Source organism: Schistocerca piceifrons, chromosome 7, assembly GCF_021461385.2.
Source record: "Schistocerca piceifrons isolate TAMUIC-IGC-003096 chromosome 7, iqSchPice1.1, whole genome shotgun sequence".
Lineage (NCBI taxonomy): Eukaryota > Metazoa > Arthropoda > Insecta > Orthoptera > Acrididae > Schistocerca > Schistocerca piceifrons.
The window spans coordinates 514,026,999-514,315,356 of record NC_060144.1 but is presented as its reverse complement, the minus strand read 5'-3'; the positions used below and the strand labels follow the sequence as shown (position 1 = coordinate 514,315,356).

At 43.4% G+C, this 288,358-nt stretch overlaps 1 protein-coding gene across 1 annotated transcript; it reads left to right on the top strand.

The window, feature by feature from the left end:
* Nucleotides 1-90,347: 90,347 nt before the first annotated feature.
* Nucleotides 90,348-278,020, top strand: LOC124709058. The gene is made up of 4 exons (XM_047240706.1): nt 90,348-90,450; nt 182,969-183,072; nt 199,500-199,639; nt 277,687-278,020. Exons 1-4 carry the CDS (start codon nt 90,348-90,350, stop codon nt 278,018-278,020), a joined length of 681 nt encoding a protein of 226 aa, XP_047096662.1.
* Nucleotides 278,021-288,358: the final 10,338 nt, after the last annotated feature.

Genomic DNA, 288,358 nt, shown 5'->3' with positions numbered 1-288,358 from the left:
AAGTGTCCAGGCGTCTCGGAGTGAACCAAAGCGCTGTTGTTCGGACGTGGAGGAAATACAGAGAGACAGGAACTGTCGATGACGTCCCTCGCTCAGGTAGCCCAAGTGCAGTGGATGACCGCTACCTACGGATTATGGCTCGGAGGAACTATTATACCAACTCCACCATGTTGAATAATGCTTTTCGTGCAGCCACAGGACGTCGTGTTACAACTCAAACTGTGCGCAATAGGCTGCATGATGCGCAACTTCACTCCCGACGTCCATGGCTAGATCCATCTTTGCAACCACGACACCACGTAGCGCAGTACAGATGGGCCCAACGACATGCCAAATGGACCGCTCAGGATTGACATCACGTCCTCTTCACCGATGAGTGTCGCATATGCCTACAGCCAGACAATCGTCGGAGACATGTTTGGAGGCCACTCGGTCAGGCTAAACGCCTTAGGTTCACTACTGTTTTTGGGCCCGACGTACACCGCTGGTGGTCATGAAAGGCGCTGTAACGGCTGTACGATACGTGAATGCCATCCTCCGACTGATAGTGCAACCATATCGGCAGCATATTGGCGAGGCATTCGTCTTCATGGACGACAATTCGCGCCCCCATCGTGCACATCTTGTGAATTACTTTCTTCAGGATAATAACATCGCTCGACTAGAGTGGCCAGCATGTTCTCCAGACATGAACCCTATCGAACATGCCTGGGATGGATTGAAAAGGGCTGTTTATGGACGACGTGACCCACCAACCACTCTGAGGGATCTACGCCGAATCGCCGTTGAGGAGTGGGGCAATCTGGACCAACAGTGCCTAAATGAACTTGTGGACAGTACGCCACGACGAATACAGGCATGCATCAATGCAAGAGGACGTGTTACTGGGTATTAGAGGTACAGGTGTGTGCAGCAATCTGGACCACCACCTCTGAAGGTCTCGCTGTATGATGGGACAACAGGCGAAGTGTGGTTTTCATGAGCAATGAGAAGTGCGGAAATGATGTTTATGTTGATTTCATTCCCAATTTTCTGTACAGGTTCCGGAACTCTCGGAACCGAGGCGATGCTAAACGTTTTTTGATGTTTGTATAAATCCATCTCTTGGTCAATAGTATTTTTCTCAAAATTCTGAAAACTTTTTGCTAGATAGCAGCAGCAAATAGACATTGGACGCAGCTGTCAAAACGTTAAGTACAATGTATTACATTAGTGGAAAGTGAAATTTGCCAACAACCATGAAAGGGTTAACAGTTCACGCTCGCACTTGTAGGTATTATCACAACTTTCACTGTGAGATTTGCCATTTTGCATTGTTTTCAATGGTTTTTCCAAAAACTAGGAATTAATTTGAAATATAATTTATTAGAAAGTATCTTTAGTTATTAACCACTGGCTATTGTTACCATCAATTATTTGAGTCACTAGTAATCAGAATAATTCCACCTTCAATAACTCTCTACAATAATCTTTTCACGAACATGATTAAATAATTTCATTTCCTTTCAACTTGTTTTAGGTTGATTCACTCAGCACTTATTTTAGTCTCAAATTTCATATCAATTATCACTTAGAAATGACTAACTCCACCCATATTAAACGACACATGCTCACTTTAAAAACTGACGTACCCTCGAGTGAAATGTAAAAGTCTATCGACATCACTACGCCCGACGATCGACCGTGTGGATTCCGTCGATCTCGGCCTAGTAGATTCGGTACGCTTACAAACTACGCAGTTCAAGAGAGTGTCAGGAACAGTCGGAACAGAAAATAAAATTCTCCGTGGTGCGATATAAGAAGGCACACGCGACAGTCTTCAGGTGGAGGACAGCGATGACAAACCTGAAAAATGCTTCACGGATTTTTTTTTCGGTGATCCAGATATAGGTAATAAGCATGTTAGAACTACTTGGCTTCTAAACGATTTTGTAAAGTCTGTGATGTATCAGAACTCACTGGCGATATATTAGTGCAAAACCCTTGCAGAAGAAATAGTGAGCAGAGTTTTTCTTATAGACGTTTTCGTGTTAATGTATTTAATGTACCTAAGTTTTGCTGTCACCGTTTTGTCGACATGAGCATGACGACTTAATTGAGCGAGCAAAAAATTCTTTTATGTGATATGGTACTAAGTAAGGAAAATAAGCAAGGTATACAATTACATTTTGTAGAGCAAATAACGGTTGATTGTTTCAGATGTTTCGAAAACGGTTTTTCTTTTCATTTACTTCTCAGAAGTGTGGAGAATTCACGAGACAAACTGTCTAGAACATCATTCATGAATTTTTGTTTGGCTTTTAATAATCTCTACAGTAGAAGAGTCAAGTACGCTCTGGATCCGAGGATGAGAGCAACAGCCACTCTGGACGAAAGTTGACCTTTGACTGTTGGATTGCTTACATGCAGGGGCCAACACATGACGACATCATGTCTCTCACTGTCCGCGTATATGCACTGCGAACTCAGTGACACGTTATATTGTCGTTCTGGTAGATGTCATTGCTCTGAGGAAGAACAAATTGCATGTAGCTGTGGACATGGTACCCGAGGATACACACTTGTGTTGATCCATTGCGCCTTCCATAATGACGAGATCACCAAGAAAATCCCACGAAAATATTTTCCAATCCATAAAGTTCCCTCCTCTGGCCTGGACCCTTCCGACGATTGTTGCAGAGCCATACACGCCAAAGGCCTTCTGTCCGATGGAGCATCAAACGTGGTTCATCTGGCCACTTGTCGTCACTCAGTAGCGGTACTGGCGTGCGAATTCCAGCCTTCGTGGCCGACGAACAGGAGTCAGCAAGGGTACGCGAACCAGGCGCCTGCTGTGGAGGCAGCAACGTTCGATGAACAGTCGCTGAGGAGACAATGTCAGTAGACCCTACTTGCCCATACACGTCTCCGCAGCCGTCATTAACCGCTGTCGATTATGGCCAGTCCTGCACCACAGTTACCTCGGAGCCAGTTTTCGATATCATCATTTTGCCATGAAGGGAATACTTTAACAGTGGTGGTACGCGGAAAGTTCAAAAACTTAATCGTTGCGGAAATGGTTCAAAATGGCTCTGAGCACTATGGGACTTAACATCTAAGGTCATCAGTCCCCTAGAACTTAGAACTACTTAAACCTAACTAACCTAAGGACATCACACACATCCATGCCCGAGGCAGGATTCGAACCTGCGACCGTAGCGGTCACGCGGTTCCAGACTGTAGCGCCTAGAACCGCACGGCCACTCCAGCCGGCCGTTTCGGAAATACTTCTATCCTTGGCCTGAAAGCCAATGATCATGCCCTTTCGAACGTCAAATAAATTGCTCTTATATACCCTCCATTCATAGTGCTGTCACCTGCTGCCCGTGAATGGTTATTGCACGTTGGGTACATTAATGTGACTGGCCCGTGTAAAACCTACGAGGGTAATCCCAAAAGTAAGGTTTCTCATATTTTTATAAATACATAGACCTGTTTATTTCTACAATGGTTTACATCATTTTACAGCTTGAACATTTAGCTATTTTTCGACATAATCACCATTTCTGTCGATGCATTTTTGTAGACGTTGTGGCAGTTTTTGTATGCCCATGTCATACCAGCTCGCCGCCCTGCTGTTCAGAAAGTTCACCTCGTCGTCGGAGCGGTATCGCTTTCCGGCCAAATGTTCTTTTAGCCTAGGGAACAGGAGATAGTCACTGGGCGCCATGTCAGGACTATAGGGTGGGTGGGTAATTAAGTTCCACTGAAACTGTTGCAGGAGAGCAACGGTTTGCCGAGCGATCTGTGAGCGAGCGTTGTCATCGAGGATGTGTACGCCCTTGCTTCCTCTTCTCCGGTTCTGAATTGCCCGTTTGAGTTTTTTTCTGAGTCTCACAGTACCTGTCAGCGTTAAATGGTTCAAATGGCTCTGAGCACTATGGGACTTAACAGCTGAGGTTATCAGTCCCCTAGAACTTAGAACTACGTAAACCTAACTAACCTAAGGACATCACACACATCCATGCCCGAGGCAGGATTCCAACCTGCGACCGTAGCGGTCGCGCAGTTCCAGACTGAAGCGCCTAGAACCACTCGGTCATTCCGGCCAGCCTGTCAGCGTTAATTGTGATCCCAGTGATTCAGCTCCGACGATGAGGTGAAAGAAGAGGTTCATAACTTTCTGAACAACATGGCGGCGAGCTGGTATGACACGAGCATACAAATACTGCCAAAGCGTCTACAAAAATGCATCTACAGAAATGGTAATAATGTTAAAAAATAGCTAAATGTACAAGCTGTAAACTGATGTAAACCATTGTAGAAATAAACAGGTCTATGTACTTATAAAAAAATAGGAGACCTTACTTTTGGGATTACCCTCGTAACAAGAGGGAGAGAAACTATTTACTTTATGAACGAATATTGTTGCTCAATCATTGGTTCTTAGAGACGTCGATTATAGGCGGTAGTCATATTACGTTACCGGACAGTGCATGAGTTGGCTAATTCCTGTTGTTACTGATTAATGTTATCGTAGCAGGTTTCAGTGGTTCCCGTTACGTATAAAACGTTCTCGGTATTCTTGCCGTGTCAGCTCTACATAAAATCTCGAGCTTTCGACGATTACCTCCATCGTCATCGTAAGGAGCTGACTGTCTCCACTGCTGCTATGGTAGCCTCTATATAGCCCGAAGATGGCATCTGATTGGTCGGCGATTACGTGCTGCTGTCTCAGACGGTGTCGCTGTGTGCGCCGGTGGCGCCACCACTTCCGTTTGAACGTAAACCTTGGAAGGAACGTCTCTGCTGCTTCTCTGCATCAAGCGCTCGTTTCCACTCACAGCTCAGATGGTATCCGCTATCGCGGTTAAAGTTCTTTCGGCTGTTGAAATAGGAATGAGCCAAAATAACTTTAACCGCGATAGCGGATACCATCTGAGCTGTGCTTGGAAATGAGCGCTTGGTGCAGAGAAGCAGCAGAGACGTTCCTTCCAAGGTTTACGTTCAAACGGAAGCGGTGGCGCCACCGGCGCACACAGTGACACCGTCTGAGACAGCAGCACGTAATCGCCGACCAATCATAAGCCGACCAAGCAGAAGCCATCTTCGGGCAATATACAGGGTGTTACAAAAAGGTACGGCCAAACTTTAAGGAAACATTCCTCACACACAAAGAAATAAAATATGTTTTGTGGACATGTGTCCGGAAACGCTTACTTTCCATGTTAGAGCTCATTTTATTACTTCTCTTCAAATCATATTAATCATGCAATGGAAACACACAGCAACACAAGGTACCAGCGTGACTTCAAACACTTTGTTACAGTAAATGTTCAAAATGTCCTCCGTTAGCGAGCATACATGCATCCACCCTCCGTCGCATGGAATTCCCGATGCGCTGATGCAGCCCTGAAGAATGGCGTATTGTTTCACAGCCGTCCACAATACTAGCACGAAGAGTCTCAACATTTGGTACCGGGGTTGCGTAGACAAGAGCTTTCAAATGCCACCATAAATGAAAGTCAAGAGGGTTGAGGTCAGGAGACCGTGGAGGCCATGGAATTGGTCCGCCTCTACCAATCCATCGGTCACCGAATCTGTTGTTGATAAGCGTACGAACACTTCGACTGAAATGTGCAGGAACTCCATCGTGCATGAACCACACGTTGTGTCGTACTTGTAAAGGTACATGTTCTAGCAGCACAGGTAGAGTATCCCGTATGAAACCATGATAACGTGCTCCATTGAGCGTAGGTGGAAGAACATGGGGCCCAATCAAGACATCACCAACAATGCCTGCCCAAATGTTCACAGAAAATCTGTGTTGATGACGTGTTTGCACAATTGCGTGCAGATTCTCGTTGATTGTGAAAATTTACAATTTGATCACGTTGTAATGAAGCCTCATCCGTAAAGAGAACATCTGCACTGAAATGAGGATTGACACATTGTTGGATGAACCATTCGCAGAAGTGTACCCGTGGAGGCCAATCAGCTGCTGATAGTGCCTGCACACGCTGTACATGGTACGGAAACAACTGGTTCTCCCGTACCACTCTCCATACAGTGACGTGGTCAACGTTACCTTGTACAGCAGCAACTTCTGTGACGCTGACATTAGGGTTATCGTCAACTGCACGGAGAATTGCCTAGTTCATTGCAGGTGTCCTCGTCGTTCTAGGTCTTCCCTAGTCGCGAGTCATAGGCTGGAATGTTCCGTGCTCCCTAAGACGCCCATAAATTGTTCCGAACGTCTTCCTGTCGGGACACGTAGCGCCCCACGGCTATTGACCTGTGCTAATCCATACATCAGATGGGCATCTGCCAACTCCGCATTTGTAAACATTGCACTGACTGCAAAACCACGCTCGTGATGAACACTAACCTGTTGATGCTACGTACTGATGTGTTTGATGCTAGTACTGTAGAGCAATGAGTCGCATGTCAACACAAGCACCGAAGTCAACATTACCTTCCTTCAATTGGGCCAACTGGCGGTGAATCGAGGAAGTACAGTACATACTGACGAAACTAAAATGAGCTCTAACATGGGAATTAACCGTTTCCTGACACATGTCCACATAACATATTTTCTTTATTTGTGTGTGAGGAATGTTTCCTGAAAGTTTGGCCGTACCTTTTTGCAACACCCTGTAGCGGCTACCATAGCAGTAGTGGAGACAGTCAGCTCCTGACGATGACGATGGAGGTAATCGTCGAAAGCTCGAGATTTTATGTAGAAGTGACGCGGCAAGAATACCGAGAATGTTTTATACATAAGCGCCGTCGCGAAAAACTTCGTTCCCATATGCTTCCCGTTACGTTTCGTTGACATTCAATGTTGACAGGCCTATAGTGAATTATTCCGTTGTGTGCCGGGCGCCCAAGCCGTGTCCTTGGAGAGAGGCCTGGAGCGACACGTGCAGACGTGGCGTGACCGTCTGCAGGGGGTGTGGAGCGCCGCTGCAGGCAAAGGCGCAGCCAAAGGCTCCCGCCAGGCGAGGGCGACGCTCGGTGATTTAGACGCGGGCGCCCGTAATTACGGGCCGGGCGGAAATTTACGGGGCTGCCTCAGGAGCGAGGAGCCGGTGCAGAAGAAGGGCGAGTGGAAAGAGGCGACAATAAACAAGCGGAAGAACACGGCGGCGATGCCAGGCGACAGGTCCGTCGCGAAACTCGCCTGTCAAGAGGTGCGAATACTTCGCTCCGGCAACGGAACAGTGGCAGCGCTAGAAGCAGATAGATTTCTCAGTGAATAAAGCAGGCACTTGTTAATCATTGTTTCAGCGGTGTTTTACAACTGGGTGTCGATGGGATGTAGAACATTAAAAAAAATTGTTTTATGGTTTCATGATTACGGAAAAGACACTGGCAAAAGGTTCTTTTAGTTATCAGGTAAGGATCACTGAGATGCTCATGCAGTTTCAGTGGCAGACGCTACAAAAGATAACGTTGTGCTTCAGGGTGTGGTCGCAGATACTGACTTATTTTATGACATTCTAATTCCTGCCATCCTTACATGACAGAAACAATTGCATGGGATCGATGAACAAAGTAAGAGCATATGCACTATCAGACCAATTGTGTGATTGGATTGAAGAGTTCCTAGATAACAGAACGCAGCATGTCATTCGCAATGGAGAGAAGTCTTCCGAAGTAAGAGTGATTTCAGGTGTGCCGCAGGGGAGTGTCGTAGACCGTTGCTACTCGCAATATATATAAATGACCTTGTGGATGACATCGGAAGTTGACTGAGGCTTCTTGCGGATGATGCTGTAGTATATCGAGAGGTTGTAATAATGGAAAATTGTACTGAAATGCAGGAGGATCTGCAACGAATTGACGCATGGTGCAGGGAATGGCAATTGAATCTCGATGTAGACAAGTGTAATGTGCTGCGAATACACAGAAAGAAAGATCCTTTATCATTTAGCTACAATATAGCAGGTCAGCAACTGGAAGCAGGTAATTCCATAAATTGTCTGGGAGTAGGCATTAGGAGTGATTTAAAATGGAATGATTGTATAAAGTTGATCGTCGGTAAAGCAGATGCCAGACTGAGATTCATTGGAAGTATCCTAAGAAAATGCAATCCGAAAACAAGGGAAGTAGGTTACAGTACACTTTTTCGCCCACTGCTTGAATATTGCTCAGCAGTGTGAGATCCGTACCAGATACGGTTGATAGAAGAGATAGAGGAGATCCAACGGAGAGCAGCGAGCTTCGTTACAGGATCATTTAGTAATCGTGAAAGCGTTACGGAGATGATAGATAAAATCCAGTGGAAGACTTTGCAGGAGAGACGCTCAGTAGCTCGGTGCGGGCTTTTGTTGAAGTTTCGAGAACATACCTTCACCGTGGAGTCAAGCAGTATATTGCTCCTTCCTACGTGTATCTCGCGAAGAGACCATGAGGATAAAATCAGAGAGATTAGAGATCACACAGAGTCATACCGACAGTCCTTGTTTCCACGAACAATACGAGACTGGAATAGAAGGGAGAACCGATAGAGGTACACAAAGTACCCTCCGCCACACATCGTCAGGTGGCTTGCGGAGTATGGATGTAGATGTAGAATAACTCCTTACAATATCCCATTTCCGTGTACATTAGACACGTCTGTATGCCGCAATGGATGAGCGGCGATAATCGTTCAAAAGGGTACATAGTTTCTCATGCGTGGATTCTACACGGTCCAGTCACATTACTGTGACCACCGCCTATGTTCGGTGTCAACGTTCAATAATCAGTCACAGGTTGTAGGTGGCACTAGTAGGAGTGGAGTATATATAAAGCGTGGCTGAGGGAGAGGGGGGGGGGGATGTGAGTAACAATGCAGTAGTTGTATTAATGCGGAAACTGAGAGATTTATCTGACGTCCGAAAGGGCATGATAAGTGACTTTCGCCGGCCGGAGTGGCCGAGCGGTTCTAGGCGCTACAGTCTGGAACCGCGAGACCGCTACGGTCGCAGGTTGGAATCCTGCCTCGGGCATGGATGTGTGTGATGTCCTTAGGTTAGTTAGGTTTAAGTAGTTCTAAGTTCTAGAGGACTGATGACCTCAGCAGTTAAGTCCCATAGTGCTCAGAGCCACTTTTGAAGTGACTTTCGGGCAAATATTGGAATCATTTCGGAAACGATTAAGTCTGTAAACCATTCGTGTGCCATCGTGATTAACGTATACAGTGCATGGAAAATTTATGCGCCTATGCCACTGTGATCCACTACGACCTATAGATGACAATGGTGAAAAATGGCTGCGGGGATGTGAACGGGCGAATAGACGCGCAACTGTTGACCATCATCCAGATGAACCAAGCGCTTGTCTACAGTGTCTCCTATCATTTCTACTCGTATAATACAATATAATAAAGCAATTGTTTTCGTCCCGTTGCCTCAGACAGTTTTCGTCAAAATCATTCCAAATGATATTTTTCGTTCTGTCTTGCTAGTTTTCCTTGCAGCCTAATCACCAATGTACGAGCATGTCCATTTCTTACGTTTGTCTTAGACGTTAATAAATATTTAGATGTCCCTTTGAGATGTAAATAACTTGTACAAGCCTTACTGCTGTTGTGATACTTATTGAGAAATATTATCTGATGCATCCTGGGGTTATAGTTCCCTTCACGTAGTTAGCCTCAGCAGCCAGCCCCCTATCGCAGTTACTGTTAAAATTCGGAAAGCATGCATTTGTAGAAGAGCGACCAGTACATTGTTTCCTCCGGATTCGATATCATATGGAGGCTTACCAACCATCGTCACTTACACTAACCATTCACAACTGAAACAGGAGACTAGGGAGGTGGCGGTGGTTCACAAAGTACCCTCGTCCACGCACCATAAGGTTGCTTGCGGCGTACAGTTGTAAACGCAGATAAAGGGTGACTTTTCGATACATACCGAAACCACCTCTGCAGAAACTAAAGACAAATTACATAAGAAAATTCTTCTTACATTTTTTTCTTTTTCTAGCGGTTTAGTGAGTAATTAACGCCAAAGTTTTCGGTTTACAGGAACGAAGTTCGGAAATTTTATATAGTCGTAACCAGGAGCCTCTTGTAAGACTTGGTATCTCGTTTTGACAATGCAAGTGAGTACCAGATGAGTTCCCTATAAGCCATCACAGCCTGTGGTGCTTATCACACTGTCTTCCTACAGAACGACTCGCAAACGTACATAAAAGGAAAGCCATATTCTCTCGACAACGTCTACGCAGCAGTACCGCAAACCCAAGCTCGGAGGAAGTGGAGTGTTTCCTAAATTACGAACCTCTTTTGCTCGGTTCACTGACTAACCTATCCACATTCTGCAGTAATTAACGATAAGTGTACCTAATTTTCTGTTATTTTCAGAAAAGGTATCACGTCTGGAGAATGAGTACCGACACAATGTTGATAAACGTACAACTGAAAACTGTAATGCCAAGGAAAGAGTTTTGCTAAATAACAATGGAAAACGAAAAAAAAATGTCAACTGTGTTGTTGGCTTTTAGTTAATTAATGGAAATTTTATTAATTATTAACTTAAATATAGCAAAACTGTAGTTGTTCATCAAATAATACGGTCAACATTCCGTTTCAGGACAACTGTTTGGGACTGTGTTGTTGTTGTGATCTTCAGTCCTGAGACTGGTTTGATTCAGCTCTCCATGCTACCCTATCTTGTACAAGCTTCTTCATCTCCCAGTACCTACTGCAGCCTACATCCTTCTGAATCTGCTTAGTGTATTCATCTCTTGGTCTCCCTCTACGATTTTTACCCTCCATGCAGCCCTCCAATGCTAAATTTTTGATCCCTTGATGCCTCAGAACATATCCTACCAACCGGTCCTTTCGTCTTGTCAATTCTATTCAATACCTCCTCATTAGTTATGTGATGTACACATCTAATCTTCAGCATTCTTCTGTAGCACCACATTTCGAAAGCTTCTATTCTCTTCTTGTCCAAACTATTTATCGTACATGATTCACTTCCATACATGGCTACACTCCATACAAATACTTTCAGAAACGACTTCCTGACACCTAAATCTATACTCGATGTAAACAAATTTCTCTTCTTCAGAAACGCTTTCCTTTCCATTGCCAATCTACATTTTATATCTTCTCTACTTCGACCATCGTCAGTTATTTTGCTCCCCAAATAGCAGAACTCCTTTACTACTTTAAGTGTCTCATTTCCTAATCTAATTCCCTCAGCATCACCCGACTTAATTCGACTACATTCCATTATCTTCGTTTTGCTTTTGTTGATGTTCATCTTATATCCTCCTTTCAAGACACTGTCCATTCCATTCAACTGCTCTTCCACGTCCTTTGCTGTCTCTGACAGAATTACAATGTCATCGTATTTCTTATCCATAGATTTTAATACCTACTCCGAATTTTTCTTTTGTTTCCTTTACTGCTTGCTCAATATACAGATTGAACAACATCGGGGAGAGGCTACATCCCTGTCTTACTCCCTTCCCAACCACTGCTTCCCTTTCATACCCCTCGACTCTTATAACTGCCATTTGGTTTCTGTACAAATTGTAAATACCCTTTCGCTCCCTGTATTTTACCCCTGCCACCTTTAGAATTTGAAAGAGAGTATTCCAGTCAACATTGTCAAAAGCTTTCTCTAAGTCTACAAATGCTAGAAACGTAGGTTTGCCTTTCCTTAATCTTTCTTCTATGATAAGTCGTAAGGTCAGTATTGCCTCACGTGTTCCAGTGTTTCTACGGAATCCAAACTGATCTTCCCCGAGGTTGGCTTCTACTAGTTTTTCCATTCGTCTGTAAAGAATTCGTGTTAGTATTTTGCAGCTGTGAGTTATTAAACTGATAGTTCGAAAAAATTGTTAATACTGTTGAATTATATTATGCACTGGTACTTTTACAGAAGAAACTATATATCGTAAGAACTAAGTTTCTTTCAAGAATGGCGAATATAGTTAAATTTGCAGAACTGAAATAATACTTTCAGTTAAATAGTAAAGTTTCTCTTTTCGCCGAAATAGAAAAAAATTAAATTTACTTTCTGGCATAATGAATACTTTCATGATATACATTATCTCTGTTTTTACGTGACACCCGTTTGTTATAATGGGAGGTAGAGGATCCTACTGTTGGTAGTAATGATGTAGTAAAATTATTAACACTGGGCAAGAATTAAAAACTCCAGTATCTGATTCTACTACACTGACATGTATTTTGCATTTCTAAGTTTCTGAAATGGCACCGTCTTACCTTGAGGTGGAGCTGCAATTGGCGAGACGTAATGATTCGATGACAACAGTTGTTAGGCAACGGCTCCTCTTCCGTATACGACCAAAATATAATATAATTGGCCGTACAGATCTCTTGAAACTCTTCTGAAATAAATATTGTACTGCGGCCCATTCCGTTCACTGTTATTTTCAGAATGCCTTGTATAACGTTTTACCACCACGAAGTTCCCACATACATGCATGTTAACCGTTACTCCTTTTTTTTCTATAGTACATGTGCCATCATCGTTGGTATCAGCGATGTTAGTGGAATGACAATATCTTTGGTTATAGATTGTTATTATCAGTGATCTCTGCACTATCTGGATATCAAGCTCAGCTATCTGAACGTTTTTTGCCTAACTGCAACGTGGCTGCCACGAAATATCATTTGAACAAAAAATGTAAATATTTCTCGTTTGGCCTCTCGCATCAGCCTATTACATCGCACATGAATGTAAATTTCAGAGCCATAAATAATTGAAGACTTCCTATCATATACAGACCAGATGAATTGTTTTTGCCTGACTATATATGGCGGGCTACGCAAATGGAAAGACTCTGAAAGCACGTCCAAATCCCATGCTCTGAGATCAGAGATCTACATTCAGAAAATATAGAGATCACTGATTATTATATACTGCAAAGGCTCTCCGCATCTGCGTATCTACTAATTACTTCCAATAGTGACTTTTAAATAGTTTGCAAAAAGTTTACTTCACAATTCTTCAATTAATTAATACTGACAAGAAAATAAAGAATATGTACATTTATAATCTGGAACTAACATAGAAAATACAAAAAAATCGTGTGATAATTATAAGGTACTGTGTTGTAGTGTTACAACTGCTGAATCTTTTCGTGCTTTTTGTGACCACCATGCTTTGAGGAGTCCCTATATTTTTTTTTTATTTCGGTAGTTTTATCGATTACGTTTAGCAATAATTGACAATACATTCAAAGACTATAAGAACACAAAAGTTTAATTGATTTAGTCAATATGCGCCCCGTATCGTGTGAACTGTATAAATACATTAGTTAATATCGTCTACACAGTGAACAGTGTGCTTTCCTTTTATTCACTGATGAGCTAAGACAATTCGCTTGTGCGATGGACACAAATCAGTGGATCACTGATGAAACAACGCGTGTGTAAGAATCATGTTCGCAAATTTTTAAGTCTGTGCTTCGATGTGAATAACCCTTGAACTGTGTTCTATTCGTTATTGAAATGAAACTGTTTCGCTGTGCTACGGAGTAGGAAAATGTATAGACGAATATACTTTCTAAATACGTCAGTGCCGCATATTTAGAATTGTACACACTCTGGAATCGCCACGCCACAACATCAAGCTCACGATGACAGCTGCAGTGGTACCGGAATCATATCACTACCTGCAACAGGTGTATAACGGATCGGAAGACTCTGTTTTTAACACAGAATCGCCAAATACGGCACCATGCTTCATGGTCATCACACTACCTCGGCATCCAGTGATTCGGTGAGGCGCAGCCATCATAGATACTTTCGATAAAGACTGCGAAATCCGCTCGGGCTGTCAATTTCAAAAGTATCGTAGTACGAAAAGGGTACGGAAATGAGTATGACTGACTTCCTGCCTGAATAACACTGGAAAATTACTTAACCGCGCCTGAATATCACTGGAGTTTGCTTGAATACTGCTGTCTCACTAACACTGTTCTGAAGGAATGCCCGATGGACTGTTAACTATCACCGTGACTAGCCTCACCTTCACACTCATACCTTTTTAGCCAAGATGAGTAACTAATAAACAAATGCATTCGCTAAATCTACACGTGACTAAGCTGTTCAAATGTGTGTGAATTCCTAAGGGACCAAACTGCTGAGGTCATCGGTCCCTACTCTTACACACTACTTAATCAATCTAACTTACGCTAAGAGCAACACACACACACACACACACACACACACACACACACACACACACACACATACACACACACACATGCCCGAGAGAGTACTCGAACCTCCGGCGGGAGGCGCCGCGCAATCCTTGACATGGCGCCTCAAACCGAGCGGCCACTCAGCGCGGCTAAACGTGGCTAAGCCCTACATAAACATCAACAACAAAAAATCTCAGTAAGATAGATATTACACTAAAACAACATTACGCACCATGCTTATAACTAAAAACCAGTGTTCAATAGCATTCGAAAAACTCTCCGTCACAGTACCTGTCCTGTTTTCAAAATATTTTTGTTTTTCACATGTAATATCGTGCTTGTCGATCTCCGAAAACATCGCCGGTGTAACATTACCAACAGGTAAATCTGGTGTTTGCTCCACATTGCTACCTAAAAATTTTCTACTACTCAGTAAAATCATAGTCACACACGCTATCGATCATTCAGTACATAACCATAATTTGTAAATACTGATGTCTCACATAGTAAACAGGCTTTTATCTGAAATGAAAGTTTCTGCACCCCACCATTATAGGAAATACGCGCCAACCAAAGTATGCTTTGTTCTGATTGCCCGGAAACCGCGACTCGCAAGGAATTCCAATTTGACAAAAGGTGTACACGTGCTTGGAGCTGGTTTATTTACAATATAAGCCGAATCGCTTGGGCGGGTAAGAGTGTTTCGACCAAGTGTGTAGGATACTGGGCTCATGTATACTTAACAATGCTGGTATTGAAACTTCCTGGCTGATTAAAACCGTGTGCATGAGCAGTATCCAAACTTGCATTTCATTTGGTAGACTACATGCTCGCGAAACGCAAAGCTCCCAAGTCCGAGTCCTGCTCAAGCACTCAGTTTTAATCTGCTAGGAACTTCTATATCAGCGTACACTACGCTTCAGAATGAAAATTCACTCTGTAAACATTGATACCACACTCAAGTGGCAAAGAAGCTGGTACAGGCATACCTATTTAAATACAGAGATATGTGAACAGACAGATAACGGCGCTGCGGAAGGTGTCGAATGGAGTAAAGCCCGCGGCCAGAGAATCTATATATCTGTCGCGTCTACGTCTGAGAACGTTTCCTTGGACGTTATTACGATAGTTCCACCCTTATTACCCGCAAAAGTCGTTCGCTGCAGCACGGGAATCCAGAGTTCGTTGATTTTGAGGCTTTCTTCTTTACTGTTAAAACCATTGCCATGTTCATTAAGTTCAATGGCTCTCATGAAGTGACAGGCATGGTTGTTCTTCCTGCCTGTTGGAGAATTTTATGACACGGACGGTCTGACAAAGCTTTTGTTCCGCCGCAGCCGATTTCTTCATTTGCCCCAACACCGTTTACTTATGTGCATATGGTGTCTATTCTTTCGGACAACACCGTTTATGTTCGGCGATCCTGATATTGATGGATCGACTAGTAATTCCAACACAGACATTTCTACGTTTATATGATATGCGGTATAATCCCCACAGTTCAGCTGAGCGCCTTTCGTCCTGTAGTTATCCGAAATGTTCATAGCTCTTCTTGATAGGTTAGTAGAAGGTCTGTACACTATGCGATATATTCTTAGGATTACAGACAGAATCAGCCATACATTGCGCAAAATTCATAGGTATAAGGTTAGTTTGTAGAGGCCTCTCTCGCCGAAGATTCGAGTCATCCCTCGGGCATGAGTATGGGTGTGTATGTGCTGTTCTTAGCATAAGTTAGTTTAAGTTAGTTTAAGTAGTGTGTAAGTCTAGGGATCGATGACCTCAGCAGTTTGGTCCCTTAGGAATTCACACACATTTGAACATTTTTAGATAAAATTAGCATTTAACTGAAATAGCGATTCATAGGGCTGACTGTAAGTCACTGTTCACGTGAAATATCTAATTTTAATAGCGCATAGGAGGCCGCTTGGGAATGGCATACTGTATTAATCATTAGAATAGTATTTAGATATATTTAATTTGTGTGATGTATACTGTCTGACAATGAAAGTGAAGCATCCTGGAGGGGAAGAGCAAACGAAATGGCACTTGACGGGTTGAAGGAGTGTATTTACGAAATTGAGTCAAATTTACGAAGAACTTGCCACTATGCGCCCTCTTACCAGTACGATGTTGCACCGGTTGTCGCTTGGAGGCATACACTGATTTGGCGAGAAAGGGAATGATACAGCTGTTGTACCCTCTCCTGAGGAAACCTGGGCTCCAACTGTTGTAACCAGTCCTTGATATCCTGGACACTGACAATGGGATGGAGTTGGCGTTCGATCTGGTCCTACACATGTTCTGCCAGGGCCATATCTGGGGATCTTGGTGGCCGCAGGTGTAACTCAGTGCTACACAGATTACTCAGAGATACGTACCACGTGTGGATAAGCACTGTCCTGTTGAAAAATGGCGCCGCATGAGCCGTAGCATATGAGGATGCAGTAAGTCTGTGACGTACTGTTGTGTTGGCGGAATTCCCTCTATGACTACCAGCCGTGACCTGAATTTCTACCCAATGGTTCCCGACATCATGACGTCATGAGTAAAACCATTCCGCCTCTCCAAAATATTGGAAACATACGAGCTTTCCCCAGTTCACCACAATGCTTGGCGACGATGGTCATTCAGGGTGTTGCAGAACTGCGAGTCATTGCTGAACACAATGCAATGCCATCCATCAGCAATCCGTACTTCCTGGTCACAGCAGCACCCCAAATGCAGTCGTTTGTGTTGTGGTGTTAACGGCAGCCTACGTTTGGGACCGTAATTCTGTAGCGTGGCTAGTCTCTGACCAATGGTTTGGGGTGGCACAGAATATTGCAGGGAGTCCCTTACTTCTTCTCGTATGTCAAGGACACATTGCTAGTGTTAAGATGTTCCCGGTGCACAATGCATCGATCCTATCTTGTCGAGAGTCAGAAGTGCTCGATCAGCACCTTGACAACTAATAAACCTGCTCTCATGTTCACATGCATCCAACTCTGGGGCGCTGTCACATGATAAACTTCCATAAATGAGGATATTTTATGATTCTATCAACTGACCAAATGGAGATGTGGAATGCAGCCATTTTGAACTGTGTCAGATGCTGATAACGATCTCTCACACATGTACATGGCGTCTCTGTGTCCTCCACAGACTTCATTCAACATCTGAGTCTGTTCATGAATCTTATATACCGTACCATCCCTGGTAACAACGCTAAACACGATCAACGCCAATGGACTGTAGGAGCTTTTCTACCCATTACGAAGAACTGCAACTCTAGTCATTTGCATACCTGCCAATGGTGTATATAGGTACGAAGTTAAGTTGACGTCTGACCTTGTCTTCTAGGTGTTTTGCTTTTTCTAGAAGGCGAGTAATTTAGATGTACTCGTTGACTGACAATTTTTCTAATTGAAAGAGAACCAACTGATGTGTATCTGTGACTGGCATGGGAAAACCAAAAAGTAACTGTTGCTGTACAGTTAATTTAATTTTTGTCTAAATTGAATAGATGGCTGTTTTCTAAATTTTCTGTTGATGGTCGAAGTAATTCGGTAATAGGGAGGATATGAACCTATTTAAGGAGGTGTGTCCCTTGCCCTGTGGTCTTAAAAGTTTTCGCGCTTGGAGGAGGACCCAACGTGTCGGTGGCAGCACAGGTTCATCCTCGAGACTTGCTACATTTGCAGTGTCAGACAGCCAGTGGATTTTTTACGTAGCTAAACTAGGAAATTGTTGCGAGGGGCAATGTTAGATATAAACTCCTTAAATAATCTACACAATCATTTAACCAGTACATTTATTGAATTTCTGTACAGAAGAATAGATACAGAAAATCGCACGTGACTGCTGTACTCTGTGATTTTGGAGAGGGATGTATTTTATATAGGCAACAGACACTAACGTAGTTTGCAGATTTGTTTACTGACGGAGTACTTACGAGTTAGTCACATCCGCAGACAGAGAACGAAAGCTGTACTTTAGGTTCCTACGATACTGTGTATTAATCTCTGGCCTGTGGTAGCAGTAGAAACTTGATTCGGGATTATGGTCACTAGGTACTTCAGAACGCTTTGTGTAACTGGAACTTGGCATAATGCGAACAAACTGCTACTTGAGGACATGCAGCTGGGTGTAATTAATGAAAATTACTTGGCAAATTCTTTAGAAATGTACAGTTAATATATGAATTACATTTGTTAGTAAAGCTAACACCCATGTGACACATGCTCATAGACGTTGTGGGCTATTATTTGTTGGATGGATTCCATAAACATTAATTTGCACACTACAGGCATCTGGTAAGAAGATCGATAAATATAAGTGTGTGTGATCAGACCCTACAAGATCAGCGACTACACATTGCTTTACTGTTAAGGATCACACATGTTTGCCAATCAGCATATAAAAGGCGAGCACTTAAAAAGACAATGTGAACTATTATTGCTTCCTCCTACCATGTACTGTTTTCGATTCAGTCTTTCGTTAAATTTTGTTCTAAACCTGAGCCACAGAACCTCTATATGCTACTCCCCAAAGTTACAACTTACTCTTTGAGATAACGCTACTTTCTGTTTATCAGGTTTCCATTTTTTAACTTTTCCTTTATACAGTGAAAGGCCAAAGAAACTGGTATAGGCATGCGTATTCAAATACGGAGATATGTAAACATGCAGAATACGGTGCTGTGGTCGGCAACGCCTATATAAGACAAAAAGGGTGTGGCACAGTGGTCAGATCTGTTACTGCTGCTACAATGGCAGGTTATCAAGATTTAAGTGAGTTCGAAAGTGGTGCTATAATCGGTGCACGAGCGATGGGACACAGCAGCTCCCAGGTAGCGATGAAGTGGAGATTTTCCCGTACGACCATTTCACGAGTGAATCGTGAATATCAGCAATCTGGTAAAACATCAAATCTCCGACGTCACTGCGGTCGGAAAAAGATAATGCAAGAACGGGACCAACGATGACTGAAGAGAATCGTTCAACGTGACAGAAGTGCAATTCTTCCGCAAATTGCTGCAGACTTTAATGCTGGGTCATCGACAAGTGTTAGCGTGCGAACCAATCAACGAAATATCATTGCTATGGGCTTTCGGAGCCGAAGGCCCACACGTGTACCCCTGATGACTGCACGACACATCCGGCCGGGGTGGCCGAGCGGTTCTAGGCGCTACAGTCTGGAACCACGCGACCGATACGGTCGCAGGTTCGAATCCTGCCTCGGGCATGGATGTGTGTGATGTCCTTAGGTTAGTTAGGTTTAAGTAGTTCTAAGTTCTACGGGACTGATGACCTCTGAAGTTAAGTCCCATAGTGCTCAGAGCCATTTGAACCATTTTTTGCACGACACAAAGCGTTACGCCTCTTCTGGCCCCGTCAACACCGACGTTGGACTGTTGATGACTGGAAACATGTTCCCTGATCGGACGAGCCTCGATTCAAATTCTAGAGAACTGATAGACATGTACGGCTAAGGAGACAATCTCATGTATTCATGGACCCCCATTACAGTAGGGGACTTTTCAAGTCGGTTTAGGCTCTGTTATGCTGCGGGGAACGTGTAGTCGGACTGATATGGGAACCCTGATATGTCTAGATGCGACTCTGACATGTGACACGTACGTAAGAATCCTGTTTGATTACCTATGTCCATTCATGTCCGTTGTGCATTCTGATGTACTTGGGCATTTCCAGCGAGACAATGCAACACTTCATACTTCCAGAATTGCTACAGAGTGGCTCGAGGAACACCTTCCGAATTTAATAACTTCCACTGGCCATCAAATTCCCCACACATGAATATTACTGAGCATATTTGGGATGCCTTGCAATGTGCTATTCAGAAGTGATCTCCTCCACCTCGTAGTCTTACAGATTTATGGACATCCCTGCAGGATTCATGGTGTCAATTCCCTCCAGCACTACTTCAGACATTAGCCAAGTCCATGCCATGTCATCTTGCGGTCATGTGGTGCCTCTACACGATGTTAGACAGGTGTACCAGTTTCTTTGTCTCCTTAGTGTAGTTTTGTAATCGTTGTTGCTCCAACTGCATCACGATCGTGATTGATGAGTGATATGTGGCGTTGTTTCGGTGTTGCAGGAGGACGACATCGTCATGCGCGGCCGCGGCTGAGCATGTCGGGCTCGGACGAGCGCCAGGCCCGCTCGGTCGCGCTGGAGAGGGCGTACGTGCACGACGTGTACGAGCAGATCTCGGCCGCCACCCACCTCCCAGGGGAGGCGCCGCGCGGCCGGGCCTGGCCCAAGGTCAAGCAGTTCCTTGCTGAGCTCGAGCCTGGCTCCCTCGTCTGTGACGTAGGTCAGTACACACTGTCTGGTCAGAGCTCCACTACTACTCACCTTTGGTTTCCAGGCAAGGTCAAGCAGTTCCTCGCTGAACTGAGCCTGGCTCCCTCGTCTGTGACGTAGGTCAGTACACACTGTCTGGTCAGAGCTCCACTACTACTCACCTTTGGTTTCCAGGCAAGGTCAAGCAGTTCCTCGCTGAACTGAGCCTGGCTCCCTCGTCTGTGACGTAGGTCAGTACACACTGCCTGGTCAGAGCTCCACCACTACTCACCTATGGTTTCCAGACAAGGTCAAGCAGTTCCTCGCTGAACTCGAACCTGGCTCACTCACCTGTGATGTAAGTCAGTACACACTGTCGGATCAGGGCTTCACTGCCACTCAGCTTTATTGTTCAGCCAAGGCTCAAACAGTTCCTTGCTGAGCTCGAGGCTGGCTGCTTCATCTGTGATGTAGGTCAGTAAACACTGTCTGGTCAGAGTTTCACTGTTACTCAGCATTGCAGTCCAGCCAAAGATCGAGCATGGCTCCCTCATCTACGATGTAGGTCTGTAGGCACTGGCTGGTCAGAACTTCACTGCTATTCAGCGGTAGAGTCCAGCCAAGGTCAGGCAGTTCTTCTCTGAGCTCAGGCCTGGTTCCGTCATTGTGACGTAATTCAGTAGTCAGGGATTCACATTTGCTCAACATTAGGCTCCTATCAACAGTCAAGTACTTCCTCCTGAGTTGAGCCTGGCTCCTTCGTCTGCAATGTAGATCAGTATACAGCTGCCTTACCAGAGTTTCACTGCTGTGCAATGACAGAGGCCAGACAAAGTTCAAGCAGTAACTGGCCGAACTCGAGCCTGGCTCCCTCTTTTGTGACGTAGGTTGTAGACACCGTCTGGTGAGAGCTTCTACTTGGCATTATGATCGGCCCCTAGATGAAGCTTTTCCATGGTAAGCTCAAAGCTGCATCATCTGGAGCCATAGTCGTGTAGACATGTACGTTGCCAAAGGTTCACTTTGCTGGGCCTTAAGTTTGTGTCCAAAATTAAGCAGTTCTCTAGTAAGATCAATCCTGTCTCCATATCTACATGCCTGATTAAATGTTGAGCTCTGCTCAGTTCTAGAACTCAGCCTAACATCATGCAGTTACCCATCAAGATCATCATCTGCAATATGGGTCAGCAGACATATAATAGGCTAAATACTGATTTGTATTCACGCCCGTGGTGATGCATTTCCTCACAGATCACAGATGGGCTCCCCTGCTTATGGCGTAGATTATTTATCGTGAATCTGCTTAAAGGTTCATTTCTTGGCAGCTTTAGGGCTTAGTCCATGTCCACTCAATTTCTTGGTGAGGTCAAGATTAGCTGAATCATCACACAGGTCAACAGACGTTCCACTCTCCTCAGATCTTAGGCTGGACGAAAATGAAGCAGTGTGTATGGCTTATTCAGCCTACATCCTTAGACACGTATCTAGTAAAATTTTCATCTCTGCTCAGCTTTCATGTTATGGCGAGGGAAGAAATTCCTTGCTGGTCTTGTGCTGGCTCCCTGATTAGGGTGCAGCTCAGTGGAAAAACATCTAGTAAAAGTTCCATCTTGGATTACATCCTAAGAACATTGACCCTTATATGCCGCTAGTATTGAGTCCTGTATCAGTTTTAGATGTCGATCCTCTCCATAACATGTTCAGTGATAAAGGTATTGCTATGAGAAGTGAATGCCAGCAGTTATCCAGATTACTAGAATACATAATATGTAACCAAGTTGGGAACATCTTGTCAGGTGATCTACACTTACAAAATCGATCAATCACTGTTACTGATTGATCTTCCAGTTTTCTGGATTCAGTAATCAAAGAATCAGTGGAGATACGTCTTTCTGATAACGTTAGAAATCGTAACAATGACTTTCAACTGGATAAAAATTGGAATCCTATGATTAAAATTATCGATCCATAGCGGAACCGACATGGCCATTCGATACTGGCTGATTATACCATCTGTCACATCCATCACCGAAGGCAGCACACAAAGCTCGGCTGCCCCGCACATGTCATGACCTGGCACATGCGTCGAAAGACAGCAGCACATTTCGCATGCGAGAGGTTCAGCATAAATGCCGTGAATGCATCTGGGCTCCTCAGTGCTTGTTTACTCACCTGAAGACTTCCGAACATCTCTGTGCCGAAATATCGTGGCAGAATGTCGACGGGATCCGGCTGCACACCCGAAAATTATTAGAAGAAGAAATACACCGGAAAAGTTTCAGAAGTTACAAGATAATTGCACTTGAGTTTGGTATTTGTTTATTGATAATAAATAAAGGAATTAAGTTCATTAAGTTCATCAACGCTCGACCCCTTCTGCAATGCTGTGACCATATCTTCTACAGACGTCGGATCAATTGCTTCCCCCCCCCCCCCTCTCTGCCAAGTTGCACTTGGCAAGAACCTGTCTTTGCGAAGTTTTTATTAATTTTATTCAGACCCTTAGCAGACATCGGACGAATGAATTGTTTCATACCATTAAGTTTCCGGAATTCTACAAGGCTACTGGCGCAATTCACGGTTTTTGTAAAAGAGATTTCCAACCAGTGCACTGTCGTTCATGCAAACAGTCGTGCTTGGGATCTCGGAGGCAAATTAGGAAAAGCCGTGTACCGCTCGCCTGTTGGTGTGCATATTCTGAAACTTACAGCTCTATCAAATTTTCGTGATTTCTTTTCCATGACATTTCCCCCTGAGTCAATAATACACTATTAAAATTTGACGTCATTATGAGCAGTGGTTCTCTTTCAAACTGTAACTTTAATTATGGAAATGCTCTACAAAAAGAGCTGTCCTGAGGGATTCACTGACTGATCATCGCCCAGCCCGAACTGTTGAGGATAGAAACTTGAAACTGGCGAGGATGTGGATTTTATACTTTAGGCATCATTTAAAAAGCGATTTTTCGAAATTCCAGTCTTACAGGGAAGAAAAATGTGGTGAAAAGTGTTGTGAAAGTATGTCGGTATTAAGACAGCTTTGGAACGAAAACCATGCAAACTGGTATTTGGTTTTTTGCTCAGAAACTAAAAATATACGTGTTTCAATATTTTTTGTAATTCAATCCCAAAGGGGCTGAAATACAGAATGAAAGTTTCTTTTAATAAATCGTTATTGCAGAACTACTATAACATTTTTAAAGCTATATCTACGAAAATTGCTATTTGACTTCTCGGTTACACATAAGAAAATATGAATTTCAATGTTTTTGGTTAGCCAGCCACTAATGAGGTGAAATATGAGACGAAAAATTTTATTAAATATTCCATTGTGAACGGGATTTTAAACTTAAATGAATGAATATGGTATTTGGCTTCTCGGATAGAAATAAAAAATATATTTTTCAGTGGTTTTGGAAATTTAACCCCTAAGGGGCGAAATAGGGCATGAAACATTTTTCGAAAATATTTCGTTATTAAAGCAGACTCGCTTTTTGTTCACAAGTACTTTCAGTAGGGGTCACAATTCTATGGCCTTAATTAGCACGAAAAGCTTTGATAGATTTGCAATTTGTCAAATAAATCGAAAAAAGCTATTTAACAGTCACCACGACAAATAGAGTTTGTCGGGAATACGTAGAGAAAGAAACGGATCGTAAACACACTGATATTTAAGTAGGCCTAATATAAGTTTATAACGTTCTTTTTGTTTTAATTAGTATGCAAACTAATAATTACTGATGATAGTCAGTAATCAGTGATTACTGATGACAAAATAGGTATCATTTAAATACTATTCCATGTACAGGAATAACATCATGACGTCATGAGTAACAGCGCTGCGCCTTTCCAAAACGTTGGAATAATGGGACCTCTCCCCAGGTCACCACTGCACTCGCCGATGATGCTCGTACGGCGTGGTACCGAACCACGATTCACTGCTGGACGCAAAGTGACGCCATTCATCAGAATTCCATGCTTACTGGTCATGGCACCATACAAACTTAAACGTTCGTTTGCAGAGAGCCTGTGCTTGTGATGGTAATTCCCAAATCAAAAGAAACTACATGGTTCCAGAGACCTTTTCATGTCTCATACATCTACGATGTACACTACTGGCCATTAAAATTGCTACACCAAGAAGAATTGCAGATGATAAACGGGTATTCATTCGACAAATGTATTATACTAGAACTGACATGTGATTACATTATCACGCAATTTGGTTGCATAGATCCGGAGAAGTCAGTACCCAGAACAACCACCTCTGGCCGTAATAACGGCCTTGATACGCCTGGGCATTGAGTCAAATAGAGCGTGGATGGCGTGTACAGGTACAGCTGCCCATGCAGCTTCAACACGGTACCACAGTTCATCAAGAGTAGTGACTGGCATATTGTGACGAGCCAGTTGCTCGCCCACCATTGACAAGACGTTTTCAGTTGGTGAGAGATCTGGAGAATGCGCTGGCCAGGGCAGCAGTAGAACATTTTCTGTATCCAGAAAGGCCCGTACAGGACCTGCAACATGCGGTCGTGCCTTATCCTGCTGAAATGTGGGGTTTCGCAGGAATCGAATGAAGATTAGATTCACGGGTCGTAACACATTTGAAATGTAACATCCACTGTCCAAAGTGCCGTCAACGCGAACAAGAGGTGACCGAGACGTGTAACCAATGGCACCCCATACCATCACGCCGGGTGATACGCCAGCATGGCGATGACGAATACACGCTTCCAATGTGCGTTCACCGCGATGTCGCCAAACACGGATGCGACCATCGTGATGCTGTAAACAGAACCTCGATTCATGCGAAAAAATGACGTTTTGCCATCCGTGCGCCCAGGTTCGTCGTTGAGTACATCATCACAGGCGCTCTTGTCTGTGACGCAGCGTCAAGGGTAACCACAGCCATGGCCTCCGAGCTGATAGTCCGTGCTGCTGCAAACGTCGTCGAACTGTTCGTGCAGATGATTGTTGTCTTGCAAACGTCCCCATCTGTTGACTCAGGGATCGATACGTGGCTGCACGATCCGTTACAGCCATGCGGATAAGATGCCTGTCATCTCGACTGCTAGTGATACGAGGCCGTTGGGATCCAGCACGGCGTTCCGTATTACCCTCCCGAAACCACCGATTCCATATTCTGTTAACAGTCATTGGATCTCGACCAACGCGAGCAGCAATGTCGCGATAGGATAAACCGTAATCGCGATAGGCTACAATCCGACCATTATCAATGTTGGAAACGTGATGGTACGCATTTCTCCTCCATACACGAGGCATCACAACAACGTTTCATCAGGCAACGCCGGTCAACTGCTGTTTGTGTATGAGAAATCGGTTGGAAACTTTCCTCACCTCAGCACGTTGTAGGTGTCGCTACCGGCGCCAACCTTGTGTGAATGCTCTGAAAAGCTAATCATTTGCATCCTCTTCCTGTCGGTTAAATTTCGCGTCTGTAGCACGTCATCTTCTTGGTGTGGCAATTTTAATGGCCAGTAGTGTAATGTGTAGACTGACGTTCCGAATGAGAATTTGTACGAAGGCCGTGTATCGAATCCGCTTCTCCTGCTTACCAGGTGGGCTGAGGTAGAATAGGAGGAGGAACGCATACTAGGGTGGCCAATGCAGTTATGCTAGGCCACCTTGCCGGTTTGGCATAGTGTATAGTGAATCTGCCTAGTGAGCAGGAGGTGCGTATTCGAATCCCACCATTGATACAAATTTTCATTCATCGCTACATTCAGTATATACGCATCGGTAATTCCCTGGTCCAGCTTGTCCTAGTCTCTGACGAATGGTGCAGGGTAACAACACAGTATGTTGAGGAGAGGCCATTACTTATTCTCAGGTGGCAGGCACAGATGTGAAAGAAAAACATGTGCTTGGTGCAAAATATGGTGCTCGTCTCTTGTGTTGATCAAACACGATCGATCAGAACCCTGACGAGGAGTGTGCCTGCTCTCACGTTCCCACGCAGTCCAACGTCGGGCCAATAGAATACCTCAGAGAAGTGGACATTGCACGAATCGACCAGCCGGCCAAATTGAGACCCACACTGAGGCCCCATTCAAACTTTGGCCGGTACTTATAACGCTGTCTCAAAGGAGTACGTGATGTCTCTGTCTTCTGCACGGTGATGGCTCCACATTTGACGCCCACAGACTCGTTAACAGCAGTTGTAATGTACTCATATGTGTTCTGCTATAGTAAATAATTTACCTTTACTATACTGTATGAGTAGTGAATAAGATCCTTGAGCCTGTGTTTAGCACTACCCGTGATTGTGTCGGTCAGTTGTGTCGCACTGGGTCATTCTCATTTGATGCGAGCTGCCGAGTTTTTCAGAGAATGAGATGTGTTATTTGTGAATCTGGGAGACGCTATCTGAAATACTTTATTACGGAGATGAAAACCCATTTTATAACACTTGTAACATCACAATAGCGATCGTTTCATGATTAAAAAAACGAGTGATGCAACTAATTAATCTCAGCCCGAACAACCGCATGCCTGTAGAAGCAAAATGGATCTACACATTTCTTTTTCATTCTTATGTGCACGTCCTGTGTCCTGATTTCCATTTTTCGCCCTTTCTAAAAGTGTGTGGTCAAGTGTGAATGATTTTAATGCAGTAGCAGACGAACCAGAGAAGTGTTGGGTTTCTTAATCTTGTACCAATCTAAACGGTGTCGGTGGAAGGCAGAGAGCAGGAACAGGAGGGCTTGGCCAAAGATGAGTAACGCAAAACGTTTTTCTAGCAGAGGTTGGTCATGGGCCTCCCCAACCATCTCGGGCGGTTGGGAGAGAGCTCTGCGCGACGGTTACAAGTTGAGTTGTTCTGAAGACAGGTAAGCTACCAGACGTTCCCTCAGAACGTCTGTGTCGCACAAGGGACAAAAGCTGTTTGGATCTGTTATTAATAATGTGTTAATCTCAATAATTTCTTCTCCTAGCCATTTTTTGAATTACCATTTAGGTCCTGGTTACAATTTTTGGTTCAGTTAATCAGGGTCATAATAGTGTGATTTCCGCTAGGCACGGCCACGCGGTCTATAGATTCAAAGCGCAGCCCAAGCCTTAAAGGTTACTGCTTGCTATATTATTTTATTTGTGAAGGACATTTTAAACTATCTATAAGACTGTATCGAGCGTATAATCGGCAAGATGAATCGATTTGATCCCAAGCGCTTCACGCAAAGATATGCAGCCACCAAAATCCTGCTCGATGCCAGCCACGAGGTGCATACAATCCTTCCCACTAATAAATGTTAGTGACATTTTGTTTACCGTGTGAATTAGTGCATGTGAATGTCTGTGTTACAGATTTGAGGAGTGACCACGTACTCCCCAGAATTTCCAGCCTCACAGGACTCTACAGATTAAGGCCAACCTGGCTTGTTATTCTCGTATGAGAAAGGCATAGGGACGTATATAAATGTTCCAGGAATGTTTGTCCATCTATTAAACACAAAAAGATTACTGTTAACATCCGAAATATTAGTCAAAGATATATATTTTATCATTTGAAGCTATTTCCGTGATCGTTAATTTATTTTAAATACATCTGAAAATAGTGCCACATTTGTAGTATTGATGATTACTCTCCTAAAATCCAAAGTGGTTGGCTCAAGTTTAGCTAACGGTACGTAGCTTTCTCTGACTGCCCCATAGATTACCGTTGCGACCTTAATAAATTCAATCAGCGAAGGAATTGTTCCTAAAATTTAGATGGGCCTAAATCTATTTCAAATAACGGGCAAAACTATTCAGAGAAGATTACGTCGTCAAAGAAAAATAAGAGCGAATGTGGACAGGATATGACATCATAGTAGGCTGGAACAAAATAAATAATAATCAAAAGAAGCTCCTGCTAGTGAAAGTAAGTAACCGTTCATAGGCTGCCACTCAATGAATAGTAAGATGCCAGTAGTGAGTTACATACTTTCTTCTTCTTTATATTGATGGAGAAGATTTTGGAAGAATTTTAAAAGTATGTTAGAAGTTTCTTTGTAATGAGAGTATTTTGTAACTTTAAGTCCTCTTATTTTGTGAAGTTTGGGTCCTCAAAAACAGATTTTTTTAAAGTGAAATCCACCTCCAGGATCCATAGTAGAGTTTCCAATATTCTGTCTTATTTGCATTGCACCTTACTCCCCACGCGGCAATAGTTTGTTTCTGAGAAGCCAAAAAATTTAGAGTAGATTACTTACCTTTAGCTGTTGTATCTGCTGATTTGTATTTGCTTTCGAAAATGTCAGTACATCACACAAAAATAAGCATGCTGTGCAAGAGGTGAGTCACTATTATTTCACGGCAGATCTCACCTTGCATTGCCGGCCGGAGTGGCCGAGCGGTTCTAGGCGCTACAGTCCGGAACCGCACGACCGCTACGGTCGCAGGTTCGATTCCTGCCTCGGGCAGTTTAGTTAGGTTTAAGTAGTTCTAAGTTCCAGGGGACTGATGACCTCAGCAGTTAAGTCCCATAGTGCTCAGAGCCCTTCACCTTGCATTCTTGGGCAAACAGTGTGTTGCCAGCCGTCGTGTTAGCAAACAGATTAATTTTCCGAGGACAGTATTGATAATTTCAAGCAGTTTCTTCCGCGCAGAGTAGTATTTTATCTTTGTGGGTATTCCAAGTCAATATTACACTTGGTATCACGTAACGGTCATAACGCACTTCGCCACTGGATTTTAGTTACATAGTTTTCATTGAGCACACAGTTAGTTTCTTTTGGCATTTAATTAGATTCATTTCTTTATTTCCAATTTGGCATTTTCTTAAGTTTAAACTTTTATTCAACGACACTATTCACATGCGCAACACAGGGCCAACCAAGAGTCAGTTTTGCTCAGCAACCGAATACGTTATCTGAAGTACACGTTACACGAGGAGAAAGGTTTTGAAATCACGATATTCGGTTTTCTCATCTACAGACAACTTTTATAGAAAGCTTACACACTAAATATGAACAACACTAACGCAAAGAGGTGGCGTTCTACGTGTCACAGACAATTCCAGCTCTAATCACTAACATACCCGCCGACACTGTGAACACGTACGCAGTTACATTGACATCCGGCATTGGCTTCTGATTGTCTTGCTTTTTTAGTCGAACAGTGTAATTAAAGAGAGCTTTGGAGAAAAGAGAACCACTTGCATGAATATCAAGAGCTCAGATGGAAACCCAGTTCTAAGCATGGAAGGGAAAGCAGAAAGATGGAAGGAGTATATAGAGGGCCTATACAGGGGCGATGTTCTTGAGGACAATATTATGAAAATGGAAGAGGATGTAGATGAAGATGAAATGGGAAATACGATACTGCGTGAAGAGTTTGATAAAGCACTGAAGACCTAAGTCAAAACAAGGCCCCGGGAGTAGACAACATTCCATTAGAACTATTGACAGCCTTGGGAGAGAAAGTCCTGACAAAACTCTACCATCTGGTGAGCAAGATTTATGAGATAGGCGTAATTCCCTCAGACTTCATGTAGAATATAATAATTCCAATCCCAAAGAAAGCAGGTGTTGACAGATGTGAAAATTACCGAACTATCAGTTTAATAAGTCACAGCTGCAAAATACTAACGCGAATTCTTTACAGATGAAAGGAAAAACTGGTAGAAGCCGATCTCGGGGAAGACCAGTTTGGATTCTGTAGAAATGTTTGAACACGTGACGAAATACTGACCCTACGACTTATCCTAGAACAAAGATTAAGGAAAGACAAACCTAAATTTCTAGCATTTGTAGACTTAGAGAAAGCTTTTGACAATCTTGACTGGAATACTCTCTTTCAAATTCTAAAGGTGGCAGGGGTAAAATACAGGGAGCAAGCAGTAAAGGAAACAAAAGAAAAGTTAGGAGTAGGTATTAAAATCCATGGAGAAGCAATAAAAACTTTGAGGTTGGCCGATGACATTGTAATTCTGTCAGAGACAGCAAAGGACTTGGAACAGCAGTTGAACGGAACCGACAGTGTCTTGAAACGAGGGTGTAAGATGAACATCAACGAAAGCAAAACGAGGATAATGGAATGTAGTCGAATTAAGTCGGGTGATGCTGTGGGAATTAGATTAGGAAATGAGACACTTAAAGTAGTAAATGAGTTTTGCTATTTGGGGAGCAAAATAACTGATGATGGTCGAAGCAGAGAGGATATAAAATGGACATTGGCAATGGCAAGGAAACTGTTTCTGAAGAAGAGAAATTTGTTAACATCGAGTATAGATTTAAGTGTCCGGAAGTCGTTTCTGAAAGTATTTGTGTGGAGTGTAGCCATGTATCGAAGTGAAATGTGGACGATAAATAGTTTAGACAAAAAGAGAATAGAAGCTTTGGAAATGTGGTGCTACAGAAGGATGCTGAAGATTAGGTGGGTAGATCACATAACTAATGAAAGGTACTGAACAGAATTGGGGAGAAGAGAAATTGGTGGCACAACTTGACTAGAAGAAGGGATCGATTGGTAGGACATATTCCGAGGCATAAAGGGATCACCAATTTAGTATTGGGGGGCATCACAGAGGGTAAAAATCGTAGAGGGAGACGAAGAGATGACTACACTAAACAGATTCAGAAGGGTGTAGGTTGCAGTAGGTACTGGGAGATGAAGGAGCTAGCACAGGATAGAGTAGCATGGAGAGCTGCATCCAACCAGTCTCAGGGCTCAAGATACCAACAACGACAACAACAGTGCATTTCGGCAGGGGTGCGGGACAGAAACTGCGGTGACGAAACGACGTCCATGCAGAGCGAGTAACAAGGATTTCTGCTGCGCCACTCGTGATAATACGGAGCGCCACGAAACAGCGGTCTTTCGTAACAGTCAGGGGAGTCGAGAGTTTGCGCCGCCTCGGACTTGTTCACTGCGGCATTTGCGGGACTTCGTAATGATATGCCCGTCGCGACGCGGCGCTCATAAATCACGCGGAACTTTACTTTTACTTTGGCTCGGACCGGCTTCAAAGTTTCCGCCCCTTTTGTGCGGGGGCTTAGCCGAGCGCCGCGACGCGTCGCCCGGGCACGCGACCGGATGCCCGAGCGTGTCTCCGCAACATTACGGGGCCGCGAGAGCTCTGGACAGGGGCTCGTGAAGCTGCGCGCACGAATTAGTATCCCCGACAGTGGTCTGCTGCCGGCGAGTCACGGAAGTCACCTGGCGGAAGGTCTGCGGCGCTAGTCTCCGAGGTTAGCCAGCGGTCTCTGTGATACCAAATGGCTCTGAGCACTTTGGGACTCAACTGCTGAGGTCATTAGTCCCCTAGAACTTAAAACTAGTTAAACCGAACTAACCTAAGGACATCACAAACATCCATGCCCGAGGCAGGATTCGAACCTGCGATCGTAGCGGTCTTGCGGTTCCAGACTGCAGCGCCTTTAACCGCACGGCCATTTCGGCCGGCTCTGTGATACCTGGGTGGAGGAATCTAGCCTACTCGTGATAGTGTCAGCCAGTTAACACTTTCACCCCCAAAATACTTAAAAAAAATTAATTTTATAATTCGTCACTTTACTATTACAGTACACAAACAATACAAGACGAAATTGGCAAGAGGTAAACAATTAACGGTTTTAAAGTTGTCGTTTCACTTTGAAACCACTGACACATATACATGGAAAGTTACATTTATTTATTTTATTTTGCATTTTTTTCGTTGTATTCGGTCGTAGCGGACGTCAGATGACATGCGTTGAACTTCCTTGTTGATCTTTTCACTCATTTTTTTCTTTATTGCAGAGGACAGCCAGCTCTGCGACCGAACACGCTGAGGTTCCGTGCCGGCAACATTAAGCTATCCGTGCGCTACTAAACCTCACTCCATATGTCGTCAACCATGTGTCTACAATCTGTACTCTTACGTTCAAAGTATATTCCCGTACAAGGGGGACATTTTTACTTCAAAGTCGCTTGCGTAGTGCCGGCGGATAAATACACAATTGGCCATTAAAATTGCTACACCGAGAAGACATGCAGATGATAAACGGGTATTCGTTGGACAAATGTATTATACTAAGACTGACATGTGATTACATTTTCGCGCAATTTGGGTGCATAGGTACTGAGAAATCAGTACCCAGAACAATCACCTCTGGCAGTAATAACGGACTTGATACGACTGGGCATTGAGTCAAACAGAGCTTGGATGGCGTGTACAGGTACAGCTCCCCATGCAGCTTCAACACGATACCACAGTTCATCAAGAGTAGTGACTGGCGTATTGTGACGAGCCAGTTGCTCGGCCATCATTGACCAGACGTTTTCAATTGATGAGAGATCTGGAGAATGTGCCGGCCAGGGCAGCAGTCGAACATTTTCTGTATCCAGAAAGGCCCTTACAGGACCTGTAACATGCCGTCGTGCATTATCTTGCTGAAATGTAAGGTTTCGCAGGGGTCGAATGAAGGGTAGAGCCATGGGTCGTAACACATCTGAATTGTAACGTTCACTGTTCAAAGTGCCGTCGGTGCGAACAAGAGGTGACCGAGACGTGTAACCAATGGCGCCCCATACCATCTCGTCGGGTGATACGCCAGTATGGCGATGACGAATACACGCTACCAATGTGCGTTCACTGCCATGTCGCCAAACACGGATGCGACCATCATGATGCTGTAAACAGAACCTGGATTCATCCGAAATTATGACGTTTTGCCATTCGTGCACCCAGGTTCGTCGTTGAGTACACCATCGCAGGCACTCCTGTGTGTGATGCAGCGTCAAGGGTAAACGAAGCCATTGTCTCCGAGCTGAGAGTCCATGCTGTTGCAAACGTCGTCGAACTGTTCGTGCAGATGGTTGTTGTCTTGCAAATGTCCCCATCTGTTGACTCAGGGATCGAGACGTAGCTGCACGATTCGTTACAGCCATGCGGATAAGATGCCTGTCAGTTCGGCTGCTAGTGACACGAGGCCGTTGGGATCCAGCACGGCGTTCCGTATTACTCTCCTGAACCCACCGATTCCATATTCTGCTAACAGTCATTGGATATCGACCACCGAGAGCAGCAATGTCACGATACGACAAACCGCAATCGCGATAGGCTATAATCCGACCTTTATGAAAGTCGGCAACGTGATGGTACGCATTTCTCCTCCCTACACGAGGCGTCACAACAACGCTTTACCAGGCGACGCCGGTCAACTGCTGTTTGTGTATGGGAAATCGGTTGGAAACTTTACTCATATCAGCACGTTGTAGGTGTCGCCACCGGCGCCAACCTTGTGGGAATGTTCTGAAAAGGTAATCATTTGCACATCACCGCATCTTCTTCCTGTCGGTTAAATTTCGCGTCAGTAGCACGTCATCTTCGTGGTGTAGCAATTTTAATGGCCAGTAGTGTACCATTTTGCAATGCCTGCGTTATTTCAAATTACGAAGGAAAGTTCCTACGGAAATGGTCATATCTGGAAACTTCGCCGAACTCATAATGCATGAAACAGATTATAGATAGTACAAAATAATAAGCAAAAATAGGTCTACAATTTAATACATTTATATCAAAATTGCATACTGCTCAGTGGTTTCATTTCGAAACTATCTCTTATAGCAGTAGTACAAGCTCAAATCTACCTTACAACAACTTAATATATACTTACTTTCACTGCAGTCATCTCCTCTATATGATCACTATAAAGAAAAGCACATGCAAGGATCTGCTACAATCACGAAGCACAATCTCCGAGCTGACTGTTGCTTTGAATGCTGTAAGTGACTAGTACAACGTATTACGTTCGTAGAAGTACCTCAGTGCACCAGTAGATGTATGTGTCCTGTGATTGAATCGGTAGTTCCATATGAATGGCACTGGTACTTCAAAAACAAAAACTAATAAAATGGTGGTTTCAGGCAGAAACCATGGTATTCGCAGCATTAAGCCAAAATTGTTATAACATCCGTGTTTGTTTTGAAACGAAGGTAGAACCACATCAATCTTTTACTTACACTTTTATTTTGATAAAGCTGGTGGAAAAAAATAATGGTTCAAATGGCTCTGAGCACTATGCGACTTAACTTCTTAGGTTATCAGTCGCCTAGAACTTAGGACTAATTAAACCTAACTAACCTAAGGACATCACACACATCCATGCCCGAGGCAGAATTCGAACCTGCGACCGTAGCGGTCGCTCGGCCCCAGACTGTAGCGCCTAGAACCTCACGGCCATTCCAGCCGGCTGGAAAAAAAGATAAATAAACCAACTGAACGTAGCAATGAAAGATTTTCTAAGACTTACGATTCGAGATGTTAAGAAAGGTGTCGGGTAATATGGTCTACACTAGAAAATTTATTTTCAGCGTACCTACTGTGGGTGACGAACTGCAACTGTGGCCTAAACTGGCGAATTACGTGGGTATGAATATGCAATCAGTCGCCTTTTTTGGATTTTTAATACAGTTTATTCTACCGTTAACTAAGTTCCGAGCCACTGCGAGCTCATCATCAGATGGAGCTGATACTGGAAGTGCAGACAGACGCTGTGTTGATGGTGCTCGTGAAAATAACGGAAATTTAGTAATCTTTTACGAAAAGTTTATGAAACGGGAAAGTCGTTACGTTTTGGGTGCATACAGTTCTCTTCATAGTGATATCCACAGAAGACCTGTTCCCACGATGTACTTTGTCACGTAATACAACCAGACACATACAGAATTTAGCTGGACTTGCTTTTACACTAACTCACAGAAGATAAACCCTGGATGCACTCTCAAAGAATATGAGTATGGCAGATATCACATTTTGCTACATCATAGTCTTTGGCATTAGATGCATTACATTACAGAATAAATGTTTACAAGTACAGATTATAAATTTAAATAAATCTTGGTAGCAACAGGTGTATTCTTATATTGGCAATAGACATGTAATATGCATCAAAAAGCTACACAAAAGGGAAACAAATAGAGTAGAATATTAACTGTGTAGTTAAAGTGTGAATGAGTTGCAGAGTGCCGTATTTGCAACATGACTTAGAGAGTAAAATATTTGCTACACAATTAAAGCATGAAAGAGTTAGGTAATGTCGTAGTTGTAGCATGGCTCACATGATATAACGTATGTAAGTGGATGAATATGTCTTATTATAGTTTTTAGTGGTTTTGTACCAGGATTTCTTGGAAATTCTGGAAAAAAATCTTCTCCAGTGATTCAGTAAGTTCTTTAAGGAGTTTTCGAGCTGATTTTAGCTTATAAATATAAATCTTTAGTCGTTCAAGTACGTCAGTTTGTAACCCTTTGTCATCAACGTGCAGCACAGAAAGACGCCATTCACGTCACCGAGGGTCATCCACATGTTCTTTGTTGCGGATTGCAAAATTTCCCCCTGCATGTCGTATGTAGGAGCAAGAACGTATCCACATTCATATCCCTTGCAATTGTATCCAGTATCCTTTTGTGAACAAATGGAAAACCAATTTCAACTAAATACTATGTATATTTGTGTGTGTTACTTGGTAATGTGCGTAATGGGAACGGATCTGCTGTGCATATCACTGCCAGTACCCAAAAAACAACAGTTTTTCCGTTTCATTAACGTTCCGTTAACGATTGATAAACGTCCGTAATTTTCACCAGCACTATCACCAAAGCACGTAGCTACAATTGAAGCACGGAATGATGTTCCTATAACATATCCATCTGGTGATGCGCCTACAGTGGCTCGAAAACTAGAGAGTGGTACAAATAATTGTGACAAAAATCTAAAAAAGCTACAAGTTACATACTTATACACAAATAAACCGCCCATACAAAATTTATGTTTGTAAATAGCAAAATGCGTTGCGTAATTCACAGACAAATTAGAGAGTTTATATATCAAAAGTACTAGGTAAGAAAAAAACATGGAGGTAAAAAAACTGACGTAACGCATTACAGTTCTGGATTGAGGTTTCCTTAAGACCATGCTGGGGGCTCTTGTGTAAAGTTCTGGTAGAAATTTTTATCTGCCAATTTTACTTCTTTGTTGCATCTGCGAGGCAGTTTTAAATATTCTGCCAAATTGTAAGCCAGCTTTCGAAATTCAATTAGCCAGCTATCGGCATTAACTTGAAATCTAAATCTCGTACGCGTGCTACAAGCACTTCTTTGCAATTTGCTTCATATATTGATTTGAAAAATTCCATTTGAGGGGTCATAAATGTCTGCTGGTTCCCTACTTCTGATTTTAATCTCATTTCGGTCATTTCTCCTCGCTAAACACTGGAAACTGCTTGCTTCACTGCACTACCCTCGACCCTCACCGGCACGATTGTTCTTCAGTGTCGACATCGTTTCCAAAAACAAAAGAAGGTATGCGTATGAAGTCTATAGTACTCGACTTTGGTTAGGCGCGTAGTACCCTAGCAGTATCGCACATTAAAACATGACAGAAACGAAAACCAGTTTGAGTGAACGCAATTGTATTATTCCAGCGGAGTCTACATTAGACTAATTAAATATTAATTCTAGTTCGATAATATTACTTCTTATTTGAAAAGTAAAATCCAGTGCTGTAAATTACATCGTTCACTAGCTTTAACACCCGAAAATAAATAAAATTTGCTTGTGACACAAAGTCAACAGCTTCATCACTCAAGTTCTAGCAAATGGCGGAGTGCTGTCTGCGCTTTAGTCCAAGCACTCAGTGTGTCCGCTGTTTTGCAGAAAACCACAGAAGTACTGAGTGGCCTGTAGAATCCGCCGACCCATACAAACCATCGTTCCCCCACCTGCAGATACCTGGTGGCATCAGGGGGTAGTTGCCAACACTCAAATCTTACTGTAAAGTCACATCAAACTGACCTGTACTTGTCTACCACATTTGTCGAATGCTAGCAAGTTTGGCGGGACTTTTATGAAAGAAAAGAGTAAGGCAGGCGAAATTTAGGTTGTTTGAGACGCCGGGGAGAGACACTTGAAACTGACAAGATCTCCCTTCTAATCATAAAGGCACTGTGATCGTGTTGCTACAAGGCCGCCAAATAGGGAACGTTTTTGTAAGGCAGAAGTCAGGGTCACTTGAGGCTTAAAATTAAATGTCATTTAATGTCATATCGGCGGCAAAAACCTTCGGGATATGCTAAGATGAAAGACTTCTGTCAGGAGTTGTATGACTTCACGCGTTTCGTTTTGAGGACAATTCAGAAATGAAAATATGTGGCTAATACGTGGATAAATCATAAGGTCTTCGTATTAGAATTAATTATACTGTGTCTCTTGATTAATTCATGGTACAATGTCCATCTTTAAATGTCTTCCAGTTAAATTTACGACAGTTCTTGCAATTCGTTCCCTGGCATCTTCACAAAATCGAACGAACTTGGTCTAGAGAGAGAGGGTTCTTGTTTGCACTCTGTATAACATCGAACGTAGTAGATGAACCTACTTCTTTCTATTACGTTACTGCATGCCCCTGTCCACTACACAATGGGGAATTCATCAATCTTCTGAATTTCATCTAGGATTTCATTTATACTCTCATCTTAGGATGTCCTAAAGGCTTTTACCAGCGATGTCATTAACTGATATTTAAATATAGTAAATCGTACCAAGGGTGACGTGTCTGTCGCGGCATATATTTATAGTAATATTTTCAACATTTCGCGGCTCTGTCAGCAACTGTATAAATATTAATTTTAAATTAACAACAGCCTCAGTTCCTGTGTTTACCTAGATTTATTTAGGTTTCAGTTGGGATAACCCAACCTTCTTCACAATAAAAGGAACTACGATTTTTTTAGGTTACAGGGTCTCGGGAAAACACAAGAAGGGCTTCAGTCACAAAGGGTGCAAGCTGAACACAGGAAAAACGTAGATACAGGAACCATTGGTATAACAGATGTAAATTGTCGTAGCTGTGTTGGGAAAGTACCAGAACTCCAAGCGCTAATAGAAAGCACTAATGCACAAATCGTTATAGGCACTGAAAGCTGGCTAAAGCCGAATACAAGCTCAGCTGAAATTTTTGCGAAGAACCTAACGGTGTTCCGAAAGGACAGGCTAAACACGGTTGGCGGTGGCGTGTCAGAAGTAGTTTAACTTGTCCTGAAATTGAAGTAGATACTTCCTGTGAGTTAGTATGGGCACAGGTCATTGTTGGCAACCGGAATAAAATAATAATTGTATTCTCTTACCGACCTCCCAATTCAGATGATACAGTTGCTGAAAGTTTCAAAGAAAACTTAAGTTTGATTTCAAATACGTACCCGACTCATACGATAATAGTTGGTAGTGACTTTAATTTACCCTCGGTATGTTGGCGAAAATACATGTTTAATTCCGGAGGTACGCATAAATTATCATCCGAAATTTTGCAAAACATATTCTATGAAAATTATTTCGAGTAGTTAGTTCATGAGCCCATGCGAATAGTAACCGGCTGTGAAAACACACGTGACCTAGCAACAAATAATCCTGAGTTAATAACGAGCATCAAAACCGATACAGGGATTAGTGAACACAGGGTTGTCGTAGCGAGATTGAATTTTGCAATCCCCAAATCCTCCAAAAAAAAAAAAAAAGCGAAAAATATACCTATTCAGAAAAGGCAGATAAAAATTCACTTGATGCCTTCCTGAGAGACAATCTCCACTCATTCCAGGTTAATAATATAAGTGTAGACCTGATGTGGCTTAAATTCAGAGAAATAGCATCGGCAGCAGTTGAGAGATTTATACCAAATAAATTAATAAACGACGGAGCTGATCCTCCTTGGTACACAAAACGGGTTACAAACATGCCAAATTTAAACAGACGCAAAATCCCCAAGAATGGCGATCTTCTGCAGACGCTCGAAATTTAGGGCGAACTTCAATTTGAGATGCCTATAACAGTTTCCACAAGGAAACTTTGTCTCGAAACCTGGCAGAAAATCCAAAGAGATTCTGGTCGTATGTGAAGTATGTTAGCGGCAAGAAACAATCAATGCCTTCTCTGCACGATATCGATGGAGATACTATCGAAGGCAGTGCTGCCAAAGCAGAGTTACTAAACACAGCCTTTCGAAATGCCTTCACAAAAGAAGAAGAAGTAAATCTTCCATAATTCGAATCGAGAACAATTGCCAGCATGAGTAACGTAGAAGTAAATATCCTCGGAGTAGTGAAGCAACTTAAATCACTTAATAAAAGCAGGTCTTCTTGTCCAGACTGTATACCAATTAGTTTCCCTTCCGAATATGCTGATGCATTAGCTCCATACTTAATAATCATATACAACCGTTCGCTAGACGAAAGATCCGTATCCAAAGACTGGAACGTTGCGCAGGTCACACCAATATTCAAGAAAGGTAGTAGGAGTAATCCACTAAATTACAGGCCCATATCGTTAACGTCGATATGCAGCAGGATTTTAGAACATACATTGTGTTCTAACATAATGAATTATCTCAAAGAAAACAGTCTGTTGACACACAGTCAACATGGGCTTAGAAAACATCGTTCCTGTGAAACACAACTAGCTCTTTATTCACATGAAGTGTTGAGTGCTATTGACAAGGGATTTCAGATCGATTCGGTATTTCTGGATTTCCGGAAGGCTTTTGACATTGTACTACATAAGCGGCTCGAAGTGAAATCGCGTGCTTATGGAACATCGCCTCAGTTATGTGACTGGATTTGTGATTTCCTGTCAGAGAGGTCACAGTTCGTAGTAATTAATGGAAAGTCATCGAGTAAAACAGAAGTGATTTCTGGCGTTCCCCAAGGTAGTGTTATAGGCCCTTTACTGTTCCTTATCTATATTAACGATTTTGGAGATAATCTGAGCAGCCGCCGTCGGTTGCTTGCAGATGATGCTGTTGTTTATCGACTAATAAAGTCATCAGAAGACCAAACTAACTGCAAACGATTTAGAAAAGATATCTGAATGGTGCGAAAAGTGGCAGTTGATCCTAAATAACGAAAAGTGTGAAGTCAACCACACTAGTGCTAAAAGGAACTCAAACTTCTGTTGCACGATAAATCAGTCTAATCTAAAAGCCGTAAATTCAACTAAATACCTAGGTATTACAATTACGAACAACTTAAATTGGAAGGAACACATAGAAAATGTTGTGGGGAAGGCTAACCAAAGACTGCGTTGAGAACTTAGAAAATGTAACAGGTCTACTAAGGAGACTGCCTTCACTACGCTTGTCCGTCCTCTTTTAGAATGCTGCTGCGTGGTGTGGGATCCTTACTAGACAGGACTGATGGAGTACATCGAAAAAGTTCAAAGAAAGGCAGCAGGTTTTCTATTATCGCGAAATATGGGAGAGAGTGTCACAAAAATGAGACATGTTTTGGGCTGGACATCATTAAAAGAAAGGCGTTTTTCGTTGTGACGGAATCGTCTGACAAAATCCTTATCACCATCCTTCTCCTACGAATGCGAAAATATTTTGTTGACACCGACCTACATAGGGAGGAACGATCAGCAATATAAAATAAGGGAAATCAGAGCTTGTACGGAAAGATATAGGTGTTCATTCTTTCCACGCGGCCCGCATCTCGTGGTCGTGCGGTAGCGTTCTCGCTTCCCACGCCCGGGTTCCCGGGTTCGATTCCCGGCGGGGTCAGGGATTTTCTCTGCCTCGTGATGGCTGGGTGTTGTGTGCTGTCCTTAGGTTAGTTAGGTTTAAGTCGTTCTAAGTTCTAGGGGACTGATGACCATAGCAGTTAAGTCCCAAAGTGCTCAGAGCCATTTGAACCTTTCCACGCGCTATACGAAATTGGAATAATAGAGAATTGTGAAAGTGTTTCGATAAACCCTCTGCCAGGCACTTAAATGTGATTTGCAGAGTATCCATGCAGATTTAGATGTAGATGTAGATTTGTCAGTTAATGACACATCGCTAGTAAAAGCCTTCAGACATCCTAAGATGAAAGTATAAATGGAATCGTAGATGAAATTCAGAAAGTTTGACGTTGTCCATTATGCACAAATCGTAGTTCCTTTTATTCTGAAGAAGGTTGGGTTATCCCAACTGAAACCTAGGTAAATCAAGTAAACATTGCAACTGTGGCTGTTGTTACTTTAAAATTAATATATTTATAGGACGTAAGTAAAAACGGCGAAATTCAGTTTTGCGTCTCCAGAGTTCCTCATCTGTCGACTGCTATCGAGTTTCGTGGTCGCATCGGCTGTTACAATAGACACGTCACTTTGACGTCACTTCCCAGTAAGCTTACAATGCCAAGGATTAATTAGTTGTGACTGTTACAGTGTCTGAAGCAGATAACTACCAAAACATCACAATATTGCGATATTTCGTTAACGTCACTCCTATAAGCAGAATAATTTCTTACAGATGTTATAGCCTTCCGTGTCCCTTTGTTCCAACACATGAATCGTTCTCCCGAGCAACGTTGTAACGGACAACTTTGTTAGTCAGAGTTGGAACACTGTTGTATACGGAATCCTGGATTTTCTGGTCTATTAGTTTCCGCCTCACACTTTCGCTACCATTGACGAAGCACAAAATTCTATGTTGTGGCGAACGACGTTGTTAGTGAAGGTGGCACGGGTGATGCACGGTAAGTTGTGATAACGAGCGCAGAGCAAAAGCGCTGCAGTAAATGGAGGACATGTACAGACATTTGTGAGTGGAAGGAAACTAAACGAAAGGCACTTAAAGTTAATAAGTGCTCTTCTACAGTATATTAAGGAGAATGTTCTCGTTCCTGAAAAATTGCTGCCTGATGGGGTGAGTGGAACAACACTGTAATTGTTACATATATTCGGGAATATATTCTCATTATTTACATAGCCAAAAAGCATATGTTAAATATTTGCCGATTTCTAATGTAATAATAGGACACGTACTTTAAACCGGGATGTTTTGAAAATAATTTCGATTTTTGAAATGATTTCATTCGACTGTAAACCCAAAAATTGCATATCCGTGAGAGACGATCAGAATATCAGAAAATACAATTTAATTCTTTTTCAGAAAGAATTTTCTAGTATCAGTTTGCAAGCAGAGATTAATCGACAAACGACAAGGTGCAGCTCTTTCGGAATAGCATCATTTAATAACAAAATATACTTGCCCAGAAATATCTCTTGGGTTGGTATATAATCTTTCTGAAAAGTCGACATTTGATGTCATACATATATTATACTTTTCGCTTTATACTGAGAACTACGCGGCCTTGCTAGTTTTAACATTAGTTTATAATTAATGACGACTTCCTTAGTCCGTTCGTAATCATTGTGTTATGAGGGAAACAATGAAATTCAGAAATGAGAGGGGAATTTCTGAGGATACGTACTTCCTTTTCATAATCTTTTTCTTGTTTTCATTTGTTATGAACCATGAACATTATTGCCCTTCTGGCTTTAAGTGCCAAAAGTACAGGGACTGACATCAGTGTGCTTGATGTTCAAAAGAAAGAGCTGAATACTCCCATTAGCTAATAACGTGATCAGTAACTTACTGAGAGATATATTTTAATGTACGGGAGGACTTAATAAGACGAATTGTCAGAAGATTGCTCAAGTTTCGATTTTCCTGCACACGCAATTTAGCTGCAGTATGGACAACAGATTCATTACAAAGAGAGTAAAATGGTGCGGCAGCTAGTAACGTACTCCAAAGTGTAAGTACGCCGTTCGATACGAGTCTTGCGTGCAAAAGGTCTAAACTGCACACATATTCGCCGTGAAATTTTGGCGCTATATGGAGCAAAAGTAAAGTCGCACCCAGCCATAATGAAATGCAGTCAAGGGTCTTTTGTTTACTTCCTTATTTTGGCTTTGGGTTACAATGACCAGAAAGCCATCATCGATTATAAAGTGCATAAAAAATCGCAGAAAGCAGAATAGCACTAAATTACGAAGTTAACATTCAAAATACTCTTAAGGTAAAATAAAAGCGAAATTAGACAAACACTAGGCAGCCGGCGGCAATGACGACAATGACACTGGAGCAAAATTACAAACAGCACTATACAGCACCATTATGGCAAACATGCACTTGCTCTTATAGTGGAAGACAGAACAGGAAAGGCCGAACACCATACATCACACAATAAATAAGCAATAGCTGAAGAACAAAACTGCAAATAACATCATCGTGCCAGCAGCTGTGGCCGAGCGGTTCTAGACGCTTCACTCTAGAACCGCGCGATCGCTACGGTAGCAGGTTCGAATCCTGCCTCGGCCATGGATGTGCATGATGTCCTTCAGTTAGTTAGGTTTAAGTAGTTCTAAGTTCTAGGGGACTGATGACCTCAGATCCCATAGTGCTCAGAGCCACTTGAAAATTTTTTGAACATCATAGAACAATGTGAAAAGTTTAGCGTACAGACAGACGTACTTAAAAGAAAACCCCAAAATGAGAAACACAATGCAAGCAACGGAGCCAGTAGAACAGTTATATGAAACGCACAAGAGAGCAATTATAAAAATTTAATGTACAAATAAAGGTGTGTACGCAAATTAAAACACAAAATTATGCACCCGATTATGAAGTGGGCTGATTTTATGTGAAAATGAAGATCTCGGCTACCCATAAATTAAATTTGGTAGCGGTGGCTTTGAAATAGACTGTGAGCAATTTATATTTGTCAAAACGGTGGAGTAAAACAGGAATACTGGTGGAGAGCGATAACCTCTCGGAACCAATTTCTTATACAAGTCTGAATGTCCAGTCGTGAACTTGTAACACGCCAGTAACGTGTGGTTAAGATCCGCTAGTGCCGTTGTGTCCTTATAGCAGTTTCCAGACGTGATAATCTTCAATCGATATAGGTGCGCGAGTAACACCCGTGTCCCAGCCTCATGCGAACAATAGAAGTCACATGACTTTACGAAGCTGCACTGCGGAGAACCGTGGTAAGCTAACAGTTTGACCAAAGTCGCACAGAGCTGGGTGGTGGTGGTCCTGAAAGAAGGCCAGCGACATTCATTACAGACGACAATGTCCAGGCAATCGAGGAACTGATTTTCAGCACCCACAGATTTTCGAGCGATGAAGACGTTCAGACAGCGATTCCTGAACTTCTGCCCGACCATGGGCAGGATATATATCGTCGTGGAACTGAAGGAGTGATGGTCCCGGCCGTCGTTTATAGAGTGATCACTATGTTGAATAGTGACGCGCATCTGTGGCATCACACTGTGTAACTTACGTTTTGAAATATCCTTGTGCTTTACGGCAGAGAAGAGAACATTTTGTCCCTATATGGCATAGTCCAAGTATGTATCAATCACACATAATCCTATCTCCAGAAGCAAAACAAAATACAAGTTGGAAGCGGAAAATATTTAACATGGGAAACCAACATTGAAAATTCTTCCAAATTACATGCAAGAAACATTGCATGCACATGCACCCCTAGAAAAATCAGCAAAACAAAAAAGTGAACATCTAGAAACACGAGTTAGTACTAAAGTCATTCAAAATGAGCCACGTTAAGTTGTATTCTGAAGAGGAAACTATTCAGAGTCCAGTCTCAGATACAGTATTTATGTGCTGTCTCTAATGTTATCGTTCTGGATGGGACCTTAGGCTCACATCTTCCTTACTTCGATGTACGGATGTAGACGGTACAGGAGTAATGTAGCTGAGTGCGGCCCAAGTTAACTGTTCATAACACACACGTCTCCTTGCTGGTGTGTCGCAGGGAAGTCTCTGCCTGACGAAGACTGTGGAACTCTGCCAGCCGTTGTGACCGAGCGGTTCTAGGCGCTTCAGTCCGGAACCGCGTTGCTGCTACGGTCGCAGTTTCGAATTCTGCCTCGCACATGGAATGTGTCCTGATGACCTCATATTTTAAGTCACATACTGCTCAGAGCCATTTGAACCAATTTTTGACTGCGGCACTCTCTGTGTTTGCTGGAAACCGTGACCTCACAGCTCAATAATACGCAGTCCAAGCACATCACTGGCTAAAGTAACCACAAGAGACGTCAGCCATAGACATCACTATCGATAGAGCGGCTAGCAATATACCACACGCACGTACGCACGCACACACACACACACACACACACACACACGAATACACACACACCTTCTATGTAGTGGCGGCAGCTATGATGTGGACACGGACAAACACACTGGTGTTGCACGTTATGCCCCCTATTCTACGATCCGTCAGGTTGACGACTAGTTATAAGTGAACTTTGTTTTTAAATTAAAAAAAAAAAAAAGGCAAACGGGATAGATAAGGATGGTTCTCGGGTAGGACAAACTTTATTGTCTGTAATACAACATACAATCACCATTGATCTTTATTTTACAATTTCCATTACCAATCTTGGCCCATACAAAAATATACTCATCGGCATTCAATTTCTTCGTCCTTCTGGTAGTCAAAGTAAATGGCATACTCGGAACAACTGTACCATAAGGCTGTTTAGCCAAAAGTCCTGTTGTCTCTGCTATACTCCATGTCTTCCATGTTAAAATATTTCCATCTGGAAAGGCTTCCAGGCCACCATAATCTGCATGGTTGCCCCATACGACAGCAAGCGTAAGCCATGTACTACCTCCGAAAACTGCTTGTACATCACACGTAAAGTTCAAATGGAGTCCACGAAAGACAACAGTTCTCTCTCTCTCTGTCTCTCTCTCTCTCTCTCTCTCTCTCTCTCTCTCTCTCTCTCTCTCTCTCTCTCTCTAACACAACAGCTGTGTCTAAATCAGTCTCTCAGATGAGTATATCGGTATGTTTATCACACCTCATTCAATTGAGACTGGGGAATGTGAGCCAGAATGTCATTTAAACACATGTTTTTACTCTGTATTATTTCTGTCAATAATTGAAATTTTATTGAAAAAGGATGAGTTTCTATATGAAATGCGAAGCAGAAAATAAATAACTTAATCGGATATTTGAACAATACTCATTCATCGTCTATTTCTCATCATCACGGAAACATTTGCTGCGATAATGGATTCCTGCTGAAAAGTGCAATAGCCAGCACAGTAGTCGTTATATATGTCATACTAATAATACTATAGCTACGTGGTTTTCAGTATGATGTCGTAACCTACGAGTGTGACGTCATAAAGTACCCTAGAAACCCTGTAGCTCCTCTACCACTATATGACGACACACATGTGGGCTATGTTTAAAGTGCCTGTATGAAGGGGTCAGAGCAATGATGTCACAATCCAGAATGGCAGAATCCAAGATGGCACTGTGGCAAATAAAAATTTCTAAATGACGAAATTGGCCCAGTTTCGCTAACATATACTTTTCAACGTGGCACCAGTTTATGATTTTCATGTCGTTAGCATACTTTTAAACATGATGCCAGTTTACGTCTCACGTCACTGAAATACGTCTGAACATGGCGCTAATTTATGCAATTCAGGAGGCTGAAATACTTTTGAACATGGCGCCAGTTTATGCAACTTAGGTCGCTCAGATTTATTTATACATGCATCCAAATTATGCAGTTCTGTTTGTTTAGATACTTTTGAACATGACAGCAATTTGCACTATTCAGATCGTTTGGTTGCTTTTGAGCTATAACATTTGAGTGTTGCAAATCTTAATTGAGCTAGTTACGCCAGTTTGAATTTTTGAATTTACAGCCACTACGGTCTTGGATTGTGACGTCATTGCCCTCACACCTGCACGTAGGAAAACCGGGCATATGATGTCATAACCCGCCAGTGCGCTGTCAAAACCCACATGTTTGACGTCATATACTGCACCTCAAGCTCTGTAGCTGTGCTACTACAAACAAAGTAAATTTGACACAAGGATTGCAGCCGTCTGTGACATTTTGTATTTAATGTCATAGGGCTAGTTTTGCGTCCTTTCTACGCTGAAGTCAGAAACGACTTCTCTTAAAAAGTTTTTCTATAGCATTTCGATAAGGCCTCATACAGCCATCGAGGTACATCAACGTAAACCATAATGTAAGTGAACAATTTACAACTGTGTTATACCACCTGTTTGACACACACACACACACACACACACACACACACACACACACACACACACACACACACACACGCCCGCACGCACACAGACACATTCACATTTTCACAAAAGCACAGCCCTCGACTACATGTCCATGCCTCAGAATGATAAATCGGGCTCTAGCGCCCTGAGAGAGTGGTCATGTGTTTGTCACTTGTGTTAATGTGTGTGCGATTTCTACAGCAGTAGAAGAACTTGTGTGAAATCTTTAATACCTTCGCAGTCTTTTTCATTGTGCCTGTCTGCAATTCTAGCTATCTATCCTTTTCGTATTGTTATTATTCCATCCTGGCCAGTCTTCTGTTAGTTTTTATTCATCGCATATAAAAGTGAGCACGGAAAGTAAAAATACACTATAATAGCCTCTATGCCGTAAGATATTTTGAACGTAGGAGCACAGCTGTGGACGTTAACACATACGAAATCAAGTTTATTTGGTGTTACGGTATTTGACTTTTTCTACAGTGTCTCATTGGACAGCTAATGTACTTGTATATGTGGTAGGCATCACCTTCTTTAGACAGTCGCACAACTGGGATGCCAGCGAATGAATCCGACTTTGTCATTACATGTAGCGCCCGTGGTTGAACGCGAGGCGTGTTATAGTACTCCTGAAGCTTCTGGATCGCTGATGTTTCTCGTGCTAAAAGTTATTTATCTCATCTTTGACATCCCTCCAGATTAGTATCTTGGAACGTACCCTGAGCTCAAACGAATATAATGAAGTTCCTTACACAAATCAACTTGAATTTCGGAAACATCGCTCATGGGAAAGCCAACTCGTACTTTTCTCACATGGCATCGTGAAAGCTGTGGATCATGGCAATGACAGAGATTTAATTTTTCTTAGCTTCCGAATCACTCAGTACCGTAACAACTCCCGTTAACGAAAAAACGATGTGATGAGATGTTAAACGAAATTTCTGGTTGGACTGAGGATTTCTTGATAGGGTGCACGCCGCATGTTATCTTGGTAAGAGATTCACAGAAATATGTGGAAGTAACATCAGATGTGAGCCAGAAAAGTGTGTTGAGACCACCACTGTTAGCCGGCCACTGTGGCCGAGCGGTTCTAGGCGTTTCAGTCCTGCTGCTGCAGTCGCAGGTTCGAATCCTGCCTCGGGCATGGATGTGTGTGATGCGGTTAGGTTAGTTAGGCATAAGTAGTTCTAAGTCTAGGGGACTGATGACCTCAGATGTTGAGTCCCATTGTGTTTAGAGGCATCTGATCCACCACTGTTCAAGTTGTACAGTGAGGTGGCCAAAGTCATAAAATACCTCTCAATATCGTGTCGGAAAACCTTTTGCTCAGCTAGTGCAGCAACTCTACGTGGCCTGGGCTCAACAAGTAGTTGCAAGTCCCCTTCAGAAATATTGAGCAATAATGCGTCTATAGCCGTTCATATTGTGAAAGTGTTAGCTGTACAGAATTTTTGCAGGAGGTAACCTCTCGATTATGTCCCATAAATGTTCGATGGGGTTCATGTCGGGCTATATGGGTGGCCAAACCATATGCTGGAATTGTCAAGAATGTTCTTCAAACCATTCGCGAACAACTGTGTCCTGGTGACATGGCGCATTGTCACCCCTAAAAATTCCATCGTTGTTTGGGAATATGAAGTCGACGAATGGTTGAAAATGGTCTCCCAGTAGCCGAACATAATCAGAATCCAGTCCATTCTAAGTAAACACAGCCCACATCATTATGGAACCACCACCAGCTTGCACAGTGACGTGTTGACAAATTAGTACATGGCTTCGTGGGGTCTGCGCCACACTCGAACCACACCATCAGCTCTTACCAACTGAGCGATCGGGATTCTTCTGATCACGCCACGGTTTCCAGTTGTCTAGGCTCCAACCAATAGGGTCGCAGAGGCCAGGTGAGGTACCGCAGGCGATGTCCTGTTAGCAAAGGTACTCGCTTCGGTCGCCTGCTGCCATAGCCCACTACCACCAGATTTCGCCGCACTGTCCTAACGGATACGTTGTCATGAATCCCACACTGATTTCTGCGGTTATTTCACGCAGTGTTGCTAGTCTCTTACCACTGACAATTGTACACAAACAACGTTGCTCTCAGTTGTTAAGTGAAGGCCGTCAGCTAATACTCCACCTACCACTGCACATCCAGTGTATATTAATTTCCGTCGAGCGCCCATAATCACGTCGGAAGCCCTTTCACATGAATCACTTGAGTACAAATGACAGCTCGGCCAGTGCACTGCCCTTTTATACCTTGTGTACGCGATACTACCGCCATCTGTATATGTACAGTCGTGGACAAAACGAGCGAGACCCCTCGCCTTTTCGTTATGCTGATCCGCACAGCTTTAAAGTCTTCTACACAGCATAACAGGCAAGGCGACGAACTGCTACCAACATACTTTACACAGGCATGAAATTGAAAAACTATCCGAACTTTGTCAGACTCTTTTCAATCATGTCTAAGACTATATTAATGCTGATTAGTGTGTTAAACACAACACTTAAGTATAAGATGTAAATGAAAGAAGAAACGCTAATTAGTATGAACTGTACTAATAAGTATGAATTTCAGCTTATCGAGATAACATAACTGTTTTAGTAAGACAAAGTACCCCAGTTCGTTACGAATTAGCAAAATATTATGTGCATTCGGCCGCGAAACGGCCTGTGTCAATGTTCAGACTAGTCATACTGGATTACCGTTTCTGAACTACCATCAAAATTTGCAAATATAGCAATACGTGAAGATTCATAACTAAATTCAGTTAAAAATCATTCAGTGCCACACTTAAGTCAATTCAATTATTGGCAGAAGCGGGAAAAGTAGGCAGTAACAAGTATTAAATTCTACAAGAGTTTCATATTGACATCCACAGGGCGCCGGTACAGAATAAAGATAGCAAAAAACGTACTGGGGTCGCGAGAATTTCTTAAAATTGCTTTATTGATAGTCTGTCTGCCTCCATCGAGATTAGAACCGAGAACAAACGAGACCTCCCCTGCAGTAGCAAACACCTTTCACTACGCTAGCAGACAACCCAGGCAAACAGCCCTCTATTATTACCCCAGACATGAATAAACCGGCAATTTCGCAATGAAAATGGCAAAATGATCTGCTGTTTCTGTTGCATAGAGCTTTCTGGACTCAAAAACCTGAATTTTCTACCTTTATGTCACCGCTTATGTGATAATCATTCGGGATGTTTATCGAAATACCAAATACTGTCATTAGCGAGTAAATTTAGTAGGATAATTCTGCACCACCGCAGGAAATAAACGGCGACATAGCTGCAAAATGTATTCTACAATGTTTCGAATTCTCCATTAGACTCGCCATAGCCAGGAAACGTTCATTAGCCGACGTGTTTCTTAAGCTATGGGAACGCTCGCATTTCTAAAACGCAGTGGCATTAATACTACAATCTGAATTACCGCGTGTATAGGCAAATGGATTTTATTTGCGTTCCTGTAAACGTGATTTGGATCGAAAGGGTAGCTACGATTAATATGCTGATGTATCGACTGCAATTAGAACGTTTCGAATAAAGAGTAGAGGGAATTATTTATGCGGTCCTCATCTGCAGTAACTGTCGTAGCCATTTTCGTTGTTAGGATTTAGTCACGTAAATCGGTAAAAATGGAACCCTACTAGTCTCACTTTCTTGACCGTCTATCTGTCTATCCAACCCTTAAAATCCGTTTATCCCTAGTACGGTTAGACATAATAAGCGCACTTCCTGCGGTAAACGGTCCCTTGGTGGTGTAAAAAAGTGAGCTTCTATGTGAACGCAATCTAAAGACACGGCTCTTTATGTAAAGAAAATTTACGCAACAGTAATCCAGTATGACTGGTCTGAACGTTGACACAGACCGTTTCTCGGCCGAATGCGCATAATATTTTGCTAATTCGTAACGATCTGGGGTACTTTGCCTTACTAAAACACGTTATCTCGATAAGCTGAATTCATTTTGATTAGTACAGTTCATACTAATTAGCGTCTCTTCTTTCATTTATATCTTATATTTACATGTTGTGTTTAACACACTAATCAGCATGAATATAAACTTAGACATGTTTGAAAATAGTCTGGCAAAGTTCGGATAGTTTTTCAATTTCACGCCTGTGCATAGTATGTTGGTAGCACTTCGTCACCTTGCCTGTTATGCTGTGTAGCAGACTTTAAAGCTGTGCGGATCAGCATAACGAAAAGGCGAGGGATCTCGCTCGTTTTGTCCACGACTGTACATGTTATTCCACGACTTTTTTCACCTCATTGTGTATTAATGACCTGGTGGACTCTACCATCAGAAACTGACGAGCAACGTCTGACTCGGGGGCAGTGAACTGAGACCGAGTGCCAGAGATAGCAGCCGAAACTAAGGCCCACACGTGCTCACATGGCTCGGCCTCCTTCGTCCACAGCGGGCTAAACCTAAGGGCGCCACACTCGGCAAGTAGAGATGCTTAGCGTGCCTACCGCCCCTGCCAGTAAACCGGCGTCCTATGAAGATACCACGCGTACTATTCGTTTAACAGAAATAAACAAAAAATAGAATTAAAGTAACAGTAAATTCTCATCCCTTAATAACTACGTCCTCCTTCGTATAATGGAACATAACTTATAATCATTTAACTACACTTATGATCCTATTCAATAGTAATAAATCACTATCTGAGCAAAAGTTTCCGGACACCTTTTAGTGGACATCAAGATAATGTGTGTCCACCCTTCACCTTTATGACGGCTTCATCTCTGCTAGGGACACTTTCAATTAGGCGTCTGAATGTCTGTGGAGGAACCAGGGAAGATAGTGATGTTGGACGCTGGGGTCTAATATACTCCTACCTTCCAAAGGTAATAGTATATCAAACCGAATTAATGTATTACTGAAAACATCAATATACGTTTCGCTTACCGAATATGACATTACAAAAAAATAAAAGTTCACTCATACAACTGGGAACCACCAATATAGGTACTCAAACCCAGGTACACATAAAACTCAATGCGAAGACTGTGAAAAATTCTACATAGGACAGACAGGCAAAAACTTCGCCAATAGATATTGAGAACAAGTGATAACAACCCACAATCTTTTTGAACCACATTAAAAATGAACTACACACAACAAACCGACTGGAAAATACTGTCGATATTTTACTCATAACACGAAAAGGACCGATAGTGAAAATACTTGGGAAAATGAGATATATTCACACACAAGAAATTATCCACATTTAATCCTCAACGTACAAATTGACCTAAAATATAAATACTTTATCAAAAGCTTTATTGATATTATCCACCAAGTTCCTGGATGAACGTCAGTACAACTAGAGACAAAATTTAACTTAAATAAAACAACACTTCAGATACCCGTTTAGTACAACCCAGTAACATTCCTGATAGAACTGTCACAATCAGATGTAATCATACAATATCGCTGATCAACTGACATCGATACTGTCAAGTAAATTCAACTGGAAACTAAGTTTGTTTCTGACCAGTATTAATGAAATGTCAGAATACAACTGATCAGTACTACGAGGGCCGTTCAGAAAGTAACCTCCGGTTGATTTAAAAAAATACACCAAGTTAAATAAAAATATTTTAATATATACATCTTACAACTACATCTTTGCTCTATTTTTCTACATAGTCTCCATAGCGATTGAGACACTTATCGTATCTCTTTACAAGCTTTGAAATTCCGTCTGCATAAAAATCACCCGCTAGTGCCTGGAGCCAGCCTGTGACCGCATCTTTGAGCTCTTCGTCGTCATCAAACCGCTGTGACCCGAGCCATTTCTTCAAATGCATGAAGAGGTGATAATCATTTGGCGCCAGGTCTGGGCTGTAAGGTGGATGGTTGATAACGTCCCACTTGAAGGACTCAAGAAGGGCCGTTGTTCTGCGAGCAGAGTGAGGACGGGCGTTATCGTGCAAAAAAACGATACCGGAAGTCAGCATACCACAGCGTTTGTTCTGTATAGCCCGTCGTAACTTTTTTATTGTTTCACAGTACACGTCTTGATTAATGGTCGTACCACGTTCCATGAATTCAACCAACAACACCCCTTTGGCATCCCAAAACACCGTTGCCATCAGTTTTCTGGCAGAAAAATCTTGCGAGGCTTTTCTTGGTTTGGTAGGCGAATTTGAATGTGCCCACATCTTTGATTGTTCTTTTGTCTCAGGGTTCACGTACTTAATCCAGGTTTCGTCACCGGTCACGATTCTGTTTAACAATGGTTCTCCTTCGTCCTCATAACGTGACAGAAAGTCTAATGCAGAGGCCATTCTTTGAGTTTTGTGGTGGTCGGTAAGAATTTTGGGCACCCATCGTGCACAGAACTTACGGTAACCCAATCTTGCTGTCACTATCTCGTACAAGAGAGTCTTAGAAATCTGTGGAAAACCAGTAGACAACTCCGACATTGAGAAACGTCGATTTTCACGAACTTTTGCATCAACTGTCTGAACGAGTTCGTCAGTCACCAATGATGGTCTACCACTCCTCTCTTCATCATGAACGCTTTCTCGTCCACTTTTAAATAAACGTACCCATTCACGGACAACTCCTTCACTCATAACTCTTGGTCCGTACACGGCACAAAGCTCACGATGAATAGCTGCTGCAGAATATCCTTTGGCTGTAAAAAACCTTATGACAGCACGCACTTCACATTTGGTGGGGTTTTCTATTGCAGCACACATTTCAAACTGCCACAAAAACTAAACTAGCGCAGGTACGACGTTCACTCGACCACGGCTTGATGCCGACTGACCTGTTGAGTGCGTGAACGCACAGATGGCGTCGCTACTCCCCCCACAACCCGCACTGTGACCAATCGGAGGTTACTTTCTGAACCGCCCTCGTAGAATAAGAACGAAAGAATATAATCACTAAACGAATAGACAGCAACAGAAACAACAAAATCGCTGATCATCTGTCACAGATGCTATCGCTAAATGTCAGCTACAGATTAAGATTTGTTTCTGACCACTACTAAAATAACAGTCAAAACATCCTACAAAACTGGTTATTATTGCTACATTAACGTAAAATATAATTGGGAACCAACAGACAGCATCAAAACAACGAAGTTCTGTCTTGGAAACATATGTAAAATCAATTATTCGTAAGTAAATTAACGTGTGATACAACAAATGTATCAAAATTTACAATATGTTCTATTACAGACATCCTGATGATGGTTGTATAGCTGAAATAGACCTATAGGTCAATAATAATAATAATAACACAGGCCAACGATGGAAAACTTTTTTGCTGAAAGTACTTTATTCTTATGTTTTTTAGGGTGGGAAATCCAAATATGATACTTTGTATCACCTACCATTTCTTCACATTTTAGAGTTAAATTTATTAAATTAAGCGATTTTTTAAAGAATTTAACAGTTTTTGTATAGTTAAAATAACTTTAAAAGGAGGTGTAATGAATGAAGGTGACGTTCGTAACACTGGTAAAAAAATTTGCTGACAAAAAAAGACGACTCTATTTTTGTGTTAACAGATGATGTTTTGTTTACTGCCAACCTAACGTCACTTTCCCCGTTTCCTGTACATATGTTCAGTACAATGTCTAATCGTGGTTGTAAAAACTCTGACAGTTTTTGTTACATTTGTGGTGAATTTGTGATTACAAAACATCAAAGAAACGATACAGACTTTGTGAAAAAGGTTTATCTATCATACTTTGGATCTAAACTTGGTGATCAAGATAAATCTTGGGCGCCGCATAAGGTATGTTATGTTTGTGTTGAAGATCTGAGAAAATGGTCCAGAAAGGAGAAAAAATCCTTTAGATTTGCTGTTCCTGTGATATGGAGGGAGCCAAGAAATCATTCTGATGACTGCTACTTTTGCTGTGTTGATATTACTGGTCACAATTCGAAAAACAAGAAGGTAATAAGCTACCCTAACCTTCCGTCCGCCATCCGACCAGTAGGGCATGGTGTAGATAAGTAACTGAACCATTCCCTAACCAAGAAAAATACCCACACACTACGGTTGATCGAAGAAAGAAAGATGTACAAAAATGTTAAGGGAAATCCACGAATAGAGAAATACAAGTCTATAAGGAATTAAATAAAGAGGAAGTGATAGGAAGCTAAGGCGAAATGGCTGCATGAAAAGTGTGAGAAAATAGAAAAAGAAATGACTGTCGGAAAGATTGACTCAGCATACAGGAAATTCAAAACAACCTTCGGTGACAGTAAAAGCAAGGGTGATAACATTCACAGTGCAACTGGAATTCCACTGTTAAATGCAGAGGAGAGAGCGGATAGGTGGAATGAATATATTGAAGGCCTCTATGAGGGAGAAGATATGTCTGATGTGATAGAAGAAGAAACAGGAGTCGATTTAGAAGAGATAGGTGATACAGTATCTGAATCAGAATTTAAGAGAGCTTTGGAGAAGTTAAGATCAAATAAGGCAGAAGGGATGGATAACATTCCATCGGAATTTCTAAAATCGTTAGGAAAGTGGCAACAAAATGACTATTCACATTGGTGTGTAGAATGTGTGAGTCTGGCGACATACCATCCGATTTTCGGAAAAATATCACCCACACAATTCCGAAAAATGCAAGAGCTGACAAGTGGGAGGACTACTGCACAGTCAGCTTAACAGCTCATGCATCAAAGCTTACGACAAGAATAATATACAGAAGAATGGAAGAGAAAATTGAGGATGTGTTAGATGACGATCACTTTGGCTTTAGGAAAGATAGTGGCACCAAAGAGGCAATTCTGACGTTGCGGTTGATAATGGAGGCAAGACTAAAGAAAAATTTAGACACGTTCATAGTATTTATCGACCTGGAAAAAGCGTTCGGCAATGTCAAATGGAGTAAGATGTTCGAAATTCTGAGAAAAGTAGGAGTAAGCTATAGTGAGAGGCGGGTAATATATAACTCGCACAAGACCCAAGAGGGAATAATAGGAATGGACAACCAAGAATGAAGTGCTTTGATTAAAAAGGTTGTAAAGCAGGGCTATAGACTTTCGGTCCTACTGTTCAATCTGTATATCGAAGAAGCAATGTCACAAATGGTTCAAGTGGCTCTAAGCACTATGGGACTTAACATCTCAGGTCATCAGTCCCCTAGACTTAGAACTACTTAAACTTAACTATCGTAAGGACATCACACACATCAATGCCCGAGGCGGGATTCGAATCTGCGACCGTAGCAGCAGCGCGATTCCGGACTGAAGCGCCTAGAACCGATCGGCCAAGCAATGACACAAATGATAAAGGTTCTGGAGTAGAATTAAAACCCAAGGTGAAAGGACACGAATGTTAAGATTCTCCGATGACATTGGTATCCGCAGTCGAAGTTAAAAAGAACTACAGGGACTGCCGAATAGAGTGACTAGCCTAATGAGTACAGCGTATGGAATGAGGGCGAAACGAATAATGACGAAAGTAATGAGAAGTAGCAGAAATGAGAACAGCGAGAAACTTAACATCAGACTTGGGGATCACGAAATAGACGAAGTTAAGGAATTCTGCTACGCAGGTAGCAAAATAAGCCATGACGAATGGACCAAGGAGGACATAAAAATCAGACTAGAATTGTCATAAATGGCATTCCTGACCAAGAGAAATATGCTAGTATCAAACGTAGGCCTTAATTTGTGGAAATAATTTCTTTGAATGTACATTTGGAGCACAGCATTGTATAGTAGTGAAACATGGACTATGGGAAAACTGGAACAGAAAAGAATCGAAACATTTGAGACATGGTGCTACAGACAAATGTTGAAAATTAGGTGGACTGATAAGGTAAGGAATGAGGAGGTTCGTGCGCAGAATCGGAGAGGAAGGTGATATGTGCAAAACACTGACAAGAAGAACGAACAGGATGACAAGACATACGTTAAGACATCAGGGAATGACTTCCATCGTACTAGAGGGAGCTGTAAAGGGCAAAAACTGCAGAGGAACACAGAAATTGAAATACGAACAGCAAATAATAGAGGACGTAGGTTGCAAATGCTACTCTGAGATGGAGAGGTAAGCACCGCATCAGACCAGTCAGAAGAATGATGACCTCCTCCCCCTCACCGCAAAAAAAGAAAAGAAAAGAAACCGTAACACATTCTCCTCCGTACTTCACGTTTGGTATTGCACATGACAGTAGCGGAGGTTCTCCAGGCATTCGACACACCCAAGTCGTTCCTATGCCACTGGGTGTAGTGTGAATCGTCACTTCAAATCACTCGTTTCCAGTCATCCAGTATCCAGTGGCGTCGCTCTGTACTCCACCTCAAGCGTCGCTTAACGCTGATTACATGAATGTGTGGCTTACAACGAGTTGCCCTACAGTTGTACCCCATACTGTTTAACTCCCTACGCATAGTCATTGGACTGGAGGCATCACGAGTGACACCTTCCACTGATTTCGCGTGATTTTTTGCAACCACCCTCCCTAATGGTCGGCGGCTCGTCATGACAATGGTAGTACAGAGAAGTCTCAATGTTAAAAAAATTAACAGTAATGTTGGAAAACCTGCAGAGGATCGACGTTTCGTCGGGGACTGGCAGTTAAAACTGAACTTAAACAAATGTGACGAACTGCGAATACACCGACAGAAACGCCCAGGATTGTGTGACTACACGATGGCAGAACCATCACTGCATGTATTCACATCCATATAATATCTTGGGAGTACGCCCACGAATAACAAATTGACCTGCTCGAATAGAATAACGCACAGCGTGCTAGCTTACGAGACAGGGAGGTGAGTAGTGCACTGTGTAAGTATAAAACCCATGTAATTTTATCTGAAACGTATCCATGACTGTGGATACTACCTCATGCACTGGTTGCTAAAATACATCCTAACTGCTGTTGAAGCGTCGAGCCTGTGTAAACTTAGATAACTCTAATACTGCATAAACTGAATCGGGATATAATGCTTAACACTTGTATATGTGTGTGAGGAAATACATATGTGCCTTGTTCCCAAAACAGCACAACAATTTTTCTTTTAATTTTTAATAGGTACAAGGTACTGTGCACAAGACCACATCTGAACTGCTTCTATACATCCTTAGTAACAGACATCGTTATGTAGTTGCGAATACTATGTTGGACTTTTAAATAACTGGTAATAACATTCGCTACAGTTTTATGTCTAAGGTACCACGTATTGCTAAGCAATACGTATACGAGTATTTCTTAATAAGAGACTGGGCGATACATCTGCAACGTATTGTTAGCGTCGCCCACACTTGGTTTCTTAGGCATAGCTTTCATGTTGACTTAACAATAAAAGCAATTTAATTTAATTAAAAGTCAACTAAAAATGATTCTTTTCCAAAATATTTGCTACGAAATAGTTCTGTGGTCTCAAGAACCTATAACGATAATATTTTTCCTTTTCTATTCACTCTTAATTCGACAAATTTCATCCGAATAATACCGTCAGGCTGGACATTACTAACAAACTGAATGTCTGAACTTTGTTCCTTTCTATTCATTCTTAGTTCGACAAATTGCATCCGAATAATATCGTCAGACCAGACATTACTAACAAACTGAATATCTGAACTTTGTTCCTTTCTGTCAAATAACTAACAGCAAACTAAATAGCATCTTTGCATCTACATATTTCTTTTCCGAACATTAAAAATAAAGTTTCTTGTTTTCGAATTAATTTCATTATCTCGTCCTTTAATGGAGTGCAATTTTTCGGGGGATAACTTCTTTATCTTTTAAATGAGTTCTGGGAACTCTTCTCTTAGGGTTCCGTACGTGAATAGGTAATACACAACCCTTGTCTATTTACCTGTCCGTCTGCTTACTGTTGAAAACCCTCTTTCACCGGAACAGGTAGACATATGAAAATGAAATTTATGACACATATTGACGTCTACAGTCCCTTACTGGTACAAAAACTTTAAGCTTCTAAGTTAATGAAATCATAAGATACGGCCTATCATGTCACATATTTTGATGCTCACAAACTCACCAAAACTTAAAGGGTACCTCCTATTGACCTAGAAACATGAGATTTGGCAAGAAGGAAGGTCCCATGGTACAAGAACAAACATCAGAAAATTGTTAATTTGTAATTACGTCACGAGGAAAAATCTCTCTTGTCATTTGTAATCCGACATGAAACTTTAAATTAAAACATTACAAAAACTCTTGAAATTCCCGAGACCGATATCTTGTCAGTATCATTGCCGGTAATAGGCAAAAATCTTCGAGATTCTCGATTACCGGGATTGACGAACTGTTTTTATACATAATTAAGTTTGTACGGAACCTCAGAGTGCAAGTCCTACTCGCACGTAGCTAATTTTCTTATTTTTTAAAGTAGAAAAGCTTTAATTACTTTCTACGTTTACATCGAAATTTGCCGACAGTGGACGAATACCAGCAATTTCATGTCCCCAAATTCAACGATTAAAATCCAATAAAAAATAAAGTAAATGTAAGCCGCACCGCCACCACCATTTTGGCCTCTGAAGTTATACAATCCAAATAAAATTAAACCTCTTAATGTATTGGCAGATCGCGTCTCACCATCGTTTCCTAAGTTAATGGTCACTCGTCACTAACACGGGAACCAATGACAAAACTGGGACTTGCTTGCATAAATCGTTCCTGTGGGTTATTATGTACCGTTACGGGAAAGAGCTTGACGCTTTATGGTCCAATCGACACCGTACGATCAGAACACAGTTTTGTTCCGAAATTCAATTATCTAATCAAATAAGTTGCAAACTGAGTGACTATCACTCACCGCAAGCCACCAATCATTCCTCTACATGACCAGCACGCCACACTAGCCTCATAGTACGTGTAAATCTTACAAATAAACACTGAAAACGTTCGACCCTCTCAGATTCGTGCATACACAAAAATTCAGTTACCTCAGAATCTGAAAAACGGAAACGAAAACGTACGGAACAACTGCGATCAGTATTTGAGCGTAACTTAACTCACATATCAATGATAAATGTTTGGCCTCAGTAACGTCCTGCCATTGAACGTTTCTATAATCCAACGAATTATTTAATATCGGTCTGTACACCATTACTTAGCAAAATCTCCCTCACTAGAAATGCAGTGATTAACAATGGGAATCATTAGACAGTAATTCGTCGGTAGAAACTCGCAAAACGAAAAAATCAATCACACTGAAGTGACAAGCCATGGGATACCGATATTCACATATACAGGGTGTTACAAAAAGGTACGGCCAAACTTTCAGGAAACATTCCTCACACACAAATAAAGAAAAGATGTTATGTGGACATGTGTCCGGAAACACTTAATTTCCATGTTAGAGCTCATTTTAGTTTCGTCAGTATGTACTGTACTTCCTCGATTCACCACCAGTTGGCCCAATTTAAGGAAGGTGATGTTGACTTCGGTGCTTGTGTTGACATGCGACTCATTGCTCTACAGTACTAGCATCAAACACATCAGTACGTAGCATCAACATGTTAGTGTTCATCACGAGCGTGGTTTTGCAGTCAGTGCAATGTTTACAAATGCGGAGTTGGCAGATCCCCATTTGATGCATGGATTAGCACGGGGCAATAGCCGTGGGGCGCTACGTTTGTATCTAGACAGATTTCCAGAACGAAGGTGTCCCGACAGGAAGACGTTCGAAGCAATTGATCTGCGTCTTAGGGAGCACAGAACGTTCCAGCATACGTATGACTCGCGACTGGGGAAGACCTAGAACGACGAGGACACCTGCAATGGACGAGGCAATTCTTCGTGCGGTTGACGATAACCCTAATGTCAGCGTCAGAGAAGTTGCTGCTGTACAAGGTAACGTTGACCACGTCACTGTATGGAGAGTGCTACTGGAGAACCAGTTGTTTCCGTACCATGTACAGCGTGTGCAGGCACTATCAGCAGTTGATTGACCTCCGCAGGTACACTTCTGCGAATGGTTCATCCAACAATGTGTCAATCCTCATTTCAGTGCAAATGTTCTCTTTACGGATGAGGCTTCATTCCAACGTGATCAAATTGTAAATTTTCACAATCAACATGTGTGGGCTGATGAGAATCCGCACGCAATTATGCAATCACGTCATCAACACAGATTTTCTGTGAACGTTTGGCAAATGGCTCTGAGCACTATGGGACTTAACATCTATGCTCATCAGTTCCCTAGAACTTAGAACTACTTAAACCTAACTAACCTAAGGACAGCACACAACACCCAGCCATCACGAGGCAGAGAAAATCCCTGACCCCGCCGGGAATCGAACCCGGGAACCCGGGCGTGGGAAGCGAGAACGCTACCGCACGACCTGTGAACGTTTGGGCAGGCATTGTTGGTGATGTCTTGATTGGGCCCCATGTTCTTCCACCTACGCTCAATGGAGCACGTTATCATGATTTCATACGGGATACTCTACCTGTGCTGCTAGAACATGTGCCTTTACAAGTACGACACAACATGTGGTTCATGCACGATGGAGCTCCTGCACGTTTTAGTTGAAGTGTTCGTACGCTTCTCAACAACAGGTTCGGTGACCGATGGATTGGTAGAGGCCGACCAATTCCATGGCCTCCGCGCTCTCCTGACCTCAACCCTCTTGACTTTCATTTATGGGGGCATTTGAAAGCTCTTGTCTACGCAACCCCGGTACCAAATGTTGAGACTCTTCGTGCTCGTATTGTGGACGGCTGTGATACAATACGCCATTCTCCATGGCTGCATCAGCGCATCAGGGATTCCATGCGACGGATGGTGGATGCATGTATTCTCGCTAACGGAGGACATTTTGAACATTTCCTGTAACAAAGTGTTTGAAGTCACGCTGGTACGTTCTGTTGCTGTGTGTTTCCATTCCATGATTAATGTGATTTGAAGAGAAGTAACAAAATGAGCTCTAACATGGAAAGTAAGCGTTTCCGACACATGTCCACAAAACATATTTTCTTTCGTTGTGCGTGAGGAATGTTTCCTGAAAGTTTGGCCGTACCTTTTTGTTACACCCTGTATATACGGCGGCACTACCGCGTACACGAGGTATAAAAAGGCAGCGCATTGGTGGAGCCGTCACTTTCACTTAATTGATTCATGTGAAAAGGTTTCCGATATCATTATGGTCGCAAGACGGGGATTAATAGATTTTGAACGTGTAATGATAGTTGGAGCTAGAGGCATGGCAAATTTCGTTCTGGAAATTGTTAGGGAATTCAATATTCCGAGTTCCACAGCGTCAAGAGTGTGCCGAGAATGCCAAATTTCAGATATTACCTCACACCACCGACAATGCAGTGAGCGATGGCATTCTCTTAACGACCAAGAGAAGGGGCGTTTGCGTAGAGTTGTCAGTGCTAACAGACAAGCAACACTGTGTGAGAAAGGCGGAGAAATCAAAGTGGGAGTACGAAAAACGTATCCGTCAGGACACTGTGTGAAATTTGGCGTTAATGAGCTATAGCAGGAGACGAACGACGCGAGTTTCTTTGCTAACAGCACGACATCGCTTGCAGCGCCTCTCCTGGGCTCGTCACCAGATCAGTTGGACACTAGACGACCAGAAAACAGTGGCCTGGTCAGATGAGTCCCGATTTCTGATGGTAGACTTCGAGTGTGATGCAGACCCCACGAAGTCACGGACCCAAGTTGACAACAAGGCATTTTGCAAGCTCGCGGTGTCTCCAAGATGATGTGGCTGTGTTTAAACGGGATTGATGTATCCTCCCGTCTAGCGGAACCGCTCATTGACTAAAACTGCTTATGTTGGGTTATTTGGAGGCCACTGGTAGCCATTCATGGACTCCATGTTCCCAACAACTATGGAATCTGTATGGATAGCAAAGCACCATGTCACTGGGCCCCAATCGTTCACTATTGGTTTGAAGAACATTCTGGACAATTCGACTGAATGATTTCATCGCCCAGATCGCCCGACGCGAACTCCATCGAACACTTATGGGACGTAGTCGGGAGGTCAGTACGTGAACAAAATCCTGCACCAGCAACACTGTCGCAACTATGGGCGGCTGTAGAGGCAACACAGCACAATATTTATGTAGGAGACTTCCAGCTACTTGTCGCGCCCATGTCACGTCAAGTTGTTGCATTGCACCGAACAAAAGGAGGTTCGACATGATATTAGGAGGTATGCCACTACTTTTTTCGCCTTAGTTTACGTCGCACCAATAACCACTCTGATCGTAAGTACTCAAACTCTATTATTACTGCAGTTTCCATCATTCCACTGCGACTACTCGTCCAACGGTTAACTGTAACTTTCAGAACGCTGTCTCCGCTCAGAACTCCCCACCGTGAACTTGAGGGTCCAGCACTACTCTTACACTATAAATGACCATAAGACCCATGTTAAAACATTTTGCATCCACTTAGAAAGTACAGTGCTACAATTACTTTTAACGATTAAATCATTGTTTAAGATGGCCGTCGTATCTTCTTCTCGTGGCCACCTTTCGTTGCTACACTATGTGATCAAAAGTATCCGGACACCGCCAGAAACATACTTTTTCATATTAGGTGCATTGTGCTGCCACCTACTGGCAGGTACTCTATATCGGAGACCTCAGTAGTCCTTAGTCATCGTGAGAGAGCAGAATAGGGCGCTCCTTGCAACTCACGGACTTAGAACGTGGTCAGGTGATTGGGTGTCACTTGTGTCATACGTCTGTACGTGAAATTTCCACACTCCTAAACATCCCTAGGTCCACGGTTTCCGATGTTATAGAAAAGGGGAATCGTAAAGGGACATGTGCAGCAGAAAAGCGTATGGGCCGACTTCGTCTGTTGACTGACAGAGACCGCCGACAGTTGAAGAGTGTCGTAAAGTGTAATAGGCCGACATCTATTCAGACCATTACTCAGGAATTCCAAACTGCATCAGGAACCACTGCAAGTATTATGATAGTTAGGCGGGAGGTGCCCGCCAGGTTAGTCGCGCGCACTAACGCACTGCTTTCCGGGCGGGAAGGCGTGCCGGTCCCCGGCACGAATCCGCCCGGCGGATTAGTGTCGAGATCCGATGTGCGGGCCAGCCTGTGGATTGTTTTTAAGGCGGTTTTCCATCTGCCTCGGCGAATGCGAGCTGGTCCCCTTATTCCGCCTCAGTTACGCTATGTCGGCGATTGCTGCGCAAATACTGTCTCCACGTACGCATACACCATATTTTACTCTACCACGCAAACATTTGGGGTTACACTCGTCTGGTGTGAGACGTTCCCGCCGGGGTGGGGGGTGGGGGGGTCAACTGGGGCCGAACCGCACGATAACCTTGGGTTCGGTGTGGGGCGACGGTGGGGTGAGTGAACTGACTGCTGCAGCCTGTTATGGAGTTTGGAACAGCTACGGGGGGGACGAAGCCTCTCCGTCGTTTCTAGGTCCCCAGTTCCATACAATACAAAACAATAGGTGGGAGGTGTGAAAACTTGGATTTAATGCTCGTAAGCCACACATCGATCCGGTAAATGCCAAACGATGGCTCGCTTGGGGTAAGGAGAGTAAACATTGGACGACTGAACAGTGGAAAACCGTTGTGTGGAGTGACGAATCACGGTACACAATGTGGCGATCCTATGGCCGGGTTTGGGTATGTCGAATGCCCGGTGAACGTCATCTGCCAGCGTGTGTAGTGCCAATAGTAAAATTCAGAGGCACTGGTATTATGGTGTGGTCGTGTTTTTCATGGAGGAGACTTGCACTCCTTATTGTTTTGCGTAGCACTATCACAGCACAGGCCTACATTGATGTTTTAAGCACCTTCTTGCTTCCCACTATAGCAGAGAAATTCGGGGATGACGACTGCATTTTTCAACACGATCGAGCACCTGTTCATAATGCACGGCCTTTGGCGGAGTGGCTACACGACAATAACATCCTTGTAATGGACTGGCCTGCACCGAGTCCTGACCTGAATCCTATAGAACACCTTTGAGATGTGTTGGAACGCCGACTTCGTGGAAGGCCTCACCGACCGACATCGATACCTCTCCTCAGTGCAGCACTCAGTGAAAAATGGGCTGCCACTCCCCACGAAACCTTCCAACATCTGATTGAACGTATGCCTGCGAGAGTGGAAGCTGTCATCAAGGCTAAGGGTGGGCCAACACAATGTTGAATTCCAGCATTACCGATATAGGGCGCCACGAACTAGTCATTTTCAATCAGGTGTCCGGATACTTTTGATCACATGGTGTATATGATCTTTGTCGCGTGAACTGTCATTGTTGTTGGCCACCGATTCTGGAATGATCTTTGCCGCAGTCTTTTCTATTGATGCAGATCATTGCTTCTGCATTGGTACTTTACAACACATCGCAAACAACCACATTTAAGCAAGTATTTAAAATAATCGACGAAGAATACTCAACACATGTCTTCGTAAGTCCCGCTGCTGCGTCAATAATCTAATACGAGGAAACCACCGTGATGATATCAATTCAATCCATGATCCGTCACATCAACCAGACTCGGATGAAATCCGCGCTAAATATAAACTACTGTGGACTGGTAAACCGACCAGTGTGAGCGTGGCTTTTAGTTGGTTTTCCACGCTCATTGAGGAAAATTGTGGGCTGTGTCACACTTTGTCTTATGGAATACGATACACAAACAATTAAAATACGATAGCACACAAACCTAAGTTAACACGATTGATAGACAGGTGGGGCATATAACTTCCCATTGTTAGGTTGCTTTGACAATTATGAGGTCTGTAAGAGCATTCGGCCACAAAATAATAAAATTCCGAGGAAAAAAAATTCTTGCATTTTAAATCTGTATGCCAGATCAAGACTCGAATTCGAGACTTTTGCCATTCGCACGCAAGTGCTCTATGTGTCGTGAGTCGTGCTCTGGTGGCTTAGTGGTTGAGGACTTGCCAGCGAAAGGCAAAGGTCCCGAGTTCGAGTCTCGTTCTGGCTCACAGTCTGAGTCTGCTTGAAAGTTTCATATCAGCGCACACTCCGCTACAGAGTGAAAAATGCATTCTGTATACATCCCCCAGGGTGTGGCTAAGCCATGTCTCCGCAATATCCTTTCTTCCAGGAGTGCTAGCCCGCAAGGGACTATGGGACTATGAAGTTTGGAAGGTAGGACATAAGATAATGGCGGAAGTAAAGCTGTAGGGACAGGTAAGGAGTCGTGCTTGGGTAGCTCAGTTGGTACAGCACTTGCGCGCCAAAAGCAAAAGTCCCGAGTTCGAGTCTTCTCGGTCCGTCACAGCCGGTCGGTATGGCCGAGTGGTTCTGGACGCTTCAGTCTGGAACCGCGCGACAGCTACGGTCGCAAGTTCGAATCCTGCCTCGGGAAAGGATGTGTGTGATGTCCTTAGGTTAGTTAGGTTTAAGTAGTTCTAAGTCTAAGGGACTGATGACCTCAGATGTTAAGTCCCATAGTGCTCAGAGCCATTTGAACCATTTTTTGGTCCGTCATACAGGTTTAATCTGCCAGGGAGGTTCATATCAGCGGACTCACGGCTGAAATCTTAAGAAAGCGGAACGCGTACGAGACGATCTTAACGGTACGGAAATGAAAGAAAGAAAGAAGGAAGAAATGGCACATAAAACAAATTGTTGTAAGGCGTTCACCAAACAGACTCATTGGAAGAATCCTCAGAAATCATAGTCCACCTTTTTTAAGGAGATACCTCATAAAAAATATATATAAAAAATTAGTCATCAGTCTGTGACCCCAGGCAACTGAGACTGACAAAAGAAATAAGTAAGAGCCACAGAGAAAAAGTGGTTTTCGTAAGAGGTTCATTTGGAAAGCTCGAAAGTGTCATGTACAAGCTCATCCCAATTCAGTGGCAGGCATTATAAAGAGAAAGTTGTGTATCACTGTTGTGTTTGTAAGAGCGAACGTTTGGTTCAAATGGCTCTGAACACTATGGGACTTAACATCTGAGGTCATCAGTCCCCTAGAACTTAGAATTACTTCAACCCAACTAACCTATGGTCATCACACACATTCATGCCCGAAGCAGGATTCGAACCTGCGACCGTAGTGGTCGCGCGGTACCAGACTGAAGCGCCTAGAACCGCTCGGCCACACCGGCCAGCAGCGAACGGTTCTAGAGGAGTCAATCAACATATTTTGACACAAGTCCATAAAGATAAAATTAGAGAGAGAGAGAGAGAGAGAGAGATTCGCGCTGAAACGCTGGCGTAACGACAACCGTTCTTCCTGCGGCCCATTCGCAACCAAGAAAGGAGGGAAATGAGACTGGTACCCATAAAGTACCCTCCGCCATACACCGTGAGGTGACTTGCGTAGTACAGATTTAGATGAAGTTTTTCATCTACCAATCATGAGCTTTCGCGTCAGCGCAAGTTTCCTGTCCACGTGGAGATCGTGCCTTCGATTTCAGGCGACACCGCTGAGTTTCGCTGTGGAGAGGCTGTCTGTATCGGTGGCACCTGTGTTGCGTCACGAGTGGCTTCAATAAAATATCGTCAGTCGAGTCGTGACGTCAAACGGGCGTGCTGCGGCCTGCTCTGTGTCACACGCAGTGGCGATCCCCTGCAGCCGCCCCCCCCCCCCCCTCCTGCCGCTGTTTATTTACGTAACGCACAATTTGGTAGGGATATTGTGCCCCCTCTCTTTGCAACCCAACTGTAAGCAGTACTTACTCTTTCTAAATGTTTTTCCAGGTAAGGTACATTGGAATTCCCGAGATTAAAAGGTTAGTACGCAATATAGGGACTTCATCAGAGCGGGTTCTCCTACTAATGCGACGAAACGAGTTTTGGTACTGTTGTACAGTTACAGTCCGTTAACAAGTTTGGCTTCTCCAGTAAGCGCTGTACTCCACCTGCATTTAGTGCCATTTATACATAGCCATTCTTTTGCTCGAATCACTGAACCGTTGCTTCCATATCCCACATAAGCAAAATTTTGCTCTACATTTTGAACCATCATTCCAAGCTTCACATTCAGCCTCCTATACCCACAGAAGAGGCAGGTTTTGTTGAAGGAAAAGGAACTCGTGGGCAGATACGTGACATACGACAAATAACTGAGATATTGCGAGTTTTCTTTGTTCCTGTTTCATCTGGTTCCTTGACTCTAGGAAAGTCTTTTTCTGTGTTTGGAAAGAAACAATCCGCACTGGCTGTAGAGTGATTTTTATTGAAAGTCTCGAAAGGTTTCGGGACACTAGAAGACGGATCCTCAGATGATAAAGATTCTTTTTAATAGGTCAGTATTGCCTTGCCTATTGCCGCTCAACCATCTTCCTGCTTCTGGCTCGGTTCAGAGATTTAAATAGGGACTACAGCCTTTAGCGCGCTATTTGTTTAGAACATGATTCGAATGATGTGAAATAGCTGTAAGGAAGGTACCTTTCGACGATGATCTGCCGTGCGGGGTAGTCGAGCCGTCTACGGGGCCTTGCTACGGTTCGTGAGGCTGTCCCCCGTCATACGTTCGAGTCCTCCTTCGGGCATGAGTGAGTGTGTTATCCTTAGCATAAGTTAGTTACCGTTAGATTAAGTAGTGCGTAAGCTTAGAGACCGCGAAACAGGTCGTGACTTTTAATAAAAAGTATTCTACACTCCGTGAGGATTATTTCTTTCAAAATTTGTAAGTTTGGCTGCGGCTGCCTACAATTTAAAATAACATGCTCAGATTTGACTGTGTTGCCACTCCCTATGTACAACATCTATGCCGCATGTCATCATCATCAGGATTTCCCTCCAGCGAGCCGGGTAGGAACTTGGTGAACGATATGACTTCATTGATTTCTGTCCTGGTATAGATTTTCGCTTTCCACTGCATTCCATGTTACTCCTCTCCTCTAGAGATCTCCCTTAATCTGGTCTGTCCATCTTTTCCTAGGCCGCCCAATTGGTCTTCTTCCTGGTAGCTCCATCTCCACATATTGGCGTGGGTTGAGTGCATTCGCATCGACCTCAATGCACTCATCCTCTCCCCTGTAGTCAATGTCACCTGCAGGTCTCTCCTTAGATAATCATGCCTGACTCCGTCTCTCCTAGTTTTTTGTAGAGCTGACCAAAGGAACTTCATATCAAATGCTTGTATTTGACTCTCTTCTTTCTTATTTATGGCACAGGCCTCTAGACTATACATCATGTTTGGCAGGAGATACGTTTTATACATGGTTTGTTTGGCTCTTGGAGGGGCTTCCCTGTCCCAGATTGGATTTCGTGGACGAAGTTAGATACCGAGCGAGGTGGCGCAGTGGTTAGACACTGGACTCGTATTAGGGAGGACGACGGTTCAATCCCGCGTCCGGCCATCCTGATTTAGGTTTTCCGTGATTTCCCTAAATCGCTCTAGGGAAATGCCGGGATGGTTCCTTTCAAAGAGCACGGCCGACTTCCTTCCCCGTCCTTCCCTAATCCGATGTGACCGATGACCTCGCTGTCTGGTCTCCTTCCCCAGAAAACCAACGAAGTTAGATCCTTTCGTTATTCTGTTTAAGACTTCTAGTTTGGAACCTCCATCTGGTGATATGATGATACCCAGATAATTGAAGGTTTTCACGCGTTCAACCTTCTCCCCCTCCAGTATGATGTTACAAGGTGTTGGTGTCCTGCTCATCTTCATTGGCACCGTCTTGTTCCTATTCACTGTTAACTTGAATTTTTTAAATTTTATGTTCCAGTAATCTAGTCTCCTCTGATCCTCCATTTCCGTCTCTCCCCAAAAGGCGATGTCATTAGCAAAAACAAAAGCATTGACATCTTCATTTTGTTCTTCCTTGATTTCTTTCATGATTGTGTTCATAAGTGTAATGAAGAGTAAAGGGGAGAGCGAATGCGAACTGCCTTGCCGAACACCTCTCTTTTTATTAATCACGGTAAATAATGACAGCCAAAACAGTTGCACGATAAAGATTTATTGTTGTTGTTGTTGTTGTTGTGGTCTTCAGTCGGAGACTGGTTTGATGCAGTTCTCCATGCTACTCTATCCTGTGCAAGTTTCTTCATCTCCCAGTACTTACTGCAACCTATATCCTTCCCATCCTTCCGAATCTGCTTCGGTATTCATCTCTTGGTCTCCCTCTATGACTTTTACCCCCCACGCTGCCCTCCAATACCAAATTTGTGATCGCCTGATGCCTCAGAACGTGTCCTACCAAGTTCTAGTCAAGTTGTGCCACGAACTCCTCATCTCCCCAATTCTATTCAATATCTCCTTATTACTTATGTGATCTACCCATCTAATCTTCAGCATTCTTCTGTAGCACCACATTTCGAAAGCTTCTATTCACTTCTTGTCCGAACTATTAATCGTCCACGTTTCACTTTCATACATGAAAAAAGAAGATTTATTAAGAATTTTAATAAATCTTTATCCTGCAACTGTTTTGGCTGTCATCATTTACTGTGAAGAATTTCAACAGTTGCTGTCGCAGCCATGTATAAAATCTTTTTATTAAACCATTTTTATCTTCCACCTCCTACTTGTACACTGCTCTCACAACCATCGTACAGCATCTGAACTTTTTTAATTAATGAATCAGAGAAATTATGTTTTCTCAAGCATTTCCATATTTTATCCCTTGATGCAATATCATATGCTTTTCCCAAATACACGAATACTACTATCAAGTCCTTTACTTTTTCCCAATACTTCTGCATTACCTGACGGAGAGAGAAAATGAGATCTATTGTTCCCCTATTACTTCTGAACCCAGGCTGTTGCTCCTCTAATTGGTGTTCTAGAATTTTCCGCAATCTTTTTTCTATGACCTTTTCCATTATCTTGAGGCAGTGTGATAACAGTGTGAATCCCTGGTAGTTGGTGCATTTCTTTCTATGACCTTTCTTGAGCAATGGTATTATAATTCCTGTTTTCCATTCATCCGACACTGTTTTCTTTCCTTATCACCCCCTGCATCCGGTGTAACCATTGTATTCCATGGATTCCTGTGGCTTTAATCACATCCGCTGTAAGCTCATCTACTCCAGCCGCCATTCCACTTTTCATCTGTTTCAAGGAATTCTCAGTTTCTAACCAAGAGATTAGATTCTGCTCCTCCTCTAATTCAATGACTTCGGTGTCACTTTCTTGTGCGCCTTCCCCATTCAGTAAGATTTCAAAGTAATTCTTCATCTCTTCTCTGCTACCTTCCATGTCCCTGATAAAATCTCCATCCTCTGTTTCAATCGCTTTAATGTCTTCTGTATCAGATCTTTTAATTTTCAATAACCCATAAAGCAGCTTTTGGTTCCCTTTGCCGTCCTGCTCTATATTCTGGGTGAATGTTTGCCATTTCTTCTCCTTTTCGTCTTTCACAGTTCTCTTTGCTTGGAGTATCTTTTGTCAAAATAATTCAAATGGCTCTGAGCACTATGGGACTTAACATCTGAGGTCATCAGTACCCTAGAACTTAGAACTACTTAAACCTAATTAACCTAAGGACGTCACACACATCCATTCCCAAGGTAGGATTTGAGCCTGCGATCGTAGCGGTCGCGCGGTTCCAGACTGAAGCGCCTAGAACCGCTCTGCCACACCGGCCCGCTTTCTTTTGTCGGTATTCCTTCTCCAGTGTTGTCACCTTGTGTTCGTCTTTTGTCACTAGCCCCTAGTTCTGATTTATTTTTTCAAACTCCGTGTTTCTCTTTCCCAGATTACGTTTTTTAATTGCGTCTTTTACTCTATCGTTCCACCAACTGGTTTCTTTGTGTTTCACATGTCATTAGGAAAGCAGAGGGTTAGATTAAAGGCCTCCGATTAGCTGATACAGTGCTTTTAGCCAGCAGCGAAGATGTACTTGTTGAGCTACTAACAAAAGAAAAGGACTTTAGTCTATTGTATGGGTAAGACATCAGTTTCGGCAGGTGAAACTCATAATTAATCGAGTAGTACAGGCCCAACTGAAAGGTGAATTAAAGGAACAGGATGTCGTGCATTGTTTCATATATTTTGGGTCAGCCATCCGCCACACGGAAGTTTTGCAGATGAAATACGGATCACGCTAGGACGACAGGTTATGAAGGAACTCAGCAAGATCTGCCAGAACAGAGCGGCAAGAAAGATCTGGTTTGGTGAAATATCGCGTTTTCCATCTTCTTTTACAGTTGCGAATCATGGACCTTCAAGGCCAAAGACAAAGAGCGTATTAATTCATTTGAGCTTTGGTACCGCCGCCGGATCTGTGCAAAAAATGGACCGAAATAAGAACTGGTGTGTTCATTATTAAGCGGTTTAATATCTGCAGGCATCTTTCTTCTCGTGCCAACCAAAAAAAAATTTCAGGGAAAATGGAAATTTGTGGGAAGTCCAAATGGTACCAAACTGCTGATGTCATCGGTTCCTAGGCGTACACACTACTTAATCTAACTGAAACTAACTTACGCTAAGGACAACACACACATTCAAGCCCGAGGGAGGACTCGAACCTCCGAAGGGAGGAGCCTCGCGAACCGTAGCAAGGCGCCTGACTACGCGGCTACCCGCGTGGCGGGAAAAATCTCAGGCTCTTTAGTCGTATTGAAAGAAGATACAGGGAAAGTCTAGGAAAAATAATCATAGAAGGGACGATCGAGGGAAAGAGACCAAGAGGAAGAGCAGAGACTGTTGCATACAACAAATGAAGAAGATATCTGGTCTGCCTCTTCAGCAGACTCTAAGGACAGCTCGTAACCGTCTGGGAAGGATAGGCTTGGCTCTTGGGCTCACCACGTTCTGCAAGGAGTACATGATGATGATGATGATTCCCAGAAAAACTGGATTCTAAACATCAGTCCTTAATGATGTTTTAAGCTAATTATATTGAATTCTGAAATGTTAAGAGATACACTATATGTTACACTTTCTTTAACTTGACGTGATTTAAGACCTTTGTACGAGGGTAAGTCAAAAAGCAAGTTACACATGTAATTTTACGTTCAGACCAGCACAACAAGAGTGGTGCTATCTCAGAAGAGAGTACACGTTCCGATTTTCCTGCAGATACAGTTCAGCTACGGTACGGATGACAGTTATATCACAGTGTGGGGGTGAAATGAGAGGCAACTGAAAACGTACTCCAAAGTTTAAGTACGATTCTTGGGAGAAAAACGTCTACATTTTTCGTAGGTTCATCAGTCCAGGCGATGTATGGACCAAATGCAATGTCGCGTCCAGCTGAAGTGAAATGGTGCCAAACAATTTGACCCAGGCTGCACAGGCGTGGATGATGCTGATCGCGAAGGAAATACTTCTACATAGACCACAGACGATAGTGTTAATGCCGGAATCAAACTACGCGATCTGCATTCCACGAGATCTTTGAGTCCACCGCCTTTCAAGACACTTTATGACAATGCAATTTATTCATCCTAGAGCTTGCTGGGCTCCGTGGCTGCTACTGAGTTAAGGACTGTTGATGGAAAACTTAACCCACCAAAAATGTTTTTAAAAAAGATTCACTATATATTTTACCAGCTGTAACACATTAACAGATTTTTCTGCGTTATTGAAGTGGTCCACTCACCATGTACCGTGACGCTAAACTACGCAGATACCCTTATGCATTGCTGAAGCGAACAAATACACACAGTTGTGACGAAAGTCGTGGGATAGATATATGCACATATACAGAATGTGGTAGCATCGCTTACACAAGCTATAAAGGGGCAGTGCATTGGTGGAGGTGTCATCTGTACGCAAGTAATTCCAGTGGAAAGGTTTGCGAAGTGATTACGACCACACGGTTCGAACGCGAACTCGTAGCTGAAGTTAAACGCATGGGACATTCAATTTCGGAAATCGATAGGGAATTCAAAATTTCGAATTCTACAGTATCAAGAATGTGACGAGAGTATCAATTTCGGGCATTACGTCTCCTCACACACAACGCAGCGGCACACAGTCTTCACTTAACGACCAAGAGCAACCGAGCGAGGTGGCGCAGTGGTTACACACTGGACTCGCATTCGGAAGGACGACGGTTCAATCCCGCGTCCGGCCATCCTGATATAGGTTTTCCGTGATTTCCCTAAATCACTCCAGGCAAATGCCGGGATGGTTCCTCTGAAAGGGCACGGCCGACTTCCTTCCCCATCCTTCCCTAATCCGATGAGACCGATGTCCACGCTGTCTGGTCTCCTTCCCCAAACCAACCAACCAACCAACCAACCAAGAGCAACGGTGTTTGGGTAGATTTGTCAGTGCTAACAGACAAGCAACCCTGCGTGAAATAACAGCTGAAATAACCATGGGAAGTACGATGAACGTATATATTAGAACAGTGTGGCGAAATTTGGCGTTAGGCTATGGCAGCACACGACCGACGCGAGTGTGTTTGTTAAAAGCACGACATCGCTTGCAGCGCGTCTCCTGATCACGTGTCTATATCGGTTGGGGTCTAGACGACAAGAAAACCGTGGTCTGGTCACATGACTCCCGATTTAAGTTGGTAAAAAATGATGGTACGGTTAGAGTGCGACGCATACTGCATTTAGCTATGGCCTCAAGTTATCAACAAGGCACTGTGCAAGCTGTTGGTGTCTCCATAATAGTGTGGACTGTGTTTACATGGAATGGACTGGGTCCTCTGGCTATGTTCGGCTACTTGGAGACCATTTGCAGCCATTCATGTACATCATGTTCCCAAACAACTAAGGATTTTTTTATGGAGGACAATGCGCCATGTCAACGAGTCACAGTAGTTCCCGATTGGTTTGAAGAACATTCTGGACAGTTTGAGCGAATGATTTGGCCACCCAGATCGCCCGAAATGAATCATATCGAACATTTATGGGAAGTAATAGAGAAATCAGTTCGTGCAAAAAATCGTGCATCGGCAACACTTCCGCAGTTATGGACGGCTGTAGATGAAGCAGGTCTCAGTATTTCTGCAGCGGACTTTCAACGACCTGTTGACCACGCAACGATGAGTTGTTATACTGCGCCGGCTAAAAGGGGGTCCAACACAGTATTAGGAGAAGTTCCATGACATTTGTCAATGTAATACTGCAGCAAAAGATGCTCAGCCATCTGCAGTAGGGAATGACAGCCGGAAAAAAGTCGTAGCATTAAAATAAAACTGCTTTAAAAATATTTCTGGCTGGTTCCGTTCTCCAGCAATAGTTCTTAATTTTATGATGGTTTAACACCCCTAAATACATCAGATTCCAGTAAACATGTTGACGAAGTTTAATATTGGTGCCATTTTCTGTGCTCCTCAAATTAATCAACTGCTTTCATGATTGTACCACAAATAAACATAATATAAACTGAGACGCTCACAGAATGGTAATATTTCTTTTGTGGCGGATTGTAGAGAAATCTACCTCTTCTGTCTAAGTCGTTTTCCTCAATGTCATGTTTAGTGCATAGGTGAATGTGTCTAATATTAGCAGCAATTGGGCCGCACAATTTTCGTCATCTATATGGGCATAACCATCCACTGTGTATATCTGAATGTATCCAGTAATCACAAAATTTCAGCTACGGCATATGGACTATTAAATCTTATGTAAAAACTTAGAAATAAACAGTAATAACAACGTCAATCATAATGATAATTGAACAGTAAAATTATAAAGCTATGTACATTAAAATATAAATGAAAAGTGCTGCCGCAACTTAGCTTCAACATTTGTCAGTAACGTACAGAAGCTTCCTATCAATGGTAAGGAAAATTTGAAATTTGAACTTGGCTACATACTACGGAAAATTAGCTGTTTAAGCTAGGTACTCTATGACAATTGTCCCAGAAAAGGTAGTAAACATTACCTAATAGTCTATCGAGGAACTTAATCATAGGTGTATTTGTAAATAACTGCGAAGACAGAAACTGACTAGTATCCTTGACCAGATTAAATGTATGAAAACTGAAAATAGTTATATAGAATTTGCAAACTTTTCTAAACATACAAAAACAATGTATCATTTAAACAATATTAACATGTGCATCCCAAAATTATCGTATATTTGAAGACAATAATGCAATAAGAAAAGAAACACCAAAAGTACTAAAAACATATAAAATATTTGGCATATTACATTTTTTGTGTAGCACTCGTTCAAAGCACCGAAAAAACACTAATCACGCTGAGCTTTGCTGTTAGTGACCCACAACTTGTTTTGCACTGAAATTTCACATGGTCAGAGATTGTTAAGGGTAAGAAGGCCTGAAGTACTCGCAACAAGTTGAAAGTTTCCTTTAAAATTACTTTTCTTTTGATTTCAGATTTCGTACTGAATTGTTTAGTTGTAACTTCGCTTTTGTTTAGCTTTGGGTGACATAGTGCAAATGCGAGAGAAACCAAATATATCTGCGTGCTAGAATACAACGTGGATTTGGCCCTGTTTTACATTCTCTTTAAAAAAAATATGCAAACTGATTAAATCCTGAACTTAACTATTAATTTCTTCAATTAAACAAAGTGGTCCCTGTGCGTTAATGATCTGTCTGATAATGCTTTTCATTAAATGGTCCCTGTGCGTTGATCATTTTCGTAGAAAACTGATTCTGAAATGAAAATACCTTACCTCGTAATGTAATAGCCTGGCAATGCGATGCTTGCCGCTAACTGTGCGCCAGCTGCAAATTTCGAACTGAAGTTGCTAAGAGCTTAGTGCAATGCTCCAGAAAGAAGGAAACTATTTTATACATGTCATTGAGTGCCACACTTCTTTAAATAAAATTGTCTTGTATCGAGGATGTGGAAAATGCTGTTAGGTGAAATATTTCTTCAACAAATTGTTTTTAAATTATCTGGTGTATCATCACTTGTATGGAATTCATGTTGCAACATTCATTAACATTGACAAAAGGCAACATTGACAGCAAACTCTTACTCTCACAAAAGTTAGATAAATCATTAATAAATATTAAAAGTACCTTACAGTTAAAATTACTCAATTTTTAATGAAAATCTAAAGTTCCATGATATGAATATCCTATTCAACAATAAATCCTAGTTACATGCTACTGCAATACCAATAAATAAAAATATTCTCTTCATTCAAAAACAAACACTTCTTCCAGCGATACAGCTACTGTGCCCGAAGACTGCGCGTGAATAATAAGCGATTCAAAATTGTCGCTTAGTGACTGAAACATCCATTGTTGTTGTTTTTGTTGTGGTCTTCAGTCCTGAGACTGGTTTGATGCAGCTCTCCATGCTACTCTATACTGTGCAAGCTTCTTCATCTTCCAGTACCTACTGCAACCTACATCCTTCTGAATATGCTTAGTGAATTCATCTCTTGGTCTCCCTCTACGATTTTTACCCTCCACATTGCCCTCCAAAGCTAAATTGCTGATCCCTTGACGCCTCAGAACGTCTCCTACCAACCGATCCTTTCTTCTAGTCAAGTTGTGCCACAAACTTCTCCCCAATCCTATTCAATACCTCCTCATATGTTATGTCATCTACCCATCTAATCTTCAGCTTTCTTCTGTAGCACCACATTTCGATAGCTTCTATTCTCTTCTTGTCCAAACTATTTATCGTACATGTTTCACTTCCATACATAGCTACACTCCATACAAATACTTTCAGAAACGACTTCCTGACACTTAAATCTATACTCGATGTTAACAAATTTCTCTTCTTCAGAAACGCTTTCCTTGTCAGTGCCGGTCTACATTTTATATCCTCTCTACTTTTTCCATCATCAGTTATTTTTCTCCCCAAATAGCAAAACTCCTTTACTTCTTTAAGTGTCTCATTTCCTACTCTAATTTCCTCAGCATCACCCGACTTAATTAGACTACATTCCATTATCCTCGTTTTGCTTTTGTTGATGTTCATCTTATATCCTCCTTTCAAGACACTGTCCATTCCGTTGAACTGCTCTTCCAAGTCCTTTGCTATCTCTGACAGAATTACATTGTCATCGGCGAACCTCAAAGTTTTTATTTCTTCTCCATGGATTTTAATACCTACTCCGAATTTTTCTTTTGTTTCCTTTACTGCTTGCTCAATATACAGAGTGAATAACATCGGGGAGAGGCTACAACCCTGTCTCACTCCCTTTCCAACCACTGCTTCCCTTTCATGCACCTCGACTCTTATAACTGCCATCTGGTTTCTGTACAAATTGTAAATAGCCTTTCGCTCTCTGTATTTTACCTCTGCCACCTTCAGAATTCTAAAGAGAGTATTCCAGTGAACATTGTCGAAAGCTTTCTCTAAGTCTACAAATGCTAGAAACGTAGGATTGCCTTTTCTTAATCTAGCTTCTAAGTTAAGTCGTAGGGTCAGTATTGCTTCAAGTGTTCCAATAATTCTACGGAATCCAAACTGCTCTTCCACAAGGTCGGCTTCTACTAGTTTTTCCACTCGTCTGTAAAGAATTCACGTTAGTATTTTGCAGCCGTGTCTTATTAAATTGATAGTTCGGTAATTTTCGCATCTGTCAACACCTGCTTTCTTTGGGATTGGAATTATTATATTCTTCTTGATGTCTGAGGGTATTTCGCCTGTCTCATATATCTTACTCACCAAATTGTAGAGTTTTGTCAGGAGTGGCTCTCCCAAGGCGGTCAGTAGTTCTAATGAAATGTTGTCTAATCCCAGGGCCTTGTTTCGACTTAGGTCTTTCAGTGTTCTGTCAAACTTTTCAGGCAGTATCTTACCTCCCATTTCATCTTCATCTACATCCTCTACCATTTCCATAATATTGTCCTCAAGAGCATCGCCGTTGTATAGGCCCTCTATATACTCCTTCCACCTTTCTGTTTTCCCTTCTTTGCTTAGAACTGGGTTTCCATCTGAGCTCTTGATATTCATACAAGTGGTTCTCTTTTCTCCAAATGTCTCTTTAATTTTCTTGTAGGCAGTATCTATCTTACTCCTAGCGAGATAAGCCTCTACATCCTTATATTGGTCCTCTAGCCATTCCTGCTTAGCCATTTTGCACTTCCTGTCGATCTCATTTTTCAGACGTTTGTATTCCTTTTTGCCTGCTTCATTTACTGTATTTTTATATTTTCTCCTTTCATCAATTAAATTCAATATTTCTTCTGTTACCCAAGAATTTCTACTAGCCCTCGTCTTTTTACCTACTTTATCCTCTGCTACCTTCACTACTTCATCCCTCAAAGCTACCCATTCTTCTTCTACTGTATTTCTTTCCCCCATTCCTGTAAATTGTTCCCTTATGCTCTCCCTGAAACTCTGTACAACCTCTGGTTTAGTCAGTTTATCCAGGTCCCATGTCCTTAACTTCCCACCGTACAAATTACAGACATGCAAATAACAAACTCCCTGTTTCAAATTAATCGGTGAAACACTGCGACGCGTCCATATTTGATGTACAGATGGGGGCGGGGGCATTGCAACGTCCTGTAGGTGCGCTCTGGCAATGGGATGACATAACAGGCTCGAACAAGCGCGTTTGCACTTTTACAGGACAAGCGGTCAGGTTAGCGCCCTCCAAGCTGTAGGTAGACAGTGCTTCCGGCAAACGCGCATCAGCGATAGACGTAGGAGGTGGCAACGAGTAGACAATCTCATCACGCCGAGACTCGGACTAAGCGAACCAAAACGGACAAGGTTTGACAACGTTAGATACATATAAACATAGTACTCACAAGGCTTCACATAGGCAGAGGTCACTGCATTCCCGCACAATCTTCGTTTGTCTCAACATTTGTTGTGCGATTCACACTTAAGTACAGTCTATACAGTCATAGTTGGAGTGTTGCGGCCTTTTATGCCGTTGTCGGATGAATTTCTACTAGAAACTCAAGGTTTAGTCCTTTCCTGCGAGGATCGTCTTCAAAGGTGATTGTAGCTTATCCGAAGGTCGTTTGCAAGGACTGGTTCTGTTAGAAGAACCGATTTGGCACCTAATCCTGAATCTTTTATTAATACACAGAACATCGTGACACGTTTTTCAATTACAGTCCACATGTACTATCCATAAACATAGTGCGTCTTTAAGGCAATGGTTTCCATTACCTTATGCATGCTTCTATTTAGGGCAGTTTCTCATATTAAGGGCAATAGCTTGCCCTGAAACTCTGCCCGCTCCTCCGCCCTCTTTCACAAGTCCGTTGGCAGAAAGCGTATAGCTGGAGTCTTCGGCCGCCATTTCTGATGATTTTTATTCAGAATTTACAACGTGGCTAGATGCGAACCTGAGACCCAAGGTGTTCTGTTTACTAGTCAAAGATGGTACACCTAGACCACTGCGACACAACTATTTTACTTAAATCCACTTGAAAATGTTCACCAGCCTTGGTCTCCATCTGCAGCTTCTCCCTCCCCTCTCTACGATACCTCCCACCATTACCAAAATTAACAAGTCGCAGATGCTTCAGAATGTATATCAACAAATTCCTTCTTTTAGTCCAGTTGAGCCATAGTGTTGTAATATTCCCCATTCAATCCACCATTTATAGTGGCTACAAGCCTGGAAATATTTTATTACTCATACCGCTACGAGACTATGCATTCATACAAATCAGTGCCTAATTACAGTTTCCTTATCTATCCATGCAATGTTCAGTGTTCTTTCGTAACACGACAGTTTAAAATGTTCTATCTTTAATTGTCTGTAATGTTTATCGTCCACGTTTCATTTCCATTTAATACGACACTATAGCTGACTTCCTGATATATTACTTTATATTCGATGTGGACATTTCTTTTAGTTTATTGCCGGGCTGTACTCCGTACAGCATTTTCGTCTGCCGTCTTCCGATGTTTTGCCACCCAGATAGTATACTTCTACCTCTAATTTTAGTGTCACGTTTCCTAATATAATTTGAACTGTCTGCTCTTTAGCGTCACTTTTCCTAGACTATTTCCTCAGTATCAGTTGATTTAATTAGACTGCTCTTTATTCCCATTTTTTTCACATTAGTTGAAGTTCGTCTTACAACATCTTTTCAAGACCATATCCATTGCGTTCTACTGATTTTGCAAGACTTCAACATCACTGACAGAGTTACAATGTCACTGAAAAACTTTTTATTTCGTCACCATTAACTCCAATTCTCTTTCAAATTCCTCCTCGATGTCTTTTGCTTGTTGATCAATGTACACACGGGGAATATATTTACAACTCAGTCCCACTCCTCGACTGAAGCTTCCCTTTAAGTCGTACCACTCTTACAACTGCAGTATGCGGGCTCCATAAGTTGCAGATTACCTTTAGTTCCTGCACTTAGCCCTGACAACTATTAATTGTCAGAGAGTACATTGCAGTCAACTTTGATAACAGATTTTTCTTACTTACGACCGCTATAAATGCTACATAATATAGAAAGCTCTGTCACTGGTGGAATAGCGCAGAAAATTAACCGCATTCCGACTAATAGTTTCCTCGCCTATGACGACTTACCCATTCATCACAGCTGCACACAGTACACACTAATATACGCGGTGAGTCGCTAACTATTGCCACCTAGAATAACCCCGAAAGTATAACACCAGCTGGAAAGTTATGACGTTCTTTTGTTGCTAGGTGGGGTCGCCTCAGAGATATTACGGTCATCTTTGTTTTTTTAAATGGGATGCTATAGTTTGGTACTTATTTTCTGATAGCGGCTATCGAGATGAATCAAATGATGTGTAACAGTAAGGTCTTCGAAGGTTAGCGAAGGTCAAAACGGTGGGATAAACATCAGTTTACAGAAGGTGTTCGAAGTGATGACCATAGATATCAATGCATTGCTGCAATTTTCTTATCATGGATTGAGAAGCACATTCTCTGGCAATTCTTTCTCGCATATCTTCAGGTGTAGTTGGAAAGTCTTTATGAACAATGTCTTTTACGAATACCCACAAGAAAAAATCCAGAGGCATCAAGTATGGCAAATGAGCCGGCCACGACACATATCCTCCGCGTCCAATCCAACGATTTGCGAATTGTCTCTGCAACTTATTTTTAGCCATCAGCGAAAATTATGCCGGACACTCAACGTGTTGATACTACATTCTGTTCCATAATCGTAAAGGTATTTCTTTCAATAGCAAACCTAATGTTTCTTGAAGGAATGTGGTGTACTTCCTACCATTAAGATTTCCTTCGATGAAATGTTGTTGTTGTGGTCTTCAGTCCTGAGACTGGTTTGATGCAGCTCTCCATGCTACTCTATACTGTGCAAGCTGCTTCATCTCCCAGTACCTACTGCAACCTACATCCTTCTGAATCTGCTTAGAGTATTCATTTCTTGGTCTCCCTCTACGATTTTTACCCTCCACGCTGCCCTCCAATGCTAAATTTGTGATCCTTTGATGCCTCAAAACATGTCCTACCAACCGATTCCTTCTTATAGTCAAGTTGTGCCACAAACTTCTCTTCTCCCCAATCCTATTCAATACCTCCTCATTAGTTACGTGATCTCCCCACCTTATCTTCAGCATTCTTCTGTAGCACCACATTTCGAAAGCTTCTATTCTCTTCTTGTCCAAACTGGTTATCGTCCATGTTTCACTTCCATACATGGCTACACTCCATACAAGTACATACAGAAACGACTTCCTGACACTTAAATCTATTCTCGATGTTAACAAATTTCTCTTCTTCAGAAACGATTTCCTTGCCAATGCCAGTCTACATTTTATATCCTCTCTACTTCGACCATCATCAGTTACTTTACTCTCTAAATAACAAAACTCCTTTGCTACTTTAAGTGTCTCATTTCCTAATCTAATCCCCTCAGCAACACCCGATTTAATTTGACTACATTCCATTATCCTCGTTTTGCTTTTGCTGATGTTCATCTTATATCCTCCTTTCAAGACACTGTCCATTCCGTTGAACTGCTCTTCCAAGTCCTTTGCTGTCTCTGACAGAATTACAATGTCATCGGCGAACCTCAAAGTTTTTACTTCTTCTCCATGAATTTTAATACCTACTCCGAATTTTTCTTTTGTTTCCTTTACTGCTTGCTCAATATACAGATTGAATAACATCGGGGAGAGGCTACAACCCTGTCTCACTCCTTTCCCAACCACTGCTTCCCTTTCATGCACCTCGACTCTTATAACTGCCATCTGGTTTCTGTACAAATTGTAAATAGCCTTTCGCTCCCTGTATTTTACCCCTGCCACCTTTAGAATTTGAAAGAGAGTATTCCAGTCAACATTGTCAAAAGCTTTCTCTAAGTCTACAAATGCTAGAAACGTAGGTTTGCCTTTTCTTAATCTTTCTTCTAAGATAAGTCGTAAGGTTAGTATTGCCTCACGTGTTCCAACAATTCTACGGAATCCATACTGATCTTCCCCGAGGTCCGCTTCTACCAGTTTTTCCATTCGTCTGTAAAGAATTCGCATTAGCATTTTGCAGCTGTGACTTATTAAACTGATAGTTCGGTAATTTCCACATCTGTCAACACCTGCTTTCTTTGGGATTGGAATTATTATATTCTTCTTGAAGTCTGTGGGTATTTTGCCTGTCTCATACATCTTGCTCACCAGATGGCAGAGTTTTGTCATGACTGGCTCTCCCAAGGCTGTCAGTAGTTCTAATGGAATTTTGTCTACTCCCGGGGCCTTGTTTCGACTCAGGTCTTTCAGTGCTCTGTCAAACTCTTCACGCAGTAACTTATCTCCCATTTCTTCTTCATCTACATCGTCTTCCATTTCCATAATATTGTCCTCAAGTACATCGCCCTTGTATAAACCCTCTATATACTCCTTCCACCTTTCTGCCTTCCCTTCTTTGCTTAGAACTGGGTTTCCATCTGAGCTCTTGATATTCATACAAGTGGTTCTCTTTTCTCCAAAGGTCTCTTTAATTTTCCTGTAGGCAGTATCTATCTTACCCCTAGTGAGACAAGCCTCTACATCCTTACATTTGTCCTCTAGCCATCCCTGCTTAGCCATTTTGCACTTCCTGTCGATCTCATTTTTGAGACGTTTGTATTCCTTTTTGCCTGCTTCATTTACTGCATTTTTATATTTTCTCCTTTCGTCAATTAAATTCAATATTTCTTCTGTTACCCAAGGATTTCTATTAGCTCTCGTCTTTTTACCTACTTGATCCTCTGCTGCCTTCACTACTTCATCCCTCATAGCTACCCATTCTTCTTCTACTGTATTTCTTTCCCCCATTCCTGTCAATTGTTCCCTTATGCTCTCCCTGAAACTCTCTACAACCTCTGGTTCTTTCAGTTTATCCAGGTCCCATCTCCATAAATTTCCGCCTTTTTGCAGTTTCTTCAGTTTCAATCTGCAGTTCATAACCAATAGATTGTGGTCAGAATCCACATCTGCCCCTGGAAATGTCTTACAATTTAAAACCTGGTTCCTAAATCTCTGTCTTACCATTATGTAATCTATCTGATACCTTTTAGTATCTCCAGGATTCTTCCAGGCATGCAACCTTCTTTCATGATTCTTGAACCAAGTGTTAGCTATGATTAAGTTATGCTCTGTGCAAAATTCTACAAGGCGGCTTCCTCTTTCATTTCTTCCCCCCAATCCATATTCACCTACTATGTTTCCTTCTCTCCCTTTTCCTACTGACGAATTCCAGTCACCCATGACTATTAAATTTTCGTCTCCCTTCACTACCTGAATAATTTCTTTTATCTCGTCATACATTTCATCAATTTCTTCATCATCTGCAGAGCTAGTTGGCATATAAACTTGTACTACTGTAGTAGGCATGGGCTTTGTGTCTATCTTGGCCACAATAATGCGTTCACTATGCTGTTTGTAGTAGCTAACCCGCACTCCTATTTTTTTATTCATTATTAAACCTACTCCTGCATTACCCCTATTTGATTTTGTATTTATAACCCTGTAATCACCTGACCAGAAGTCTTGTTCCTCCTGCCACCGAACTTCACTAATTCCCACTATATCTAACTTTAACCTATCCATTTCCCTTTTTAAATTTTCTAATCTACCTGCCCGATTAAGGGATCTGACATTCCACGCTCCGATCCGTAGAATGCCAATTTTCTTTCTCCTGATAACGACGTCCTCTTGAGTAGTCCCCGCCCGGAGATCCGAATGGGGGACTATTTTACCTCCGGAATATTTTACCCAAGAGGACGCCATCATCATTTAATCATACAGTAAAGCTTCGATGAAATAGGGGCCTATAATTCTGTCCTCCAGAATCCCACATCATGCATTCACCGACCACGGTTTTGGTGTGTAACTTGACGCAGCCAAAATGTATTTTCAGTAGCCCAATAACACAAGTTATGCAAATTAACATTTCCATGGTTCATGAAAGTAGCTTCGACAGTAAACGAAATGAAATTAATAAATGCGTCATCCCTCTGAATCTAAAGTTGAGCCCATCGGCAGAATTCAGTGCGACGCATACAAAACTGATGAGACTGATTTGGTAAGGATGATATATATGGCGATGCAGAACACGAACAACACTACTATGGCTCATGCCAGAGCCCATTGCGAGTTGACGCGAACTAACACAAGGATCTCGAACCACAGTGACAAGAGTACCAATTTCCATTTCCTCGTTAGTAACTTTCCTTTGCCGCGTACGTTTCCGATGCGTTAAAGATCCAGTTGTTCTCAATTTATCGTACACATATTTAAATGTACGACGTGTAGGGTGAGTACGATGAGGATACCTTTCAGCCTTTAAGTCTCTAGCTCTCACTCAATTTTGTTGGCATCCTCCATAAATGAGAGGCATATCGACTTGTTCTTTGAAGGAATACATCATTCACATTTACTTGATTCGACGATACTACTCTTACCGTTCCTATTAGTGATGTATTGCGAATCCGTCGAATGGTGTTCACATGTCAATGGCACGTTAGATGGATACGCCGTATTCGATGAATATTTACGATTTGCACTATATACAAGAGAGAATTGTCAGAGCATGTGCTTCGACAAGTGCCGTAGTCATAAGGAATACAACTCAATCCATGATTGCAGCACTGCGATGATACCAATGGTCATCAGTTCGAACACCGTCTGTAAATGGACGTTCAAGCCGCCTTTTTGATCTTCGTTGACCTTCAAAGACCTTACTGTTACACATCATTGGATTCATCTCGATAGCCGCTATCAGAAAATAAGTACCAAACTATAGTACCCCATTTAAAAGAAAACAAAGTTGACCTTCGTATGTCTGATGTGACCTCACGTAGCAACAAAAAACCAACGTCATATTATGGCCCTCGTTGTCCCATGCAACATTTGTTCAAATGTTCAAATGTGTGTGAATTCCTAAGGGACCAAACTGCTGAGGTCATCAGTACCTAGACGCACACACTACTTAAACTAACTTACGCTAAGGACAACACACACACACACCCATTCCGAGGGAGGACTCGAACCTCAGGTGCGGGGGAATGCGCAGTCCATGATATGGCGCCTCAAACCGCACGGCCATTCCGCGCGGCGCAACATTTGTCCCAGAAAATTAATTTGCATAACGTGTATTATTGGGCAACTGCAAATACATGAAATTGTTTATAAAGACGTTCCAACTACACCTGAAGACCTGAAGACCATCCCAGAGCATGTGCTTCGATTAGCGCCGAAGTGATAAGGAATACCACTCAATTCATGATAACAAGATTTCAGCAATGCATTGATACCAATGGTCATCAGTTTGAACACCTTCTGTAAATGGACGTTCATGCCACCTTTTTGACCTTCGCTAACCTTCTAAGACCTTACTGTCACACATCATTGGATTCGTCTCGATAGCCGCTATCAGAAAAAAAGTACCAAACTATAGCATCCTATTTAAAAATCAAAGATGACCGTAATATCTCTGAGGCGACCCCACCTAGCAACAAAAGAACGTCATAACTTTCCAGCTGGTGTTATACTTTCGGAGTTATTCTTAGTGCCAATAGTTAGTGACTCATCCTGTATACAGGGTTGTACAAAAATATGGAAACACCAAAAACGCAACTCAGTCCCACGCCTAATACGTAGTAAAAAAGTCGTTGAGTTTCAAAACAGCTTCAAGTCGTCTCGGAATGGGTAAATACGGGTTCTGTATGGTTTTCAAGGAAATCTTATACCATTAGCCCTGCAAAATAGTGGCACGTTCAGGTAATTATGATGGAGGTGGATAGCAATCTCCAAAGTAGACCACATAGGATCTGTAATATCGCGGTTGCTGACTGTGATGGTCATAGAAGACGCGACTGTTGGTCCTCGTACTCACAAAACCAGTCCCGGACGACACGATCTGTGTGAACATGGGCCCTGTACTCTTGGATCACAGCACCACCGTTGTTGATCTAAGACTGTACCGTGGGGCGGACATATCAGTCAAAATGATCACACAATGTTTGGCAACAACGCGAGCTTGAACATTAACCATGGGGCCAATGTAATACCATGGGTTAGCTGCCCAGGTCATCACCGAACTCACGCAAGCTTTCACTTGTGGGACGTAAATTCGGTCAGGAGCTGGAAACAGTGTGAAGCAAGACTGATCCGCCGAAATTACTTTTTTCCATCGCTCCACAGTCCAAAATTCGTGGCTTTCCTGTTATAGACATTTTGATCACTAGTGTGTTGCTTTGGAATTTCACCTCATCCTGTAATTCCCTGCTTCTGGGGCTTCTTACGTGCTGCTTTGGGGCTGACAGGTATTGATCATATTGCACAGGTGCAGTTCATTGTAAAATACAGCAACGCAACCTGCAGGCTCAGATAGCATCTGCATTTTTGTTCAAACGATGCTTACATATTTTTGTCCATCCCGTATACACCACGCACCCCCCCCCCCCCCCAACCGCCCATCGCTTTCTGTCTCTCTCGCAACACACACACACACACACACACACACACACACACACACACACATATACAAACAGATATTTTGTTTTTGTTGGGACAGTAACTACAGTGCTCCAGGCATGTAAACAGATCCCATTCCCAGTTCCCACCAAGATTTACGGGAGGTTTCCCTTGTCTATGAGGCGAACACCGGATCTTATGTTGCTCTCCTATTTTTCCCCTTCTGCACCCACAACCGGCTCGCGTGTTATTTAGCAGAAAATAACCAACGCTCTATAACAGCCCGAATCTTAAACAGCACATTCAGCAAACTTAAAATAAAACTTTTTCCAAATGATCCGACTAAGAATCTTAAGAAGCTTTGGTCTTATGTAAAGTCAGTTGGCGGATCGAAATCATACATTCACTTGTTCAATACGTCATGCAATCCTTATTCCCTTTAGTGTAACAGAACTCCTATACTTCGGCTACCGGGTAGTCCAGAATTTTGGCATGTCATTTCAAATCGCTCTGAGCACTATGCGACTTAACTTCTGAGATCATCAGTCGCCTAGAGCTTAGAACTAATTAAACCCAACTAACCTAAGCACAGCACACACATCCATGCCCGAGGCAGGATTCGAACCTGCGACTGGAGCGGTCGTTCGGCTCCAGACTGTAGCGCCTAGAACCGCACGGCCACTCCGGCCGGCGGCGTGTCATTTCTTATGCGCTTCAGTACATTCTCCTTCCCTTGGTTTACTATGAATCCGGCATACTGCGTGCTCATTAATTTGTTCGTTACTTTCAGTAGGTCGTGTAATACCCCTTCCCTGTCACAGATGATAATAATATTATCGGGTAATGTTATCATTGACATCCTTTTGCCTGAATTTTAATTCCACTTCTTCATGTAATTTTTATTCATTTCTTTATTGTTTCTCTACAATACACACTGACGGAAAAAATCCGAACACCAAGAAATAATTAACGTAGAGCAAGCAAATTTCGGGATTACACTTATCTAAGTACCATATTTAAGTGAATACTGTTGCAAGACAACAGGGCAATGTAAATGCAAGATAAAGCCATTGTAAATTGGAAATTCTGGTACATTAATAACCAGTTTAACCGCCAGAATATTGAATCCAAGCATGCATCGTGCATGTATCGTGCATGCATTTTGTGGTACAGCTGCCAGATGTGTGTTTATAAATGTAATTGCTAACCTGTTGCATTTGGTCGCTCGTTAATGCTGATTGTGGATGACGATGGAGTTGATATCCCATATGTACCCGAAGGAGACAGATTTGGTTTAATCCCAGGCCAAGGTCGCTTGTCTTCATCCTGTAAAGGGTGTTGGGCTACAACAGTGGTATGTGGGCGAGAGTTATCCTGTTGGAAAACAGCTACTGGAATGCTTTTCGTGCATGGCAGCATAACAAATCAAATCGCCAGACTGACTTACAGATTTGTAGACAGGGTGAACGGGAGTGAGTCTGCTGCTACACTAAATTGCACCCAGACCGTAACTCCAGCTGTAGGTCCAGTGTGTCTAGGTCGCAGGCAGCTTGCCTGCATGCCTTCAACTGTCCTCCTTCTAACCAACACACGGTCATCACTGGCTCCGAGGCAGAACCAGCTTTCATCAGGAAACACAACAGACCTCCATCCTGCCCTCCAATGAGCTGTCGCTTGACATCGCTGAAGTCGCAGGTGGCGATGGTTTGGGGAAAGTGAAATGCACGTTGCACGGCTTCTGGCTCGTAGCTGTCCTTGACGTAACGGATTAGTAACAGTTAGTTGTGTCACTGTGGTACCAACTGCTACAACAGATACACCAAACACGATAATCTCCACTCTCGTTAGTGCCACATGGCCGTCTTGATACAGGTCTTCTTGCGATCTCGCATTCTCGTAATCACCTCGGCCAGCAAACACGTACAGTGACTACATTCCTACCAAGCCTTTCTGCGATATCGCAGAAGAAACATCCAGCTTCTCCTAGCCCTAATACACGACCTCTTTCAAACTTAATGAGCTGTTCATCCTGGCGCCTTCATCCTCTTAAAGATATTCTTGACTTACATGAGTTACTTCGTCCAATCTCAAATGTTACTAACGTTCGCGACATCTACAAAGCGTGTTTAAAACAAACCTGATTTACATCCTCATAACGCCGCTACTAGTGGCGCTCATATATGACTGGCGCTAGTAGAATAGGCGTAATCTTCCACATGCAGGAACACGCATACTAACTTTCGCTCATTTCACACTACGCCTTCTTGGTGTTGAGATTTTTTCCGTCAGTTTACATCACATGCAGACCTTCTCTGCCATATTTTGTGCCTGCGGCAAAGTCGCTCACAGCTCCCTCGACGACAGCTACTAATGGTGCAGACGTTGACGACATTGCTAGCAGCAGTACTGCAGTGGCTTCCCGGTAGTGGCTTCCACCCAGCTGGTGATCCATCCGCGCTGGCGGGCGGGGATGGTGAGAGGTGGAGGTGCGGAATTACATTGTGCACGTGACCAGAATCCGTGGTGCCCGCATAAGCGTAGATCTAGCGTGGAGCCCACGATTTCCGTATCCATCACGTGGGCGCCGATTCTGCTCCAGCCGTGGGGGGAGGTGGGGGGGGGGGGGTGAGGGTTCGGGGGGCATCTGGCCGCAAATCCGCCACCCCACCACCTGCGGTCCGAGCTCCGTCCCAACTCCGCCGCTGGTGGGGATCCAGTTTTATCGTGCTATCTTGCAACATTGCGCTATAGTTTCTTCTGTACTATAACAATGTCTTTCCTCGGCTTTGCTATTTCGTTGACAGAAAAAAAAAACAGAAGTACTCAGAAGATATGATTTACGAGTGCCCAATAGCGACAGGCAGGTTTAGAAGAAAGAATGACCGTTGCCTGTGTTCACCGACCTGTAATAATTTGCTTGCCTGCTTCATCCCCATTTCAGTGTCATTGCTGATAAATGCGCTGGCATTCATATCGAAATACAGTAACGTACGTACCGTTGGCGAGTATGCAATTGTTTAGAGCTGCAATTCTCGCTGACAGATAAATGACCAATAGTGTACATTACTGTTGTTTCTGTTTAAAGCTGTTATCAGTTCTGGTAGGGCATATATGGTTCGTGAACAGCGTCAGATGTTCAGTGATCACTGTGGAGGACAACGAAATGTCACGTACTCGTTATCAGCACCTTCAGAGTTTGAAAGAGACCCCATTGTGTGTCTCCATTTGGCCAGTTGCTCGGTCATGCAGTATCTACATCTACATTTATACTCCACAAGCCACCCAACGATGTTTGGCGGAGGGCACTTTAGGTGCCACTGTCATTACCTCCCTTTCCTGTTCCACTCGCGTACGGTTCGCGGGAAGAACGGCTGTCGGAAAGCCTCCGTGCGCGCTCGAATCTTTCTCTAATTTTACATTCGTTATCTCCTCGGGAGGTATAAGTAGGGGAAGCAATATATTCGATACCTCATCCAGAAACGCACCCTCTCGAAACCTGGACAGCAAGCTACACCGCGATGCAGAGCGCCTCTCTTGCAGAGTCTGCCACTTGAGTTTGATAAACATCTCCATAACGCTATCACGGTTACCAAATAACCCTGTGACCAAACGCGCCGCTCTTCTTTGGATCTTCTCTATCTCTTCCGTCAACCCGACCTGGTACGGATCCCACACTGATGAGCAATTCTCAAGTATAGGTCGAACGAGTGTTTTGTAAGCCACCTCCTTTGTTGATGGACTACATTTTCTAAGGACTCTCCCAATGAATCTCAACCCGGTACCCGCCTTACCAGCAATTAATTTTATGTGATCATTCCACTTCAAATCGTTCCGTACGCATACTCCCAGTTATTTTACAGAAGTAACTGCTATCAGTGTTTGTTCCGCTATCATATAATCATACAATAAAGGATCTTTCTTTCTATGTATTCGCAATACATTACATTTGTCTATGTTAGGGGTCAGTTGCCACTCCCTGCACCAAGTGCCTATCTGCTGCAGATCTTCCTGCATTTCGCTGCAAGTTTCTAATGCTGCAACTTCACTGTATACTACAGCATCATCCGCGAAAAGCCGCATGGAACTTCCGACGCTATCTACTAGGTCATTTATATATATTGTGACAAGCAATGGTCCCATAACACTCCCCCGTGCCACCCCAGAGGTTACTTTAACGTCTGTAGACGTCTCTCCATTGATAACAACATGCTGTGTTCTGTTTGCTTAAAACTCTTCAATCCAGCCACACAGCTGGTCTGATATTCCGTAGGCTCTTACTTTGTTTATCAGGCGACAGTGCGGAACTGTATCGAACGCCTTCCGGAAGTCAAGGAAAATAGCATCTACCTGGGAGCCTGTATCTAATATTTTCTGGGTCTCATGAACAAATAAAGCGAGTTGGGTCTCACTCGATCGCTGTTTCGGGAATCCATGTTGACTCCTACAGAGTAGATTCCGGATTTCCAAAAACGACATGATACGCGAGCAAAAAACATGTTCTAAAATTCTACAACAGATCGACGTCAGAGATATAGGTCTATAGTTTAGCGCAGCTGCTCGACGACCCTTCTTGAAGACTGGGACTACCTGTGCTCTTTTCCAATCATTTGGAACCTTCCGTTCCTCTAGTGACTTGCGATACACGGCTGTTAGAAGGGGGGCAAGTTCTTTCGCGTACTCTGTGTAGAATCGAATTGGTATCCCGTCAGGTCCAGTGGACTTTCCTCTGTTGAGTGATTCCAGTTGATTTTCTATTCCTTGGACACTTATTTCGATGTCAGCCATTTTTTCGTTTGTGCGAGGATTTAGAGAAGGAACTGCAGTGCGGTCTTCCTCTGTGAAACAGCTTTGGAAAAAGGTGTTTAGTATTACAGCTTTACGCGTGCCATCCTCTGTTTCAATGCCATCATCGTCCCGGAGTGTCTGGATATGCTCTTTCGAGCCACTCACTGATTTAACGTAAGACCAGAACTTCCTAGAATTTTCTGTCAAGTCAGTCCATAGGATTTTACTTTCTAATTCACTGAACGCTTCACGCATAGCCCTCCTTGCGCTAACTTTGACATCGTTTAGCTTCTGTTTGTCTGAGACGTTTTGGCTGCGTTTACACTTGGAGTGAATCTCTCTTTGCTTTCGCAGTAGTTTCCTAACTTTGTTGTTGAACCACGGTGATTTTTTCCCGTCCCTCACAGTTTTACTCGGCACGTACCTGTCTAAAACGGATTTTACGATTGACTTGTACTTTTTCCATAAACACTCAACATTGTCAGTGTCGGAACAGAAATTTTCGTTTTGGTATGTTAGGCAGTCTGAAATCTGCCTTCTATTACTCTTGCTAAACAGATACACGTTCCTCCCTTTTTTTATATTCCTATTAACTTCCATATTCAGGGATGCTGCAACGGCCTTATGATCAATGATTCCCTGTTCTGCGCATACAGAGTCGAATAGTTCGGGTCTGTTTGTTATCAGTGGGTCCAAGATGTTATCTCCACGAGTCGTTTCTCTGTTTAATTGCTCGGGGTAATTTTCGGATAGTGCACTCAGTATAACGTCACTCAATGCCCTGTCCCTACCACCCATCCTAACCATCTGAGTGTCCCAGTCTATATCTGATAAATTGAAATCTCCACCTAAGACTATAACATGCTGAGAAAATTTATGTGAAATGTATTCCAAATTTTCTCTCAGTTGTTCTGCCACTAATGCTGCTGAGTCGGGAGGTCGGTAAAAGGAGCCAATTATTAACCTAGCTCGGTTGTTGGGTGTAACCTCCACCCATAATAATTCACAGGAACTATCCACTTCTACTTCACTACAGGATAAACTACTACTAACAGCGACAAACACGCCACCGCCAGTTGCATGCAATCTATCCTTTCTAAACACCGTCTGTGCCTTTGTGAAAATTTCGGCAGAATTTATCTCTGTCTTCAGCCAGCTTTCTGTACCTATAACGATTTCAGCTTCGGTGCTTTCTATCAGCGCTTGAAGTTCCGGTACTTTACCAATGCAGCTTCGACAGATTACAATTACGATACCGATTGCTACTTGGTCCCCGTATGTCCTGACTTTGCCCCGCACCCTTTGAGGCTGTTGCCCTTTCTGTACATGCCCGAGGCCATCTAACCTAAAAAAACGCCCAGTCCACGCCACACAACCCCTGCTACCCGTGTAGCCGCTTGCTGCGTGTAGTTGACTCCTGACCCATCCAGCGGAACCCGAAACCCCTCCACCCTATGGCGCAAGTCGAGGAATCTGCAGCCCACACGGTCGCAGAACCGTCTCAGCCTCTGATTCAGACCCTCCACTCGGCTCTGTACCAAAGGTCCGCAGTCAGTCCTGTCGACGATGCTGCAGATGGTGAGCTCTGCTTTCATCCCGCTAGCGAGAATGGCAGTCTTCACCAAATCAGATAGCCGTCGGAAGCCAGAGAGGATTTCCTCCGATCCATAGCGACACACATCATTGGTACTGACATGAACGACCATCTGCAAATGGGTGCACTCTGTACCCTTCATGGCATCCGGAAGGACTCTTTCCACATCTGGAATGACTCCTCCCGGTATGCACACGGAGTGCACATTGGTTTTCTTCCCCTCTCTTGCTGCCATATCCCTAAAGGGCCCCATTACGCGCCGGACGTTGGAGCTTCCAACTACCAGTAAGCCCACCCTCTGCGACCGCACGGATCTTGCAGACTGAGGGGCAACCTCTGGAACAGGACAAGCAGCCATGTCCGGCCGAAGATCAGTATCAGGCTGAGACAGAGCCTGAAACCGGTTCGTCAGACAAACTGGAGAGGCCTTCCGTTCAGCCCTCTGGAATGTCTTTCGCCCCCTGCCACACCTCGAGACGACCTCCCACTCTACCACAGGAGAGGGGTCAGCCTCAACGTGGGCAGTATCCCGGGCAGCCTTAGTCGTAGTCCGATCGGGGTACGCGTGGGACGAGCTGGCCGTCCCCGACAAACCCCCATCCGGACCCCCACAGTGATGCCCATTGGCAACAGCCTCAAGCTGTGTGACCGAAGCCAACACTGCCTGAAGCTGGGAGCGAAGGGATGCCATCTCAGCCTGCATCCGAACACAGCAGTTGCAGTCCCTATCCATGCTACAAACTGTTTTGCAAAGAACGTCTGAACTAATCTACAGACACAAAAGTTAAACGGTTATTAAAATACAAGATTGCCTTGTAAATGCAGTAATGCTGCTACTTGCGCACTGCTGACACACAGCTCGGCGGCGAAAGGAGACTACGCGATTTTACACTATTCAGGTACTAAAACGTGAAGCTACAACTCTCAAATACTATAATACACCCGAAATTTATGAATTAAACAATGCAAGTACCAAAAACACGGAAAGAAATTAATAATTAAACTATGTAACAAATAAGTGAGCTAGGAGTATACGACTTCTGCTGGCAGCTGCTTATCTAACCGCGGCAGGGAGCACACAGATTTGTCGAACATTCGTATGTGACAGCTGCAACTGTACTGCACTTTCCATTAATTCCTATGTGCACAAGGTTTGAATTTCAAGAATTTGTTAAATTTATTTTCCTATGACCAGCAGCAACAAGTTTAATTAACTCCCATGAATGTTTATCCTATCCGAGAATGTAAATTACCGAACAGTATCTCAGCTAGATCCTCACTTGTGTATTATGTATTAAACTGGGGACCTAGAAACGTCGGAGAGGCTTCGTTCCCACCGTAGCCCTCAGTGGTTCACAGCCCCTCAACAGGCTACAGCAGTCCACTCACCCCACCGCCGCCGCACACCGACCCCAGGGTTATTGTGCAGTTCCAGTTGACCCCCCCCCCCCCCCTCCTCTCCCGGTAACCCCAAATGTTTGAGTGGCAGAGTGATTATGGTGTACGCAAATGTGCAAACAGTGTTTGCGCAGCAATCTCCGACATAGTTAACTGAGGCGGAATAAGGGGAACCAGTCCGCATTCGGCGAGGCAGATGGGAAACCGCCTTTAAAACCATCCACAGACGGGCAGGCACACCAGACCTCGACACTAATCCACTGGGAAGCAGTGCGTTAGACCGCGCGGCTAGCCGGGTGAGCTTAGGTCCCCACTTACTCCAAAGCTTCGAAAAGTTCTAAGTCCAGCTTGTATCAGATTCAAGCTAAAGTTGTCATACGCTAAATGGCAAAAGTTACAAATCCGAATCCACGCTCTACATCGGCGTAAAACTTTCAGAGTTCGGAATCATCCCCAGACGACTAAAAGTGTTCTACATCCACAGCTCTAAATTATTGCTAAATGTTCAGTGGCGACACATGGGAAAACTTTCTAAGTCCACTTAGAAAAATCTCAGTACTTTCACGAGACGACCCACTCATCACCCATTCAACTTTCACAGAGACTGCTCACGAATATTGCCCAAACAAGCCTGCCTGAGATAATATGGCAGCCAGATATTTATAGTCTCGCGTAGGTCACATGAGGCTCCCTGACCATGTAAAAATATAAGAATGTTAATATATACAAGTATTATTTATGAAATCACTTCGAAATCTTTATCAGGTGTTCAGAGCTGAAATTAGATTTTTAGTACAGCTACCGATATTAGCATAAATTACGCTTTTAACGTGAAAAATAATTCCTTTTGGTGATATTATTGTTAACAAATATAAACAATTAATTATGAACGTATTTCTATTTTACTAACTATTGTTGTTCTTTAATGCTGTCGCTATTTTTACGATATAAATTAATTTTGTAGTTAAATTTGCCGATTTTTCAGCACTGAATACACACTGGGTCTGTAGTTCAAAATTTTTAATGTTTGTCACCATTTCGGCTTAATTCTCTGAAGGTCTCTACGAGATCTGTGCATTGACACTTCGTTTGCGAAAATCGGTAGCGTTTGAAGTTCATACAGTTTATAAATTGTTTAATACAGCATAACTCAAAAATTATTCATCGATTAGATGGTGCGCTTATATCCTCGTACTCGCCATAATTTTCCCTTTATTTCTGTGGTACTGCCTTTCTAGTATCTTACTGGATTGATATTTTATTACAACATATCCAATCTTCCAGCCCTTAACATGATGCCTTAAGTCTCTCACAGCGGCTCTTTCCACCATTTTTCTCCCCAACGGCTTTCGAGCACCAAAGGATCGGCCACGTGCTGTCAGAGTGAGTCATTCGTCTGCTACCATCAGAATTTCTCATACATGGTGTCTGCTCCAATAGGAGAGCACAAAGTGCGCCGACATCTAGCGGTCGAACGGCAAACCTGTTGACGGTGTGGGTGGCCGGCTTATCCACAACGTGGCTTGCTGCCACCGCCTGTTTTCTGTCAAACGTAGCTCGCGTGCCGACAACTGTCACACCGAGCGTAACAAACTCCGCGCCCGACCCTAAAGCTTACTAAACGCCTTCTTGGGGGCTGTACCGTCATACAGCATCCCGATGTTCGATTGCATGGAAACTTGAGGGCACGCATACTCGTCGTCAAGATTTGACCGATTATGACCACCACAGTCGAGTATCACCTTATCGTGCACAGCCACATCCTAACCCCACACATCTGCACCATCCGAGAACAAGTAATGGACCCCTGCAACATTCTGTAACGTAAACGTGGTCCGTAATAGGCTGTACGTTTATTAACCATCTAGAGACAGTGAATCCCCACAAATACAAAATTCTGTGTCATCTCGCAACATTGATCAGAGAGTAGCAGTAGGCTCGCTAGGGAATTAACATTCCACACGTAGCCTGCCGTTAATACCATAACGCAAACGGCTGTTTTTGGAGCGGTGCCGTGAGCGGGAAGCATGGACCACTGGTAAATAGCGGCTCATTGTGTTCAACAATCAGTCGCGATTTGGCATTACCCCGTATAACCATCACGTGCTCGCGTGTCGTCAACATGGGCAGAGGGCCCGATTTCCAATGTTTTGAAGAGACGCAGCGGCGTTACTCCTGGCGTCAAGATTTGGGGAGCCATCGGGAATGCCTCCAGGCCAGGGCTGGTTGTGATTTAGTGAACTCTTATCCCACAATGGTACGTCTCGCACGTTTTGCGTTCTCACATTTTACCCCTCATGCGACAATATCGTGATGACATTTTTCAACACAACAACGTTCGTCGACATCTCGCACGTATCTCTATGAACTGTGTACGTGATGTTGACGTACTCTCATGGCCCCTCAAGATGTCCAGATCTGTGCCCAATAGTAAAAATGTTGGGCCAGCTCGTACATACCTCCGACCCAGATACAGAATCCCGGATATCAAGGACCAGTTACAACAGGTGTGGGCGAGCTTGCGGCAGGAAAGGACACAACGCCGTTATTGCACCATTTCCAACCGACCAGTGCATAAATTTAGGCCAAAGGGAATGCTACGCCATACACATAAGTGGGATTATACTCACAGATTCATTGTAAGTTTGCTTCGAGTTTGAAATCACTGAAATAACATCACATGTCCTCTGAAACAGTGATGTTTCATTTCGTTTCCTATTCCCATCTGAGTAAATCATTTTTTTTTTTTTTTTTTTGTCAGGCAGGGCATTTATTTACTGCGTGGCGACTGTGCACAAAAATATGATAAATCTGTACGTGCTCTTCATTCTGGAGATAATTGCCGCAGTTCTCCATGCTAGTTAGTTAGTTACGTGTTAGGCGGGTCACTTTGTGTGGTATAATGTAATGACATGGAACCCGTCAGTTTACAGAACATTAACATAATTCGTATTTACATCGAACAATCTGAGAAATATCGGTTCCACTTCGTCTTTATTTTCATTTATTTTCTAAAAACACTCCAGACTACACGAAAACATCAGAGAAAGTCGTAAAAATAAACATTCAAAAAATCATACAAATGTTAATTTTTCGAGCCCAAAAATACACTCGAATGCTGAAAAATATTTTTAAGTAATCTTGAATCCACTTAATTCTTCAACAATAACCTAAATTGAAATAAAATATTCTCTCAAGCATTTTTATTTTTTATTGAATAACGAGAACATCCCAAAACATTCGAGAACATCCTACTACATTCGTCAATATCGCAAAACATTCATCAACATTATTTGAAAATGTTAAAGAAAACGACAATGAAATACACTTGCAAAAATTTAGACGATTCGTTTGGCAATGCTACCATCACTTTTGATGAAGGACTTCTCCGTTAATCGAAAACACAAGACTGGATTAATGTTCTTCACTGCTCATGGAAGAGGCACCAAATGATGCCATTTCAAAGCAAACATGGTATGGCCTCATATCTTGTAGAGTTTCTCCAGTCATGTTTTAATTCTTGTAGGGGCACCACCAGAGGCGCTAACCGAATTTTTCCACTCATGCACACATTCCTGCGGTTTCTGTGATGAATTCCTTGGCGCCACAGAAGCGACACACTTGATCCATTTTACCAATGACAACATATTCGTGTTTGTTGTACTCTTAAGTAATCCTCAGAACCGACAAACTGTAATCTCCATTTCCTCGGCTTTGCATTTCTCATCGGTTCTGTTCCTGTACCTGCGATCGTTGTCTTTCACAAACTTCACTCATTTTAATTCTACTTCATTTATTTCGTGATCTTGTTTCTTCGTGCAGTTTCTGTATACCAGCTGAGTGCCTCACTCAATCCTTTTCTGTAATGCCATCTCATTGTTGATCTATTGTCCCCTATTTATTTACTTTCTCAGTTTGTGAACCTAAACACGCTTCTCGTTCCTGATCTGTTTCATTTCTTCACTGTGCTATTCCCTTCTTTTTACATCACCACTAGCAAGATCTTCTTTTTCACATATTGGCAGCCTGTTAAATGTCAGTCATGCTTAACACATAACAATACATGAGTATTCAATGAACTGTGGATGAAGCCCGACCGACAGGCATTAGCTGCATTGATCAAAAATAATAGTGCATTGAGAATGGTTAGTTTCTACATGAAATCTAGATCTGCCAATAAAATTTCAAAAGGATGACTGATAGCTGAAATCTATTATTTACAAGTGAATATAACAGTCGAAGCGTGCAACAGCCTTCTGAATGGAAGGTAACCTGATGAAAATGTAAGTTAATGCGTATGAGTAGGAAAAACAAACCCGTAACGTTAGGATACAGCGTTATTTGTGTCGTGCTTGACACAGGTTGTTTAAATGTCTGGGCGTAACGTTGCAAAGCGATATGAGGTGCAACGAGCATCTGATAACGGTGGCAGGGAAGGCGAGTGGTCGACCTCCCTTTATTAAGAGAATTATAAGAAAGAGTAGCCCGCATCTCGTGGTCGTGCGGTAGCGTTCTCGCTTCCCACGCCCGGGTTCCCGGGTTCGATTCCCGGCGGGGTCAGGGATTTTCTCTGCCTCGTGATGGCTGGGTGTTGTGTGCTGTCCTTAGGTTAGTTAGGTTTAAGTAGTTCTAAGTTCTAGGGGACTGATGACCATAGATGTTAAGTCCCATAGTGCTCAGAGCCATTTGAACCATTTTTTGAAGAAAGAGTAAAAGGGAACGCATGTAAGACGTAGGTGTGACTTATTCTTGAGTACTGCTCCAGTGTTTGGGATCCATACCACGTCATATTGAAGGAGGACGTCGAAGCAATTGAGAGGCGGGCTTATTGGTAAGTTCGAAAACACATAAATGTTACAGACGGAATCCCTCGAGGGACGTTGTTTCTGAAGAGCACTGTTGTTGTTGTTGTTGTTGTTGTTGTGGTCTTCAGTCCTGAGACTGGTTTGATGCAGCTCTCCATGCTACTCTATTCTGTGCAAGCTTCTTCATCTCCCAGTACCTACTGCGGCCTACATCCTTCTGAATCTGATTAGTGTATTCATCTCTTGGTCTCCCTCTACGATTTTTACCCTCCACACAGCCCTCCAATACTAAATTGGTGATCCCTCGATGTCTCAGAACATGTCCTACCAACCGATCCCTTCTTCTAGTCAAGTTGTGCCACAAGCTCCTCTTCTCCCCAGTTCTATTCAATACCTCCTCATTAGTTATGTGATCTATCCATCAAATCTTCAGCATTCTTCTGTAGCACCACATTTCGAAAGCTTCTATTCTCTTCTTGTCCAAACTATTTCTCGTCCATGTTTCACTTCCATACATGGCTACACTCCATACAAATACTCTCAGAAACGACTTCCTGACACTTAAATCTATACACGATGTTAACAAATTTCTCGTCTTCAGAAACGCTTTTCTTGCCATTGCCAGTCTACATTTTATATCCTCTCTACTTCGACCATCATCAGTTATTTTGCTCCCCAAATAGCAAAACTCCTTTACTACTTTAAGTGTCTCATTTCCTAATCTAATTCCCTCAGCATCACCCGATTTAATTCGACTACATTCCATTATCCTCGTTTTGCTTTTGTTGATGTTCATCTTATACCCTCCTTACACTATGGAGAAAGTTTAGAGATCCGACATTTGGAGCTGACTGCCGAAAGATTCTACTGCCGCCAACATACATGGCGCGTAAGGACCACGAAGATAAGATACTAGAAATTAGGGCTCTTACAGAGGCATATAGATAGTCGTGTTTCCCTCTCTATATTAGCGATTGGAACAGGAAAAGAAATGGCAAGTAGTGGTAAGGGTACCCTCCGCCACGCACCGTAGGGTGGCTTGCAGAGTATCTATGTAGATGTACAGTCGTGGACAAAACGAGCGAGACCCTTCGCATTTTCGTTATGCTGATCCGCACAGCTTTATAGTCTGCTACACAGTACAACAGGCAAGGAGACGAAGTGCTACCAACATGCTATGCACAGGCGTGAAATTGACGAACTATCGAAACTTTGTCAGACTGTTTTCAATCATATGTAAGACTATACGAGGGTTGGAACTTAAATAGTGGCAACTATTTATTCACAACATGTTTGCCCCTGTTACTGTCCTTCAAAGTATTCACCAGCGTTGTGTAGAACCCGTTGCCGTTACTCGCTAATAACAGTATTTTGTTATTTCGATAAACATCCCGAATGATTGTCACATAAGCGGTGACATAAAGGTAGAAAATTCGTGTTTTATAGTCCAGAAAGCTCAATTCAACAGAAACTGCAGATCATTTTGCCATTTTCATTGCGAAATTGCCGGCTTATTCATGTCTGGGGTAATAATAGAGGGCTGTTTGCTGCTGCAAGGGAGGTCTGGTTTGTTTTACGTTCTAATCTCTATGGAGGCAGATACACTATCAGTAAAGCAATTTTAAGAAATTCTCGCGCCCGCAATACATTTAATTGCTACATTTATTCTGTACTGGCGCCCTGTGGATGTCAATATGAAACTCTTGTAGAATTTCATACTTGTTACTGCCTTCCTTTCTCCACTTCTGTCAATAATTGAATTGACTTACGTGTGGCACTGAATGATTTTTAACTGAATTTCGTTATGAATCTTCACGCACTGCTAAATTTTCACACTTTCATGGTAGGTCAACAACGGTAATCCACTATGACTTGTCTGAAAGTTGACACAAACCGTTTCGCGGCCGAATGCGCATAATATTTTGCTAATTGGTAACGATCTGGGGTACTTTGTCTTACTAGTACAGTTCTGTTAGCTCGAGAAGCTGAAATTCATTTTTATAAGTACAGTTCATACTAATTATCGTTTCTTTTTTCATTTATATCTTGTATTTACGTCTTGTGTTTAACACACTAATCAGCATTAATATAGTCTTACACATGATTGAAAACAGTCTGACAAAGGTCGGATAGTTTGTTAAATTCACGCCTGTGCGTAGTATGTTGGTAGCACTTCGTAGCCTTGCCTGTTATGCTGTGTAGCAGACTTTAAAGCTGTGCGGATCACCATAACGAAAAGGCGAGGGGTCTCGCTCGTTTTGTCCACGACTGTACATGTAGATGTAGATCCCGCTCAGGATAATTGAAATCTAATCTATTTCGTAGAACAGATTCTCTGATGGAACCTTCTTGACTCTGCCAAAAACTGCCGAAGGAATTGGGACGTATTGTGACCACGGCGTCGGGCGATCTTATCGTGCGACCTCTGGCGACAGCGTCTGGCAACCGTTGCCGTTGGCACAGTGAACGCAGCCTCAGACTGAGAGATCCGGCGCAGCTCCCCATTAAGGATGCAGCGACGGAGAGTGCGCTTCGCGGGTTGCGTGCTCTGCAGGGACGCAGCAGCGGTAGGAGTAGCGTATGCAGCAGGGAGTGGCTAGAGGTGCGAGCGCTAATGAAGAGCCAGCGCCTGGCAGGGGGAGCCTAATTGCGTTGTCGCTGCCGCCATTGTTCTGCAGTAATGGGCGAGGGGTTGCGGGCGGGGTACGCCGGGAAGGGGGGGGGGGGGGGCTGCAGCAGCAGCAGCGCTGGACAGCGCAGCGCTGGAAGGCAGCGTCTCTGCCACTCCACTGCGGTTGGTGCACAAGAGGTAGGAAATGTGCTGCTTGTATTAAGACTAACTGTCGTAAGGTGTGTGTGTGCGTGCGTGCGTGTAATAGAAAACTAAACTATTCCTACGAGTAGTGAAAGTAAAGCCTTGAACGTTCAAGCTGTGCAGATACAATGTGCTCTCGCATTAAGTTGACCACCGCCTATAGTCGACCTCAACGTGCAATAACCACCCAGATGCCAGGTGGCAGTATTAGCGGGGGACATACGAAGTGTGTCGGAGGGATGCGGAAAACAGTGCAGTCGTTATCCGTAATGGAGCGAACAGTGGTAGCACTTCCAAATCGTCCAACAAGGAGACGGCACGACCGTGGGGTTGGGGATTTGTCCGAAATTTTGTGTGGTGAAAGAGGACCCCCAACACCTCACGTGGTTAAAATATTAGGACGCACGACCCGGAAAATCTCGAGAAAAATCGATCCAAAATTTCTTAGGTGCCTTATGAGTAGAAAATGTTAGTACATTGCCCAGCTGCCGTCTGTCCTAGATGTTTAGGCCTTGGACTTACGCCAGAGGTCTCGGGTTCGATTCCTCCATCGGCACTTTTTTCTTCTTCTGTTTCCTTTTCTTTTGTTATTCCACCAATTATTCAGAAAGTTTCCCAAACCTACATTATCTTTAACAAATTAGTTACGTTATTCAATAAAAATTATTTTCTTTTTGTCCAACAACACAATTCATGGCGGTGGGTTTTCCATTTTTCATTGTAAAGTATATGAGGAGAAACATTGGGTTTTTAATCAGAATAACAAAGTCGATTGGGAAACATTCAATTTTTATAAATATAATAATTATAAATAAGAACCGCAGTGGTAATTATCGTAAAAACAAACAAAGCAATAATTTTTGCGACATCTTGCGCAACATATAAAAGCGGATATTTTACAATCTCAGGGCGTTTGCAATAAATCTGTACAAAAACATGCCCCATTAACATTTAAAATGGCTCTGAGCACTATGGGACTCAACTGCTGTGGTCATTAGTCCCCTAGAACTTAGAACTACTTAAACCTAACTAACCTAAGGACATCACACACCCATGCCCGAGGCAGGATTCGAACCTGCGGCCGTAGCAGCACGCGGCTCCGGACTGGAGCGCCTAGAACCGCACGGCCACCGCGGCCGGCATTTACGAAAATGTTTCGAGGTTCTGATAATTTTGAGGCTAACCAGGGATATTGAATCAAGTCTCGGAATATTGGTGACGATAATTGATGGTGAATTATAAAATAAATTTTTATACAATCTTCCCAGGAATTAATTTCACGATTCTCCTGTAATAATGTTATGCAATTTAGCAAACAACAGAATTAAAAAAAAGTGCTGGAGGAGGAATCGAACTCAAGACCTCTGGCGTAAGGGTCCGAGCGCTAGCAATGCAGGCCAAACGGCGGCTCGGCAACGGACTAACATTTTATTCTCATACGGTACTAAGAAACTTTGGATCGATTTTTCGCGGGATTTTCCAAGTAGTGCGTCCTAATACTTTAGCCATGTGAGGTGTTAGCGGTCCTCTTTCACTACACAAAATTTCGGACAAATCCCCGAACCCACGCTCATGCCGTCTCCTTGTAAGTTTGTAAGCTGTTCGCATGTCGCCGTAATTAAAGTATACTGTGCATGGAAAACTGCTGCTCTCCAAACCTCGCGCTGAGGCAGCTGTGGGGCACCATGGACCATAGGTGACAGGGACGAACGACACCTACCGAGATGTGTAGAATAGACGTGCAACTGTGGAGCAACTAGCCGCCCAGATGAACACAGGGGTTACCAACAGTGACTTCTCAATGACCGTTCAGTGAACGTTGCTGCATATGGACCTCCGCAGCAGGTGCCTGGTTGACGTACCCATGCTGACTGCATCGGCGACGAAAGTTGAATTACGCGCCGATACCACGACTGTACGTCCACTGAGTGGCGATGGGTGAACTTTTCAGATGAATCACGTTTTATGGTCCATCGGACATATGGCCATTGTCTTGTACGTTATAGGATGCAAGAGGAAGTGTCATGGTCTCGGTAACTTTGTCATCGCAGTCCCTGGGTGATCCTGTCATCCTGGAAGGCACAAAGGATCAACACAAGCACGCACCTATGCTCGGAGACGATGTCCATTCCTACATGCAGTATGTTTATTCTCAGCACGATGGCGTCTGCCAGCAGGACACTGCAATATGTCACACATTTCATTGTGTAAGTGAGTGGCTAGAAGACAACCGGGATGAGACAACCAAAATCCACAGTTTTATACCTAATCGAGAATCTGTGGGACCACTTCCTTTGGGCTGTTTGTGCCATGGATCCTCGGCAGAGACACATAGCGGAGCTGTCCACGGCACTGGAGTAAGCATGGCTCCACATTCCGCTAGGTACTGTAACCTCCCCCTTACTAATCGGCCTATCCTGCTTGTGATATATGAGCATGGATCGCTTGTATGCCTAATGGATTTTTACTAATTGGGTAACGCTATTTCTCCCGAAGAAGTAATACGGATATGTAGGAAGAAAGAGTACAACCGACCCTTCTGATGGAGCAGTCTACTTAAAAAAAAAATAAAAAATAAAAAAGAATTAATTTGGAAAAAGTTAAAGTTATTTTGTGCATTCACTCAAGAACAATACGACAGAAAAGGGGTACCATGGTCATGAATCCAAAAGTTAACACTAATGAATGAAAAGGAAATAATTAACAGTTGCCAGCCCACTAGGGCAATTTACATCCAAATTCCTGTACAAGATGATGGGAAAGAAAAGACATGTACCGGTATTATTAAACACTGACGTGGCAACTGAAGGTTGTCACGTTTTTTTGACACTAATTTCAAGTGAGTATGTAATGATAAAGAAAACTGAGAAATCACTCTTACCTTATGTTTGGCATTAAATTTTGAAAAAGGCAATCGAGGAATGATTTGAAAATATTCACTTAAACTATGTATTAGTATTGAACTTCGTTGTGTGAACCATGACTTTCAGTGACCTCAACATAACGTCATCAAAGAAATTTAGAAAAAAAAAACTTTTTACTTTGCCGTTACTAATTTTGCAAATTGGATTTCATATTATTGTCTGAACAATTGAGCCTTTTTCACTGCCTTGAACAGAATTAAATACTAGAATACGTACCAAACCAAACAGCCATGTGCTCCAAGCTATATGTAAAATAAAACTTCTGCACTCTTAATTTGTGCATTTCTTTAGATTTGGATTTTTTCCAGTGACTGATTCTCAAACTTGAAAAATGAAATTGCTTTACTTTAGTCATATATTGAAGCCTCTGTTGTACAACAGTTAATTGAAAATAGACTGAGTCTAAAATTCTTAAAAGAGAAATTATTCATTAATAAACTGGCTGTAACTATTCAATTTGTTTCTTATGACACTCAGCGTATTTGGAAATAAAGGAACAAAGATCCTGCTTGTGAACAATGTCTGGAGGCAACGAGGACACAATCGGCCCGAGTTTAACTTATATTGTTTAAATAAATCTTATCAACCAAATCACATTCAGTTGTGCTGCTGGGTTAGGTGTTAATACTTTCTACCAATGAACATTCTTACTTCAATACTGTACATACGACGAAACTCGGAGCCGACGACGAGATTGTGTTGCTGGAACTGCTGCTGTTGTTGAAGACGGTAGCCACGGCTAATTACAGGAATGGGCAATCGTAATTGATACAGCCTCTTCTGCCCGTCCACTGTCCGTACTCCTGCTACTAGACATCTGGCAGCCGCGCGTGCATGATGCCGCCGAAAATGGTACTCTCTACTGCGAGAGCGTTAACACCACACTTCCCCACACTACAACTGCTAGAGCCCGTCTCTCTCTCTCTCGGCACGCTCCGCACAACAACTCCCTACCCAAAGATCTTACAACGCACAAGCTTGTTATTATCGTTGCTAGGCGATGCAAATAACAATTCCTTTGGCTTATTCCCAGAGCTTATAAGTTTCACACTAAGACACAGATAAATACAATGAAATGTCAACAGTCTTCTACCCAAATTTACATATACAGCGAAGGAAATGTCCTTACTTATTAAAAGAAAGCATTTAAATTACAAATATTTACACATACTTCAGCAACAAAATTATATATCGGTAGCAGGTGCTATGCATCCTGCATTTTCGGTGTTACAGTACCTTCCAGAACCTCATTCACCCTCTCTCTGCACGCATCGCGTTGCAAAAGTTCGTTACTCAGTCTTTTGACAGGTGGTCACATTAATGTGACTGGAAAGTTTAGTAACAGTCTTCGTACCACCGGCAGACAACGTGGAGGCGCCATATGTTATCGTATGTTTAACAGAGTAACACAGACACAAACACGCTTACCTAATCTAAGCGTAACGTAACTGCATTTTACACACACCACATTATCTTTCGACACACGAGAATTCTGGCCCAAGCTTCTTACTATTGGGGGTTCCGTGATTAGAGAAGCAGTGAAAATTAGACTCTCTGATAATAATTTCGATCGAGACACCGGTTATATACTTAGCAATGGATGGATGCGAGAACTTCATAAGGAAAGCGCACAGAGGAAGACTTCTTGTAGCTTTCCGCCCGATGCGAGTGGTGATGCAGCAAGCGATGCTAGATAAAGAGCGCAAAAATAATCTGTGGACGTAGAGGGCGTCACCTCAATACGTGCCATTTCAGTGATGTCACCGTGACGTAAAGCGGCCGATCAGACGCCATCATTTGGGCGTAATAGTGGAAATCTTTCCAGTTTCACGACAATCAGTCACGACCCCAGCGACAACGATCGAGGTAGTTGTCGAAAATTTGGGATTCTATCAGAATTTGACGACGCAAATTTGTCCGGAACTTTTATCCAAGGATCCCATCTCAAAAGACATTGTAACTGTTTCCCAAAGTTTCTGTTGAAATTTTAAATGGTAATCGATATCTACATCTACATGACTACTCTGCAATTCACATTTAAGTGCTTGGCAGAGGGTTCATCGAACCACAATCATACTATCTCTCTACCATTCCAATCCCGAACAGCGCGCGGGAAAAACGAACACCTAAACCTTTCTGTTCGAGCTCTGATTTCTCTTACTTTATTTTGATAGTCATTCCTACCTGTGTAGGTTGGGCTCAACAAAATATTTTCGCATTCGGAAGAGAAAGTTGGTGACTGAAATTTCGTAAATAGATCTCTCCGCGACGGAAAACGTCTTTGCTTTAATGACTTCCATCCCAACTCGCGTATCATATCTGCCACACTCTCTCCCCTATTACGTGATAATACAAAACGAGCTGCCGTTTTTGCACCCTTTCGATGTCCTCCGTCAGTCCCACCTGGTAAGGATCCCACACCGAGCAGCAACATTCTAACAGAGGACGAACGAGTGTAGTGTAAGCTGTCTCTTTAGTGGACTTGTTGCATCTTCTAAGTGTTCTGCCAATGAAACGCAACCTTTGGCTCGCCTTCCCCACAATATTATCTATGTGGCCTTTCCAACTGAACTTGTTCGTAATTTTAACACCCAGGTACTTAGATGAATTGACAGCGTTGAGAAATGTACTATTTATCGAGTAACCGAATTCCAACAGATTTCTTTTGGAACTCATGTGGATCACCTCACACTTTTCGTTATTTAGCGTCAACTGCCACCTGCCACACCATACAGTAATCATTTCTAAATCGCTTTGCAACTGATACTGGCCTTCGGATGACCTCAATAGACGGTAAATTACAGCATCATCTGCGAACACCCTATGAGAACTGTTCAGATTGTCACCCAGGTCGTTTATATAGATCAGAAACAGCAGAGGTCCCAAGACGCTTCCCTGGGGAACACCTGATATCAGTTTTACTCGACGATTTGCCGTCTATTATTACGAACTTCGATCTTCCTGATAGGAAATCACGAATCCAGTCGCACAACCGAGACGATACCCCATAGGCCCGCAGCTTGATTAGACGTCGCCTGTGAGGAACGGTGTCAAAAGCTTTCCGGAAATCTAGAAAATAACCAAGAACTGAACAACGTGTTTGCTTTCGGCTTATACCTTCCAGATGTGCAGACAGGGATGCCCATCAAATATGTAATCACAGAATCCAAGGATGAAGGAATAATTCGGTCTCTAAGATCAGCATACAAGTTTTCGCTATAGTTTCCATCCAATACCTTAGTAAAGTGCCAGATCAGTCCATCGTATTTTGAAAGTAGAGCTCGTCCGTAACAACAGCCGTTGACTTACTTTCCTTCATACGAAAACTAATTTCACGTAAAGAGACAGTACTTATTCCCACTGATTTGAAACTGCAGACTTAATTCAGTGAGTTACCACTGATTCATGTGAATATTCACGTATTATGATTGGAATCAACATGTATTAGCCACATAGCTGCGGGGCAGCTTGCCACAGCACCACATACAAATAACGAAAAAATGACTTGGTTTGGACAGAAATAGTTCAGAAAAAATCTCATTAATATTGATTAGGATTGGGTCGGGGATTGGAAAGTGGTAACGTGCCAGGGATAATTTTAGCCAGGAACTAGCACGAAGTTTTATCAACTTATTCTTCTAATAAATGACAAATGTAAAATTTTTTTGCAAACATATTTTCACATTTCATTATAAAGGAGGATATACTCAATTTAAAGTGACAGAAATACCTTGAACCAACAAGTACAACGTTCACCTACCTGAATTGATCAATAAATCTTATGTCAAATACCACTGAGATTATTGAACAATAAAAATAATTAAAACTGTAGCTAGCTGTATTAAGGAATCACTCTTGTTTCAAAACAATAAATGAAGTATACCTCTTCACTGTCAGTCACCACCAGTTGACTGGAGAATTGGAATGGTAATATCAAATGAATAGACGAACAAATAACAAATTAGTATAACAGACAGAAAGCAATAGAATAAAAAACATTGCTTAGATCGTTGAAAATGTCAATTTAAACGGAAGTCAATCTGGACACTAAAAGCACGGAACGTGTACAAACTTACTCGACTAAAATAATTGAAACATTTAAAATTACAGAAGGTAACACACAAAGATAGTTATAGTTGACTGTTGTCAACTTATTCTGCTTTGGCACTCCCAAAATCAACACAACATAAGAACAATTAATAGTAGCTACTGTATATTACATGGATTCCACAGCTCAGATATTCAATAATACTAATAAAACGCAATACTGAACCGTTATCAGGCGACTCAGAGGAATATCAATAATAGTCAGACGGTTTCAGACCTGAACCGTAACATTTGGTATAAAGTTTTTTCTCTTTTTTATATGATAAAAGGCTTCGTCAGGGATGCTAAATTTGATGGGTGTCACTGCGGAACTTTTAGTTAGGATTTTATGCTGTGCCAAAAATGCAAACCAATAATTAATTACCCTTTAACAAAAAGATTATAAACTTTACCATGGACCTTGCCGTTGATGGGGAAGCTTGCGTGCCTCAGCGATACAGATAGCCGTAACATGGGTGGAGCCACAATGGAGGGGTATCTGTTGAGAGGCCAGACAAACGTGTGATTCCTGAAGAGGGGCAGTAGCTTTCCAGTGCTGCATGGGCAACAGTCTGGACGGTTGACTGATCTGGCATGGGGCATCAACCAAGACGAACTTTCTTGTACTGAGAATGGCTCAAAGAAAGGGGAAACTAAAGCAATAATTTTTCCCGATAACATGCAGCCCTACCGTATGGTTAAATGATGATGGCATCTACTTGGATAAGATATTCCTGACGTAAAATAGTCCTTCATATCAATTTCTGGGGGGGGGGGGGGGACTCCTCAGGAGGGCGCCATTATCAGACGAAACAAAACTGGCGTTCTACGGTTTGGAGCGTGGACTGTTGCATCTCTTAACCGGGAGCGTAGGTAAGAAAATTTAAAAAGGGAAATGGATAAGTTGAAGTTAAATACAGTGGCCGTTATTGGAGTTCGGTGGCAGGAGGAACAGGACTTCTGGTCAGGTAACAAGGGCAATGCAGGAGTAGGTTTAATAATGAATAAGAAAACAGGAATGTGGATAAGTTACTATGAACAGCTTAGTGAATGATTTATTGTAGCCAAGACAGACACTGAGTGCACACTCACCACAGTAGTACAAGTTTATGTGCCAACTAGCTCATCAGATAATGGAGAGATAATGAAGAGATAGTGAAGAGATGATGGGATAAAAAGAATTATCGATATAGTTAAGGGCGACGAAAATTTAAAGTCCTGAGTAACTGGATTTCGATAGTACGAAGAGAAAGGGAGTAAAAAAATAGTAGATGCATATGTACTTGTGGGGGAAAGGAACGAAAGAGGAAGCCGTTTAGTTGAATTTTGCACAGAGTATAATTTAATCATCGCTAGCACTTGCTTTAGAAATGATGAAAGGAGATTGTATACATACAAGAGACCTGGAGACTCTGGAAGGTTTCAGATTGATTATATAATGGGTAGACAGAGACCTAGGAACCAAATTTTAAATTGTAAGACATTTCATGGGGCTGATATGGACTCTGACCACAATTAATTTGTAATGAACTGTAGATTAAAACTGAGGAAATTGCCAAAAGATAGAAATTTAAGGAGATGAGACCTGGATGAACTGAAAGAACCAGAAGTTGGTGGGAGTTTCAGAGAGAGCATTAGGGAACGATAGATAAGAGCAGGGAAAAGGAATAAATTAGAAGAAGAACGTGTAGCTTTGAGAGATAGAATAGTGGAGGCAGCAGAGGTATGAGGACCTTTAGAAAACCTTGGGTAACAGAAGAGATATTGAACTTAATTCACGTAATGAGAAAAGCGTTTTACCTGTCTTACCCGTAGTCTAGGGGTGCCTCTGTAATTAAAAAAAAACTGAGTGGAAGGATCAACAAACGAACTTTAACGGTCGTCATGTGACGTCCGCAACGACCAAACACAACGATAAAAAAAGGTAGCATCTTAGATTAGTAATCAGATCGTCCTTAGTCCTGCGTTCAAATCCCACCATCGCTTAAATTTTGGCGAATAATCAGCATTGGGAGCCGAAGACTTCCGGCATAAGAAGTCACCCTAATTCTGCCAACGTCCTTTTCAAAGAGGGCGGAGGAGCGTACAGAGATTCAGGGCACTCTCTTGTGCTAGGGGTACGAAACTGCCCCTAAAGGCGGAAGAATCAGCAGTGGTCAACGGCATGAGGGTGCAGAAGGCAATGGAAACCACTGCAGTAAAGACACATAACGTTGCCTGTAATTGAAAAAGTGTCATGATGATCTCTCGATTGGCAAAAGATGCCGGAATAGTCCCCCATCGAGATGTCCCTGAGGGGATTGCCAAGGGGGAGGTGACCATTGGAAAAAGATTGGATAACCAACGAAAGGATAACGTTATTCGAATTGGCGCGTGGAATATCAGAAACTTGAACGTAATAGGGAAGCTAGAAAACCTAAAAAGGGAAATTCAAAGGCTCAATCTAGATATGGTAGCTGTCAGTGAAGTGAAATGAAAAGAAGATAAGGATTTCTGGTCAGATGAGTATAGGGTAATATCAACAGCAGCAGAAAATGGTATAACGGGAACAGGATTCGTTAGAAAGGCAGGGCAAAGAGTGTCTTACACTGAACAGTGGAGCAGTTACACGAGGGTCGAGGATCGACGGAGCTCATCCAGCAGTGTCCATCCACTGCTCCGGAGTCTGAAGATGACTCTTTCATCGAATCGAAACCGGTCAATCACTCCAATAAAAAAATATTTTAACAAGATTGCGATCAAAACTGTTTTAATTTTTAATTTTAGCTACTTTTAAGATCGCTATGTTTTCAAAAATTTCAATGACAACACAACTGCCGAGAGTTCATATTTAAGGACGTCTGACAAATACATCTTCCTTTGTTGAGAGATAACTAATAAGCGAGCATATATCGTTCCCGAATGATAAATTTCTTCTTTTCTTCCACCTGCAATGCTTTTCTTCATTATAGCCATGGCTGTTATTTCTTTATGAATCGTGTCGTAAAAGCCGGCAAGTTAATTGCTTTTGAAAGCAGTGGCCGTTCTGTCACCAGTAGCTAAAGCAAGAAGGAACATTTACTCTTATATCGACTTTCTGGCTAATGACAATTCTGACTGTAGTATCTTATTCAACTAACAAAGGATGCATATGTTGTGAAAGAGCGAATTGTACTTCCATGTTGTTAGGGGTATCTAATACTTGTTTACGGCTTCCCGTCTCTTTACGAGAAGTGGTTGCTGTTCCTCGTGGTATTTCAAACATTAGGTCCACTGACATAGATACTTAGTTACAAGTGCGCTGAGAAAATACCCATCCAGCTATTTGCTGATGAGACAGCGTCATCACTACAGGACCCCCTTTCGCTTTCCCATAGTGGGTTTAAGACCGTTCACCAAACTGGTCAAGAGGTACAGAATTCCAGAAGCCAGGTTTGTATCGACACACGTGTGCTCCTTTTCTTAGAAGAATTTTCACACCTCCTGGAAATGTATTCTCCATTTTTAGTAGGTGAATTGTCATATACCTTACATAATTCCAGTGGGAGACTGCAAAAATGTATGAAGTATACTCATAGGGGACAAGTGGCGTGTGCCCACTTAAGCAGTACGGTTGGGCAGTCGTATGTTGGAGGAAGCGCAGACAGTGTTTCTGCTCGTGGGTCAGACGAGGTACTTGGTTCTATCGCTCCCTGTTGTGTCTTATACTTGGGAGCCTTTCTTGGATCAAATGGCTCTGATCACTATCGGACTTAACATCTGAGGTCATCAGTCCCCTAGAACTTAGAACTAATTAAACCTGACTAACCTAAGGACTTCACACACGTCCATGCCTGAGGCAGGATTCGAACCTGCGACCGTAGCGGTCGCGCGGTTCTAGACTGAAGCGCCTAGAACCGCTCAGCCACAACGGCCGTCGGAGCCTTTCTTCTCATGCGTTTCAGACAGTCTCGGCGCGATTGTTAACTTCGGGAAGCGCATTACGAATTAAGTGAGCCCTATTGCATTAACATGGCACACGACACCGACGGCTATGAAGTCGTTATTCCAGGACGATTCCAGAAGAAAATTATTTTGGTATGAAACATGTGCCGAACAGTGCCCTTTTGGATCTCACCGTAGACTGGCATTGGAATTTTAACTCATTACTGTCTGTCCTGGAGGGTATTTTGTGTTTGTGTTGACCAGTGTCATTTACACTGAGTGATAAATCTTATATTCAAGCAGTGAACAATATAAAAATTAGTGACACCATAACATTCGGTATAAAGTTCTTTTCCTTTTCTAGATGATAGTTAGACATGAAAGAATTCATACTCTGGCGGGTGCCACTTGGGTACTCTGGAGCATAAATGTTTATGACGTCATTGGAATTTCTCTTATTACATGATATACAGTGCGGTCCATTTTACTGAAGATAATAAAATACCTTGACAACTTAACATTGGGCCATATAAAGTGAGTCATAAAATGTTTATAATGATAGTGGAAAAGAGAATGACGCGAAAGAATTTTCTCATTTACTCCCCCTCCTCCCCTAAGCATTGGATAAAAGAAAGTGAGTCATAAAATGTTTAGATGGCCCATTTAACTGAAGATAGTAAAATATCTTGAAAACTGAGCATTGGATCAGTCATAAAATGTGTAGAATCTAGTGGAAAAGAGAATGACACGAAAAAATTTTCTCATTTACTCCCCCCCCCCCCCCGCCCAATTAGGAGTGGAGTGGCCGTGAGCAACTTTCAAATCTTAAATTATCATTTTATATTTTGTTGTAGATTCAGATTCTGAGGAAAATATGTAGAATTGACCTGTGGCTGATGTTACACTTTTTATACACTCCTGGAAATGGAAAAAAGAAGACATTGACACCGGTGTGTCAGACCCACCATACTTGCTCCGGACACTGCGAGAGGACTGTACAGGCAATGATCACACGCACGGCACAGCGGACACACCAGGAACCGCGGTGTTGGCCGTCGAATGGCGCTAGCTGCGCAGCATTTGTGCACCGCCGCCGTCAGTGTCAGCCAGTTTGCCGTGGCATACGGAGCTCCATCGCAGTCTTTAACACTGGTAGCATGCCGCCACAGCGTGGACGTGAACCGTATGTGCAGTTGACGGACTTTGAGCGAGGGCGTATAGTGGGCATGCGGGAGGCCGGGTGGACGTACCGCCGAATTGCTCAACACGTGGGGCGTGAGGTCTCCACAGTACATCGATGTTGTCGCCAGTGGTCGGCGGAAGGCGCACGTGCCCGTCGACCTGGGACCGGACCGCAGCGACGCACGGATGCACGCCAAGACCGTAGGATCCTACGCAGTGCCGTAGGGGACCGCACCGCCACTTCCCAGCAAATTAGGGACACTGTTGCTCCTGGGGTATCGGCGAGGACCATTCGCAACCGTCTCCATGAAGCTGGGCTACGGTCCCGCACACCGTTAGGCCGTCTTCCGCTCACGCCCCAACATCGTGCAGCCCACCTCCAGTGGTGTCGCGACAGGCGTGAATGGAGGGACGAATGGAGACGTGTCGTCTTCAGCGATGAGAGTCGCTTCTGCCTTGGTGCCAATGATGGTCGTATGCGTGTTTGGCGCCGTGCAGGTGAGCGCCACAATCAGGACTGCATACGACCAAGGCACACAGGGCCAACACCCGGCATCATGGTGTGGGGAGCGATCTCCTACACTGGCCGTACACCACTGGTGATCGTCGAGGGGACACTGAATAGTGCACGGTACATCCAAACCGTCATCGAACCCATCGTTCTACCATTCCTAGACCGGCAAGGGAACTTGCTGTTCCAACAGGACAATGCACGTCCGCATGTATCCCGTGCCACCCAACGTGCTCTAGAAGGTGTAAGTCAACTACCCTGGCCAGCAAGATCTCCGGATCTGTCCCCCATTGAGCATGTTTGGGACTGGATGAAGCGTCGTCTCACGCGGTCTGCACGTCCAGCACGAACGCTGGTCCAACTGAGGCGCCAGGTGGAAATGGCATGGCAAGCCGTTCCACAGGACTACATCCAGCATCTCTACGATCGTCTCCATGGGAGAATAGCAGCCTGCATTGCTGCGAAAGGTGGATATACACTGTACTAGTGCCGACATTGTGCATGCTCTGTTGCCTGTGTCTATGTGCCTGTGGTTCTGTCAGTGTGATCATGTGATGTATCTGACCCCAGGAATGTGTCAATAAAGTTTCCCCTTCCTGGGACAATGAATTCACGGTGTTCTTATTTCAATTTCCAGGAGTGTATATGTGTGTTCCCAATATGTTACCAGGCAAAGCACGAGGAAAAGCAGTTAGAGGTTTACGTATGGTAGTCGCAGGTTTCCCTCGTACTTTCGTCACTACTGTTGTTCCTAATACGGATAAACTTCAGAAAACGGTGGAGGCAATTTGAGATAATGCTACCGGTAGGCTATGAGTAGATGACGTTTCCTTATCCAGCGATAATGATCTATATCTTCATAATATCGCAAAGAGAAGGAGACTCGTAGTTAGAAATGCGGATGCTCTGAAAGTCCACTTACAAACTTCTAGGACTTGTAGTATGGGACTGTGCAGACAATATTTTGAATAGGAAGCCATGTCATGAAACGTATCATTTCCTTGCTACAGCCGCTTGAGAACATGTTTACCAGGTAGGTATGCCACAGGGTAGTCATGGAGTGGGATGCTTACGTCGGATCGGCTGATGTCATTTGACGTCTGTCCTACTTCTCTGGCATACCTCGAGCCTCATTCATGTGTCTGAGGGTGTTGGAGCAACATGGTTGACTACACGTTTGCAGAATACGCCAACGGGATCCTTCTTTGTGGCGAAGCTCATGGTAATGGAAGAGCTGTTTGTCGCCTTTATCGGGATCGTTCTCCAGAACATCCGACTCCATCGTATACCCTTTTCGAATCAATTACGCAGTGGTTTCGAGGATGGAGTACCTCCTTCGTCAGCAGGCGTGACTATGGTGCACCAATGCGACGCCAAACACCCGAACTGGAAGAGGGCTTACTCCATCACGTTGAAGAGAACCCGTCAAAGAATACACCAGCCATTGCGCGTGCAACGGGTGTTGCTCCCTCCACCGGCGGGTATGTTCTACATGATCAACAACTACATTCATGTCACCTCCTAAGGACTTTTCAAATAGTACGAAAATGGTACGTTCAAAATATTGTATACTCAGTCCCCTCTACAGGTTCTAGATCCTTATAAGGGGAATTTTAGAGCACCTTGTATATAGTTACCAAAAGAACTCAGTTAATTCACAAATCCCATGAGTTCTCAGAGCAGTAAATACAAAACAATCTCTAAAAGCGTAATCAGTAGAATACGCTCTCAATGCAAAACTTCAAACTAGGCAACGACTCTTTTCATAATTCAAGTGAGGATGATAACTTTGAGTCTGCAGCATGACACACTGGAGAGTAAACATTCGTCCCTGTAATCTGCTTCCATTTAATAAAAAATATGCAACCTGTGAGAACCTATTTCCCCAAATGGAAGAATTTTGCCGCACGCCTGAGCGTGAGATAGGTGCTGATTAAACTTTCCAGAAATTTAGAATATGCCTCCGAAATAGCCTAACCACTCATTTAACATTAATAACTGAAATAATGTCACACGATTTATTCATCATTGTAGAAGCAATGATGCAAATCGCACTAACCAAACAAAGCCAGAACATCTGCTAATTCAAATAGAACTGAACTCAACGCAAAATGGTACCAAAGAGGTGAATGCACATTCAAACGTGTAACATCTCGTGGCTTCCAAACCTCCAAAGATTAGCTGATACATAAATTGACCTTCGAAAGATGTGAAAATGCCGTTGTAAGCATGCAGAGTGTAGTGTGTAAAATCTACGTTGTAATGAAACAGGATGTATAAAACTTTTGTATTCATTTTTAATCTTATCAGAGGTGGACTAAATTTCTCAATAGCTTTCAGCCAAATTTTTGAAACGGTCTTACACGCAAAACATCTGAATTTACCATTGATATTGGCTATTACAGTAAATATTACACAAAAAAACCGGGAAGAATGCTTACACTATTCTTTGGACACGCCCGAAGTTATATCTACATCTGTCGATGACATTCCACCCAAGGTAACATGCTGCATCCTCCCTTCCAACAGACCCTCAATGCAGCCACAAATTTAGTTTGCTATACAATAAAATCGAATTCCCTTAATACTCGTTGGCATGGAGCTTAATCCAATAGTCTTCTGGATAGTGTCATGGACCTTAAGGGACTTGGAAGAACAGTTAGGCCTGTTGGGTATTGTCTTTAAAATAAGTTAAAAGGCGAACATCGACAAATGGGAAACAACAGGGGACCGGCGTAATAGGACATGCAATGATACTATGAAATGGTGCTTTGATGATGAGGGGCGCCAGCCTAAATGTAGATGTGCTTAACAAAACGTGAAAGGAAAGGACGACTGGTCGCTGTGCTCCACCATTTTGAAAGATTAATGTTGTGTGTGTTGTGGTGGTCTCCAGTCCTGAGACTGGTTTGATGCAGCTCTCCATGCTACTCTATCCTGTGCAAGCTGCTTCATCTCCCAGTACCTACTGCAACCTACATCCTTATGAATCTGTTTCTTGTATTCATCTCTTGGTCTCCCTCTACGATTTTTACCCTCCACGCTGCCATCCAATACTAAATTGGTGATCCCTTGATGCCTCACAACATGTCCTACCAACCAGTCCCTTCTTTTAGTGAAGTTTTGCCACAAACTCCTCAACAATTCTGTTCAATACCTCCTCATTAGTTATGTGATTTACCCATCTAATCGTCAGCATTCATCTGTAGCATCACATTTCGAAAGCTTCTATTCTCTTCTTGTCCAAACTATTTCTCGTCCATGTTTCACTTCCATACATGGCTAAACTCCATACAAATACTCTCAGAAACGACTTCCTGACACTTAAATCTATACACGATGTTAACAAATTTCTCGTCTTCAGAAACGCTTTTCTTGCCATTGCCAGTTTACATTTTATATCCTCTCTACTTCGACTATCATCAGTTATTTTGCTCCCCAAATTACAAAACTCCTTTACTACTTTGTCTCATTTCCTAATCTAATTCCCTCAGCATCACCTGACTTAATTCGACTACATTCCATTATCCTGCTTGCTTTTGTTGATGTTCATCTTATATCCTCCTTTCAAGACACTGTCCATTCCGTTCAACTGCTCTTCCAAGTCCTTTGCTGTCTCTGACAGAATTACAACGTCATCGGCGAACCTCAAAGTCTTTATTTCTTCTCCATGGATTTTAATTCCTACTCCGAATTTTCCTTTTGTTTCCTTTACTGCTTGCTCAATATACAGATTGAATAACATCGGGCAGAGGCTACAACCCTATCTCACTCTCTTCCCAATCAATGCTTCCTTTTCATGCCCCTCGACTCTTATAACTGCCATCTGGTTTCTGTACAAATTGTAAATAGCTTTTCGCTCCCTGTATTTTACCCCTGCCACATTTAGAATTTGAAAGAGAATATTCCAGTCAACATTGTCAAAAGCTTTCTCTAAGACTACAAATGCCAGAAACGTAGGTTTGCCTTTCCTAAACCTTTCTTCTAAGTTAAGTCGTAAGGACAGTATTGCCTCACGTGTTCCAATATTTCTATGGAATCCAAACTGATCTTCCCCGAGCTCGGCTTCTACCAGTTTTTTCATTCGTCTGTAAAGAATTCGCGTTAGTATTTTGCAGACATGACTTATTAAACTGATACTTCAGTAATTTTCACATCTGTCAACACCTGCTTTCTTTGAGATTTGAATTATTATATTGTTCCTGAAGTCTGATTAATAGAGGATCTAATACTGAGCCCTACAGCACTCGTTTGCAGAAATACAGCACACTTCTCGAGCAGCTTCAAAATCGCTCGAGTGCAGTACGAGAGAAACAGTACCGTACTGTACGCTGAGGCAGTAGGTCCATCGGGTGACGCATCTGCAGTGAAGCTGGCCGTAGCGGGCGAGGGCTGTAGGGACTGTGTGACGTAGGCGGCGGTGGCGGTCAATAGGGGCGGCGGCACAGGCGGGGGCGGCGGGGGTGGAGGGCGGCGGCAGCGCCCATTCATGGCGACGCCGCTCAATGGGTGCCACGCCCGCAGCAGCGTCACCCGGACGCCGGCAGGGGCGACGCCCCGGCGGACCACGGTGGCCGCGCTTCTCGTATCAGCAGCTGGGAGATCCGCAGCACTGGCGAACACCGCGCGGCCTGTTTCGTGCTATAGAAAGCACACCCCTCGCAGAGGGGTTAACCATTTTACAACCTGTGTCTACACTGAGATGACAAAAGTCATGGGATAACCATACGCAAATATACAGATGGCAGTAGCAGTGCGTAGAAAAGGTGTGAAAGAGTGGTGCATGGCGGACTGTCATTTGTACTCAGGGCATTCACGTGAAAAGTTATCGGGCGTGATTATGGCCGCACAATGGGAATTAACAGATTTTGAACGCAGAATGGTAGTTGGAGCTACATACATGGGACATTTCACCCCGGAAATCGTTAGGGAACTCAGTATTCCGAGTTCCACAGTGTCAATAGTATACCGAGAACGTCAAATTTCAGACGCCACTTCTGATCACGGACAATGAAGTGAGCGAAGGCCATCACTTAACGACCGAGAGCAGCGGCGTTTGCGTAGAGTTGACAGTGCTAACAGACCTGCAGCACTGTGTGAAATAACCGCAGAAACCAAAGTGGGATGTACGACGAACCTATCTGTCAGGAGAGTAAGGCGACCGACGTGAGTGCCTTTGCTCGGCACGACATCGCCTGCAGCTTCTCTCCTGGGCTTGTCACCATTCGGTTTGACCCTAGACGGCTGGAAAACTGTGACCCGGTCAGATGAGTCCCCTTTTCAGTTGATAAGGCCTGGTGGTTGGGTTTCAGTGAGGCGCAGATCCCATGAAGCTGTGAACCCAAGTTGCTGACAAGGCACTGTACAAGCTGGCGGTGTCTCCATAGTGAAGTAGGCTGTGTTTACATTGAATGGACTACGTCCTCTGGCCCAACTGAACCGATCGATGAGTGTAAATGGTTATGTACGACTATTTGGAGACCATTTGTAGCCGCTCAGCGATGGAATTTTTATAGATTTTGTATTCTCCAACAGTTTATTGAACTTAACTTCTTCTACAATACAATAGCTGGCTGTACAGTAGATGTAGACGTCCGTCGATCTAGCCGGAGATGTGGTTGCTCTCGGTCGGCTGATACTTCGATCGGTGGTGCAGTACAGCGGCTTCGGAAACTCTGCCATAGCGGTTACTATTAGCAGCGGACGAAGACTGGTCCGCCTTCGACCGGCCGGGCCTATTTAGTGAGCTGGAGCCAATAGAAACCCGGCGTAGGAATCCGTGGCCGGATATGTCGCGGCGACCTCTGCAAGGAAAGGTTCCTATTAATCGACTGGAATCTTCGGCGTGTTTACCTGATGTCTTCGCCTGTTTGGCTGTTGGTTTGTTTCCCTCGTAGCGTGGCTGCTGTGCGGTGCTGCCTGCCATTTAGGGGAACCCGATGGCAGACCGTACAATAGATGACACTCAGCCAAGTCACCGAGCCTCAACTGTTGGCGAAAGTTTGAACAACATTCTGGACATTTCGAGTGAATGGTTTCACCACGCAGATTTCCCGACATGAATGCCATCGGAAATTTATCGGACATAATTGAGAGGTCAGGTCGTGCACAAAATGCTCCACCGGCAACACTTTCGCAGTTATGGACGGCTATAGAGACAGAATGGCTCAATACTTATGCAGTGGCCTTCCAACGAGTCCACGCCACGTCGAGATACTGCACTAAGCCGGGCAGAAGGAGCTACGACACGATATTAGGAGGTACGCAGTGACTTTTGTCACCTCAGTGTATGACGCTGTAAGTCTTCAACAGGCGAAACGACACAGATTCTATGCAACAGCTTCATGGAATAGTAAGGACCATTTAAAAATTAAACGCTTCGGAGTTTGTGAAATGAAAATCGCTGAAGGGATCGTAATGCCATCGGCTACAGAACGTGTGGTCTCTACAAATGCACTGACGCCCAAAACTCACCGCTAGAGGAACACAGACGCACTGCGACGTATCAACGGAGCGAAGACGTGCAAGCGTCCACTGCACTCAGCAGCGCTGGAACCAGAAGAAATGATAAGCAAAGGGATGTAGTGCGTTCTCGGACAGCGGGAGCAATGCGGGGAACGGAAATTTATGGCACAAGTGTACGGAGAGCACTACGCTAAATTGATTATGAGTTGCAGGCGATAAGGTGTGGCACAAGCGATTCAGAGGACAACAGATGTCGTTGTCCCACGATACACGGAACGACTTACCGCATTAGCAATTACTGTAGCAGCCATTGACATAAAGGTCGTACAGAGAGTCGCAATTGCAACGGATATGCAATGATCTTCGAACACTTGCGCTATTCTTCAATGAATTTCCATCCCCCGCAATCCTTCTGCTGTCAGGAAACGCACTACACCCCTTTGCTCAGCTTTCACTTCATTCACGACTGAGCGCAGTAGCCGGTCGGGGCGTGTATACTCTCGCTCTCTTGTCACGCTGGTGTACTCCCGCGTCACTCTTGCCTTCTCCCGCAGGGAATGATCCTTTCAGAGTTTTATATTTTGTACCATGTGGCTCGCTTCTCTTTCAATTCCCCAATACACCGTCCTTCGAAAAAAGTACCAATACTGATTTTATTCCCAGCGTATTAGCTACGTTAGTGCAGTGACTACATCTTGTACTAATAACTGGTAACAGCAGATGTGTTATCGACGAGTCAGTTGTGAGCAGGCAGTGTGACGAAGTGGACATGCCTCCGTAATTGTCAAAGCTGTTGTGTCACAAAAAGCAACGAAGCGACATCTCTACATCAGGTCCCAATACATTCAACAGAATCTTTGGACGAAGAAAAATGGGAGCGCTGGTTTCGTTCCACACGCATTGACTTCCAGACGAAAACGACGACGCGTGGACGTCTGCTGCGACTTGACTGAAACGAAAAACGCGGACTGTTCCTCTTTGGAAAAAAATCATCACGGGTGACGGGACCTTGAGCGTGCGAATCTACCAGAAAATGACAGGGTACAGAACGGGTATCTGATGCTTCGCCAAGACCGAAGAAAGTGTGGGTATAACGCGAGAGGTGAACAATATCCCAAAGAAGATCTTTTCTGGCAGTTTCAGACGGTTGTATAAACATTCTGTGCATCGTACTCAAGTGAGTCCAGTGACAAGTGATGGGTGCGGAGGAGGGGGGCGTGGTTTATGATTCAGTCTCTAACGCTTTTGGACTGATGAAGTAGTGTGCTCCGATTAGTCGCGTTACTGCCTCTATAGTGTTGAAGTAGGTTCGCGAGAGCAGGCTTTTAACTGACCTCCGACGAGCAGACGAGCAGCGGACGAAGGCTGGTCTGCCTTCGACCGGCCGGGCCTATTTAGTGAGCTGGAGCCAATAGAAACCCGGCGTAGGAATCCGTGGCCGGATATGTCGCGGCGACCTCTGCAAGGAAAGGTTCCTATTAATCGACTGGAATCTTCGGCGTGTTTACCTGATGTCTTCGCCTGTTTGGCTGTTGGTTTGTTTCCTCGTAGCGTGGCTGTTATGCGGTGCTGCCTGCTATTTAGGGGAACCCGATGGCAGACAGTACAATTTTTCAGTTATGACGTTGTTATAAGATGTTAAGATCTGTGTGTGATTTTCATAACGTAACTTGGCCCACATAGTCAGACTAACAAGAACCTCAACCATGATGTTTATTCCAACGTTGTCGGTGGCCAAGTGTTGCCCTTCTGCTACTTCATGAATGCTGTGGACATTCTTATCATCCAAGATGACAACAGATCTTTTTGTATGTCTGAATGTATGTCTTCCTGATATGACAAACATTTAAGCGCAAACTTGCAACTCGATTCGACTGTTAAATTAGCAGATCACAATCTTAGATAAACTGCTTCGGAATATTTGGAATAGCAGTAGAAAAGCACAGCGTCACTTCACTTCCGTAGCTCCATGGGATCTGCTTACATACTACTATCGTCATCACTATCAATACTTTTATTATTATTATTATTATTATTATTATTATTATTATACACTACCTGAGAGAAAAGCAATGCAACAAGATTACGTAGTTAGATGTGAATGTAACTTGGTACACGCACACACCATCGTAGGATATCCGAATGATTAGAGCAGCAGTTCTCTGTGACAGGCAGAACTATCACCACAGTGCATTTGTGTTGTTCGTGTTTCGTGATGTTACGTCTCATGCTAGAGCACATAATGTGCGTGAACAGAGTCAGATGTTGAGTGATCACTGTGGAGGACACGGAGATGCCGCGTATTTGTGTGAGACAGTCCTATCAGCGCTCTAACAGAGTTTGAAAGGTGCCTCGGTCTTGATCTCCATTTGGCCTGCTAGTAGAACCGTGACATATCCAGTTTTTTGGGGCACTTGGGTGTGACAGTAGACCGATATTGGACTGCATTGGAATTTAAGGGCAGGGATACTGGTCAACAAGATTCTGTTCGATAACGTCTGATCACAACAAGGGGAATGGCCGTCTTGTGCACCAAGCACGTCGTAACCCGTTCACATATCCGCCTGCCGTCTGAGAGCGAGTAACAGACTCCCGGCAACATTCTGTCATTGTGCACCATTTTCAGTAGACAAGCAACAGCCGTCTAGGGAATTAAGGTCCCACGCATAGCCTGCTATAAACACCACAACGGCTGAGTTTAAAATGGTGCCATGACCCGGAAGAGTGGAGTCTTGATGAATGACATCGCATTATGTTCGGCAATGAATCGCAGATCCATGATGACCATCCTCGGCAAACATGGCCGACCCAGTTAGCGGTCCCATCCTCCCAAAGTTTTAGCCAAGGCAGTGTTACTCCTGGCTTGACGGCAGGAAGAACCAGCGGATACGGCTACAGGTTGCGTCTGGTAGTGGCTGAGGGAACCTGATGGCACAATGGTCCGCCACGGACGTCCTGCGTCCTCATACCTTCCATGCGACAGTACTGAGATAACATTTTCAACAGGACAATGCTCGTTCACGCACGGCACTTGTTTCGATTACCTGTCTGCGAGATGGTCAGCAAGATCCCCGTATCTGTTCCAAATGGAACAGGACGTCAACTCCTTCACATGGTTCAAATGGCTCTAAGCACTGTGGGTCCCCTAAACTTAGAACTACACTACTGGCCATTAAAATTGCTACACCACCAAGATGACGTGCTGCATACGCGAAATTTAACCGACAGGAAGAAGATGCTGCGATATGCAAATGATTAGCTTTTCAGAGCATTCACACAAGGTTGACGCCGTTGGCGACACCTACAACGTGCTGACATGAGGGAAGTTTCCAACCGATTTCTCATACACATCCAGCAGTTGACCGGCGTTTTCTGGTGAGACGTTGTTGTGGTGCCTCGTGTAAGGAGGAGAAATGCGTACCATCACGTTTCCGACTTTGATAAAGGTCGGATTGTAGCCTATCGCGATTCCGGTTAATCGTATCGCGACATTGCTGCTCGCGTTGGTCGAGATCCAGTGACTGTTCAGCAGAATATGGAGTCGGTGGTTTCAAGAGCGTAATACCGAACGCCGTACTGGATCCCAACGGCCTCGTATCACTAGCAGTCGAGATGACAGGCATCTTATCCGCATTGCTGTAACGGATCGTGCAACCACGTCTCGATCTCTGAGTCGACAGATGGAGACAACAACCGTCTGCACGAACAGTTCGACGACGTTTGTAGCAGCATGGAGTATCAGGTCGGAGACCATGGCTGCGGTTACCCTTGACGCTGCATCACAGATAGGAGCGCCGGCGATGGTGTACTCGACGAACCTGGGTGCACGAATGGCAAAACGTAATTTTTTTTGGATGAATCCAGGTTCTGGTTACAGCATCATGATGGTCGCATCCGTGTTTGGTAACATCGCGGTGAACGCACATTGGAAGCGCGTATTCGTCATCGCCATACTTAGCTTATCACCCAGCGTGATGGTATGGGGTGCCATTGGTTACACGCCTCGATCACCTCTTGTTCTTTGCACTTGGAACAGTGGACGTTACATTTCAGATGTGTTACGATCCTTCATTCGATCACTGCGAAACTCTACATTTCAACAGGATAATGCACGAACGCATGTTGCAGGTCCTGTTCGGGTCTTTCTGTATACAGAAAATGTTCGACTGCTGCCCTGGCCAGCACATTCTCCAGATCTCTCACCAATTGAAAACGTCTGGTCTTGATGAACTGTGGTATCGTGTTGAAGCTACCTTAGCAGTCGCCTGGCTCCGGACTGAAACGCCTAGAACCGTTCGGCCACAGCGGCCGCCGTCAACTCCTTCCCGGTGGCCTGTGTGTGGGACGTTAAGCACACAGCAGTTGTGAGCCACCTTGCCTCAGGGAGAGGCTACAACGGCATTGCGTCACCAAACGAATTACTGCTTCCATCCAGGGCAGAGGTGATGCAATGTCATGCTCTTAAGCGGGCTCATACTGCCCAGTTTTCTGAAAATTTTACTCTGTTTTGAAATCACAGTAATAACATCAAATATCCTCTCAAATTTTATTTCGTTTTTTCCCATCTTCTGGGTGGTTCACTTTTTTTGTCAAGCAGAGTAGATTCTTTGAGTAATATACAATTTGCATTGTTCACTCACTTAAATTTTCGGAGAAGACGATGTTCCGAATATTTTAAAATTTTGTGGCAGGCCAGGGCCGTCAGAAATTCTCTTGCCAATTGAACTGTCCAGGCACGACTGTGAAAAATTGTGAAATTTGGAAAGTAAGTACTGTGTACTGACAGAATTGGAGTTTTGAGGGAAGTCCAAGATAAACTGCAGCTATATCACAAACGTTCTCCAATCTACTAATATAGGCATTATCATGGCCTTGTTTGTCTAAGTCGATTCTACATCTACATCTACATACATACTCCGCAAGCCACCGTACGGTGAGTGGCGAAGGGTATCCTGTACTTCTATTAGCCATTTCCTTTTTCTGTACCACTCGCAAATAGAGCCTTCGTTAAAAAATGTTACATAGGTGTGAAATCTTATGGGATTTAACTGCTAAGGTCATCAGTCCCTTAGCTGACACACTACTTAACCTAAATTATCCTATGGACAAACACATACACCCATGCCCGAGGGTGGACTTGTAACCTCCCCCTCACTTATCGCCCTTAATGACAGTGAAAAATTAAACCGTGTGTACCTAATGGAAATTTGGGAAAAGCAATCGTCACCGAAGTTAATCTGTCGGTAAAGAGGGAGGAAAGGGTTACATCTAAATGAAAGGAAAAATGCAAATGAAATTGGTGGAAATTAATTTTGAAAAGGGGTAAAGTTAATAAAGAAAGTAAATGTGTGGTCGTTATGTTAACAATTAATTGGCGTTAATTAGATATTTGAGATTTGGGGAAAATTACGGTCGCCAGTCCCATGAACAACTACTATAATAACTGAAAATGAAAGATTAATGCACAAATAATTAGCACTAAAAGCGTGGCAACTGAAGGTTGACACGTGTTGTGTGAAAACTGAATGTTTGTCAGAAGTAATAAATTTCGCTACACTCTGACTTAATTTAGCAAAAGAATTAATAAAACCGGAAAATTGAAAGTTAATTTAGTGACTGAAATTAATAGTGAACTTTCTTTCTGAAGCATATCGAAATTCAATAAAATAAGGTTTGTCTTGGGATACCTCAACAATCATTTCAAAAGCTACTTGAATCTACGCAATTGAGAAATAAGAGATTTAACTTTGAACTTGAATTAAATGATTCTGAACAATTGAGAATAGTAAGATTTAGTACGTACTAAGCCGAGCTGCAGTCACAGGTAAGCTAAAATATGGTAACAAAACTCGCACTCTTAATTTGTGCTTGTGTAATCTAAATATTGTAGCCAGCTATGAATACTTTAACTGAACTTTGAAATTAAAGCAGTGAAATGGAATAATATTACTTTAATGCTGGCGTTTGAATTTCAACGACACTCGGGTTCATTCCGGAAAAGGAACGGATCCTGCTTGGTAATGCAATTGGGACAATGAGCAGCAAAGGTTCATGCTATGTTGCTGTAATTTAGTGAGGAAAATTCAACAGTTTGAAAAGCTGCTGTCTGCCATACAGTTCTAAAACTTTACGTGCTTTTAGTCTTCCTTGATGGTTGATTGAAGGTTTGCAGTCGTCGATCGGGGAGGTGGGGACAGTCACTCATTGTCGGCCGTCGCTGTTGCAGAAGCTGGATGTTGGCGCGCCTTCTTCTCGACACGGTCACCAGGCGAAACGGGCTCTTGATGTGCGCCAGCTAATGCTTCCCGTCCGCGACACCGTGTCAGAAACTATCATAGCAAGTCGAGCGCAATTACTCGTACATGCTGCCAAACCCCGAAAGCGCGGCAACTCGCGGGAGCGTCATACAACACACCTGCTCCACCGCCCTACTCCAGCCAGGCACTCTTTGCCCACACTCCATGCGGCAGAGTTAACACTATCAAAGATATTAAACACTTTGGTTCTCCGTACGACCTATCGATGTAATCGTTCGATAGCATAGTTTTCCCTAGGCCAGACCCAGCGTAAAAATACAAATAATATTTACGAAACAAATCAATTATACATCGACAAAAATGCATATATATATATATATATATATATATAGTAAAACACAATATATAAAGACACATAAAATGTCATATCTTCAGGTAACAAAATGAGGAAAAAAATTTATAGTACAGTAGATGGAAACAGGAGGATACGCATTTCCGGCGTTACAGACTCGAACCTCCACCGGGACCAGCCGCACAGTCCATGACTGCAGCCCCTTAGACCGCTCGGCTAATCCCGCCTGGCAGAGCCTTCGTAATAGCTCTATTCTGTAATCTTATCTTCATTGTGGTTATGCGAAACATACGATGGTGGCAGTAGAATCGCTAAGCAGTCATTTTCAAATGCCGTTCTGTAAATGTTCTCACTACTGCTCCTCGAAAAGAACGTCGCCTTCCCTCCAGTGTTTCCCATTTCAGCTCCCGACGCATCTCCGTAATATTTGTGTGTCGTTCGAACGTAACAATAACAAATCTAGCAGTCCGCCTCCGAATTGCTTCGGTATCCTACTTTAATCCAATCTGGTGCGGATTCCAAACACTCTAACGGTACTCAAGAATGGGTCGCACTAGTGCCCTACATAGGAGAACGGCCTTATCGCAGTGGTAACACCGGTTTTCCATCAGATCACCGAAGTTAAGCGCTGTCGGGCTGAGCCCAGCACTTGGATGGGTGACCGTCCGGTGTGCCGAGCGGACAGGGCGGTCGGTCGGTGCCGTTGGGCTTTCAAGTCCTGTTCGGACGGAATTTCGTTTAGTTTAGTGTCCTATATGAGGTGTTCTAAAATTCTTCCATAAAACCGAAATCGACCATTCGCTTTCGCTACTATAGTCCTTACATACTCACTCCACTTCACACTGCTTTGCAACGTTACACCAGGATAATTTACCGACGTGACTGTGTCAGACAGCACTACCTACTGTATTCGAAGCTATGGCCTTATTTTTCCTACACATCCGCATTAACTTACATCGTCCTACATTTACAGTCAGCTGCCATTTATCATCACACCAACTAGAAATTTTATCTAGATCTTCTTGTATCCTCCTGCAGTTACTCAGCGATCACATCTTCCCATATACCACAGCATCATCAGCAGACGGCCGCAGACTGCTGTTTACTGTGTCCACCAGCTCATTTATGTATTTAGAAAATAACAGCGGTCCTATCACACTTCCCTGGTGCACTCCTGACTATACCCTTGTCTCTGATGAGCACAGATTCAAGAGGTGAGACAAAGTAATAAAAAGTGATCGTTACTAGGTTATAAAATTATGTTCACGAATTCCAAATAGTCAGTTTCTACAACCACTTCTAAAGTTTTTCTTTGCCTGATTACGATCTTTTGTTCTGTGAATGTAATGCCACTACAAATTTCACAACTGACGACATTTGCTGTGGTGTTGGAGTAGGATCCCCAACTTGTTACATATAGAGACACATCAACCTTGTGAATTAACAAGATGTGCGGTCTTGATGGTTCACATCAGAGCTAAAAATGTGCCCTGATTCGTGTTTCCATCGCATCCTGACTGTGGGAAAAAATCTCAAAGTAGTAGAAGCAGTTTGAATTCAGCTTCTGGAAGAGGTCATAAGTATGCGCCTTTCCCGACAGCACCTCAAATGCCCTCACCCCCAGAAATCTAGTATTAGCATGATTCGCTAATTACGCCACCGCTGAAGGAAAGTTGAATGTCAGCAGAACCAGAATTACGTGTGACAAACTGGATATGTTGTGCATTATGCGACTTCAGTCTAAAAAAGAAACATGGTCCCTCGAAGGGCAGAAGCGGCAAACTCTTTACTCTTTTATAACCATCACATGTGCTTAAAATTATCATTGTAAAGAGTTAAGCTCTTGCTGTATTATCTGTTGGCTATTGTCTCGGAATCTTTTATGATTATTTTAACGTTTCACCAGTCTGAGTGGCTGGCATTGTAGAAGGTTCACCCTCCACTGTTGATGGCTGCGATAGCCTCGATAATTCTGTACGTCAGCTCTTCCATGACACGTGCAGTAAATGGAAGAATTTTTAATTTTCAGAAGAATTTATTCGTGAACTAATGAATATATTACATTCTGTACAATGAATGAAATGTCTTTACTACATTGTTTATCACGTGGAATTACGCTACTTGTGACGCGCCAAGGGGCAAACGTTGCCCGTAGTTACTGCTCCTGAGAGCACAGGAAGTTACACCGCCTTCCGTCTAGCTTACCTGCTAAACAGGCGTCGGCAGCAGTAGCGTGGCACGCAGTAAAATGTGACCTTTCAATGGCTCTGAGCACTATTGGACTTAACTTCTGAGGTCATCAGTCCCCTAGAACTTAGAACTAATTAAACCTGACTAACCTAAGGACATCACACACGTCCATGCCCGAGGCAGGATTCGAACCTGCGATCGTAGCGGTCGCGCGGTTCCACACTGTAGCGCCTAGAACCGCTCGGCCACCCCGGCCGGCGACCTTTCAATGTCGTAACTATAATGGGCTAGCAAGTGACGGCTAAATGCGCTAGTAAAATTATAGTCACTGTTTTACACTTCTGATTACAGGACACAGTAACGAGCCGACATCGTGAACTATCTATTCGTAAGCATGTGGGTGGTGAACGTGTGGGTGGTGAACGTCTATTGATTGATGATGCGAATGATAATGAAATGTGTGTAGCAGCGTTGATGGTCGATTAGTTGAGTAAATGAGCTGGATCATATGTTCATATATTAGATACTAAAAACAGTTGTTGACCCGTGTCTGGTTAGTCTCAGTGCAAAGACAACTGATGATTAATCACTGAAATTTCTCCATCTCCTCATAACTGCAGCCACCCAAATCCATTTGAATCTGCTCATTGTATGCAAATCTTGGTTTCACCCTTCAGTTTTCAGTCCCCCACACGTCCCTCTATTATCACATCACGTAATTTTTGTTGTGTAACGAGGCATCCTACTGACGTATCTCCTTTTTTACTCAACTTTTGCCATAAAGCTATTTTATCCTCAATCTGATACATACATCTTCATTACTTATCCATTCATACCTCAGCATTCTTAGTTAACGCCACATCTGAAATGTTTCAATCTTCTTCTTGTTTGAACTGTTTACCGTCCACATTTCACTTAAATTCGAGGGGGACCTAGTGTGGTAGAATGCAGTTTCTGCCTCAGCAATACTGATACTGTAGCTGCAACCATATCAGAGGGGTATCCTTAGGGATGCCAGACTAACGTATACTCGCTGAAGACGGATAGCCTTCTCACTAGTTACAGAGACAACCGTAAGGGTAACTGTTTATGTCCCATAGTGCTTAGAGCCATCTGAACCGTTTTATGGATAAGTGACTAATCAGGACCTGTATCACTACCCAACATCACCACTATGTATTGATACTGCATAAATTCTAAAAGCACAGGATCTACATCCATTATATTACTGGAGAACATGCAGCTCTACTATATTGTTGAATATTGATGGCATCCTTCAGGGTAAAATATTCTGGAGATAACATAACCCCCCCCCATTCGGATGTCTGGGCATGAGGAAGCTGTCATCACAAAAACAAGTCTGGTATTTTACAACCAGATCGTGGGATATTAGATCCCTTAACGGTGTAGAAGGAATAATGCATTTAAAGACAGAAATGCAGCACTTGAATTTGCAAACAGGGGGCATTAGTGAATTACGATGGAAGGATAACAAAATATTTTCTCAGGTGAGTACAGAATTATAAATACAAAATGAAATAGGATTAATGCAGGAACAGGTCTAATAATGAATATGAAAACTGAAATGTGGATAAACTACTACAAACAGGCTAATGAAAGCTTTATAGTGACAAAGGTAGACACGGAGTCAACACCCTGCACATTATTACAAGTCCACTAAAAGCCTACGAGCTCCGCAGCTGATAAGAGATTGAAACTAACTTATTCAGATAGCTAGGGAATTATAAACTGAATTGCAATTACGGACTGAAACTGCTTAGCAGAAAATGGAAGAAAAGGAAAAGTAATAGGGGAATATGGACTGGGGGAATTTTGCACAGAACGAAATTTTATCATCGCTAACACTTCGTTTGTGAATCATGAAAGTAGATTGTATACGTGGAGATCTGGAGATATGAAAGTTCTAGACAGAATACATAATAAGACAAAACTTTATAAACCATTCTGTAAACTACATGACATTTCCGGAGGCAGATGTTGTTTCTGACTGTAATTTATTAATTACGAAATCTATACAAAAATAGAATAAATCGTAGAAATGTAAGAGATCAAGCAGATAGGACATGGATAAACTGAAGCACCACAAATTGCTCGGAGTTTCAAACTTAGCCTTAAGCAATGACAAAAGGAGAGAGTAGGAAGGAATAACTTCGAGAGATAAGGTAGTGGAGAAGTCAGAGGAACAACTAGACACAAACACAAATTAGATACCCATGCATAACCCACGATGTATTAAATATTAAAAAAATGAAAGCCTAAATATAAAAAATCAGCAAATGAAGCAGATATAAAAATGAATACAGGTAGCTAAAAATGTGTAACAGAAAGTGAAGCTATCAAAAAAAGAAAGGCTACAAGAGGAACGGAAAGCTGTCGCAAGGGCTGCAGCGATGTGCTAGAAGTGAGGTTGTAACCTCCTCCTTCCTAATCGGGTTTTTGAATTGCGATATAACATGCCTAATGAAATTTTGTGGTGAGTAAGACTATCGTTACCGAAACAAAATAACACTGATTAGTTGGAGGAGAGTGTACAAGAGAGTGTTCTGAAGGAAGAGTCTATTTTAAGCTAAAACTAAATACTGATGACAATTTAGAAATGGGTGGAATATCGCTCACTAATCACATAGGGTGGGGGAAAGAGTACCACGTAATATTTACTACAAAAATTACTGATAATACAAAGAAAACACTGGTTAGCTAAAAAAGAGATAATTAAATGACCGGCCAGCCTGCTAGGTCAATGAATCTCCAGAATCTTGAGAAAGTTGATGGCAAAGAAATTTAAGCAAATGATCACTGGCTTTGCAACAGAAGGTTGTCACGCTTTTCCACAGCACAACAGTTCACGAGAAAACAAATGAATCATAAAGCACTGAGTTTGCAGTTACTTATTCTGAAATACTAAATTTTGAAAGTAAAGTTAAATGGAGTTACTGTTTAAATAAATGTAACTTAAACTTCGTTATGTAAAAAAGGCAAGCAATTTCCTTTTGATTTGTGAAAGACTAAAGTGAATTTACTGCAACTGCAACTGCAATGAGCAACTGATTTTACTTTCAAAATAACAACAATAAGATACATACCAAGATAGCGGAAGTCAGTTGCTAAGCTAAACACAGAATAGATGAAATTGCGCACTCTTGATTTGTGCTGTATCTTTAGTTATCAGATTTGCCAGCGAAATTTTACGTTAATTTCAGTGAATAAAGTTACTAGTCGAAATTGCAAATTATTTAAACGTCTGCAATACAAGAATGAACAGTTACTAAAGCAGAAAATTTATACTGAAACTGGTCGTTAGTAAACACACAAAACTGGCAGTAAATAGTTAATCAATTTTCATATTCTTATACACTCGGTGACTGCATGGAAAGGAAAGCGACCCTGCGTGGTAATAGTGTCTGATGACAATGACAACACAGTTGCCCTACAGGTTGTAACTATTACGGATTTTATTCAAGTTAGTCATACTTTGTGAAAGAAATGTCACAGGGTAATTACTATGTAAGTTCATAATTTTTCGCTTAACAGTCTTACAATGTTGTAAGTGTGCGGACGACGAAGAATGCAGCCGATGACAGTGCTGAGCTGCCGCTGGAGCTGCTGCTGGGTGAGAACCCCGAGTCGTCTCCAGAGCCACGGATGATTATGGGACAGGCGATAGTTGGAACTACAGCTTCCTCCACCTGTCCCCTCCTGCCGTGCTCTCGATACTCGAGGGGTAACGAATTAGCCGCACCCATACTGGCGCGATTATAGCTGAACCCGCGACTGCGGGAGCGCCCATCAGACACTTCCGCACTCTTTCATGACTCAAGCTGCTCTGCTTCCTCTCTACTCGCTACGTGACACAGACTCCCCATACACTAAGATAAGCAACGGCACAGCAACTACTATTTCGTCGTTGATATCGACAATTGCTTTTGACAATGTTCATTGGAATACTCTTTCAAATTCTGAAGGTGGCAGGGGTAAAATACAGGGAGCGAAAGGCTATTTACAATTGGTACAGAAACCAGATCGCAGTTATAAGAGTCGAGGGGTATGAAAGGGAAGCAGTGGTTGGGAAAGGAGTGAGACAGGATTGTAGCCTCTCCCCGATGCTATTCAATCTGTATATTGAGCAAGCAGTAAAGGAAACAAAAGAAAAGTTCGGAGTAGGTATTAAAATCCATGGAGAAGAAATAAAAACTTTGAGGTTCGCCGATGACATTTTAATTCTGTCAGAGACAGCAAATGACTTGGAAGAGCAGTTGAACGGAATGGACAGTGTCTTGAAAGGAGGATGTAAGATGAACATCAACAAAAGCAAAACGAGGATAATGGAATGTAGCCGAATTAAGTCGGGTGATGCTGAGGGAATTAGATTAGGAAATGAGACACTTAAAGTAGTAAAGGAGTTTCGCTATTTGGGGAGCAAAATAACTGATGATAGTCGAAGCAGAGAGGGTATAAAATGTAGACTGGCAATGGCAAGGAAAGCGTTTCTGAAGAAGAGAAATTTGTTAACATCGAGTATAGATTTAAATGTCAGGAAGTCGTTTCTGAAAGTATTTGTATGGAGTGTATCCATGTGTGGAAGTGAAGCGTGGACGATAAATAGCTTAGACAAGAAGAGAATAAAAGCTTTCGAAATGTGGTGCTACAGAAGAATGCTGAACATTAGATGGGTAGATCACATAACTAATGAGGAAGTATTGAATAGAATTGGGGAGAAGAGGAGCTTGTGGCACAACTTGATGAGAAGAAGGGATCGGTTGGTAGGACATGTTCTGAGACATTGAGGGATCACCAGTTTATTATTGGAGGGCAGCTTGGAAGGTAAAAATCGTAGAGGGAGACCAAGAGATGAATACACTAAGCAGATTCAGAAGGAGGTAGGCTGCAGTAGGTACTGGGACATGAAGAAGCTTGCACAGGATAGAGTAGCATGGAGAGCTGCATTTAACGAGTCTCAGGACTGAAGACCACAACAACATCAACATCGATACATGTCAATAAAGTTCCCTTGGCTATTGCCCAGCAATTTGCAATATTTTCATTATAATTACAATATAGTTATAGTCAGAAATAAATGCATTATTACATCAACTGCGTATTAAATATAGTTTCTGTAACAAAACGTACAGATTGAGAATCAGAAGTACACAAGTTATCAACGGATATTAAACGGCGAAATTTTTGGTTGGTGCAGATGGTATTTTACCTGTATTTACAGTGCTACAAGATGTCTGCTTCTTTTGTCTACGAGGGCTACGTATAGACCCTCTTGCGGTGTGGTAGACCGTCTACGAACTCAGTCATGCTTTCGCATTGGATTTCCAGCTACAGCGGCCTTTATCGACCTTGCTATGGTGCTTCTGGACACACCCATTACTTGGTAACACTAGTGACACTTTGACAGGTTTCGAACCTTTCAACTGCTCGTCCAGGATCGTAAGCACTAGAATGATGTCTTGCAGACAAGTTGCGGTACCACACGGAATGTTACAGTAATCGGTTCAACCACAACCTTTGTCAAATACTGTACTACATGAATGTTGAATGTATACAGAGCGTTCGTCCACAGACTTCGCTGCAGTTAACACCTCCCGTCTTCTACATTTACTTTTACTATCGTAGGTCGGGTGTCCCATAGCATTTGTTCCGCAGCGACTGTCAGTTGCTACTTAGCAAGTATCAGTTGTCCCTTAGCAGCTGTCAAGCAGTGTATATAAGAGGAACGGAGACAAATCGGGACTCGTCCTAGCAACGATACGGACCGCAAACGGAGAAATCCACTGTCGTAAGTGACTTTCACAAACCGTGGGTTGTTATGGCCAGGCGCATGGGAACGAGCGTAGGTGTTTGAGGAATTCGGAAGTTTGCATGCTCGGTAAAGCACGATAGACGGCAGCCAGTAGCACATTTCACAACAGAGTACAATACTAGTGTAGGCACAGGTGTTTCGCAGCAAAGTGTCAGCGGACGTTGTTGGACATGTGGGTCTGCAGCATTGGCCCAACAACATCATCAGTTGGGATTGCAGTGAGCACTGGATTTTCGAGTTTGGCCCGTGGATCGATGAATACGGGTCGCCCGGTCGAAAATGTCATGTTACCATTACACCTGGTAGATGGCCCCCTCACGACAAGCTGCCACCCAAGATTAGATTAGATTAGATTGGTACTTGTTCCATAGATCATGAATAAGACACTTCGTAATGATGTGGAACGTGTCATGTTAATAAAAGGTGTCTATACAAGATATTACATTACACAAAATATTACACGACACTTAATATTTAATTTTTTGTGGGTGTTGGGGCATTGCTCACTTACTATATCCAAAAATTCATCTAAGTTGCCATTAAGAAATTCTTTTAATTTCCTTTTAAATGCTATATGGCTATCTGTCAGACTTTTGATGCTATTAGGTAAGTGACCAAAGACTTTTGTGGCACCATAATTTACCCCCTTCTGAGCCAAAGTTAGATTTTACCTTGAGTAGTGAAGATCATCCTTTCTCCTAGTGTTGTAGCCATGTACACTGCTATTACTTTTGAATTCGTTCGGATTGTTAATAACAAATTTCATAAGTGAATATATATATATTGTGAGGCTACAGTGAAGATCTCTAGCTCTTTAAATAAGTGTATGCAGGATGGTCTTGAATGAGCTCCAGCAATTATTCTGATTACACGCTTTTGTGCAATGAACACTCTTTTACTCAATGAAGAGTTACCCCAGAATATGATGCCATACGAAAGCAGAGAATGAAAATAGGCGTGGTAAGCCAATTTACTCAGATGTATATCGCCAAGATTTCCGATGACCCTAATAGCATAACTAGCTGAACTCAAACGTTTCAGAAGATCCTCAGTGTGTTTTTTCCACTTCAACCCCTCATCAATGCATACACCTAGAAATTCTTAATATTCTACCTTAGCTACCGATTTCTGATCGAAGTCTATATTTATTAATGGTGTCATTCCATTTACTGTGTGGAACTGTATATACTGTGTTTTGTCAAAGTTTAATGAGAGCCAATTTGCAGAGAACCAGTTAATGATTTTCTGAAAAACATCGTTTACCATTTCACCAGTTAATTCTTGTCTGTTGGGTGTGATAGCTATACTTGTATCATCGGCAAAAATTACCAGCTTTGCATCTTTGTTAATATAGAATGGTAAGTCATTAATATATATTAAGAATAGCAGAGGACCCAAGACCGAACCTTGCGGCACCCCTTTCTTGATTGTTCCCCAGTTTGAGAAATCTCCAGTTTTTTGCAAGTAAAGGGCAATTCGAAACATGCTCAACGCTACGGATGTAGGCAGTATTCCGCTATGGGATACATTCACCTGGGCATCCAGAGGACCCAGTCTAGCAATACGACGACAGTTCAGAAAGTAATCTCCGTTCTATTGTAAAGAAAAAATTGACATAGAAAAAAAGACATAGGCTACACAGAAAAAAATTTATTGTGTACATATTGAAACTACAGCTTTAAGCTATTTTTGAACATAGTCACCATTTCAATACGTAAAAGCATTTGTCATAGCATTTCACTAACTTGCAAATTCGTTCTTATAATTCTGCCACTGAGGTGCGTAGCCACTCTTTCAAGGCATTTTGAGATTCGTCGTCGTCATCGTCGAAGTGCTGCGAAGCAAGCCACTTTTAGACTTTTGCGTATACCACTCAAGTTTCGTCACCACTCACAATTCTCAATTATAACCAATATGGTAAGGTGCCATCAGCGATCTGTTCTTGATGATCAGTTAGTAAAAACAGTAAAGATAGCAAATTATCTCATGTATTGAATGATTAAAAGTCCTAAAACCGGTCATGTTAACAGATGAGATATTCTGCGATCCTGACTGTTTCTACCGATTGATGAGCAATTCTCTCAAAAAAATCTCCTTTCGTGTCGTAGCGTGAAAGGAAGGCACAGCCCATTCATTTGGTTTTGTGGGTCTCTGTGAGCAATTTAGAAACTCACTGAGCCCAGAACTTTTGGCAGCCTAAGTTATCGGTAAAAAACCGTAAGAGATGTTTGCGGCAATTGTTCATAAAGTTCAGAGATGATGAATCTAGAATTTTCACGAACTGTTTCGTCAATTTTCGTGACAAGAGCAACCACAACAAACGGCCTATCCCTCCTCCCTTTGTCACGAATGGTTATTATACCATTTTAAGAAATCGAACCCATTTCTACATAACACCTTCAACCATAACACAACACAAATTAACGATGAATGTCAGCTGCTGAAACGCTTTACGCCGAAATAAATCTCATTACTACTCGCACTTCACATTTTACAGGATCTTTTTCTTATTACAGTGCCAATATTTTGAAGTTATAAAAATCGAATGGGTTAAGAAATGGGGTTCATACTTTCAAACCTGGAAGGTTACTTAATCAGAGAACAGGAAGATGTGGTAATTGCGTCGCTCTGCGCACATATACCTGCGCCGCGCTGGAACGGCGTTCACTTTCCGCACCGCCACCGCAGTAGGCCCCATGGCAGCTTCGGACTTTATGAACATTGTTGCGTACCACGTCCATTCCTTCAAGCTTGATATCTGCCATAAAGATGACGACATCTTTCAGCAGCGTAATTGTCCTAGAACAGAATCATACTGCATTGGTTTGAGAAGCACGATCGTGAACTCACGTTGATGTCTTAGCCATCAAATTCGCTTGATCTGGACCCGATGTAACACATCTGGTACGATATCGAATGGCAGTTCCGCGCTTTAAACCGCCGGCATGTAGTTTGAGAAAATTTCGTGATCTTTTTGTAGGTATGTGGTGCCACTCACATCGAAAAATACACCAGTAGCTTGTCTAATCAATACCAAGCAGAATCACCGGTTTAGTGCGCTCTCTAAGACAGACCAGCTCGCTACTAATTTGTTCATAATGTTTTTCCTCGCTTCTTATAATGCTTCCTTCGGATGTTACTTTGTTCTAGAACATTTTCCGTCCAATAAAAAGTACTTGATCTTATGGATAAAAATTCTTTCGAGCAGGTCAGAAATTTGTTAGGATACTCCATATTATTGTATCTTTGTTATCAGTCATCTGATACAGCGCTTCAAATAAAAACTTGTCCGAATAATGTTGGCAAGGGCTGCCACAACGAAGTAGAACTTTTGTTCGGGAGCCTGAGGCACATTTCAGCAATTACTCGAGCGTTGAACAAGGGTGTTAGAACAATGGTTACAGCTCAGAAGTGTTCGGAGAAGAAAATATGTAACCGCTGCGTTTTCAGTGACTGTGTCTGCTATTCCTATTCATGGTGACAACCGAAAACTAAAGACTCATCTCTTCCCATTGTGCCTGGAGACAATGTCCCGGGCAATAACACGAGATAAAGGCCATTACTAGTGTGCCGGCCTTCCTCGTCGTCCAACAATTACTTGAGCATCAGCCGTTCAGGTTCGACACTTCTGAATCTGTCACCTCGTCACCTCCTCCGCAAGCATAGCATGGAACAGATGCAAAATGGCGGAACGTCATGGCCCCAACTAGTTATCGATATAAAGCTCCGCTGCCATTGCTGCAGGATGATTCGTCTGTATTAAACAAAATGTTAAAAAAGAAGAGAAGGCGAAGGCGTAACGTCCAGTCGACATCGAAGTCATTCGAGACAGAGAAGCATTTTTACATTCCTTATATCTACTGAAACACTGCCATTATGGAATGTGCCAGTGTATTAATTTAAAATTAAGGTAATAATAATAATAATAGTAATGTTGTTTTATCTTGACGCGCAAAAACTCGGAAGAACTGTATTCACTTACTGAGCGGTTCACCTCACTTGTACGGAAAAGACGTATGAAATTCTGAGGTGCTGTAGCATCAATGGACGACTCTCACTTGACCTTCCACGCCATCAACGGAATCCGACAATACAAAATACATTGATTGGTAGACGCCAATAGTGACCACACCGGAATCGGCATTGACCCACTACCGGATTAGATATAGGAATGAAATCAATACACATTTCATTGCCACGATTCGAACAGGAAGAAACTTGGAACTTAAAAACCCCTGGAGGTAAGAAAGAAAAAAGGCTCAATGTTAAATGATGAGCAAGTTTTGGGAAGATAAGAACAAATAAGCCAGTGCGCCCCTCTGGGGTGAAACTATATAAGGTATTAGGGATATAAGTGCAGGTATTTTTATTGGTGAATGAAAACAGTGCACTGAACAACATTACATCAGTATTTACTTCATTGACAGACTAATAATTATAGCTATCCGGAATAGCATGTTTACGTGTGGCAAGAGAAAGACTGTTAAATGCAGAGGCAAAACGACTAACACGATGGACTGGGTACATATTAAGGCACCAATCACTACAAATCTGCACTAATGTTCCTAATTAGGGTGAACACGCACGCACACATATATATATATATATATATATATAGGGTGGAGAAAAATTGTGTCACGAAATTTTAACCCTGGATAGCTGATGCCAGTAGACACCAAAATTACTAATGTTGTGTACTTGGCACCACGGCCACGGTGGTCTCGCGGTTCTAGGCGCTCAGTCCGGAGCCGCGCGACTGCTACGGTCGCAGGTTCGAATCCTGCCTCGGTCATGGATGTGTGTGATGTCCTTAGGTTAGTTAGGTTTAAGTAGTTCTAAGTTCTAGGGGACTGATGACCACAGATGTTAAGTCCCATAGTGCTCAGAGCCATTTTGAACTTGGCACCACGCGCTCCGATTGGTCGCGTGATTGGCCTGTTACCGGATGCTCTGGATAACGTATAACCGCGAATGCTTTTGCTGCCGGACATCGCGATGTATCCAAGGCATCCCGTACGCTCGGCGGTAATGCGCCAGCCTTCCACTCGGGGGGCCTGGGGACGAATCCACCGGCGTCCCGACATATCCATTGTAGTTTCATAATACATACCAGGAACAAACGCGTCAACAGCCGCTAGTTAGGGTACAAATTGTTTCGGCTCTGAAAAGGACATATTTTGTAGCCAGGGCATTGTTTACTTAAAGTAGGTGCTCGAAATGGCGTCCCTCTGACGCGACACAAGCTTGGTAACGTCGAACGCTGTTTTGCCGAACGCTTTCAAAGGTTCCAGGAACTGCCCTGATGTGATTGTCGGCTTGTTGAATGCGATCCATTAATTCCTCTTCGTTTCTAGGTGGTTCGCGTCCGGGTGGGTGAACTAAAACCTTGAAGAACCCCCACAGGAAAAAGTCCGGTGGCGTGAGGTCTGGTGATCGCGGGGGCCATGTCCTCCGAGCACCTCTGCCAATTACCCGGCCGTCGAATAGTTCATTTAAATATCCTTGCACAGCACGACTGTTGTGTCTGGTCGCCCCACGAAGCTGCAACCACATGCATAGCCGTATGTATAGGGGAACATCTTCCAGCAGGCCGGGTAGAGTTTCTTGCAAAAAGTCAGGGATTTTTTCTCTGGTAAGTCGAGGAGGTACACGGACTTGCCCAATCAGAAGGTCACCCACAATACCTGCCCAAATGTTGAGCGAAAACCGTTCCTGGTGTCGGTGGACGTACGCGACGTGAGGATTTCCCCTTGCCCAGTAATGAACGTTTCAATGGTTGTAAAGGCCATCCCGTTTGAAGATGCACTCGTTGGTAAACAACACAATGGCGGGGATGTCGGGATCTTGTGCAACACGTCGCAGAAACCACCGTATTCATATGCATCTACAGGTTTTGGCGGCGCAAAGACTGTTCCATTAAGTTTCGGGTGTGCAGCCGCAAGAAATCTCCTTCTTCTAATATTTCTGCTGTATAACGTTCAGCCATCTTCAGAGTGAGCCGCATGACTGCCGCTCCAGTGCTCGCTTCGTCCCTTTATGCTGTTGTACCGCGCGACTGCGCATGCGGCCACAGATGCAAATGCGCCAGAGACGTTGGTCGGCGGCAGAGACGTGCATAACGCGCGAGTTGTATCTATGACTCTGCAGTTGATCTGTGTTGGCATATCGATATATCACTGCGAGCTGCACTGTGACGACGTCTTTGTGAGTTTTTTTACAGCAAGTGCCGGATTCCATGATTTATCAAGATTGAAACCACTATCTCTATTAATTAAATTCGTCGTCAAGCGAATTTCAATCGCCTCCTTCACTATCGAGTCCCAAAAGGACGATGTAGTTGTCAAAATTTCGACGTTGTCATACAACATACTGTGACCATTATCAATATAGTGCTCTGCTTACAACCTAATAAGTCGGCAGTGGCAGAGCACTGTAGTTATAATGGTCACAGTATGTTGTATGACAACGTCGAAATTTTGGCAACTACATCATCCTTTTGGGACTCGATAGTGAAGGTGGCGATTGAAATTCGCTTGACGACGAATTTAATTAATAGAGATAGTGGTTTCAATCTTGATAAATCATGGAATCCGGCACTTGCTGTAAAAAACTCACAAAGACGTCATCACAGTGCAGCTCGCAGTGATATATCGATATGCCAACACAGATCAACTGCAGAGTCATAGATACAACTCTCGCATTATGCACGTCTCTGCCGCCGATCATCGTCTCTGTCGCATTTGCATCTGTGGCCGCATGCGCAGTCGCGCGGTACAACAGTATAAAGGGACGAAGCGAGCACTGGAGCGGCTCCCCTCCCTCCCTTTTTCAGGTCTCCCTCATCTCCTTGAACCTGGCAGATCCTCTGTATTGATCATCATCAGTGTGCCACATCAGTGTTTTGTTTAGTGCTGTTTCTCGTGTGCGTCAAGATGTGTGATTTTAATTGTGTACTGCCTTGAGGTTCCCCGTCAGTGTTACGTTGTGTGCTATGCCATCCGTCAACACCTTTATGCTCCAGTCATACTGTGCCTTGTGTTCTTTTCATCGTCGCAGTGTGTGGCCTTTTGTATGTGCTACTTTTAAACAGTTTTTTATCTCCATTTTACAGTCACCCCGTTTCTTTGTCTATTGCCTTCCATGATGTTCTCCCTTTTTTATATCTATGTTCGCCTTCTTCTCTTTGCTGTTTTCAAATGTCTTCTATTGTTTTGTTCTATGTCTTTCGGCTGAAGAGCAGCGCATATGCTGCTGCCAGCCCGCCCCGATGGGGAATTGAAATACAATAAAGGAAAAAAAAAAAAAAACTGGAGCGGCACTCTTGCGGCTCACTCTGAAGATGGCTGAACGTTATACAGCCGAAATATTAGAAGAAGGAGATTTCTTGCGGCTGCACACCCAAAACTTAATGGAACACCGTATTCATAGTCCGCCACAGGATTTGTGTCTTGGACAGGGTGGATACTAAATAGATGCCGGTCATCATCCTTCAAAACCTGCCAGACTAACCGATGAGTGACGCCCATGTCGTGTCCAACCGCTCGAGTACTTGTCGTAGGTGCTTCCTCGAAGCTCTCGATAGCAATCTCTTCAAATGCAGCATCCCATCGTGTTCGAGGTGTTCGAGCATCACCATGATAACCCACTAACGAGCCTGTTTCGCTAAGTCACCGGTGAATTGTCGAAGTTTGCGGGTGTGGGTGGCGTCTTGCTGGGTACCGTTCCTCATACAACCGTAGAGATTGATGTGCTTTACGGTCGGCTAGTCCATAAACAAAAACCATACCTCGCTGTTCTTCAAACGAATACTGTGCCGCCATGCTTACTGTATGACTAAATCGCAGGTGACGTGCGTGTGCTCCAAAGCGATGGTTACGTGTCCTATTCGACACGTGTGCGTATCACGTTGGAGCAGTGACGGAGTGAGGGACGTTTGTATATGTGAACCATAGCTCTTCCCGTCAACCGACGAACGGCAACAGGGCAATACCACGGCCAATCGAGCGCGTAGCACCAAGTTTCTGAAGTTTAAAAATGATGCGTCGTCGACCTACGCAATATCAGTAATTTTGGTTTCTACTGGCATCGGCTACCCAGGATTAAAATTTCATGACACACTTTTCCTCCACTCTGTATATATACAGTTTTTGTTGTTGTCTTCAGTCCTGAGACTGGTTTGATGCAGCTCACCATGCTACTCTATCCTGTGCATGCTTCTTCATCTCCCAGTACTTACTGCAACCTACATCCTTCTGAATCTGCTTAGTGTATTCATCTCTTGGTCTCCCTCTACGATTTTTACCCTCCACGCTGCCCTCCAAAGCTAAATTTGTGATCCCTTGATGCCTCAGATCATGCCCTACCAACCGGTCCCTTCTTCTTGTCAAGTTGTGAAACAAACCCCTCTTCTCCCCTGGTCTGTTCAATACCTCCTCATTAGTTACGTGATCTACCCATCTAATCTTCAGCATTCTTCTGTACCACCACATTTCGAAAGCTTCTATTCTCTTCTTGTCCAAACTATTTATCGTCCATGTTTCACTTCCACACATGGCTACACTCCATACAAATACTTTCAGAAATGACTTCCTGACACTTAAATCTATACTCGATGTTAACAAATTCCTCTTCTTCAGAAACACTTTCCTTGCCATTGCCAGTCTACATTTTATATCCTCTCTACTTCGACCATCATCAGTTACTTTGCTCCCCAAATAGCAAAACTCCTTTGCTACTTTAAGTGTCTCATTTCCTAATCTAATTCCCTCAGCATCACCTGACTTAATTCGACTACATTCCATTATCCTCGTTTTGTTTTTGTTGATGTTCATCTTGTATCCATTCCGTTCAACTGGTCTTCCAAGTCCTTTGCTGTCTCTGACAGAATTACAATGTCGTCAGCGAACTTCAAAGTTTTTATTTCCTCTCCGTGGATTTTAATACCTACTCCGAATTTTTCTTTTGTTTCCTTTACTGCTTGCTCAATATACAGATTGAATAACATTGGGGAGAGGCTACAGCCCTGTCTCACTCCCTTCTCCACCACTGCTTCCCTTTCATGCCACTCGACTCTTATAACTGCCATCTGGTTTCTGTACAAATTGTAAATAGCCTTTCGCTCCCTGTATTTTATCCCTGCCACCTTTAGAATTTGAAAGAGATCATTCTAGTCAACATTGTCAAAAGCTTTCTCTAAGTCTACAAATGCTAGAAACGTAGGTTTGCATTTCCTTAATCTTTCTTCTAAGATAACGCGTAAGGTCAGTATTGCCTCACGTGTTCCAACATTTCTACGGAATCCGAACTGATCTTCCCCGAGATCGGCTTCTACTAGTTATATATACAGGGCATTAATAAAACCAACAAACAGCAGGAACGATTCCTGACGTGAAATGCAAGAAGAAAGGTACTATGAACATGTATCAGGAAATGTACTGTGTACGGGCAACGATAGCAAACCGTCCTGGAACACAGTACAGAGCTGCACAGCATCCACGTCACAACATCCCTCGATGGGATGCACTGTCATTCAGGATACACATAATCGTCGTTTGGCTTACACCGTGTTGGCGGGTCACTTGCGTGGAGCTTGTACTAGGGTTCCTCTCAATATCCTGTAGAATCCAGTCCTCCAAGTCCAGTGTACTCACATTCCCCCGCCTCCCTGCACTGCACGTTCGTCTGTCTGAAAGGAACCATGATCACACAAGCGCCCAAAAAGGACGTTAAATGTTGTCTGACGTGGCTGGTGCCTGTGAGGGTACTTGTTTTGATATAGCCGTGATGCCTCTGACCGTTTCCATCTGCTTGGCCGTACGCAGACATCATCACGGATTGTTCCCGACATGAATAATAGATCATTCTGATGCTTACACTTCGCTGCGTCAATCACAGAGACTTCAACGGACGAGGAAAACAAGGCACGTGGTCAGGGGAACTTTCATTCGTCAGCGCCATTTACCATCACAGCGATGCATTTCCGGACATATGTTTTAGGACCTTTTCTCTTTCACTTCCAGTCAGGAGACGGTCACCGCAGTTTGATGTTCACCCTATATATATCGTTGTGATCTTCAGTCCCAAGACTGGATTGATGCAACTTTCCATGCTAGTATGTCCTGTACAAGTCTCTTCATCTCTGAATTACTATAATAATTATCTACATTTATGTATTAAGTTCGAGGAACCAGTGTCAGCTTTAGCTTCTTAGATCCATCGCTTCTTGAATCGACCTACGTCTCCTACCTTTTGGCTGTATAATTTTTTTGTGTTTGGTCATCAGTCTACTGACTGGTTTGATGCGGCCCGCCACGAATTCCTTTCCTGTGCTAACCTCTTCATCTCAGAGTAGCACTTGCAACCTATGTCCTCAATTATTTGCTTGACGTATTCCAATCTCTGTCTTCCTCTACGGTTTTTGCCCTCTACAGCTCCCTCTAGTACCATAGAAGTCATTCCCTCATGTCTTAGCAGATGTCCTATCATCCTGTCCCTTCTCCTTATCAGTGTTTTCCACATATTCCTTTCCTCTCCGATTCTGCGTAGAACCTCCTCATTCCTTACCTTATCAGTCCACCTAATTTTCAACATTCGTCTATAGCACCACATCTCAAATGCTTCGATTCTCTTCTGTTCCGGTTTTCCCACAATCCATGCTGTACTCCAGACGTACATCCTCAGAAATTTCTTCCTCAAATTAAGGCCGGTATTTGATATTAGTAGACGTCTCTTGGCCAGAAATGCCTTTTTTGCCATAGCGAGTCTGTATAATACACACCTTTTTTAGAATATCTGTCTTATTCGTTTCTTGTTCTCTATTCTAGTTTACACCCTTTAACTGATCTGAGGAACTTCATTTCTGACGTCACTATTCCATTTATGTCTTCCTTGTATTGCAGAATTTCAATTACTTTTCTTTATTTGTCTTTTTATTTCTTCTTGTTTTTATTGTTCCACAGACATCCTAAAATCTTGATTTTTATTGTTAATGAAAAGAAATGTTGTAGTCCAGATAGTTAAAAAGGCCTACCTGGTCGAGGATTTTGTTTTTTACCACTGATTTTGAGCACACTTGTTATCGTTCTCGGAATTTCTATAAATTTCTATAAATATTTCGAAATTGTAATTTTGACTGGTTTAGTATAAATATGTAAGGGCCGTTCAAAAATAAATGAGCCGAAGGCATAATTACAGAAACCAGTGCCTGTATGTTAGAAGTGTTGACTCTGGCTTTGTGACACTTGTCCCACTGTGACACAAAGTGGTGAATGTCTGTCTCATAAAATTCCCGGGGCTGCGATGTTAGTCAGTTCCGCACGTATAGCTGGACGTCGTCGTCCGAGGTGACTCGTTTGCCCCTCTGAGCCTTTTAAAAAGGTGTCTATTAGTCAGTGTATTTGTATTGTTGGATTCCGTTGATAGCGTGGAAGGTCAGGTAAGAGTCGTCCATTGGTGCTACAGGACCTCAGAATTTCATACGTCTTTTCCGTACAAGTAAGGTGAACTCTGGAACTTGAATCACACAACAGTGTAAGTGATGAAGAGAAAGGACCGTCCATCATAATGGAAGAAGTAAAGTCTGCTATTGCTGCAATGAAAAATGGCAAAGCAGTAGGTACAGATACAATACCGGGAGAAATACTAAAATGCTTGAACCACAATGGAATAAGAGAAATATTGAGGTTATGTAATAAAATATATGACAGTGGTGAATGGCCTGAGGACTTTTTGACAACAGTAATGATTCCATTGCCGAAAAAACAAGGAACCAAGAAATGCAGCGAGCACAGGACAATCAGCCTCATTTCACATGCAGCCAAAGTGATGTTAAGAATAATTAATAAAAGACTTGAAAAAGTAATAGAGGAGAATCTCGGCGAGGAGCAGTTTGGCTTTAGACGGAATACGGGCACCAGAGGTGCAATAGGGCTCCTACGAATCTTAGGAGAAAGGTTTATTGAAAAAGGAAGAGACCTATATATGTGCTTCATCGATTTAGAAAAGGCATTTGACAATGTGGTTTGGGACAAGCTGGCGACTATTATGAGGGAAAAAAGAGTGGACTGGAAAACCAGAAGACTTATAAACTCGTTGTACCTTAATCAAAAAGTTTCAGTTAAAGTGAGAGGAGAAAGTACAAACTGGATCAGACTAGGGAAAGGAGTAAGACAAGGATGCTGTTTATCACCTACTCTTTTCAACCTGTACTTGGAAAATATGATTGACCAATGCTCATTAGATGACAAAGGAGTAGAAATTGGAGGAAGAAGAGTAGGGTGCTTGAGATTTGCTGATGACATGGTCCTTCTAGCCACAGGGGAAAAAGAATTACAGGATTTGGTGGACACCATTGCAACTAACGGAAAAAAATATGGAATGAAAATTAACACAAATAAAACAAAAGTATTGGCAATAGGAGGAAATAAGGAACTAAAAATTGTGCTGAATGGAGAAAAACTAGAACAGGTGCAAAATTTTAAGTATCTTGGAAGCAGGATAGACACCGACTGGAAGTGCACCACAGAAATTAAAACAAGGATAGCAATGGCAAAAGAGGCGTTTTATAAGAAAAGGAGAATCTTCTGCAGCGGTATGGACAGAGAACTCAGAAAGAGACTCATAAAATGTCTTGTATGGAGTGTTCTTCTATATGGCGCTGAAACATGGACTATGAGAAAAAAAGACAGAGAAAGGCTGGAGGCTTTTGAGATCTGGACATGGCGGAAGATGGAAGGAATAAGTTGGATGGACAGAGTAAAAAATGAAGAGGTACTGAGAAGAGTGGGAGAGAAAAGGCAGTTACTAGATGTAATAAAGAGAAGAAAAAGAAATTGGATTGGGCATATATTAAGAAAAAATGACGGACTGATAAAAACAGTTTTAGAAGGTTATGTAGAAGGGAAAAGGAAGCGAGGAAGGAAGAGATTCCAGATACTGGATGACATGATGGACGGTACAACATACAGCAGCCTTAAGAAGGAAGCAATGGATCGCAGAAAATGGAGAGGCAAAGGACCTGCTAATATAGCAGATAACTGATGATGATGATGATGATGAAGGTGAACCGCTCAGTAAGTGAATACAGTTCTTCTGAGTTTGTGCGCGTCAAGATAAAACAACATTACTCTTATTATTATTATTATTACCTTAATTTTAAATTAATATATTGGCACATTCCATAATGGCAGTGTTTCAGTAGATATAAGGAATGTAAAAAATGCTTCTCTGTCTCGAATGACTTCGATGTCGACTGGAGGATAAAAAATGGCGTGATCAGAGGGAGAGAGGTCCGTACTGTATGGAGGGTGGCCGAGAACCATTTGAATTTCTGCAGGAGTGCCGCGATTGTGTTTGTCGTATGAGACTTTGCATTGTCGTGGAACAGAATGACGTCACGGGTGAGATTGCCTGGTCGTTTTGATTTTATCACTTTGCAAACGGTGGTCAAGGTTTGCGAGTAGCGCTGGGCATTCACTGTTGTCCCGTGCTGAAAGAAGTGAATCAGGAGGAGACCATCTTGTTCAAAGAAACGTCAGCATAACCTTTCCTGTACTCGTGTGGATGGCCTTGGCTTTTTTTGGTGGTGGTGACCCTGGATGCTTCCACTGGAGACTCTGTCGTTTTCATTTTGGTTCGAAGTGATGACACCATGACTCATATCCAGCCACCACTCGTGCCAGGAAAGCATTCCCCCCCCCCCCCCCCCCCCTCCGAGCATAGCGCTGCAGATGAGCAAGACAGTGGGCCATTCGACATGCCTCCTGGTGTGGTTAAACACTGTGGGGCAACCACTGGACACACACTTTGCGTAAGTGCAGTCGTTCCTTCATGATGGTGTGAACACTTCCGATGCTCAATCCGACCACGACGGCTATGGGTTTCACTGTCAATGGGCGGTCCTGGGTAATGAGTGCATCCACCACCTTGAGGATGTCATAGGTAACGCAGTGTGGTGCTCCAGACCGTGCATCATCAGCAAACGACACCCGTCCTTCCCTGAAGCGCTTGCGATACGCCTTGACTCTTGCAAGAGACGTGCAGTGTTCGCCGTACACTTGTGACATTCGTCGATGAATGTCCGTACCTCCTCCTCCTTCCGCTGTCAGAAAACGAACTATACATCTTTGCTCTTCTGTTGACGCCTCCATGTCACTGTTTGCAATGCGACTTACATCGTTGATGATTGAGGCATGCTGCTGCTAGATAGTATAGTCACGTGACGTGCACGCGTGTCCTCTAGCGACGCGCTGTGAACTTCCTCGCCCTGGTCGGAACCACAAAAAAAATGGTTCAAAAGGCTCTAAGCACTATGGGACTAAACATCTGGGGTTATCAGTTCCATAGACTTAGAACTACGTAAACCTAACTAACTTAAGGACATCACGCACGTCCATGACCGAGGCAGGATTCTAACCTGCGACCGTAGCAGCCGCGTAGTTCCAGACTGAAGCGCCTAGAACCGCTCGGCTACAGAGGCCGGCTCGGAACCACACCTCGTTACACACGCCACGGTATTACCCTCCTGTCACCGGTTTGCGTATTCCAGACTCTAGCTCATTTCTTTTTGAATGCCGGTTATAGTTCTTTGTAATTCTTCTAATGAAATGGCTGTTACAGTCCAGCCATGAGCACGAATTCATTTTTTTTTAATACAGTGTGGTCAGAAGCAGTCTGAAAAGCTTGTAAAAGTGTTTGAGGGTAGAGAGATGAAAAATAATTTTAAGAAAAAATTCGATACGTTGCACCGTTTCCGAGTTCTTTAGAATCGAATTTAGCGAATCAGATGGTTGCGCGCACGCAAAATGCGCTAACACACAGACGTTTAGGGTTTCAATCGTTACCACTTGTTGCAATGCTCATTACAAGTTGAAATGTGCTTTATCCAGAAGCGATAAGTATAAGCTAGATGAGCAATAACTACGTTTGTTTGAACGAAAATCATGTTTGGCGGCACCGCCTCTGGTTGGTTGCTTGAATCTGCGCGCGTGACAACGTTATTTGCGAACTTCAGTGCTAAATAGCTTGGAAACGGTGCAACGCGTCGAAATTTTTTATCATTTATTTCTCAGCACAACCTCACCTGAAACACCCTTACAGGCTTTTTGGGCTGTTTCTGACCACACTGTATAACTGTCTTAATCTGCTTCTCTTCTTTTCTTGTTTTTTATTTCCACATGCCAGTCTTAATTATGCCATTTATTTCTATGAATAACTACTGCAACCTAAATCCATTGCCGGCCGCTGGTGGCCGAGCGGTTCTGGCGCTACAGTCTGGAACCGCGCGACCGCTACGGTCGCAGGTTCGAATCCTGCCTCGGGCATGGATGTGTGTGTTGTCCTTAGTTTAGTTAGGTTTAAGTAGTTCTAAGTTCTAGGGGACTTATGACCTCAGCAATTGAGTCCCATAGTGCTCAGAGCCATTTGAACCATTTGAACCTAAATCCATTCGAACCTGCTTATTGTATTCATGCCTAGATCTCCTTCTACAATTTCTGCCTCCCTAACCCTCCACCCACACCGACACTACCCACACACTTCCCTTCATCACCAGTTTAACTATTCCTTTTTGATCTACCCGTCTAAACTTGAGCATTCTTCTATATCACCACAGTTCTCTTCTTGTAACAACTTATAAAAGAGTTTTACTTACTATAAGGCGACACTCCAGAAGCAAGCTTCATAAAAGGCATCTTACACTTAGGTTTATATTATGTGTTAAATTCCTCTACAAACTCCTCTTTTTCAGAAAGGCTTTTCTTGCAATGTCAGTCTCAGTTGTTATCCTCTCTGCTTTGACCTTCATCAGATATTTTGCTCGAAAATAGCAAAATCCCTACATCTGCATCTACATGTATACACTGCAAATCACATTTAAGTGTCTGGCAGAGAGTTCATCGAACCACCTTCACAATAATTCTCTACTATTCCAACGTCGTACACTTATATCTTTCCTTGCGATCTCAGATTTCCCTTATTTTATTGTGATGATCATTTCTCCCTATGTAGTCAACAAAATATTTTCGCATTCGGAGGAGGAAGTTGGTAACTGAAATTTCGTGAGAAAATTCCGCAGCAAGTAAAAACGCCTTCGTTTTAATGATGTCCACGCCAAATCCTGTATCATTTCAGTGACACTTTCTTCCCTATTTCTCGACAATACAAAACGTGCTGCCCTTCTTTGAAGTTTCCCGATCTATTACGTCAGTCCTATCAGTTAAGGGTCATACAGCGCGCAGCAGTATTCTAAAAGAGAACGGACATTCTTTTTAGTAGATGTATTCCATTTTCTAATTGTCCTGCGAATAAAACACAGCCTTTGGTTTGCCTTCCCCACAATATTTTCTATGTGTTCTTTCGAATTGAAGTTGTTCGTAATTGTAATTCCTAAGTATTTAGTTGAATTTACGCCTTTAGATTTGATTGATTTATCGTATAACCGAAGTTTAATGGATTCCTTTTAGCACTCATGTGGATAACCTCACACTTTTCGTTATTTCGGATCAACTTCCAATTTTCGCACCATACAGAAATCTTTTCTAAATCGTTTTACAGTTTCTTTTGATCTTCTGATGACTTTACTTGTCTTAAACGACCGCGTCATCTGCGAACCACCTATGGCGGCTGCTCAGATTGTGTCCCAGATCGTTCATACAGGTAACGAATAGCAAAGGACCTATAATGCCACCTTGGGAAACGCCAGAAATCACTTCTGTTTTACTCGATGACATTTCGCCAGTTACAACGAACTGCGACATCTCTGTCAGGAAATCACAAATCCAGTCACATAACTGAGACGATATTCCATAAGCACGCAATATCACTACAAGCCGCTTGTGTTGTACAGTATCAAAAGCCTTTTGGAAATCTATAAATACGGAATCCATTCGAAATCCCTTGTCAATAAACTTAACACTTCGTGGGTGTAAAGAGTTAGTTGTGTTTCACAATTCCAGACGTAGAATCACCATCTTGTAACGCATCAGTACTTAATCGTAGCCGGCCGGAGTGGCCGTGCGGTTCTAGGCGCTTCAGTCTGGAACCGAGCGACCGCTACGGTCGCAGGTTCGAATCCTGCCTCGGGCACGGATGTGTGTGATGCCCTTAGGTTAGTTAGGTTTAATTAGTTCTAAGTTCTAGGCGACTGATGACCTGAGAAGTTATGTCGCGTAGTACTCAGAGCCATTTCAACAAATAATCGTAGTGGTAAGTCATATTTAGTAAATAAGAGATGAGAACATGTCCTTAAGACGTAATGATAGTGAGTACGAGTAACAAAGGAACAGCACATGAGCATGAGTCGTTAAACAGAGTAGACTGTTCCAAATTTTTGATTATACATATTAATAAAACCTTGAAAAGCATGTTACTGAGCTTCTGAAATATTTGAGTTCAGCTGCTATTGCTCTTCGTATAATTGCTAACCTTGGAAACGAACGAATTATCCTCCTGACGTATTTTACGTATTTCCATTCAATAATGTCCTACAGAATAATATTCTGGGTTAACTCACCAGTTACAAAGAAAGTTTTTTTTTTAAAAAAAAAGAAGAAACTTTGTGGTAAGGCCTAATGGGACCAAATTGCTGAGGTTATCGGTCCCTAAGCTTAAGCACTACGTAATCTAACTTAAACTAACTTACACAAAGGACAACATACATACACCCATGCCGAGGGAGGACTCGAACCTCCGCCGGGAGAGCCGCGCGGACCGTGACAAGGCACCCGAGACCGCGCGGCTACCCAGCGCGGCAAGAAAGAAAGTACTGATTGCACAAAAGTGGTCAATAAGAATAATATGTGGTGTTCACCCACAGACTTCTTGTAGGGATCTCTTCAAATAGCAAGGCAATTTAAGAGCTCCGTCATGGTACATACATTTGCTCGTGAAATTCTTCACAAATAATGCATCACAATTTGAGGAGAACAATGCTCTACGAACCTACGACACTAGAGGGAAAAATTGCCTTCATTACCGATTGTTAAAACAAGTGCGTTAGAGAGGAGTTCAATGAATTTGGAAATTTGTGGAAAGACTTAAACTAACTTACGCTAAGAACAACACACACACACCCATGCCCGAGGGATGACTCAATTTTCAAACCTCCGACGGAGGGAGTCGCGTGGACCGTGAGAAGACGCCTAAGGCCGCGCGACTACCCCGCGCCGCGGAGTTCAATAAGCAGCGAGAAAATTTTTTGATCATTTGCCCAATAAAATAAAATGTGTGATTGGTACCAAAGCAAGTTTTAAAAGCACCCTGTCTTCAGGACACAAGTGGCCCATCGGGACCATCCGATCGCCCTGTCATCCTGAGGTGAGGATGCGGATAGGAGGGGCGTATGGTCAGCACACCGTTCTCCCGGTCGTTATGATGGTTTTCTTTGACAGGAGCCGCTACTATTCGGTCGACTAGCTCTTCAATTGGCATCACGAGGCAGAGTGCACCCCGAAAAACGCAACAGCGCATAACGGCCCGGATGGTCAACCATCCAAGTGCCGGCCACGCCCGACAGCGCATAACTTCGGCGATCTGACGGGAACCGGTGTATCCATTGTGCGCAAAGCCGTTGCCAAAGCGAGTTTTAAATCTAACTTGAAACCATTTCCCCTCGTCAATTCCTTCAATATTCCATTAACTAATTTCTATTTAAAAACTTTTAGCTAGTAGAAAATAAAAAAATTAATTAATAAATAAGTGTAGTTACATCAGTGGGACTAAACACATGTCTTCCTCAATGTTAACACTATACATGTACACTAATGTGATCATCATAATATCCTATCTGACCTCGGCATGGCATGGACTCAACAAGTCGTTGGAACTCCCCTGCGGACATACATAGACGTGCTGCCTCTGTAGCTGTCCATAATTGCGAAACTGTTGCCAGTGCAGAATTTTAAGCACAAACTGACCTCTCGGTGATGTCCCATAAATGTTCCATGTGATGCACGTCGGGTGATCTCTGTGGCCAAATCATTCGCTCGAATGTACAGAATGTTCTTCAAACCAATCGCGAACAATTGTGACCCGGTGACAAGATGTATCGTCATCTACAAAAATTCCAACGCTCTTTGTGAACGAATGGTCCCCAACTAGCCGAACACAACAATTGCAAATGATTCATCGGTTCAGTTGGACCAGAGGACCTAGTCGATTCCATATAAACACAGCACGTACCATTATGGAGTCACCACCAGCTTGCACAGTGAGTTGTTGACAACTTGGGCTTCATAGGGTATGTGACACACTCGAACCCTATCATCAAAAATTGTTCAAATTGCTCTGAGCACTATGGGACTTAACATCTGCGGTCATCAGTCCCCTAGAACTTAGAACTACTTAAACCTAACTAACCTAAGGACATCACACACATCCATGCCCGAGGCAGGATTCGAACTTGCGACCGTAGCGGTCGCGCGGTTCCAGACTGAAGCGGTCGCGCGGTTCCAGACTAAAGCACCTAGAACCACTCGGCCACAGCGACCGGCATCAGGTGAAATCAGAACTCATCTGACAAGGCTACGATTTTACAGTCGTCTAGGGTACAACCTATATGGTCACAAGCCCAGGAGAGGCACTGCAGGCGATGTCGCGCTGTTAGCAAACGCACTCGCGTCGGTCGTCTGCTGCCATAGACAATCATCGGCAAATTTCCCCGCACTGTCCTATTGGACATGTTCGTCGTGCTACCCACATCGATGTCTGTGGTTATTTCACGAAGTGTTGCTCGTCTGTTAGCCGCTGTTCTCGGTCGTTAAGTGAAGGTCGTCGGCCACTGTGTTGTCCGTGCTGAGACGTAATGCCTGAAATTTGGCATTCTCGGCACACTCATGACATTATAGAACTAGGGATATTGAAATCCATAGCGGTTTCCAAACTGTAATGTCCCATGCGGCTAGCTCCAACTATTAGGCCGCGTTCAAAGTCCGTTGCTTCCCATCGTGGGACCACAATCACGTTGGTAACCTTTTTGCCTGAATCACCTGAGTACAAATGACAGCTCCCCCAGTGTCATTCCTGAAGTGTTGGCAGAAGAGCCAACACCGTGTTGCTAGAGGAGGCCGAAATGCACGCTTTTAAGCTCACGCAGATTGGCGTGAGGTCTGTTATAACCTCACTATAAACTGGTAATGGCGCCTTGCTAGGTCGTAGCAAATGACGTAGCTGAAGGCTATGCTAACTATCGTCTCGGCAAATGAGAGCGTATTTGTCAGTGTAGCATCGCTAGCAAAGTCTGCTGTACAACTGGGGCGAGTGCTAGTAAGTCTCTAGACCTGCCGTGTGGTGGCGCTCGGTCTGCAATCACTGACAGTGGCGACACGCGGGTCCGACGTATACTAACGGACCGCGGCCAATTTAAAGGCTACCACCTAGCAAGTGTTGTGTCTGGCGGTGACACCACATATCCCTTTCATACCTTGTTACGCGATACTACCGCCATCTGTAAATGTGCATATAGCTATCCCGTGGATTTTGTCGCCTCGGTGTATATATATTACGTAAACATACTCGTTCCACCTCGTGTTGATAAAATAATAGTTGAAATGATGCATGCGACATGTACACTACCGGCCATTAAAATTGCTACACCACGAACATGACGTGCTACAGACGCGAAATTTAACCGACAGGAAGAAGATGCTCTGATATGCAAATGATTATCTTTTCAGAGCATTCACATAAGGTTGGCGCCGGTGGCGACACCTACAACGTGCTCACATGAGGAAAGTTTCCAACCGATTTCTCATACACAAACAGCAGTTGACCGGTGTTGCCTGGTGAAACGTTGTTGTGATGCCTCGTGTAAGGAGGAGAAATGCGTACCATCACTTTTCCGACTTTGATAAAGGTCGGATTGTAGCCTATCTCGATTGCGGTTTATCGTATCACGACATTGCTACTCGCGTTGGTCGAGATCCAATGACTGTTAGCAGAATATGGAATCGGTGGGTTGAGGAGGGTAATACGGAACGCCGTGCTGGATCTCAATGGCCTCGTATCACTAGCAGTCGAGATGACAGGCATCTTATCCGTATGGCTGTAACTCATCGTGCAGCCGCGTCTCGATCCCTGAGTCAACAGATGGGGACGTTTGCAAGACAACAACCATCTGCACGAACAGTTCGACGACGTTTGCAACAGCATGGACTATCAGCTCGGAGACCATGAGGGCGGTTACCCTTGACGCTGCATCACAGACAGCAGCACCTGCAATGGTATACTCAACCACGAACCTGGGTGGACGAATGGCAAAACGTCATTTTTTCGGATGAATCCGGGTTCTGTGTACAGCATCATAATGGTCGCATCCGTGTTTGGCGTCACTGCAGTGAACGCACTACTACACACAGTTGTGTTACGACCCGTGGCTCTACCCTTCATTCGATCCCTGCGAAACCCTACATTTCAGCAGGATAATGCACGACCGCATGTTGCAGGTCCTCTACGGGCCTTTCTGGATACACAAAATGTTCGACTGCTGCCATGGCCAGCACATTCTCCAGATCTCTCACCAACTGAAAAAGTCTGGTCAATGGTGGCCGAGCAACTGGCTCGTCTCAATATGCCAGTCGCTACTCTTGATGAAGTGCGGTACCTTGTCGAATCTGCATGGGCAGCTGTACCTGTACACGCCATCCAAGCTCTGTTTGACTCAATGGCCAGGCGTATCAAGGCCGTTATTACGGCCACAGGTGGTTGTTCTGGGTACTGATTTCTCAGGATCTATGGACCCAAACTGCGTGAAAATGTAATCACATGTCAGTTTTTGTATAATACATCTGTCCAATGAATACCCGTTTATCATCTGCATTTCTTCTTGGTGCAGTAATTTTAATCGCCAGTAGTGTAAGTAAGTGACTAACAACGAGTTCACTACGACGCTAGCAGAGCATCCGACCCTCAAAGAGACGTCAGCCTCGAGACCGCGCCTGGGGCTCTGGAGACAGTGGGGTCGAACAGAGCAGCGTCGTGGAGGCTGCGGAGTCTGGAGACCGGCGCCGGTCCCACCCCCGCCCACCTGGGCAGAGCGCACGAGAACGCGTTCCGGCGGCTGGCCGCGCCTGCCTCGATCGATGACGCATCCGGCGCAACGGCGGCGGCCGTGGCCGCCATTCATCGCTGGACGCCGGGGTGGCGCCGGTCCCAAGGCCGATCGGCGTTGGTTCACTGCGCCGCCACGCCGGCCTCGCCGAGGTTGTCGCACCGGGCGCCGCAGCTCAAATTGTACGCAGTGGGAGGGAGGTCGCTACGTAGCCGACTGAGACATCCTCAGGACGACGAATCAGTGCAGTTGCTCGCCTGCCCTCAAAAAAATGGTTCAAATGGCTCTGAGCACTATGGGACTTAGAACTACTTAAACCTAACTAACCTAAGGACATCACACAACAACTAGTCATCACGAGGCAGAGAAAATCCCTGACCCCGCCGGGAATCGAACCCGAGAACCCGGGCGTGGGAAGCGAGAACGCTACCGCACGACCACGAGCTGCGGACCACCTGCCCTCCTCAGCTCTCTCCCGAGGCCTACGTGGGCGACGCCTCAGGCTAGTGATGGGACAACAGGCTGGACTTAACAACCTATTCCTCAGTCTCTTTTTTCAGTCAAATGAAACAACCAAATTAAATTAGTGTCAACAGCCACGTCGGCTATATGAATGTTTTAACCTAATTTCCGCGTTTGAGTGGTTTGACACATTGTCACAGAACCACGTGAAACGAGCCCCTGTCGATTTCTACAGCTGTATGAATATTTATATCCCGCTTTGAGTGGTTTACATATATGTGTGTATCAAGCTGTGGACCTAGAAACGACGGAGAGCCTTCGTCCCGCCGTAGCCCTTAGCCCTTAGTGGTTCACAACCCCACAACAGGCCACAGCAGTCCACCCCCCCCCCCCCCCGCTCCACACGGAACGCAGGGTTATTGCATGGTTCGGCCCCCAGTGGACCCCTGCCCCTCCCCCTCTCCCCCTCCCCCCGCCCCCTACCGGGGAAACTCTCATACCAGACGAGTGTACGCCAGACCTTTGCGTGGTGGAGTAATTAGGATGTACGCGTACGTGGAGACAGTGCCTGCGCAGCAATCGCCAAGCTAGTGTAACTGAGGCGGAATAAGGGAAACCAGCCCGCATTCGCCGAGGCAGATGGAAAACCGCCTTAAAAACCATCCACAGGCTGGCCGACACACCAGACCTCGACACTAATCCGCCAGGCGGATTCGTGCTGGGGATTGTCACACTTCCCGATCGGCACAGATTATTAGAACGATTCTTTTATCGAAATGTTGTGAAACGGTTGAGTTTACGGGATAAGTGTACAGTGTTAGTATTAACATTGATGAACATATTATTTTTGTAATCCTACTTATGCACCTACACTTAAGAAGAAGGATTTCTGTACTCGCAGTTTTTCTCAAATTGTAATAGATTATTTATGATGGATTTTACTAGCGAGAATGGTTACGGTCCACTTAAAATGCCTAGCTCCTTGAGTAGGTACCTACAAGACGACCGCAGGTGAACACCACATATTATTTTTACTGCTTGCTTTCAATAATTTCTTTCTAATTGACGAGTTATCCTAGAAAATTATTTCGTAAGACAGTATTCTGTGGAAATATGCCAGGAGGTTGATTAGCAATTATACGAAGAGCAAAAGTAAGTGAAGGTAACTGTTTCAGAACATCCAGTTCAAGTTTTCGTCAGTATGTAACTCAAAAATACGCAGCATTCTACCCTATTTTCTGACTCCTGCTCATGTCTTACATCAGTTGTTCGTATGGGTCTATTTGTTGTACAGAACTGAATATAGTGTGTTTTTTTCGAAATTTAGGAAGGGTTCATTTTCTGAGAACCACTTGACGATTGTATGAAAACATGAATCATGACTAGGGTTTACAATTTTGTTAGAAACAAATAACGTATCCTATTTCGATGAGAGGTAAACAAGATTTATATTTCAAATGACGTATTTTCAAAATTTATGTATTTATTTACATCGAACACGATTTTTCGTACGTCTGGTAACAAACATAAATTTTTGCTTCGTTCTGCTTTTCACCTATCCATGATAATTCTATTATGTGAAAGCTGAGGTAACGTGACCAAAAAGAAAAAAATATATTTTTTTACTTTTTTGTGACTTTACCACTTGCTTTACAATCATATGTCTCTTGGATTTATTTTTTTTACGAGAAATGTTTCTTATCATTCCCAAATGTCTTTGAATTTTTTTAATTAATATACTTTCATAATATGAATTATCTATGCAGATATTTATTACCGTAATTAATTTGTCTTGAGGATGATTTTTAATCCAGTCATGTGATTTCTTCCATTTCCACACCACTTAGCGTTTGTAGGTTATCGCAGTGTTCCATTTACGGAAAAATTCGAGCAGCAGGCATTGGAAATTGCCAACAAGAAACGAAATAATTGGTTCCGTTGCTTGGATTGTACGTCTGTTTTGCGGAATCATGGCACAGACGAACTAGGTCGTTTTCACAAGCATCTAAATGGGATTAATCCGAAGAGTCAGTTTGTAATGAAGAAGGAGGCAGGCGGAAGATTAAATTTTCCTGATATGCCTAGTTTTCAAGAAAGGAGTGCTTAGAACACACAGTTTGCCGAAAACCCATGCACACAGATCGTTAACTACACCCGGATTCGAACCACTACCTACAACAAAAGTGAGGCATCATAATAACGATGACGACCTGAGCTAAGGCACTTCTGCGAAGCAGAGATGCTTGACGCGGAATTAAAACACGTCACCAATGTATTGTTCAGGAATTGTTATTCGTCTGCTGAGGTGAAAAAAGAGTGGTAAGACCTCCCCGCAAAAATCGTAGCAATCCACAAGCGTCTGTGAAATCGCAAGTATTCCTGTCTTTTATGAAGGACGTTATTGACCGCATCTTGGAAAAAACGGAACATCGCGGTAATCTGCAAACCCAACAAGAAGATGCATCATCACCTAAATTTGGCCAAGGATGTTCACAAACCTCTGGAAAAGCAGGAATTTATAGGTTTCCCTGTAGTTGTGGGGAGGCATACGTGAGTACTACAGTAAGAACGGTCAAAAAACGACTAGAAGTGCATGAAGGCAATTGTAGAAGGGAGAAGGTTGACAGATCAGCTGTTGCCGGAGATGCTTTGTACCCAGGAGACATCATTCATTTTGATATCACTCAGATAGTGAATATCATGGGGTGATAGCAAAAGCGGACGACGGCAGTTGACAATGGTCATTTGCGCTTGGATATTCAAAACATGTGACGTCACGCCACTGCGCGGAAGCACGCGTAAACGGAATTTTGCAGCAGGCAGTATCAAACCCGGGTGTGAATTGGATACTCTAAGAAGCTATGATCCCCCCTGAAAATTTCCTCCGTAGATGGGGACGAAACGTTTGGTTAAAATGTGAAGTCCATTCGACCACAGCATAATAGGCCGGAACATTTTATTAATTTTGACATGTTGGCATTGAAAGTTACGATTTAGAATTTAGCTTCAAGACGATTTCTGTCTTTATTTTCGAGCTTCAGTGAAATGTGCAGCCTTAGGCCTTAACCCTCGCAGTACCAAGGTGGGGGAGGGGGGATACTATATGCCCAACTTTTGAAATTATTGAAATCTACTCAGATTATTTAATTTTTAAAATTGTTTAAAAAACATTTATTGTCTTTAATGACGTCATCTTCCACATTCTATTATTGTTTTACATTTTTCGTTTAAGCTTAATCGGAAAATTTAAGTTTCTGGGAAGGTGGCCGAAGACCTGTGAAAGAATCACAAGCCAACTCTCGTAGGAACTTTACAAGCTAATAGGAAACATAAACCTCAAGAATTGAAAGATATCTGAAGGCGTGAATTATATTCTGTAAATTTGCTTTCAGTGATGCTGTTACTGAAAATATTCAAATCACAAATTGTTTCTTATATCCCCCGCGAAAAAGCCAAAAGAAATCTGCTGTTTCTATCATCTCGACATTATGACGCAATTGGTTCACCTACTGACACTAAGATGAAAACAGTTATAAATTTATATTATAATGAGACTAAAGGTGGCGCTGACATGACAGATCAAATGGTGAAATATTCAACTAAGAGGGCTACAAGAAGGTGGCCGCTGTCTGTTTTCTATACTCTCGTGGAAATAGCAGCTGTAAATAGTTATACACTAATTTTGTTGAACATCCCGGATTGGAATAAGAAAAAACCTAAAAAACGACGACTTTTTCTTCAAGAACAGGGATTACAGCTCACGAAACCATACATTGAAAGAAGGGCTACAAATCTGCAGGACTGCCAAAGCCTGTAGTTTCAAGTATGGAGGGTATTCTTTGAAGGAAAATCAAGCAGAACTTTGGTGCAAAGGAAGCTCACGGAGGTAAAGGTGATGTCGTTTGTGTGTTGGTGATAGCCGTTCAAAAGCAGAAAAGCACAACAAAGCGAACAAAACAACAATAATCTACAACAATTTTAAGAGATACGCATGTGGTAAACACAGCAAAAACACTGTTGTATGGGCCAAGTGTGAAGTAGACTCCGAAGAAAGTGGTGAATAATTCTTCTCACAAAACTATGTTATGTAGTTAAGTTATTTGTATTATTACCTCAAGTATTTGTAATACTTTTTAATTATAGTAAAGTTTCATTCAATAGTACTATAACGACTTTTACTACTAATTTTTCCAAGATAATTAGACTTAGTAAACTTAAATGACGAAGTAAGTGAAAGATAAAAAACGCATTTTTGAAAACAGTTTTAAAAGAAATATTCAGGTTCTGGATCCGTATTATGCAACAATTGATCTTTCAAACGTATGTGATTAATGTAATTCAAGAACAATTAATGAATTTTATTTACGTTTTAAATTTTTTTATGGTGGGCATAAAGTAATCCCCCTTGGTAACACACGTTGCTGAAAATAGCTTGGTATTAAGAGGATTAATCTAATACCAAAAATACAATGTTAGGTCTCATGGTACGAAAACACTATTATTCACTAGAGGGAGCTTCTAAGAAAAAGTCGGACCACCACAGAAATCTGCATTTAGTTTGAAAATGTTATTTACAAATGGTTCAAATGGCTCTGGGCACTATGGGACTTAACATCTATGGTCATCAGTCCCCTAGAAGTTAGAACTACTTAAACCTAACTAACCTAAGAACAGCACACAACACCCAGCCATCACGAGGCAGAGAAAATCCCTGACCCCGCCGGGAATCGAACCCGGGAACCCGGGCGTGGGAAGCGAGAACGCTACCGCACAACCACGAGATGCGGGGTAACCTAAGGACACCACACACATCCATGCCCGAGGCAGGATTCGAACCTGCGACCGTTGCAGTCGCGCGGTTCCGGACTGAAGCACCTAGAACCGCTCGGCCACCGCGGCCGGCTGTTATTTACAATACGGTAACTTCTTCTTTATAATTGCCTGATAAAATATACCCCAAAATGTCTTTGAAGTGATTTCGTTCAAATCTGTATCAAAAGTAGGTCTTATAAAATGGAGCAGAGTCAGTTGTCATTTCCAAAAGCAGTTTAAACACTTCTTCATGGTTTTAAAGGCTTATGAACCAACTTTCAGAGTCATCTGATATCCGTTTTTGAAACAGTTGGTACCCTTCCAACACTCAGACTGAGTAAATATGAGCTAGTGTCACTGTTTATCCTACTTATTGTGAATCCGTCACCACTGGTCACAAGTGTATTACGTAATCACTTGCCAATTTTAATAAGGAATGCGACACTAAACCTCCTACGTAGAACACTAGAATTACGTCATTCTGAGATGATTCTATTTGACTTGCATGTTCCTTGTTCGCACAATAATTTAGAATGCAACTTGGTACAAAACTGGCACACAACATTCCCTTTCCCAAGATAAAAAAAAAAAAAGGATACATGCTTTATGAAAGCAAATGAGAACGGACTGCACGTGGTTAAAGGAGGACTAACAACAGGCTGTTTCTCTTTGCATCGAACGTCTAGCTCTGACACATCATCACGGCTAACATTCGTTCGAGGCGAAATATTCGTTGTCGCTCTTCACAGCGACGCTACGCACCCTTTTGCGCATTCTGTACTGGTCATGTTCGTCAGAGCAGCACGGCCTTGGCATTCTGTGAAGTGGGTTGGCAAAGTGTGTTAGCCTATAATCTGGGTATTTGCTCCACGTGACAGGAGATTGGCCGAGCCAATTAAGGTTCATGAACCACTTATAAAATAACTTTCTTAATCTAAGGACACTCTATTTTAAGGTTTTCTTGTTGAAAATCGCTCTCTCAATTTACTGAGGCAGGTTGTACGCAGCACACCCTTTTAGTAGATCCTGGTAGTGCGGTGAAATCTCGTCGTTCCAGATCTCGTTGTCCTAGGTCCGTCGAATTCTAAGGGGTGCCTAGTTTCTCCAACAAGTCTCAGCGATCATTTTGTCTCTAACAACAGTTGTTCCCCATGTGGTCTACCACCCCTAACTGTTTAATGCAAAGACTTTGAAACACTACTCCTTCTCCCCCGTCTCTGTCCATCTTTTTCTCCACTTTTCTTTGTCCATCTTGTCCTCCTTCCCCATCTCCATCACCTCCTCCCCCTCTCTCTGTCCATCTTCTCCACCCCCCCCCCCTCTCCTTCTGCTCCTGTGCCATTACTCTGTCGATTGACTCATCCCCCTTTGTCTGTCCATCTTCCTCTCCCCCTCTTTCTCTCCATCTCCTTCCACCCCCTCACTCCCCATCTCTCTATCCATCACCTCCACCCCCTCTCTCTGTCCATCTCCTCCTTTCTGCTTTCTCCTACCGCTCTGTCCCGTACCTCTTCCCCCTTTCTCTGACCTTGTGCCATGTTTGTTGTTATTGCAAATTCAGATTCTGTAGTAGTACTCTACTCACAAGCGGACAAGCCATTAACATAACTTTCCTGTTTCCTAACAACGATTCACTGACCTATTTGTGTCCATATGCTTATTACAGTAACGTATAAAAATTTGAAATAAATCAGTCGAGTACTACTGAGATATCTGGTAACAACGTTTCATAGAAAGCAATCGGTGAAGAACTTTCGCAGGTTTACTATTTTGAATGAACAAACGAACGTTTACTTTTTTATTTATATAAAAGTAAATGTTCGTTTGTTAAAATAACTTACAGGTTTGCTGCCGGGTGACGTCGTCGACCACCGCCGATATTTCGACAGGAGCATACCCTGCCATTCTCAAGGCATAACTGCAAGGAGGAAGCGATGTGCAAGGGAATTTAATACCTCGGTTCACAGAGGAGAAACAAGGAAAATACCACACGCAGTACAAGTAACCGCAAAGTCAACACACAACCAAAGATAAACAACATCATAAATATCGATAGTGACTATTAATCAATAGGTGAGGTAATACTAATTCTGTGCCTCTGTTTTTTGATGAGAGACAGAGCCGGATTCTAAGCAGCATTTAAACAAAATCCACCATCTCTGTTTATAAGGTTGCTTGATAGTTTGATTTCAACAGCTTCCTTAATAACACTATCCCAATAACTGGACGTGCAAGCCAGAATCTCCGTGTTGTTGTATTCCATAGGATGACCGGTGTCAAGGTAATGTTCTTCAATAGCGGATTTGCTCGGCTGTTGTAAGCGTGTGTGACACTTATGTTCAATACACCGGTCTTCCACAGACCCGATTGTCTGACCAACATATGACATGCCACAACTGCAAGGAATAAGATAGACACCAGCCTTACGTAAACCAAGATCAAAGATACGGACGCCAACAGGGCCTTAATCTTAGAAGGTGGTCGAAAAGCACAGTTCACATCATATTTCCGCAAAATACGGCCAATCCTGTTGGAAATGCCTCCTGCGTAAGGCAAAAAGGCCGTAGACTTAGGTGCCACTTCGTTGCTATCGACACTCACCCGTTGCACAGAAAGCTGATACCGCAAAGCACGTTTGATCTGCCTCTCACTATCACCATTCTGACGAAAGGTGACTTCGAGATGTTGCCAAACTTTCAGGGTCTGAGATTACGTGGGCCCCGTGAACCAAGTACTCCTTCACGCTGAGCTGGATGGTGACAACTATCAGCTCGCAAATACAAGTTAGCGTGAGCAGGCTTCCTATAAACAGAATGTCCCAACGTACCATCAGTCTTTCTTCTGACCAACACATCAAGGACGGGAAAGCATCCATTCCTTTCCATCTCCATAGTGAACTGAATATTCGGGTGCATTGAATTCAGGTGTTCCAAAATCCGGTTTAAATTCTCACTACCATGAGGCCAAACATCAAAACTATCGTCTACATATCTGAAAAAAACACGCAGCTTTCAAGGTCGCTGACTCCAATACACGTTCCTCAAAGTCCTCCATAAACAAATTGGCCACAATAGGTGACAACGGGCTTCCCATTGCAGCTCCATCAGTCTGTTCGTAGTACCGACCATTGAATAAAAAGTGGAAGTCAGCAGTTGTTGAAACAAATTTGTTAACTCGACACCAAACTTAACCTCAATTAGCTGCAACGAATCAGAGAGAGGAACGCGAGTGGAAAGAGAAACCACATCAAAACTGACTAAAATATCAGAGTCATTAAAACGCAATCCCTGCAGTCGACGTCAGAAATCCGCAGAGTTCTTAATGTGGTGTTCACACCTACCTACTAGTGGGCTCAACAAACTAGCAAGATGATTAGTTACACGATATTTCGGAGCACCAATATTAGAAACAATAGGCCTCAACGGGACAGCCTCTTTATGGACCTTAGGGAGGCCATATAATCTAGGTGGTACAACAGAGTAAGAATTAAGAATCTTGAAAGTCTCCTGTGACAAAGAACTTTTCTTCAGGAAGTTATTAGTCTTCCTTTCAACACTCTCAGTACGGTCAGCACCGATTTTGCAATACGCCGAAACAGAAAGTAGACACTGCATCTTTTGAATGTAATCGTGCTTGTTCATTTCCCTTGTCCGCACGTAAAATAACAATATCATGATACTTTCTGAGTGAACGTAAAGCTGCCGCCCCAGCTGCTGTAATGTTACACTTGAGTGGACGGGCCCCACACACAACAACCTTCCCTCCCAACCTCTTCCGCAGCCTCGGAAGGTAGTTTATAAACAGCTTGTTCAATAGAACTAATAAAATCAACGACTGGCAAACTCTTAGGCGTCGGTGCGAAATTCAGACCTTTCCCCATCACAGACAAAGCTGCGTCGTCAAACGTTTTCTCCGTGAGATTGATCACAGAACGTCGAGAATTCAAATTAGAATTAGACACTGAGCCAAGGAAACGCTCAAACTTCGCCGAATGACGAGCAGTTACAGATTGAAATTCCCAGTCAGACTGCGACCAAGAGGCACCGTCCACCCAATCCCAAGAAAATTCAGAAACATTAGAAGCCATCATTAAATGAAACCGAAATAATTCCTTAGAAACAATATCTAATTGACGCCGTGTATAGTGGATCCTTTCACGAACAAGAGCTAAACCAGCAAGTTGCTTGATGCGATTGGCGGCAGGAGAATTAAAATGATGCACAACCTTAGCCATCGTTGGAACCACACTATGATTTCGACACTTCAATAAAAACGATAATGCACATTCCAGCCTTACTCTATTGCTGCGAAGTTTACCCAACCTCCGCAAGCAACGATACATTTCCTCCCCGTAGAGGTAAACAATGTGAGACCTTAACTTTTCCGGCGAATTGAATGTTCAAATAACTTACGACGTCACCCGACAGCAAACCCCTTGGAGAGAGTATCAGTAGATGTCAGGACACCTCGTCCAGAGATTGTGCATAAATTGGGACCATTTCTCGGTCCGCCCAATTCTATCTTCGTCAATTAAGGTATCCTTCACAATGCCTAGCACATTTAAATGACTATCAGAAGGGAATTAATATTATTGACAAAACATAAGCAAACAGAAGAGACTAGACGCCAAAGCAACAGAAGAGTGTGTAAAAATGGAAACTGAAAAAATATTCTCAAGTATGCGGTAGGAACGTACGTTGTTTGTGGAAGCATCAATCTTCCCCACAAAAACTGTCCTACAGTAGAAACAGAATGGAAGTTGGAAGCCAATTAGTTTATTTTCAAATAGGTTTCCCCTTGCTCAGAATAACCACTCGATTTACGACAAGGTACTTCTCAGTGTTTATCAAATATAGCAGGTATCTGCTCGAAGGGAGAACATGGTCTGACTTCACAGGTAAGGCCCCATTAAGTTTTGCGCTGAAACAGATTAATGAGAAGACTTCACCATAGCGTCTCCGCTACCTGGAGCACATTTCTCTGCCCACGACTGATTTGCTTCACGTGTCTGATAGCTCTGACTAGGCTGTAAGAATTAGAAACGTTAATGAAATAGCTATCTCACAAGTACAAAAAGAAGAACTTCAAGAGTTCAAGTCATGTTGCTTCACTTCAGCTCAATTTAGGCAGTTTACTGTTCTTGGTGGATTAAAATTGTGGTGTGACGCCTCACCTCAAACCATTAGTCCACATGCACACGAATAGTTCATAATCACAGTTTTCAAACTTTATCGTAATCTGAAATATCCTGATCTGCTGCAACTGTAGTGAAGGCTTTCACGACCGGTTGTCTTAAATGCTAGAGGATCTTCTGTGTTATAAGGCCGAGATCCATGAAACCTTTTTGTTCCTAATGTTTCATCCAGAGCTGTATTGGAGGTCCTCATCAGTATTCCTGGTTCCATGGAGTCTTGACAGGAGAGGGACATAAACACCGTGGAAAGGGGGCGTTGTTGGTAGAAATAATCCTAGTCTAAGATCGAACTGTTGTCTTTCAAAAATAAAACTTATCTCTCGATTCTGTAGAGCTGCTGCCCAAGGTTTATTATTTTTTGTTAAAATTGTCCTAATGTTTACATATTTCTGTGAGTTCTGTAGCCATGCATAAATAATTCGTCGCTGTAAATAAAACTTTCTTTTTAGATAACTTCACGGTTTCTTGACTGATTGGTGCAGCTGATTTTCGTACTTTTACTAGTCGACAAAGATTTTGAGCTCCTTTACGCATGTATTCATCCTTCAGGTTCCATGTATATGTTACTACAAGTTCAAAGTATCCTATATACCCCGCATACCGACTCATGAGGGCGGTTAATCTTTACGTATCTGAATGTCTGACATATTTTCTTTGTCGGTATAAAACCCAGTCTAACATGTTTCCATAAATCTTATCCAACTGATCAGTAACGTTTTTAAGAAAAGAGTGAAACTGTGTTCTTGCATCCTTGTGTTTCATCCTTGCCTTTCTTCCTACAGTTGTTTAGTCGGAGAACTTTATTTACTTCTTTTCCTGGGCAGCCATTTTTGCTGGGAGGCTTGCTTCGGAAGAGGTAATTCTACATGTCTGTATTCTGGCGTGAAAATTGGATCTGTCGGCAAGGATATTGATGACACATCCTTTTTTGGTGAGGACGATGGTTAGAGTCCTTATGTATATACAATCTAAGACAATAAAACGACGATGTGATGTACGTGTACAGACAAGTTGAGAAAATATGATGAGTGAATCAGCAGAAAGATCTTCACAAACTGAGCCTCTGTCCAATTGCAAGCAGTTATTTGGCTTGGAATTGATTGAAAGAATTGTTGTATGTTCTCCTGACAGATATCGTGTCACATTCTGTCCAATTGGCGCATTATTTCGTCAAAATCCCGAGCTCGTTGGAGGACCATACCCATAATGCTCCACATGTTCTCAACTGGGGGAGATCCGGCGCCTTTGCTGGCCAGTGTAGTTTTTGGCATCACGAAGAGGAGCTGTAGAAACAGTCAATGTGTGCGGGCGGGTGTTATCTTGCTGAAATGTAAGCACAGGATGGCCTGCCATGATGGGCAACAAAATGGGGCGTAGAATATGGTCGACGTATTGCTGTGCTGTAAGGGCGCCGCGGATGACAACCGAAGGGGTCCTGCTATGAAAAGAAATGACACCCCAGACCTTCACTCCGGGTTGTCGGATTGTATGGGCGGGTGATATGTTGGCATTCTACCGCTGTTCGGGGCTGCTACAGACAAGTGTTCGCTGGTCGTCGGGGCTCAGTTCGCAGCTGGATTCATCACTGAAGATAATTCCACTCCAGTCAATAACATTCCAGGCCGTCGTTTGTGTAAAGGCTCCTTTTCTTTTTTTACGGAAAAATGAAAAGTGTAACGAATTGTCTTTTGGAGTTTGGCATGACACTTGGAAAAAACTGCTACCGAAACCCATCTTTTACTGACAGAAGTATATGGCGAAACTGTTTACCATGTACGCGAGTTTTTCAGTGGTTCAAGCGTTTTCAAAATGGCCGAGAAGACGTTGAAGATGACTCACGCCCGGGACGCCCTTCAACATCAAAAACGGATGAAAATATTGAAAAAGCACTTAATCTGATTCGATCTGACGGTCAGTTTAGTGCTTGATCGATTGCTGATACTGTAAGAATTGAGAAACGATGAGCAGGGTAAATTTTACGTAACCAGTTTAGCATGAGAAAATTGTGCGCGAAAATTTTCACGATCGATCAAATACAACCTCGTGGAAATGTTTAAACTGACAGTTTTAATTTCACTGAAAATAATACTGATTTCTTGGAAGGAGTGATAACATGTGACGAATCTTGATTTTTCACTTATGATCCAGAAAATAACCGCCAATCCTTGCTTTGGAAGCCCCCAACTTCACTGAGAGCTGAAAAAGGTCGATTGAGCAAATCAAGATTCAAAGAGACGATGATTTTTTTCTTCGATATTCATGGAAATGTGTATCTTCAGTTGGTTCCTGAAGGTCAAACTATTAATCAACATTAGTACCTTGCAGTTCTTGTTCAACTTTGTGAGAAAGAAAAAAGACCCGAATTGTGGAAGAACAAGTCATGGGTTCCGCATTAAGACAATGCACTGGCTAATATCTCATAGTCTGTTAGGAGGCCTCTATTGAAGGGCAACATCCCAGTATTAGACCACCCATATTATTCGTACGATCTAGCACCATGTGACATTTATCTATTCCCTAAGGTCAAATAAGCATTAAAAGGATCAAGAAATCAGTCCGCTGAAGCAGTGAAAGAAAAATTGGCACTTGTCATCATAGAGCTCAAAGAGGAACACTATTGCCGTCCCATAGCGAGAAACACGATTTTCAGCGCCAGCGTGAACGTTTTGAAACATTGTGAGGAGGTGGACATGCTTGGCGAAAGCCTTGAGATATTTTCTTTGTGTAGTGCCATCTAAAGTCCTAATAGATATGTAAACTTCCAGTACCTTTCATAAGAAATTTGTGGAATTCGTCATCTAGAACACTTCCATTAACTCCGCCATTCATCGTAAGATTTTTTTCTCCCTCTAAAAGCCTACTCTCGTCCCTGTTCCCTGGAAATATAAAAATAAATGGCAATTCATAATAAATATAGCCATTACAAATCGCCATATCTATTTAACGCATGGCGATACGTCAATAAGAGTTACAGAAAATGTAAAAGAAAGTTCCAAGCTTTTTACATATTTTGTAGCTGTTCTTTGACTCCTCTTGCTCACACGGACAACATACGAGGTGTGTGAGAAAAGTAATGAGACTGACAACACTACGAGCGATCTGGCAACGCTGTGTTGCTCTACTTGTGTAGACCGGTGTGTTCATCCCTCCCAGATGCTCAGTCCTACGTTCCGCTCTCTACGGCCATCACGTGATTTTTGAGAGCGTCATCGGTCAAGTTTTGTTTTTGTTGTGCGTTACGAAAACGGAACAGGGCAATTTAGACCAAAATTACGCCATCAAGTTCTGTGTTTAACTGAAGGAATCCGTGAGCGTGACTTTTAAAAGTTGATACAGGCCTATGGGGAACATTCCTCATCCAGAGCACAAGTTTTTCGCTGGAACAAATCATTCTTGGAAGGCCGAAAACGCGTTATGGCGAACATTGCTCAGAGAGACCTTCAACTTCAAAAAACACAAGAAAACGTAGAACGTGTGCGTGTTCTTGTGATATCAGACCGACGTTTAACAATAAGGGCGGTGGCTGATCTGTTACACACTGTCAAATTTTGACAGAAGTTTTGCACGTGCGAAAGATTTGTGCCAAAACGGTGCCCGAAAACTTCACAATTGAGCAAAAGGACAATCAAAGAAAGGCGTGCGTTGATCTTCTTTGGATGATTTCCAAAGATTACGAATTGTTCAGTCGTGCGATCACAGGCGATGAATCCTTGATTTTTCAGTACGACCCTGAGACAAAGCGGTAAAATTAGGAGTACCATACCGAGACATCTCTTCGGCCGACAAAAGCTCGATGTATCATGACAAGGTCCCATGCAAACCCGGCCGCTTCCATCACTGAACTGTCTACGTCAAAAGGCATTCCTGTTGTTCCACGGCACCCTATTAACCTGATCTGAGACCCTGTGACTTTTTCTTTTCCCTAAATTGAAAAATGTCTTAAAAGAAAACCATTTTGGACTCTGGGGAACATTCAATAGAATGTGACCGACTCGTTAAAGGCCCTACCAGGTGAATATTTTCAGCGCTGCTCCCAAGAATAGGAATAGCGACTCCGCCGGTGAAATAACTGCAGAAGGGAACTGCTTTGATGGGGACAAAGTCGTTTTTCCACAAAAGTAGAAACTTGGTAGATTTCTGAAATAATCCTCTGTGATACTGACAAGGGGGAGATTGAGTCAACAATTAAATCACTGAAGACTAGGGACTCTCGTGGATATGATGGAGGATCTAGCAGAATATTAAAGTACTTTACTGCACATATTAGCCCTGTACTTAGCCATATTTGCAATTTTTCCTTTAAGAATGGTCAGTTTCCTGAACGATTAAAGTACTCAGTAGTAAAACCGCTTTATAAAAAGGGAGAAAAGGATAATGTGGACAATTTTAGATCTATTTCTATGCCATCAGTTGTTGCTAAATTTATTGAAAAGGCTGTGCATGTAAGGATAATTAAACATTTTATTTCACATAATTTACTATCAAACGTACTGTTCAGTTCTAGAATGGTTTAACAACTGAAAATTCTATATTCTCTTTTCTATGTGAGGTACTGGGTGGTTTAAACAAAAGGTTTCGAGCACTAGGAATCTTTTTTTTATTCAACTAAGGCGTTAGATTGTGTTGATCACAAAATATTGGACAATTATGGAATATGGGGAGAAGCTCACAATTTGTTGACCTCTTCCTTTAACAACTGATAGCAAAAGATCGTTATCTACAGTGTTGAGAATGACTATGATGTGGGGTCTGGTTGGGGCATGGTCAAATTGGGGCTGCCTCAGGGATCAGTGCTGGGGCCACTCCTGTTCCTTATTTGTATAAATGATATGCTCTCTTGTATCACAAGTGATTCTCAAATAATTCTGTTTGCCAGTGACACTAGCTTGGTAGTAAAGGATGTTGTGTTCAAGACTGGCACTGTTCCAAATGGCGTACTTCATGACGTAAGTTCATGGCTTGTAGAAAATAAACTAATGCTAAATCGCATTAAAACTCAGTTTTTATGGTTTCTAACACAATTCAACAAAACTCTACGTTTTAAATTCACAAAATGGGCATATGATTGGTGAAACTGAAGTTCAAATTTCTAGGTGTTCAGATGGATAGTAAACTGTCGTGGAAAGTCCACGTTCAGGATCTTGATCAAAGACTTAAAGCTGCCATTTTTACTATTCGAACGGTATCTGAAGCAAGTTATCGTTTGACACGATAATTAGTCTACTTTACTTATTTTCTTTCGCTTATGGCCGGCCGGAGTGGCCGAGCGGTTCTAGGCGCTACAGTCTGGAACCGCGCGACCGCTACGGTCGCAGGTTCGAATCTTGCCTCGGGCATGGATGTGTGTGATGTCCTTGGGTTAGTTAGGTTTAAGTAGTTCTATGTTCTAGGGGATTGATGACCTCAGAAGTTAAGTCCCACAGTTCTCAGAGCCATTTGAACCATTTTTTCGCTTATGACGTATGGTATTATATTTTGGGGTAACTCTTCCCTTTCTCAAAGGACATATTTGGCTCAGAAACGGGCGGTTTGGGCAATAAGTAAGGTAAGTTTGCGAACTTCTTGTCGACCCCTGTTCACTATCTGGATATTCTGACATTGGCCTCTCAATACACATATATATATTCTATACTGACGTTTCTTCATAACTGTTTCAGCTTATTTCCAAGAATTAGCAGCTTTCACTCAACACTAGGCAGATATCCAATCTGCATTTGGATCGCACATTTTTGTGCAGAAAAGTGTGCAGTACACTGCTGCATCCATTTTCAATAAGCTACGACAAGAATTCAAAACTCTTAGCAGTAATCCGCGTGCTTTCAAATCGAAACTAAAGAGTTTCCTCATGGGTCACTCCTAATATGTCGAGGAGTTCTTTAAAAAATTGAGCTGATCCTGTGCTATACTGTTTATTGCTTTTACATACGCTTATGGATTGCCTTTTTTTGGGTTCATAAGCATTTTACTTTCATCTGTTATTACTTTTACGTTGTAATTTTATGACCTTGGAAATCTGCTCCTCAATTTGGGCTTACGGAACTACAAGCGTAAAATAAAAATAAATAAAAAAATCAGTGTCATTACTTTTCTCACACACCTCTTATAAACCGTAATCCAATTCACGTCATACATACTACAGCACATATCAAAATACCGACGTCAGTGCATTAGAAATGCGGCAAACGGGACACACTTACAAACTCTTCCTATAAACCTGTCTAAAGAAATTCATACGTGTCAGATGCAGAGATGTAGGTGACCGAGAGCGGAAGATAGCGACGTCATGTCTACTAGATTGATACAGTGGTTTGGAAGATATATGGGAACGTAGGCTTTTTCGTCGCATTACATTTATAAAACCTTTTCAAATTATCGTCCGAGTCGTGAAGAAGTATTGTCTCAACGTTTCGACGAGTATCCTACGCGTCATCTTCAGGCAAAATGTCGTGTCGGTTCATTTACAGTTCGTTTTCCCTTATAGCCCCACTATCACAGGCTCGCCTGCCGCAGTCCTAACGGGTGAGCCAGTCGCATGGCTCAAACACAGATGTCGCGATCGCTGGTGATCATTATGGGAGGGGTTATCAAGCGTCTCCATCCAAGACGGCTACCAGCTTCTCTTATAGCCTGCTAAAGAAGTAGACTGGAGATCTTCCTGATCTGATGTATCTATCCGTTTGCTACTTTTCCCCTTGGTCTCTTGCCCTCGATCGTTGCTCCCATGACGCTTTTCTACACATTTTCTTCATCTCTTCTCACAATATTGCTAGAGAATTGGAGAATATTTTGGTGTATACGAGAAGAAAGGCACCTGGAGATCTCATGTTGCTCAATCATGGACGCATTTGTTCTTTTTGAGATCAATTTTAAGTGCATCAGCCCGTGTCAGGGCCAGAATTCAAATGAATCAGTAAACTGCTCGGATCTGGCCTTTTGGATCCACCTTTCAGAACCATGAAAGAAGAGACAAACGCGAGTGTTTTTGATAATCCGGTCATTTGTGGTATTTGTTCTCCCGGTCCTGCAAGATCTTGGTGATCTTCTTCGTATCCACTCTAACAGTGTGATCTCTCACGCTCATAGCTCCCTGCGTCGCAGATAGTTGGCCCAAGATTGATGAAAGAACGCGCGTCTTCCACTTCCTTTAATCGACCTTTGAGTTGGACCTGTGCCCCTCAATCAGTTGTTATGGGTTTGAACTTGCTGAGACTACTGTGTCATCCCTACGATAATGTCGTTCAGGTTTGTTAGTAGCTCAGAAATATCATCTTCGCTGGTGGCTGAAAGAACTGCGCCACCAGAAAATCTCCGGTTGTTAAATGTTCTACCACCACTTGAGATGCCTTTAGTCTAACCATCAACTTCTTACAGCATATTCTGTTTAAATGTTGTACAGTCGATTTATTAAAACTCAAGCAATGAACTCTGAAGCACTAAACCGGCTCCTGAGGAAAGATGTACCATGGCAATGGTCTAATGATTGTGAAAAGGCTTTTTGTGAAATTAAGGATCAACTGATAAATGCTCCGTTATTATACCACCCTGATATGAATGTCGGATTCTGTTTAGCCACTGATTCATCAGATGTGGGATTAGGATCTTGTTTATTTCAAATTAGGTACATCGATGGTGTAAAAACCTTTTGTCCAATTGCATTTGCTAGCAGAGTTTTATCCACCTGTGAAAGAGCATATACCACTACGGAATTGGAAGCTTTAGCAGTTATTTGGTCTTTGAAAAGGTTTACTTATTATGTATATGGCTCAAGGATAGCCGTTTATTGTGACCACCAATCACTTGCCTTTTTACAAACTTGTAAGTTGCTGCATCCTCGCTTGTCAAGGTGGACGCTGGCGCTGCAAGAATATCAGTTTCAAATTATTCATGTAGCCGGAAAAGAAAATATTATAGCTGGCGCGTTGTCAAGATCTCCAGAAGGAATAACACCTGAACTGGATGTAAATAATAAGGCAGAATTTCCAGTGCTTCTTCTTCAAGAAAATAATTACAAGTTATATTATATTCATTTATGTAAGACAATGGCTCAGCTTCAGAAGAAGGTTCGACAATGGAATGTTATAATACGACAATTCAATCAACAAAATCCTATGGTCAATTTGGAATACTACCGACTTGTGAATAATATTTTATTTTTTAAATCTGGGAAGGCTGAGAATCCAAAGTGGTGTGTCTGCATATCCGAAGAATATGAAGAACGATTAATTTGGTTTACACATTTGACCTGGGGTCATGTTGGTGTTGTAAAGTGTGCTAATAAGATTAGATATTATTGTTACTTCCCAAATATAAGGCGAAAAGTGCACAAAGTCATACAGAAATGTATTCTCTGTCGAAAGGCTAAGCCGGACAACAAAGGAAATAAAATTGCGCTTCACTCAATAATACCTGAAGCTCCAAGATCACTTATATCATGTGATATTTGTGGACCACTTCCTAGAGCCAGAGGTGGTGTTAAGTACATTATTGGATTCTGTGATGTGTTTACAAAATATGTTAAACTATATCCTATAAAATCAGCAACTGCAAGAGCTGCCGCAGTAAAGTTTGTAAATGACTACATTCTTCATGCAGGGATTCCAAAATCTATAATCTCCGACAATGCGAAGATATTTACTGGATATTCATGGAGAAAATTAGTATCACAACTAGGAATAAAACAGATATTTACATCTTGCTATCATCCACAAGGGAATTTAATTGAACGGGTTTTTCGAGAACTAAACAGATTCATGAGAGCGTACTGTCATGATAAACAAACTACCTGGATAAACTATTTGACCGAGTTTGAGGAGATTTAATAATTTACCTCATAGTTCTACAAACTTTACCCCGAATGAACTGATGTTCAGAGATAACGAAAGAAACTTTTGGGTAGATAACTTGCCTAAACTCGAGGACACCAAAATGTCATGGGAAGAAAAATTTCGCAATGCTCTCATTAATATTACGGAGAAAGCAAGACAGCGAAAGGAAATCCATGACAGAAACATCAAACGGATTCAGACTTTCAATATCGGACAGAAAATTCTTTTAAGAAGACACATCAAGTCATCAAGGTTGAAGAAGACCATCAGAAAATGGAATCTAATTTATACAGGTCCATATATAATAGTTGATATACCGAATCTTGGTGCGTATTTATTAGCATATCCGGATTCTGGAAGAATAAAAGGATTATTTCCCCATGTAGACCTAAAGAGGTACTTATAAGGAAAGTGTTTCAAATTAAATGAAAAGTCTGTATAAAGTACTTGAGTGTAAAAAAAAAAAAAAATAAAAATAAAAATAAAAATAATAATAATAATTGAAGTGCGAAGGACAGTATGCCTCAGCTACTGTGATAGGTTAAATGACAGCATGCCAAGCATCTGTGATAGTTTAATGAACAGTAAGCGATTGCTTCCGTGATAGTATAGGAATATTTAGAAAAGTAAGTGGAACTGTAGCTATTGCTGCTGTGAAGACTTACGGATTATCTGTCTACACGATGATCACCAAAGAAGCTTATGCGTGTAAAATAATATACATTCAGGGAGTGTTAATCTCCAGTGAGAATAAGTTTACTGAAACTATATGATCGAATACGGCGCTTTCGTGTGAAGTTAGTGTTTGTAAACTGACAGTTCACAGGAGAGCAAATGAACCGCGTTAGGAAATTAGAATCGATTGCTACTGTCCACAGATATAAAGACTCGCTGGTTTTTTTTTTTTTTTTTTTTTTTTTTTTTTTTTTTTTTTGGCGCGAGCTAAATTCTATTCAAGAGAATTTAATTAACCATCTTAGTGTGTGTTTATAAAATTAGAGTTAATAAGAAAGTTCTTCATTGAATTTATAATAATGTGTCATTTTCCAGTTGGATTTGTTTATTGTTATATTGCATTCATATATGTTCATGAGAAAATGCGGCATTTGGAGTATAAAAGAGAAAAATTAATTTCAGCTGGAGAGGTCATGCAGCAAGACTTAATTAAACGTTCTCTTTCAGCAAAATTTCATTTTAATCATGTATGAGTAAGATATAATTTTTTTTTTTGAAATTATCTCAAATAATAAAGTTTTTAACATTCTGACATGCTATCCACATTCGTACTTGAAACCAAATTAGGAAAGACGCAGATCTACTTCCACCTGGAAAAGCCAACGAAAAATAAATAAATAAATAAATAAAACCAGGATTAGAACCTTTTGGCTTACTCAAGAAGATGGATGAAATTATCCATGTTTTCAAAATTGTTTTCCGATCTGGAGTTGTGATATTGTGCAACTACAGTATCCACATTCGTACTTGAAACCAAATTAGGAAAGATGCAGATCTACTTCCACCTGGAAAAGCCAACGAAAAATAAATAAATAAATAAATAAAACCACGATTAGAACCTTTTGGCTTACTCAAGAAGATGGATGAAATTATCCATGTTTTCAAAATTGTTTTCCGATCTGGAGTTGTGATATTGTGCAACTACAGTATCGATTAAGACACCTAAGTGTGGAAAGTATAAGACGAATGGATTTTTCCCATTCCTCAGATGGAAGATTGGATGGATCAGGTCCACATTTGAGTTCAAAATGAATCTGGAGAAGTTCAACTAACCATTCTCTTCCAGGAATCTTTAATAGTTGACCATTCCTTAGACGAATTTCGATTGTTTCATGCCACAATCCTGAGTACCTGTTGCTGAGGTTCCTTCTGGTCTCTCAAATCCGTTACGTCTCCTGTCCGGTACGCCAATGCGACGCCTGTCCTCCGTGCCGTGTCCCATGTTCCTGTTCGATCAGTTTCACCGCAGTTCAGCAAGACATCGATGAAGAAAATTTTTCAGTAGATTGTAAAAAAAATTTGCATGTGTAAAGTTTTTTTTGGCTATGAGGGAGATTTTATCTTCCCTATGAATTCTAGATAACTCTCAAATTTCTAAATTATTCTGTCTTTCCTATCATCTGTGATACCTAGTTGGGGTCTAAGCCTCCAGGTTTTCCGGGGTTTCCCTGTGAAGGCCAGTTCCTGAATAGGTAGACCTGATTAACAAGTATATAAGTCCATCTTCCCTGGTTGTGTAAGTGGGATGCGGGTATGCCCCAGTACACGTGAAAGCAACAACTAGGTATCTAGGTAACGAAGATACCAAATCTCTTTCAATTCTTGTAATCAAAAAATTCTTACTAACTTCTTAAAATTTATAGGAACGTATGTTCCACAAATTCTAACGAGTTAGCTAAGCCAATAGTTAGCTCACAAAGTGGATACATATCAACTTTGCTCGCTGCGAGGGGCGATGTAATGTCTCTTGCAGCGGTCTCTCCGCGATATTTTCAGAAATTTTATAAATTATATAACTCAGTACATATCTCGAAATATCTCTTCTCATCTTACCGATTATCAATGCAAAGTAGTTTCAAGCCCAATTATTCGTTGGAGCGTCCATTTACTCCATGGAATAGCTTCTCTGCTATCTATGTTTTCTCTTGGGAAAAGAATGAAGGTCTTCTTGCCGATTAGTCGTGAAAGAAGGATGTATATGTATGTATTGTTGAGCTAGTCGCCATCTTGATGAGATTCTGTATGAGAAGGAATTTAATACATGAACTAAACTAAAGTAAGTGTGTTCGCGTATTATTTAACTGATTATTATTGACAGTGTCTGCTTACTACGCTGTGTTGCACGGGATCAGTGGGGAACGTCTGATTTACACTGGACGAACCTGCCGTTTTGTATGCTCAAGATATCCAGTTACTTCAAGTAAATAGGCTAACGGTCTTACCAGCAGATCTCCGGTCTTCCCCATGTGATCACCGAAAGTTAATAATTATTACAAATGTTTTCAGGAGATCGACTGACAATTTTCGTCGCACCGAGACTTCAAAATGGCTTCACTGCCTTATGGACTTTAAGTTAAGCTCAATTTAATCAGGATAGAACAGTATTGAACTGTGTGAATGTGATAAGCCTGCTTTGTGAATGAAAATTCCCTTAACATAAGGACGTTTTTACTATCCTGATCAGTGAAGCTAAATCAGGCCGGTGTGAGAGAGGTTTATAAATTGTAGATCCCACACAAAGTATATTAAAGGGGGATAGGACAGAATCCTGTCTGAACACCATTTGATGAACTGAAGAAATCACACGTGCCAGCATTTGTCTTCACAGCTGCTAGGTGATTCAGCTTCTGAGCAGTGCTGTCAACAGTGGTAGGACACCGAACTCTGCGAGCACCTGCCATAATTTGTCCCAGTGAAAGGCTTCCCTACAGTCAAGAAATCAGAGAAAAACCGGAACAAAGAGTTCTTGCAATTTGTGAGTTATGCATCATATATTGAGGGTCTGTTTGCGAAATCCTTTTCCTGCAATAAAACCTGCTTGTTCTTTGGATATCTGAGGCTGAGTGTTCGGCTTCAAACGCTGGTTCGACACTAATGAGGAAGCGCTCTGCCGAAAGGAAACTTTGTAACTGGAAACTAACCTACGCTATCTGTCGACACTGGACGTCGTGTGAAAGATGCGATGAGCAATATTTGTTTGGACTGTCTCTAACTACATGTTGCTAAAACAAAATCGAATTCCAGAGGAAATGTGCCTGGCGGTTCTTAGGAGAGACACCATATAGTGTCAGTGTACTAGGACTCATCATAATTCTCTGTCAGTGTACTTCACGGGTATAGCCTACAGTGGGTGCTTCTGCGTGTTAGTATATCGTTTGATTCATTCCATATCCTCCAAGGCTTTGTTTCGTGGCGAGATGTAGGGAAACTCATTGATGATAGTGTTGCAGTCTGCATGCCCGAATAATGGAAAACAAGGAACTGTGTTTTGCTCGACCACGGAATCCTCAAAATATATTTATTAACTTTGCCATTCGATACAGTGAGCAGGTGTCTTTGGTACCACTTGTTCTGATAGGGGGGCAGTCGTTTGCAGTTGTGATCTTGATATCTTGATTACGTTCCATACATGTTATATCGCTGAAGTCTCCGTCGGAAGCTTTTCGCAGTTCCACAGGAAAAAATATGTAGTTTTTATTAAAAATAAAACACAAATAATGTTATAATTAAGTAGCAGTAAACGTTAAAAGTTAGTTGCGTACGCTAGTAAATACGCCAAACTGCTTCGATAACTTAGCGGAAAGTACACCTCCATCGAGTTACTTGTTATTGGTGGTCTGTCTTACGTTCCGCACCCTGTACAGTACGCGCAGCATTTATCTGTGGTGAGACCATCTGAACGTCATCTGGCAGTTCAGACGGTTCAGCCGCCGTTACGTTTGCACATTTTTTGAATTTCCATGACAAATGTTGTGCCAAACACAGCAAATACCTAGTTAGTGTGATGTGTCCGTCTAACTCTGCGCTCCCGCTTGCTGTTGCAGGTTGTGGAAACGGGAAGTACCTGGGGGTCAACCCCCTGGTGTTCAAGGTGGGGGTCGACCGGTGCTGCAGTCTGGCCGAAGTGGCGCGGGAGAAGGACCACGAGGTGAGTGCTCGCTTCTGCCCAGGTTCGCTCAAAATTTGGTCGCGAGGTGCGGAAACGACGGTCTGTAGCCACCAGAACGGAAGCGTGGCGAGAAGTCACTGTGCTAGGTACCTCCGTGGCCGGTCATCGCCGCCGGTCCGCCCTACCACATTACCCGCAGGCTGTGCTGGCGCCATCGTAGAATCAATGTGGATGTCACATTGCACAGACAGCTGCTGTGTGGATAAAGTATTGGCCAGTACTAAACTTCGTCTGCTATCAGCGGTATAACTACGCCTTGTCTCTAACAGCTGCTGTGCTTACTGGCTTTGATATAGAATGAAATTTTCGTTCTACAGCGGAGTGTGCGCTGATATAAAACTTCCTGACAGATTAAAACTGTGTGCCGGACCGAGACTCGAACTCGGGACCTTTGCCTTTCACGAGCACTTGCCCGAGAAAGGCAGAGGCCCAGAGTTCGAGTCTCGGTCCGGCACACAGTTTTAATCTGGCAGGAAGTTTCATATCAGCGCAGACTCCGCTGTAGTGTGAAAATTTCATTCTAGAAACATCCCCCAGGCTGTGGCTAAACCATCTTTCCGCAATATCCTTTCTTCCAGGAGTGCTAGTTCTGCAAGGTTCGCAGAAGAGCTTCTGTGAAGTTTGGAAGGTAGGAGACGAGGTACTGGCAGAAGTAAAGCTGTGAGTACCGGGCGTGAGTCGTGCTTGGGGAGCTCAGTTGGTAGAGCACTTGCCCGCGAAAGGCAAAGGTCCCGAGTTCGAGTCTCGGTCCGGCACACAGTTTTAATCTGCCAGGAAGTTTCATATCGGCTTTGATATATTTACTAATTGGGAGTTTACGGTACAATCATCGTGAATAATAAAAAAACGGTTCCATTAATTAATATTTATTTGAGATATACAATTTTGTTCTTCTATAGAACTGACAAAACGTGTACTAAAGTCTCATTCTTTCTCCTATATTTATCGTCTCACACGCTACGTATATTACTCAAAATTTACTGTGGACGTGTAATAGAAGTCCTGTTCTCTTTCGAAAGTACCGACCAACCTGGCACCACACGAAATAAAATAATAACCAAAAGTTGATGATTAGTGAATCGTTATGCGACCAAAGACGAACTGAGACTAACTTCCCTGCATTCTACATTTCATCATTAGCTTTTCGACATCTTTCGTGACGGTTTGGGCTATTTCCGTCTCGACTGCCACCGGAAAATTGTGTTACGAATCTTTCACTTTTCAGTTAATTAAAAACCGATTTAATACAGGAAATGTAAAAGGAGATTTTTCCCTCGAGCCACATCTGTGGCCTATGCCTATTTATGCACTATGTATGCACTATAAATGTTCATTCTACATTTTTGACATCTTCAGAAATGCCAGTTTTGATTATGTTATGATGATTGGAAAATGGGTCTCGGCCCGAAACTTATAACCGAATGAATAAAAAGTAAAAATTTACAGCGTGGACTGGTTTTTCTTTCTAATGATAAACAGAAGTTCGTGACCCAAGCTACCCCAGCATGTTGGGATTTCGTCTGCGTATTCTGATTAATTCTCGTTGCTAAACCATACCATTTTCGCACCAAATTTCTGACACATTCTGCCGTCTCTTTACATGCTCTAAAAGTACTCCCCACTCCACTACGCGCCACTGTCGTGCCACCTACCGCTACACATGGCGCCTGTGCACGTGCGCCTGTGGGAATCTCTTGCCGTCTTATACCTGCAGACCCGCTGGTGCCCCGCTATGACTTTACCACCAAAGTCAAGGACGGCCAGGTGTGCGGCTTTTTTACAGTCGTGGCCGGTTAAATATATACAAACCAGGCTTTTAGCGAAGATGTAGAGAAAGTACAGCTAAGGCAAGTTCTATGCTAATGGCTTAAGCTTTTAGGCCTAGTGTTTACATCGAAAGGGTGTTCTCTTTCATAAACACCCAATGGATAAAAGAACCCAACAAATTATAAACTGACACAGTCACAAAAATGCTGTTGTTGTAGTGTAATTATTAACTATCCTGTCAAGATTTCCACGAAATGATTTATGTTGTGACCAGGTGAAACTATTTTCGTCCGGACACAAATGTAGGTTCTTTGACTGCTCCGGCAGAAGGCGTGAAATTTGAAAGACATCATGTATCAGATGAGAAACACGCCTACAAATTTTTTTTGTCATACAGCTCCTTCTGTGTCTGGGTATAGGAGCCTGTTACTAGGAGGAGAAAAAAATATACACTACTGGCCATTAAAATTGCTACACCACGAAGAGGACGCGCTACAAACGCGAAATTTAACCGACAGAAAGGAGATGTTGTGATATGCAAATGATTAGCTTTACAGAACATTCATACAAGGGTGGCGCCGCAGGCGACACCTACAACGTGCTGACATGAGGAAAGATTCCAACCGATTTCTCATGCACAAACAGCAGTTGACCGGCGTTGCCTGGTGAAACGTTGTTGTGAGGCCTCGCGCAAGGAGGAGAAATGCGTACCATCACGTATCCGACTTTGATAAAGGTCGGATTGTAGCCTATCGCGATTGCGGTTTATCGTATCGCAAAATTGCTGCTCACGTTGGCCGACATCCAATGACTGTTAGCAGCATATGGAATCAGTGGGCTCAGGAGGGTAATACGGAACGCCGTGCCAGATCCCATCGGCCTCGTATCACTAGCAGTCGAGATGACAGGCATCTTATCCGCATGGCTGTAACGGATCGTGCAGCCACGTCCCGATCACTGAGTCAATAGATGGGGACGTTTGCAAGGCACCAACCATCTGCACGAACAGTTCGACGACGTCTGCAGCAGCATGGACTATCAGCTCGGAGACCATGGCTGCCATTACCCTTGACGCTGCATCACAGACAGGAGCGCCTGCCATGGTGTACTCAACGACGAACCTGGGTGCACGAATGGCAAAACGTCATTTTTTCGGATGAATCCAGGTTCTGTTTACAGCATCATGATGGTCGCATCCGTGTTTGGCGACATCGCGGTGAACGCACATTGGAAGCGTGTATTCGTCATCGACGTCATCACCCGGCGTGATGGTATGGGTTGCCATTGGTTACACGTCTCGGTCACCTTTTACTCGCATTGACGGCACTTTGAACAATGGACGTTACATTTCAGATGTGTTACGACCCGTGGCTCTACCCTTCATTCGAGCCCTGTGAAACCCTACATTTCAGCAGGATAATGCACGACCCCATGTTGCAGGTCCTGTACGGGCCTTTCTGGATACAGAAAATGTTCCAGATCTCTCACCAATTGAAAACGTCTGGTCAATGGTGGCCGAGCAACTGGCTCGTCACAATACACCAGTCACTGCTCTTGATATACTGTGGTATCGTGTTGAAGCTGCATGGGCAGCTGTACCTGTACACGCATCCAAGCTCTGTTTGACTCAATGCCCAGACGTATCAAGGCCGTTATTACGGCCAGAGGTGGTTGTTCTGGGTACTGATTTCTCAGGATCCATGCACCCAAATTGCGTGAAAATGTAATCACATGTCAGTTCTAGTATAATATATTTGTCCAATGAATACCCGTTTATCATCTGCATTTCTTCTTGGTGTAGTAATTTTAATGGCCAGTAGTGTATGTATGTATGTATTTATTGAATTGGGACCTAGAAACGACGGAGAGGCTTCGTCCCCGTCTTAGCCCTCAGTGGCACGCAGCCCCATAACAGTCTACAGCAGTCCACTCAACCCACCGCCGCCCCACACCGAATTCAGCGTTATTGTGCTCGTTGGTCCTAGACGATGATACTGACAACAGTAGGTGAGGCCTCACACTGGGGTTTGGCTCTTTTAAGTTCGGCAACGTTTTGAGCTCAGCGCCAGGGCACTGCAGAGCTGAGTTAGTGGCGTGGTCCTCAGGAGCGACTCCAATACACCGTTACGGCTTGCAGCGAAACATCGCCAATGTCTGTGTTATCGATCTAAGTTGACGTCTCTTGTGTGACAAAGCTGCGATCTCTGGACTGTACCACAATTTCCAACAAAAATAACTTTTTTGTTAAAGTGTATTTAAACGAAAATATTAATACTCAGTAAAAGATTATTGTTTTTTGTTTATAAGTCTAATTCAAATAACTTATTGAATATCTTCCCTTTCCCATCTCAGAAGAGTAGATAACTGTTTATTTTCTTTAATGAAGCATTTTCAGTTTATTTTGACGTAAGATTACCTGAGGAAGAAGGCTGACCATTTCTATATCTACATCTACATCTACGTCTACATCCATACTCCGCAAGCCACCTGACGGTGTGTGGCGGAGGGTACCCTGAGTACCTCTATCGGTTCTCCCTTCTATTCCAGTCTCGTATTGTTCGTGGAAAGAAGGATTGTCTGTATGCTTCTGTGTGGGCTCTAATCTCTCTGATTTTATCCTCGTGGTCTCTTCGCGAGATATGCGTAGGAGGGAGAAATATACTGCTGGACTCTTCGGTGAAGGTATGTTCTCGAAACTTCAACAAAAGCCCGTACCGAGCTACTGAGCGTCTCTCCTGCAGAGTCTTCCACTGGAGTTTATCTATCATCTCCGTAACGCTTTGGCGATTACTAAATGATCCTGTAACGAAGCGCGCTGCTCTCCGTTGGATCTTCTCTATCTCTTCTATAAACGCTATCCCACATCGCTGAACAGTATTCAAGCAGTGGGCGAACAAACGTACTGTAACCTACTTCCTTTGTTTTCGGATTGCATTTCCTTAGGATTCTTCCAATGAATCTCAGTCTGGCATCTGCTTTACCGACGATCAACTTTATATGATCATTCCATTTAAATCACTCCTAATGCGTACTCCCAGATAATTTATGGAATTACCTGCTTCTAGTTGCTGACCTGCTATTTTGTAGCTAAATGATAAGGGATCTATCTTTCTATGTATTCGCAGCACATTACACTTGTCTACATTGAGATTCAGTTGCCATTCCCTGCACCATGCGTCAATTCGCTGCAGATCCTCCTGCATTTCAGTACAATTTTCCATTGTTACAACCTCTCGATACACCACAGCATCATCTGCAAAAAGCCTCAGTGAACTTCCGATGTCATCCACGAGGTCATTTATGTATATTGTGAACAGCAACGGTCCCATGACACTCCCCTGTGGCACACCTGAAATCACTCTTACTTCGGAAGACTTCTCTCCATTGAGAATGACATGCTGCGTTCTGTTATCTAGGAACTCCTCAATCCAATCACACAATTGGTCTGATAGTCCATATGCTATTACTTTGTTCATTAAACGACTGTGGGGAACTGTATCGAACGCCTTGCGGAAGTCAAGAAACACGGCATCCACCTGTGAACCCGTGTCTATGGCCCTCTGAGTCTCGTGGACGAATAGCGCGAGCTGGGTTGCACACGTCCGTCTTTTTCGAAACCCATGCTGATTCCTACAGATTTCTAGTCTCCAGGAAAGTCATTATACTCGAACATAATACGTGTTCCAAAATTCTACAACTGATCGACGTTAGAGATATAGGTCTATAGTTCTGCACATCTGTTCGACGTCCCTTCTTGAAAACGGGGGTGACCTGTGCCCTGCCGGCCGAAGTGGCCGTGCGGTTAAAGGCGCTGCAGTCTGGAACCGCAAGACCGCTACGGTCGCAGGTTCGAATCCTGCCTCGGGCATGGATGTTTGTGAAGTCCTTAGGTTAGTTAGGTTTAACTCGTTCTAAGTTCTAGGGGACTAATGACCTCAGCAGTTGAGTCCCATAGGGCTCAGAGCCATTTGACCCATTTTTGACCTGTGCCCTTTTCCAATCCTTTGGAACGCTACGCTCTTCTAGAGACCTACGGTACACCGCTGCAAGAAGGGGGCAAGTTCCTTCGCGTACTCTGTGTAAAATAGAACTGGTATCCCATCAGGTCCAGAGGCCTTTCCTCCTTTGAGCGATTTTAATTGTTTCTCTATCCCTCTGTCGTCTATTTCGATATCTACCATTTTGTCAACTGTTCGACAATCTAGAGAAGGAACTACAGTGCAGTCTTCCTCTGTGAAACAGCTTTGGAAAAAGACATTTAGTATTTCGGCCTTTAGTCTGTCATCCTCTGTTTCAGTACCATTTTGGTCACAGAGTGTCTGGACATTTTGTTTTGATCCACCTACTGCTTTGACATGAAACCAGAATTTCTTAGGATTTTCTGCCAAGTCAGTACATAGAACTTTACTTTCGAATTCACTGAACGCCTCTCGCATGGCCCTCTTCAAATTACATTTCGCTTCGCGTAATTTTTGTTTGTCTGCAAGGCTTTGGCTATGTTTATGTTTGCTGTGAAGTTCCCTTTGCTTCCGCAGCAGTTATCTAACTCGGTTGTTGTACCACGGTAGCTCTTTTCCATCTCTTACGATCTTGCTTGGCACATACTCATCTAACGCATATTGTACGATGGTTTTGAACTTTGTCCACTGATCCTCAACACTATCTGTACTTGAGACAAAACTTGTGTTGAGCCGTCAGGTACTCTGTAATCTGCTTTTTGTATCTTTTGCTAAACAGAAAAATCTTCCTACCTTTTTTAATATTTCTATTTACGGCTGAAAACGTCGATGCAGTAACCGCTTTATGATCGCTGATTTCCTGTTCTACGTTAACTGTTTCAAATAGTTCGGGTCTGTTTGTCACCAGAAGGTCTAATATGTTATCGCCACGAGTCGGTTCTCTGTTTAACTGCTCAAGGTAGTTTTCAGATAAAGCACTTAAAAAAATTTCACTGGATTCTTTGTCCCTGCCACCCGTTATGAACGTTTGAGTCTCCCAGTCTATATCCGGCAAATTGAAATCTCCACCCAGAACTATAACATGGTGGGGAAATCTACTCGAAATATTTTCCAAATTATCCTTCAGGTGCTCAGCCACAACAGCTGCTGAGCCAGGGGGCCTATAAAGACATCCAATTACCATGTCTGAGCCTGCTTTAACCGTGACCTTCACCCAAATTATTTCACATTTCGGATATCCGTCAATTTCCTTCGATACTGTTGCACTTCTTATCGCTATAAACACGCCTCCTCCTTCACTGTCCAGCCTGTCTCTGCGGTATACATTCCAATCTGAGTTTAGGATTTCATTACTGTTTACGTCTGGTTTCAGCCAACTTTCTGTCCCTAGTACTATATGGGTGTTGTGACCGTTTATTAATGAGAGCAGTTCTGGGCCCTTTCTATAGACGCTCCTGCAGTTTACTATTAGCACATTAATACTGTTATTCCCTTTTGCATTTTGCCTACTCCTACCTTGCCGCGTCTCAGGAGGCGTCTTGTCGGGCCTAGGGAGGGAATTCTCTAACCTAAAAAAACCCCATGTGCACTCCACACGTACTCCGCTACCCTTGTAGCCGCTTCCGGCGTGTAGTGCACGCCTGACCTATTCAGGGGGACCCTATATTTCTCCACCCGATAGCGGAGGTCGAGAAATTTGCACCCCAGATCTCCGCAGAATCGTCTGAGCCTCTGGTTTAAGCCTTCCACTCGGCTCCAAACCAGAGGACCGCGATCGGTTCTGGGAACGATACTACAAATAGTTAGCTCTGATTCCACCCCGTGAGCGAGGATTTCCGCCTTCACCAATTCCACCAACCGCCCGTGCGAACTGAGGATGACGTCTGAACCCAGACGGCAGGAGTCATTGGTGCCGACATGAGCAACAATTTGCAGTCGGGTGCACCCAGTGCTCTATCGCCGCCGGTAGGGCCTCCTCCACATCTCGGATGAGACCCCCCGGCAAGCAGACAGAGTGAACACTGGCCTTCTTCCCCGACCTTTTCGCTATTTCCCTAAGGGGCTCCATCACCCGCCTAACGTTGGAGCTCCCAATAACTAATAAACCCCTCCCCCCGTGTGCCTGCTTGGACCTTGCAGAAGGAGCGGCCACATGTCCACTCACAGGCAGAGCGGGCGATGCCACACGGCCAGCCTCCACATTTACCCTCCGCCTCGTGCACCGCGAACGCCGCTGAACCCGCCACTCCCCTTGGTGAGAGGGTGGCCCAACCGCGCCCGGTACCCGCGAAGATGTCTCGACAGCAGGGACAGTGGGTGAAGCATGTAACACCTGGTGTGTACCTTGCGACGCACCACTCCCCACTGCCGCTACACTCCGAGGCAGCAGCCTGAAGACGGCTGACCGCGGCCATCAACACGTTCAGCTGTTCGCGGACAGTGACCAGCTCCTCCTGCGTCCGTACACAGCAGTCACACATCCTATCCATCCTAAGAAATCAATTTAATGTAGAGAGTTAATCAACTTTTAACTAGACTGCTAATTCACTAAAGGCGGCTGACTATTGACTAAACTGTGATTGCTAGCCACTTCTTGTAGAAAACAAAGAAAATAGCACTACCTGTCTCTGGACTGTATTGTAAACGAACACTAGCACTACTGACACAATGGTTGACTAAAGGGACTCTCTGACTGTATTCAAAACTAACACGAAATCTATGGAACACTGTTAATAGCACTCGACAAATAAAGGTTCCTAAAAGCAAAAACACACGGAAGAAAAAGCGACAAGTAAGAAAAATACAGTTAATACTTAAATTAAGGTAGCTCGCTGCACAGCAGACGTGAAGCAGACGGCGGTTAGGACTGGTCAAATACTTGCTATCATAACTGCCAAATGATGACGCTGTTTACTGATATTTTAGTTTCAGTACGTTTAAGGTTGACCTCAGAAAAAATGACTGCAACTGACTGTTATTAAACGACCTGAAATACCAAACTGACTCTCTTTCTGTTTATAATAGTTAGCCTTGTTTTTAGGGCAAAATGTCCAGCTAAATATTTTTCTGTTTTTGGACGTGGCACCCCCGCCTACTTTCACTTTAATATAGCTTGCAATAAGATGCTCTAAATGCTCAAAATGAATGATGTACTGTGACATAAACCACCACATCTGCGAGCCACAAGCATTCTCTCTCAAGGAAATATACCTTTAAACTGACTGTGCCTCACCAAGATGGTAGCTTTAACTGGTGTAGCTGCCCTATCCAAGAAATACTGCGGGTCAAAAGACATCTTTGGGCAGGGTGAGGGGGGGGGGGGGGGGGGAGGGCGTAACTGTAATAAATTTAGCGGAGCTTTTGCTGACATAATTTATTTATAAATATTTACAAGTACAAAGTAAGACCATCTAACATCTTTGTTTACAGTTTAACAACAAATCTATTCTTGTTTTAATTTTTATTCCATAGGACCACAGTAACACTGCCAGTCGATCATCAAACGTGAAATTACATCTGAGGCTAATAATGAAATAAACTGAACCCCAAAACGGGATGAATAATTATAGTTACATATCCCTTTCAAATTACTAATGTTGTCACCGTTAGCTGCCTAAGACCAAATAAATAAATAACGATTAAGAACCAATGGACAGAGAATGGATACATTGTCATGACTCATCTCCGAGCATCCTATTGGAATGTTATGTAAGTGCAAACTAGGAGAGGTGAATCATCCGATAGTCACTAGTCCCTACTGTCAAAATAGTGTTTTCTAAATTTCATTCATTTTATAAATAGTTACAATTAAATGGACCGAAATTTTTCCTGCAGTGACTAGATGCAGCTCACTGGGGTCAAAATATTCAACACGGTTGTGAAAATATGAAGTTTGTCTCTAATTACACAAACTTATCCAAACAATGATTAACGATACAAATCGTTTTCAGGTCTTACGTTCACATAATGACTGCAGCTGTCACTTTCCGACTGTAGCATGTTGCCAACAACGAATCTCTACGATACTATCTGGCAGATAAATGCCTCGAACCGTTGCGTTTCGGAACCAAGCTCTCTACCGCCTGACCTATTCAAGGAGGACTCAAACCGCCAGTCACAACTTTACTTCCGCCATTACCTTATATCCTACGTCCCAAACGCCACAGAAGTTCTTCAGCATATCTTACGGATCTACTACATCTACATACTCCGCAAGCCACAGTGCGGTTTATGGCGAGGGACACCCTACACCACTACAACTCGTTTCCTTTACTATCCCAATCGAATAAGAGCGTGCAAAAGTATAACACGACACAGAGAATGCTCCACTGAACAATCTGAGGTACGGAACCTGGGGTCGGAGAAGCCACCTTAAGGAGGTAAGGAAGTAAACTTGTCAACCGATTTGTCTAGGATTACTGTGCTATTTATTTACATGTATATTCTTTATTTAGTGCAAGGAAATTGTCCCATGACAGAACGAGATATGAATCAACGACAGACCCATTCATTGCTTGCTGCTATTCAGAGACGTACAGTACAGTAAGATGAAGCAGTACCGGTGCAGTTTCGCAACTCGGATATGGGCTTTCTCTCGATCGACAAATATGGGAGACTGGTTGATTGGAAAGAAGAAACGAGGGACCTAGCAACATGTGGACCGCTTGCTCACCCAATTTCAAACAGGAGGTGCTGAAACGTGTTGCACTGAACAATACTTGTCGTGGGGCGCTACACATACTAGCGTGTGGCAAGTACTCCACGAATAACAATTATACACATATCACCCGCAAAGAGTCCATCTAATGCTTGTGACCTGCTTTGCACCAAAGGTCGCATTGCGTCAGTGGTTGCTCCAACAATGGATTAATCGACCATATTTCCTCCAAATCGCCCTGCTTACTGAGGAGGCCTCTTTGATCGTGATGGTATTTCGTAAAACAGGAAAACCTCGTGTGAAATGACGAAAACCCTTACTCTGTAGTGGAGTCACACCATCAAGTGCTCATCTCCATAAGCTGGCTTCTCTGACCCCAGGTTCCCTGCCTCTAATTGTTCAGAGGAGCATCCTCTATGTCCTGTTAAATTTTTCCACGCTCTTACAGAAACACCCTGTATATGCCTCCGTAAGAGCCTTAACCTCTCTAGCCAGCCGGTGTGACCGAGCGGTTCTAGGCGCTTCAGTCTGGAACCGTGCGACCGCTACGGTCGCAGATTCGAATCCTGCCTCGGGCATGGATGTGTGTGATGTCCTTAGGTTAGTTAGGTTTAAGTAGTTCTAAGTTCTAGGGGACTGATGACCTCAGATGTTAAGTCCCATAGTGCTCAGAGCCATTTGCACCTAACCTCTCTAATCTTATCTTCATGGCTCTTGCGCGAAATGTACTTTGACGGCAGTAGAAGCATTCTGCAGTCAGCCTCAAATGCCGGTTCTCTAAATTCCCTCAATAGTACTCCTCGAAAAGAACGTCGCCTTCCCTCCAGCGATTCCCATTTGAGTTCCCGATGCCAATCTGCCGGTAACAAATCTAGAACCCCGACCTGCGGAACTGGCACTCCTGGAAGGAAGAATACTCTGGAGCCTGAGGGATGGTTTCCAGACTGAATTTTTCTTGTGCAGCGCAGTGTAGGCAGATTACAAGTGTGTGTGGAACTGGGAATTTAACGTGGGACCTTTGCCTATAGCGTACAATGTTTATGGGAGCACTTCTGTGAAGTTTGGAAGGTAGGAGAAGAGGTACAGACTGTAGTAAAGCTGTCGGGGGAGGGGTTTGTGAGTCGTGCTTGAATAGAAGAGTCGATGGAAAACTTGGCCGCGATAAGCAAATGTTTAATCCAACATGAAGTTTCAATTCAGCGCACATTCTGCAGCAGACTGAAAATTCGTTCTGGAAACAAATCTCTTTAGAGTTCAGGTGCACTGCGAAACAATTAAAAATCACCAGCTTGTTGGATAATTTTCAGTACGAGGTTCCTGTGTTAACACTCTCTGTAATCACCGGTCCTGTGATTTTTTTGTGTCCCTTATGGGACATCTCCGGCAATGATTTATTACTGTGAAAAAATTCCAAGCTACACCGTGAGTTGAAGTCAACGTTAAGCCATGGGTACTCCTTAAATGGCGGGGCTAGTCGTTTCCAAGATCGGAGGAAGGAAGGTGTTCGCCACTGCCAATAGGATCATACCCAGTAAAACAAAGTGGCTTTCAGTGCAACACGCCAGTTAATGACAGTCTTTGATTAGGTTACTACCCTTATTCCTTTCTGGCCATTGTATCCGTTGCATTCAAAACACTGAGGTTTTATTGCGAAACCGTAGTATCTGAATTTAGCGTAGATTAGATAGGTGTTCGGATTCTGAAGTGTTCTGGTAGAGTCTAAACGCTATCTTCCACTTTCTGGCACTTTCTCTGTGATATCATCTCACTTATGTAAATGAAAGTCTTTTGATATCATCATGGGTTGCTTTCCTTGTCAGGTTTTGTCTATTGCTTTTGTTTTGATGCAAAAATGGTTCAAATGGCTCTGAGCACTATGGGACTTAACAACTGAGGTCATCAGTTACCCAGAACTTAGAACTACTTAAACCTAACGAACCTAAGGACATCACACAAATTCATGCCCGAGGCGGTCGCGCGGTTCCAGACTGAAACGCCTAGAACCGCTCGGCCACACCGGCCGGCTGTTTTGATGCATTGTGCTTTGTGAAAGCCCGCGACCTTGAAAAGAATGGTTTCAGAAAAGCTTTTTTATTTTACAAACAAAAATGTTATTGCACTTGTGTTAATTACTTATAACGTTTTCATTATAGTCGTTATTTGTTTAACGTGCGAAGCGAAAACATGGATGTGTAAAACTCTGGTCCACTGTGAGAAGTTGTTTGAGTGCCCCAATCTAAGACGTTAAATAGGTCATTCTTCTGTATGTTAGAAATTTCATAGGCCTTGAGTTCCCGTCGTAGGAATAACCTAACAAAATGAAAATGTACTGGCTTTTTTAAAATCTTATAGGAGGTGTTCTGGAAAGCCGCAACTTTCCAGTATTCTACTTCCTTTCACCACGTCGAATGCCTCGCTGTCATCATTGAATACAATGCCCGCTTGAAGATACACTCCTCGGCACTTGTCTGTCAGCTGTTTTGTGATAAAGGCTGCATCTGTGCATGTGTGACCTCTACAGAACCGTTTCTTCTTCTTCTTCTTCTGAGTAATGATTCGGTACCCTTTTGGACTGTTGTTGTTATCTTACGAGTAAACAAAGTATATTTACGCCAAACGTACAACACTGTAATCCTTCACGACGAGATATGGCAACATCACTCCAGTTAAACACTTCAACTATGAAATTATCGGTAACGCTGGAAATGTAATAGAGGGAATAAATCTGAAACAAATGAATTCCGTGAAACCTACAAAATCACGTGGAATATCTAAAACAATAAATTACTTTCAACCAAACTACGCTAATATGGGACAGCAGTTCTCCAAATACACACTATACTATTCAGACATCTTCACTGATGTCGTGGAGAAAATGGAACGACAGATATTGCACAGAGTATTCGAACCCTATATCCAAGACGGTATCTATGCGCAAAAGTTCAGAAAAATGTTATTTCCTGATCAAAATATTTATTTCCACTGTACGGAAAAGAGGTCTAAAATTTTGCGGGCATACAACACGAATGGAAGACTCTATTAATCATAAAAGTCTTCCACATCGTTAGCGGAACCTGAAGAACTAAAATTCGGTGGCTAGCCGACATGCAAAATCATCTTAAGGAAGTGACTTTTCAGCCACGGACAAGGTTAGGGGCTACTTGCTAGCAAAAGATCCATGCCTACAAAATATCGACTCGCATCAGTTTACATCCAACAAGCTGGCAGGGTCGAGTCGGAAAATCAAACGTGCTGGACACAAAAAAAGGACAGAGTCTTATTTGATAGAATATGTGTGAAGTTTTATGTGTGTATGAAGATCAACAGGTTAAAGTTAATTAGTGAATCTACGGTCTGCAAGGTACTGTAAAATGCATGGCACAGGATGCTTCTAATTCGCGTACGGAACGCGTGAAGAACGCTTATTTAAACACCTCTGTCCATACTGTAATTACTGATGTTCCATACTAGACAGATATGTATGGTGTTATAGTATATTCCCAGATTCCTCACTTAATACTATTTCTTAAAAGTGTAAGCAGACTTTTTAAGTTGGCTTACGCATGACAGTCTAACTTCAAGAGTTTGTTAGTTCAAATTTTTCAGCATCCCAAGGGCCAATAAAACCTGTTACGATTCGTTCTGCCCTTCTACGTTTGATACCCCTGATTTCCTGGGCTCTACCAAATAACAGATGTCTATGTCGTGTTTCGCCTGCTACTGAGCCTGTGAGATCATTCCCTTTCATATTCCCTCAAGTTGTTACACCGAGCTATGAGCATGCGTAGACTGGTCCGATTTTTGCCTCGCGAACATTATAATCATTATAATCTTAGGCTACTACAGTTTTATGTTTCTGAAAACCACTTTGAACCGCTTTGTAGTCTGATCAATATCTGACTAAATATTTGAGTCTTTTGTCAGTTACTACTTCGTTATAGACAATTGCCATCAGCGAAAAGACTGAGGTTATTATTAGTGTTGTCTACAAGATGACTGACATACAACATGTACGATAACTTCGCTGGCCTACACCGGAAACTTCTTTTACATTTGTCGAAGTCATTCAAGGTTGTAACGGCATGTAGCTAAGTGGTGGAATGGTATGGTGATGGACATAATTTAAACATAAATTTACTTTCAACGTCAATTTACAATAACTATGCAGTAACATGGAAGCCCTTTAGTAACTTTTAACTGAACCTCCGCAAAGAACAATTATGAACATAAAATTTGAAGAACCAATGAAATTTGAATGTTAAATTAAAAATAAAACAATACTAACAAAATTTTCTTAAAACTTAAGTTCAGGAATACCAAACTATTGGAAAATAGAAAATGTACATCGATTTCAACTAAAGTACACTGCAGTAAACCTGCATTACAGCACAATCTTTAAATACTAGTGCAATACGTAATAGATGTATTAAATGGAACTAAGTTTATCAGTACGGGAGCTAATTTTATCACTGGAAGCCTCGAAAACTGCAATCAATTTGACTAACATTTGAGGCAGCAAACAAAATAGTACCAAGATAATTATGTAACGCCTCTACGGCTAAACAAGTTAAACGCCAGTTTAAAAAAGGTAAATTGTTACATTTGCACTGGTCGCAATCAGAACATAACTTACGGAGTTGTTAGTTTACTCAGAGAAAGCTTTTGACAATGTTGACTGGAATACTCTCTTTCAAATTCTAAAGGTGGCAGGGGTAAAATACAGGGAGCGAAAGGCTATTTACAATTTGTACAGAAACCAGATGGCAGTTATAAGAGTCGAGGGACATGAAAGGGAAGCAGTGGTTGGGAAGGGAGTAAGACAGGATTGTAGCCTCTCCCCGATGTTATTCAATCTGTATATTGAGCAAGCAGTAAAGGAAACAAAAGAAAAATTCTGAGTAGGTATTAAAATTCATGGAGAAGAAGTAAAAACTTTGAGGTTCGCCGATGACATTGTAATTCTGTCAGAGACAGCAAAGGACTTGGAAGAGCAGTTGAATGGAATGGACAGTGTCTTGAAAGGAGGATATAAGATGAACATCAACAAAAGCAAAACAAGGATAATGGAATGTAGTCTAATTAAGTCGGGTGATGCTGAGGGAATTGGATTAGGAAATGAGACACTTAAAGTAGTAAAGGAGTTTTGCTATTTGGGGAGTAAAATAACTGATGATGGCCGAAGTAGAGAGGATATAAAATGTAGACTGGCAATGGCAAGGAAAGCGTTTCTGAAGAAGAGAAATTTGTTAACATCCAGTATTGATTTAAGTGTCAGGAAGTCATTTCTGAAAGTATTTGTATGGAGTGTAGCCATGTATGGAAGTGAAACATGGACGAAAAATAGTTTGGACAAGAAGAGAATAGAAGCTTTCGAAATGTGGTGCTACAGAATAATGCTGAAGATTAGATGGGTAGATCACATAACTAATGAGGAAGTATTGAATAGGATTGGGGAGAAGAGAAGTTTGTGGCACAACTTGACCAGAAGAAGGGATCGGTTGGTAGGACATGTTCTGAGGCATCAAGGGATCACCAATTTAGTATTTGAGGGCAGCGTGGAGGGTAAAAATCGTAGAGGGAGACCAAGAGATGAATACACTAAGCAGATTCAGAAGGATGTAGGTTGCAGTAGGTACTGGGAGATGAAAAAGCTTGCACAGGATAGAGTAGCATGGAGAGCTGCATCAAACCAGTCTCAGGACTGAAGACCACAACAACAACAACAACTACAGTTTACTCAGGCACTAATCCATAAATAACGATTTAACAAAAGTTTGTTCACAAACAAACCTGCTTGCGTGACGACACCGAACATGGGAAAGAAAGAAGTAACTCATTCACATAATTTGATCATAACATAGTCGGAACGCTAACGCAAAGTGTGAAGAGTTGGAATCACAGTGCAATTTACAGAGAACCAGGATGACGGAACATGACGTATACTACAGGGGTTAAAGACCCTCACTAGCACAGGATAATGATAAGCCAGAAGCTCACCAAATAAAACACATAAATCCTTGCAGAAACAGCGCAAGGCCAAGCGGTCGCAATTCAGTCATCAGAGCTGGCAGAGTAATTGGAGCCTCTGCTTGAGAACCGCGCACTCCCTCCAGAACAAGCAGCGAGCAATGGCTGCTACTGAGGAGCAGCGACCACGCCGGAGGTAAGCACGTCCGCTGCACGTCCACAAGCGAACCCTCTCGGCGAACCAATCCCCCAGCTGTAACGTGGAACCACAATGCTCACCGCGGCCCACCACAAGCCGTAGTGCCTCGTTGCACAGCAAGCCACTTCCACCAAGAAACCTCTGTCTAAGGAGCGCACGCTGGCCCTTTAACCGAAGAGCTTTCAATAAGCAATGCAACACACGTTTTTATAGGCTCATTTCGGTCGAAAAAATGCGCAATCTTCAGCCCCTATAGCGTCATGAAATTCTGATGGATGATGGCGCCATACGTAGCCTTCGAAAAGGCGTCTGTAGTGGTGGTGCGTCCCATGCAGAGACCTGTCACTGAGTTTCTTTCGGCGGAAAACCAGAGCATCGCAGTTATTCATGGTCGCTTGCAGAATGTCTACGGAAACCTTGTGGTGAAAGAAACATTGTGAGTCGTTGGGCGAGGCATCTGTCATTATCGTAACAATGTCCGCCCTGGTAGCTGAGTGGTCAGCGTGACAGACTGTCAATCCTAAGGGCCCGGGTTCGATTCCCGGCTGGGTCGGAAATTTTCTCCGCTCAGGGACTGGGTGTTGTGTTGTCCTAATCATCATCTTTTCATCCCCATCGACGCGCAGGTCGCCGAAGTGGCGTCAAATCGAAAGACCTGCACCAGGCGAACGGTCTACCCGACGGGAGGCCCTAGCCACACGACATTTCCATTTATCGTAACAATGTCGCGCAAACTAGTCCGATCTTCTGCGTGCCGATCTGCCACAAGCAGCTGTGACTCCTGCAGTGACCGAATGAGCGGACGTTCGCATTCGAGGTGATCGACGGGTGACCTCCACGACAACGCAAGGTCTCACAGAAGTCTGAGCACCCCAGAAGAGTTCACGAAACTTAACTGGACTGCTCTTCTTCATCCAGCCTTAAGCCCAGATCTCGTACCTTCCGATTTCTACCTGTCTGCCCCACGAACGATAAACCACGCGGGTAGCAGTACCTGAATGATGGAGTAGTTATTGATGCAGCAAGACGATGGCTCCGATTTTGACCAGTTGAGTGGTACCATGTGGGCATACAGGGCCTCCCAATAAGGTTGCCTAAGTCCGTTGCATGTTAAAAAGTAGGGTGTTTTAGCCAAAATATTGTGGAATAATATGGTGTGGAATAATAATATTCCAATACTTAACATTATTCCACAATAAAAACGACCCGAAAAAAAGTGTTTGCATCACTTATTAAACGCTCCTCGTACAACCGATGCGCACCTCGCTGCCCCATGTGGAGATGCCGAAGCACCAAACAGCCGCCAGCCTGTCAGAGACTACAGAGACAGGTATGGACAGTACATACAACACGGCTAAAAGGAGACTTGTTTTGTCCTGCATACCAAATTTCGTTTAGTACCTCTTACACCTGCACTTTCCACAATAAGGATACACTAGGGATATTCAGAAAGTAAGTTCCGATTGACCGCGAAATGGAAACCACTGTGATAATCAGAAATATTTTATCTGCAACAGTTAGCTACATCTTCCAACCACTGCTCTTCATAGTCACCACTCTAACTTAGACATTTGTAGTAGCGTTGTACCAACTTTCCAATACCCTCGTCACAGAAGGCAGCCGCCTGTGCTTCCCGCCAATTCTCTACGCTCATCTATAGCGCCTTGTCTGTGCGAAAATGGTGTCTTCATAGGCAAAAGTTAATGTGTACAGAGATGAAACTCAGAGGGAGCCAATTACGGGCTGTAGTGCGGGTGATCAAACACTTCCCATCGAAAACTCTGCAGGTGCATTTTCATTGCCCCTGCAGATTCCGACCGAGCATTGTCACGAAGTAGGAACCGTATGACAGTTCTGTACTGTGGGCTGCATAACATCAGGCGAAATCTTTCACCAGGACCTCATACTTAGCAGGAGACACTATTTTCTACGCATCTTTATGTGCTCACCATGCACTAAGAACTGAAAAGAGCGAAGTGATGTAACCGACAGGCATACTAGAGACACTGTCAAACACATATGAGTAAAGCTTTATTAGATTTTCACAGTGGTTTCCATTTCTTGACCGATTGGTACTTACTTTCCGAATATCCTGCTAAAATGTATGTGCATCTGAAAAATTCAAATTTTAAGCCATTTACTTGATAATGTACGTATCTATGAGGAAACTATAAAAAGGAATAAAATTACTGCTACTGGAGAAAAACCAACGTTTCGGCCACGGTTGCAGCGGCCTTCTTCTGGGTCTGGGTCTGGGTCTGGCAGCAGTAGTTTTATACATTATGACGCAGTACCACACCCAGAAGTCTTTTATGTCGACTGATTCTGGCCGCGGAAGCCTACGCAATTGTATTACAAAAAGGAAGTTACAATTATGGCAGGCCAAGTAACTCTTACTGAATTTCGTACTATAGGAACTTACCACAAATTTCCAAAATTTATCTTACTGAATGCTGCGCTACACTTTTAAGTGACAGGGATTCTTGACGCTATTTTCAAACAGAGCGACCAACTCTCTGTAAACAACAGTCCGAACGTTCTACATCTACATCTACATTTACATCCATACTCCGCAAGTCACCTCACGGTGTGTGGCGGAGGGTATCTTGAGTACCTCTATCGGTTCTCCCTTCTATTCCAGTCTAGTATTGTTCGTGGAAAGAAAGATTGTTGGTATGCCTCTGTGTGGGCTCTAATCTCTCTGATTTTATCCTCATGGTCTCTTCGCGAGATATACGTAGAAGGGAGCAATACACTGCTTGACTCTTCGGTGAAGGTATGTTCTAGAAATTTTAACAAAAGCCCGTACTGAGCTACTGAGCGTCTCTCCTGCATAGTCTTCCACTGGAGTCTACCTATCATCTCCGTAACGCCTTCGCGATTACCAAACGATCCCGTAACGAAGCGCGCTGCTCGCCGTTGGATCTTCTCTATCTCATCTATCAACCCTATCTGGTACGGATCCCACACTACTGAGCAGTATTCAAGCAGTGGGCGAACAAGCGTACTCTAACCTACTTCCTTTGTTTTCGGATTGCATTTCCTTAGGATTCTTCCAATCATTCAATTCCTCGAACACGCAAATCCACCCTTTCGTCACGGAGCTATTCGAGAACTCCTGTGTGAACCAGGGTTGTTGATAAAATATCGATATATTGATATATGGATATTTCTTCCAAAAAATGTATTTATTTATATCGGCCATATTCCTTTCTGCGATTATCGATATATCGATATCGAAATGGCAATCGCGAATGCTAATATTTTTTATTTTTTATTTTTTTGGCAATTTTGGTAAATATTTGAAACTGTTCTATTGAAATTATGGTGGAACATAATTTTCCTTTCACTGTGTGAAGTAGTCTTACTATTTTTTGTACTTTCATCACGTACAGTCTCTCTCTTTCGCTGGGTGAAGCAAGTACAAGCTGCACAAACAAGAAGTCCGATTGCGCTAAGGGGTGGCGGTGTGAGTGAAGTAACAAGATTTCCGATATGAAGAAAAAGTACACCAGTTGCGTCAATAAACAATTTTAAAACGCAACCAGTGTGCTATTTCTTTACATAGGCGCTCTTCAAAAACAGTTTCTCAAAATGATTAACAAAAATTTAAATGACAAGATTGGTCTCTGCGGTGGGCGGAGACTTGTGAGCCGAAATGCTGAAGTAATCAGCGCTGCCAACAGAAACTGCAGCGTTTAACTTCACCACACAATTTTGACACTACAACTGCTACGTCGCCAGCGTTTGCATAAATGAAAAAAACACGGAAGTCGACATGAAGTGTTCCAGACAAATCCGATATGTGACGAAACCGGATGACGGATCCAATAGACACCATTTATTGTGCCACTTACATGTAATTACCACTGTTACCCAAGCGTGAAAGCGCAAATTTTGCTTTAATGGGGATAAGCAGGCTGATGGCTTGTTGATGTACACGATATCTAATAATAAATCAATACTTAAATATACAGCTCTACAACCTGCAGTCGATATTTTTATAGGCCAGTACGTCGATATTTTTCCCAGCTATACTTTTTTTGACATATCGAGGGCCGGTAATGATATTTTTTGAAATCGATATATCGGAGTCCCGATTTTTTTAAAAGTATCTAAGTCCTAGTGAACGTCCTCATCGTCGAAAATGTGAGATTGCTGTGAATCAGTTTCTCGACTGCCTGGACCTTGTCTTGTATGGTAGATACGCATGGCCTTCCTTCTGGATCAGCAATATCCGTGTCTTATCAGCCTTCGTCAGATTGTTGGCAGTATTTGACTGCGGCTGGAAGTAACATTGGCCGGCCGTAGTGGCCGAGAAGATCTAGGCGCTTCTGTCTGGAACCGCGCGACCGCTACGGTCGCAGGTTCGAATCCTGCCTCGGGCATGGATGTGTGTAATGTCCTTAGGTTAGGTTAGGTTTAAGTAGTTCTAAGTTCTAGGGGTCTGATGACCTCAGATGTTAAGTCTCATAGTGTTGAGAGCCATTTGAACCATTTGGAAGTGACATTGCGTTTGGTCCATACATTGCCAGAATTTCGCTGTGAATCTGTGTGCAATTTAGCCCCCCTCCCCGTCACCCGTCCCCCCCCCCCCCCCCACCCCAAAACCGCCTGCTTACTTCAACTCTGGAGTGCATTGCCACTTGCCGCTCCATATCAATCCCATCCTGTGTTTCACCAGTTATCCGTACCGCAGCAAAACCGTGTCTCCGGCGAATTCAGAACATAACACCTTCTTTTGACAATGTGTCACTCGTTTTGCGCAATGCCCTTAGCATGGGACGACAAGTGCCACTTAGTTTTTGAAGTACCCTTGTATGTGGGATTGCGACCTGTCTTCTAAAATATAGCCCGCATCTCGTGGTCGTGCGGTAGCGTTCTCGCTTCCCACGCCCGGGTTCCCGGGTTCGATTCCCGGCGGGGTCAGGGATTTTCTCTGCCTCGTGATGGCTGGATGTTGTGTGCTGTCCTTAGGTTAGTTAGGTTTAAGTAGTTCTAAGTTCTAGGGGACTTATGACCACAGCAGTTGAGTCCCATAGTACTCAGAGCCATTTTTTTTTTTCTAAAATATATACCGTTACGTAACTTTTAAGATTACGTTGCAGTTTTTGTCTGGTATCAAAAATAAGTCTGGTTTGCCGCGTGCTAGCGTGATGCGACTGTTGCGATCACCGTTGCCAAATAAGCTTTCCAGAGTTAACTCTGGCTACTTTTTTCACAACCATATAGCTTTTTTCTGGTCTTTTCTTGACTACAGGAAAGCAGTAAAATCTAAGTTCACTAAACGAAAATTATTTCCACTCAATTAAGATTTCAATACACGTTTTAAAATCCAATGGAAATGTGCCATTACACTGAATTAAAAAGCACAACAATGCAAACTAAAGCTGTGTTGGTGTGTGTCCCAGGCTCACCAGAATACACACTAACACGGTGCCAACTTCTTCCTCTTCTTTACTTTGACTGACTCCGATTTAACAGTGCTGTTCGTTTAAGATTGTTTTATCAAAAATTGAAGCGATTGTCAGTCGGCTACGTTTTCTATAATGATTTCCACCGTGCCCTACAAGTAAATACGCAACTGAAATCGTCCCCCATCTTGTCACTTAACTTGTAATATCTGAAATCTCCTTACTGCACATAACCTTTAAAGGTTACGATTAAAGCGCTGCGTACCTGTCCAACCCTAAGCACACACTGTCTCGATCGCGGACTAATATGTTCCGATATTTTGTAGTAGACAGCACCTATTTCTAGGAAACACTGACTGAGGTCGCTGGTACGGCATTCGAGCACACTTCAGTAACATAAAAAATTCATACATATAAGTGACACACATAGACAGATAAAATAGAAGTGTTAAGTTTGAAAGTTCTGTTGAAACAATAAATAACTTTGGATTGCAGTCTGCTAAGTAAGGTCGACATTTCGGTACACAGTGCAACTTCGTTATATCAAAAATTCTTACACCAAGCTAGTAAATTTGGTGCGTATTGGCTTATTACTGTTAGTAACTTAGATATATTAGTATTCAGGATGTAGCTGGTACAAAACTTTCATTATTAATCAGTGCAATCAACAAACAAGTCAATGATCCCTGACTAAAACGAAGTTAATGTTGGTGCTAAGGAATGAATTATAAACTGGCTTGAAGTGACGCAACGGTAAACAGTTTCCACATCAAGTTGTTATTAACCGATTGTAAATGCCCCTAGTGCTTAACGATCACGGTCTTTAATATCGTGAGTTCACAGTATCAACAGGGCAAAATTGTTCAGTTTTTATCCCCAGTGTCCTCAAAATATCGTTAGTTAAGTTGTGGGCTTATTTTGACCACGAATTATCAAAGTAATAGTGAAATAGTGCCTTCAGCATAGCTGTTACGTCAGCACAGTTTGTTATGTGACAATTACGTAAAGTTATGACTCCGAAATAGCCTTAAACAGCACAAATATAATTTGAATTTGAGGTGCTACTGGAAGAGAACTGTTGAAAGATAAACTCAAAACCGACTTGAACTCGTGTAACACACTTTAATTATATTTCTCTATAGGTGTTTGTTTCCACTGATGCTCTGATATAATATCGGTTGATAGTCGTCAGTGAAATTGCAGAGTTGTGCGTTCTGCAGCTTCCTACGTAAACTGCTACAAAATCTCTGCTGCCGACGCTCCGTTGTTTCGTTGACAGTGGGTAACACTCTTTTCACAACACTTCCTGCAAACGCGACGTTATTTTGACGACCGCATAATCGGCTGTCGACTGTGACAAAGAAGAACATGAGTTTCATTGCTCGTCGAACCGTTCGCAACAATTTAGGCTGTTCTCCTACGTTCCTGCCTTCCACACGCTCCGAAGTCACTACCTATTCCGAAATAAAAAGCCAGATATTTGAGAAAAGGCAAAATATGGATGAGGTGTCAGGTCAGAGGGGTGTTCTGAACACAATATCCACACAAAGCAGCTCAATAGGCTGTGGAGTGGAAGGTGTAGGCTAGCAATAGGACAGTGCATCACCATTGACCAGACACATTTCTTGAACACATAACTCAGGTATTACCCAAAAGGAACAATCAGTACAAATTACAAAATAATTTTCTTTTCCTTTAAGTCACTCAAACATTTAAACAGGTAGATAGCAATCATTTAACTGAAAGCCTTTTAAGAAAGTAAGACTAGAAAATTTGAATGATGAGTTAAAGTCATATTTAAACACGCTCTGACCGAGCACATATTTTAAAACGAAATGCTTCCTTTAAGGAACCAGCGATCAAAATTACATAATCCTCAACAACCATATTACATCCAAGACATTTAAGATTAAACAGTAATATATAACATCAGAGAGCTGCAGTCCCAAGTTTTAAGCAGTACGTTTCAGATGGTCTGCACTGCAACAGTACAATACAAGTCCCTCAGAGGATCTCCCCACACAGGATGTTATCGCCGCAATCGACAAAATAACATCATTCCATGTACAAACCTAAAACAAACTAAAAGCTCTCTTAAGTTAGGTACAATTAATTCTCTTTCAACATAACATATATCACAAGTCTAGCCCTAGGACGTCACCGACACCCCGCAATTTAGCACGCGAAAAACTATAGCGATGCACTCATCGCGTATGCTTACACAATCCAAGAACAGAGAGCCGGCTCCCCAATAGCGGAACATATAACCACGCGCAGCGTGCGGGTTTGCGGGATGCTGATCTCGCCCTTAAGCTCAACACCAGTTCAAATACTAGTCAGCCTACAATCTTGAACCACCATACACATTCCTCCAGGTACTGCATAGAAAACCAATGTGATAGGCAAACAGACCAGCATATGATAAAGACTTAGGCAATTTCCTTACTAGACAACCCTTATGAATAGTAGCCGTAATTTTTTTTTAAACGGAAACACACCCACAATCAAAGACAAACAACGCCAATCATAAGGACAATAGCACATAAGCAAGTAGCAATGGTAACTTCTGCTTAGATTGGCTACAAATCAGCGCGTGATTTAACACACCAGAGAACAGTCTTTACAACATAACCATCAATACAATAGCAAATTACTCACACGTGTACTCCCCCACGATTTCATTCTCAAAGCCGTAGACAAAACGTGGAGAATGTATCACTTAGACCAACATAATGGTGCTCCCTCAGTTACCCCAAATAACTGACTCCCTTAGTTGCACAGCAGACCTAATGAAACCACCACAGTTTTCGCCTCTAAATTGTCACAGTACAAGTGAGACTCAATCACAAATGTACATCAGTTCCCGTATAGACAATACAAGCGCCTGATTTTCACCCGTTTATCACGGCAGGCAGCAACATCGTACGGAAAAGAGCTTAGACACAATCTCTTACCAATTCTCTTCTCCGAAAGCAGCCACCGCAACTCTCGGGAACCACTGGGACATTCAATGCAAAATCGTTACTCCTTCACACAAATTACAGGACGCTCGCTTCCCGCTGCTTGCTACGGCGCCTTCCGTTCAGGGCCAACTTGTATATCTCCATGCGATAGGTCCGGTCCCACACTCGCTGCGTTACCCGACAACCGTCTTCCACCACGTCCCGGAGTACCCCCCCCCCCCCCCCCCCCCCACAGGACCTCTCCACGTTACTCCTCGGTTAGGCCCCAGAGGGCGCTGCTTACCGCCCTGACCGCGGCAGGAAAGATAAACCACCAGAGTGGCACTATCGATATGAGCCGCCACGGCTCAATGGATTTTATTGCTGCTCGTTTCAGTCGCAGCAATTAAAGCTGTACTCTTAGTTCCCAGCCTAGCCACACACTCGGAAAACGCCACACATTCGTAAATAAACAGTGAAGTATTTGTGACAGGGATGAAAATGAATGTCAATGCTCCTCGTTTAATTCTCAGCGATTTATATTGTCCTCTTAGGTTCCTGCCTGACCATAAACTCGAAAGGAGGCACATATTCCGAAACAAACAGCGAAATATTTGTGAGAAGGAAGAGTATGAATTTTATTGTCGCTCATTTCAGTAACAGCAATTTAAGCTGTCATCTCAGATTACCGCCTAACCACACGCTCGGAAATCGCTAAACATTTATTTCTTCCTTTGTTCTCAAATAAGACGGAATGTAAATAACGAATATTAAAGAACATAGCCGTATTACAATCATAATAAAGTCCCAGAACGTGTTAACAACGCTACCACGAAAAAAATATTTGCATGAATCTTTCAGCTCCAGAAACCACGACGTTATCTATTACGTTAGCACTTGGTTGCCTAATATTTGTTTCCTGTCTTGGTTATCATGTTCTCTCTTGAGGGCTTATATAGCTGATGCGTTATTAAGTGACATTTAATGATAATGGTGACGAAGTTGTGATAAATTTTCAGTGTTCCGTTACCTTGAAACGGAATATTGAAAATTATAAAACAAGCGTGTTTCATGTTTAAATTTGTAAATTACTGACGATAACAACTCACTCCTGAGAGAGCGCTATGCATTATGTGACATTTTATTATAGCAATAATTGTAATGAATCACTCCAAGAATGACCTGCTTTTTAAAATCCACCCTGGATCCTGGATGCCACAAACCTTTGTCAGACCTAGCAGTTGTTGTTCAATCATTGTGGAGACAAGTACGAGTAATTACTCCAACAAGAAGGATTAATTGTTTGAAAGATAATGTGATGGATTATTTAAATCCAAAGCTATATTCAGACTATAACTTCGAATAATTACGTCTAGGTGGCAAGTGCGACCAAGAAAACGAGAAAATGATGAAGGAGCGCTGTGTTAATTTTGTAACAGTTCAATACAACAGTTGCATCAGGGACTACCTGGAAATGTGCAAATGTTGAGAAAGGTTTGATTGCTGTCTGTAACTTAACATTGGCAGAGTGAAACAGCCTTTGATACAACTGTCGGAATAAAGTGGTGTCCCAACAACTCACATTTTTATTTTTTTTTTTGGTCATCAGTCTACTGACTGGTTTGATGCGGCCCGCCACGAATTCCTTTCCTGTGCTAACCTCTTCATCTCAGAGTAGCACTTGCAACCTACGTCCTCAATTATTTGCTTGACGTATTCCAATCTCTGTCTTCCTCTACAGTTTTTGCCCTCTACAGCTCCCACTAGTACCATGGAAGTCATTCCCTCATGTCTCAGCAGATGTCCTATCATCCTGTCTCTTCTCCTTATCAGTGTTTTCCACATATACCTTCCCTCTCCGATTCTGCGTAGAACCTCCTCATTTCTTACCTTATCAGTCCACCTAATTTTCAACATTCGTCTATAGCACCACATCTCAAATGCTTCGATTCTCTTCTGTTCCGGTTTTCCCACAGTCCATGTTTCACTACCATACAATGCTGTACTCCAGACGTACATCCTCAGAAATTTCTTCCTCAAATTAAGGCCGGTACTTGATATTAGTAGACTTCTCTTGGCCAGAAATGCCTTTTTTGCCATAGCGAGTCTGCTTTTGATGTCCTCCTTGCTCCGTCCGTCATTGGTTATTTTACTGCCTAGGTAACAGAATTCCTTAACTTCATTGACTTCGTGACCATCAATCCTGATGTTAAGTTTCTCGCTGTTCTCATTTCTACTACTTCTCATTACCTTCGTCTTTCTCCGATTTGCTCTCAAACCATACTTTGTACTCATTAGACTGTTCATTCCGTTCAGCAGATCATTTAATTCTTCTTCACTTTCACTCAGGATAGCAATGTCATCAGCGAATCGTATCATTGATATCCTTTCACCTTGTATTTTAATGCCACTCCTGAACCTTTCTTTAATTTACATCATTGCTTCCTCGATGTACAGATTGAAGAGTATGGGCGAAAGGCTACAGCCTTGTGTTACACCCTTCTTAATACGAGCACTTCGTTCTTGATCGTCCACTCTTATTATTCGCTCTTGGTTGTTGTACATATTGTATATGACCCGTCTCTCCCTATAGCTTACCCCTACTTTTTTCAGAATCTCGAACAGCTTGCACCATTTTATACTGTTGAACGCTTTTTCCAGGTCGACAAATCCTATGAAAGTGTCTTGATTTTTCTTTAGCCTTGCTTCCATTATTAGCCGTAACGTCAGAATTGCCTCTCTCGTCCCTTTACTTTTCCTAAAGCCAAACTGATCGTCACCTAGCGCATTCTCAATTTTCTTTTCCATTCTTCTGTATATTATTCTTGTAGACAGCTTCGATGCATGAGCTGTTAAGCTGATTGTGCAATAATTCTCGCACTTGTCAGCTCTTGCCGTCTTCGGAATTGTGTGGATGATGCTTTTCCGAAAGTCAGATGGTATATCGCCAGACTCATATATTCTACACACTGTAAGGGGTCCGTAGGCCCTTACTATAAGTTTGCACTCGGCACAGGTCGAAAGGGCAAACAATCGATAGTGTCGGGTTGCGAGAGCGAGTGTGAGTGAAGTAGTTCCCAGGTTGCGGGCCGAGCCGTGTGGAGGCCTGTTGCTATATTACAAGGCTGACCGACAAAGGGAGTGGCCATCGCCGCGGTTTAACCCCTTTGTGTTAGAATAATACGGGAAAGTGAAGAAGTACAATTACGAGAGTGATCAGTGATATTTCTGTGCCGTTATTTTTGGTTTCGCGTCTACCGCGCCGGCATCATAGTGGATTTCAGTGAATGAATTTGCGTGTGACAATAATGAATAACGAAGAGGCCTGTGCTGAGATTAGCCGTAATTAATTATGTATGACGAAGGCAGCGGCTGTCTCCTTTTTCTTGTGTTTTTGAGACGAATATAGGTCTTGATTAGTGAAGCTGTGTTGGCGTTCTTCTTGTCCCCAGACATTTCATTATTACAGCATTGAGAAGGACAAAATGGAATGTAACAACTCCGTAGCAGTCAAATCCGATTGCCAGCCCCATTAGGTACACGGTCACATTAATTAATATTTATTTGGGCTGCTATTCAGATCCCGATCGAGCGGGATACATAAATCAGAGGTGTTACAACACCAACGTGAATAGTCGTTTTGTTGCCACTTCCCCCAGTTATTTTAGAAATTCTGATGGAGTGTTATCTGTCCCTTCTGCCTTATTTGACCGTAAGTCCTCCAAAACTCACATAGAATCCATTAACTCCAACGGGATAAATAGTCACTAATGCAGTGGAACAATACGTCCAACAGTATTGCATTCTGGAGTGAGGTACATAAGGACAGAGACGCTTCTGGAGCAAACCCGTCTAATACGTTGGTTTCTATGCTCGTTAATGGAGAACCTGGAAAAGTGTGTATCAAATGAATATATTTAAAATGAAACTCCGCAATAAACTGAGTTCTGAGATGGTAAATGTTATTCTTAAAGTGTGAACAGGGCATCACGCCACAATAAGTGTTGTAAAAATAACATTCTTCCCCCTTCCACTGTGAAAAAAAATGGAACAATGCAGTCTTACATAAGAGAGTCGACCTCTTCTGTATTATCAAGCATGTGTTATTCAGATTGTGTCATAGATTCGCAGTTAGTTGTTTGTGCTACTGTAATGTGCAGCAGGTTCCAAATTAAGAATTAAATTTAAATTCACACTAGTCTGTTACATAGTGTATTTATTACAAAAATAAAACTGTACAAAAATACACTTTGTTTTATTTCAGCTTGTTTCTGCTTATTTCGTTTCGCAGAGTTGGCAACATTGTTTATTATGGAGTATGCGAGAGAGGGCGCCGCTGTGTTGACACGTGGGTGGTGTGTTGTTTGCGCCTGCTAGCAGGCCGGCGTGGTCTGGCCGTGGCGCGTTTCTTGCCTAGTATGACTTGTTATCACGTGTAGGGGTGTCAGTGTGTTAGGGGCACGTTGTCTTCAAAAAATTTTCAAGACGGATATTTTGCGGAAATGAGAAGAAACCGATAAAACGATTGTTTAATATTTGACGACTGCTGCGTTTACCTGTAGCCATGACAGACCATTCATGAACCGGCAAGAAGAGGTCCCTACCACGAGCTAAACATTGTGAGCTCGCTTCCTATGCAGCCTACATGTTAGGACAACAATGAGAATTTTGTAGAGCGAGACCTGGTTATAAGGGGAGCAACTTACAACTGTAAGTGATGGTAGGGAGATATAATACAGGGTGAAAAGCAGGTTTATCCAACAGAGCAAGTACAGATTTTTTTCTGTTTTGGATAGAAGGCCTGGCTTCCGTTTACTGCTTTTTTTTTACAAATTCTTCAACTTCAAATGTGGGTTTGACAGGTGATACAGTGCTGATCACTTTGGTAACTTTAGCTGCAGACAAGTAGAGTGAAAAACCTTTAAGAAATATGTTACCGGCCAAAACCGATTTTACTATGAACTAATTTTGCATAGGTCAAACTCGTTCTGCCTGTTACCCATAGGATAAAACTGTTTAACCTATGTCGAATCGGTTTATCATTGTTGGAATTTACATGCTTTAGGATAAACTGGTGCGTCCTAGTCTGAACTAATTTTTGCCTAGTCGGAACGCATGTCGCTGCTTGTACGAACAGGGAATCCCCGAATCATATATGGCTCACCCCTCGCGCCTCTCAACCGCTCTTCGCTCTCACTGTTCTTTGGTTTGAACGGTATTTTGCATCGACGAGGGCGCCAGTTAAGTTTCTGGATGCGTTTAAAAGATTTGTCTGTAGGATAAAACTGGTTTTCACCCTGTACTATATCTCCCTACCATCACTTACAGTTGTAAGTTGCTCCCCTTATAACGCGTCTCGCTCTATAAAATTCTCATTTTTCTCCTAACATGTAGGCTGCATAGGAAGCGAGCTCAAAATGTTTAACTGACGGTTAAGTAGTTCTAAGTTCTAGGGGACTGATGACCTCAGAAGTTAAGTCCCATTGTACTAAGAGCCATTTGAGCCACTTTACATGAGGTATGAAGATGGAAAAGTTATCAAAAACGTCTTGCAGGTTCAGGAATGGTTCATCCTAAAATCGGGTTTGGCCGATAACATATATATATTTATTACTTTAAACAACATAAAACACAAGTCTCGTAAAACAAAAATGCTTTTAGTGGGAGGGATGAGCCTAATACTTTATTAACAAAATTTCTGTATTTGACTTCCTCGGCCAGTAAATTTCAATGCCTCCCATTTCTTTTAAAGGTTATCAGCCTCAATGAAACCACTTTACATGCCGGCCGAAATGTCCGAGCGGTTCTAGGCGCTACAGTCTCGAACCGAGTGACCGCTACGGTCGCAGGTTCGAATCCTGCCTCGGGCATGGATGTGTGTGATGTCTTTAGGTTAGTTAGGTTTAAGTAGTTCTAAGTTCTAGGGGACTGATGACCTCAGAAGTTAAGTCCCATTGTACTAAGAGCCATTTGAGCCACTTTACATGAGGTATGAAGATGGAAAAGTTATCAAAAACTTTCTCACTGTAGTCCAGAATAGAGAATAAGTAACAATTATGTACTTCTGAAGAAGAAATTCCGAAAAGAATCTTAACCTCAGCCCGGATCACCAGGACAGTGTTAATCCTAAGTCTGCGCAAGATTGTCTCCAGGAGGAGACACTATCGATAATATTCTTCTCGGGTATGCAGCCGGATCATAACGTCTTCATGACACAATATTTCCGCGGTCCATCTGGCCGCCATCTTCAGGTGAGAGTGCTGGTGCACGAACTCGCCGGAACTGACTTCCTAGCGCAAGCTGCGGCCCCTATATAGGCCAGCAGAAGACCCACAACGCGTGCGCGAGAAGGTGCCGTGACTGCCCTCTAGCGCAGTAAACATACCGCGCCGCCAGCGGTGGAAATAGGCGAAATCCAGATATCGCTGTCAAAAATTAAAAAATTTTTATTCCGACGATCGAAACACAGACCGTTGTTTTTTGATGTCAGATAACACCGGGTCCCAAGTCTTACTTAAAAGATAGCCCTTGTCTCCATTAAGAAGATTGTCAGATAAACGAATCTCTATGGATTCTTTTAAAACACAGTCCCAATAGCGAGATGCAGGGGCAACCATTTGTGTCTTGTCATAGAGCATTCTGTGTCCTTCGGTGAGACAGTGCTCCGCCACTGCAGACTTCTCAGGTTGAAGCAGCCGTGTGTGTCGCTGATGCTCAACACATCGGTCCTGAATGCTCCGGATTGTCTGCCCAATATAAGCCTTCCCACAGTGGCAAGGGATGTTGTACACACCGGGCTTCCTCAAACCCAAGTCATCCTTTACAGAGCCAAGGAGCGCTCTAATCTTGGCTGGCGGACGAAAAATACTTTTGATATGGTATCTTTTCAGAATTCTTCCTATCTTCGAGGAAATGCTCCCAGCAAAAGGCAGAAAGGCCACCGATTTGCAGGTATCTTCTGGTGGTTCAGGCGAAGGTCCATACTGGAAAGCACGACGGATCTGTTTATCTGTACAGCCATTCTGCTTGAACACAACCTTAAGATGGTCCAATTCTTGTGTCAAGCTTTCTGCATCTGAAATGGCATAAGCTCTTCTCGCCAACGTCCGCAGGATCCCCGTACGCTGGAACGACGGATGACAGCTAGAGGGCAGTCACGGCACCTTCTCGCGCACGCGTTGTGGGTCTTCTGCTGGCCTATATAGGGGCCGCAGCTTGCGCTAGGAAGTCAGTTCCGGCGAGTTCGTGCACCAGCACTCTCACCTGAAGATGGCGGCCAGATGGACGGCGGAAATATTGTGTCATGAAGACGTTGTGATCCGGCTGCATACCCGAGAAGAATATTATCAATTATTACGCCGGGAAAGCCTTCGTAGCCACAGGAGACACTATCAATACACCTGTTCTCCGTGGTGATCCAGTGGAGATTCCCTGCGTCTTGTGGACAGTGTACCGACACCAAAAACCAGCGCTTTGCGACCCCACCATGCTCGAATGTTTCCAGTCGTATGAGGCCGTGTGAAAATGCACCAGTCATCTGTATGCAACGCACTCTGCAAAACCCCACGAGGGTGGATAGCAACATTTTTGTACCAATCGTTGTTGTGGCCGTCAAATTTTCAGTAGGGCTCTCTGACGTCACATTATTTCTTCTTGAGTTGGGCAATCAACTCCCTGCATTTTGCGGGACGCGCGAAGGAGCCGTGAAAACCGCAGCGAAAGCAGCCGTGAAAACCGCAGCCCAAAATGAACACCAGACGATGAGCACCGGTGTGTCGGGCTTCTGTTGCTTCAGATCTCAGATTCCGAGAATCACTGAAAACAATAGTTACCTGACGTCGGCCAAGTGAAGCCCAGACGGCAAACACCAATAAAAGGTTTAACGGTGGTTCCAGAAAATTTCGCTCGGCGTCGCTTCGTGCCTAATACAATGGCCAAGAGGTGTAGCGGATCAGCCACGGTCGGGAGCCAGCACACACTGTTTCCCACTTCCTTTCACGTAAACAAAAAAGCCGACCAGGCCCGACCTCACGTTTTTCTGCCACACTCAACGCAGGTGGCCCTCGTCCAGCTCTAGCTCACCCACACACGAAGAGCAGAGGAGCAAGGAAATCCCCCAAACCCAGTTGAAATATCACGAACAAAAATACAGTCTTCATTACCGGTTTCATTTACAGGACTGCCCTTTATCGGCCCACACCCACTGACGCACAGTAATAAAATGATATCAAATGTGAAAAAAAAATTGAGAAAAATGAGAGAAGAGAGGCCACAAGAGGCTTGTAACCTTTCAACACCCGTTTCTTCAATATCACTGTACGAACTGACAATCCACTGTGGCATTTCGATACTCAAAACATCCTCAAACCTAGTTTCAAAATCTGTATGAAGGAAATATATATGTTGAAGGTAGGTGGAAACGTTATCATTGCGGCACTTTGTGACAAACTGGTAAACTAGCGAAATTAGCGCCGTCCAATATTTTGCTTCATTAATTTAATTCATCCAAGCAAAGCTAAAATGATGGACTTCTTTAAAAATTTAGTCACATTGTAACTGCAAGTCTATCTAATTAAATATGATAAACAACCAGTCTACTCATGTTTCGCGTGCGGCCATTTTCAGTCTCTGCGATGTAACATACAGCGTTGTGTCTGTAGTCATTGCAAAGTAATCGTCATGCTGTGACGTGTTGTATTGTGTTGTAAATTTTTACATCTCTCTCTCTCTCAGTGACGAAGTTACTAGGCGACAATGAGCAGCGCAAGATACTCTTTCCACTCTTCGAAAATGAGCAAGAGGTAGTACTTTGCGGAGTGGAGCTAGAAAAATAATAACGTCACTGAACGTCGCAAGCAAAAGAGCTGCGCTTCACTCACTCCCAGTTCAGCAGACGAACAGTGGCGTAGCACAGGAGCAAGTTACAGCTCCGTGGAAGAATTCCGAATCTTGGCTGTGATCTGCCTAAATGGGATCCACTTTCGAGGACACCCGTTTACACCTAATGCATCCCCCTCCCCCAGATTTCTTTTTTGCTGACAAGGACACTACTGGCAGGTTGGGGACGAAACCTGGGGCTCGATACAGACCTTGGGAATCACTGCTGTAAACGATAACTGTTCACTGTCATACGACAGTGTTGCAGGGGAAGTCGAAACAAGGAACTTTGTATGCGGCACTTGCAGATTATCAAGCCGGGAAACAACCTCAAATTCGTCAACGAAAGCCACTTACGTCACAACGCATGCAAAGTTTTGAAATTTATGTCGCCCTCTTACGCCATCAGATTCGTCGTGCCCTGTTGTTGTTGTTGTTGTGGTCTTCAGTCCTGAGACTGGTTTGATGCAGCTCTCCATGCTACTCTATCCTGTGCAAGCTTCTTCATCTCCCAGTACCTACTGCAACCTACATCCTTCTTCTGAATCTGCTTAGTGTATTGATCTCTTGGTCTCCCTCTACGATTTTTACCCTCCACACTGCCCTCCAATGCTAAATTTGTGATCCCTTGATGCCTCAAAACATGTCCTACCAACCGATCCCTTCTTGTAGTCAAGTTGTGCCACAAACTTCTCTTCCCCCCCATTCCTATTCAATACCTCCTCATTAGTTACGTGATCTACCCACCTTATCTTCAGCATTCTTCTGTAGCACCACATTTCGAAAGCTTCTATTCTCTTCTTGTCCAAACTATTTATCGTCCATGTTTCACTTTCATACATGGCTACACTCCATACAAATACTTTCAGAAACGACTTCCTGACACTTAAATCTATACTCGATGTTAACAAATTTCTCTTCTTCAGAAACGATTTCCTTGCCATTGCCAGTCTACATTTTATATCCTCTCTACTTCGACCATCATCAGTTATTTTACTCCCTAAATAGCAAAACTCCTTTACTACTTTAAGTGTCTCATTTCCTAATCTAATCCCCTCAGCATCACCCGATTTAATTTGACTACATTCCATTATCCTCGTTTTGCTTTTGTTGATGTTCATCTTATATCCTCGTTTAAAGACACTGTCCATTCCGTTCAACTGCTCTTCCAAGTCCTTTGCTGTCTCTGACAGAATTACAATGTCATCGGCGAACCTCAAAGTTTTTATTTCTTCTCCATGGATTTTAATACCTACTCCGAATTTTTCTTTTGTTTCCTTTACTGCTTGCTCAATATACAGATTGAATAACATCGGGGAGAGGCTACAACCCTGTCTCACTCCTTTCCCAACCACTGCTTCCCTTTCATGCCCCTCGACTCTTATAACTGCCATCTGGTTTCTGTACAAATTGTAAATAGCCTTTCGCTCCCTGTATTTTACCCCTGCCACCTTCAGAATTTGAAAGAGAGTATTCCAGTTAACGTTGTCAAAAGCTTTCTCTAAGTCTACAAATGCTAGAAACGTAGGTTTGCCTTTTCTTAATCTTTCTTCTAAGATAAGTCGTAAGGTTAGTATTGCCTCACGTGTTCCAACATTTCTACGGAATCCAAACTGATGTTCCCCGAGGTCCGCTTCGTGCCTTTACAAGTTGAAAAATTGATACTTGTGTATACATTGCCTCAAAGCTGTGAATGTAAACAGGGAAAAATTAACAATTAAATCCTTTGGTTTCTCTCGCCTTTTTACTACGAGATTAGTGTACGTGTAAGGGTTAATTTTAGATCACATTGGAAACATTATTAGTTTTTGCATAACGTGTTCAAAAGTCCTTTCTTCTCATTACCTTCACGGGACTGGTAGACTACTCATGCTGATAGTGTACGCAAATTAGACTTTTGCTGCCCATTAAATATACATAACCTGGATCTAATTTCAACTAACATTGGTATGCTCACGATCCAACTACTGTACCTCAAAAACTGCTACTGCAAATGAAAAATTTCTTGTATGAAAGTTGGAGAGCATCAAATTCTGCGTAAAAAGAGCTAAATTTTAAAATTCGCTCGCTCATATGCAACGTTACCATTAAAAAGATGGATGTACTCGTAGCGCTAAATTCCTGCTAAGACTTTTTTGTGAAGCCAAACTACATTTGAATCCCAAGTCATCCACATTCGGCCAATTATCCAGATTTAAGGGCAGATTAGTTAGGTACCTACCAACCCATGTAGTTAGCTCTATGTGTTAACATTAGCTAATCGCCATACGAGTGCAAAGTGACAATATCGGCATTAAAAACGAAAATCAAAGTATAATATAAAAATGATAAGAGATATATCTTTACAGACATTGTTTAAGCAATTACCGTTCTTATTTACATACATGCTGTTGTTGTTGTTGTTGTTGTTGTTGTTGTTGTGGTCTTCAGTCCTGAGACTGGTTTGATGCAGCTCTCCATGCTAATCTATCCTGTGCAAGCTCCTTCATCTCACAGTACCTACTGCAACCTACATCCTTCTTCTGAATCTGCTTAGTGTACTCATCTCTTGGTCTCCCTCTACGATTTTTACCCTCCACGCTGCCCTACAATGCTAAATTTGTGATCCCTTGATGCCTCAGGACATGTCCTACCAACCGATCCCTTCTTCTAGTCAAGTTGTGCCACAAACTTCTGTTCTCCCCAATCCTATCCAATACCGCCTCATTAGTTACGTGATCTACCCACCTAATCTTCAACATTCTTCTGTAGCATCACATTTCGAAAGCTTCTATTCTCTTCCTGGCCAAACTATTTATTGTCCATGTTTCACTTCCATACATCGCTACACTCCATACAAATACTTTCAGAAACGACTTCCTGACTCTTAAATCTATACTCGATGTTAACAAATTTCTCTTCTTCAGAAACGCTTTCCTTGCCATTGCCAGTCTACATTTTATATCCTCTCTACTTCGACCATCATCAGTTATTTTTCTCCCCAAATAGCAAAACTCCTTTACTACTTTAAGTGTCTCATTTCCTAATCTAATTCCCTCAATATCACCCGATTTAATTCGACTACATTCCATTATCCTCGTTTTACTTTTGTTGATGTTCATCTTATATCCTCCTTTCAAGACACTGTCCATTCCATTCAACTGCTCTTCCAAGTCCTTTGCTGTCTCTGACAGAATCACAATGTCATCGGCGAACCTCAAAGTTTTTATTTCTTCTCCATGGATTTTAATACCTACTCCAAATTTTTCTTTTGTTTCCTTTACTGCTTGCTCAATATACAGATTGAATAACATCGGGGAGAGGCTACAACCCTGTCTCACTCCCTTCCCAACCACCGCTTTCCTTTCATGCCTCTCGACTCTTATAACTGCCACCTGGTTTCTGTAGAAATTGTAAATAGCCTTTCGCTCCCTGTATTTTACCCCTGCCACTTTCAGAATTTGAAAGAGAGTATTCCAGTCAACATTGTCAAAAGCTTTCTCCAAGTCTACAAATGCTAGAAACGTAGGTTTGCCTTTCCTTAATCTTTCTTCTGAGATAAGTCGTAAGGTCAGTATTGCCTCACGTGTTCCAACATTTCTACAGAATCCACACTAATCTTCCCCGATGTCGGCTTCTACTAGTTTTTCCATTCGTCTGTAAATAATTCGCGTTAGTATTTTGCAGATGTGGCTTGTTAAACTGATAGTTCGGTAATTTTCACATCTGTCAACGCCTGCTTTCTTTGGGATTGGAATTATTATATTCTTCTTGGTATTTCGCCTGCTCGTACATCTTGCTCACCAGAAGGTAGAGTTTTGTCAGGACTGGCTCTCCCAAGGCCGTCAGTAGTTCTAATGGAATGTTGTCTACTCCTGGGGCCTTGTTACGACTCAGGTCTTTCAGTGCTCTGTCAAACTCTTCACGCAGTATCGTATCTCCCATTTCATCTTCATCTACATCCTCTTCCATTTTCATAATATTGTCCTCAAGTACATCGCCCTTGTATAGACCCTCTATATACTCGTTCCACCTTTCTGCTTTTTCCTCTTTGCTTAAAACTGGGTTTCCATCTGAGCTCTTGATATTCATACAAGTGGGTCTCTTTTCTCCAAAGGTCTCTTTAATTTTCCTGTAGGCTGTATGTATCTTACGCCTAGGAAGATAAGCCTCTACATCCTTACATTTGTCCTCTAGCCATCCCTGCTTAGCCATTTTGCACTTCCTGTCGATCTCATTTTTGAGACGTTTGTCTTCCTTTTTGCCTGCTTCATTAACCGCATTTTTATATTTCCTCCTTTCATATTCAATATTTCTTCTGTTACCCAAGGATTTCTACTAGCCCTCGTCTTTTTACCTACTTGATCCTCTGCTGCCTTCACTACTTCATCCCTCAGAGTTACCTATTCGTCTTCTACTGTATTTTTTTCCCCCATTCCTGTCAATTGTTCCCTTATGCTGTCCCTGAAACTCTGTACAAACTCTGGTTTAGTCAGTTTATCCAGGTCCCATCTCCTTAAATTCCCACCTTTTTGCAATTTCTTTAGTTTTAATCTACAGTTCATAACCAATAGATTGTGGTCAGAGTCCACATCTGCCCCTGCAAATGTCCTACAATTTAAAACCTGGTTCCTCAATCTCTGTCTTACCATTATATAATCTATCTGATACCTTTTAGTATCTCCAGGATTCTTCCATGTATACAACCTTCTTTTATGATTCTTGAACCAAGTGTTAGCTATGATTAAGTTATGCTCTGTGCAAAATTCTACCAGACGGCTTCCTCTTTCGTTTCTTACCCCAATCCATATTCACCTACTATGCTTCCTTCTCTCCCTTTTCCTACTGTCGAATTCCAGTCACCCATGACTATTAAATTTTCGTCTCCCTTCACTACCTGAATAATTTCTTTTATCTCATCATACATTTCTTCAATTTCTTCGTCATCTGCAGAGCTAGTTGGCATATAAACTTGTACTACTGTAGTAGGTATGGGCTTCGTGTCTATCTTGGCCACTATAATACGTTCACTATGCTGTTTGTAGTAGCTTACCCGCACGCCTATTTTTTATTCATTATTATACCTACTCCTGCATTACCCCTACTTGATTTTGTATTTATAACCCTGTATTCACCTGACCAGAAGTCTTGTTCCTCCTGCCACCGAACTTCACTAATGCCCACTATATCTAACTTTAACCTATCCATTTCCCTTTTTAAATTTTCTTTTTTAAATTTTCTAACCTACCTGCCCGACTAAGGGATCTGACATTCCACGCTCCGATCTGTAGAATGCCATTTTACATTCATATAAAACTTATTTTTTGATGTTTTTCTGCGTTTCGGGGAAGATGGTCCCGGTGAGGAAAAGTTGTCGTCCACATCTCTGGCTTCTTGCGGCGTTGGACATAAATCGACTGCTTCCTCGACGATGTCGACTTAATCGTTGATTTGCGTCTCTTCTGTTAGAGAGTGAAGGCATGAAAGTCCCTTGCAATCGCTGCATATAGCGAAGCTCTCTAGGGGCGCTTTGTTGCAGAAACAAGCTGCTTGGCGCGTCTTCTTGTACTTGCAGGAAACTGTTTTGTGCAGTTCCATGGGCCGATGACGTTTGGCTGATTGCAACTGGGATCACGCCGTTTTTTGTGGTCTTCCATCCCCATTACGGTGGATCTAAGGTATTGCTCCTCCATATCTGAACCTGCAGGTAGACCCTGAGGGAGCGCTCGGCGAGCGACGGCTTCGGTGGGAAGCAAATATTATTTTTCGATAAAGCTCTCTGGAATGGCTGCAGACGAATTCCATTCAAAGCTTCGGAGCTGCCACCCGTTTGTAGACAGGCAATGAACTTGACTCCTGCCTCGGTGACCTTATGGGGAGTGGCGAAAGAATGCACGAATACAGGGGAGATCTGCTTATAAATTTGCGTGTTTATGAATTTGATTTTGCGTTCCCGAGAAAATGTAGCGGTGGTGCGACAGCCAATGAAGGCGTGAAGAAAGAACAAATGATTTTTGGCTTCTTCTGAGAGCTAAGAGCCGGCCGGGGTGGCCGTGCGGTTCTAGGCGCTACAGTCTGGAACCACGCGACAGCTACGGTCGCAGGTTCGAATCCTGCCTCGGGCATGGATGTGTCTGATGTCCTTAGGTTAGTTAGGTTTAAGTAGTTCTAAGTTCTAGCGGACTGATGACCACAGCAGTTGAGTCCCATAGTGCTCAGAGCCATTTGAACCATTTATTTTGAGAGTTGAGAACTGGTTGGTTGGTTGGTTTGGGGAAGGAGACCAGACAGCGTGGTCATCGGTCTCATCGGATTAGGGAAGGATGGGGAAGGAAGTCGGCCGTGCCCTTTCAGAGGAACCATCCCGGCATTTGCCTGGAGTGATTTAGGGAAATCACGGGAAACCTAAATCAGGATGGCCGGACGCGAGATTGAACCGTCGTCCTTCCGAATGCGAGTCCAGTGTGCTAACCACTGCGCCACCTCGCTCGGTAGTTAAGAACTAAGGGGTGCTGTAAACGGATATGTCTTGGTTGCCTTTTCCAGGTTGCATAAGGTGCATATTGATGACGGGTTCTCCCTGCTCATTACTGACAGCTATATGGTCAGTCAACAAGACCAACAATGAAGACGTTGCCTCTCTGCCTCGACTTTTACACAGTTGTGCCAATAATCAAGGGGTCCACGTCCTCTTTGTTCGGCTTGACTTGATCTACAACTACATCTGTATCATACTCCACAAGCCACCTAATGGTGTGTGGCGGAGGGTACTTTCGTTACCACTATCTGATCCCTCCAACCAGGTTCCACACGCGAATACGCGAATACTGTGTGGGAAGAATGATTGTCTTTAAGCCTCTGTATTGGGTCTAATTTATCGAATTTTTCTCCTCGTGGTCAATATGCGAGATGTATTGTGGTGGTGGGGGGGGGGGGGGGGGGGGGGGGAGGGAAGTAATATGTTGTCCGACTCCTCCCGAAAAGTCCTGTCCCGAAATTTCAATAGTAAATCTGTCCATGATGCACAACATCTCCCGTGTAACGTTTGCCAGTGGAGTTTGTTTAGAATCTCCGTTACGCCCTCTCGCCAGCTAAACGATCCCGACACGAAACTCGCCGCTCTTCGTTGAATCTTCTCTGTCTCTATCAGCCCTACCGGATACGGATCCCAGATAGATGAACAATACTCAATAATCGTGCGAACAAGCGCCTTACAAGCCACTTCTTTCGCGGATGAGTTATATGTCCTTAAGATTCTTACGATGAATCTGAGTCTGGTTTCTGCTTTTCTCGCCATCTATTCCACTTAAGGTCGCTCTGGATAGTTACTCCTAGACATTTTACGGCAGACGCTGTCTCCAGCTGTTTGTTATCAATAGTGTAGCTGTACAGTAGTGGATTTCTTTTCCTATGTACGCGCAATATGTTACATTTATTTACATGCCAGAGCCTGCACCAATCATCAGTTCTCTGCAGATCGTTCTGCAAATTCTTACTATCTTCTAGCGTTTCTGCTTTGGTTGCTTTGGTATAGACAACTGCAACATCTGCGAATAGACTTAACGATCACCCCACGCTTTTTACTAGATCGTTAATCTACACTCCTGGAAATTGAAATAAGAACACCGTGAATTCATTGTCCCAGGAAGGGGAAACTTTATTGACACATTCCTGGGGTCAGATACATCACATGATCACACTGACAGAACCACAGGCACATAGACACAGGCAACAGAGCATGCACAATGTCGGCACTAGTACGGTGTATATCCACCTTTCGCAGCAATGCAGGCTGCTATTCTCCCATGGCGACGATCGTAGAGATGCTGGATGTAGTCCTGTGGAACGGCTTGCCATGCCATTTCCACCTGGCGCCTCAGTTGGACCAGCGTTCGTGCTGGACGTGCAGACCGCGTGAGACGACGCTTCATCCAGTCCCAAACATGCTCAATGGGGGACAGATCCGGAGATCTTGCTGGCCAGGGTAGTTGACTTACACCTTCTAGAGCACGTTGGGTGGCACGGGATACATGCGGACGTGCATTGTCCTGTTGGAACAGCAAGTTCCCTTGCCGGTCTAGGAATGGTAGAACGATGGGTTCGATGACGGTTTGGATGTACCGTGCACTATTCAGTGTCCCCTCGACGATCACCAGTGGTGTACGGCCAGTGTAGGAGATCGCTCCCCACACCATGATGCCGGGTGTTGGCCCTGTGTGCCTCGGTCGTATGCAGTCCTGATTGTGGCGCTCACCTGCACGGCGCCAAACACGCATACGACCATCATTGGCACCAAGGCAGAAGCAACTCTCATCGCTGAAGACGACACGTCTCCATTCGTCCCTCCATTCACGCCTGTCGCGACAACACTGGAGGCGGGCTGCACGATGTTGGGGCGTGAGCGGAAGACGGCCTAACGGTGTGCGGGACCGTAGCCCAGCTTCATGGAGACGGTTGCGAATGGTCCTCGCCGATACCCCAGGAGCAACAGTGTCCCTAATTTGCTGGGATGTGGCGGTGCGGTCCCCTACGGCACTGCGTAGGATCCTACGGTCTTGGCGTGCATCCGTGCGTCGCTGCGGTCCGGTCCCAGGTCGACGGGCACGTGCACCTTCCGCCGACCACTGGCGACAACATCGATGTACTGTGGAGACCTCACGCCCCACGTGTTGAGCAATTCGGCGGTACGTCCACCCGGCCTCCCGCATGCCCACTACACGCCCTCGCTCAAAGTCCGTCAACTGCACATACGGTTCACGTCCACGCTGTCGCGGCATGCTACCAGTGTTAAAGACTGCGATGGAGCTCCGTATGCCACGGCAAACTGGCTGACACTGACGGCGGCGGTGCACAAATGCTGCGCAGCTAGCGCCATTCGACGGCCAACACCGCGGTTCCTGGTGTGTCCGCTGTGCCGTGCGTGTGATCATTGCTTGTACAGCCCTCTCGCAGTGTCCGGAGCAAGTATGGTGGGTCTGACACACCGGTGTCAATGTGTTCTTTTTTCCATTTCCAGGAGTGTATATTGTAAACAGCAGCGGTCCTATCACACTTCCCTGTGGTACTCCGCGTATTACCTTTGTATCTGCCGATTTTGTTCCGTTAAGAGCAATGTGTTGAGTTATATCTGCAAGAAAGTCTTCAATCCAATCGCAAGTCTGGTCCGATAATCCGTAAGCTCGTATTTTTCTCCTTAAACAGCAATGCGGGACGGCGTCAAATGCCTTACTGAAATCAAGGAACACGGCATCGACCTGAGCGCCGCTGCCCACTGCGCTGTGGATCTCATGGAGGAACAGAGAGAGCTCAGTTTCGTAGTATCTCTGTTTGCGGAATCCAAGTTGATTTTTATAGAGGAGATGCCTCTCAGCACATAGTTTTCCTGTGAACATTGAGACAAAGACGTTTCTTATTAAGTTTATTTAACAAGAAACGTTCTTTTGGTACAGTTCCTGACATTGTCTCATCAAATAAATCAGGTGCGGATGACACAGTGTGGGCTCTTCAGGCACTTTCAGCAGATTGCAGGAGAGTGTGGTGTCTGTTCTTTTGAACATATCCGAAAGAACAGACACTACGCATTCATGCAATCGATTAGCCTCCATGAGAAATGAATCCACAATATCCAGTGCGGATGCACACTTACGGTCGACTTACAGCGGAAATCTAAAATTAGCAAGCATGTACGACATGGACGGGGACTGCAGATAGGTGGCGCTAACTGGAGGTGTGGTACGGCCGAGGTTGCCGAGACAGTCCGCGCAGTTGCGATAAACACTGTGTACGGGTGAAAAATTGTTCAAATTGCTCTGAGCACTATGGGACTCAACTGCTGTGGTCATCAGTCCCCTAGAACTTAGAACTACTTAAACCTAACTAACCTAAGGACATCACACACATCCATGCCCGAGGCAGGATTCGAACCTGCGACCGTAGCGGTCGCGCGGTTCCAGACTGTAGCGCCTAGAACCGCTTGGTCACTCCGGCCTGCTGTACGGGTGACCCCGTGGTTTAGTGCAGCTGCCAATAAACATGAGAAACCGAGTGCGAGCAAAAGTCCGGCACACATTTTCATTCATCGCCGCTGATTCCGAATAGATTCCCGATGCAGCAGTTGGTATCATCAGTTCCTTTCATTCCACTCCCCCCCCCCCCCCCACCCCCGCTCCTCCTGTCACTCCATCTTCCCACCTTCAATTTACATAACACGTTGACCAGCTTCCTCAGGGCATCCATCAAAACCTACGGAGCAACAGAACCCAAAATGTTTTCGAAGTACCTCGCGTACTTTTCAAGGACGGAGGAAAACAGTTTGTCGGTATTCCACAGAAGTCGACGAAAGAGGAACCCTCCGATAAGGACAAGGTCAGCGTAGCTTATGATTTTAAAATTGCCTGGATTACACAGTTTAAAGAGGTGTAATTTTCTTGTCTTGTGCAGTGTTACGTCTTCATCAGAAAGAGTTAATTGTTCAAATGGCTCTGAGCACAATGGGACTTAACTTCTGAGGTCATCAGTCCCCTAGACTTAGAACTACGCAAACCTAACTAACCTAAGGACACCACACACATCAATGCCCGAGGCAGGATTGGAACCTGCAACCATAGTTGTCGTGCGGTTCCAGACTGAAGCGCCTAGAACCGCTAGGCCACAACGGCCGGCAAAGAGTTAATGGATACGTGGCTAACTCAACGGCGAAATACGACTCGAACTGTTGTAGTGAATTCAATGGAAAGATATTCGACAGAAAATTGTGCCAGGACTGTCAGCAACTAGATCACCATTCATCGTGGCTGTGCACTTCATCACTGTTTCGAGCGCTACTCGGTTCTTTCTCAGGAACTGCATTTCCTAAAAGTTTTCAAAAAAAATTTAGTGGAAAGGCTTAGGAGGAATTTAACACTGTAAATACTTTCACGTTTTTATTGGTATATTTTCACACGTGTGGTTAATTTTAAAATTTAGATCCTCTTTTTAATCAGAATTTGATGCTCTGTATTTTTGATTCATAACAGTTTCTATATGGAGTAGCCATTTTTGAGTTACAGGAGCATAACTCACTTTTGCACCAAGTTCGTTAAAATTTGCAAACTATTGGGACTAAACTGCTGAACCCAGTTTAACTTCTAAGCAGGTCATTCATTATACGTGGTATTTTACGCTCTTTCATTTCGGTACTTTGGAAATTCGTGCATGATGCATCGTTATCGAGTTAAAAGTGTAAAGCTGAAAAAAGTAGAAAATTTTCGTGGTTTTTCGGCCCTCAGAAGTTTAGCACATACCAGAAACGGTCGCAGACTCTTAGAACTCTTATCTGAAATGCTTGTCGTAGATTAAAACTTTTTCCAGGTAACTGGGCAACGTCGACGTTTTTCGGGTTAATTTTCGTGTGCTATAACGTAAGCCAGAGGCGTGAAAGAACGATAGGATATTCCTGAGTCTCGCGCAGCACGCATGCGCTGGAGCTTGGTGGTTTCTTAAGCCAATTATAGGCCCTTCCCGGACTTCACAGACCCAAGTGCCTTATATTAAACTTTTCGTCTCAACGTCCCATACAGTACCGTGGTACGCTGTAGTTATCGTTTACATACTGTGCGCTTCACAAGCAGCAAACGAAATGGTAATAACAACGTACCTTTCCTCCCCAAAACACCGACAGTAGGAGAACAGTGAGAGTGCAGGGGGCGCTTAATAAAAGACGGCCGGCGTCGCGACGCCCACCTGGTGCCGGCGGCGCGTCTGTCTCCATATTTCATCGGCGCCGGCGGGCCGCATCTGGCGTCGACCTTGGCGATGCGCCGTGGGGCCGAGACGGGAATACAGCGAGCCGGCCGGCACCCAGCCGCGATAACTTTTTCATGCGCGGTTGTGGGTGGAGAGGCGCCGCGGGGAAGAAGAAGAAGAAGAAGAAGAAGAAGAAGAATCAAGTTGGTAGCTCTGCAGATTGCGCGGCCAGCTGGCGAGCCTCCCACGGGACGCATCGACCAGGGCCGCCAACCGCTGCTACGCCGAAACAAGTTCCCCACGGCACAGCTCTCGGTCCGCACTTCTTACAATCCTCTGCACTCCACTTCGCGCCGCAAATCTCTTCCGTTCGCTCCCCTCGGTTTCCACACCGCTCGAAATATGTCTGATCTGCATTCGAACTTGCTCGGATTCCACAAACATCAACCGTGCAATACCCTACACATATTTTCGTCACATGACATCACTTAGCCGTGACCAAGACAATGAGGTATATATGCAACATTTCTTCACTTTCTAAAAGCATTTGATGTATTACCACAGATACGCTTACCACCGAAAATAGAAATTTGTTTGGTAAGGAGGACGTAGTATGTTATCTCGGGTGCAGAGCCATTGACAGATGTAGAGATAACTCATGGAACTGTGTTGGGACCCTTGCTGCTTATATTCTATGTTAATGACCTTCTAGACTTTATCAGTACTGACCTCAGACTTTTTGCAGATGATATAGTTATCTAAAACTAGCTGAAAACCCGGCGCTGCCCGAGTATTTTTTATTCCCATCTTCTATTTGAAAGATAAAAAGGACTGTAATTTTAATGCAATATCGAAGGAATTTCCTTCAAAGTATTCATGAAAACAGCATAGGGGAAACCATCAACGTGGTACGATACTGTGAAACACTGAAAAAGCTTTGCCGCGCAATTCGAAACAAAAAGCGTGGAGTGTTGCTTCATGACAACTGTATTCTCTTGGTGTGAATGGAAAACTTACTCAGCAATTTGGTTGGGAGCAGTTCGATCAACCGCCGTTGTTCCTGAACTTCAAGCGTGATTTTGGAGAGTAGCACGCTGATACCGATGACTACGCAAAAGCGGTGTTCGGCATTGGCTTCTTTCTATGAACAGGGCATATAAAAGTTGGTTTCCCGCTGTGAAACATGTCTGAACGATGGTGGCAATTATGTAGCAAAATAGTTAAAGAAAAGCTCTTTCTTGTAAATATAAATTTCGATATGAAAAAATGTTTTTATGAGTTTTTTTCCAAAATGGTACTTTCTTTCCGGAAATATCTCGTATATATAAATACAGGGTGTCTTCCATAAGAGTCACCAAACCCATTATTTTAGTGTTTTGACATATATATGCTGTTTCGTTTTTACAGTGCGTAGCTCGAGTCAGGACAAACAAATACTGCTAATCACGGCATTCACAGGACACCCAGTTTTGAGTGAAAATGTCGGTTTTGTCTTGGTACGAATAAAATTATATTTAGTGCCTTTTGGACAACGCGGCCCCATATTAGGGTATTGCGACATTAGTTTTTGTTGTTGTCGTGGTTTTCAGTCCTGAGACTGGTTTGATGCAACTCTCCATGCTACTCTATCCTGTGCAAGGTTCTTCATCTCCCAGTGCTTACTGCAACCTACATCCTTCTGAATCTGCTTAGTGTATTCATCTATTGGTCTCCCTCTACGGGTTTTTGCCCTCCACGCTGCCCTACAATGCTAAATTTGTGATCCATTGATGCCTCAAAACATGCGCTACCAACCGGTCCCTTCTTCTTGTCAAGTTGTGCCACAAACTCCTATTCTCCCCTTTTCTATTCAATACCTACTCATTAGTTACGTGATCTACCCATCTAATCTTCAGCATTATTCTATAGCACCACATTTCTCTTCTTGTCCAAACTATTTATCGTCCACGTTTCACTTCCATACATGGCTACACTCCATACACATACTTTCAGAAACGACTTCCTGACACTTAAATCTACACTCGATGTTAACAAATTTTTCTTCTTCAGAAACGCTTTCCTTGCCATTGCCAATCTATATTTTATATCCTCTCTACTTCTACCATCATCAGTTATTTTGCTTCCCAAATAGCAAAACTCCTTTACTACTTTAAGTGTCTCATTTCCTAATCTAATTCCCTCAGCATCACCCGACTTAATTCGACTACATTCCATGATCCTCGTTTTGCTTTTGTTGATCATCTTACATCCTCCTTTCAAGATACTGTCCATTCCGTTCAACTGCTCTTCCAAGTCATTTGCTATCTCTGACAGAATTACAATGTCATCGGCGAACCTCAAAGTTTTTATTTCTTCTCCATGGATTTTAATTCCTACTCCGAATTTTTCTTTTGTTTCCTTTGCCGCTTGTTCAATATACAGATTGAATAACATAGGGGAGAGGCTACAACCCTGTCTCACTCCCTTACCGATATGAATTATCAGGGACAGCAAAACTGCAGCAGTGACAGCACTGCCCTCGCCCCCTCTGACTTACACCCATCCAGCAGCGCTGCCCAGTCGCTGTTGGAGTATTGGCTTATTCACCGGGCCCCGTCTCTCTCTCTCTCTCTCTCTCTCTCTCCCTCTCCCTCTGTCTCTCTCTTCTCTCTTCTCTTTCTCTCTCTCTCCCTTTTCCTGTTAGTTCATACTGATAAAACGAACATCACACGAGACAAATTTGGCACCACTCTATCGAATGGACATCTACATCTACATCTACATGGATACTCTGCAAATCACCACCTTCTAACAGCCGTGTACCGCAAGTCTCTAGAGGAACGGAAGGTTACAAATCATTGGAAAAGAGCACAGGTAGCCCCAGTCTTCAAGAAGGGTCGTCGAGCAGATGCGCAAAACTATAGCCATATATCTCTGACGTCGATCTGTTGTAGAATTTTAGAACATGTTTTCTGCTCGCGTATCATGTCGTTTCTGGAAACCCAGAATCTACTCTGTAGGAATCAACATGGATTCCGGAAACAGCGATCGTGTGAGACCAAACTCGCTTTATTTGTTCATGAGACACAGAAAATATTAGATACAGGCTCCTAGGTAGATGCTATTTTCCTTGACTTCCGGAAGGAGCTCGATACAGTTCCACACTGTCGCCTGATAAACAAAGTAACAGCCTACGGAATATCAGACCAGCTTTGTGGCTGGATTGAAGAGTTTTTAGCAAACAGAACACAACATGTTGTTCTCAATGGAGAGACGTCTACAGACGTTAAAGTAACCTCTGGCGTGCCACAGGGGAGTGTTATGAGACCATTTCTTTTCACAATATATATAAATGACCTAGTAGATAGTGTCGGAAGTTCCATGCGGCTTTTCGCGGATGATGCAGCATTAGAAAATTGTAGCGAAGTGCAGGAAGATCTGCAGCGGATAGGAAATTGGTGCAGGGAATTGCAACTTGCCCTTAACATAGACAAATGTAATGTATTGCGAATACATAGAAAGAAGGATCCTTTATTGTATGATTATATGATAGCGGAACAAACACTGGTAGCAGTTACTTCTGTAAAATATCTGGGAGTATGCGTGCGGAACGATTTGAAGTGGAATGATCACATAAAATTAATTGTTGGTAAGGCGGGTACCAGGTTGAGATTCATTGGGAGAGTCCTTAGAAAATGTAGTCCATCAACAAAGGAGGTGGCTTACAAAACACTCGTTCGACCTATACTTGAGTATTGCTCATCAGTGTAGGATCCATACCAGATTGGGTTGACGGAGGAGATAGAGAAGATCCAAAGAAGAGCGGCGCGTTTCGTCACAGGGTTATTTGGTAAGCGTGATAGCGTGACGGAGATGTTTAGCAAACTCAAGTGGCAGACTCTGCAAGAGAAGCGCTCTTCATCGCGGTGTAGCTTGCTGTCCAGGTTTCGAGAGGGTGCATTTCTGGATGAGGTATCGAATATATTGATTCCCCCTACTTATACCTCCCGAGGAGATCACGAATGTAAAATTAGAGAGATTCGAGCGCGCACGGAGGCTTTCCGGTAATCGTTCTTTCCGCGAACCATACGCGACTGGAACAGAAAAGGGAGGTGATGACAGTGGCACGTAAAGTGCCCTCCGCCACACACCGTTGGGTGGCTTGCGGAGTATAAATGTAGACGTAGATGTAGATTATATATACAGAATCATCCACACGTAAGCTTCGCTTAGGAGCACACACACGTCCTGGCAGAGGGTTAATCGAACCTCCTTCACGATTCTCTATCATTCCAACCACGTACAGCGCGTGGAAAGAACGAACACCTTTATGTTTCCGTACGAGCTCTCATTTCCCTTATTTTATCGTGGTGATCGTTTCTTCCTTCTAGATCGGTGTCAACAAAATATTTTCACATTCGAAGGAGAAAGTTGCTGATTGGAATCTCGTGAGAAGATTCCGTCGCAACAAAAACGCCTCCCTTTTAATGATGTCCAGCCCAAATCATGTATCATTTCTGTGACACTCTCTCCCATATTTCGCGATAATACAAAACGTGCTGCCCTTCTTTTAACTTTTTCGATGTACTCCGTGAGTCCAATCTGGTAAGGATCGCACACCGCGCAGCAGTATTCTAAAAGAGGGCGGACAAGAGTAGTGCAGGCAGTCTCCTGAGAAGATCTGGTTCAAATGGTTCTGAGCACTATGGGGCTTAACATCAGAGGTCATCAGTCCCCTAGAACTTAGTAGATCTGTTACATTTTCTAAGTGTCCTCCCAATAAAACGCAGTCTTTGCTTAGCCTTCCTCACAACATTTTCTACGTGTTCCTTCCAATTTAAGTTGTTCGTAATTGTAATACCTTGGTATTTAGTTGAATCTACGGCTTTTAGATTAGACTGATTTATCGTGTAACTGAAGTTTAACGAATTCCTTTTACCACTCATGTGGATGACCTCACACTATTCGTTACTCAGGGTTAACTATCAATTTTTGCACCATTCAGATATATTTTCTAAATAGTTTTGCAATTTGTTTTGATCTTCTGATGATTTTGTTAGTCGATAAACGTCAGAGTCCTCTGCAAACAACCTAAGACGGCTGCTCAGATTGTCTCCTAAATCGTTTATATAGATAAGGAACAGCAAAGGGACTATAACACTACCTTTGGGAACGCCAGAAATCACTTCTGTTTTACTCGATGGCTTTCCGTCAGTTACTACGAACTGTGACCTCTGTGACAGGAAATAACAAATCCATTCACATAACTGGGACGATATTCTGTAAGCACGCAATTTCATTGCAATCCGCTTGGGTGGTACAGTGTCAAAAGCCTTCCAGAAATCCAGAAATACGGAATAGATCTGAAATCCCTTATCAATAGCGCTCAACACTTCATTTGAGTAAAGAGCTAGTTGTGTTTCACAGGAACGATGTTTTCTAAACCCATGTTGACTGTGTGTCAAGAGACAGTATTCTACGAGGTAATTCATAATGTTCGAACACAATATATGTTCTAAAATCCTTCTACATATCGACGTTAACAATATAGGCCTGTAATTTAGTGGATTACTCCTACTACTTTTCTTGAATATTGGTGTGACCTGTGCAACTTTCCAGTCTTTGGATACGGATCTTTCGTCGAGCGAACGGTTGTATATGATTGTTAAGTATGGTTCAAAATGGTTCAAATGGCTCTGAGCACTATGGGACTTAACATAAGTGGTCATCAGTCCGCTAGAACTTAGAACTACTTAAACCTAACTAACCTAAGGACGTCACAAACATCCATGCCCGAGGCAGGATTCGAACCTGCGACCGTAGCAGTCACGCGGTTCCGGACTGCGCGCCTAGAACCGCTAGACCACCGCGGCCGGCTGTTAAGTATGGTGCTAATGCATCAGCATACTCCGAAAGGAACCTATCTGGTATACAGTCTGGACCGGAAGACTTGCTTTTATTAAGTGATTTAAGTTGCTTCACAACTCCTAGGATATTTACTTCTACGTTACTCGTGTTGGCAGCTGTCCTCGATTCGGATTCTGGAATATACTCCTACTACTTTTCTTGAATATTGGTGTGACCTGTACAACTTTCCAGTCTTTGGGTACGGATCTTTCGTTGAGCGACCGGTTGTATATGATTGTTAAGTATGGTGCTAATGCATCAGCATACTCCGCAAGGAACCTAACTGGTATACAGTCTGGACCGGAAGACTTGCTTTTATTAAGTGATTTAAGTTGCTTCACAACTCCTAGGATATTCACTTCTACGTTACTCACGTTGGCAGCTGTTCTCGATTCGAATTCTGGAATATTTACTTCGTCTTCTTTTGTGAAGGCTTTTCGGAAGGCTGTGTTTAGTAATTGTGCTTTGGCAGCACTATCTTCGATAGTATCTTCATCGCTATCGCGCAGAGAAGGCATTGATTGTTTCTTGCCGCTAACATACTTCACATGCGACCGGAATCTCTTTGGATTTTCTGCCAGGTGCGGGACGAAGTTGCGTTGTGGAAACTGTTATAAGCATCTCGCATTGAAGTCCGCGCTAAATTTCGAGCTTCTGTAAAAGATCGCTAATCTTGGGGATTTTTCGTCTTCTTATATATATAAAATTCCGCTTTAAAATTCGTTTTATTCCTAAAGGGAAATAAACCTACGCTATTCATCGGTACTGGGCGACCGACGAACGACGTCATGAGCAGTATTAGTTTGGGCTGACTGAGATGCACGCCGCAAAAAAGAGATCGACACACAGAAGAACGAGAGGACTTTTGTAATGGGTTGTGGCAGCCACACACAATTGGCAGCATTGCGAAAGAGGGATTTTCATCTGTAAACAATCTCGCCATTTAATAATCATGGATCGGTGGAACGGTCGACAGCGGTCTTCTGTCATTAACATTTTTTACAAAAACAATGATAGTTTGTAGAGTTCGCAGAGTAAGTTGCGACGTTTTTCAGCTTAGGGCTGTACGGTCAGACACCCTAGAAACACGCAATAAAAAATTAGATTAAAGTTTTTGAAGACACTGGATCTGCTCTAAAAAAGAAACCGACAAGATTACCGAAAACTGCTCGTACCCCACAGGCGTCGAAGCTGTACGTGTTTCAGTCTTACGGAGCCCACGACGTTTCGGTTTATAAGCAAGCAGCGACGGGCAGACTGTCTCGAGAGAGTGTTCTCCATTCCGATTTAAAATTTCATCCGTACAAGCTGCGGATCGTGTAAAAACTGAGGAAAAACGACTGCCAGTTGCGACTAGAATTCTGTCAGCAAATTGTGGCGAACGTAAGGAGGACAGTGGATTTCTGGACGAGCTGTGGATGTCAAATGCGGCTCACTTTCAACTCACAGTTTAAGTGAATTAGCAGAACTACCGTTAATGCGCACGCACCAACCCTAATGAAGGTCATGGACGCACTTGACATGCCAGCAATGTGACGATATTGTATGCACTTTCATGACACGTGGTCATCGCACCTTACTTTTTCGAAAATGAAGAGCAGCTCACAGTGATACGTCGGATCGCAGTCTTTTGTTGCGCCTGCAGTAAACATTATTCCACTACTTCAAGAAACCTGGTTTCAAAAATCTGGTGCGACATCGTAAAGGGTAACGCAATTAGTGGCAGTTGTGCGACAATTGTTCGGTTACTGTGCCATCTCAAAATTCGGTGAAATTTCCTGGCCCCCAGGATCATCAGATGTTTCCGTCTGTGAGTTCTTCTTGTGGGTATCCTTAAGAGTCTGATCTATCTCACTTGACCAAAACACTGAATGAAGTGAAACAAAGAAATCGAGAAGAAAGTCGTGGTATTCCAACTAAAATGTTGCAGCACTCAATGAGCAACCTCAAGAACACATTCGAAGAAGAACGCGTACGTAAAGGAGAACATGACGTAATTTTCAAACACTGATAATTTGGTTTACTGTCTCTTAAAAGGGAAGTTGTAGTGGTTCAACTGCTGCCAATAAAAAAAAAAGTTGGGTTTTTCTACTTTTACTGCGTATTTCAAAGACCCTATTTTTCTGTGTCATCCTACTGTAAGCAAATTGGGTAGTACAATACCCAAATCGAAAGACGAAGTCTACAAATTACACAGTTCGCTATAATATTGACTGAACTCAAAACTCGTTATAAACAATATTTTTAGTTTCACCTGCATGAGATAGGATGAATAAATTCTTCGGTGAGTCTATCCTTGAGCAAGTGACATAAAGTTGTCCGTGGGAGGATCATGGTGATGTCAAATCCACTGCCCCTGTGACTGGTTAATCGTAACCTAAAACGAAATTGTCACTGGAAACTGCAGTCTCTTGAATTTAAAGAGGAGATTCGTCAGGGATTAAGCAGTATTCATGAAATGTAAACTGTTTCACTCCCTTCGTTTGCTGTCAAGCTGACTACTCCAATTAGATCGCCCAGTGCATTCCTAGCACATAGCTTAGTGCTGTTGCAAAACGTTGATGGATCGAAGTTCCGTAATAAATTAACTGGTGATCTCTCTGAGTAAAAGGGGATGTGGTGGCCAACCAACAGGAGCAATTTTAGTAGTATAAAATATTATTTGCACCAAGAAGATTAGAATAAAAGGCACATGGCGTTATCTATGGCGAACATAGACGTCAATTAAAGTCTGTCAGCCCTCTTGGTGAATGTTAGAAGCATGTTCCTCCGTTAAAGCCCAGCGTTAAACCCACCCTCTTAGCGGTAATGCGGTGAATTGACAGTCAGTTCTGTGCATATACACTCCTGGAAATGGAAAAAAGAACACATTGACACCAGTGTGTCAGACCCACCATACTTGCTCCGGACACTGCGAGAGGGCTGTACAAGCAATGATCACACGCACGGCACAGCGGTCACACCAGGAACCGCGGTGTTGGCCGTCGAATGGCGCTAGCTGCGCAGCATTTGTGCACCGCCGCCGTCAGTGTCAGCCAGTTTGCCGTGGCATACGGAGCTCCATCGCAGTCTTTAACACTGGTAGCATGCCGCGACAGCGTGGACGTGAACCGTATGTGCAGTTGACGGACTTTGAGCGAGGGCGTATAGTGGGCATGCGGGAGGCCGGGTGGACGTACCGCCGAATTGCTCAACACGTGGGGCGTGAGGTCTCCACAGTACATCGATGTTGTCGCCAGTGGTCGGCGGAAGGTGCACGTGCCCGTCGACCTGGGACCGGACCGCAGCGACGCACGGATGCACGCCAAGACTGTAGGATCCTACGCAGTGCCGTAGGGGACCGCACCGCCACTTCCCAGCAAATTAGGGACACTGTTGCTCCTGGGGTATCGGCGAGGACCATTCGCAACCGTCTCCATGAAGCTGGGCTACGGTCCCGCACACCGTTAGGCCGTCTTCCGCTCACGCCCCAACATCGTGCAGCCCGCCTCCAGTGGTGTCGCGACAGGCGTGAATGGAGGGACGAATGGAGACGTGTCGTCTTCAGCGATGAGAGTCGCTTCTGCCTTGGTGCCAATGATGGTCGTATGCGTGTTTGGCGCCGTGCAGGTGAGCGCCACAATCAGGACTGCATACGACCGAGGCACACAGGGCCAACACCCGGCATCATGGTGTGGGGAGCGATCTCCTACACTGGCCGTACACCACTGGTGATCGTCGAGGGGACACTGAATAGTGCACGGTACATCCAAACCGTCATCGAACCCATCGTTCTACCATTCCTAGACCGGCAAGAGAACTTGCTGTTCCAACAGGACAATGCACGTCCGCATGTATCCCGTGCCACCCAACGTGCTCTAGAAGGTGTAAGTCAACTACCCTGTCCAGCAAGATCTCCGGATCTGTCCCCCATTGAGCATGTTTGGGACTGGATGAAGCGTCGTCTCACGCGGTCTGCACGTCCAGCACGAACGCTGGTCCATCTGAGGTGCCAGGTGGAAATGGCATGGCAAGCCGTTCCACAGGATGAATTGCTGCGAAAGGTGGATATACACTGTACTAGTGCCGACATTGTGCATGCTCTGTTGCCTGTGTCTATGTGCCTGTGGTTCTGTCAGTGTGATCATGTGATGTATCTGACCCCAGGAATGTGTCAATAAAGTTTCCCCTTCCTGGGACAATGAATTCACGGTGTTCTTATTTCAATTTCCAGGAGTGTACTTTCAGACAATATACTTTCGTGGATGAATACTCATCATGAGACAGTTGTAAACTTACGATATTGCAATGCCTGTGTTTCTCAGAAATACGATGCAATGTTCCTTCGGAGACGCATGCATTGCAACGCATTTCTGGAAAACACAGGAACCGCAATATCGTATTTATCCTCCGACGCCAGCCAAGAGACTTTCAGTCAAAATGTGTACGAGTGCAGGACGCAGGCAAATAGTTGACGACATATGGAAGTTGGGGCCTGGACGCGAGTCGTGTTCGGATAGTCTAATGGTAAGGCCACCACTCGCCATACGCGGGTAATCTGGATTCGAGTTCCGGTGCGGCACAAATTTTCACTGTCGTCATTCCATTATGCAGCTGTGGTTTGCCATATTTACAACGGCGAATACATTTCACGCCAGTTGTCACTCGTCGAGCATGGTGTACATCGCAGCAAAACTGCCGGATCTTTTATTCCCGTTTTAAGTGAAACAGGAGAGCAGAAATACAGTATCCCTCCACTAACACTTAACAGCAACACTTGCAACGTACGTCCTCAATTATTTTCTGTATGTATTCCAATCTCTGTCCACCGCTACAGTTTTTGCCCTCTACAGCTCCCTCTAGTACCATGGAAGTCATCCCCTGATGCCTTAACAGATTTCCTGTCATCCTGTCCCTTCTCCTTGTCAGTGTTTTTCACATTTTCCTTTCCTCAGTGATTCTGCGGAGAACCTCTTCATTCCGTACCTTATCAGTCCACCTAATTTTCAACGTTTTTCTGTACCACCACATCTCAAATAGTTCGATTCTCTTCTTTTCTGTTCTTCCTGCAATCCATGTCTCACTGCCATGCAATGCTGTACTCTGAACTTAGATTCCCAGAGATTTGTTCCTGAAATTAAGGTCTACATTTGTTACTACTAAATGCCCTTTTTGCCACTCCTAGCTTGCATTTTATGTTGCCCTTGCTCCGCCCGTCATGAGTTATTTTGCTTCCTAGGTAGCAGAATTCCTTAACTTCATCTACTTCGTGATCACCATTTCTGATATTAAGCTTCTAGCTGTTCTCATATTTGCTAGTTCTCATTACTTTCGTCTTTCTTCTACTTACTCTCAGTCCACATTCTGCACTCATTAGACTGTTAATTTCATTCAAGACATCTTGTAATTCTTCTTCACTTTCACTAAGTATAGTAACGTCATCAGCGAATCTTATTACTGATATCCTTTCACCTTGAATTTTAATTCCCTTCTTGAATCTTCCTTTCATTTCCGACACTGCTTCTTCGATGTATAGATTGAACTACCTTACACACTTTTTAATCTGAGCATTTCATTTTTGGTCTTCCACTCGTGTGATACCCTCTTGGCTCTCGTACATATTTTACCCGTCTTTCCCTGTAGGTTACCCCTATCTTTTCAAAATTTCGAACGTATTGCTCCACTGTACGCGTTTTCCAGGTCGGCAAATCCTATGAAAGTATCTCGATTTGCAGCGCGGGGTAGCAGCGCTGTCTTCGGGAGCCTTGTCACGGTCCGCGCGGCTCCCTCCGTCGGAGGTCCGAGTCCTCCCTCGGGCATGGGTGTGTGTGTTGTCCTTAGAGTGTTAGTTTAAGTTAGATTAAGTAGTAAGCTTAGGGACCGATGACCTCAGCAGTTTGGTCCCATAAGACCTTGCCACAAATTTCGAAATTTCCGTGTCTCGATTTTTCTTTACTCTTGCTTCCATTATCAACTGCAATGTCAAGATTGTTCACTCATGATTTTGAGTGAAACCAGTATGTGGAAGCAACGGAATGAAAATAGTCGATGCAGTCCGGCACACTGATTTCTGAGCACGGTTACTAGATTGTTTAGGCATTGTTAAGTAATCATTATTGGCTGCACTGAGCTATCACCTGTCATCACTGTTATCGCCGTTTCCAATTTTGCATTTTATTGAGTATCAATAAGTAGCTATTAGTTCAGTTATTTGGCCATGTTTATGAACAGGCGTTTTCTTAATACTGAACTTTGTCTCTGGATCAGAATGCTGAAACTTTAAATAGTGTGGGGATGGAAGAAATCATATTATTGTATAGAAAGTGATCCTAAAGTTAAACTGAGTGTGATACACAGTCTGTGCGACAGTTAAATTCTGTCACATCCGCGAGCCAATCTGAGTAGCCGCCCCACGGCTCTGTCACGGCCAGCACGCGTTGCCAGAGCTGTGTGGACCTCGGCCACAATAGGTAAGAGGTTGCTCCGTGACCTCTTCGGCACTGTTGTCTTATCGGGCGGTCTTATTACCTGCCGAACGGCGAACACGACCACCAGCAAGGCTTGCGCAACAGATTCACCAAGAAAAGAACAGACTGCGGCAACTAGTCACGGACATCCAGGGGCGACCGATTCAGGATCGCCCTTTCCTGACAGGATAGTTAGCAGGATCACCACTCAATTGGAACACCGCAGCATCATACCCCACCCAGAACGGTTTGGTTTCCAGGCAAAGTTGTCTGCAGAACTCAGCTCATCCGGGTCATTGAATTTATCCAGTATAAATATATCAAGCTGTACCCTCGGCACGAAATCTTTACAGACGAATGGAAAAACTAGTAGAAGCCGACCTCGGGGAAGGTCAGTTTGGATTCCGTAGAAATACTGGAACACGTGAGACAATACTGACCTTACGACTTACCTTAGAAGAAAGATTACGGAAAGGCAAACCTACGTTTCTAGCATTTGTAGACTTAGACAAAGCTTTTGACAATGTTGACTGGAATACTCTCTTTCAAATTATAAAGGTGGCAGGGGTAAAATACAGGGAGCGAAAGGCTATTTACAATTTGTACAGAAACCAGATGGTAGTTATAAGAGTCGAGGGACATGCAAGGGAAGCAGTGGTTGGGAAGGGAGTAAGACAGGGTTGTAGCCTCTCCCCGATGTTATTCAATCTGTATATTGAGCAAGCAGTAAAGGAAACAAAAGAAAAATTCGGAGTAGGTATTAAAATCCATGGAGAAGAAATAAAAACTTTGAGGTTCGCCGATGACATTGTAATTCTGTCAGAGACAGCAAACGACTTGGAAGAGCAGTTGAACGGAATACACAGTGTCTTGAAAGGAGAATATAAGATGAACATCAACAAAAGCAAATCGAGGATAATGGAATGTAGTCGAATTAAATCGGGTGATGCTGAGGGAATTAGATTAGGAAATGAGACACTTAAAGTAGTAAAGGAGTTTTGCTATTTGTGGAGCAAAATAAATGATGATGGTCGAAGGAGAGAGGATATAAAATACAGACTGGCAATGGCAAGGAAAGCGTTTCTGAAGAAGAGAAATTTGTTAACATCGAGTATAGATTTAAGTGTCAGGAAGTCGTTTCTGAAAGTATTTGTATGGAGTGTAGCCATGTATGAAAGTGAAACATGGACGATAAATAGTTTGGACAAGAAGAGAATAGAAGCTTTCGAAATGTGGTGCTACAGAAGAATGCTGAAGACTAGATGGGTAGATCACATAACTAATGAGGAAGTATTGAATAGGATTGGGGAGAAGAGAAGTTTGTGGCACAACTTGACCAGAAGAAGGGATCGGTTGGTAGGACATGCTCTGAGGCATCAAGGGATCACCAATTTAGTATTGGAGGGCAGCGTGGGGGGTAAAAATCGTAGAGGGAGACCAAGAGATGAATACACTAAGCAGATTCAGAAGAAGGATGTAGGTTGCAGTAGGTACTGGGAGATGAAGGAGCTTGCACAGGATAGAGTAGCATGGAGAGCTGCATCAAACCAGTCTCAGGACTGAAGACCACAACAACACCCTCGACGTCTTCATAGACATGGACAAAGCGTATGATAAAGCTTGGCGCCTTAAGCTGCTGGAGAAGCATCTCACCAATATGCCTATTCAGCACTGTTACGTGAAGATTTTGGATCGACTTGAAACATAGGCTCTTTACAAAAAAGTGGCCATTACCGCAACCAAAACTGCAGCAGTCTTATTTACGAAGAAACGGCCGATACTGGATGTGGACTTAACGATCAACAAAGACAAGATATGCTGGAAGACTCGCACTAAGTACCTTGGTGTTCGTCTTGACAAGTAACCTGTCTTCAAAACAGTTGTCCGCAGCTCGTGGTCTAGCGGCTAGCTTTGCTACCTCTGGATCACGGGGTTCCGGTTTCGATTCCCGGCCGGGTTGGGGATTTTCTCTGCCCGGGGTCTGGGTGTTTGTGTTGTCCTCATCATTTCATCATCATCGTCATCCTCCTCATCATCATCATCCTCATCATCATCATCATTCGTGACAGTGGCTTGACTGGACTGTGTAAAAAAATTGGACTGTGAAAAATGTGGAACTTCGTACGGCGCTGATTACCGCGCAATTGAGCGCCCCACAGACTGAACATCATTATCAAAACATTTGTTAAGCAGAAGAAAAAGACGACGCTAGAGTTGTTACATACCCTGATGCAAATCTTTCTGAGCAAAGATCTCGACACGGCAACGAAGCTGAAACTCTTCAAGGCGAAGGTACAGCCCAACCTCCTATACGGCAGTGCCGCGTAGAGGACAACCTGCAGCTCTAATATTAAAGAACTTCAGACTCTCAGAACAAATGCCTTACGCGATCTTTAGGTCACCCTTGGTGGACGAGCACACGAAGGATTCATAGGACTCTTCACGATAAATACCTTAGCGAAAAGACACGCGATTACCATCTTCCTGCGGATAGACGCCTTACGACAAATTATCCGGCAACTGGAACACGTAGGCACCATCGTATCACGTCCATGGCTTGGGTAGAATGTCCCCATGGACCATTAACACAAGAATTTGCCCCGCGCTGGGTTCTCAAGACGTTTAGCTACGTTCAACGTTGGTACAGTTCAGTGTTCAACCCTTTTACATTTACGATTCCAGAGGTGAAAAGGGCCCCCTTGAGTGCCCTACTCCGTCTGAAACTTTCAAATAAAGAGAAAATTTCCTTCTGCTGGCTATCCTACAAGCAGAGAACGCCGACGGCGGTAAGACTTCAATACCATCACACAGACACAAAAAAAAGCGGCGAACAATAATAAACCTCTCATCGACAGCCTGCGCTGTACAGGCGCAGTTTAATATTTGTCTTGACCAGGTGACAAGTGGGGCCCATCATTGCATATGCGCCCGGTATACTGTTTCGAGTCGTGCTTTGATCTTGTGGTGTTTGGGTGTTTTGAATTTTTGGCTCGCTACAAAGCTGTTGTATTTCAACGTTCACTGATTTGGGAGCTTTGAATTAATTTGTTTACTCAAGTTAACAAGGTGAATGTGTTTACTTCAAACGATTGCTCTTCATTATTATCGCACACTGGATGTTTCCGGTCAGGCGTTGCTGTGGCTCACCCTGGTCATAAGGATCCCCTCTCTCTCCATCTTCTACTGTCCCCTCTCTCTGCTCGTCCCGCCATCTATCACCTCCTTCCCCTTTCCCTTCCTCTGTGCATCATCTTCTCCCAATCTCTCTCCACCACCTCCTCCCCCTTTCTACATCCTTCTTCCGATCCCACTCTTTCTCCATCTCCTCCTCATCCTTTCTGTCCGTCCGTCTCCTCCTTTCCACGTTCTATGTTCAATTCTTCCCACCCCTCCTGTCCATCTCCTCTTCCCCCCCCCCCCCTCTCCGATCTTGAGCCTTCTTTATTGTTATTGCAAATTCAGATTCTGTACTAACAGTCTAATCATAGGCCGATACGCCATAAATACAACTTTCTTGTTTGCTGACAACGTTTTAACGATTTTCCTTTACAAATCTTCAAATGTGTGTGAATTCCTAAGGGACCAAACTGCTCAGGTCATCGGTCCCTAGACTTACACACTACTTAAACTAACTTATGCTAAGAACAGCACACACACCCATGCCCGAGGGAGGACTCGAACCTCCGGCGGGACGGGCCGAGCAATCCGTAACATGGCGCCTGAGACCGCGCGGCCACTCCGCACAGCTTCCCCTTTACATATCACATATTTTTTTGGATGGCTGCGTATTTTATTCGGCCCCCTCATTCAAACTAGTGCTCTATCACACTTCTTGTTGCAGCAGTTTGAAGTTGATTGGTTGGTTTGGAAGAGGGGACAAAACAGCGAGGTCATCGATTCTATCGGATTAGGTGAGGATTTCGGCCGTGCTCTCAAAGGAACCATCCCAGCATTTGTCTGAACCGATTTAGGGAAATCATGGAAAACATAAATCAGGATGGCCCGACATGTGTTTGAATCGTCGTACTCCCGAATGCGAGTCCAGTGTGCTAACCACTGCCAGTCCATTTAGTGGAACTGCTAATATGCCGGAACTGCTAGCTCTTAATCCAAACCACATGCGAGTATTTTGTTAATGCTGATCTTCTTATGGACAGTACACGCTAGGCATTTTCTTTTAATTCTGTTTTTGCTGTTCGACTTTCTTTAACAGTTTTGTAAAGATGCTGACCAACCATATAAGTGATGTTATATTGTTTTCAATAACTGTACACCTTGCGGATATCATACGTGGTGGTAACAAAATTGCAATTGAGGTTTCCACTGTCAATTAGGTTTTCGTTTTAAATGTATGTTTTTGTCCTGGTGATAAAAATGGTGGTTTTTTGAATATTGTTGCACCCATCTCTCCCACTACGTCATAATATGCAACGATGATACACATATGAAAACGTATTAATTAAAAAGATTAAAAAAATTAATGAATGACTACAAATATTTGTTGAGAAACAAAATAATCCCTACAAATGACAGTACATGCTTAAAAAGAAAGTCATTAAGTCATCAAATAATTTAAAAACTGCATCTTACGCGCTTTCTGTTAACGTCACCTCAGTTTTTACTGTAATAGAATCATCGGTTCTGGGTGCAAACCAGCTGGAAGAGAGAGTCAGAGCTTCAATAAATTTAAATAATAAAGTAATCATTCATCTCTTTGAACGTGAGCTTCTAAAACGAATGAAAAATCTATACTTAATGCCAGAAGTACGAAAAATTCACATTTAAGTAAATAAATAAGTTTTGAAAATACTTCATTTTTAGAAGTTTGCTTCTTCTACGCGTATCCTTGAAATGGCATACGTTATTTGTCTCTAAAAAAATTGGCAACTCTATTCGTGGTTAATTTGTAACTGAAAAGCTAAAAAATAATGTAAATTAAATCACCAAAACCCACAGACTGAGTGGAAACACTCATAAAACTGAGACTTGTGTCAGTCGATTGTGTCTCATCGACTGAAACCACACAAATCCGGAGAGTGAGTGAATATATTGATATAGCTGACGTGGCCACAGAGTCTGGCTTCATTCGGTCACTAAATTCGGCTGAAAAACAAAAAAAAATAAAAAAAAACAATCGAATGGCCAATCCGTTGCTAAAACCATTCGTTTTTCCCATCGATAAATCACTGTGACGGTCGTGACTGCTGCTACGTGACGATACTTACTGATAACTGCTGGGACTCCCATTGATAACGAAAACTGAGAGAACTGGAACTGTCAGAGTGAAATGGGGCAGCTATTTAAATCTGTGATCGGTGGAAGAATGTCCATGTGTGAACTATTTGATGTATGAAGGAAGTGTGGTATTAGAGCCTTCTGTTGCTGCAGGTCTAACTATCGGCGGGCGGATAAGACCAGTTATAAGACGTGTGGCGGAAGCATGAAGTGGTTCTTACGATGTCACTACGTAGCGCCATGTGGCGCTCTCTGTGGACATAGCTGTGTAAAGTGTCCGAAAAAATGGTTCAAATGGCTCTGAGCACTATGGGACTCAACTGCTGAGGTCATTAGTCCCCTAGAACTTAGAACTAGTTAAACCTAACTAACCTAAGGACATCACAAACATCCATGCCCGAGGCAGGATTCGAACCTGCGACCGTAGCGGTCTTGCGGTTCCAGACTGCAGCGCCTTTAACCGCACGGCCACTTCGGCCGGCTGTAAAGTGTCCGACGGCACAGTCGAGAGCCTAGTCTGCATTACGTCAACAGATTGCACGCAACTGCGCTACCGGCCAATGCGCATGCGCGGCACGCGTTTGCGCATCTCGTTGATGAATCTAAGCAGTTTTGGCTTGTTACGACTTTGGCGACATTATAGTTGGGGTCACGAACGATGGCGGTCGAGTTTAGGCCTCTTCTGCGCGCCCACACCACGCATACCCTGACAACCAATGAGTGTTCAGTAGCGTTCTGAGCGCTCTACTCTGAATGCCGTAACTAATGAGAGCCTTAAATGTGATCATAGCGAGCTGTCTACTGAATTTCTATTTCATTTTCTACTGAATTTCTATTTCATTTGTTGCGAGTTGTCATCGCTGATGGTGGTGGTAAATGATAAATTCTACATAAGCAAGTGAGAGACATAGTTTTCAGGCTATAAGCTTCCTTCAAGTGGAAAGCAGGCTCATGCGCGTGCCGCAACTGCCGCGTGGAATCGTCAACAATGCCATTCCCGTCTGTGTCGTGACATGCTCGAACCGCCATTGGTCGTCGATAGAACTGTAGCTGCACATGTGCTGAGGTTAGGTATCGTATCGGTAGAGCGGCAAACAGAAATATGAAGCCGGCAAAAGAAGGAAATTGTTCACTTTTCGCGTATCTGTGCTGTGCACAGGTGTTTGTGGGATATCAACGATGTTGACTGTAAAAAGAACGAGCCACGTGTTGCCACGCCTGAGAGCGTTCTACGCGATCTATGCATGGATAGATTGACAATACCTAACACGGAACCCCTTGAGTGCGAGGTTGCAATTCAGTATTTAGTAAGGTTCATCTGAAAGTGTTGTGTTAATAATCACGACACAAAAAAATTAGCTGCTAATAAACTCACTATTTAAAAGAGCTTTGAAGGACTTACGGTCAAATAAGGCAGAAGGGATAGATAACATTCCATCAGAATTTCTAAAATCATTGGGGAAAGTGGCAACAAAACGACTATTCACGTTCGTGTGTAGAATATATGAGTCTGGCGATATACCATCTGACTTTCGGAAAAGCATCATCCACACAATTCCGAAGAAGGCAAGAGCTGACAAGTGCGAGAATTATCGCACAATCAGCTTAACAGCTCATGCATCGAAGCTGCTTACAAGAATAATATACAGAAGAATGGAAAAGAAAATTGAGAATGCGCTAGGTGACGATCAGCTTGGCTTTAGGAAAAATAAAGGGACGAGAGAGGCAATTCTGACGTCACGGCTAATAATGGAAGCAAGGCTAAAGAAAAATCAAGACACTTTCATAGGATTTGTCGACCTGGAAAAAGCGTTCGACAATATAAAATGATGCAAGCTGTTCGAGATTCTGAAAAAAGTAGGGGTAAGCTATAGGGAGAGACGGGTCATATACAATACGTACAACAACCAAGAGGGAATAATAAGAGTGGACGATCAAGAACGAAGTGCTCGTATTAAAAAGGGTGTAAGACAAGGCTGTAGCCTTTCGCCCCTACTGTTCAATCTGTACATCGAGGAAGCAATGATGGTTCAAATGGTTCAGAGGGCTCTGAGCACTATGCGACTTAACTTCTGAGGTCATCAGTCGCCTAGAACAGAACTAATTAAACCTAACTAACCTAAGGACATCATACACATCCATGCCCGAGGCAGGATTCGAACCTGCGAAAGTAGCTGTCCCGCGGTTACGGACGGAGCGCCTAGAACCAGCAATAATGGAAATTAAAGAAAGATTCAGGAGTGGAATTACAATACAAGGTAAAAGGATATCAATGATACGATTCGCTGATGACATTGCTATCCTGAGTGAAAGGGAAGAAGAATTAAATGATCTGCTGAACGGAATGAACAGTCTAATGAGTACACAGTATGGTTTGAGAGTAAATCGGAGAAAGACGAAGGTAATGAGAAGTAGTAGAAACGAGAACAGCGAGAAACTTAGCATCAGGATTGATGGTCACGAAATCAGTGAAGTTAAGGAATTCTGATACCTAGGCAGTAAAATAACCAATGACGGACGGAGCAAGGAGGACATCAAAAGCAGACTCGCTATGGCAAAAAAGGCATTTCTGGCCAAGAGAAGTCTACTAATATCAAACACCGGCCTTAATTTGAGGAAGAAATTTCTGAGGATGTACGTCTGGAGTACAGCATTGTATGGTAGTGAAACATGGACTTTGGGAAAACCGGAACAGAAGAGAATCGAAGCATTTGAGATGTGGTGCTATAGACGAATGTTGAAAATTAGGTGGACTGATAAGGTAAGGAATGATGAGGTTCTACGCAGAATCTGAGAGGAAAGAAATATGTGGAAAACACTGTTAAGGAGAAGGGACAGGATGATAGGACATCCGCTAAGACATGAGGGAATGACTTCCATGGTACTAGAGGGAGCTGTAGAGGGCAAAAACTGTAGAGGAAGACAGAGATTGGAGTACGTCAAGCAAATAATTGAGGACGTAGGTTGCAAGTGCTACTCTAAGATGGCGGGCCGTATCAAACCAGTCAGTAGACTGATGACAAAAAAAAAAAAAAACTCACCACGTGCATCTGGAGAGCGATGAAAAATGTGTGTTCGGGAGGTGCAGAGGTCAAACTTCTACGGGATATATGTATTACACTTTACAAAATGGACATCGTCAACATTCAAGAAATGTTCAAAACAAACCACGAACTTGTACCATGAACATCAATTACAAATGGCGCGTCCCAGTGATCATAAAGGCTGGCTCCATCAAGACCGAAGGCAAACTCCTTTACAAACCGTGTAGGACGTTCTGTTTGGTATCTACTCTTAAAGAACGCATATAGCATCTTATTGGTGTAACAGGATGATGAGAATTGATGGAATGTGATGGCATGCAACCGAATGTGAAACAGTCTGTCGTGGAAGATTATCGTGAAACTAGTCATCCTTTAAGGTTCAAAAAATGGTTCTGAGCACAATGGGACTTAACATCTGAGGTCATCAGTCCCCTAGAACTTAGAACTACTTAAACCTAACTAACCTAAGGACATCACACACATCCATGCCCGAGGCAGGATTCGAACCTGCGACCGTAGCAGTCGCGCGGTTCCGGACTACAGCGCCTAGAACCGCATGGCCACCGCGGCCGGTATCCTTTAAAGCGTAGCTGCTTATAGCGTGATAATATGTTTTATAAACACGGAAAAAACAAAGATTCAGAACCTGAATTTGTCCACTGGTTCCAGGTGGTATGAAGTGCAATGTCACACACTTTTCAAAAGGGATTGTTTGCTCTATACTAATGATTTTTTATACGCAGATCATGAATCAAGTAAAAGCAAACTTTTTCGACCAGTTACTGGTCAGAAGCACCCCCTGCTCATACCTTAGTTGTAGTTCTCTTACACTCATTTTCCTACTCTTGCTTGCTGTGACGTATAAATTCCCTACTGCCCTTGCAAGATCACAAGAATCGTAGGAGGCAGAGCACGTCCAACTTCACGCAGCACAATAAATAACTTTCCAACCAATTTACCGTCTTGATTAGCAGTCGGTATCTTTTGCGAATGAAACAGGGAAGGTGAAAATGATAGCGGTACTCCATCTCACATCGTAAGGTGGCGTCCAGAGTACACATATAAATACTGAGGTCGCACTGCATCTCAAAGGTATGGATAGGTCGTCTGCGTTAGTTCCATTGCAAAACGCCGGAGCGACAGATTGTTGTCTTTCGGCTGGATACTGGTGCGATGCACATCCTGGCTATGATCTATCCTTTGTGAGACTTCTCATACCTGCATTACTTACTCTGCCTTGCAACACACACTCATTGTAAGTAATTGTATTTGAGACTTATGAACCATGTCACATGATACTCCATCATTACGAATGGCCGTTCATTGGGTGTCATTACGTTATTATTGGCTTGCAAAGTAGTAAGCATAGCTGATGGTTATTCCTCTTGCAAGCGCAAGGTACAGCGCCTTGCACGTAGCCTACCAGCGTAACAAACGCCAGCAATGGTAGTGTGGCACACAGTAAGGAATGAGATTCTACACTCCTGGAAATTGAAATAAGAACACCATGAATTCATTGTCCCAGGAAGGGGAAACTTTATTGACACATTCCTGGGGTCAGATACATCACATGATCACACTGACAGAACCACAGGCACATAGACACAGGCAACAGAGCATGTACAATGTCGGCACTAGTACAGTGTATATCCACCTTTCGCAGCAATGCAGGCTGCTATTCTCCCATGGAGACGATCGTAGAGATGCTGGATGTAGTCCTGTGGAACGGCTTGCCATGCCATTTCCACCTGGCGCCTCAGTTGGACCAGCGTTCGTGCTGGACGTGCAGACCGCGTGAGACGACGCTTCATCCAGTCCCAAACATGCTCAATGGGGGACAGATCCGGAGATCTTGCAGGCCAGGGTAGTTGACTTACACCTTCTAGAGCACGTTGGGTGGCACGGGATACATGCGGACGTGCATTGTCCTGTTGGAACAGCAAGTTCCCTTGTCGGTCTAGGAATGGTAGAACGATGGGTTCGATGACGGTTTGGATGTACCGTGCACTATTCAGTGTCCCCTCGACGATCACCAGTGGTGTACGGCCAGTGTAGGAGATCGCTCCCCACACCATGATGCCGGGTGTTGGCCCTGTGTGCCTCGGTCGTATGCAGTCCTGGTTGTGGCGCTCAACTGCACGGCGCCAAACACGCATACGACCATCATTGGCACCAAGGCAGAAGCGACTCTCATCGCTGAAGACGACACGTCTCCATTCGTCCCTCCATTCACGCCTGTCGCGACACCACTGGAGGCGGGCTGCACGATGTTGGGGCGTGAGCGGAAGACGGCCTAACGGTGTGCGGGACCGTAGCCCAGCTTCATGGAGACGGTTGCGAATGGTCCTCGCCGATACCCCAGGAGCAACAGTGTCCCTAATTTGCTGGGAAGTGGCGGTGCGGTCCCTTACGGCACTGCGTAGGATCCTACGGTCTTGGCGTGCATCCGTGCGTCGCTGCGGTCCGGTCCCAGGTCGACGGGCACGTGCACCTTCCGCCGACCACTGGCGACAACATCGATGTACTGTGGAGACCTCACGCCCCACGTGTTGAGCAATTCGGCGGTACGTCCACCCGGCCTCCCGCATGCCTACTATACGCCCTCGCTCAAAGTCCGTCAACTGCACATACGGTTCACGTCCACGCTGTCGCGGCATGCTACCAGTGTTAAAGACTGCGATGGAGCTCCGTATGCCACGGCAAACTGGCTGACACTGACGGCGGCGGTGCACAAATGCTGCGCAGCTAGCACCATTCGACGGCCAACACCGCGGTTCCTGGTGTGTCCACTGTGCCGTGCGTGTGATCATTGCTTGTACAGCCCTCTCGCAGTGTCCGGAGCAAGTATGGTGGGTCTGACACACCGGTGTCAATGTGTTCTTTTTTCCATTTCCAGGAGTGTAATACTGATACCACTATGAGCTGCCAGGTGACGATTAAATGCAGCAGTAAAATATTCACTCCTGGCTCTACACTTCTGGTATGGAACGCTGTAGTCAGCCGACACACTGTCGTTTGATGAAGTGTATATTAGACATCGGTCGGTTAGTTAACGAGAGTGTCACCTTCTGAAATGCTAGCAACGTGAAGGATGTTATGTTTTTGTAGTCCGAAGAGCGGTTTCATTCTGCTCTCTACGTTAGCATTATCGGCATACTTTCTGCACACAACATACATTTATTCCTGCTTACTATACGCAGTCCTTAATGTCACTCTGCTGTTTTTACGCCTCTTAGATTCATCCATTAGCAACTTTCCTGTTTACTTGGTACCTTAGGACGTGTCCCTTCTCTTTTCTCAGTTGTGCCACAAAATCCTCTTTACGACTCAGTTCAATTTTCTTGTGCCATACCATTTTCTAAAGCTTCTATCCTGTTCTTGCCTGCGTTGTTCATCATCCGCGTGTCACTTCAATATATGACACAATTAAAATTAAATATTTCAGGAAAATATTTCTTAGTACTTAAATGTATATTCAATTTTAACATATTCCCCACGAAAGTTTTTTTCACTGTTACGAGTTTATACTTTATGTCCACTTTACTTCTGCCATAACCAGTTATCCCCCTGCCGAAGTAACAAAAGTAGCTTACTACATTTTGTTTCCAATTTCTTAATCTAATTCTGTCACCACCGCCTTATTTTTCTTTTCGTGATACATATCTCGTAACCTCTTTATAAGACATTATCAATATCGTTCAGATGATCTTCCTACTCCTTTGCCATCACTGACAGAATTAAAAAGTCCTGAATATTAATTATTTTCCAAAAATTATCCTTGGTTTCCTTTACCGCGTATCTACTGAATCAACAGCTTAATTCATTCCTATAAACTGACAACCAGTTTCAATAGTAATAATTGTCCGACGAACGCCGGTGTAGACCCTTAAATTGATGTAAAGATTAAGAAGTTGGTTGACCTCGTTATGTTGATGCTGTGTCATAACTTTTAGGTTATAGATGCCAAATACGAGACTTGACCGAAGTATCGAGTCAAAAGAGCTCCTTGTCCATATCTAAAGCACTGTACTCAACATAGATTTGACCAGTAGTCTCCCTGATTCGAAAAGGCCCAAACCCCAAGATTACGAAAAACAGTGCATTGGATTCACCATAGCTCACTTAATGGCTCTGAGCACTATGGGACTTAACTTCTGTGGTCATCAGTCCCCTAGAACTTAGAACTACTTAAACCTAACTAACCTAAAAACATCACACACATCCATGCCCGGGGCAGGATTCGAACCTGCGACCGTAGCAGTCCCGCGGTTCCGGACTGCGCGCCTAGAACCACTAGACCACCGCGGCCGGCACCATAGCTCACTTATATAAGCTACTTCGTTACAAATTGTAGTAAATGTTTAAAACGTTTAGTCAACAAAGACGCCAAATGGCCTATTTACAAGTACTCCTGTACCGGTACCTCTTCCTTTTGGTAGAACACTTTCGTATTTTCCAAAGCAAAAAAGGTCCTGCAGGTATTCTACAACACTAATTTTTATGAACCATTTTATGGCTTATAGGAACTCGTTCCCATACACAAGTCAAATTATGTAAGTAGGACACCCGGCCGCGGTGGTCTCGCGGTTCTAGGCGCGCAGTCCGGAACCGCGCGACTGCTACGGTCGCAGGTTCGAATCCTGCCTCGGGCATGGATCTGTGTGATGTCCTTAGGTTAGTTAGGTTTAAGTAGTTCTAAGTTCTAGGGGACTGATGACCACAGCTGTTAAGTCCCATAGTGCTCAGAGCCATTTTTTTGTAAGTAGGACAACAACCAGAACTTGTGCTGCAAGTCAAAGGACGGTAACGTTCATGATGTGTGGTGCAGGGTGTGTTCATAGTAGTTCTGGCTACTTGTCGTGTTTATATGCAGCAAACTTGACAAGTGAATGACTAGATATATAGGTTCTCAAGGAACACATAGTGGTTCTAAATATGATGGCACATACGTCTGCTTTTCAAATGACCAAAGGCTAAGACTGGCTAATGCACAATAAATGTTGAACTACCTTCCAGTTCGAACTAAACAATCAATGGCGGACGTAATTGCTTCAAATTTAGAATATACATCGAAACTGTGGCTACGAATATGAGAAAAGAAAGAAAATTTGTCCCATTGCTAATCAATTGGCATAGAAATGGCGTTAATGTAAAAAAATTGATTTTTGTGCTAATCTGCAGAACAGTGTTGTTTTATAGCTATTTATATCGTCCAGCTGATGTGTTTCGTTCAACTGGGTTACCTGAAATATGTGCTGTCTTTTCTTATTATTATTATATTATTATTATTATTATTATTATTATTATTATTCACTGATGGCTGACAGATGTTCATCTAGATTTGGTGAAGCTGTGTAACGAGTATTTGAAAATCAATGAACGTGGCTGTACTTCTCTTGGAGATTACTTAGGTGTACAGTGCCCTAAATCTGCAACCACTATCGTAAACCTAGTGAGCGCAATACAGCAGATGACGTGTAACACTTGATAACGTAGGCATAACAGCTGGAAAAATTAATTTTCACACAAGACCCCAGATTTCCCAGCTCTAATGTTGGTCTGGAGCAGTATTTTCAGTGTGTTTCATTCATTCGCTTATTCATTCATGCTGTTCGAAATTGTTTTCCACTGGTCCACATTGGCTTGCTCTGACGATTGTTCAAGGTTTCGCGCTTTGTTCATAAAGCCCTTCCTTCACCGAAATCGTGAGCTGCAGTACGTATACTCAAGAAAGGGTGTATACTATCTTCACAGGATGCCATGTTCTGCTCATTTTGCAACTGAAATTTTGGAGTTAGGCCATTATCAAGCACCTTCCACGAGTTTGATCATTTTTCAACCTCGACAGTCATGATCAGAACGTGTCGTCCGCTCAACAGTTCATTCTGGCTGTGGATCCATTTCTGATTCTGATATTTTGTGGGACAGTTTCCACTGCGAGGTAAGGTTTTTCGATTGGGAAACTTTTAGACAGCCATTCATCATTTTGCAAGTGTTGTTTAGTGCAGTGCCAACATTCTTCACATGCACCGAGCTAGCTCTCCCGCGGCAGCTTCTTCACCTGCAGACAGCACAGTAGAGGGCCTAGAAGAAAGCTTCACCTGGAGTCCGCAGGAAAAGAGCGTCTTAATTTATTTCATTTTATATTTTTCAGTCTTTGATCTAAAGGGCAGAGCGTGCTATTTGAGGTTGAGCTCGTTGTTAAGTCGTAGTTATTTTCAGCCTATTACCAGCCAGACTGGTAGTAGTTCAGAGGGGATACCAGTTGCGAATAATGGGAGGGGATTGTCAGCTCCGGCATTTATGTGACAACCAAGGAAAACCTCCCGAAAACCTAGTTCGGAACGGGGTATTTTGAACTGTTTTTCATGTACTCCTGATAGTATGTTGTCCATTGTCAGAGACAAAATTTTAAAAAATTCTATCTGAGTATGTAATTGTTCTACAAGATGAGTCAGAGCTTCCCCAACAACATTTCTGAGGCTGTTCAGGATATTTTTTGTTTGATTTCTTGCCCCTTGTACCGTTATTTCATTGAAAATATCCGCACACCGGTGCAAGTGTCTCCACTGTGTGTTTTGTTTGGAAACAAACTTATTCCCTTCACTCATGGTACTTGCTGTTAATCAACAGTAAGGCCTACGTTACTCTTGGCTCACAAAATCGTATTCGGTACTGATCGGTACTGTCTCGGGTTTGTTTTTTGTGTCACAGAACACAGAGTTCAAAATGGTTCAAATGGCTCTGAGCACTATGGGACTGAACTGCTGTGGTCATCAGTCCCTTAGAACTTAGAACTACTTAAACCTAACTAAACTAAGGACATCACATACACCCATGCCCGAGGCAGGATTCGAACCTGCGACCGTAGCAACAGCGCGGCTCCGGACTGGAGCGCCTAGAACCGCACGGCCACCGCGGCCGGCTAGAACACAAAGTATATTGTACATTAACAGCGATACATATATTCATGGAAATAGGAGCTGATCGGTAAGCACCTCGTGTATGGGTTCTTCAGTGGTATGGAAAGCGGGAACGCGATGCTACGCTCAGCTGTTGCCTCAGCGACTGCGACCACTTCGGAGTTCAGAGTAGTTCTGCATCTGTAGACGGTCGCCAACGAATAACCGGATCCTTTCGTGTTAGTACTTGTGAAAGTATTTTCACAGACAGAAAGATAATTCTGGTAACACAACCGAATAAATCATAATTAGATTATTACTCTGTAACGAGCCACGGGAGATCCGAGATCACTTATACGAAAAGACTCAGAAAATGTCCACGAATAACCTCCAAAATTTTGTCGATGGAGTTGTGGTTCATCATGTATACTTTTCCTGTTTTCTGTGTAGAACTAGCTGTCCAAGAAATGATGCGCTCAGAGTCATGATCTTTTTAGCTAAATATTAGGCGCAGGGTATTCCAATTGTGAACACTGTGAAGGATGTTTTGTCTTCTAGCATCTGAGTCCTAGTCCAGAACCGGGATTGTGAACAGTCTCTTATTTAACTATGGAGAAATACGTACCAGACGTTTGCTTATGTATACAGGGTCTTTCCGTAACAGCGTCAAAAATTTAACAGGACATATATAATGCTCCACTGAACAATTTGAGGTAGGGAACCTGGGGTAGGAGAAGCCAGCTTAAGGAGATAATAGGAATAACATCACAGTACTGTGTATTTTTTTATTTACGTTAGTTACAGTTAGCTGCAAAGACGATCATTGACACAATGAACGTACCATTTGAACTCTACATTACAATATGTTCTGAAACTGACGGCCATCAACCTCAACGCAAGCATGACATCGGCGAACAAGATTCTGGCGTACCCTGACAAATGTCCCTGTTGTGTTTCGAATGACATCACAGGCAGCTACAATTCTGGCAACTAATTCCATCTTCGTATCCACTGGGGTCTCACACGCAAGCGACTTTACATATCCCCATAGGAAATAATCAGGGGATTCAGGTCAGGTGACATCGCAGGCCATGGAATAGGACTTCCCCTTCCAATCAATTGACTAGGAAATACTTCCTACTGTCAGGCTCGTCCTCCTCGTTTCCTTTCAGTAAGTAAAGAATGTATATGTAAATAAACAGCACAGTACGTGTATACTTGTACGCACGTTAGTTGTACATAAGCTGGAAAACAGTAATGGCAGACAAAGCGATAGACAAGTGACTTCCATATCTCCTTAAGCTGGCTTCTACGAGCCCAGGTTCCCTACCTCATATTGTTCAGAGTAGCACGCCCTATGTTCTGTTACATTTTTGCACTCTCTTACGGAAACACCCTGTATACAGAAGGAAGCAGTCGAAACGCCAGCTAAACCCGCTGTGCAGAACAGGTAATTTGCGCCATGTACCATCTTTGGTTTGGTGCATGTAGTTTCCGGCAAGGGGGTCTGGGGGGAGTCGGTCGGTTGTTGCGGACGAGGGAAGTTATCTCCGCGCGGTGCAGTCAAATGGGGCAGCTGGCAGCCCCTACGCAGTGTGGAGCTGTCTGACCGTTACAATCGTCCAATCGTCGTGGTTCACCGACCGAGGACCTCAACGTTAAGTAGTGGTTTCAACTACCCAAGCCTCGTCTATTCATATTGTGGTGATTCGCTTCGGTGGTTTGCTGTTGGGGAGGTTTTCCGGTCGTCAACACCGACTGGTTCTACTGCTGAGATTTAGCCGCTGTGTGGTGCAATTAGCTAGTTTGGTCCACTACGATTTGAGGCACCAGTGGAATTTTCTGTGGAAAGGGCCAAAGCGCCCCATCGACGAATCTTTACCAAATGCAACTCTTTCACGGCTGAAGGCCTCCAACAAGAAATCTTAACAAGATAAAAATCCAATTAAGATAGCAATAAAATAATTTAAAACTCAAAAAAAGCAACAATTGGCTGAGAGCCACAATTAAATTTTAAAACTTCAGAATATATACCATAGAGCTTTAAAGGCAGGAGGCCAGCATGTTTAACAACAATAAATCTTAAACTCAACACGATAAAAATCCAATTAAGATAGCAATAAAATAATTTAAAGAAGCAACATATGCAAGGTGCAGTACCAATGGCTGAGGACCACAATTAAACTTCAATATTCTAAATTATGTTAGCATAATCTTTAAAGGCAGAAGGCCGCAGTGTTTAAGCTTGAAAGATAAATTTAAAATTAATTTTGCAAAATTTTAAGAAAACGAAACAAATACCCATAAGCGTAAAATTTAAAGTAGCTGACAACAGATAATTAAACACCGGTGGCACTCAGAAAACCTCCAGGGAGGTCGGTCTACCCTCGTTCACTTAGGTGAGACAGGTGTTGAGCCCAACTATACTTGATATGTCGGAACCCAACCAGGGGACAGTCAAGGACCGACTGACACGACGACTTGCTTCCCGTCAATCAGTACATGAGAACTCAAACCGGCTGTGTTACAAACGTGATAATCCGCAATGGAGTATGTATTAGCTGTCAAAATTACACACCATGTTGGACAGCGAGAACAGGGAGGGAAAGGACGCTGCCCGAAATTACGTCAGTGGCCAGTGCACGTAACCGGAACACTAACGGCCACTAGGCAGAAAATTCCGCTGTTACACTTGAACTTGAAACACGGTAACAGTTAACTTTGCTCAAAAGAACACTGCCTGAATTTACGTCAGTGCTCAGGGCAGGTAACCAGAACACTAACGGCCACAAGGCAGAAAATTCCACTGGTGCCTCAAATCGTAGTGGACCAAAGTAGTTAATTGCACCACACAGCGGCTAAATCTCAGCAGTAGAACCAGTCGGTGTTGACGACCGGAAAACCTCCCCAACAGCAAACCACCGAAGCGAATCACCACAATATGAATAGACGAGGCTTGGGTAGTTGAAACCACTACTTAACTTTGAGGTCCTCGGTCGGTGAACCACGACGATTGTAACGGTCGGACAGCTCCACACTGTGCAGGGGCTGCCAGCTGCCCCATTTGACTGCACCGCGCGGAGATAACTTCCCTCGTCCACAACAACCGACCGACTCCCCCCAGACCCCCTTGCCGGAAACTACATGCACCAAACCAAAGATGGTACACGGTGCAAATATCGTTACACATCACTGTAGAAGGAAGAAGAACCACAACGTAACCGCGACAAGGGCGGGAAACCAAACACAGATAGACAGCGAAGTTCACGAAAACGCATAGTTGGGAGAGAGCACGGCTCAGAAATGTATCGGAGCCCTTCTGATTTTAGACGTATGTCGATGGCTGATTTTTGTAGAAGAGAGGCACTTGAAAAGAATGACAGCGAGAGAAACATAGTAAGACACAGGGAGGAGAATAAAGGGACAGAGGTGCAGAACGACAGAGAGATGGAAGGAAAGACAGACAAGGAAGGTAGATTAGGGTTAACAGTCCGCCGAAATCGAGGACACTAGAAGCGGAGCACAATCTCGGGTTATTCCAAGGATGGGGAGGGAACTCGGCTATGCCATTTCCGGAGGAGCTATTTAGGGAATTCACGGAAAATCTAAATTTGGAGAAAGAGACAGAGAGGGAGGGGGCACGGGAATAGTAACTGAGCAGTGTTTCGTGATACAGTGGCTCATGGCACAGATTAAGTCCTGCCTCGCTCGTCAGTTGGTGCCAGGACTGCTGCGCTTGAAACCGCTAGGCATCCGAGAGCAACCCCACCGCGAGGCATGGAACGACCAGGAGTGACAGTGGAAAGAAGACTTGGACCTGCGATTTAAGCGGCTCATCTCGGAACTAGCACCGTGACTGTGGGCAGATGATGTAGGACGGTGCTACAGGTGCGGTGCCAGTCCGTTGTGGGCGCGCTGGCCGGTCTCGTTGATGTCCTGAAGCGGCTGGCTCCTACTCACAATGCAAGCGTATTCAAGGAACACGGACCGGCTGGTGTTGTTTCGCAGTCCAGCAGTTAGTTGGGCAGTAGTACAGCGGCGGTGTCTCGTAGCGTGAGTGGCGGTTGGCTCTCCTGGCCATCGGAGACGTCGGCCGCTGTGTGTGCAGGACGCGGTGGCCGCCGTTATCAACAGGAGCTCCGGCCGGAGGCGTGACGAGGAAGGAAATGAAGGAGCAACTGAGGCAGGTGTGAGCGGTACAAGTGTAGCTGCAAGTTCGTTTGGACAGACTGGTGCGGTCCGGGCCGTACCGAGAGGACAGAGGCAACTCGTTATCAGCACGCAGACGTCGTTTCCTGTTCCGGGCTGGCGGTGCCCGGTGTCTCGCTCCAGGCAAGGTCGCAGTGGCGAGACACCGCTGGGTGCTACCTTTGGTGCCGGCTCCTTAACGGCGGCAAGCAACAAGAGTGTCGATCCAGAGCTGACTGCCAAAAACGACGGTTGTGCAGCCGCCTGTTATTCATCTTTAAGTTGTGCCACTGGTTTTCTGCTCACTATTCTGCTCACGACGGGGCGACGACGAAACCTTATTGTATTTCATATATAAAACGTACACTACTGGCCATTAAAGTTGCTACACCACGAAGATGACGTGCTACAGACGCGAAATTTAACCGACAGGAAGATGATGCTGTGATATGCAAATGATTAGCTTTACGGAGCATTCACACAAGGTTGGCGCCGGTAGTGACACCTACAACGTGCTGACATGAGGAAAGTTTCCAATCGATTTCTCATACACAAACAGCAGTTGACCGGTGTTGCCTGGCGAAACGTTGTTGTGATGCCTCGTGTAAGGAGGAGAAATGCGTACCATCACTTTTCCGGCTTTGATAAAGGTCGGATTGTAGCCTATCGCGATTGCGGTTTATCGTATCGCGACATTGCTGCTCGCGTTGATCGAGATCCAATGAATGTTAGCAGAATATGGAATCATGGCTCAGGAGAGTAATACGGAACGCCGTGCTGGATCCCAACGGCCACGTATCACTAGCAGTCGAAATGACAGGCATCTTATCCGCATGGCTGTAACGGATCGTGCAGCCACGTCCCGATCCCTGAGTCAACAGATGGGGACGTTTGCAAGACAACAACCATCTGCAGGAACAGTTCGACGACGTTTGCAGCAGCATGGACTATCAGCTCGGAGACAATGGCTGCGGTCACTCTTGTCGCTGCATCACAGACAGGAGCGCCTGCGATAGTGTACTCACGACGAACCTGGATGCAGGAATGGCAAAACGTCGTTTTTTCGGATAAATTCAGTTTCTGTTTACAACGTCATGATGGTCGCATCCGTGTTTGGCGACATCGTGGCCAACGCACATTGGAAGCGTGTATTCGACATCACCATACTGGCGTAGCACCCGGCGTGATGGTATGGGGTGCCATTGGTTACACGTCTCGGTCACCTCTTGTTCGCATTGACGGCACTTTGAACAGTGGACAATACATTTCAGATATGTTACGACCCGTGGCTCTATCCTACATTCGATCCCTGCGAAACCCCACATTTCAGCAGGATAATGCACGACCCCATGTTGCAGGTCCTCTACGGGCCTTTCTGGATAGAGAAAATGTTCGACTGCTGCTCTGGCCAGCACATTCTCCAGAGCTCTCACCAATTGAAAACGTCTGGTCAATGGTGGCCGAGCAACTGGCTCGTCACAATACGCCAGTCACTACTCTTGATGAACTGTGGTATCGTGTTGAAGCTGCATGGGCAGTTGTACCTGTACACGCCATCCAAGCTCTGTTTGACTCAATACCCTGGCGTATCAAGATCGTTATTGCGGCCAGAGGTGGTTGTTCTGGGTACTGATTTCTCAGGATCTATGCACCCAAATTTCGTGAAAATGTAATCACATGTCAGTTCTAGTATATTTCTCCACTGAATACCCGTTTATCATCTGCGTTTCTTCTTGGTGTAGCAATTTTAATGGCCAGTAGTGTATGTTAAACCTCAAGCATATCGTGACATTTCTTCGCACATCTTACTGCATATGACGTCTTATCTTCTGTATGGGTTGTTGGTTCTTACCCCACTTAAATTATTGTCTGACAGCAACGGGTATAAGTACGTATTTTGGTTGGAAACGGTACATTGGTTTAGGAGAAGATGTGGAACATACATACAGAATACACATATATATATACATTATTATAATGTGTATGAATACATTTTTCAATAATGAATTACATAATTTACATTGTCAAGTCGAATTTCGAATATTTCTCACACGAATTATCGTAATGACTGTCAACGTTTGTGGTACTGCTGTTACCATTTGATGTTCTTAGAACAGGTAGTAGCTAGTTTTAACTCTGGGCTTTGAAATGAAGGTTGGATTTACAGGTTTGTAGCATAGGGCTGGGGACATGAATCCTACAGAAGACAGCTCTTATGGGACCCACGACGGCACAGTCCTTTCTCTGCGTCGTGTCGACGTCACAAACATAACTTGAGAGATGCCATATTGTATTTCGACCTAACTAGTTGAAATTCATACTTTGTGGGCTTTATATTATAACTTATGCCTTACGAATATATATTGTTTCAAACCACCAGCTCACTGGGGATCTCTCCAAGAGGTGTCTTTATTGGTACGACTCTTTTTGAGAATACACGGGGTTCGTGAATTCTTGTATTTCGTCGCTTTCGTACTATAACTTGTGAGCTATGAAATTATGCAAATTTCAAGATATTTGGGCATTGAAGATGTATGAAAACCGCGTCGTTCTTTATACAGTTCGTTATAATTAAATGTCAGTTAATGACACATCAGCAATTAATGCCTTTAGGGGATTACATAACGTTAGACAAGTATGCGTGCAAGTCTCCGGCAGTGTGGTGAAGGTTGACACAGTCTTACGATGTCAGACTTCGTTGGTTCGCATCCTACTTTCTCCATTTCTGTTATTCACATCAGAGTTTTCTAAAATATTCTGCGACTTTTTTATTAATTTAATAGAAGTATGTTCCTTAATATTAGGTACTACATATAGATAAGGGTTCTCTCTCAGGAGTTAGTTCCTTCTGTGGTTTGCGCACACCAGGGAATATGAATCAAGAAATTACGAGATTGTTTCTACGTTAGTGCCTGATTCAATCGGAATTCGGTATTTATTTACTCGTAAGAAATCTCAATCAAGAGTACAAAAACTGTGACGTTACAGAAACGTTACAGTTACGTCGGGCAAATTTATCAACGCTTTAGATTGAGAACTAAACATTAAAGATCTCAAGGTTAGAATTGAAAACATGAAAAACATTAAGCATTCAGTGAAGCTAACGTGCCCAGCATTAAATATCTCTCCACAATATATCTTTAGTACGATTTGTTGTGATAAATTGTCGATAAATGTGATGTCTGACGATAAATAGGTATAGATCTTATAACTGGAGTTAGGTTTTGGTGTTATTTAGTAGCTGATTACTAAACGGAAAGAAGATACAATATGTAAACTTTTGATTTGAGTGTGACATTGCCCTCTCACCCTCACTGAAATTTTGCTTGTGGTTAGTGATTGGTTTGTAGCGTAGTCCAAGGTCTAGGTTAGTACTGAGAGATAAGTGTGTCAGCTTACCAGAGTATGGAAACCATAAGCCATGCCTGATCTACATCTATACTCCGCAATCCACCTAATGGTGTGCGGCAAACGTTTCGTTAGTGTACCACTGTCATTTGTGCGCGTATGATGGTAGTTGTTCTTGTGCCCTAAAACAAAACAAACGAACTTTCATTGGTGCCCTTCCCTGTTCCGGTCGCGAATAGTACGCAGGAAGAACGGCTGTTCGTAAGACTGGGTGTGAACCCGAATCTCTCTGTAGTTACCTTCGTGATCTTTCCGCGAGATATACATAGGTGGGAGGAACATATAGCTTAACTCATGTAAGAAAGTGCGCTCTCGGGAATGTATTAATAAACCACAGCATGATCCACAATGTGTAGCACCCATACCTGTGTTATTACTCGTAATTTAAAAGTTTAAATCATAAATTTATTTCAAAATACATTCTTCGCTTAAATTTTTTTAAAGTAGGTACTGTGTATGTAGCCCAGTAGCTGAGTAGCTGGTGGCATTCAGTTCTCGGCACTTGTTCTAAAACGCTGGTCTCTCTCTCTCTCTCTCTCTCTCTCTCACACACACACACACACACACACACACACACACACACACACACACACACACACACACCACACCACACATATACACTACTTATGTCTCTTGTCGAGATGTCCAAGCAAGCAAGTTGCAAAAGGTTGCAGCACTAAACTCGCAGCTTGCGTAGTCAAGAATGCACATAGAAAGATCGTGTCGTCTACATAATACACCCCAAGGAAATCCGAATGGAATGGACATCGGTAGATGTGGTGTACATGTACAGATAAACAAATGATTACATTTCCAGAAAAACTAGATTGTTATCCACCCCTGATATCAAAGGAAACCAATGAGAAATTTGGAAAAGTAATTAAATCTCAGCATGAATGAATGAAGACTTTAAGGTATGTCGATGAGTTCTTTAGTACTGAGAGAAACGGAATAGGAGCTGCAACGGCAAGTTGAACGGCAATAATAGTGCATCAGAAAGTAATTGCAAGTGAACAACAACAAAACTGAAACAGATTTTGCCGTGCAGTCGAATTAAGTCAAGTGAAGCAGATGAAATTAGGTTAAGAAATAAGATATTAAAAGCAGTAAAGGAATTTTGAAACTTGAGCAGGAAAATAACTGACAATGGCAGAAATAGGGAGGATAGATGTAGACTGGTGACATCGACAAAAGTTTTTCTTAATAAAATAAATATGTCAGTATATGGTGTTACGAAGAAATTTCTAAAAGTATTTGTTTGGACTATAGGCTTATGTGAAAGTGAAACGTTGACGAGAAGCAGTTGAGACAGAAGAGAGTAGAAGGTTTCCAAATGTAGTGCCACAGAAGAAGATTGGATGGCCTGATTGAGAAAGTAATGAACAGATATTTAATCGAATTGGAGTGAAAAGAAATTTATGGCACAACGTTGCTAAACGAAGGGATTGATAGGACACATCCTGAAACATCGAGGGAGTATTAGTACGTTAAGCAGGTTTGTATGGATGTTGGTGGGAGTATTTATGAAGTAATGAAAACATTTCCACAAGATAGGCTAGTCACGCGTGCTACACGAAACCAGTCTTCAAACTTTTGAAGCCATTTTGACTATTTTTCGACCGTAACTGTCTCAAGAAATGTGTAAAGGTTTTTGTTTTTTAAATTACCGCTACCAGTCACAAACTTTGTCAACTATTGTATTACTTATTTATTTAGCGACATGTTTCGAGGTAAACCACATCTTCAGGCTAAATGGCATTACAAAAACAACTTTAAAATAAGGCCATACTGATGTTACATAGTCTTTTCGTAAATGCTGGGGTCATCCTGCGGAAGAAGAGAAACTTTGGAAGCTGGACTGATGTTTGCACGAAAATGTTTTGTAACGGTCACCCACTTTTTTCTTTTGGCGAGGCAATCTCGTAGTGATGCGCTGGGGTGCCTCCATTACTGTGCCTCTCCTGGTCACTGTTCACAAATTGTCACTAACATAGCAGTAACTTGGAAACACGATCACAAACAGTTCTGTAGTGCAGTGGACAAGATGGCAGTCGAAATACAGCTGGTTTCGATTTGTCTATTGATTTGTCGATCTATGAGGTGTCAGGCCTTTACATAAGTCTTCAAACTGCTGACTGCCAGTTTGGATCCATACAAAACAGAGATGTACTCTCAACAATATACTGACTTGTCTCTAAGGAAGGAAGTAAATAACTCTGCAGCCAAGTCCAGGAAGAATGTGGTCTGTCCAAAATCAGTTACCTAGAGAGGTGGCACATCGATTAGCACACTGGACTCCCATTCGAGAGGATGATGGTTCAAATCGCTGTCCGACAATCCAGATTTATGTTTTTCGTAATTTCCATAAATCGCTCCAGACAAACGCCGGGATGATTTCATTGAAAAGAGCAGTGTTGATTTCCTTCCCCATCCTTTCCTAATCAAAACTTGTGCTCCAGCTCTAATGACAGCACTATCGACAGAATGTTAAACATTAATCTCCCTTCCTTCCAAAATCAATTATTGTTTGTAAGAGCACCTAGTTTTAAGTGGAGCTAGTGGAAATTTGTAACAAATTCACCATGGAGCGCTGTGTTAGCTGCGCTGGTCATTAACTGCAGTGAGGCGATATACAGGTTACAGCAACACGTACGCAAAAGGTTCATGAGAAGAGCTAGCCGTGCTGGGCGAAATCTGCACCTAGATCTCACATGACATAATGCGAAATATGGATGAAGATTCTATATTTCTTTTTCCGGAAAGCATTTCACACGGTGGCTCGAAGATTTCTTGGGTAATAGAACCCAAAATGTTGTCCTCGATGGCGAGACAAGGGTATCGTCAAGACAGCCCCAGGGAAGTGTCACTGGACCGCTGTTTTCTGTATACACGTAAATGATTTGGCGGACAGATTGGGCAGCGATGTGCGGCAGTTTGCTGATGATGACGTGGTGTCGAAGTTGAGTGGCTGAAGGAAGACAGAAAGCGACATAGACAAAATTTCCAGTTGTTATGATGACTGGCAACGCTCTAAATGTGGAAAAGTGTAAGTTTATGCGGATTAGTAGGAAATCAAACCTGTAATGTTCGGATACAGTATTACCTGTATCCTGCTAGACACTGTCAAGTCGTTTAAATATCTGGGCGTAACGTTGCAAAGCAATATGAGGTGAACGAGAATGTGAAAACTGTGGTAGGGATGGCAAATGGTCAACTTCGGTTTATGGGAAGAATTTTAGGAAAGAGTGGGTGACCTGTAAAGAAGACAGGATATAGAACGCTGGTGCTCGCGATTTGGTTCAGAGGCGGGGTGCTAGATTTGTTACCGGTAGGTTCGAAGACGCTTTGGGAACTCAAATGGGAATTCCTGGCGACGTTCTTTTCGAGAAACGCTATTGAGAAAATGTAGAGATCTGGCATTTGAAAGCTGACTGCCAAACGATTCTACCGCTGCCAACATACATTGCGCGTAAGGACACGAAGAGAAGATACGAGAAATTAGGGCTCATACGGAGGCATAAAGATAGTCGTTTTTCCCTCGGTCTATTTTCGAGTCGAACAGGTAAGGAAATGACTACTAGTGGTACAGTGTTCCCTCCGCCACGCACCTTACGATGGCTTGCGGAGTGACTTTCTAGATGTAGATCGAGATGTAATAGTCAGAGTGGCCAGGACTGTGTCACTTCACCTGTACCTGGGCCAGAACCAAGTTATGAGCTACGTGACTACGGCCCAGGTACCAGTGGAACAAGTGCGCCCTGGAGCCATATAAGTAACGGCAAATTTTGAGGCAGATTCATTCGTAGTTTAGCGGCATTTCATGATGCCAAGGCTGTGCTAGAAATCTGAGTGCTACCAGTTACAGCCATAGTTTCGAGACTGGGTCGAGGCTCTCGCACAAACTCCCCACTGTGGGACTTGGTACCACAGCACCTGCCTCTGCCAGGTCTTGCCAGGGGGCAGCAGGTCGTGTCCCTCGCGCATTAGTTCTCCCTCGTCACCGCACTGCCCACGAGCCAGGCCTGAATCGCCTGGGCTCTCGATTCAACAGCGGAACACCGTCGTACCACAGTAAAGAGAACGCCGCCGATGTAAGGGCCATGGCCAACTGACGGGACACGGGCTTCTGTGGGTTGCTGACGGCCCGACGTCAGCATCAGAGGGCACAAACGCGTGTACAATCATGAGACGTGCAACTGAAGTATAACTAAATATTTCTCTCTGCCACCACTCCGTCGCTGGGACCCAGCAGCTCGGCACTCCACCGTTCGCACTACACTACGGTGACAAAGCCATTCCGCTGCTCTGAAGCAGTACATAGATGAAAACATTGTCTACTGAATTACAGCAGGCACTGATTATGCCATTGCGGAAGCCCCATTGTAGGTCCAGTTCCGAAAGACAGGATGTGGACTGACATCATTTGGACGACAAGATCAAGTGTTAGCTCAAATGTGGACGAAAATGGACTACCCCATTTCGAAAGGGGCCATCTCGGTATTTACCTTAAGTGAATCGACAGAAAATCTAAATCATATCCAGACGTAGATCTGAATTATCATCCTGCCGACTGTGTTCTGTGTCAAACCATTTCGCTGCTACAGATGAGGTCTCTGCATTTCTAGTTGAGGCTGTACTCCTCACCAGATACTGGTGCGTTTGCTGAGAGGCGGAATTCCAGCCGATGTCAAATACTTTTTTGTGGTAAGATTATATGGGACCAAACTTCTGAGGTCATCGGTCCCTAGGCTTACACACTAATTAAACTAACTTAAACTTACGACAACACACACACACCCATGCCCGAGGGAGGTCTCGAACCTCCAACAGGGGAGCCGCGCGAACCGTGACAAGGCGCTCCAGACCGTACGGCTACCCCACCGGGCGGAAATACTTTTCATCCGACTTTTCAAACTGTTAGTGAAAAATTTGACTTTTGTACATCTTACAGTGTGATACCTTCACTCGACATATGGTCATAACAATCGTCACATAATCATGTTGTGGTGCAGTTCTTCTTGTTGTCTCCGTGCTTGCTAAGAAAATGGGATGGGAAGTTCCGCCTTATGCAAGACACCTTTTTTCTTTTTGTTTCACCCATACATGTTTCAGCACTTTTGTGCTATCGTCAGTGGGTTCTATTTTTATTTTTAACTGTAAATTTGTTGTTAACATATTAACATTTGCGTCGTTTACAACATTATGTAAAAGTTGCATTTATAACTTAATTGGCGAAAAGTGGGTGTAATCATAATACATGTTGTAAACGATTCAGCACAACGAAAAGAGGTTTTTTTTGTCCAATGATAGCATGTAATGAGACACCTACGTTGTGTGAAGAATACTCGAAACTTTTTATTCACCGAGATATGGAAATACCTCATCCACAGCAGTGAGGGGTTGGCGGCTCAGGACGCATACGGAAATCCACAGAACTGTAGGAAAACACAAGCAACACCTGTGAAACGGCGTAGCAGAATGTACACTATGTGTATCCGGACACCTGACTGAAAATTACTTACAAGTTCGTGGCGCCCTCCACCGGTAATGCTCGAATTCAATATGGTGTTGGCCCACCCTTACCTTGATGACAGCTTCCACTCTCGCAGGCATACGTCCAATCAGTTGCTGGAAGGTTTGTTGGCGAATGCCAGCACATTCTTCACGACCCTCTTCAAATGTCGGCGGTCTCTGTCAGTCAACAGTCGAGGTCGGCCTGTACGCTTTTGTGCTGTACGTGTCCCTTCACGTTTCCACTTCTCTATCCAACCGCAAACAGTGGACCTAGGGATGTTTAGGAGTGTGAAAATCTTCCGCACAGACGTATGACACAAGCAACACGCAATCAGCCGACCACGGTCGAAGTCCGTGAGTTCCGCGGAGCACCCCATCTGTTCTTCAGAAATGGCTCTGAGCACTATGGGACTTAACTTCTGAGGTCTCAGTCCCCTAGAACTACCTAAAACTTGTTGTGACTTGGCACGACAGCCAAGCCATTATGAGAGGAAGCCGAAAGGCACGCGTTTAAGCTCACGCAGGCTGGCGTGAGGTCTGGAACAGTTATAGGAGTTGAGTCTAGTAAAAAAGGTACGTAGCTTCTGGAATACTTAACTTTAATCCATAATTGGTGAACATCGCTCTTGACGGTACATGTTTTACAGCATCAATAGTTACTGGAAATGGCGCCTTGCTAGGTCGTAGCAAATGACGTAGCTGAAGGCTATGCTAACTATCGTCTCGGCAAATGAGAGCGTAATTTGTCAGTGAACCATCTCTAGCAAAGTCGGCTGTACAACTGGGGCGAGTGCTAGGACGTCTCTCTAGACCTGCCGTGTGGCGGCGCTCGGTCTGCAATCACTGATAGTGGCGACACGCGGGTCCGACGTATACTAACGGACCGCGGCCGATTTAAAGGCTACCACCTAGCAAGTGTGGTGTCTGGCGGTGACACCACAAAACTAACTAACCTAAGGACATCACATACATCCATGCCCGAGGCAGGATTCGAACCTGCGACCGTAGTGGTCGCGCGGTTCCAGACTGTAGCGCCTAGAACCTCTCGGCCACTCTGGCCGGCCCATCTGTTCTCTCACGATGTCTAGTGATAGCTGTGGTCGCTGATATGGAGTACCTGACAGTAGATGGCAGCACAAGAGACCTAATATGTAAAACGTGTGTTTTTGGGGCTGTCCGGATACTTTTGATCACATAGTGCGCATACATGTCCAAAGCAGCGGAAGGGTTAACCTGTGCAGCATGCTGCTCATCATCATTACATCTCATAAATCTTTAGAAACACACCTATACACCGGGCAGTTCTTTCGAGGCTCCGAAAAATTGTACAGTAAAAACATCATGAGTTGTTGTAGTCGTTCCTCCAGTAGGATTACAGTATCTATATGTAAGGTACTAGAATGCAACTTGTTTATATACATTTTACTTATCTACATATCCATTTTGTAGTGGGTCTAAACTATTACAGAAGCTAATAATTGTCATAGGGACTTCTTTGCTCCGCTCTGCTGGCGCAAAGACTAACGATAGCTAGATCGAGCGAGGCTGCGCAGTGGTTAGCACACTGGACTCGCATTCGGGAAGACGACGGTTCAATCCCGCGTTCGGTCATCCTGGTTTAGGTTTTCCATGATTTACCTAAATCGCTCCAGGCAAATGCCGGGATGGTTCCTTTGAAAGAGCACGGCCGTCTTCCTTCCCCGTCCCTCCATAATCCGATGAGACCGATGACCTCTCTGTTTGGTCTCTTCTTCCAGACAACTCAAACTAGCTACTTTTGCTCGTGGTATCCTGTCTGGTAATGACAGCTTATCCTGTTGTAAATGTACCTTCATCGAAATTGCTTGAGACAAATCAACAGTTTGCATAGTTTGGAGCATTGAACAGTTTTGGGTATGGAATGACACCACATCTGCATAGGTTGATATTAAGGATTATAACTAGAGTGCAAGTTTACAACCTGCGTGAAATTCAAGGTTTATTTTCACCCGCATACATATTTTACAATTATTTTAACCATAATTCTATCTTTAACTCTCCTGTAATGTACAGTACCAACTGCCACACAGTCTTCTTCTGGAAGTGTAATAGTTAGCATTTCTAGATCTACTTGTACAAAAGATAAGCAAACCTGTCCTTGGCTCGAAGGTTGGTTCGAACACCGCAATGCTTTAGTAAGGGACAGTACGCCCTTACCTTCTTCCTACTCCCGAACGGACTAAAGTAATCTGCTAGAAGAAGTCCTACACTAAACATGCATGCGACGCCATTAAACATGAAAGCCATAATTCTATTCTCGGCTCTCTGTGACAGGTGTTCGGCGCTGGATATGGTTTACTGCCACCTCATGCAACTTTTAGCGAGTTTCGCGTTGTCGGTGCCAATCGCCCAGACTGGATGACAAAAGGAGAGATAAATCCCTGCAGTCGAAGAGCATGTTCGCTCTCTTGTGAGAGGTTCATAGAGCTGGACATGGATAAAGGTGGTGGACACCCAGGCTGTGACTTTCCCAAAATAATAACATTTAGAACCTTGTTATACTTTAAGAACGAAATGCATCTACAACATACGCTAAAAGAACCTAAATATGAAACTCGAGCGTATGTATATGCATGGGAGCGCGCAACGCGCATAGACAGAGCATGTAAACTGAAGCTTGTATTCTGCTGCGAGAGTGAAAACGAGTTTCATGCGAAAAGTGGGGCAGAGGATCGTGTAACGGTGAAACTCCTTTAAATTATTCTCTACTAACATTTTAAATTCGAATCTGATAGCATCTTACTCCAATAATTAAGAAATATTTGATAACACTAAGCACAACGCGTGTTTACTTATCGTTTATTTCGTTGGACACAACGAAAGTTCATTGTAGGCAGATCATTTGCAATTTCCTTTATAATCGTGGGTTCTTCACACTTTTTGAATGCAAAAGGGGAACTGGTGGTTTTAGGTTTTCTTACACCTTAATTCTTCAGTTGCTTTTGAAGTTTTCAACGAATGTATTGTTAATTTTCTTTCGATTACAAAATGATACTTTTAAACACAGAATTTTTCTCCTACACTTCTACCCCGACTATCACCAGATCTGAACTGTGCTAACATACATATAAGCGCCAAAGACGACGTAACAATTAAAGTTATACATTTCCAAGATATAAATCTAAAGTTGTGTAAAACTTCAACTTTTAAATAATTCATTTACAATTCTGATTTTTTGTATGATTATTACATCTATTGAGACATACATCAATAAAAATTAAATGACTTGTTCTAACATTACAATCTGACGATGTGATAAAAATTTATATGGCTAATTTGGGCGCAACATAACCATACGCACAGGCGTTATTTGCAAGTACATTCTTCAAACAGAATTTAAAATGATCAAACTGAACCAGACGCCACGAAAACGACAAAATGGATTAACTGTCGCTGCGTCACGAAAAAAAAAAAAACACGATACCGATACCCAACGAAAACAAAACTCATAGCCCTGTAAATATTATACACTCCCTCCATTTTCTTAAACGACACACACTTCTCCTCATTTCCAATCGTCATTACCTTCTCCATCTTGTATCCTGTGCAGCCCAACATGTTTATTAAGCTCCATTAATATCTAGAATACCTTTGCATATCCTAATTCTTCTGTGACAATGAGTTCCAAATGACTTTCTACATCGCACTCTTGACCATCCTTTCCTCCTGTCATACTGTTTGAGGCGCCATGTCACGAATTGCGCGGTCCCTCCCGCCGGAGATTCGAGTCCTCCCTCGGCAATGAGCGTGTGTGTAGTTCTTAGTTTGAGTTATTTTACGTAGTAAGTCCAGGGACCGATGACCTCAGCAGTTTCGTCCCTTAAAAATTCACACGTTTGAACATTTATCATACAGTAACCTCACTGTGGTACTTTGGTAACTGACAAATGTTTTGAAATCAATCGTCAGTCAAGATGTATTGCTACCAAGCGACTAGACAGAGAGTACATGGCCAAAAATTGTATATGGCTCGTCTGCAAATTAGAGGTTCGGTTACACACTGTTCCCTTAACCTTTTATGGAAGCATCGATTATTCGTATGGCCTATTTAGCTGGTAGTCAGTGAAAATTTTATAAACAAAGAAGTAAATGAACGGATTAGTAAATAAAGAAAATAAGAAGGGAATGATCTCCCAGGATAATAACAAGATTAAACCTCACAATCGGTTTATTCAAGTGACACTGGTCACAGTGCCCTGGACACGCACAAACTTTGCTTTGTGGTTGTTCCCAGTAGCACTCCATAAGGCTTTGAGCTGGCACGACTGCAGTCACTATGATGCCGCTCCCTCCTGTCTGTGGCGAACCAAAATGAGGCCATCATTTTCGAACAAACAGGGCCTGGATTCGTTCGAGAACACTATCCATTACCATTCTTGTCTCCAGTAACGCAGTTCCATACACCATTGCCGTATATCATATTTCTGCACAATGTCAAAGGTAAAGACGACGACGTGCACGTAACCCATGCGGTAATAAACGGTGACGGACTGTCACCCTCGATAGTGTACGATGTGTTACCGTGCTCGACTGTTGTGCCAGAGCGGAGGAGGACGAAGATCTATCCTGCAACGCGTACAGCCTTCCATGAACCATTCTCCACACACCCACTGCACTGCCGACACACTTCGTCCCAAACGAGCAGCAACTTCCCGCATGGATGCATCACTTTCTCTCATGCCAATAATGCGCCTTCTTTCAGATTGACTGATTTGACGGTACGGTTCCTGCATACGTCTGTGAGTCATCCTGCACGTCTGTTCTATTCACACTGATCCATTATCTTCGGTTTATAGCCACAACGATAGGTGCAGGCACATTTTATAAATAGGTGGAGTTGCAACGCGGTATCGATATTGACCTTGAACCCACGGGCCGACACGGTTCAAATGGTAATTACTTCTTCAGAACATACTACCATACATGTCCTGTGAATATAAACGGCCTGTCTCTAGCCGTTCAAGGTGTTATACTTTTTCTGAAAATGAATGCATTTCCCAAGTCCCTAACTGTTACACAGAAAAATTTCCTAACACCCGAACAGCAACATACAAAAGTAATTCTATCTCAAGACAAATACTTAAGTTCATGCAGCTCACCAGCCACTCAGATCTTGCCAAATAACCTTACAGAACAAGCACCAACATCAAAATGTCACGAAACATGCACTGCCCGCCTATTTAAAACTTCTGTCACGTGACCAACGACTACAGGCCAAGTAACCATCTCGAAAGTAGGCCACTGTTGTAATGAGAATATATTTACAATCTTTACATATATCAAACGTATATAATACACATTTTAGACAGTTTGCAGACAGATATTATTTTATTATAAAAAATGATTCTGAGCAGTTTTTTTTCTGTTTCGCTCGCGTGTTCCCGAAAATAACCCGATATCTACTGTTTTTCTCGGTGTGGTTGAGTAAGTGTACCTTTCTGGGATTATGAATGAACGATTTCACTTTGCTTGTGATACTCGACGGATTATCAGTTCTTCGAGTGCTCTGACTTTGCCGTACGATGTGTCAGTACAAGTTCACACTTTTAAAAAATACATACACACTGTAAAAGCATTCACACTATGCGTAGTGGAGTAGATCTCATACCACTGCCAGCCATTCCGTTTCCTTTTCTACTCGCAAACGCAGGCGTGGGAGAACGATTAAGGGGCGTGGTTTCACTCTGAAGAGACGGCAGCTCATCTTCCTGTTAGGCGTATAGTGACATCTGCTCGTTATAACGCCCTCCTTGTGCAACACGTGATTCCAGCTTTCCAAGAACGCAACTGTATCTACACCACTATTTCGTTCAAGACGGAGCAACACCACTTGTCGCTGGCAAGAGGCGAGATTTGGTCTGAGAAACCTTTGGTAACTACCTCATCATCTCTAGGCAGTTTCAAGATCTGTGGCCTTCCGCATCTTCCTATCTAAATACATATGACTTCAGGTTTTGCGGATGTGTAAAATATCAGGGATGTATCCGAACTCTTCCTGATATGAAGAATAGAATGCAATGACATATCGCTCTGATTACACTGGATATGCTGCTAGCTACTGCCGACCATGCCGTGTTATGAATGCAGCATATTGTTGTGTCGAGGAACCATTCTGAACACATTTGTAGCTTGTGACCTTGTCCTAATAAACGTGCCGAACTACAGTTATCACATGTTTCATCGTTCTACCCCTTTTTCTGCATCCACACCACATTCTGATTGCTAACAGCGCCATATTTTCACCTGGTGGCAGAAAATGGAACTATTATTTTGCAGTATACTCCACGAGGAGTGATCATACCACAAGAGGCGACAACTGAGAGGACGGAAGTAGAGAAGGTTCTGTGTCAGGAGTTTTCCTTGAAAGAATAGTGGTGAACTGTTGTCATCTGTAGGCGCAGTGAAAGAAGATTCAGAATTTTTTATTTATTTCCATAAGTTACAACCAGTGTCTTGACTCGTTGTTGTGATCGGGCCGATGGTTCCCATCGAGGAATCGCATTATAAACGGCCTTCAGTCCACTGAAGGTTGCTGGCGTCTCATGTGCCGTTCGTAGCTGGCTGTTGCTGTGACGGTTGCTGTTCGCAGTGCCTCCGGCGATGGCCGTACCACAATGCAGCGGCTGTGAGTGAATGCGACGCGTGTGCTGGACTTCCGCACATTGATTTGCAAGCTGCTCTGTCCCTCCCACTCACCATTTTTCTTCATTCGTCGAAACCAGATGACGGTTGTCGTGTAGCCGCGTAGTACGACGATGCTGGCCTGCAAGTCAAGTATTTCCTGGCTCATCCGCCTAAGTATAGGGGACGCTGGTGTCCTGACCCAGGATTATAGGCAACAACCTTAACTGGACCCATCCACAACTACAGCGGACTGTGGTGTTGAATTACAACCAGGTAGCATCTCTTGCAGTAGCGGTTGCGTTCCCCAGTAGTGTGCACGATATCTACGACACATTTGTGCCAGTCATCAATTTGCAGTAATCAGGGGCTTGAATGAGAACGTTATGTGTGTCATCGATATACCTGACCGACTGCCTTACCAGCTAAAATGCTGGAGTATTTATGGTGCAAAGTAGTGACTGATGTTTACCCAACCTCACTTGTCAACACCACATAGGTCTCACTATTACGAAGGTATCAGCAATTCTCGCGCTGCTGTGCTTGCTTAAGGGCTTTGATGTAGTACAGGACTGGTTCGTAAAAGCTCTTGACACGTGTTTTTGCATTAGCAGTAGCGTTTCTTTTGTCACATAACGAAGCTTACGCAATCGTGTCTAATTGCTGTACCTACTGCATTTCTGCTGAGGTCCAATGTCTGCCTCGCCAGAAGCGCCGATGCTGTGTTTTCCCCTAACCCACTCTCGGTGGTGAAATGTTATTCATCGCGCGCGCCTCGTGTTGACAACGCCACAATGCAAGTGAGGTATCTCCGGCTTGGGAATTAGAAACTTTTAACCGTTTGGTGCATTGTACAAAGTTAGCATGCAACAATATATACCATCCAGAATGATATTTTCACTCTGCAGCGGATTGTGCTCTGATATCAAACTTCCTGGCAGATTAAAACTGTGTGCCGCACCGAGACTAGAACTCGGGAACTTTGCCTTTCGGAGGCAAGCGCTCTACCAACTGAGATACCCAAGCACGACTCACGCCCCGTCCTCACAGCTTTACTTCTGCCAGTACCTCGTCTCCTACCTTCGAAACTTTACAGAAGCTCTCCTGCGAGCCTTGCAGAACTAGCACTCCTGAAACAAAGGATATTGCGGAGACATTGCTTAGCCACAGCCTGGGGGATGCTTCCAGAATGATATTTTCACTCTGCAGCGGAGTGTGCGCTGATATGAAACTTCCTGGCAGATTAAAACTGTGTGCCGGACCGAGACTAGAACTCGGGAACCTTTGCCTTTCGCAGGCAAGCGCTCTACCAACTGAGCTACCCAAGCACGACTCACGCCCCGTCCTCATAGCTTTACTTCTGCCAGTACCTCGTCTCCTACCTTCCAAACTTTACAGAAGCTCTCCTGCGAACCTTTCAGAACTAGCACTCTTGAAAGAAAGGATATTGCGGAGACATTGCTTAGCCACAGCCTGGGGGATGCTTCCAGAATGATACTTTCACTCTGCAGCGGAGTGTGCGCTGATATGAAACTTCCTGGCAGATTAAAACTGTGTGCCGGACCGAGACTCGAACTCGGGACCTTTGCCTTTCGCAAAGGTCCCGAGTTCGAGTCTCGGTCCGGCACACAGTTTTAATCTACCAGGAAGTTTAATATCTACGATGTTGCAGCACCCTACAATGTATACAGCCTGCGCTACAGCACTCGGAACACAATCGGTTTGACCACCTGCTACTTCGAAACTTCTGTATTTGTTGCACTCGTCTCTCCATCTTAAATTTCGAGGTTTTGAAATCAGTAACGCGTTTGCGGACCCCCTGCAGTTTCTGTTACGCACAAGATGGGCGGTTCCACCAGCCGCTGCTTGGGGGCAGTTTTCCCGGGCTTGCTTTGAAGCCGTCGCGCCTCGCGCTTCAGGCAAAGCAGCAGCAGCCGACCGATGTGTGCAGACGGCGCACGAGGCCGCTCTCCACAGCTCACCTCACGTCGCCTCACCTAGTCTTCTGCTGGCGGAGCGCCGAGCGGCGTGACAGCGAAGTGGCCAGGGGTGTCAGGATGGCGCCAGATGGGGGATCAATAAGGCCTCAGCGGCACGCCGCGGCGTCTTGGACGCCCCCTAGGTCGTCCTCTCTGCGACAGAAGGTGTTAGTGAAGTGAGGGTGAGGGTGGGGGCGGGAGGTGCCGAGTTGAGCAGCTGTGGCAACAGCTCAGAACTCCGGCACCCCTTTATTCAGCTTCGTGACAGTGCTCAAGCGTTGTCTAGTCTGTCCTTACTCTCTCACTTGTCTGTCAGTAAACTCCACATGTACACCTGCACTACGCAAATTTCTAGCAATGTGTGCTGGATGGTACTTCCAGTGTAATGCACTGAGCAGACGAGAAGCCCAGACGCACGTGAGGCAAGTGTTTTCGACACCCAGTGCCACTCTACACAGAGATGCCTCATTAGTCAGTGCCGCCACAGGCACCTGCCATGTAGATGGTGGCGGGGGGGGGGGGGGGTCAAAGAGTAGAAAATCCAAACTTTGGAGACTTTACTACCAAATTACCGAAGTTCGGTGGCAGGAGAAACAAGGCTTCTGGTCAGGTGAATACAGGGTTATAAATACAAAATCAAATAGGGCTAATGACGGAGTTGGTTTAATAATGGATAAAAAAAAACAGGAGTGCGGGTAAGCTACTATGAACTGCACACGAAGCCCACGCCTACCACGGTAGTACAAGTTTATATGCCAACTAGCTCCGCAGATGACGAAGACATCGATGAAATGTGTGATGAGATAAAAGAAATGATTCAGACAGTGAAGGGGGACCAAAATTTAATAGTCATGAGTGACTGGAATTCGATAGTAGAAAACAGTAGAGAAGGAAAAGAAGTAGGTGAACATGGAATGGGGGTAAGGAATGACAGAGGAAGCCACCTGGTAGCATTCTCCACAGAGCATAACTTAATCGTAGCTAACACTTGGTTCAAGAATCATGAAAGAAGGTTGTATACATGGAAGAGGCCTGGAGACACTGAAAGGTTTCAGATAGATCATATAATGGTAAGACAGAGATTTAGGAACCAGGTAAGACATTTCCAGGGGCAGATGAGGACTCTGATCACAATCTATTGATTAAAAACTGTAGATTAAAACTGAACAAACTGCAAAAAAGTAGGGAATTTAAGGAGATGGGACCTGGATAAACTGACAGAACCATAGGTTGTAGAGAGTTTCAAGGAGAGCATTAGGGAACGATTACAGGAACGGGGGAAAGAAATACAGTAGAAGAAGAATGGGTAGCTTTGAGGGATGAAATAGTCCAGGCAGCAGAGGATCAAGTAGGTAAAAAGACGAGGGCTAGTAGAAATCCTTGAGTAACAGAAAATATATTGAATCAATTGATGAAAGCAGAAAATGTAAAAATGCAGTAAATGAAGCAGGCAAAATGAAATACAAACGTCTCTAAAATGTGATCGACAGGAATTGCAAAATGACTAAGCAGGGATGGCTAGAGGACAAATGTAAGGATGTAGTCATTTTGAGAACGATGGGGTGACTTACATAGTGAAGCATAGGCTCCGGCACCAGGACAAGGATTGGAACATACAGGGCATACACGCCCTTGTTTCGCGCTGAAGGAAGGCCATAGAACGGGATGGAGATTACCTGGAAAAACAGAGTGTGTACGTAAAACACGATTCTTTCGTGTGTGTGTAATTCTCATTATATCTAATAAAGAATTAATGGAAAAAAATGCGGTGCATAACTTTCTAAGCAACCCTCGTATATGGCGATGAATAGCGTCTTTCAGTAAATCATCCAAATCTCTTCCTCGGCCGCTTTTTTCCTGGTGTCTGCAGCCTCAACGTGTCATTCTCATCACGCTCTATAAGGTGCTGTTCTTTCCGTATCTTCACATCAATGTTATTGCTTAATTTCAAAGCAGTTGTAGTCTACTTAAGAACTTGCCATCAGCAAAGAAAGGCTTGCCTTTTTCCTTTTCCTTCACAAGGTAGGCCGTTAGCGGACACACGAATGCGAGGCCCTGGATGTGTAGCACAATGGTCGTTATTTGAAATGACACCGAAGCAAATGAACACTAAAAGCATCAAGACGAAATAAACAATAAACTAGACTGCTAGTTAGACAAACGATGAAAAGTACGCGTAAGACACTCGCTGGTACGTTTCCCGACTGCCACGCGTCAGTTCTGCAGGGCAGTAACGTGGGTCGCACTTCCTGCTGAAGCGCAACCCGTCACCGGCTGCCTTCCTGCGGTCGCTTGGCAACGAAACGACGCTACCGAGCTGTCAGTGCTAAGGACTCGTTTCCCAGACTGTAATACCTCGTACAGATATTCCCCAGTACTGTTGTCAAGTACTAATTTTACGTTTGTCTTCTTGTCTCTGAGCAGTGATTGTTTCCATGACTTGACGTTTGACTTTATTTTGGTCCTGAATAAATTTGCGGAAACGCGTATCACTGTTTTGTATGTGAAGACTAAGACGTTCGTTAATTTGAGTGTTCTGTTGTTCGAATTTCGCGTCAATCTTTTCATCCATTGTGCGCGAAAGTTCTGCTGTCATTGCTTTAAACTCGGAAGGTGCAACCGTCGGGAAAGCCGGAATCTCGTGCAACACGTCCGCAGAAACCACCGCCAAAACCCTAGCCTGTGTTTATAGTCCGCCACAGGATTTAGCTCTTGGATAGGATGGAAACTAAATGGATGCTGTCCGTCATCCCTCAAAACCTCCTAGACAAACCGATGAGTGACACCCATGCCGTGGCCAACCGCTCGAGTACTTGTGGTAGATTCTTCCTCGAGGCGCTAGAGAACAGTCTCTTCAAATGCAGCATCCCGTCGTTGTCGAGGTATTCCAGCATCACCAGGAGATCCCGTTAACGAGCCTGTTTCGCCAAGTCGCAGGTGAATGCTGTAAACGTTTGCGGGTGTGGGCGGCGTCTTGCTGGGTACCGTTCCTCATACAACCGTCGAGCTTCATGCGCATTACTGTCGGCTAGTCCATAAACAAAAACCATATCTCGTTGTTCTTCAAAGGAATACTTTGCCGCCATGCTTACTGTATGACTAAATGGAAAGTGACGTGTGTGTGCTCTAAGCGAAGCTTACGTGTGGATAACTTTGTATAGATAATCTACATCTACATTTATACTCCGCAAGCCACCCAACGGTGTGTGGCGGAGGGCACTTTACGTGCCACTGTCATTACCTCTCTTTCCTGTATCAGTCGCGTATGGTTCGCGGGAAGAACGACTGCCGGAAAGCCTCCGTGCGCGCTCGAATCTCTCTAATTTTACATTCTTAATCTCCTCGGGAGGTATAAGTAAGGGGAAACAATATATTCGATACCTCATCCAGAAACGCACCCTCTCGAAACCTGGACAGCACGCTACACGGCGATGCAGAGCGCCTCTCTTGCAGAGTCTGCCACTTGAGGTTGCTAAACATCTCCGTAACGCTATCACGCTTACCAAATAACCCTGTGACGAAACGCCCCGCTCTTCTTTGGGTCGTCTCTATCTCCTCTGTCAACCCGACCTGGTACGGATCCCACACTGATGACCAATACTCAAGTATAGGTCGAACGAGTGTTTTGTAAGCCACCTCCTTTGTTGATGGACTACATTTTCTAAGGACTCTCCCAGTCAATCTCAACCTGGCACCAGCCTTACCAACAATTAATTTTATATGATCATTCCACTTCAAATCGTTCCATACGCATACTCCCAGATATTTTACAGAAGTAACTGCTACCAATGTTTGTTCCGCTATCATATAATCAAACAATAATGTATCCTTCTTACTGTGTATTCGCAATACATTACATTTGTCTGTGTTAAGGGTCAATTGCCACTCCCTGCACCAAGTGCCTATCCGCTGCAGATCTTCCTGCGTTTCGCTGCAATTTTCTAATGCTGCAACTTCTCTGTATACTACAGCATCATCCGCGAAAAGGCGCATGGAACTTACTTTAACGTCTGTAGACGTCTCTCCATTGAGAACAACATGCTGTGTTCTGTTTGCTAAAAACTCTTCAATCCAGCCACACAGCTGGTCTAATGTTCCGTAGGCTCTTTATCAGGTGACAGTGCCGAACTGCATCCAACGCCTTCCGGAAGTAGATAATAACAGTAATAATTTCATGTGGCTCAATGGCTTCGTGCAAGTATTTCTTTTGGACGACTTCGGGGTCTTGCGTGTCCCTAACCTACCCCAGTTATCCAGTGGTTTAAAGCGGCCCTACATAATTCGACGCACGTGTTGTTTCTGACGACTCCTCACATAGCTGAGAGGCAAAGGCTGGGTGAAAAGAAGCCTGAAAAATCCATGGCCCGACGAAGATTGGATCTCGCGACCTGTCAGTTTTCCCGGTACGCGCCTTACTGCTAGACCACCAGGCCGGACATGTATATAGACAGTTCATCTGTAATGAGTCTGAGATATCAAAATCTGTAACATTTAGGGCCGTATCTTTCGACTGCATTGTCTTAGAATCTTGAATTATTTAAACCAGCAACGAACCTTAGACACTGCTATTTGACATAACTTTCAAATTGATACGTTTACTTGTTCCTTAGAAAAAGGGATCTTTACAGACGGCCACATTTTTTGGTTTCATTGATTTACAAACTTGTATTTTTCGCACCGCCAATACACCATAGACCTTACTATGTGACTTTAAAAAATGGTTCAAATGGCTCTGAGCACTATGGGACTCAACTGCTGTGGTCATAAGTCCCCTAGAACTTAGAACTACTTAAACCTAACTAACCTAAGGACATCACACACATCCATGCCCGAGGCAGGATTCGAACCTGCGACCGTAGCGGTCGTGCGGTTCCAGACTGTAGCGCCTTTAACCGCTCGGCCACTCCGGCAGGCTATGTGACTTAAATTTCAACTTGATACCTCAACCGCTTCCTGAGAGGAAAGGATCTCAACAGTCAGTCAGACAGACAGATATACGGGCAACATGTTGTTGTTGTGGTCTTCAGTCCTGAGACTGGTTTGATGCAGCTCTCCATGCTACTCTATCCTGTGCAAGCCTCATTATCTCCCAGTACCTACTGCAACCAACAGCCGGCCGCGGTGGTCTAGCGGTTCTAGGCGCGCAGTCCGGAACCGTGCGACTGCTACGGTCGCAGGTTCGAATCCTGCCTCGGGCATGGATGTGTGTGATGTCCTTAGGTTAGTTAGGTTTAAGTAGTTCTAAGATCTAGGGGACTGATGACCACAGATGTTAAGTCCCATAGTGCTCAGAGCCATTTGAACCATTTTGCAACCAACATCTTTCTGAATCTGTTTAGTGTAGTTATCTCTTAGTCTCCCTCTACGACTTTGCCCTCCACGCTGCCCTTCCAAAACTAAACTGGTGATCCCTTGATGCCTCAGAATAAGCCCTACCAACCGATCCCTTCTTCTAGTCAAGTTGTGCCACAAATTTCTCTTCTCTCCAATTCTATTGAGTACCACCTCTTTAGTTATGTGATCTACCCATCTAATCTTCAGCATTCTTCTGTAGCACCACATTTCGAAAGCTTCTATTCTCTTCTTGTCTGAACTATTTATCGTCCACGTTTCACTTCCATACATGGCCACACTCCATACAAATACTTTCAGAAACGACTTCCTGACACTTAAATCTATACTTGATGTTAACAAACTTCTCTTCTTCAGAAACGCTTCCTTGCCATTGCCAGTCTATATTTTATATTTTCTCTACTTCGACTTTCATCAGTTGTTTTGCTCCCCAAATAGCAAAACTCATTTACTACTTTCAGTGTCTCATTTCCTAATCTAATTCGCGCAGCATCACCCGACTTAATTCGACTACATTCAATTATCCTTGTTTTGCTTTTGTTGATGTTCATCTTATATCCTCCTTTCAAGACACTGTCCATTCCGTTCAGTTGCTCTTCCAGGTCCTTTGCTGTCTCTGACAGAATTACAATGTCATCGTATTTCTTCTCCATGGATTTTAATTCCAACTCCGAATTTTTCTTTTGTTTCCTTTACTGCTTGCTCAATATACAGATTTAATGACGTAGGGGATAGGCTACAACCCTGACTCACTCCCTACCCAACCACTGCGTCCTTTTCATGCCTCTCGACTCTTATAACTGCCACTGGCTTCTGTACAAATCGTAAATAGCCTTTCGCTCTCTATATTTAACCCGTGCCAACTTCAGAATTTGAAAGGGACATAGTGACCCCGTTTTTACTAATTGAGGTTCGGAACATGAAAGAGAACGTTGTGCAAGGAGATAAAGCCAGCTGGGAGAAAGTGGAGTGCAGTGTTCAGTGGGTGGGGAGAGGGGGCAGGACCTTATCTGCTGACCCGTCGCTCGTAAACAGCGGCGCGCAGGCCGTCCGTTACTCGCGGCTAACCCGGCGTTGACTCGGCTTTAATGAGCCGGCGGTATTTACAGGGCGGGCCGGCCGGCAGCTCGTTCCGCGCTCCATAAAGCCGCCACCCTGCACCCCGCCTGCCCTCGCCCGCAGTGGCACACACCCCTTCCTACCGCTACCGCAGCAGGTAAACACTCCATTTCACCACGTGCTGCCTGGGCCGCCGAAGTACACACCCTAATTGGTGTCGCGGACAAAGGAAAGGCCAAAAATTTAACACAAGTGCTTTATCGGAATAAGGCGCAGGGCACCTTCGCACCAGAATGGATAGTTGCTATCTTCAGTGCGGGAGGATCCGTGTTCGATTCCCGGTTCATTCTTACACGTTTCTGAAATACGCAGATCCAGTCAACCTCGCAAGACCAAATAAGGCGCTGCTCGAATAAAGAAGCAGCCACGTCACCACGATTCTTATATTGCTACTAATGGCTAGAAAGTCTGGTGATACCACAAGTCCCTCGTAACGCCTTGTATGCAGCAGTTGTCCAGGTGGAACAGATTTAAGGCCTAATATGACAAATGTTTGGCCAGATGAGGTGCTGCCTGAATAAAATGCAGTGGCATCATCACGATTCTTTTACTCCTAATAGGGGCTGGATACATAGGTGATATGCCGATCGTATGTCCCATGATCATAGACTATTCCTCCTAATACCTTATAAGCAACAGTTGGTCAGTCAGATCAGGCTTCAGGCCTAGACAGGGATAGAGAAACCATTAAAATCGCTCAAAAGAGGAAAGGCCGCTGGACCTGATGGGATACCAGTTCGATTTTACACAGAGTACGCGAAGGAACTTGCCCCCTTCTTGCAGCGGTGTACCGTAGGTCTCTAGAAGAGCGTAGCGTTCCAAAGGATTGGAAAAGGGCACAGGTCATCCCCGTTTTCAAGAAGGGACGTCGAACAGATGTGCAGAACTATAGACCTATATCTCTAACGTCGATCAGTTGTAGAATTTTGGAACACGTATTATGTTCGAGTATAATAACCTTTCTGGAGACTAGAAATCTACTCTGTAGGAACCAGTATGGGTTTCGAAAAAGACGATAGTGTGAAACCCAGCTCGCGCTATTCGTCCATGAGACTCAGAGGGCCATAGACACGGGTTCCCAGTAGATGCCGTGTTTCTTGACTTCCGCAAGGCATTCGATACAGTTCCCCACAGTCGTTTAATGAACAAAGTAAGAGCATATGAGCTATCAGACCAATTGCGTGATTGGATTGAAGAGTTCCTAGATAACAGAATGCAGCATGTCATTCTCAATGGACAGAAGCCTTCCGAAGTAAGAGTGATTTCAGGTGTGCCGCAGGGGAGTGTCGTAGGACCGTTGCTATTCACAATATACATAAATTACCTTGTGGATAACATCGGAAGTTCACTGAGGCTTTTTGCGGATGATGCTGTGGCATATCGAGAGGTTGTAACAAAAATGGCTCTGAGCACTATGCGACTTCTGAGGTCATCAGTCGCCTAGAACTTAGAACTAATTAAACCTAACTAACCTAAGGACATCACACACATCCATGCCCGAGGCAGGATTCGAACCTGCGACCGTAGCGGTCACGCGGTTCCAGACTGAAGCGCCTAGAACCGCACGGCCACACCGACCGGCCAGAGGTTGTAACAATCGAAGATTGTACTGAAATGCAGGAGGTCTGCAACGAATTGACGCATGGTGCAGGGAATGGCAAATTGAATCTCAATGTAGACAAATGTAATGTGCTGCGAATACATAGAAAGAAAGATCCTTTATCATTTAGTTACAATATAGTAGATCAGCAACTGGAAGCAGTTCAATCCATAAATTATCTGGGAGTACGCATTAGGAGTGATTTAAAATGGAATGATCATATGAAGTTGATCGTCAGTAAAGCAGATGCCAGACTTAGATTCATTCGAAGAATCCTAAGGAAATGCAATCCGAAAACAAAGTAAGTAGGTTACAGTACACTTGTTCGCCCACTGCTTGAATATTGCTCACCGGTGTGGGATCCGTACCAGATAAGGTTGATAGAAGAGATAGAGAAGATCCAACGGAAAGCAGCGCGCTTCGTTACAGGATAATTTAGTAATCGCGAAAGCGTTACGGAGATGGTAGATAAACTCCAGTGGAAGACTTTGCAGGAATGTCGCTCAGTAGCTCGGTACGGGCTTTTGTTGAAGTTTCGAGAAGATACCTTCACCGAGGAGTCAAGCAGTATATTTCTCCCTCCTAGGTATATCTCGCGAAGAGACCGTGAGGATAAAATCAGAGAGATTAGAGCCCACACAGGTATACCGACAATCTTTCTTTCCACGAACAATACGAGACTGGAACAGAAGAGAGAACCGATAGAGGTACTGAAAGTACCCTTCGCAACACACCGTCAGGTGGCTTGCGGAGTATGGATATAGATGTAGAATTCATCAGGGCTGCTTGATTAAATAAGCAGAGGCATCACCAGGATTCATCAACATCCAGAAACAGCTAAAAGGTTTGAGGTCTCTCCTCATAATGCCTTGTAGGCAGTAGTTGGCCAAGTGAAACATGTCTAAGGCCCTATTCCCGAGTGATATTTTGCCAAATAAGGGCCGCTAGAATAAAGAACAAAAGTATCATCACGGTTTTGTACTGCCAGTACGGCTAGAAGGATAGGTGATATGCTGATAACATGTCCCACGACCATAGATCGCTGCACATATTGCTTTGTAGACAGCTGTTAGCCAGGTGGAACAGGCATCAGTCCTAATCAGTGAGTGGTATTTGGCGAAATGAGGAGTTCCTTTAATAACGAAGTACTGGCATCATTAGCATTCTTCTACTTGCAATAACGGATAGAGGGATTTGCAATATGCCCGTCACATGTCACACGATCAGAACGCTCCTCGTAAACGTCTTTTAGGCAGCAGTCAGCCAGTCTGAACATGCCTATGGTCCATTTACATTTACAGGCGTAGATCAAGTTGTGGAGGGGCCTCACTCTGCCGAGTTCTTTGTGAAATCTGACTCAAATTTGTAATCACTGAAATAATATCACATATCCTATCAACCCATAAATTTTCATTTCGTTTCCTCCATCCGTTCTGGGCGCTTCGCTCTTTTTGTCAGGGAATGTATTACACACGTCACACTCACCTTTGTAACATTTTTTACCCATGTATATATTAAAAGATGGTATTTGGCACGTGCAGAGGGACCACAGGTGTAGGTCACCATTATAGCTCGTGGTTAATTGTAATCTTTAGATTCGATACTTGTTAACATTAAGATCATTGAGTGATCACTGACTGACTGCCATTTAGATTTGTTACTCGTTCTTCTGTGGTTTCAGTCACGAGATATGCTAAGTGCAGCGTCTTCTCGTATTAACAAAACTAATCAAAATCGTGCCACCACAGTTAAATTGTCTTATTACCGAAGAACATCTCTGTATTATACTGTAACATTTCTTACAGTGCAGCTAGCTGCTAGAGCACGATCTTTCCTTTTACGACATTGTATTTACTGCAGGTCAAACTAACAGAGGTAGTATTGAATGATATATTACGGCCTTACTGGAACTTCAGACTGTGTTCTGAACGTTTTTTGTAATATAATAAGTAATGTCTTTAGCGATACGTGTAATCCTTTACTGCCACAGGTAACTTTTCCAGGCAGATTAAAATATGCAATTGAGTGTTTGGCGTAGACCATCACTCAGCGTTGGTCATAGTTATTCAGTGACCCTAATTCTGCGTTGAGTTGTAGATCTAGACGTAGATGTAGATGCGGTTGACAGTCACTTTCTCCACTCACCATAATTTTCCACTGACCATACTTCCCTCCACCTACCATCATTTTCTTCGCCCAGTAGTATCAGGAGGTCAGATATTTCAACATCTGGCTCATCTACTGTACCAGCTCGTCGTCAGTGCGTCCACACATCATCCAAAAAACTGTGTGCAATATTTCAATATCTGCCTCATCAATGTCGTCGTCGTCATCATCATCTTTCGAATCTGAACACCACAATAAATTTCATCCCTCTATCATACTTAATTTAAAGAGGTAACAAAATTATAATATACATCACAGAGAGAATGAAAGGCTACGGTGCT

What these genes read in the sequence shown, in the direction of transcription:
- LOC124709058 (XM_047240706.1), top strand. Translation starts at nt 90,348, where the DNA reads ATGGTGCAGACGTTGACGACATTGCTAGCAGCAGTACTGCAGTGGCTT. An exon ending in CGCGCTGGCGGGCGGGGATG is followed by an intron (nt 90,451 to 182,968) that starts GTGAGAGGTGGA and finishes TTGCTGTTGCAG; the next exon opens with GTTGTGGAAACGGGAAGTAC. An exon ending in CGCGGGAGAAGGACCACGAG is followed by an intron (nt 183,073 to 199,499) that starts GTGAGTGCTCGC and finishes AAATCCTTGCAG; the next exon opens with AAACAGCGCAAGGCCAAGCG.